Source organism: Oncorhynchus kisutch, linkage group LG19, assembly GCF_002021735.2.
Source record: "Oncorhynchus kisutch isolate 150728-3 linkage group LG19, Okis_V2, whole genome shotgun sequence".
NCBI lineage: Eukaryota > Metazoa > Chordata > Actinopteri > Salmoniformes > Salmonidae > Oncorhynchus > Oncorhynchus kisutch.
Genome location: NC_034192.2, coordinates 31,818,259 through 32,064,076, shown reverse-complemented (window position 1 = coordinate 32,064,076; position 245,818 = coordinate 31,818,259). Strand labels below are relative to the sequence as shown.

The 245,818-nt window shown below is 43.8% G+C and overlaps 12 protein-coding genes and 1 long non-coding RNA gene across 58 annotated transcripts in view; 11 read left to right on the top strand and 2 right to left on the bottom strand.

Annotated features, from left to right (window-relative positions):
• The first annotated feature begins 16,137 nt into the window (after positions 1 to 16,137).
• LOC109910130 (protocadherin beta-16-like) lies at positions 16,138 to 18,696 on the top strand. The gene has a single exon (XM_031797230.1). It carries the CDS (start codon positions 16,228 to 16,230, stop codon positions 18,694 to 18,696), a length of 2,469 nt encoding a protein of 822 aa, XP_031653090.1. The 5' UTR covers positions 16,138 to 16,227.
• Positions 18,697 to 19,835: 1,139 nt separating this feature from the next.
• LOC109864681 (protocadherin gamma-C5) lies at positions 19,836 to 205,864 on the top strand. Of its 45 annotated transcripts, none has more exons than XM_031798539.1 (4): positions 19,836 to 22,346; positions 192,701 to 192,759; positions 198,966 to 199,063; positions 202,640 to 205,864. In XM_031798539.1, the coding sequence occupies exons 1-4, from the start codon at positions 19,947 to 19,949 to the stop codon at positions 202,936 to 202,938; spliced, it is 2,856 nt and encodes a 951-aa protein (XP_031654399.1). In that variant the 5' UTR covers positions 19,836 to 19,946; the 3' UTR covers positions 202,939 to 205,864. The 45 variants fall into 45 exon arrangements, with proteins under 45 accessions (XP_031654399.1, XP_031654404.1, XP_031654394.1 ...); XM_031798544.1 differs by having other exon boundaries at positions 19,837 to 22,346; positions 202,643 to 205,864; XM_031798534.1 differs by lacking the exon at positions 19,836 to 22,346 and adding an exon at positions 31,073 to 33,575.
• LOC109864683 (protocadherin gamma-A11-like) lies at positions 25,616 to 28,842 on the top strand. Its single transcript, XM_031798566.1, has one exon. The coding sequence runs from the start codon at positions 25,770 to 25,772 to the stop codon at positions 27,729 to 27,731; it is 1,962 nt and encodes a 653-aa protein (XP_031654426.1). The 5' UTR covers positions 25,616 to 25,769; the 3' UTR covers positions 27,732 to 28,842.
• Positions 45,914 to 48,501, top strand: LOC109910126 (protocadherin beta-16-like). Its single transcript, XM_031798134.1, has one exon. It carries the CDS (start codon positions 46,036 to 46,038, stop codon positions 48,499 to 48,501), a length of 2,466 nt encoding a protein of 821 aa, XP_031653994.1. The 5' UTR covers positions 45,914 to 46,035.
• LOC116355045 (protocadherin beta-16-like) lies at positions 49,685 to 52,212 on the top strand. The gene has a single exon (XM_031798133.1). The coding sequence runs from the start codon at positions 49,786 to 49,788 to the stop codon at positions 52,210 to 52,212; it is 2,427 nt and encodes an 808-aa protein (XP_031653993.1). The 5' UTR covers positions 49,685 to 49,785.
• Positions 59,663 to 62,244, top strand: LOC109910123 (protocadherin gamma-A11-like). The gene has a single exon (XM_020509272.2). It carries the CDS (start codon positions 59,806 to 59,808, stop codon positions 62,242 to 62,244), a length of 2,439 nt encoding a protein of 812 aa, XP_020364861.2. The 5' UTR covers positions 59,663 to 59,805.
• LOC116354995 (protocadherin gamma-A11-like) lies at positions 73,682 to 76,294 on the top strand. The gene has a single exon (XM_031797510.1). It carries the CDS (start codon positions 73,850 to 73,852, stop codon positions 76,292 to 76,294), a length of 2,445 nt encoding a protein of 814 aa, XP_031653370.1. The 5' UTR covers positions 73,682 to 73,849.
• On the top strand, positions 131,098 to 134,436 carry LOC116355094 (protocadherin beta-16-like). The gene has a single exon (XM_031798563.1). The coding sequence runs from the start codon at positions 131,406 to 131,408 to the stop codon at positions 133,809 to 133,811; it is 2,406 nt and encodes an 801-aa protein (XP_031654423.1). The 5' UTR covers positions 131,098 to 131,405; the 3' UTR covers positions 133,812 to 134,436.
• On the top strand, positions 147,831 to 152,042 carry LOC116355093 (protocadherin gamma-C5-like). Its single transcript, XM_031798562.1, has one exon. The coding sequence runs from the start codon at positions 149,541 to 149,543 to the stop codon at positions 152,013 to 152,015; it is 2,475 nt and encodes an 824-aa protein (XP_031654422.1). The 5' UTR covers positions 147,831 to 149,540; the 3' UTR covers positions 152,016 to 152,042.
• On the top strand, positions 154,581 to 157,418 carry LOC116355092 (protocadherin gamma-C5-like). The gene has a single exon (XM_031798561.1). The coding sequence runs from the start codon at positions 154,929 to 154,931 to the stop codon at positions 157,401 to 157,403; it is 2,475 nt and encodes an 824-aa protein (XP_031654421.1). The 5' UTR covers positions 154,581 to 154,928; the 3' UTR covers positions 157,404 to 157,418.
• LOC116355095 (protocadherin gamma-C5-like) lies at positions 164,933 to 168,932 on the top strand. The gene has a single exon (XM_031798565.1). The coding sequence runs from the start codon at positions 165,467 to 165,469 to the stop codon at positions 167,963 to 167,965; it is 2,499 nt and encodes an 832-aa protein (XP_031654425.1). The 5' UTR covers positions 164,933 to 165,466; the 3' UTR covers positions 167,966 to 168,932.
• On the bottom strand, positions 179,227 to 182,129 carry LOC109864686 (uncharacterized). The gene is made up of 4 exons (XR_002251478.2): positions 181,954 to 182,129; positions 181,305 to 181,359; positions 180,003 to 180,788; positions 179,227 to 179,448 (listed from the first exon to the last, which is right to left on the bottom strand). It is a non-coding gene; the product is annotated as an uncharacterized LOC109864686 (long non-coding RNA).
• A 31,623-nt stretch (positions 205,865 to 237,487) lies between the features above and the next one.
• The window catches only part of LOC116354958 (protein diaphanous homolog 1-like), a 57,740-nt gene continuing 49,409 nt past the window's right edge, over positions 237,488 to 245,818 (bottom strand). The window contains exons 12-13 of one of the 2 annotated variants that reach the window (XM_031797135.1): positions 241,762 to 241,805; positions 237,488 to 239,667 (exon numbers count right to left, since the gene is read on the bottom strand). In XM_031797135.1, the coding sequence (XP_031652995.1) occupies positions 239,641 to 239,667; positions 241,762 to 241,805 (71 nt within the window). In that variant the 3' untranslated portion in view covers positions 237,488 to 239,640. The remainder of the gene's footprint in view (positions 239,668 to 241,761; positions 241,806 to 245,818) is intronic. The other variant, XM_031797134.1, reaches the window with a different exon arrangement.

The window sequence follows — 245,818 nt, the reverse complement described above, 5'->3', positions numbered from 1 at the left end:
TGTTGTTTTGTTTATGCATTTCTGTGAATGACTTAGTTAGTTAATAAATAAATGATTTAAGACAATTGATGTATGGATGACTCATAGAGAAGACTGGGTTCGTGCAGATAACCAACAATTTACGACATTTAGAATGAGACTAACGTGAGGTAAAATAAATAATTCATTAATCAGAAGACTATGGATCAGATATGAAAATATCTGAATAGTTATTTTAGGAAATGATAACTGTTATATGAATATTTTCCTTGGTGTCCCGACTTCCTCGTTAATTACAGTTACATGATTAATCAGTTTGATCGCGTAATACTAATTACAGAGAATCTTTGATAAAAAAGTCTTCAATTTTATGATAGTAAAGACACGACAATAAATAGTTGGTGTTATAAGACCAATAAAGGCTTCAAATGTGTGGTACAATGAGGACAACAGAAAATGATGAACAAAGTATGGCATACAGTGCATTCGGAAAGTATTCAGACCCCTTGACTTTTTCAACATTTTGTCACGTTACAACCTTATTCTAAAATGGATTAAATAAATGTTTTTGCTCATCAGTCTACACACAGTTCCCCATAAAGGCAAAGCAAAAAATATATATTTTCTTTTATAAAAGACTGAAATACCTTATTTATGTAAGTAGTCAGACGCTTTGCAATGAAACTCATAATTGAGCTTAGGTGCCGTCCTGTTTCCATTGGAATCCTTGAGATGTTTCTACAACTTGACTGGAGTCCACCTGTGGTAAATTCAATTGATTGAACTTGATTTGGAAAGGCACACACCTGTCTATATAAGGTACAAACAGTTAGTGCATTTCAGAGCAAAAACCATGCCATGAAGGCGAAGGCATTGTCTATAGAGCTCCGAGACAGGACTGTGTTGAGGTGCATATCCGGGGAAGGGTACCAAAACATTTCTGCAGCATTGAAGGTCCCTCCATCATTCTTAAATGGAAGAGGTTTGGAACCACCAAGACTCTTCCTAGAGCTGTCCACCCAGTCAAACTGAGCAATCCGGGGAGAAGGGCCTTGGTCAGGGAGGTGAACAAGAACCCGATGGTCACTCTGACAGAGCTCCAGAGTTCCTATGTGGAGATGGGAGAACCTTCCAGAAGGACAACCATTTCTGCAGCACTCTACCAATCAGGCATTTATGGTATAGTGGCCAAACAGAAGCCACTCCTCAGTAAAAGGCACATGACAGCCTGCTTAGAGTTGGCCAAAAGGCACCAAAAGGACTCTCAGACCATGAGAAACAAGATTCTCTGGTCTGATGACACCAAGATTGAACTCTTTGGCCTGAATGCCAAGCGTCTGGAGGAAACCTGGCACCAACCTTACGGTGAAGCATGGTGGTGTCAGGATTATGCTGTCGGGATGTTTTTCAGCAGCAGGGACAGGGAAACTAGTCAGGATCGAGGGAAAGATGAACAGAGTAAAGTACAGATAGATCCTTGATGAAAACCAGCTCCAGAGCTCTCAGGACCTAAGACTGGGGCGAAGATTCACCTTCCAACAGGACAACGACCCTAAGCACACAGCCACCACAATGCAGGAGTGGCTTCGAAACAAGTCTCTGAATGTCCTTGAGTGGCCCAGCCAGAGCCCGAAGTTGATCCTGATCAAACATCTCTGGAGAGACCTGAAAATAGCTGTGCAGCAACGCTCCCCATCCAACCTGACAGAGCTTGAGAGGATCTGCAGAGAAAAATGGGAAAAACTCCCCAAATACAGGTGTGTCAAGTTTGTAGCGTCATACACAAGAATACTCAAGGCTGTAATCGCTGCCAAAGGTGCTTCAACAAAGTACTGAGTAAAGGGTCTGAATAATTATGTAAATGTAATATTTCAGTTTATATTTTTTATACTAAAAACTTTTTTTTGCTTCTTCATTATGGGGTACTGTGTGTAGATTGATGAGGGGGGGGGTGAAAATATAATACATTTTTTAATGAGGCTGTAACGTAACAAAATGTGAAAAAAGTCAATGGGTCTGAATACTTTCCGAATGCACTGTATCATAGGTTTTAAGATGAGATCTACTCAAAATAATGTTCCACTGTTGTTTGATACTTTCACTGGGCATGTGAACATTCCAACTTGTCTCAACATTCCTTTATCAGCCTGTGAACATTCCAACTTGTCTCAACATTCCTTTATCAGCCTGTGAACATACCAACTTGTCTCAACATTCCTTTATCAGCCTGTGAACATTCCAACTTGTCTCAACATTCCTTTATCAGCCTGTGAAGATTGCAACTTGTCTCAACATTCCTTTATCAGCCTGTGAACATTCCAACTTGTCTCAGCATTCCTTTATCAGCCTGTGAACATATACACTACCAGTCAAGAGTTTGGACACACCTACAAATTCAAGGGTTTTTCTTTATTTTTACTATTTTCTACATTGTAGAATAATAGTGAAGACATAAAAAAGATGAAATAACACCTATGGAATCATGTAGTAACTACAAGGTCGACCGATTATGATTTTTCAACGCCGATACCGATACCGATTATTGGAGGGCCAAAAAAAGCCGATACCGATTAATCGGCCGATTTAAAAAATATATATGTTTGTAATAACGACAATTACAACAATACTGAATTAACACTTATTTTAACTTAATATAATACATCAATAAAAATCCATTTGGAGAAGTAAAAGTGCAATATGTGTCATGTAAAAAATCTAACATTTGACTTCCTTGCTTAGAACATGAGAACATATGAAAGTTGGTGGTTCCTTTTAACATGAGACTTCAATATTCCAAGGTAAGAGGTTTTAGGTTGTAGTTAATATAGTATTTATAGGACTATTTCTCTCTATACCATTTGTATTTCATATACCTTTGACTATTGGATGTTCTTATAGGCACTATAGTATTGCCAGTGTAACAGTATAGCTTCCGTCCCTCTCCTCGCCCCTACCTGGGCTCGAATCAGGAACACATCTACAACAGCCACACTCGAAGCAGCATTACCCATCGCTCCACAAAAGCCGCGGCCCTTGTAGAGCAAGGGGAATAACTACTCCAAGTCTCAGAGCGAGTGACGTTTGAAACACTATTAGCGCACACCCAGCTAACTAGCTAGCCATTTCACATCGGTTACACCAGCCATTAGGCTGATAGGCTTGAAGTCATAAACAGCACTGTGCTTGCGAAGAGCTGCTGGCAAAACGCAGAAAGTGCTGTTTGAATGAATGCTTACGAGCCTGCTGCTGCCTACCATCGCTCAGTCAGACTGCTCTATCAAATCATAGACTTAATTAAAACATAATAACACACAGAAATACGAGCCTTTGGTAATTAATATGGTCGAATCCGGAAACTATCATTTCGAAAACAAAACGTTTATTATTTCAGTGAAATACGGAACCGTTCTGTATTTTATCTAACATCCATAAGTCTAAATATTCTTGTTACATTGCACAACCTTCAATGTTATGTCATAATTACATAAAACTCTGGCAAATGAGTTCGCAATGAGCCAGGCAGCCCAAACTGTTGCATATACCCTGACTCTGAGTGCAATGAACGCAAGAGAAATAACACAATTTCACCTGGTTAATATTGCCTGCTAAACTGGATTTATTTTAGCTAAATATGCAGGTTTAAAAATATATACTTCTGTGTATGGATTTTAAGAAAGGCATGGGTGTTTATGGTTAGGTACAGTCGTCCAACGATTGTGCTTTTTTCACAAATGCGGTTTTGTTAAATCATCCCCCAGCGTTGCATCGATTATATGCAACGCAGGAAACGATAGATAAACTAGTAATATCATCAACCATGTGTAGTTATAACTAGTGATTATGATTTATTTATTGTTTTTTATAAGATAAGTTTAATGCTAGCTAGCAACGTACCTTGGCATCTACTGCATTTGCGTAACAGGCAGGCTCCTCATGGGGTGCAATGAGATGCAGGTGGTTAGAGCGTTGGACTAGCTAACTGTAAGGTTGCAAGATTGAATCCCCCGAGCTGACAAGGTGAAAATCTGTCGTTCTGCCCCTGAACAAGGCAGTTAATCCACCGTTCCTAGGCCGCCATTGAAAATAAGAACGTGTTGTTAACTGACTTGCCTAGTTAAATAAAGGTATAAAAAAATGTAATTCGTCAAAATCTGCGCCAAATAATACTGATTTCCGATTGTTATGAAAACTTGAAATCGGCCCTAATTAATCGGCCATTTCGACCTCTAGTAGTAACCAAAAAAGTAGCCATGCTGGCTAAGTGTGCCTTGAATTCCAAATAAATCACTGACAGTGTCACAAGCAAAGCACCCCCATACCATCACACCTCCTCCTTCATGCGTCATGGTGGGAACCACACATGCGGAGATAATTTGTTCACCTACTCTGCTTCTCACAAAGACACGGCAGTTGGAACCAAAATCGCACATTTGGACTCATCAGACCAAAGGACAGATGTCCAATGGTCTAATGTCAATTGCTCATGTTTCTTGGCCCAAGCAAGTTTCTTCTTATTATTGGTGTCCTATATAAAGGTTTCTTTGCAGCAATTTGACCATGAAGACCAGATTCACGCAGTCTCCTCTGAACAGTTGATGTTGAGATGTGTCTGTTATTTGAACTCTGTGAGGCATTTATTTGGGCTGCAATCTGAGGTAGAGTTAAAGTAATGAGGGACTTATTCTTTGCTTCTTTGAGATGTTCTTGACATAATATGGACTTGGTCTTTTATCTTCTGTATACCTACCATACCTGGGTCACAACACAACTGGTTTTTATCCAACGCATTAAATTAACTTTTAACAAGGCACACCTGTTAATTGAAATGCATTCCAGGTGACTACCTCATGAAGCTGGTTGAGAGAATGCCAAGAGTGTGCAAAGCTGTCATCATGGCAAAGGGTGGCTACTTTGAAGAATCTCAAATATAAAATAGATTTAGATTTGTTCAAAACTTTTTTGGTTACTACATGATTCCATATGTGTTATTTCATAGTTGTGATGTCTTCACTACTATTCTACAATGTAGAAAATAGTAAAAATAAAGAAAAACCTTTGAATGAGTAGGTGCGTCTGAACTTTTGACTGGTACTGTATATCTCATACAGCAAGACATATAATGGTGTGAAAAACATAGAAAGATACTTTTTTTGGAGAGGTTACCATACATTATATATAGTACATTTGATCAGGGGCTTGTGGGGAACCATTTTAATACCATCAAACCTTTGCCACCCCAATGTGGACCAACTTTTGGTCTAGACTATGGACTAACTATCTAAAGTGCTCATTTAGAATTCTAAGAATATTCCAATTAGACTGTGATCCATTGACTTGGTTCCCTGATTTCCACAGTGTTAATTATGGGGTTTGGAGCACTTAAGTGTTCCTCCAGCACATTGATAGCTGAGTGATTAATGGCCGTTTATCTAGCAGGAAGCTTTGAAAGATCTGAGAGCTCTTGTCTCTTTTCACGTCTCTTTTCTCTGCTGCCTCTCATCTGAGTCTTTGAGCTGCATACGATGATGTTTGTTGCTCATCTCTCACCCTCCTCTCTCATTTTATCTCTCTGCCTCTGTCTCTTTCACTCCCTCTTCCATTCTGCATCTTGGAGAAGGGAGGGAGCTGGCGGTGAAGAGAGTTCAAGGGTTCACATGTTAATGCCGCCTGCCAAAACAACCCTCTCTCTCACTCTCCCCTCTCTCTCGCTCTCTCTCTCCAGAATAGGAGGTTTCTATGGTTACCACAAATAGGGGAGATGTCTCCATGGCAACAGCCTTATGATAATCTCATTGTGCAGAGGTGGAGGGTGGAAACAGTGGGGGACCAGGAAGGCAGGATGGGCGGGGTTCCTTCTGTCTGACAATGGACTGTCAGAGTTCTCTCTCTCTCTCTCTCTCTCTCTCTCTCTCTCTCTCTCTCTCTCTCACACACACACACACACACACACACACAAACCTTTTCTCTCTCTTGGTGTCTACGTCAATGAGATGAGATGATTCCCCTGAACCCTCCTCCGATCACAGGTACACTGTCAAGACAAACTTCAGCTGCACTGACCCAGCACACCCTGTGTTCCAGAACAACACCAGACAAACATATAGAATCACAGACATCCTGGTCTGCACGCTTGGGAATAGCATCTCAACTCTCCCCAGAGCATTCACAAGGGGGTCCTAGCCTTCTTAATTTCTGCATTTTGTGTTATTTCAACTCTCTCAGTAACACAAACAAACAAACATACAAGCGAGGGGGAGGGAGGAAAGAGTAGCCAGCAGCGTTTGGTCCGTAGAGTAGTGAATCGCTCCAGTTAATGAATATGGATATGCATTGTGGCAGAACTAACAGACCTCGAGCACTACTAGCAATAGACTGCTATACTAACAGGGGTCTCTGGTCTCTCTTCTACACGACTGTGATCTACTTATATGCCATCCACAAAGATAAATAGGAGCCAATTTAGTCCCACACAACATTATGATGAATACTAGGACTGGTTTTGAGAGAAGGAATGTTTTAAAAAAGGCCCTGAGTGACTCCAACCCTTCAGCTCACTGCAAAAAAAAAAAAAGAAGTGACTTAACCCTGAAAACGGAGTGAGGGATTGTGGAGAGGGAGATGAAGGAGTGCTGCTTAACCTGAAGTCAGGACGAGGTAAGCACTGGATGACTGAAATGCAAAAAGCAGGCGAGGTTCTGCGCAGCGCATACTTAAATGACTGGAACACTTCATTTCATCATGGCTACCTCGCTGTCACTCCCACTCCGTTCAATGTAAGAGTTCATTGTTGCTTATTATGGCTTTTAACAGAGTATTTGGGACGTGAATGTATACCGTACCGGGTTGGAGTGTTTGGGTTTGAGGGATTGAGATGTAATGTTTCAGGGGTTAACGGTTTTGGGGGTGTCTGTGGTGGGGTTTGTCATGTGGTGACAGCCAGCTCTCCTGCCGCAGTGACTCGTCAAGAACAACATCCTGCTGAGGGAAGCAAACAGGGTGGGTCGGAGACATGACCACAGCCAAGCAGACGTGGAGATGGATGTCTGTAATAAATCCACTACGCAGTAACAACGCTTGCCAGGGTTGAAATACAGAGTGCCTAAGAGAGTGCGAGAGAGAGATAATGAAAGAGGGGCAGACAGGCATGGAAATTAAGTGACTGACGGTAAACTCACGCCGGGTCTGCGGAGAGGGAGCGGACAAGGACAGCGTCAGTGTGTGCGGTGGGTGTGTGAAGGACGTGAAGCTCAGACAAAGAGCGTTACCATAAAGCCAATCCAAATGGAGTGAGTGTGTGTTTGCGCAGCACTGCTGAAAGACGCAATGTGCACTTTTGATTTTAATAAAGCTCCATAAATATTCCTATGGAGTGTTGCGTCTGTCATTTGCAGTTTTGTCGTTCTTCATATTGAACACTTACAGTATTTCCCTACTCTGTAGCAGAGCAAGGTAGTGTTGCTGACTCACGGAGCTGGCAGTCACACCTGCCTCACAGGACGTGCCAGACAAACGCCATGTCCCCATGCTGCCCACACTACACAAAGCAGGCTACAGCAGCACAGCGCCGTCCATCTCTGATGACCAACCAACCGTCACGGTCACATTCACAGCCACACCGCAGAGGTGCTTTGTGTAGCCTGGCGTGTTTGTGTCGTCTCTTCCGCTCCAGGCTATGTGCCAGACTGTAGCTGGAGGGTCATAAGAGCGAGGGCACAGTGAACAGGGCACAAGAGAGGTATTAAAAGGGCTGATTAGACCAAACAAAATGGCTGCTGACGCTATATTGGCTGCAGTGGCCAGAGAGACTGGTCTAATGAGGAGTCCAGAGACTGCAGGCCTGAAGTTGATCAGATTTGACCATGAGTCCCTGTTCTCTATTCTCTCTCTCTCTCTCATATGTATAGCATAGTCTCCCTCTATAGAAGACATAACATGCTTTCCCACTGGGCACACACTGGTTGAATCAATGTTGTTTCCTCGCCGTTTCAATGAAATTACATCGAACCCAGGTGAAATAGACCTCGAATTGACGTCTGTGCCCAGTGGGTTCTCGGTGTTTCTTCATAGACCTAGATGATTTGGCTATAGAGGCAAATCTGCCTACAACTGAAAAGCCCTTCCTTGCCTTGCACTGAGGAAAATGCGCAGACTATGCGCCCCATGATGCAATGGGTGGACGACGCAACACACGCTTCTATCTCCCGGAAGCAACACTTTACAGTCACACACAAACAAACAGCTTACAGGTTGATAACACGCGTCTGCAATTCTGTATGCAATTTAGATACGCTTTATACCACCAGCATAACACGTTGCAACGCTGTTGTAGTGCACAATTAGTTGGAAGACCGTCTATCGCTCTCATCTGTTTCGTCCACATTGAGTCTTGCTGGCTCGCGCTGTGAGTGAAAGGCGCTATCTGCTGGAGAAACACAGCACACACGGGCCTGGCAGGGATTATTCATTACGTCCTTGCAACCGTGACCAAACGGAAGCAAACGATACCGGGATGGAACTACCTGAATTTGTTTTTTGCGTTTGCGTGCAAAACGTATTATGTTTGGAGTAAACTGTGTCTGGTCCAAAACGTAATGAATAAAAATGCACGTGCCCAAAAATGCACGTTCACACGAGAATAGTCTGATTGAGCCAAATGCAAGTTTAGCAGCGCATGCCCTGACCAGTCCCTTTGGAGAGGGGGTCTATCACGCTAAACTGATTCACAACTTTAATTAACCAAAATATGACCCCAGCATTATTTCCCGATGTGTGCCTATATATCAGATAAACGTGTATGTTACCGTCACGTTCCATTATTTGCAAGCAAGCAGCAATATATAGAATTACACTGTGTTAGCAATCATATTTAACGAGCTTATTTTATCACTGCAGGTTGTTTCCTATTTCCCACTGTCCCTGGATCAGATGCAAGGAGGATGTCGTCATAGATGCCACAGAGAAGAGGTGGGGTGTTATGTATTGATTCCTAGATTGATATAACTGTTGCTGAGGATTAACGGGCGATGGCTAAACCTCGATGTATGCCTATTGGAACATTGAATAAGAGTGGCACGATGCTGAAGCTTCGCGTGTTTGGAACGTTGCCTTACAGAAACCAAAATGTTTAGGCTAAATGTTTTCCCGACGAATATTGTCTAGTCCTCGAAAACCCGAGAAGCGTATGCGAGTTGTTGTTCAGTGTCACTGCATTCAGTGGATCACGTGCATTCAAATACTAAGGCTAATCATTGGGACAACTACAGTCGGTGCCTTCATTTATTCGATGTGTGCAGTTCTAAAATGACTCTCTGCATGCCGCTGTGTAGCATCAGCCACGAGCTACTTTCAATGAATTGCGCAGGCGCGTCTCTTTCCCTCCCTCCCAATCCCCTCTGGACAGCCGACAGTAAATACTATAATGCGAGCGCAGCAATTGTGAACTGCATGTGTGTTAGCCTACACATCGTGTACAACGGTCCGTGTCCGGCTTTTTCCCGTCAGTTAATTTGGTTGACATGCAATATCTTTATAGGTTGGGATTTAGCTCGTTTTAATCCACCATCTCTCTGTCACTACATTGGGCCTGGAATGGCAGCATTCTGTGGTATTCAGTGTCCAGGTTGGAAAACGAGGTTATTTGCTGACATGGGGACGAGAAGAGGAAGCGTGAGAGTATTTCTAGCTCTTCCCTTTGTGACCGCTGTCCATGGTGCTGAAACATGCTGAAACATGTTGCTCTGTGTAAACATTGGCTTTGTTAATACAGATAAAGGCTTAGCAGATACGAAAAATATTTATCTGGCTTAAAGAGAAGGAATATAATATCTATTGTTTACAGGAAACTCATTCAACAATTTTAGATGAAGTAGTGTGGAAAAAAGGACTGTGGGGTGGGGGATATACTTATCCCATGGGCAAAAAAACTCAAAAGGGGTGATGATATTAATTAACAGTATTTAAAAATAAAAATGTTATTATTATTTCATCTTTATTTAACCAGGTAGGCTAGTTGAGAATAAGTTCTCATTTATACCTGCGACCTGGCCAAGATAAAGCAAAGCAAACAACAACACAGAGTTACACATGGAATAAACAAGCGTACAGTCAATAACACAATATAAAAAAGGAAGTCTATATACAGTGTATGAACATGGCAGGAGGTAAGGCAATAAATAGGCCATAGTAGTGTAGTAATTACACTTGAGCAAATTAACACTGGAGTGATAGATGAGCAGATGAGGATGTGCAAGTAGAAATACTGGTGTGCAAAAGAGCAGAAAAGTAAATAAAAACAGTATGGGGATGATGTAGGTAGATTGGATGGTATATTTACAGATGGGTTATGTACAGCTGCAGCGATTGTTTAGCTGCTCTGATAGCTGATGTTTAAAGTAGCGAGGGAAATATAAGTCTCCAGCTTCAGCGATTTTTGCAATTCGTTCCAGTCATTGGCAGCAGAGAACTGGAAGGAAAGGCGGCCAAAGGAGGTGTTGGCTTTGGGGATGACCAGTGAGACATACCTGCTGGAGCGCGTGCTACAGGTGTGTGTTGTTATCGTGACCAGTGAGCTGATATAAGGCAGAGCTTTACCTAGCATAGACTTATAGATGACCTGGAGCCAGTGGGTCTGGCAATGAATATGTAGCGAGGGCCAGCCGACTAGAGCATACAGGTCACAGTGGTGGTTGGTATATGGGGCTTTGGTGACAAAACCCGATGGCACTGTGATAGACTGCATCCAGTTTGCTGAGTAGAGTATTGGAAGCTATTTTGTAAATGACATCGCCGAAGTCGAGGATCGGTAGAATATTACCAGGGTATGTTTGGCGGCGTGGGTGATCCAAATGTGCAAATTATCCAAACATATCCGCAAGGTAGATGGATGATTTTAAATATGTTATTGGACCATTAACAGATATGGTTCATTAACCTTTACGGACCAAATAATGATGATCCACGATTCATTGAATATATATATATAATAAATGATCAACCCTACAAGCAATACAAGACTCTATTATTATGGTGTGATATTATAATACTGTTTAAAATACCTCAATGGACCTCAAAGAAAATCACACTACAAACTATCACCCTCCATGCTCTTAAGGAAAACACAAATGTCATGGATATATTGGAACTAGTGGATATATGGAGACTTAAATATCCTTACCTAGTGGGATACACATGGCGGAGGCTCAATCAAGCTAGTTTTGACTACTTTCTTATGTCATTCTCGTTGGCACCAAAAGTTTAAAAAGTGTTGATATGGGACGGTCGGACAATCAGATAATTAGAATATACATTGCTCGTACTGAATTTCCATGCGGGTGAGGATATAGGAAATGTAATCAATGACTAGGACAGGGGGGAAAGCACCAAATTATGTATATATCTTCAACACAGAAATGCTACCAAAAAGAATTGACTGAAACGTGTTAGAAATGACGGAGTCACCCATGATTCACCAAACTATATGTTGAAAGAAGAAGCAAAGTACTTTAAGCATGTTTTCGTTTCAGTCTCATAAATCTCCTCTAACCGAAGCTAATTGTATGGATTTTTTTGTTCTATTAATGAGATAAAATGAACATCTGTACAGAAAGACTCAAATGAAAGCCAAATTACAGAAGAGGAACTTCTTGATGCATTTAAAGCTTTTAAGTCCAGGAAAACTCCATGGCTGGGTGGACCGTTATTAGCATGTTTTAAACACTCCTATGAAAATGGTAGATTATCGGACACTCAACGAGGTCTGATTTCATTATTCCTGAAACAGGATATAAGTGGTAAATATAAACATCCAGTCCGTTTAAATATCCAGGGCTGAAAAACGAAATACACTTAAATACACACTACCGTTCAAAAGTTTGGGGTCACTTAGAAATGTAAATAAAGAAAAACACATTTTGTCGTCCATTAAAATAACAATACATTGATCAGAAATACAGTGTCGACATTGTTAATGTTGTAAATGACTATTGTAGCTGGAAACGGCTGGTTTTTAAAGGAATATCTACATAGGCGTATATGGGGGATTGGAAGTGATGCAGACAATTACGTTAATGGAAGCTACAATCTATCTGCAATTTTAAAGCTGACCTACCCCGTAAAAAATATATATAAATTCGATAAATAAACAATGATTTGAGTAGACATATACAGATAAATACATATAATTTATCCTGCATGTGTTTCAATAACGAGTGCGTAAATGTTTCCTGCATGCTGAGCAGTGTCATGTAAGTTTAATATGTAATTTCTTAAGGTTTCTCTAAGTGTCACTGTTCACCAGCTAAGGTTGAATATGTACCACAGCTCTCCTCCCACTGCTGTCATATTCAGAGCTCAGGGTTTGCCACTGATGCAGAAAACCGTGGAAACAATCAGATTGCTCATTCTCTTGGTATACATTTTGGCGTGACTTTAATCAAAACATATCTCAGCCTGTGGAATATTATCATACTTCAAGTGATCTAAATGTACGGCTATTTCTCCACCGTTTTCTAAGGATAGGATGCAAAGGATTCTTGGTGACCGGCCTGGTCGGCTGCGTTGCTTTCTTTCTTATGACGTTGCAGTCCGCCTATGGAGACGTGAGTTATTCTTTTCCGGAGAAGATGAAAGGCGGATCTGTTATTGGAAATATAGCCAGGAATCTCGGGCTAGAGGCGAGAAGACTGTCCACTTTTAAGGCCCGTATTGATACCGAAGGGAGCGGTAAACATTATTGTGACAATCTGAGTACTGGGGATTTTTGATTGTTGCGGAGAGGATCGAGAGAGAGGGGCTTTGTGGCAAGAATACTTTTTGCGCTTTCAAAACAGGAACTTGTGTTAGAGAATCCTTTGGAGCTGCAACGATTAGTCTTCATGCTCAATGTATTAATGATAACTCTCCACAATTTAATGAGGAGTTGATTCAATTTGAAATAGCAGGATCGGCAGATGTTTCAATTGAAAATAACATTGCATTTGCTATGGATCATAAAACTGGAGAAATAAGAGTTTGGGTCAGTTGATTATGAAGAGGAGTCGTCATATGAAATGCAGATCGGTGCCAAGGATTGGTTAGGGTCAGCATCATAGGCAACGTTGATAATACAAGTAACTGATGTAAATGGCAATGCCCTTGTGATATATCTAAAATCTCTGACTAACCCCATTCCTGACAACGCGTCACCTGGCACAGAGGTGGGCATCATTAACGTGCAGGATAGAGACTCTGAGAATAACCGTCAGGTCCACTGCTCCATTCAGCAAAGCGTTCCTTGCTTCTACATCTGTATTGCTTGCTGTTTGGGGTTTTAGGCTGGGTTTCTGTACAGCACTTTGTGACATCAGCTGATGTGAAAGGGGCTATATAAACACATTTGATTGATTGATTAAGCTGGTGCCATCAATCAAAAACGACTATTCTCTGGTGACCACGGCTCTCCACCCTCTGTCCTCCTCTAAAACTTAAACGTATCTGATCATCGGGCTAGTGTCCGTCTTCACCTTTTTACTTACCTTCATTATTGTCATCCTGGCCGCAGGGGAAAGCCCCGACTTTTGTTTGATGGAGTGGTCACCATCCCCAGCGCATACCTCCCTCCAAACAACACAGAGGTGGATGGCACCGGAACTCTCCGCAGCGCCTACCATTTTTTGCGCGTACCTGACGACGGAGCCACGCACAAGTGTACGGTCTTCCACTGACAACACGCTGCCCGCAGATCAGACTCTGAGAAAAACTCCAGCAAACTTTTCTGAAGAACTTGATGACACTGATGGGTCCCCGAAGGTAGGCCTTTATTGTAAATAAAAAAGAAACTACATTTCTTTTCATAATTTAATGGAATAGAGCTATATTGTTATACAATTACAGGTAAGATGCTTTATAACATTTTCCTGGATAAAATCACCGTTCCCCGTGACTATGTCAATGCAGAATGTCTATTTAGCTGACTAGTTTGTTCCCCAGGTTAGATGTAATCTCGTTATGTGGTTTGATTTGTGACGGCGTTTGTACTGTTTGGGATTGATTTATTGGATTTTTCACCTTCACGCAGCGCAGTTTTGATTTCACAGGAAATGTGTTGATATAAGAGTTTTTGGCACTGTTGGAGTCTAAGCTTATTTGAAATGAGGTTATAAAAGAGAGAAATCAAAAGTATGTGGACACCTGATTGTCAAACATAATTCCAAAATCATGGGCATTAATATGGAGTTGGTCCCCCCTTTGCTGCTAAAACAGAAATAACTATTATGGGAAGGCTTTCCACTAGATGTTGGAACATTGCTGCAGGAACTTGCTTCCATTCAGCCACAAGAGCATTAGTGAGGTTGGGCACTGGTGTTTGGTGATTAGGCCTGGCTCGCAGTCTGTGTTCCAATTCATCCAAGGGGTGTTCGATGGGGTTGAGGTAAGGGCTCTGTGCAGGCCAGTCAAGTTCTTCCACACCTATCTCGACAAACCATTTCTGTATGAACATCACTTTGTGCATGGGGGCATTGTCATGCCGAAACAGGAAAGGGCCTTCCCCAAACTATTGCCACAAAGTTGGAAGCACATAATCGTCTAGAATGTCATTGTATGCTGTAGCATTAAGATTTCCCTTCACTGGAACTAAGAGGCCTATCCCGAACCATGAAAACCATTCCTCTTACACCAAACTTTACAGTAGGCATTGGGGCACGTAGCGTTCAAATTGCATACGCCAAACCCAGATTTATCCGTCGGACTGCCACTGATCCAGAGTCCAATGGCGGCAAGTATTTACACCACTCCAGCCGATGCTTCGCATTCCGCATGGTGATCTTAGGCTTGTGTGCGCGGCTGCTCGGCCAAGGAAAACCATTTAATGAAGCTCGAGACGAACAGTTCTTGTGCTGTTGTTGCTTCCAGAGGCAGTTTGGAACTTGGTAGTGAGTGTTGCAACCGAGGACAGACGATTTTTACGTGCTACACATTTCAGCACTCTGCGGTCCCTTTCTGTGAGCTTGTGTGGCCTACCAATTCGCGGCTGAGCTGTTGTTACTCCTAGAAGTTTCTACTTCACAATAACAGCACTTACTGTTGACAGCGACAGCTCTAGCAGGTCAGAAATTTGACGAACTGACTTGTTGGAAAGGTAGTGTCCTGTGACTGTGCCACACTGAAAGACACTGAGCTCTTCAGTAAGGTCATTCTACTGCCAATGTTTGTCTATGGAGATCGCATGGCTGTTGGCTCGACGTTTTACACCCGTCAGCAACGGGTGTGCCTGAAATAGCCGAATCCACTAATTTGAAGGTGTGTCCACATACTTTTGTATATATTGTGTATATACACAGCGTAGGCCTAATCAGCGATACAATGTGATGCTTCAAACACACCGACAATGCATTTTGCGCAAAATAGTACGCAGCATCATCTGGCTATGTATGCAACAAAAGTTCAACATTCACCTTCTGCTACCATTTCTGTCAAGCCGTCTACGCATACAGTTTAACGCATACGTTCGATAAATCCAACGTATGCACCACAACGAACGCACTGCAACGCAATGCTACAAGGCAAACGCAGCGTTTAATTGGAAATGAATGTAATTTTGGTGTACCAAAATGCCCACCCTTTCGGTGTGTTCGAAGCGTGAGAGTGTCTGGCGTGCAGCGGCCTCGCTGAGTTCCTGTCCATGATGTTCAAATCTCATACAATCCATTTTTAAGCCAGTGGGGTTTACTCAATGATTGTGGACTCTTAGGACTTTTTTTTCACATTCTCTGCTTTTGTGTATGAAATTGTACTCGCTGAAGGACCAGCACTATAAATGGCATAAATCTAATATTTGCATTGTAGCTCATATTAAATGCCCGATCGCAGATGCGTTCCATTTTGTAATGCATTAATAATGCCAGATCCTAACTCATATCAACATAGTCCGGTTGATTGACAATTCTGGATGTTTTTGTGGTTTTATATGCTGTTCTTTTCTTTGGTCATTTCCAGTAGTTTCCCGATCAATTCAGCCAAGGCTATAGGCATTTTTGAACGATAATATGTGTAATATCTGAAGGGTACTCACTGTGTCGCTATTCACGAGCTATGTTTTTTATAGATCCAGTTCTCCACCCACTTGTGTTGTTACAAGGCTCGGGTGCCATTCAGCCGCGGAAGAGGTTGGAAACGGTCAGATTGCGTGCACATGTTGAGAACGTCATTTTGATCAAACTGTATGTTTTTTTTGTGGAATACTATTTGTTAAAAGTGTACTATCTTAATTATATGGTGTGTTCACGTTTTAATCCCGTAATGGGACACAAAGGATTTTCGGTGGCACTGGTCGGCTGCGTTGCTTTCTTTCTTATGACGTTGCAGTCCGCCTATGGAGACGTGAGCTATTCTTTTCCGGAGGAGATGAAACGCGGGTCTGTGATTGGAAATCTAGCCAAAGATCTCGGGCTGGAGGCGAGCAGACTGTCTGCTCGCAAGGGCCGTATTGATACCGAAGGGAACCGTAAACGTTATTGTGACATTAATCTGACCACCGGAGATCTTATTGTTGCGGAAAGGATTGACAGAGAGGGGCTTTGTGGCAAGAAGGCTTCGTGCGTTTTAAATCAGGAACTTGTGTTGGAGAATCCTTTGGAGCTGCAACGTATTAGTCTTCATGTTCAAGATATAAATGATAATTCCCCTCAATTTAACGAGCACATGATAGATATGGAAATAAGCGAATCGGCATCTAAAGGCGCTCGTTTCTTATTAGGGGAGGCCCATGACGCAGACATAGGACACAACTCAGTCCAAACATACACGCTAGAAAGGAATGACAATTTCGTGTTGATTGTTGACAGTAACAGTGTTGAGCTTGTTCTAGAGAAAGAGCTCGATCGAGAACAAAAGAAGGATCTCAAATTATTACTCACGACGATGGATGGCGGCACTCCGCAAAGATCAGGTACTGTGGTCATACACGTCACTGTACTGGATGCTAACGATAACGCTCCAGTGTTTAGCCAGTCCGTCTATAAAGCCAGTCTCCAGGAAAACGCTCCTTTAGATACTGTAGTGGTTACAGTAAGTGCTACAGATGCAGATGAGGGCGTGAATGGAGAGATGGCTTATGATTTCGATCACATTTCAGATGAGGATAAGACAGTATTTTCCATGGACCGTAAGACAGGAATAATTAAAGTTATCGGCGCTGTTGACTTTGAAGACGTTCCGTCGTTTGAACTGCGCATTAAAGCGAAGGATGGTTTAGGCTTAGCCTCATATGCCAAAGTGATAATAGAAATTACTGACATAAATGACAACGCCCCTGTAATATATCTAAAATCTTTGACTAACCCCATACCTGAGAACGCGTCACCTGGCACAGAGGTGGGCATCATTAACGTGCAGGATAGAGACTCTGAAAATAACCGACAGGTCCGTTGCTCCTTTCAGCAAAACGTTCCTTTTAAGCTGGTACCATCCATCAAAAACTACTATTCTCTGGTGACCACGGGCGAACTGGACCGTGAACTAGTGTCTGATTACAACATAACCATCACCGCCACCGACGAGGGCTCTCCGCCTCTGTCCTCCTCTAAAACCGTTCAGTTCTCTGTAGCTGACGTGAACGACAACCCACCTGTGTTTGAGGAACAGTCCTATAGTGCCCACGTGACTGAAAATAACCAACCTGGTTCCTCCGTGTGTTCCGTTACTGCACGAGACCCAGACTGGAGACAGAATGGCACAGTGATTTATTCCCTTTTACCCGGCGAGATGAACGGTGTCCCGGTGTCCTCATTGTTATCCGTTAACGGAGACACTGGGATGATCCACGCTGTGAGGTCGTTTGATTATGAACAGTTCAGGAGCTTTAAAGTCCAGGTGATGGCCAGAGACAATGGTTCTCCTCCGCTCAGCAGCAACGTCACCGTCAGTGTGTTCATAACAGATGTGAATGACAACTCTCCTCAGATACTATACCCCGCCCCTGAGGGGAACTCTTTCATGACCGAGCTGGTCCTCAAAGCTGCTCACGGGGGCTCTCTGATTTCCAAGGTGATAGCGGTAGACGCGGACTCCGGCCAGAACGCCTGGCTGTCCTATCATATAGTCAAATCCACTGATCCGGGACTTTTCACTATTGGTCTCCACAGCGGAGAGATCAGGACACAGCGGGACATTTCTGAATCTGACAGCATGAAACAGAACCTTATTGTGTCAGTAAAAGATAACGGAAAGCCCTCTCTCTCTGCGACCTGTGCAATGTATTTAGTGATTTCTGACAACTTGGCTGAAGTGCCAGAACTGAAAGATGTATCTTATGATGAGAGCAATTCCAAACTCACCTCTTATCTGATCATCGCGCTGGTGTCCGTCTCCACCTTTTTCCTTACCTTCATTGTTGTCATCCTGGTCGTGAGTTTTTGCCGCAGGAGAAAGCCCAGACTGATGTTTGACGGAGCGGTCACCATCCCAAGTGCGTATCTCCCTCCAAACTACGCAGATGTGGATGGTGCCGGAACTCTCCGCAGCACCTACAATTATGACGCCTACCTGACGACGGGTTCACGCACAAGTGACTTCAAGTTTGTCACATCTTACATTGACAACACCCTGCCTGCGGATCAGACTCTGAGAAGAACTCCAACAGACTTTGCTGAAGAACTTGATGATTCTGATGGGTCCTCACAGGTAGGCTTGAACTGTAAATACATATCAACTATAGATTTGATTGTATTTATCATAGAATAGATGCCCATCTTTTTGTACAATTACAGTTAACCAGCTTTGTACAATAACGCTTTTTTTATGGAGAAAATCATGTAGCCTATTGAACCGGAGTGTGTGAATACCACAGCTTGTCTATAAGGCAACCTGTTCATGCTTTACGTTTGATACAATTTGCATTGTATTTATGATTTATGTATTTATGATGATTGAAATCCCCTCACAGTTGAAAGGGAAAATATTGATGCTACTGGTTTGAGTTGTGTGGGTTTGAGTATGCGGTTTGATTTGTGATTGGTTATGTTTGTGATTGTTCTTTGACATACACGCTGCACATGTGTTGAGGTTAAATGTGTTACTATTAGGAGTTTGGCCTGATGGAGTGGAGGCCATTTTGGGAAGGGGTTACAAAAAACAAATACTTTATGTACAGAGCTATTAAGACAGTGACGAGGGAGGTGGCGTGATAGGGTCTGAAGGGCAGCAGCATTGCTGTGCCACTCTCCATGGTGCTGAAATCCCATTTGTAGCTAGCAGGGTATACTTTTTACTTTATCACTGTAATTGCTTTAATTCATTGCCATACTCTCCGTTTTTGTATACATTGCATTGATGAGTGTTCACCAAAATAGCAGCGTTAAACATCTAATGGTTGCAACGTACAGCTATAGCCTACCTAAACGCAGATGCCTTCCCCTCTGTAACCTATTTCTTCTAGCTAATCTTAACTCATGAAAATAGTATGCTGATGCTTCTATTGCCCTAATTCATGCTCTAGGTGTTTTATTTCCGTTTCCTGTGTTTCCTTTTGGTTATTTCCATAAGCTTCCGGTGATTTTCCCCCGGAATATTTACAGTAAACAATCATTCAGACGGCTATTTATCCAAACACAGCTGGTGAACAATGACAGAGTGAGTAGGTCTACTGTTTACACATTACACATTAACAAACATTATTCTAGATCTATATTTGGTGACATGTAGAATCTACATTTCGTGAAATATAGATTTAGAAGAATGTTAATATGTGTAATATCTAACGAGTACTCGCTGTGTCGCTGTTCACCAGCTGCGTTTGGGTAGAGCCAGTTCTCCACCCACTGGTGGTGTTACAAGACTCGGATCCCATTTAGCTGCGGAAAAGATTGGAGACGGTCAGACTTCTGGCACATTTTGTGGATATTGTTTAGATCATACTGAATATTTTGTGGAATACGATTTCTTTACATTGTAATATTTAGACTTGCTGGTATTTCAACGTTTTTAATGCCAGGATGGGGCACAAAGGAATATTGGTGACAGGCCTGGTCTACTGCGTTGCTCTCTTTCTTCTTACTCTGCATTCCGTGTATGGAGACGTGAGCTATTCTTTTCCGGAGGAGATGGAACGCGGATCTGTGATTGGGAATATAGCCAAGGATCTCGGCATCGATGTTCGCAGACTGTCCGCCCGTAAGGCTCGTATAGATCCAGAAGGGAACCGTAAACGTTATTGTGACATAAATCTGAGTACCGGGGAATTTATTGTTGCCGAGAGGAATGACAGAGAGGGGCTTTGTGGAGAGAAGGTTTCATGTGCTCTAAAATTCGAATTTGTGCTTGAAGATCCACTTGAGTTGCACCGAGTCACATTGCAAATTCAGGATGTTAACGATAACACGCCTATCTTCCCAAAGGAGTCTATCAAGCTCGAAATTAGTGAGTTGGCTGTCAAAGGCGCTCGCTTTCGTGTGAATGCTGCCCACGACGCAGATATAGGACAAAACGCAGTGCAAAACTACATGTTACAAAGGAATGACCATTTTCTGCTGAATGTTCAAACCAATACGGTCGGCAGTAAATACGGTGAGTTGGTACTAGATAAAGAATTAGACCGCGAGGAGCAGCGGGAGTTAAAATTATTGCTAACAGCAATAGATGGCGGCACTCCGCAGAGATCAGGTACTGTAGTCATACACGTCACTGTACTGGATGCTAACGATAATGCCCCAGTGTTTAGCCAGGCCGTCTATAAAGCCAGTCTGCCTGAAAACTCTCCTTTAGGTACTGTAGTGGTTACAGTAAGTGCTACAGATGCAGACGAGGGAGTGAATGGGGAAGTGACGTATGAATTCAGTCGCATATCTGACATAGCCAGAAAAATATTTGCATTAGATCAGACAACTGGAGAAATTAGACTAATAGGAGAAATAGATTTCGAAGAAGAAGCTAAACATGAAATCATTATTGAAGGGAAAGATGGTTACGGTCTTTCATCTGACACTAAAGTGATAATAGACATTACAGATATAAATGACAACGCCCCTGTAATATATCTGAAATCTCTGAGTAACCCCATACTTGAGAACGCGTCACCTGGCACAGAGGTGGGCATCATTAACGTGCAGGATAGAGACTCTGAGAATAACCGACAGGTCCACTGCTCCATTCAGCAAAACGTTCCTTTTAATCTGGTGCCATCCATCAAAAACTACTATTCTCTGGTGACCACGGGCGAACTGGACCGTGAACTAGTGTCTGATTACAACATAACCATCACCGCCACCGACGAGGGCTCTCCACCTCTGTCCTCCTCTAAAACCGTTCAGTTATCTGTAGCTGACGTCAACGACAACCCACCTGTGTTTGAGGAACAGTCCTATAGCGCCCACGTGACTGAAAATAACCAACCAGGCTCCTCATTGTGTTCCGTTACTGCTCGAGACCCAGACTGGAGACAGAATGGCACAGTGATTTACTCTCTCTTACCTGGTGAGGCGAACGGTGTCCCGGTGTCCTCGTTCTTATCCGTTAACGGAGACACGGGGGTGATCCACGCTGTGAGGTCGTTTGATTATGAACAATTCAGGAGCTTTAAAGTCCACGTGATGGCCAGGGACAACGGTTCTCCTCCGCTCAGCAGAAACGTCACCGTCAGTGTGTTCATAACAGATGTGAATGACAATTCTCCTCAGATACTATATCCCGCTCCGGAGGGGAACTCCTTCATGACCGAGCTGGTCCCCAAAGCTGCACACGGGGGCTCTCTTGTTTCCAAGGTGATAGCGGTGGACGCGGACTCCGGCCAGAACGCCTGGCTGTCCTATCATATAGTCAAATCCACTGATCCAGGACTTTTCACTATTGGTCTCCACAGCGGAGAAATCAGGACACAGCGGGACATTTCTGAATCTGACAACATGAAACAGAACCTTATTGTGGCAGTGAAAGATAACGGACAGCCCTATCTCTCTGCGACCTGTGCAATGTATTTGGTGATTTCTGATAACTTGGCTGAAGTGCCAGAATTGAAAGATATATCCTATGATGATAGTAATTCCAAACTCACCTCTTATCTGATCATCGCGCTGGTGTCCGTCTCCACTTTTTTCCTCACCTTCATTATTGTCATCCTGGCCGTGAGATTTTGCCACCATAAAAAGCCTAGACTGTTGTTTGACGGAGCGGTCGCTATTCCCAGTGCTTATCTCCCTCCAAACTACGCAGATGTGGATGGAGCAGGAACTCTCCGCAGCACTTACAATTATGACGCCTACCTGACGACCGGATCACGCACTAGTGACTTCAAGTTCGTCAGATCCTACAATGACCACACGCTGCCCGCGGATCAGACTCTGAGAAAAACTCCAACAGACTTTTTTGAAGAACATGACGATTCTGAGGGATCAGCCGAGGTAGGCCTTTCCTGCAAATAGAAATTGAGGAGATTTGCTTTGATGTTTTAAGAATATTATATCACAGCAAGTTCTTTACAAAGAGAGATGAAATGCAGCTATTTAATGTCTTTCATTTCAAAGAGATACATCTTATTGATGTTGAAATGTTTGTGTTGTGACCGATTTATTGTGATAGATTGGCTGGACACTTGTGCAGCATGTACGCTGGTTGGTAGTTAGGTAGCCTATTGTGGTACAGTTTACATGTAGAGCTGTTTGTATATAATCATTTAGCGAACAGTGATGAGTGATGAGATAATCAGCTATAACTCATCAGTTAAAAACAGCAGCAACTCTGAACGAGTAGTGCTATCCGAGATCCTTGGGGCGTCCCTAACCATTACCCTTATCTAACCCTAACCCGTATCTAACCCAAACCCTAACCATAACTATAACACTTATCTAACCCTAAGCTTAACCCTTACCGTAAACACTTTAAACATGAAATTCCATGTGGTAGTGACGTCCCAATGAATCTACATAGCAAGGACCAACTCTGAACTAAGTGTGGCTGTCCGAGGTGCTGAAATCATGTATTCAAAAAGCGGTAAGACTAACTAGTCATTATTGATTGAAAGTTATCACTTTGTTTACGTCACTATTTTTTCAGATTTTACAGTCCTGAAATGCTACGTTGCGTTCTTTCTTCTCATGCTGCACTCTGCCTATGGAAGTGTGAGCTATTCTTACCCGGAGGAGATGAAACGCTGACCTGGCGAGCAGACTGTCTGGTCATAAGGCCCGTATTGATACCGAAGCGAACCAATAAAGTTATTGAGACATTAAAGTAGCAATCAGCAGTTGCTAAATACATTTTTGACTGCTACGTTAATGATGTGTACCCATTGATTGTTGAAGAATATATCTTATAAATGCCTCATGAGCTTAGTTCAACTGTCGTTCCCCAGTCAGAACCCCAAATATAAGACATGGGTTTACTCTATTGTTTGTAAACAAAGAACATGTAAACAAGCGCTATACAGCCTCAAAACATGGTTAAAATGATAATGTTGTACCTTGGATGATTAGTCCTTGCATCCATAGTTCTGTCTGGAATTGAGAGGGGTTAGATTTCCCCAGCTCCATCCCTCAGCTTTTTACCAAGCCAGGGACGGGTGTACGCTACGTTATTGTTTATACTTCTTATTTCCGCTTTAATCTGAGTACCGTGGAATTGATTGTTGCCGACAGGCTTGACAGAGATGGACTTTGTGGGAAGCAGGGTTCGCTCGTTTTTAAAACAGGATGTTGAAGATATTAATGATAATTGGCCACAATTGAAAAACGACATAATTACAATTTAGATAATCTGCGATTATAGTTGCGCATTTTTCATTAGATGAGGCCCACGATGCAGATATCGAATAGAATGGGGTCCAGAGCTATACAATGCAAGCAAATGGCCATTTTGTTTTGAGCATTTATGCGACAAGTGGTGGACGCAAATACTGTGAATTAATCTTAGACAAAGTGTTAGACCTTGAACAGCAGCAGGAGATACAATTATTATTGGCAGCTGTAGATGGTGGCATTCTGCAAAGATAAGGTACTGTTGTTCTACACGCCACTGTACTGGATGCTAACGATAATGCCCCAGTGTTTATCCAGGCCGTCTATGAAGCCCGTCTGCCTGAAAACCCTCCTTTAGATACCGTAGTTACAGTGAGTGCTACATATGTAGATGAGGGAGGAAATGGTGGAGAGACTTACGACTTTGACCAAGTTTCAGAGGAGAATGTTGAACTACTCTCGTTTGATCCTAAGAAAGAGGAAATAAGGGTTGTTGGGTCAGTTGATTATGAAGAGGGGTCGTCATATGACATGCAAATTAGAGCCATGGATGGGCCTGGGTTAACTTCATATTCTGTATTAATTATAGAAATAACCGACATAAATGACAACGCCCCTGTAAAATATCTAAAATATCTGAGTAACCCCATTCCTGAGAACACGTCACCTGGCACAGAGGTGGGCATCATTAACGTGCAGGATAGAGACTCTGAGAATAAGCGACAGGTCCACTGCTCCATTCGGCAAAACGTTCCTTTTAATCTGGTGCCATCCATCAAAAACTACTATTCTCTGGTGACCACGGGCGAACTGGACCGTGAACTAGTGTCTGATTACAACATTTCCAATCACTGCCACCGACGAGGGCTCTCCACCTCTGTCCTCCCCACAGATTTTGCTGAAGATATTGATGACTGATGGGTCTCCAAAGGGAGACCTTACTGTAAATAGAAATAATCTACACTTGGTTTCATAATGTTATGCAATACGGCAATTGTTTTTCATTGAATCACAGCTATAATGTTGTTTTTTTATTCCACTGAAGAAAATCATTCTCCCCACGGCCCCAGGGGAATGCGTAATTTATCTTGTCTATTTAGGCAACTTGTTAGTTCTCCACGAGTGATGTAGTTTGTAACGCATTTCAATCCCCTTAAAGTTGTAGTGAGAAATCCAGGGATGCTAATATTATGTGGTTTGGTTTATCATGTGGGATATGTAGCCTCCTGTTTGTGATTTCATTTTTCACACACACACTGCATATTTTTTAGGTCACGGGAAAAGGGTTGATATAGGAGTATGGCTCCACACGAGTGAAGTGCTATGTAGCTCGTTTTAGGAAGAAGATAAATACTTTACATTGAGAGCTATTTAGACAGAGTGATGAGAGTAGCGGTGTGAGTGTCTTGCGTGCAGCGGCCTCGCAATGTCACTCTCCATGGTGCTGAAAATGCATACAATCTTCTTTTACCCCAATGAGATCTACTTATTGTTTTGTGTCACAACTTTCATTTCTTGCCATACTCTGTTTTTTGTGTGTGAATGCACTGATGCTTTTGTAATGGCTGAAGGAAACGCATTAAAAATTACATCGCCTAAATCTGATATTTGCTTTGTAGCCTACTTCTCTTTTGTAGTATATTCATTCCACCTGATCTTAACTCATATCAATAGAATGCGGGTTCTTGGCAATCATTTATGTGTGTGGGGTTTTATATACTGTCGCTTGCTGTTCTTTTCTTTTGATATTTCCAATAGCTTATCAACCATTTCAGCCTAGGCTATTCATAGGCATATTGAAACAGTTTGGCGAGATATAAACGAATGTGAGATAATATGTGTAATATCTGAAGGGTACTCACTGTGTCGCTATTCACCAGCTATGTTTTTATAGATCCAGTTCTCCACTCACTTGTGTTGTGACAAGGCTCGGGTGCCATTTAGCTGCGGAAGAGGTTGGAGACGGTCAGATTGCGTGCACATTTTGAGAATGTAATTTCGAGGAAACTATATATTTTTTTCAGGAAATACTATTTGTTTGCGTTGTATATTATTTTGGCTGTAAGGTGATTTTGACATTTTAATCCCACAATGGGGCACAAAGGATTTTCGGACAAAGTCCTGGTTTGCAGCGTTGCTCTCTTTCTTCTTCCACTGCACTCCGCCTATGGAGACGTGAGCTATTATTTTCCCGAGGAGATGAAACGCGGATCTGTTATTGGAAATATAGCCAAGGATCTGGGGTTGGAGGCGAGCAGACTCTCCGCTCGTAAGGCCCGAATTGATACCGAAGGGAACCGCAAACGTTATTGTGACATTAATCTGACTAGTGGTGATTTGATTGTTACCGAAAGAATTGACAGAGAGGAGCTTTGCGGAGAAAAGGTGTCATGCCTTCTGAGCTTTGAGTTAGTCCTAGAGAATCCTCTTGAGTTGCATCGCATATCACTTCAAATACAAGATATCAATGACAATTCACCCATATTTCCAAAGGATACAATTAAACTGGAAATCAGAGAATCAGCTGACAAAGGAGCTCGCTATCGTGTGAACGCTGCTCATGACGCAGACATAGGGCAGAATGCAGTTCAAAGTTACGTGCTACAAAGGAATAATCATTTCGTGTTGAGTGTTCAAACCACTTCTGCAGGTAGCAAATACGGTGAGTTAGTGCTTGACAAAGAATTAGACCGCGAGAAGCAGCAGGAATTACAATTATTGATCACAGCTGTGGACGGGGGCACTCCGCAGAGATCAGGTACTGTAGTCATACACGTCACTGTACTGGATGCTAACGATAACGCCCCAGTGTTTAGCCAGGCCGTCTATAAAGCCAGTCTGCCTGAAAACTCTCCTTTAGGGACACTAGTTGTTACTGTGAGCAGTACTGATGCAGATGAAGGAGTGAACGGCGAAGTAATGTATGAATTCAGTCGAATGTCTGATAAGGCAAGGAAAATGTTTACATTGGACCAGAAAACGGGGGACATTACAGTAATAGGGGAGTTAGACTATGAAGAAGAATCAAAATATGAAATGTTTGTAGAAGGAAAAGATGGCTATGGCCTTTCTTCAGACACTAAAGTGATAATAGACATTACAGATATAAATGACAACGCCCCTGTAATATATCTGAAATCTCTGAGTAACCCCATACCTGAGAACGCGTCACCTGGCACAGAGGTGGGCATCATTAACGTGCAGGATAGAGACTCTGAGAATAACCGACAGGTCCACTGCTCCATTCAGCAACACGTTCCTTTTAATCTGGTACCATCCATCAAAAACTACTATTCTCTGGTGACCTCGGGCGAACTGGACCGTGAACTAGTGTCTGATTACAACATAACCATCACCGCCACCGACGAGGGCTCTCCACCTCTGTCCTCCTCTAAAACCGTTCAGTTATCTGTAGCTGACGTCAACGACAACCCACCTGTGTTTGAGGAACAGTCCTATAGTGCCCACGTGACTGAAAATAACAAACCAGGCTCCTCCGTGTGTTCTGTTACTGCTCGAGACCCAGACTGGGGACAGAATGGCGCAGTTATTTATTCCCTTTTACCCGGCGAGATGAACGGTGTCCCGGTGTCCTCATTGTTATCCGTTAACGGAGACACGGGGGTGATCCACGCTGTGAGGTCGTTTGATTATGAACAGTTCAGGAGCTTTAAAGTCCAGGTGATGGCCAGAGACAATGGTTCTCCTCCGCTCAGCAGCAACGTCACCGTCAGTGTGTTCATAACAGATGTGAATGACAACTCTCCTCAGATACTATATCCCGCTCCGGAGGGGAACTCCTTCATGAACGAGCTGGTCCCCAAAGCTGCACACGGGGGCTCTCTTGTTTCCAAGGTGATAGCGGTGGACGCGGACTCTGGCCAGAACGCCTGGCTGTCCTATCATATAGTCAAATCCACTGATCCGGGACTTTTCACTATTGGTCTCCACAGCGGAGAAATCAGGACACAGCGTGACATTTCTGAATCTGACAACATGAAACAGAACTCAATCCCATTGAGCACGCCTGGGACCTGTTTGATCAGAGGGTGAGGGCTAGGGCCATTCCCCACAGAAATGTCTGGGAACTTGCATGTGCCTTGGTGGAAGTGTGGAGTAACATCTCACAGCAAGAACTGGCAAATCTGGTGAAGTTCATGAGTAGGAGATGCACTGCAGTACTTAATGCAGCTGGTGGCCACACCAGATACTGGTTGTTACTTTTGATTTTGATCCCCCCCCTTTGTTCAGAGACACATTATTCAATTTCTGTTAGTCACGGGGCGGCAGCGTAGCCTAGTGGTTAGAGCGTTGGACTAGTAACCGGAAGGTTGCGAGTTCAAACCCCCGAGCTGACATGGTACAAATCTGTCGTTCTGCCCCTGAACAGGCAGTTAACCCACTGTTCCCAGGCCGTCATTGAAAATAAGAATCTGTTCTTAACTGACTTGCCTGGTTAAATAAAGGTAAAATAAAAATAAAAATAAAAAAACATGTCTGTGAAACTTGTTCAGTTTATGTCTCAGTTGTTGAATTTTGTTATGTGCCTACAAATATTTACACATTTTAATTAAGTTTGCTGAAATTAAATGCAGTTGACATTTAGAGGACGTTTCTTTATTTGCTGAGTTTATTTAAATGTTCTTATTCTTATTCCATACCTTTATATTTGTGTGTATTAGGTAGTTGTTGTGGAATTGTTAGATTACTTGTCTGTTATTACTGCATTGTCGGAACTAGAAGCACAAGCATTCCACTACACTCGCATTAATCTGCTAACCATGTGTATGTGACCAATAATATTTGATTTGATTTGTACAATAACCTTTTTTTCCCCTGGATTAATTCAGTATTCTCACAGGAGTAACCGAAGTCAATGCCCCAGTTTGCCCTTTTCAAGACAACTTGGAACTCAGAAAATTCGCACATGACCTACTTGGAAACTCATTGTAGAAAGATGAGCTCCGAGTTTCCCACTTCAAAAGTATCAGAATCAACCAGTAGGAAGCTCTACGCAAAAAACATACCCACATTTTTATTCAGAGGATCAGAGTTTCTGAGTTGTCTTGAAAGCCGCCATATTGGTTAACTTGTTCATGCTTTAGGTTTGATTATATTGATGATAATGTGTATATACCCTCAAAATTGAAGTAAAAATGTTTTATGCTAATCTATTTTATGGATTTAATTATTTTAATTTGAGTATGTGCTTTGAGCTGTGATGTCTATGATCAAATCAAATCAAATCAAATTTATTTATATAGCCCTTCGTACATCAGCTGATATCTCAAAGTGCTGTACAGAAACCCAGCCTAAAACCCCAAACAGCAAGCAATGCAGGTGTAGAAGCACGGTGGCTAGGAAAAACTCCCTAGAAAGGTGTGTGATGTGATTGATTGAGATTTTTTTTTACATATGTCTACACGATGCATGTTTAAGGTTCAAATGAGTTAGTAGCCTTGTTTGCCCTGTTCGAGTGCAGGCCTATTTGGAAAGGGTTTACAAAATATAAATACGGTATGAAGAGAGCGACTAAGACAGAGTGATGAGAGAAGCGTTGCGCAGTGGCATGTGTATGTCGCTGTCCATGGTGCTGAAATGAAATTTGTACAACCTTTAGGGTTTACTTTTCATCGCCTTTTGACTGTCATTACTTTCATTCATTGCCATACTCTCTGTTTTTGTATATTGCACCTCAAATATGATACCTGCAACGTAGACCTATACCTTTTTGGATATGTGTTCGCTTTGGAACGTATTTCTTTCAATCTATATCTTAACTCGTGAAAATAGTCTGATATGGATTTTAATGCCTGGTAAATCCATTTGAACTCAATCACTTTTTGACGTCACCCGTTTTGATTTGAACGAAACCTTCCATACATATTTGCCTGTTGTAGAGGTGTTCGGTAAGTGACTTTTTGGACCGGAATTCCAAAATATTCAAGAGATAAATGTGCTCAAAGTTGACTGATGTTACATACCACACCACACCATGAGACAACCATGTCTTCATCGCTGGAAAAGATCAACAAACGGTTTAGATTTATATCATATGTAAAAAGCTTACAAACAGGGTTGTTAAACTATATTGGGGGGAGTAAAAAATATATATATATATTTTCTTAAACCTTTAACATTAATTATCTAAAAAACGCGTAAATTCAGAGTTTTTTTCATGTTCACTTTTGTTGTATCTTAGACCCTATTTTGAATGTGGGTGTCATGTTTTGGCTGATAAATGTAAAAAAAAAATTGCAATAACATTTACATTTCAACTTTGAAATAGTACCACAAAGATGGTTGGAGGCCCACACATCAGAGAACGTTGACTTGAATGGGAATATCTGTTGTTTTAAATTATACTGCCAATTCTCAATATACTGTAAACCTATTGATATCATAGAAATATAGATCATAGAATAGACATGACCATTCAAGTTGACATTCGACAGTGGTCTGTCTACAAGCTAAATTACTGTGGTCTGAAGGGATAGGTCCGTTCTATTAAATGTATGTCTATGATTGAAATGACACCCACCCAGTATTCAAGAGGATGTTGCATCTCAACCGATAGCGGGCACAGCGCAGAATAGGGTCTGAGCTACAACATATGCAAATATTTTTTTTTAAATCACAGTTGACACACGGTTAGATACTTGATGTTAAAGGTTTATATCTAACAAAATCGAACAACTAAAGGCTATCCAAAACAAATATTATGGGTTATATTGTGGTCACTCAAAAATGCTATTTTACATGGGAATCAGAATGATGTAAAAGTTAGTTTTTAAAAAAAATAATAACGTGGTTTGACAACACTGTTTGTAAGCTTTTAAATGATTTCCAACTCAACCGTTTGTATCTTCCAGTTAAGAACACATTGATGTCCAATGGTATGAAACATGAGTCAACTTTGAGCACCTTTATCTCCTGGATGTTATGGCATTCAGGTCCAAAAAGACACTTTCTGACCTCTTCTCCACGGGAAAACATGAATAGAAAGTTTTGTTTCAGGGATGCTGTCAAAAAAAGGGATTGAAATCGAGTGGATTTACCCTTCCGTGATTGGTGTGTTGTGCGTTTTACTGCCGTTTACTGTTTTTCTATATATTTGTCTTATTTACGTAATTACAGTAGTAGTCTACCTATTCAATCATGCAGCCCACTTATATAGACTACAGATTACTATGATGACTTTTCGTGAAATATACTGTAGATTTAGAAGGTTTGTTAACATATGTAATTTCTAAAGAGTACTCACTGTGTCGCTATTCACCAGCGGTGTTTTTATAAACCCAGTTCTCCACCCACTTCGTTCTGTTTCCAGGCCAGTTTGCTCTGGTGCCATTTAGCGGAGGAAAAGATTTGGAAACGGTCAGATTTCTGCCACATTCGGCGGATATTATTTTAATCAGACTCCATATTTTTTTGGAACACTATTTATTTACATTCCAGTATCTAATCATCTGCTAGTTTGCAGTTTATATTCCAAGGATGGGTCACAAAGGAATATCGGTGACAGGCCTGGTCTGCAGCTTTGCATTCTTTCTCCAAACGCTGCACACCGCCTTTGGAGACGTGAGCTATTCTTTTCCGGAGGAGATGAAACGTAGATCTGTAATTGGAAATATAGCCAAAGATCTCGGTTTGAAAGCCAGCAGACTGTCCGCTCGTAAGGCCCGAATTGATACAGAGGGGAACTATGAACGTTATTGTGATATTAATCAGAGTACCGGGGATTTGATTGTTGCGGAAAGGATTGACAGAGAGGAGCTATGTGGAGATAAGGTTTCGTGTATGCTTACATTCGAGTTGGTTCTAGAAGGTCCATTGGAATTGCATCGTGTATCACTACTGATTGAGGATGTCAATGATAATTCACCCATTTTCCCGAAGGACACAATCAAATTGGAAATTAGTGAGTTGGCAGTCAAAGGGGCTCGCTATCGTGTTAACGAGGCACATGACGCAGACATGGGACAGAACACAGTGCAAAGGTATACATTACAAAGTAATGAACATTTTGTGCTGTCTATTCACGATTACACAGATGGAAGAAAGAACGTAGAGTTGGTTTTAGATAAAGAACTAGATCGTGAAGAAAAACAGGACATGAGTTTACTGCTAACAGCAATAGATGGCGGCACTCCGCAGAGATCAGGTACTGTAGTCATACACGTCACTGTATTGGATGCTAACGATAACGCCCCAGTGTTTAGCCAGGCCGTCTATAAAGCCAGTCTGCCTGAAAACTCTCCTTTAGGTACTGTAGTGGTTACAGTAAGTGCTACAGATGCAGACGAGGGAGTGAATGGGGAAGTGACGTATGAATTCAGTCGCATATCTGACAAAGCAATAAAGGTATTTTCTTTGGGCCACAATACTGGAGAAATTAAGGTGATAGGTCCGATAGACTTCGAAGGCGACCCAAAATATGAAATGCGTATAGAGGGTAAAGATGGCTATGGCCTTTCATCAGATTCAAAAGTAATTATTGATATCACGGATGTAAATGACAACGCCCCTGTAATATATCTGAAATCTCTGAGTAACCCCATACCTGAGAACGCGTCACCTGGCACAGAGGTGGGCATCATTAACGTGCAGGATAGAGACTCTGAGAATAACCGACAGGTCCACTGCTCCATTCGGCAAAACGTTCCTTTTAATCTGGTGCCATCCATCAAAAACTACTATTCTCTGGTGACCACGGGCGAACTGGACCGTGAACTAGTGTCTGATTACAACATAACCATCACCGCCACCGACGAGGGCTCTCCACCTCTGTCCTCCTCTAAAACCGTTCAGTTATCTGTAGCTGACGTGAACGACAACCCACCTGTGTTTGAGGAACAGTCCTATAGCGCACACGTGACCGAAAATAACAAACCAGACTCATCATTATGTTCCGTTACTGCAAGAGATCCAGACTGGAGACAGAATGGTACAGTGATTTACTCTATCTTACCCGGTGATGTGAACGGTGTCCCGGTGTCCTCGTTCTTATCCGTTAACGGAGACACTGGGGTGATCCACGCTGTGAGGTCGTTTGATTATGAACAGTTCAGGAGCTTTAAAGTCCACGTTGTGGCCAGGGACAACGGTTCTCCTCCGCTCAGCAGAAACGTCACCGTCAGTGTGTTCATAACGGATGTGAATGACAACTCTCCTCAGATACTATATCCCGCTCCGGAGGGGAACTCCTTCATGACCGAGCTGGTCCCCAAAGCTGCACAGGGGGGCTCTCTTGTTTCTAAGGTGATAGCGGTGGACGCGGACTCCGGCCAGAACGCCTGGCTGTCCTATCATATAGTCAAATCCACTGATCCGGGACTTTTCACTATTGGTCTCCACAGCGGAGAGATCAGGACACAGCGGGACATTTCTGAATCTGACAGCATGAAACAGAACCTTATTGTGTCAGTAAAAGATAACGGAAAGCCCTCTCTCTCTGCGACCTGTGCAATGTATTTAGTGATTTCTGACAACTTGGCTGAAGTGCCAGAACTGAAAGATATATCTTATGATGAGAGCAATTCCAAACTCACCTCTTATCTGATCATCGCGCTGGTGTCCGTCTCCACCTTTTTCCTTACCTTCATTGTTGTCATCCTGGTCGTGAGTATTTGCCGCAGGAGAAAGCCTAGACTGTTGTTTGATGGACCTGTCACCATCCCAAGTGCGTATCTCCCTCCAAACTACGCAGATGTGGATGGCGCGGGAACTCTCCGCAGCACCTACAATTATGACACCTACCTGACGACGGGTTCGCGCTCCAGTGACTTCAAGTTTGTCAGATCTTACAATGACAACACGCTGCCTACCGACCAGACTCTGAGAAAAACTCCAACTGACTTTGCTGAAGCGTTTGATGACTCTGATAGGTCCCCAGAGGTAGGTAAATAATAATAAATTACATTTGTTATTGGCCTATGCCAGGAGAAAGCTACCTGCCTGAATGCATTTTCAAAATGATTTACAAAACGTGAATAATACCTATAGCCTGCTTTATAGCTATTGGGAATAACTTTTATTTCGATAAACAACAATTCCACATATGATAGAATAAAGGCTATACTTTCAATATAATAATTTAATTTCAGCTAAAATGCCTTGTACAATCACTTTTCCTCCTGGAGAAATTACAAGGCTACACCCACGAATTTACTCATTTCCTATTAGGTATCGATTATACATGCTCCAGGTTTCATACAATTTGTGATGTTTTAGATCATTATTTCTGCCCGATGCAATATAAATGATAACCTACAGCTTGATTTGATATAACATGTGTATTATTATTATTTTATTTTTTTACTTCTGATGTGGTTCGCTTATGTTTGTGATTGATACACTACGTGACCAAAAGTATGTGGACACCTGCTCGTGGAACATCTCGTTCCAAAATCATGGGCATTAATATGGAGTTGGTCCCCCCTTTGCTGCCATAACAGCCTCCAACTCTTCTGGGAAGGCTTTCACTAGATGTTGGAACATTGCTGATGGGAATTGCTTCCATTCAGCCACAAGAGCATTAGTGAGGTCAGACACTGATGTTGGGCAATTGGGCCTGGCTCGCAGTCGGCATTCCAAATTATCCGAAAGGTCTTCGATGGTGTTGAGGTCAGTGCTCTTTGCAGACCAGTTAAGTTCTTCCACACCGATCTCGACAAACCATTTCTGTATGGACCTCGCTTTGTGCACAGGGGCATTGTCATTCTGAAACAGGAAAGGGCCTTCCACAAACTGTTGCCACAAATCTGGAAGAAGAGAATCGTCTAGAATGTCAATGTATGCTGTAGCATTAAGATTTATCTTCACTGGAACTAAGGGGCCTAGCCCGAACCATGAAAAACAGCCCAAAGCCATTATTCCTCCTCCACCAAACTTTACAGTTGGCACTATGCATTCAGGCAGGTAGCTTTCTCCTGGCATCTGCCAAACCCAGATTCGACCGTCTGACTGCCAGATGGTGAAGCATGATTCATCACTCCAGAGAACCACGTTTCCACTGCCCCAGAGTCCAAAGGCGGTGAGCTTCACACCACTCCACCCGACGCTTGGCATTCTGCATGGTGATCTTAGGCTGCTCGGACATGGAAACACATTTAATGAAGCTCCCAACGAAAAAGTTATTATGCTGACATTCCTTCCAGAGGTAGTTTTGAACTCTGTAGTGAGTGTTGCAACAGAGGAGAGACGGTTGTTACACGCAATGCGCTTCAGCACTCGGCGGTCCCATTCTGTGCGGCTGAGCCGTTGTGGCTCCTAGATGTACATAACAACACCTACAGTTGACCAGAGCAGCTGTAGCAGGGCAGAAGTTTGATGAACTGACTTGTTGGAAAGGTGGCATCCTAAGACTGTGCCATGTTGAAAGTCACTGAGCTCTTCAGTAAGGCCATTCTACTGCCAATGTTTGTCTTTGGAAATTACATGGCTGTTTGCTCGATTTTATACACCTGTCGGCAACGGGTGTGGCTGAATAAGACGAATCCACTCATTTGAAGGGGTGTCCACATATTTTTGTATGTATATTGTATATTCCGTGGATATTTCACTCATGCTCCACATATTTGAGGTTACAGAAAATGAGTTGATAATCGGAATCTGGCACTTTTTGGGTGAATGTTTGTTTGGAAAGGGTTTACAAAAGAGAATTGCTGTGTCTGGCGAGCTTTTTGTAGAATTATGAGAGAATCAGTGTGCGAGTTTTTAAAGTGCAGTGCCGCTGAAGGCCTCTCATTGTTTCTGTCCATGGTGCTGAAATGTGGAAAATGTCTATAAACCAGTAGGGATCATTCATCATCTCATGCCATCTTCTCTGTTTTTGTAGATTACATTGGGTGTGCTGGCTGTAAAACCAGGATTATACATCTTACTTGCCTTGCACCTTATATTTCAGATGTGTGGTCCTAAACGACTCTTTTGTAATGAATGTATTTTTCGCCTGAGTATGCGGACTGTATTCGTGCGACGATTGATATGTTGTGGACATACATCGTGGCATTTCCTATCCGTCTATTTGGTTATGCTTATTTCGATAAACGCAGGGTTTATCGAAATAAAAGTTATTCCCAATAGCTATAAAGCAGGCTATAGGTATTATTCACGTTTTGTAAATCATTTTGAAAAATAGTTGCTGTGTGTCATTTTGAGGTATACTCAAAGTGTCGCTGTTCACCAGCAGTGTTTTAATAGATCCAGTTCTCCACCCACTGGTGTCGTCATAAAGCTCGGGTGCCGTTGAGCTGACGTGTCTTTAACACTCAGCACATCGTATGCGATCCGACAACCTAATTGGTGCAGTTTGTCTTGCAAATGTGTGTCATGTTCACATGTGTAGGCTACATGTCTGTTGTTGAAGTGACAGTATAGACTTTTACAACAACTTGTTGACAACCTTACTTGTCGAACTACTTTGACATTCTCTTAGGACACAGTAATCAGAGGACATGACCTATCAGTAACATGCAAACACGATAGACATTTCTAATGCAACGTATTTTGTAGATCAAGTCACATCATCAGATATTATATAATGCAGTTATTATCTAGGTCTCTGGGTGACGCTATTTTATCGCGCTGGATTTGGAATATGGCTTAATTACAATCCAATGCTCTCCCTCCCCATCCGTGTTATTGTTACAGGAATAGTGTGTGTGTGTGTGTGTGTGTGTGAGGAAGAGAGAGGAAGAGAGAGCAAGAGAGAGGAAGAGAGAGGAAGAGAGAGCAAGAGAGAGCAAGAGAGAGCAAGAGAGAGCAAGAGAGAGCAAGAGAGAGCAAGAGAGAGCAAGAGAGAGCAAGAGAGAGCAAGAGAGAGCAAGAGAGAGCAAGAGAGAGCAAGAGAGAGCAAGAGAGAGCGAGAACTTTGGTAGCCCAGTCATAGTCATAGTGAGAGTGAGTGCACGCGATTGAGGCGGGAGGAGAGAAATCCAAACGGACACGAGCAGGCTCCGGAGTAGGGCATGCTCTACTCGGCTCGAGACGAGTATAAATAAGGTCACTGCGTCGCTTTGATGCTATATTTATTTTCAACCAAACTATATATTTTATAACTAATCTTAGTCGTGTTTAAACATGGTTTTACTACTAATAAATCGTATTATCAACAAGGGATTTACCATAGAGCAACTGTGCGTAAAACGGAGTAGCTGGCTGCGATTTTGGGGGATTGTGCTTCTCTTCGGCGCGTCGTCTGGAGATGTGCGCTACTCCGTACCAGAGGAGATGGAGCGCGGCTCGGTCATTGGGAACCTGGCTCTGGATCTGGGGCTGAAAATAGTTGAGATTGGTGCACGTCGAGCCCGCATCGTGGCGGAGGGCACTCGGCAGCTTTGTGAGCTTGACTATGGTTCGGGCTCTCTGTTGGTCAGCGAGAGGATAGATAGAGAGGAGTTGTGCGCGCAGGCAGCTGTCTGCGTCCTACAGTATCAGCTGCTGCTGGAGGATCCGCTCAAAGTGTACAGTCTTGTTTTGGACATTCAGGATATGAATGACAATAGCCCTGCTTTTGCTACTGGGTTAATTGACCTGGACCTGGTCGAGTCGACGGTGCCGGGGAGACGCTTCCCTCTGGAGAGTGCGCATGACCCTGATTTGGGAACCAACTCGGTTCGTGATTATAAACTGAGTCACAATGATCATTTTGCCTTAGAAATGAACACTCAAGTGAATGGAATAGCATACCCAGAGCTGGTTCTGAAAAAAACTTTGGACCGGGAGAACCAGGCCGAATACACTCTGACCATCAGTGGGGTTGACGGGGGGAATCCTGCCAGGTCAGGTACCGCGTCTGTTCACATCCATGTTCTGGATGCCAATGACAACGTCCCCGTTTTCAGCCAGAGGACTTACAGAGCCTCTCTGATAGAGAATTCTGCCACGGGCGTTTTGGTGGCGACGCTGAACGCCACTGATTTAGATGACGGTCCATATGGGGAGATAACCTACTATTTCAGCCACGTGTCTGACAAAACTAGAGGCATTGTTGAAATTGACCCTGTGAGTGGGGAGGTGAGGGTGGCGGGTCAAGTGGACTATGAGGAGGCGAGTGCGCATGAACTTGATGTCCAGGCTAAAGATGGCGGGGGTCAGGCATCACACTGTAAACTCATCATTGAAGTGATTGATGTGAACGACAATGAACCAGTTATTGCAGTGAAATCAGCCACGGCTATCATTTCTGAGGATTCTAAACCCGGTACCATGGTTGCTCTGCTTAACGTGTATGACCTGGACACTGGAAACAGTGGTCGGGTCAAGTGTGCCATCTCAAACGACATACCTTTCAAGTTGATATCAGAGGTTAAGAATTACTATATGTTGGTGACTGATGGTATATTAGATAGAGAGTTGAACCCACACTATAACATCACGGTGACAGCTATCGACTCTGGTTCTCCCGAACTGTTCAGTAGAAACGTGATATCCATCACAGTGGGTGACGTGAATGACAACCCCCCTATTTTTACGCAGAGCGAGTACACCGCCAACGTTTGGGAAAACCAACACAGAGGCACGTTGGTGATAAGGGTGAGAGCCGAGGATCTAGACGCAGGACCCAATGCGAAAATACTGTACTCTTTATCAGAAGGCATGACCCCAGAAACATTCTCTTCCCTCTCCATTAACGCGGAGACCGGAGAGCTCTTCACCTCGCGCCCCTTTGATTATGAGCAGGCCAGTCACTATCAGGTAGGAGTGACCGCTCAAGACGGTGGTGACCCTCCTCTTTCCAGTACTTGCACTGTGAGGGTGTTCGTCGGTGACCATAACGACAACACACCTGTTGTTCTGTATCCTGTCCAATCATCTGGCTTCATCGCTGAGGACCTGGTGCCACTGGAGGCACCTAAAGGTTACCTGGTTACCAAAGTGCTTGCTGTAGATGCTGACTCTGGCAATAACGCGTGGCTCTCCTACCATGTGGTCAAAGCGTCACAGCCCAACCTCTTCACTGTGGGCCTGCACAGCGGGGAAATCAGGACTGTGAGGCCATTTGTAGAGCAGGACGAGCCTAAACAAACTCTTATCATCACGGTAAGGGACAACGGGCCTCAGTCTCTCTCAGCCACTGCCACAGTCAATGTAGTCATTGGCGATGACATGCCTGTTTTAAACAAGCTTTTTGAGAACACGGACGATGACTCACAGGCGAGCTATAACTTGACGCTTTATTTGAAAATCGCCCTGGCGACCGTGTCTTCTCTCCTCCTTGTTCTGATCAGTGCGGTCGTGTACTTCAAGATGTGTCGACGCGGGCTTGTGTACCGCGCGTCTAGCCTCCCAGTCTTCCCCGCGGCCTACGGCCCCCCGAGATACGCTGACGTCAGCCGGTGTGGAACTGTCCTGAAAGATGACCAATACGACTCCTTTCTGACCACTGGCTCGTGGAAAGGTGACTTCCGTTTCGGGCCGTCCATAGACACTGACCCATTGAGGAAAAGCGGCATGGCCTATCAAAAAGGCACACTCAGACGCACAAGTCTCAAGGTGAGCCTTTGGGAATGGACTTCTGATGACGTAGTTCATTAAGTGTCAGCTATGGCAAAGCATTGCATGGGTTGAATGCGTTCAGTTGTGCAACTAACTGGGTATCCCCTTTCCCTTATATCTTATCTGAACTAAGCTCTGCTCGTCTACCAGCAACTGTCTGGTTCAGTTGGTAGAGCATGGTGCTTGCATCCCCAGGGATGTGGGTTCGATTCCCATGGGGGACCAGTATGCAAATGTATACACTCAAGTCGCTCTAGATAAGAGCACCTGCTAAATGACTAAAATGTAAATGTGAGAGTGTCATCATCTCTTGTGTAGCCTGTCATTCTACTGCCCTGCCTGTCCTTTCTGTGTACTCTGTTTCTCTGTGTGTGGTTGTCTAGCAGGCTGATCTCTATGTTAGTTGGTTTGTTTTGGGAGTTAAAACCAGTTTGCAAGCTGCTATTTATTTTATCTTGATATCATCACGTAGTTATGTCACACCTACAGTGGTTATGTCACACCTACAGTGGTTATGTCACACCTACAGTGGTTATGTCACACCTACAGTGGTTATGTCACACCTACAGTGGTTATGTCACACCTACAGTGGTTATGTCACACCTACAGTGGTTATGTCACACCTACAGTGGTTATGGCACACCTACAGTGGTTATGTCACACCTACAGTGGTTAATGTCACACCTACAGTGGTTATGTCACACCAACAGGGGTTATGTTACACCTACAGTGGTTATGTCACACCTACAGTGGTTATGTCACACCTACAGTGGTTATGTCACACCTACAGTGGTTATGTCACACCAACAGGGGTTATGTTACACTTACAGTGGTTATGTCACACCTACAGTGGTTATGTCACACCTAGAGTGGTTATGTCACACCTACAATGGTTATGTCACACCTACAGTGGTTATGTCACACCTACAGTGGTTATGTCACACCTACAGTGGTTATGTTACACTATGTCAACTCATATGACCTCTCATTGAAATGGTTATAAGGAAAGGTCAGAGGTTGCTACTCTGATGGCCTCTGATAGAGCTTCACTGTGTTCAGTTGTCCTGGTCAGTAGTGATCTGGCTGTACTCAGGTCAGAGGTTAAACGTTGTAATGGTTGTCGTGTGTGTGTGTGTGTGTGTGTGTGTGTGTGTGTGTGACTGTGTGTGTGTGACTGTGAGTCCTCAACGCAGAGAGGAGAGCTTGTCACATTGGTTAGATTTCCATGTGAACCCATGTGTGCTCATGTTATGGCTGCAGGCTCTGTAATGGTCCACATTTCAGTCATGGGAGAAGAAGAAAAAATGTGAAGCATAAACAGCATTATGGAATCCCAATTTGTCTGCTATGCTGTGTTATACTGTAGCCATGGCCCAGCCAGTGGGATATGCAGTGCGTTACAGGGATATAACTAGTGCCCAAGCCTTTTCCTGCTCAGGTCATCAGGAAACACTCCTGGGCCTAAGTGTGCGCATTGTGTTGAGTTGTGTGGTACATTTCTGTTTACTTGCTTTTGATATCTCCACACTCTGGTTTAGTGATCACATTCAGAATAGTCCTATTAGATGTTGCATTGATCACGAATCGACTGCAGTTCTGTTGAGAGCCTGTACCTGCGAATAAGGCCCCACTGTAGTGTTGGGGTCGGACAGATGCCCTGGTACAGAGACTATGATAATTCCTTCACAGAACACTGCTTTCCAATTTGTCTGGTCCAATTTTGTGTCGGCCAACAATATCAAATATCAAACAATCATAGGAATGTCTTCCTAACGGTTTGCTTTCCCCCCTCTCTTTCCCTCTCTCTCTCTCTTTGGCCTCCCTCTCTCTCTGAATGGACCTCCTCTACATATATGACAGGTGAGACATTTTCACTTTTCTAATTCTACTTGCAACGCTCACACACAATGAGCAACACACACGGGCTCAGAAACAATGACAGTAAGTAAGACACCGTAGGTCGCAGGTCTCGCATAGATTCACAACTAGGCAACGCTCTCTAAAAAAAAGAGCCACTGTGACATTTTAGGGGACATCTCTCTCTCTCTCTCCCCCATGTCTTTTCTCTCTCCACTTGTCTGTCACTTGTCTGCCTTCAAAACGGCAACTACATTGTATTTTCCTTTGTATAGCTCCAAAGAAAGAACCGTGCATCAATCTAAACCATTTCCAAGTGGCTTTGTACTCAAAACAAAGCAACGTAAGGTCATTTTATTTAACCTTCAATTATCCAGGGTAGTCTCACTGAGATATAAATCTGTTTTTCAAGAGAGACCTGGTCCAACCGAGACTGCAGCAGGGGGGGAACAATAACAACTTACAGACAGAGACACACCATGAACTACATGTTGATGTAGACACACAATACATTACAGAAACATACAAGCGTTGTAGATTTTTTTTTTAAATTGATCATATGTACCACTGCATCAAGTCCTAATGACAATCACATTCTTCAGTAACATGTGAGTCAACCAAACTGTTAAACAAGACCCTGGAGTTTCCAGCTGGTCTGGAGAGAATTCCAAGACCACAGAGCTGAGTAGCTAAAACACCTTTTGCCATGATCTGATTTTAGGAACCGTTAAATGTAAGTAAGAGTGAGACCGTGACTGGTATTTATTTTTAAGACCTTATCAAAGAAGAACAGAGATAAAGCTGCAGTTTTCCCAAAATGGCCTAATAGATCATAGTAGACCAACGTTTAAACCTACGTAGAGTCAACGAAGACCAGCCAACAGCACTTTAGAGATCACAGTGGTGTGTCAGATGCTTTTGGTTGGTAATAAACCTACTTGCTGCATGATACATGGAATCAAGTGTCTTCAGGGTAGTGCTTGGGGTCTGCCCATAAACAACATCATTTTTTTTAGCGTTGTAAAATACCATGCACTTTGTTTTTGAGGAATTCGGAACAAGCTTCAACTCGTACAGATTCTGTTGAATGATGGTAAAAGCTACAGTATGTTGAGCTTTTTCAAAAGCCAAAGTCAAACTGCTGCCACTTGAGTAGAAAACAGTGTCATCTGCAAGACAGTATGGTCCACAGCGTCAAGTGCCTTTGACAAGTCTATGCACACAGATGCACAATGCAAACTTCTTATCCAGGGCACGGTGAATATCACCCAAAACATTCAACGTTGCTGTAACAGTGTTGTGGCTTGACCTGAAAGCTGATTGCGTACCACTCAATATATTGTTTTTCTGGTGGTAGGCTTTAAGCTGCTTATTGACTAGGGACTCCAATACTTTTCCCAAAGCAGACCATTTAGATATGGGCCAATAGTTGCTCAGTAGTGTGGGATCACCTCCATTCAAAAGAGCTAGGTCAAATGCTGTTTTGCACAACTTGGGGATGACATGACATTCTAGGGTGAGGTTGAAGATGCATGTTCAAGGTTGTCTAGATCATCAGGGCCAGGGGATATATATATTTACAGTATATATATATATTTTCTTTTGTACATAAATTGCTTTCATGGCTCTATGCACCTCTGATACAGAGAAGGTGAGAATGAGAACCTGGAGAAGAAGTGCTCAGGAGTGTCAGGTAATTTCACGGGGGATCATTTTGACCTTTAAACCCTATTAAATAACCTGCCTGCATCAAGAAAATGCTGATTAAAAGAGTTGAGAATAGAGGTTCTCTCAGTTGCCACATGTGAGTCCAGTAGTAGATGTTAAGGAAGCTGTGCATCTTTTTTTGCACTTACCAACCTTTCAGTACTTGCCAAAATGTATAAGGATTATTCAGATGATCAAAAGTAGATTTGAGGTAGTGTTCTGCTTTCAGTTTTCAGGTCATAGCCACACCCTGATTCCAATTTGTGTTTAAAAGCCATCCAATCATAAGCTGAATCAGACCCTCTTGCTTTAGCCCACATAGCAGTTTGTTTCCTCTGAGGTGATACGTGGAGATACATGGGGCTAGTTTAGAAAATGTACCATCCCTTATACAGGCAACAGCACGGGGATCACGTATATCATTTGCAAAAACAACGCAAGCATTAAAATGAGGAGGAGTGTCGGAGGGGATTTCCGAGGATACTTTATATTCAACCGTGTTACACTGTTAACAAGCTGAGTAAGATTTCCGGTGTTACATAGACTCTTGAGTTGATCAGACTTGGATGTCAACCAGTCGAGGTTCAGGTCACCCATAAGCACAAATTCAGATTTGACATATTGTGATAATAATTGAAAAAAAATACAATCCACAGAGCCAGCAATAGCAGATTGGGGTCTTTATCAACAGGAGACAACACGATTCGAGGACGCGCAGAGATGTTTTCTAAGACAGATCTGCTCGGGTTTGGTAACTGAAGTCAGAATGACCGCTGGGAACTTGTCTTTTCTGTACATAACAACACCACCGCCAATGAACAGCTCCGGTGGTTGTCTTACAAACAGGGTTCTTGTTTCAGTGCAGTTCTAGACGTACTTTCCTCTGGCATGAATATTTATCCTGCTGCCTCCCGATGTGGCCAACTGAATAATACACCGTCCTAATGTGGGGAGTGTTGTGGTTTGCGGCTACATAACATGCTAATGCTTTGCTCTGTGCCACAGCAGAGCACAGCAGGACTGGTGCAGTCAGCTGTTTTAATGCTGACAGACGGGGGGAGGGGGGGGTCCACCTGTGTGACCTACTAAAAGCACACTCTCCTAAATGTAGTTCTGTCCTTGAGTTGAGAGTGAAGTATGTACAAATGTGTGACTGGTGGATGCTGCTGGGTGTGAATGTGGTACATTTGATTGATTGATTGACTCTGATCGCGGTGGCTGAGGTGAAAGCCTCAGCTAACCCGTCATGCATTCAGTAGCCTCTATGAATCATGACTATGAAGGCATAAATGTAGGAAAGTGTGTATTCTGAATTTAAATGCATTTGCCTTGTGCTGTACTTGTCTGTTAATGTTCTGTATTATGTCATGTTTTATGTGGACCCAAGAAGAGTAGCTAAATACACATTAAGCTGATCAACCTTGTGCATACACACAAATCTCTGTGGTAGCTTTGAGATTAGAAGGCAGTATTAGTGTGATTTCTGTGTCAATAGGGCAGTGTTGAACTGGTCCTCTTTCTGCCAAATGATTGTTCTCCCATCTCAGATGTAGGTCACTGGACTTATCAGATTGGATCATGAATCATATTTCAGATTCATACAGGGATGACTACTGAACCATACATATCTGTAGAGAGAGTAGAGAGAGAGAGTAGAGAGAGAGAGAGAGAGAGAGAGAAAGACAGACAGACAGACAGACAGACAGACAGACAGACAGACAGACAGACAGACAGACAGACAGACAGACAGACAGACAGACAGACAGACAGACAGACAGACAGACAGACAGACAGAGACTGCATTGCTTTGACACAGCGCTTTTATTTTCCTCTGTGGCTATGTTTAGGTGTAGTTGTACATACAATCATGTTCATGTGGATCATACAAGCCATTTCTGAGGGAGGGAGGGTGGAGTGTGTGCTCACTGTAATTTTGTAGTGCCGAGATCTGACCACACAATGGCTTTGTGACTGTGCTATAAATGGAACCTGTCTTAACAGGATTTGTTTTGCTGGTTGATTTGCTCTGCTCGTACATAAATTGAGTGTACAAAACATTAGGAACACCTTACTAATATTGAGTTGCACCTCCTTTTCCCCTCAGAACAACCTCAGTTTGTCAGGCCAAGGTGACGCAACCTTTCCACACTGATGCTGGCCCATGTTGACCCTGATGCTTCCCACAGTTGTGTCAAGTTGGCTGGATGTCCTTTGGGTGGTAGAACATTCTTCATACACACAGGAAACTGTTGAGCGCAAAAAAACCCAGCAGAGTTGCAGTTCTTGACACACTCAAAACGGGTGCGCCTGGCACTTACACATTCCACGTTCAAAGGCACTTCAATATGTTGTCACCCTGAATGACACACACACAATCCATGCCACAATTGTCTCAAGGCTAAAAGTCTCCTCCCCTTCATCTACACTGATTGAAGTCAGTTAACAAGTGACATCAATAAGGGATTGTAGCTGTCAGTCTGTTCCTAATATTTTGTCCACTCGGTCAGTGTACATAGTGTCAGTGTACATAGTGTCAGTGTACATAGTATCAGTGCACATAGTATCAGTGTACATAGTGTCAGTGTACATAGTGTCAGTGTACATAGTATCAGTGCACATAGTATCAGTGTACATAATGTCAGTGTACATAGTGTCAGTGTAATATACATCAGTAGTCTATACTATGGCTGTTTATTGCCCTCCTGTGGTGGTTATTTACTATTAAACAAGCATTACCATGTCGTGGCTCAGTGGTATCCAATCTCTAACCCACTTGACAAATGACAACATTAGCTACTGTTTTACTACCAACAAGTCAATGTACAATGTTTGAAATGTGTTGGTAACAGACATATCTGCTAGCTCCCATTAGTGTCCCATTAGACACATTCAGGGCTGTGTGTACCTAGGTTTTGAGACAGCACTCACTTCTGATCTTAACCCTGAGGTGCTGCTCCCTTGACTCGAGACGTTCTGTTTCATGATGTATGAGACAACATTTGGTGGGGTAATCATTCATTGGTTAATAATTTCAATAGAGGGTTCATCGGCCTATGATGTCATTCTGCACACTCACTCTGAGTGGTGCTGTTGTCCAAGAGACCTATCTCGGCTCAGGCGCATATAACTGCTGCTCGAAGGCAACTATGCGTCAGTGACAAGACCAAGGAAGGATTATTGCGCACAGAACCGTCGAAGCAGTTTTAACGGAGTACAACAATATCTTCTTGAGCTTTTCTGTTGTATGTGAGTTTTGGATTGCATTATATATTTCCCAGTTTTGGGTAACGTTATGGATATTTTTAGGAGGATGAGCGCTGGAGAGGCTGTGAATAGCGCAGCCTGGGGTTTGAGATGGCAAGTGCGAGTCTCCATGTTGCTTGTCTGCGTACTGAGTGCGGTGAATGGACAAATTCGATATTCTGTACCAGAGGAAATGAGAAAGGGCTTGTTTGTCGGAGATGTGGCGAAAGACCTGGGTTTGGACGTGAAGAGGCTGATTTCAGGCCGGGCGCGGTTAGTTATAGACGGTAATAACCAATATGTAGAGCTGAATCAGAACAAAGGACATCTGGTTGTTAAGGAAAGGATTGACAGGGAGAAATTATGCGGTCAGAAATCTCCGTGTAGCTTCAGTTTAGAAATGATTCTTGAAAGCCCACTTGAATTATATTCGATTACCATCGAAATTGAAGACATAAACGACAACGCCCCGGTGTTTTCAAAAAAAGACATTCATCTGGAAATTGGGGAGTCTTCGCCGATAGGGACTGTTTTCTTATTAGATGGAGCCGCTGACCCTGACGTGGGTATGAACTCACTGCAAAGCTACACAGTTAAACCAACCGATCATTTTGTGCTCAAGCAACACAGTAGAGCTGATGGAAGTAAATACGCAGAAATGGTGTTGCAGTCTGGACTTGACCGTGAAAAACAGAGCGAACACTCCCTGATATTAACTGCAGTCGATGGCGGGGACCCACAAAGGTCTGGAACTGTTAAGATACATATCACTGTTCTGGATGCAAATGACAATGCGCCTGTGTTCACAGAGTCTTTGTACAAAGTCACTGTTGTAGAAAACGCGTTGGGAAGCACAGTTGTAGCCCAAGTAAGTGCCATCGATGCAGACCAAGGGTATAATGGAAATGTGACGTATTCATTTACGCATATGGAGGAGGGTACACCACCTTTGTTCCATATAGATCCACATACTGGGGAGATAAAGCTCACTGGTGACCTAGATTACGAAACTGTTCAGAATTACGAAATTAACCTTCAAGCTAAAGACCCGTGGGGTCTGACGGGCGCGAGTAAACTAGTCATTGAGATTCTAGACGTTAATGACAATAGTCCGATCATAACCATGACATCATTTTCTGGTAAAATCCCAGAGGATAGTATTCCTGGCACAGTTGTGGCATTGATAAGTGTCCAGGATGTAGATGCTGGGCAAAATGGACAGGTGCGTTTAAGAATCGACGAAAACCTCCCATTTAAGATAAAGACCTCTCTTAGAAACTACTACACGTTGGTAACTGAGAAGAGCTTAGACCGAGAGAAAGTGTCTCGCTACAACATCACCCTCACTGCCACTGATGAAGGTTTGCCGCCGATATCAAGCATGACAACTATTGTTTTAGACATCAGTGATGTTAATGATAACGCACCAGCCTTTAGTCAAAATGTGTATAGTACGCACGTTGTGGAAAACAATTCTCCCGGAGTTTCTGTGCTTGCGATCCAAGCAACGGATCCAGATAGGGGCCAAAACGCACGCATCTCTTATTATCTAATTGACAGTGAGCTAAACGGAAACCCAATTTCCACCTACTTTTCAATTAACTCAGAGAAAGGTGTCATTCACTCAGTGCGTTCACTTGACTATGAGCAGGTTAAAGAGTTCAAAATACTAATCAAAGCGCAAGATGGAGGCTCCCCACCCCTTAGTAGTAATACTACTGTTCTCATTTACGTACAAGATCAGAACGACAACGCACCTCAGGTTCTGTATCCAGTCCAGACTAGCAGCTCTCTGGTGGCTGAAATGGTGCCTCGTTCAGCAGATGTAGGCTATCTTGTAACTAAAGTGGTTGCTGTTGATGTGGACTCAGGACAGAATGCCTGGCTCTCGTATAAACTGCAGAAAGCGACAGACAGGGCGCTGTTTGAAGTGGGATTACAGAATGGAGAAATAAGAACTATACGCCAAGTCAATGATAAAGATGCTGTGAAACAAAGGCTCACTGTTGTAGTGGAGGACAATGGGCAGCCCTCTCGTTCAGCTACAGTCAATGTTAACGTGGCGGTGGCGGACAGTTTCCCTGAAGTGCTCTCGGAGTTCACTGACTTTACGCACGACAAGGAGTACAACGACAACCTGACTTTTTACTTAGTCTTGGCTTTGGCTGTAGTCTCATTTCTATTCATCACATGTTTAGTGGTAATTATATCAGTAAAAATATACAGATGGAGACAGTCTCGCATCCTCTTTCATTCCAATCTCCCGGTTATTCCGTATTATCCACCGCGTTACGCAGACACTTTGGGGACAGGAACTCTACAGCACGTGTACAATTACGAGGTGTGCAGGACGACTGACTCCAGAAAGAGTGACTGTCAGTTCGCCAGACCCTGTAGTCAGAACGTACTGATAATGGACCCCAGTTCTACAGGGACGATGCAGCGGATGCAGAACGAACAGAACATCCTGGATGAACCAGACTCTCCATTAGAGGTGAGTTTATTTGCAGTTTAAATACAATTTTCAACTATCTTCGCCTGGAGCCTCGGGGCTCATTTTCTCAGTATCTTTAACCTTTTATATGGCATTTTTTTAAGGTGATGTGTTTTTAGTACCGTAAAAAATAGCTTTAGGTTTGCTTTTTCCAATTATTTCCAACCGAGCAAAGGCTAAGTGCTGTAGTTGTTTCAGCACCACACCGTGTGCGCTGCGCCTAGTTTTGTCTTGACAGCGACAAGTGGCTCCGCTCACTCATACAGTGTATACTTTGCCTCTTTTCAGCTGTCTGTTGAGCAAGTGTTCTTTTTGAGTGATGTAGGCCTACTTCATGCGTAAGAATGGCTACCCTACATAAATAAGCATGCCGTTTTCAAGCGTCTATGTAGTAGATAAAGACTTGCATTGGTAGTTAGCGATTGAAATGAAAGTCGACGTACTAATACAGTTTTTTACAAGTTATATTTTTCTTGTACAAGGTACACAATCAGTCAACAACAACAACAAAAATATTGGTCTTCCATTTTTACATTACAATCGCCATTGTACGTGTATTTATTTTTTCCTTACAAACAAAAAATAAAAACAGACCAGGTATTTATGAGGAAATGGTATGTGGAGGTTTTTTTGTATATGTGACTTGGAAACGAAAATATTTTCGTTGAGCTGGGGTTGCTCTGACACTTTTGATCAGTCGTCCTGTCGCTGTCCACCGCACTTGTGGTGGACCAAAAATATAACTTGTAAAAAACTGTATTAGTACGTCGACTTTAATTGTCCAGTGGTGCTTATAGTGCATTTACAATAACCCTACATAATCTGAGATGATATGATTCGTTTTTTTTTCCCCAATTCATTATTTTGTCTTTTTCCTGAAGCACTGTAGAAATACTGTAGTTTCCAATACTTTGTTTTGTTATCAAATCTTAATTTCCCTGGGCTGTGCGGTATTTAACACCTATTGACGTTTTGGTGCATGTGAAACGTGGATTTGTGTGTTTCTGCATTGCGTTTGCCATGTTTGGACTCCGAGTGCCGCTGTTGATCAGTGATACACTCGATACGTTAATTAAATCTCTGAGTGGCGCAGTGGGGCCCTCCTATATTCTCTCTCTCACTGACAGACGCAGATAGACCTTCTGAAACGGACAGAGTGATCTTGGCATAGACATCCCACGGATTATTTTCATTCGTTTCTTTCGGAAATACAGTCGTTTTTTTCTTCACTTCTGGATATACAGACGAGCCATATTGTATATGTAAAGGAGTAAATATATCAGTTATCTGTTTTTTGTCGGTGGAATGGGTGATTGGTGGTCGACAGCCCGTGGAGGCGGATGGCAAGTACTGTTTTTCATTCTTTGTCTATGCGCCCTAGATTCCGTGACTGGGCAGGCACGGTATACCATACCCGAGGAGCAGGCAGAAGGGTCGATCGTTGGAAACATTGGTAGAGATTTAGGCTTGGAGGTGAAGAGGCTAGTGTCCGGTAAAGCTCGTATTATAACCAGAGGAACTCGACAGTATGTAGATCTTAACCGAGACAAAGGGATTCTCGTTGTTAAAGAGCGAATCGACCGAGAGGAGCTATGCGGACAGACTACCCCGTGTAGCTTCAGCTTTGAGCTTATTATAGAAAACCCCATTCAGTTATATCGGGTTACAGTCGAGGTTCGCGACATTAACGATAATACACCATCATTTCCAAAGGAAGAAATCAGTTTGGAAATCAGTGAATCTGCCGTGTCAGCTACGCGCTTTTCCCTGGAGAGCGCCGTCGACCCAGACGTTGGTGTTAACGGTATACAAAATTACTATCTCAAACCGACAGATCATTTCCAATTAGAGGTACACAGCCTATCCAACGGTGGTAAATACATCGAGATGATTTTACAACACCCCCTGGACAGAGAGAAGCAGGAGACCCTCTCGTTGGTGCTTATAGCTACAGACGGAGGTGAGCCTCAGAGGTCTGGTACTGTCCGCATCCATATTACAGTGCTGGATGCTAACGACAATGCACCAGTGTGTGGCCAACCAGTTTATAAAGCAGACGTCAAAGAGAGCTCTCCGAAGGGGACTTTGATAACCACCGTCAGTGCAAATGATGCAGATAAAGGAATAAACGGAGAAGTAACTTTTGCTATGGCTCATGTCTCCAAAGAAGCTAAAGAACTGTTTGAGCTGAACGTTAGCACTGGAGAAATTAAATTGGTAGCTAAAGTAGATTTTGAAAAGACAAACAATTATCAATTAAATGTACAGGCAAAAGACCACTGGGGTCTTGCCGATACTTGTAAAGTAGTGATACAAATTACTGATGAAAACGACAATGTCCCCACAATACAGCTCATGTCATTTTCTCATTCGATTTCCGAGGATTCTCCCCTTGGTACCACTGTAGCTGTTATTAACGTAGAGGATGCAGACTCGGATGGGAACGGTATGGTTCTGTGCTCTATTAATGCAGATATTCCATTCCAAATAGAGCCATCGTTAACTGATTATTATACAATAGTCACCGAAAGTCCTTTGGATAGAGAAACAGTGTCGGAATACAACATCACTATTAAAGTTTCAGATGGAGGCTCTCCGCCTCTCTCTAGCAGTAAGAACATAACAGTTAAAGTATCAGATGTCAATGACAACCCACCCAAGTTTGTTCAACCTGAATATAGTAAATCTATTCAGGAAAACAACTCGCCAGGGTTTTCGATATTTGCAGTGAGGGCAAGTGATGCTGATTGGGGCCAAAATGCTCGTGTCTCCTACTTTCTTGATGATAAACAGGTTAACGGGTTGGCTGTGTCCTCTTTCGTCTCAGTAAACTCAGAAAATGGTGCCATCCATGCTGTTAGGTCATTCGACTACGAACAAATCAAGTCGTTTGACTTCAACGTCACTGCACGTGATGGGGGGTCTCCCCCTCTCAGTTCAGTGGTGGCTGTTAGAATTTTTGTCCAGGACCAGAACGACAACGCGCCTCAGGTTCTGTATCCAGTCCAGACTACCAGCTCTCTGGTGGCTGAAATGGTGCCTCGTTCAGCAGATGTGGGCTATCTTGTGACTAAAGTGGTGGCTGTTGATGTGGACTCCGGACAGAATGCCTGGCTCTCGTACAAACTGCAGAAAGCGACAGACAGGGCGCTGTTTGAAGTGGGTTTACAGAATGGAGAAATAAGAACTATACGCCAAGTCAATGATAAAGATGCTGTGAAACAAAGGCTCACTGTTGTAGTGGAGGACAACGGGCAGCCCTCTCGTTCAGCTACAGTCAATGTTAACGTGGCGGTGGCGGACAGCTTCCCTGAAGTGCTCTCGGAGTTCACTGACTTTACGCACGAAAAGGAGTACAACGACAACCTGACTTTTTACTTAGTCTTGGCTTTGGCTGTAGTCTCATTTCTATTCATCACATGTTTAGTGGTTATTATATCAGTAAAAATATACAGATGGAGACAGTCTCGCATCCTCTTTCATTCCAATCTCCCGGTTATTCCGTATTATCCACCGCGTTACGCAGACACTTTGGGGACAGGAACTCTACAGCACGTGTACAATTACGAGGTGTGCAGGACGACTGACTCCAGAAAGAGTGACTGTCAGTTCGCCAGACCCTGTAGTCAAAACGTACTGATAATGGACCCCAGTTCTACAGGGACGATGCAGCGGATGCAGAACGAACAGAACATCCTGGATGAACCAGACTCCCCACTAGAGGTGAGTTAAACTAGTTTAAATTATAACAAATTGCGTTTGAATACATCTCAACATGTCCAATTGTGTCCTAGGAAAACATCAGTGAATGTTGAAATGTCACTAAACTTCCTTTGGTCATCGGTGTCATCTGGCATTTTGTGCCTCCGGTTTGTAGGAACATTTGAGAAGTGGTATATGCTTTTTTTTTACATAATCTATCCCTTTGTGTTCTTTCTCCTCGTGCAAATAACCTTTTTTATTTGTAATATTTGAATGGTCGGTTTCTGATTCATAGCTTTGAGAAAATATGCATGCGTTTCTCACGTCTTCACATTGAGTGACGACCAGCTAGCTATTCCTATTGTGGGCTCCGAGGGCCGCTGTTGGTCTTTAAAAGCAAACTTTAGTCGATTTAAATACTGCTATACTTCCTCTGTACCGCCCATATTCTCTCATTTTGTCAGTGATTGAGGGACCATCACGAATGCACTCTTGGATCTCCTTTTTTCAGTATTCTGTTTTGTCGACGCCAGCTTTATTACATTGATGGATTCTAAGACCTTCAACATTGACCAGCAGTGTTTCATCGCATTTGTTTACAGCTTGTGTGGACTTATTGTATAATGTGGATTTCGATGCGTTGGTTCGACGTCACGGCTTCTGCCAGAAATGAGCGCTGTATCAAACGGCAAGTACAGGCCTTTATTCTTGTTAGCCTTTTCCAGATGATGCTCGGGCAGATTCGTTATTCTATTCAAGAGGAGATGAGAAAAGGCTCGTTTGTTGGAAATGTGGCGGAGGATTTAGGAATGAATGCTAAACAAATGAAATCGGGAGGTGCTCGCATTGTTAGTGGTGATAGCAGCGGGTATATCAGGTTGGATGTAGACAAAGGGACCCTGGTCGTGGGAGAGAGGATAGACAGGGAGCAGCTTTGCGGGCAGACATCGCCCTGCAGCTTGAGCTTCGAGATGATTATGATGAATCCGATGCAGCTGCATAGTATTCTAGTAGAAATACTAGATGTTAACGATAATGCCCCCTTTTTTAACGAAAAGGAAATCAAATTAGATATCTCTGAGGCTGCTCTGCCGGGGACACAGATATTGCAGGAGAGTGCGACAGATCCTGACGTTGGTATCAACGCGCTTCAAGGCTACACATTGCACCCTACCGATAATTTCAACATTAAAATCCAGACTGGTCCCGACGGCAGTAAATATGTGGAGATGTATCTGTATGCGCCTTTAGACCGAGAGAAAAATGATAAACTGCCTCTGACATTGACTGCTGTGGATGGCGGTGAACCGCAGAGATCTGGGGCACTTAAAATACAAATATCAGTACTTGATGCCAATGATAATGTCCCCGTTTTTACACAACCTAATTTCAAGGCAACAGTGACAGAAAATGCACCTAAAGGAACTTTAGTGACAACCATCCGCGCAACAGACAGAGACGAAGGCTTATATGGTCAAGTTACTTACTATTTTACTCGCATGTCTAATAATTTTGCTGAGCTTTTTGCATTGCATGAAAATACAGGCGACATAACAGTCAGTGGACCAATTGATTATGAAAAGAATAAACACTACGAACTTGGCGTACAAGCCAAAGACCAAGGAGGACAAAGTGCGTCCACAAAAGTAATAATTGACGTTATTGATGTGAACGACAATGTCCCCTTGATTACACTGACGTCATTCTCTAGTCCAGTATCCGAGGATGCGGTTAGTGGCACTACCGTGGCTATAATAAATGTCAAAGACATAGATTCTGATAAAAACGGAAAGGTAGATTGTTCGATAAATACTAAGATCCCGTTTGCCATCCAGTCGTCTTTAAAGAGCTATTACACCCTTGTCACAGATGGTGTTTTAGACAGAGAGCGCAATGTCGAATATAACATCACATTCACAGCCGTAGATGAGGGTACCCCGCCCCTCTCGGCGAGTAAAACCATCACACTGAGAATCTCAGATGTTAATGACAATGCGCCCGTTTTTGAGCTGAGTTTATACACTGCTAATGTGATGGAAAACAACTCTCCGGGGGTCTCAGTGTTTTCTGTGAGGGCCCACGACTTAGATTGGGGTCAAAATGCACGCGTGTCCTACCTGCTCATAGAATCTCAATTAAATGGAAATCCAATATCGTCTTACATCTCCGTTAATGCAGAGACAGGTGTCATCCAGGCGGTGCGCTCCTTCGATTATGAGCAAACTAAATCATTTGAGATGTATATCAAAGCTCAAGATGGAGGCTCCCCTCTTCTTAGCAACAATGCTACAGTCAAAATTAGCATCCATGATCAGAATGACAACGCGCCTCAGGTTCTGTATCCAGTCCAGACTAGCAGCTCTCTGGTGGCTGAAATGGTGCCTCGTTCAGCAGATGTGGGCTATCTTGTGACTAAAGTGGTGGCTGTTGATGTGGACTCCGGACAGAATGCCTGGCTCTCGTATAAACTGCAGAAAGCGACAGACAGGGCGCTGTTTGAAGTGGGTTTACAGAATGGAGAAATAAGAACTATACGCCAAGTCAATGATAAAGATGCTGTGAAACAAAGGCTCACTGTTGTAGTGGAGGACAACGGGCAGCCCTCTCGTTCAGCTACAGTCAATGTTAACGTGGCGGTGGCGGACAGTTTCCCTGAAGTGCTCTCGGAGTTCACTGACTTTACGCACGACAAGGAGTACAACGACAACCTGACTTTTTACTTAGTCTTGGCTTTGGCTGTAGTCTCATTTCTGTTCATCACATGTTTAGTGGTTATTATATCAGTAAAAATATACAGATGGAGACAGTCTCGCATCCTCTTTCATTCCAATCTCCCGGTTATTCCGTATTATCCACCGCGTTACGCAGACACTTTGGGGACAGGAACTCTACAGCACGTGTACAATTACGAGGTGTGCAGGACGACTGACTCCAGAAAGAGTGACTGTCAGTTCGCCAGACCCTGTAGTCAGAACGTACTGATAATGGACCCCAGTTCTACAGGGACGATGCATCGGATGCAGAACGAACAGAACATCCTGGATGAACCAGACTCTCCACTAGAGGTGAGTTTATTGGAATTCAAACGAAGTAGCTCATGTTGTTTGAGTAGGTCTTTACAATATGCCTTAATTTACACGTTGAACTATTTTCCCCGGTGTTCTTACTCTTTTTAGCGGTAACGCAGAGATTGGATTACTCTCTCTTTTTAATGTTATAGGGGTAAAGCAAGGGTCATGTGTTTTTTTTGCTAACATATATAAAGTTTTAGGGTCCTGTTGTATGTGTGCCGAGAGGTATGTCTGGTGAGTTTTAATAAATGTAACCTATTTCGAACAGAGCATAAGTACTTGTGTGATATTGATAATTCTGTAGCGCTGTCATGCCGTTTCACCACCTCCCTGTATGGACAAGAACACATGTCTTTATTGCAGCAGACCGCTGCTTCACTCTCTCACACTGTGTTATCCCTGGATCTTACCTTAGTCTATGATGTCTCTTTAGATTTTAGCATTTATCAAGCATATTACAGTCAACATACATAGGTATTGGTTTGTTGTATTGAGTCATGGTTTGGACTGGTGTTCCATTGACTTGTTTTTACGCACGATCCAATCTGAAGTTAATGAGTTAGTATACTTTTCCCCCCTAGGTTATAAAATGGCAGTTTCTTTCCTTCGTTGGTCAAAGCTTTGGAGTGATGAACCTTCATGTATTTATATTGAACAAGTGGTGAAGTGTTTAGTGATTTGTATATAGATACATTTGGAAAGAAAATAATTCTGTCCAGTCTTGAATCAGTTCGGAAAAGTTTTAGATGTCCAAGTGTCTTATGATGTTCATGTTTTGGACTCTGAGGGCCGCTGTTGATCAGTGAAATAATTTATGTCCAGTGTTGTCAGTCACTGGAGTCCACTCCCCCCCTATTACTGCGCATCACCAGAGGAGACGGAGAGACTACGCTTAATAAGAGGCGCGGAGAGACAGACACACACTCGTTTTGATCCATAGATAAGAAAAGGACAGTGAAAATAGTCTTGATTGAAACGAACCATCGAATAGTATTTGCTCACCATTTTTGAGGATATCATATAATAAATATTCGTGTGGATGTTATTCTTTGTTGGCTATGGAATTTAAAGGATTCCTTCAACCTACAACATGGCGTTTGTGTGGACTGCAGTGGCAAGTACTCATTTTTCTCCTGTATCTAAGTCATATTATCAGTGGCCAAATCCGGTATTCCATTCCGGAGGAGATGAAGAAAGGCTCTCTTATCGGTAACGTGGCTCAAGACCTGGGGTTAGATTTGAAACGGCTCCGAGCGGGCCGGGCCCGTATCGTGACCGGAGAAAGCATTCAGTACACAGAGCTGAAGACAGACAAAGGGATCCTAGTCGTGAGTGAGAGAATAGACCGAGAGCAGCTTTGTGGCGACGTCACACCGTGTAGCTTCAGCTTCGAAATGATTCTAGAAAATCCAATGGAGCTCCATCGTGTGACTGTAGAAATAATAGATGTAAATGATCATGCCCCTGCTTTTCCAAATAAAGGCATACAATTTGAAATCAGCGAATCGGCTACCGTTGGATCACGATTTCTATTAGAAAGTGCAGAGGACAATGATGTAGGCCTCAACGCTCTACAGAATTATATTTTGACTCCGAACGATAATTTCATTCTCAAGCAACATGCGAATCCTGACGGTAGTAAATATGCTGAGATGTTCCTCCAGAAACCATTAGATAGAGAGGAGCACCCTTTTCTCTCGTTAAAGCTAATCGCTGTAGACGGTGGAGATCCGCAGAGATCTGGCTCAGTAAATATAGAAATCACTGTCCTGGATGCCAATGACAATGCGCCTGTGTTTAACCAGTCAGTGTACAGGGCTGCTGTGGTGGAAAACGCTCCAAAGGGCACCTATATTACAACCGTGAATGCCAGTGACGCAGACCGCGACACAAACGGACAAATAACATACAGTTTTTCGAAGTTGAAGGGTAGTATAGAGGATATGTTTGTCATAGATCAAAACTCAGGAATCATATATGTTTCGGGCCCGATAGATTTCGAGAAAGATAAGAAATATGAAGTTAGAGTTGAAGCTAAAGACCAGGGAGGTTTAACAGACTCTAGTAAAGTTGTAATTGAAGTTATTGATGTTAATGACAACTCACCAGTTATAAACGTCATGTCTTTCTCCAGCCCTGTGTCTGAAGATGCTCCTCCGGGCACAACTATTGCTATTATAAATGTTAAAGATGCTGATTCTGAGAGAAACGGACAGATTACATGCTCTATAGATACTAACCTTCCATTTAAGATCAAATCCTCATTAACTAATTACTACAATTTGATAACCGATTCGATTTTTGACAGAGAAGCGATGCCCGAATACAACATAACAATTACAGCAACAGATTCTGGTTCGCCTCCACTCTCTAGCGCCAGGACATTACACCTTAGAATCTCTGACGTAAATGACAATGCCCCATTGTTCGATAAAGGACCCTACTTTGCTTACGTCACAGAGAATAACTCTCCTGGAATGTCCATATTTACTGTCAGCGCACGGGACTCTGATTGGAATCAAAACGCGAGAATATCGTACCTCTTGGAGGACACGCAGATCAGTGGAACTCCAGTCTCTAGTTATATATCAATTAACTCCGAAAACGGAGTTTTACATGCGTTGCGCTCCTTTGATTATGAACAAATAAAACAGCTTAAACTCGTGGTTAAGGCGCAAGACGGAGGCTCTCCTCCACTCAGTAGCAATATTAGCATCAACATCTTCATCCAGGACCAGAATGACAACGCGCCTCAGGTTCTGTACCCAGTCCAGACTAGCAGCTCCCTGGTGGCTGAAATGGTGCCTCGTTCAGCAGATGTTGGCTATCTTGTGACTAAAGTGGTGGCTGTTGATGTGGACTCTGGACAGAATGCCTGGCTCTCATATAAACTGCAGAAAGTGACAGACAGGGCGCTGTTTGAAGTTGGCTTACAGAATGGAGAAATTAGAACTACACGCCAAGTCAATGATAAAGATGCTGTGAAACAAAGGCTTGTTGTTGTAGTGGAGGACAACGGGCAGCCCTCTCGTTCAGCTACAGTCAATGTTAACGTGGCGGTGGCGGACAGCTTCCCTGAAGTGCTCTCGGAGTTCACTGACTTTACGCACGACAAGGAGTACAATGACAACCTGACTTTTTACTTAGTCTTGGCTTTGGCTGTAGTCTCATTTCTGTTCATCACGTGTTTAGTGGTTATTATATCAGTGAAAATATACAGATGGAGACAGTCTCGCATCCTCTATCATTCCAATCTCCCGGTTATTCCGTATTATCCACCGCGTTACGCAGACACTTTGGGGACAGGAACTCTACAGCACGTGTACAATTACGAGGTGTGCAGGACGACTGACTCCAGAAAGAGTGACTGTCAGTTCGCCAGACCCTGTAGTCAGAACGTACTGATAATGGACCCCAGTTCTACAGGGACGATGCAGCGGATGCAGAACGAGAAGAACATCCTGGATGAACCAGACTCTCCATTAGAGGTGAGTTTATTGCCGTTTAAATAATGAAGTACGTTTTGTTTGAGTAGTTACATATTTACAATTAGATTTGTTTAATTATGAACTATTTCCCCCGGGGGTCTTACTCTTTTTTTACCGGTATCTCATAGGTTGGGTGGCTCTCTCTTTGTACTTATATTGCGGTAATTCATGCATTATCTATTTTTTTGTTTCCTATGAAAAGGTTTTGGATCGTGTTGTATGTCTGCTGAGCTTGTAGAAATGTATTTCGAACTGAGCAGAAGTGCTTGTGATTTTTTGGTCATTCGGTAGCGCTGTTATGCCGTTTCAGCACCACCCTTTATGGACAGTGACACTTCTGTCTTCATAGCAGCAGCAGAGTGCGGCTTCGCTCTCTCACACTGTGTACAGTGTATTATCCCTGGTTCTTACCTCATTCTATAATGTCACTACACTCTGTAGCATTTAACGATCATTTTACTGTCAACATGCATAGGTTATGGTTTGTGGTGTTGAGTCATGGTTTGGACGGCTGTTATATAGACTTATTTTTACCACTATCCAATATGAGGTTGATGGTATAGTGTCATTTTTTAGTAGGCATTGCAATTGTATTTTTTCCCCCCTTTGTTGGTCATAGCATTGTAATGATGAAACTTACATTGATTTCGATTGCAGAAAGTGAAGTGTTTAGCTAGTGATTTGACTATAGATTATTTTGGAAAGAAAATAATGCTGCCCGGTGTTTAATCACTTCAGAACGTTTTTATATGTTCAAGTGTCTTATGATGTTCGTATTTTGGACTCTGCGGGCCGCTGTTGATCAGTGAAATCATTTCTGTCCGTTGTTGTCAGTAAGTGTAGTCCCCTCCCTTGTCACTGCGCTTTACCACCGGAGACGGAGAGACTCTGCGCTTCATAAGAAGCGGGGCGCGACCGAGATACACACTCGTTTTGATTCATAGATTTTTAGAAAGGGCAGCGAATATAGTCTGGATTGAAACGAAACATCGAATAGTATTTGCTCACAATTTCTGAGAATACACAATAAGAAATTTACTTGTGGATTTTATTCTTTGTTTGCTATGGAATTTAAAGGACTTCTTCAACCTAAAACATGGCGTTTGTGTGGACTGGGGTGGCAAGTACTTATTTTTCTCCTGTATCTCAATCATATTGTCAGTGGCCAAATCCGTTATTCCATTCCGGAGGAGATGAAGACAGGCTCTCTTATCGGTAACGTAGCTCATGACCTGGGGTTAGATTTGAAACGGCTCCGAGCGGGCCGGGCCCGTATCGTGACCGGAGAAAGCATTCAGTACACAGAGCTGAAGACAGACAAAGGGATCCTAGTCGTGAGTGAGAGAATAGACCGAGAGCAGCTTTGTGGCGACGTCACACCGTGTAGCTTCAGCTTCGAAATGATTCTAGAAACCCCTATTGAACTGCATCGTGTTGTTGTGGAAATTCTTGATGTGAATGATCATGCTCCCACCTTCCAAAATAGTGACGTAAAATTGGAAATAAGTGAGTCAGCCACTATAGGTGCGCGCTTTATATTAGAGAGCGCAGAAGACCCCGACGTAGGCGTTAATGATTTACAGAAATATGTATTAACACCAAATGACAATTTTGTTTTAAAACAACTTGCCAATCCAGATGGTAGTAAGTACGCTGAGATGATTCTTCAGAAACCGTTAGACAGAGAGGAGCATCCTCGTCTCTCTCTAAAGCTAATCGCTGTAGACGGTGGAAATCCGCAGAGATCTGGCACAGTAAATATCGAGATCACTGTCCTAGATGTAAATGACAATGCGCCTGTGTTTAACCAGTCAGTGTACAGGGCTACTGTGATGGAAAATGCACCGAAAGGAACCTATATTACAACCGTTAATGCTAGTGATGCAGACAGTGGTTCCAATGGACAAATAACATACAGTTTTTCAAAATTGAAGGGTAGCATAGCGGATATATTTGTCATAGATAAGGATATAGGAATCATATCCGTTTTGGGGCAAATCGATTTTGAAAAAGATAAGAAATATGAAATTAGAGTAGAAGCTAAAGACCAGGGAGGATTCACAGACACCAGCCAAATTGTCATTGAAGTTATTGATGTTAATGACAACGCACCAGTCATAAACGTCATGTCTTTCTCCAGCCCTGTGTCTGAAGATGCTCCTCCAGGAACCACGGTAGCAGTTATAAATGTAAAAGACGGAGATTCAGAGAGGAACGGACAGATTTCGTGCACTACCGATAAAGACCACCCGTTCAAGATAAAATCGTCGATAACAAGTTATTACAATTTGATCTCTGATGAAGTTTTTGATCGAGAAACGACTCCAGAATACAACATAACCATAACAGCTACAGATTCTGGTTCACCTCCTCTCTCTAGCGCCAGGACATTACAACTTAGAATCTCTGACGTAAATGACAATGCTCCATTGTTTCATCAGAGCTCATACTCTGCTTACGTCACAGAGAATAACTCTCCTGGAATGTCCATATTTACTGTCGGCGCGCGGGACTCTGACTGGAATCAGAACGCGAGAATCTCGTACATCCTGGAGGACACGAAGATCAGTGGTACTCCAGTATCCACTTACATATCCATTAACTCTGAAAGCGGAGTTTTACATGCTGTGCGCTCTTTCGATTATGAACAAATCAAACAGCTCACACTAGTGGTTAAGGCGCAAGATGGAGGCTCTCCTCCACTCGGTAGCAATGTGAGTGTCAACATATTAATTCAAGACCAGAACGACAACTCGCCTCAGGTTCTGTACCCAATCCAGACTAGCAGCTCCCTGATGACTGAAATGGTGCCTCGTTCAGCAGATGTGGGCTATCTTGTGACTAAAGTGGTGGCTGTTGATGTGGACTCTGGACAGAATGCCTGGCTCTCGTACAAACTGCAGAAAGCGACAGACAGGGCGCTGTTTGAAGTGGGCTTACAGAATGGGGAAATAAGAACTATACGTCAAGTCACTGATAAAGATGCTGTGAAACAAAGGCTCACTGTTGTAGTGGAGGACAATGGGCAGCCCTCTCGTTCAGCTACAGTCAGTGTTCATGTTGCGGTTGCGAACAGCTTCCCTGAAGTGCTCTCGGAGTTCACTGACTTTACGCACGACAAGGAGTACAATGACAACCTTACTTTTTACTTAGTCTTGGCTTTGGCTGTAGTCTCATTTCTGTTCATCACGTGTTTAGTGGTTATTATATCAGTGAAAATATACAGATGGAGACAGTCTCGCATCCTCTTTCATTCCAACCTCCCGGTTATTCCGTATTATCCACCGCGTTACGCAGACACGTTGGGGACAGGAACTCTACAGCACGTGTACAATTACGAGGTGTGCAGGACGACTGACTCCAGAAAGAGTGACTGTCAGTTCGCCAGACCCTGTAGTCAGAACGTACTGATAATGGACCCCAGTTCTACAGGGACGATGCAGCGGATAAAGAACGAACAGAACATCCTGGATGAACCAGACTCCCCACTAGAGGTGAGTTAATTGGAGTTTAAACAAAGTAGCTCATTTTTTTGAAGTACATCTCTACAACATCATTTATTTTATATTTGCAGCTAATTTAATCTGGTGCCTGACTCTCTTTTCGTCGGTGTCTCAGAGGTTGGGGTTGCTCTCTCTCTTTTCGCAATATTACAACGTTAATTCAAGGATAATGTATTTATTTATTTTTCCCATGCAAAGGATTAGGCTCGTGTTGTATGTCTGCTGAGATTGTAGAAATGTATTTCGAACTGAGCAGAAGTGCTTGGTCGTTGGTCGTTCTGTAGCGCTGTAATGCCGTTTTAGCACCACCATGTGAGGACAGCGACACTTCTGTCTTTATTGCAGAAGGGGGCTGCTTCTCTCTCTCAGGCATTGTATTATTCCAGGTTCTTACATCAGTCTGTTGGACAAATGTTGCTATAGATTTTAACATTTACGAATCATATTATTTTCAACATAGGCCCTATCAGTTTTGGTTTGTTGTGTTCTGTCGTAGTTCGGACGGTTGTGGAATCCTCTTTTTCGCACGATCCATTCTGAAGTTGGTGGGGTGGTGGAATGTTTAAGTAGGCTATAAAATTGTAGGTATCTATTTTTTTGTTCATATAATTGTAGAGATGAAACTTGCATTGATTTCGATTGTAGAAAGTGAAGTGTTAAGACAGTATGATTTATATACATTATTTTGGGGGCAAAATACTGTACTTGTTTAATCATTTCTGAACGGGTTTACATGTGGCGGCAGGGTAGTCTAGTGGTTAGAGGGTTGGACTAGTAACCAGAAGGTTGTGAGTTCAAACCCCCGAGCTGACAAGGTACAAATCTGTCGTTCTACCCCTGAACAGGCAGTTAACCCACTGTTCCCAGGCCGTCATTGAAAATAAGAATGTGTTCTTAACTGACTTGCCTGGGGCGCTGTTTTGGTAAAATTAAATCATGTGGTGTTCGTGTTTTATACTCTGAGGGCCGCTGTTGATCAGTAAAATAAATTATGCCAGTGTTGTCAGTCAGTGGCGTCCCCTCCCCTATCACTGCGCTCCACCAGAGGAGACAGAAAAACTCTCTGCGCTTCATACGAGGCGGGGCACGAGACAGACACAGACACACTCGCTCTGATCAATATGAAATATTACGTTAAAAGAGGCTAGGTTAAAGCGAAACATCTACTTATTTCCTCACCGTTTCTCTGGATCCAGTATAAGGAAAATTCGTGTTGGATTTATTATTTCTTGGCTATGGCGTTTGAAGGATTCCTTCAACCTAAATGCCTAAAATGGCGTTTGTGTGGACTACGGTGGCAAGTACTGGTTTTTCTTCTGTATTTTATTCATATTATCAGTGGCCAAATCCGGTATTCCATTCCGGAGGAGATGAAGAAAGGCTCTCTTATCGGTAACGTGGCTCAAGACCTGGGGTTAGATTTGAAACGGCTCCGGGTGGGCCGGGCCCGTATCGTGACTGGAGAAAGCATTCAGTACACAGAGCTGAAGACAGACAAAGGGATTCTAGTCGTGAGTGAGAGAATAGACCGAGAGCAGCTTTGTGGCGACGTCACACCGTGTAGCTTCAGCTTCGAAATTATTCTAGAAAATCCCATCGAGCTGCATCGTATTACAGTGGAAATTCTAGATGTAAATGACCATGCTCCTGCATTTCCCATAAAAGACGTACAATTTGAAATTAGCGAGTCAGCTACTGTCGGCGCGAGATTTCTACTAGAGAGTGCAGTGGATCCCGATGTAACACTTAACGCCCTACAAAATTACATGTTAACTCCCAACCATAATTTTGTTCTAAAGCAACATACGAATCCAGACGGTAGTAAATATGCAGAGATGGTCCTCCAGAAACCGTTAGACAGAGAGGAGCATCCTCATCTCTCTTTAAAGCTAGTCGCTGTAGACGGTGGAAATCCACAGAAATCTGGCACAGTAAATATAGAGATCAATGTCCTAGATGCCAATGATAATGCTCCCGTGTTTAACCAGTCAGTGTACAGGGCTACTGTGATGGAAAAAGCTCCAACGGGCACTTATATTACAACCGTGAATGCCAGCGATGCAGATAGTGGATCGTATGGACATATTTCCTACTATTTTTCAAAGTTGAAAGGGAATATAGTTGATATATTTACCATTGATATGTCGACCGGTTCTATTTCTGTTTCAGGCCAGATAGATTATGAGAAAGATAAGAAATACGAGGTCAGAGTAGAGGCTAAAGATCAGGGTGGTTTAACAGACTCTAGTAAAGTTGTAATTGAAGTTCTTGACATAAATGACAACGCACCAGTTATAAACGTCATGTCTTTCTCCAGCCCTGTGTCTGAAGATGCTCCTCCTGGAACCACGGTAGCCGTTATAAATGTAAAAGACGCTGATTCAGAGAGAAACGGACAGATTACATGCTCTATAGATACTAACCTCCCGTTCAAGATCAAATCTTCTTTAAGTAGTTATTATACGTTGATGTCAGATATTGGTTTTGACAGAGAAACAACACCAGAATACAACATAACTATAACAGCGACCGATTCTGGTTCGCCTCCTCTCTCTAGCGCCAGGACACTACACCTTAGAATCTCTGACGTAAATGACAATGCCCCATTGTTCGATAAAGGCACCTACTCTGCCTACGTCACAGAGAATAACTTTCCTGGAATGTCCATATTTACTGTCAGCGCGCGGGACTCTGACTGGAATCAGAACGCGAGAATCTCGTACCTCTTGGAGGACACGCAGATCAGTGGAACTCCAGTCTCTACTTACATATCCATTAACTCTGAAACAGGAGTTTTACATGCTGTGCGCTCCTTTGATTATGAACAAATAAAACAGCTCACGCTAGTGGTTAAGGCGCAAGATGGAGGCTCTCCTCCACTCAGTAGCAACGTAAGTGTCAACTTCTTCATCCAAGACCAGAACGACAACGCTCCTCAGGTTCTGTATCCAGTCCAGACTAGCAGCTCTCTGGTGGCTGAAATGGTTCCTCGTTCAGCAGATGTGGGCTATCTTGTGACTAAAGTGGTGGCTGTTGATATGGACTCTGGACAAAATTCCTGGCTCTCGTACAAACTGCAGAAAGCGACAGACAGGGCGCTGTTTGAAGTGGGCTTACAGAATGGGGAAATAAGAACTATACGCCAAGTCAATGATAAAGATGCTGTGAAACAAAGGCTCACTGTCGTAGTAGAGGATAACGGGCAGCCCTCTCGTTCAGCTACAGTCAATGTTAACGTGGCGGTGGCGGACAGCTTCCCTGAAGTGCTCTCGGAGTTCACTGACTTTACGAACGACAAGGAGTACAATGACAACCTGACTTTTTACTTAGTCTTGGCTTTGGCTGTAGTCTCATTTATGTTCATCACATGTTTAGTGGTTATTATATCAGTGAAAATATACAGATGGAGACAGTCTCGCATTCTCTATCATTCCAATCTCCCGGTTATTCCGTATTATCCACCACGTTACGCAGACACTTTGGGGACAGGAACTCTACAGCACGTGTACAATTACGAGGTGTGCAGGACGACTGACTCAAGAAAGAGTGACTGTCAGTTCGCCAGACCCTGTAGTCAGAACGTACTGATAATGGACCCCAGTTCTACAGGGACGATGCAGCGGATGCAGAGTGAACAGAACATCCTGGATGAACCAGACTCCCCACTAGAGGTGAGTCTTTTGGATTTTAAATAACGTAGCACATTTTGTTGGAGTACATCTTAACAATGTGCCCATTTTCAATTCCCAACTATTCTCCTCTGCCTCTTGAATCTTTTTATCTGTATCTCAGAGGTAGCGGTTGCTCTCTCTTTGCAATATTATAGCGGTAAATCAAGGATTGTGCATTTTTTTTGTTACCTATGAAACGCTTTAGGTTCGTGTTGTATGTGTGCTGAGTTGTATGTCTGCTGACCTTCTAAAAATGTTTTTCGAACTGAACAAATTTGCCTGTGATATAGGCCTATTCGTTACTCTGTTGCGCATTCATCTCGTTTCAGCACCGCCCTTTGCGGACAGCTACTTTATACAGCGGCTGCCTCGCTCTCACGCGCCGTGCTCTTCCCTCCCTTGTTCTTTTACCTCTGTCTATTGAACAACTGTCTCTATAGATTTGAGCCTTTACGATGCATGTTACTTTCAACTTACATCGATGTTGGTTTGTTGTGTTCAGTCGAGGTTTGTACGGTTGTGGAATACACTTTTACGCATGATCCAATTAGATGTTGATGGGATAGTGACATTTTTAGTAGGCTATAAAACAGTAATTTGCTTACTTTGTTGGTCATTGTAATGTAGAGATGAAAACTGCATTTATTTAGATTCCAGAAGCAGAAGTGTTAAGACAATATGATTAGGATTATTTTGGAAATCAAATAATACTGTCCAGTGTTTAAAATAATTTATGAACGGTTTTGCATGTTCAAATTTCATCTGGTGTTCATGTTTTATACTCTGAGGGCCGCTGTTGATCAGTGAAATAAATTCTGCCCAGTGTTGTCAGTCAGTGGAGTCCCCTCCCCTATCACTGCGCTCGACCAGAGGAGACGGAAAAACTCTCTGCGCTTCATACGAGGCGGGGCACGAGACAGACACACTCGCTCTGATCAGTATGTAAGAAAGATATAGTGAAAATTGGCCGGGTTAAAGCGAAACATCTACTTATTTCCTCACCTTTACTCTGGATCCAGTATAAGCAATATTCGTGTTGGATTTATTATTTGTTAGCGATGGCATTTGAAGGATTCCTTCAATCTAAATGCATACAATGGTGTTTGTGTGGACTGCGGTGGCAAGTATTGATTTTTGTCCTGTATTTTAGTCATGTTGTCAGTGGCCAAATCCGTTATTCCATTCCGGAGGAGATGAAGAAAGGCTCTCTTATCGGTAACGTGGCTCAAGACCTGGGGTTAGATTTGAAACGGCTCCGAGCGGGCCGGGCCCGTATCGTGACGGGAGAAAGCATTCATTACACAGAGCTGAAGACAGACAAAGGGATTCTAGTCGTCAGTGAGAGAATAGACCGAGAGCAGCTTTGTGGCGACGTAACACCGTGTAGCTTCAGCTTCGAAATGATTCTAGAAAATCCTATTGAGCTGCATCGTATTACTGTGGAGATTCTAGATGTAAATGATCATGCTCCTGCTTTCCCAAATAAATATATACATTTTGAAATCAGCGAATCGGCTACGGTTGGGTCGCGATTTCTGTTGGAAAGTGCAGAGGACCCCGATGTAGGGCTCAACGCCCTACAAAATTATGTTTTAACTCACAATGATAATTTCATTCTTAAACAGCATGCGAATCCAGGCGGTAGTAAATATGCTGAGATGGTTCTCCAGAAACCATTGGATAGAGAGGAGCATCCTCGTCTCTCTTTAAAGCTAATCGCTGTAGACGGTGGAAATCCGCAGAGATCTGGCACAGTAAATATAGAGATCACTGTCCTGGATGTGAATGACAATGCGCCTGTGTTTAACCAGTCAGTGTACAGGGCTGCTGTGATGGAAAACGCACTGAAAGGCACCTATATCACAACCGTGAATGCAAGTGATGCAGACAGTGGCACAAATGGACAAATCACATATAGCTTTTCGAAGTTGAAAGGGAGCATTGCTGATATTTTCATAATAGATGAGAAAACAGGAATCATATCTGTTTCGGGACAGGTAGATTACGAGAAAGATAAGAAATACGAGGTTAGAGTAGAGGCTAAAGATCAGGGTGGTTTAACAGACTCTAGTGAAGTTGTAATTGAAGTTCTTGACATTAATGACAACGCACCAGTTATAAACGTCATGTCTTTCTCCAGCCCTGTGTCTGAAGATGCTCCTCCTGGAACCACGGTAGCCGTTATTAACGTCAAAGACGCTGATTCAGAGAGAAATGGGCAGATTACATGCTCTATAGATGATAACCTCCCATTCAAGATAAAATCATCCTTAACTAGTTATTACAATTTGATCTCTGATAAAGGGTTTGACAGAGAAACAACACCAGAATACAACATAACTATAACAGCGACAGATTCTGGTTCGCCTCCTCTCTCTAGCACCAGGACTTTAAACCTGAGAATCTCTGACGTAAATGACAATGCCCCATTGTTCGATAAAGGCACCTACTCTGCTTACGTCACAGAGAATAACTCTCCTGGAATGTCCATATTTACTGTTAGCGCGCGGGACTCTGACTGGAACCAGAACGCGAGAATATCGTACCTGTTGGAGGACACGCAGATCAGCGGAACTCCAGTCTCTACTTATATATCCATTAACTCTGAAACCGGAGTTTTACATGCTGTGCGCTCCTTTGATTATGAACAAATAAAACAACTTAAACTCGTGGTTAAGGCACAAGATGGAGGCTCTCCTCCACTCGGTAGCAATGTGAGTGTCAACATCTTCATCCAAGATCAGAATGACAACGCGCCTCAGGTTCTGTACCCAGTCCAGACTAGCAGCTCCCTGGTGGCTGAAATGGTTCCCCGTTCAGCAGATGTGGGCTATCTTGTGACTAAAGTGGTGGCTGTTGATGTGGACTCTGGACAGAATGCCTGGCTCTCGTACAAACTGCAGAAAGCGACAGACAGGGCGCTGTTTGAAGTTGGCTTACAGAATGGGGAAATAAGAACTATACGCCAAGTTATTGATAAAGACGCGGTGAAACAAAGGCTCACTGTTGTAGTGGAGGACAACGGGCAGCCCTCTCGTTCAGCTACAGTCAGTGTTCATGTGGCGGTGGCGGACAGTTTCCCTGAAGTGCTCTCGGAGTTCACTGACTTTACGCACGACAAGGACTACAATGACAACCTGACTTTTTACTTAGTCTTGGCTTTGGCTGTAGTCTCATTTCTATTCATCACATGTTTAGTGGTTATTATATCAGTGAAAATATACAGATGGAGACAGTCTCGCATCCTCTATCATTCCAACCTCCCGGTTATTCCGTATTATCCACCGCGTTACGCAGACACTTTGGGGACAGGAACTCTACAGCACGTGTACAATTACGAGGTGTGCAGGACGACTGACTCCAGAAAGAGTGACTGTCAGTTCGCCAGACCCTGTAGTCAGAACGTACTGATAATGGACCCCAGTTCAACAGGGACGATGCAGCGGATGCAGAACGAACAGAACATCCTGCATGCACCAGACTCCCCACTAGAGGTGAGTTAATTGGACATTTTATAACTTAGCACATTGTTTTGGAATATATTTCTGGAATGTGTCTTTTTTCAACTATTGTGCTCTGGTGCTTGGCTAATTTACTTGGTTGGCTCCCTTTCTGCTCATCTCTGTAGGGTTACACTTATATCAGCTACTACGCGTTTTACTGTTAGATTTTACTTGTGAATGTATGCCTGCTGAGTTGGTAGGAACTGACTTCGAACTGAACAAGAATACCAAGTGCTACAATAATAAGGATGTAGCGTTGAAATGCCAATTCAGAACCACACTGTATGGACAGCGACACTTCTTTCACACGGTGTATGCTATATCTTTTCCAACTGCTTTCTAAATTGATCAAGAGTCACTAAACATTTTCATCCGTGTTTACGGTTAGTCCTATACCAACCAAAAAGCTCTCAATACAGGTATTTTACTGTATTTTTCAGTAGTGGTTTGTACGTCTGTTCCATGGAAAAGTTTTATGCACGATCAAATCTAGGGCTTAGAAGATATAGTATCATGTTCCTGTATCAAATGATTAGGCTATGTTCCCTGTTGGTGTTATTTTAGCAATTTGACATGGCATGTTTTTAGATAGTTCATGCACGTACCACATTGCTTTTAATTGTGACAATTTGGAAAGAAAATAGTGATGGACAATGTTGAATCATTTCTACACAGCTGTACATCTTTTTTTAACATGTTTTGGACTCTGAGGGCCGCTGTTGATCAGTGAAATAATTTCTGTCCAGTGTTGTCAATCACTGGAGTCCCCTCCCCTATCACTGCGCTCCACCAGAGGAAATGGAGAGACTATGCGCTTCATACGAGGCGGGGCTCGACAGAAAGATTTTCGCTCTGATCCATTTGCATAGATCAGAAAAGGACAGTGAAAATAGGCTCGATTGAATCGAAACGTCAACTAGTATTTGCTCACTGTTTCTGAGGATACCCTTTACGGAATATTCTTGTGGATTGTATTATTTGTTGGCTATGGAATTTGAAGGATTCATTCAACCCAAATGCGTAAGATGGCGTTTTAGTGGACTACGGTGGCAGGTACTCATTTTTCTCCTCTATCTCAGTCATACTGTCAGTGGACAAATCCGCTATTCCATTCCCGAGGAGATGAAGAAAGGCTCTCTTATCGGTAACGTAGCTCAAGACCTGGGGTTAGATTTGAAACGGCTCCGAGCGGGCCGGGCCCGTATCGTGACCGGAGAAAGCATTCAGTACACAGAGCTGAAGACAGACAAAGGGATTCTAGTCGTGAGTGAGAGAATAGACCGAGAGCAGCTTTGTGGCGACGTCACACCGTGTAGCTTCAGCTTCGAAATGATTCTAGAGAATCCTATTGAGCTGCATCGTATTACTGTGGAGATTCTAGATGTAAATGATCATGCTCCTGCTTTCCCAAATAAATATATACATTTTGAAATCAGTGAATCGGCTACGGTTGGGTCGCGATTTCTGTTGGAAAGTGCAGAGGACCCCGATGTAGGGCTCAACGCCCTGCAGGATTATGTTTTAACTCACAATGATAATTTCATTCTAAAACAGCATGCGAATCCAGACGGTAGTAAATATGCAGAGATGTTCCTCCAGAAACAATTAGATAGAGAGGAGCATCCTCGTCTCTCTTTAAAGCTAATCGCTGTAGACGGTGGAAATCCGCAGAGATCTGGCACAGTAAATATCGAGATCACTGTCCTAGATGCCAATGACAATTCGCCTGTGTTTTACCAATCAGTGTACAGGGCTACTGTGATGGAAAACGCACTGAAAGGCACCTATATTACAACCGTGAATGCAAGTGACGCAGACAGTGGCACAAATGGACAAATCACATATAGCTTTTCGAAGTTGAAGGGGAGCATTGCTGATATTTTCATAATAGACGAGAAAACAGGAATCATATCTGTTTCGGGACAGGTAGATTACGAGAAAGATAAGAAATACGAGGTTAGAGTAGAGGCTAAAGATCAGGGTGGTTTAACAGACTCTAGTAAAGTTGACATTGAAGTTCTTGACATAAATGACAACGCACCAGTTATAAACGTCATGTCTTTCTCCAGCCCTGTGTCTGAAGATGCTCCTCCTGGAACCACGGTAGCAGTTATAAATGTAAAAGACGCTGATTCTGAGAGAAATGGGCAGATTACATGCTCTATAGATACTAACCTCCCGTTCAAGATAAAATCATCCTTAACTAGTTATTACAATTTGATCTCTGATAAAGGGTTTGACAGAGAAACAACACCAGAATACAACATAACTATAACAGCGACAGATTCTGGTTCGCCTCCTCTCTCTAGCGCCAGGACTTTACACCTGAGAATCTCTGACGTAAATGACAATGCCCCATTGTTCGATAAAGGCACCTACTCTGCTTACGTCACAGAGAATAACTCTCCTGGAATGTCCATATTTACTGTCAGCGCGCGGGACTCTGACTGGAACCAGAACGCGAGAATATCGTACCTGTTGGTGGACACGCAGATCAGCGGAACTCCAGTCTCTACTTATATATCCATTAACTCTGAAACCGGAGTTTTACATGCTGTGCGCTCCTTTGATTATGAACAAATAAAACAGCTTAAACTCGAGGTTAAGGCACAAGATGGAGGCTCTCCTCCACTCGGTAGCAATGTGAGTGTCAACATCTTCATCCAAGATCAGAATGACAACGCGCCTCAGGTTCTGTACCCTGTCCAGACAAGCAGCTCCCTGGTGACTGAAATGGTTCCTCGTTCAGCAGATGTTGGCTATCTTGTTACTAAAGTGGTGGCTGTTGATGTGGACTCTGGACAGAATGCCTGGCTCTCTTATAAACTGCAGAAAGCGACAGACAGGGCGCTGTTTGAAGTGGGCTTGCAGAATGGGGAAATAAGAACTATACGCCAAGTCAATGATAAAGATGCTGTGAAACAAAGGCTTGTTGTTGTAGTGGAGGACAATGGACAGCCCTCTCGTTCAGCTACAGTCAATGTTAACGTGGCGGTGGCGGACAGCTTCCCTGAAGTGCTCTCGGAGTTCACTGACTTTACGCACGATAAGGAGTACAATGACAACCTGACTTTTTACTTAGTCTTGGCTTTGGCTGTAGTCTCATTTCTGTTCATCACGTGTTTAGTGGTTATTATATCAGTGAAAATATACAGATGGAGACAGTCTCGCATCCTCTATCATTCCAATCTCCCGGTTATTCCGTATTATCCACCACGTTACGCAGACACTTTGGGGACAGGAACTCTACAGCACGTGTACAATTACGAGGTGTGCAGGACGACTGACTCAAGAAAGAGTGACTGTCAGTTCGCCAGACCCTGTAGTCAGAACGTACTGATAATGGACCACAGTTCTACAGGGACGATGCATCGGATGCAGAACGAACAGAACATCATGGATGAACCAGACTCCCCACTAGAGGTGTGTTAATTGGAGTTTAAATTATATTGCACATTGGCTTGGAATATATCTTTATCTACATTGCCTTTTGTGAAAATGTCAACTATTTTGTTCTGGTGCATTTAGGTTAATTAATTATGTCTAGTCAACAGTGTACAGTGTAGGGCTGTAGTATCATTTCTGATTAGCTGCGGATTTTATACTATGTCTGCTGATTTTTTTTTTTTTAAATGATCTTGAATTTACAATTCTAAGTTCTATGGTGTAATTTTAACACTCCTGCGCTTTATGAGCATTTCAGCACAACTGTGTGCTGACAGCGCTACTTCTGTCATGAGCAGCAGAGGTCTGCTCCGCTCTCAGGCAGCATATAGTAACTCTCGTTCAAACTACTGTCTTTAGTTCAATAGTCATTATAGAGCCAGTGTAGCCGTTTTTATAGCTAGTTCTGTACCAAGCAAAATACTCTCAACCAGTGCGACATACTGTATGCATGTTGCCGTACTGTTCAATAATGGTTTTGTGCGCCGTATCCATGGAACATCTTTACCCACGATCTAAACTAAGGTTTAGATTATATGGTGGCATGTTTTACAATCAAGTGATTACCGTTCACCCATATGGTCATCGTTATTTTAGTAATTGTACATGAGGTTTTTGTATCATTATAGATAGCAGTACAGTGCTGTACACTTATGAATAATTTCTACCCAGTTCTATAAGTCCACGTATCTGGTGTTCATGTTTTTGACTCTGAGTGCCGCTGTTGATCAGTGAAATAATTTCTGTCCAATGTTGACAGTCAGTAGAGTCCCGTCCCCCCCTCTCCTATCACTGCGCTCCAGAGTAGAAAGAGAGACTGCGCTCCATACGAGGCGGGGCACTACAGAGAATCACTCGCTCAAAAAGATACGTTAAGAAATAGCCTGTATTAAAATAGCACTTCCACTATCAGTAATATCTTTTCTCACCGTTTGAGGATACAGTAGGCTATAAGGAATATTCGTGTTGGATTTATCTTTCTTGGCTATGGCATCTGAAGGATTCCTTCGACCTAGATGCGTAAAATGGAGTTTGTGCTGTGGACTGCGATGGCAAGTACTTTTTTTCCTCCTGTATTTCAGTCATATTGTCAGTGGTCAAATCCGTTATTCTATTCCGGAGGAGATGAAGACAGGCTCTCTTATCGGTAACGTGGCTCAAGACCTGGGGTTAGACTTGAAAAGACTCCGAGCGGGCCGAGCCCGTATCGTGACCGGGGAAAGCATTCAGTACACAGAGCTGAAGACAGACAAAGGGATTCTAGTCGTGAGTGAGAGAATAGACCGAGAGCAGCTTTGTGGCGACGTCACACCGTGTAGCTTCAGCTTTGAAATGATTCTAGAAAATCCAATCGAATTACATCGTGTTACAGTTGAAATTGTGGATGTAAATGACCATTCACCTATTTTTAAGAACAATCATATCAAATTTGAAATCAGCGAATCTGCTACTCTTGGCTCTCGTTTTGTGCTGGAGAGTGCAAAGGATCCCGATGTGGGAGTTAATGGTCTACAGGAGTATGTTTTAACTCAAAATGACAATTTCGTTCTGAAACAACATTCGAATCCTGATGGAAGTAAATTTGCAGAAATGATTTTACAAAAGCCTTTGGATAGAGAAGAGAATCCTCATCTCTCTTTAAAGCTAATCGCTGTAGACGGTGGAAATCCGCAGCGATCTGGCACAGTAAATATAGAGATCACTGTCCTAGATGTCAATGACAATGCGCCTGTGTTTAACCAGTCAGTGTACAGGGCTACTGTGATGGAAAACGCACCGAAAGGAACCTATATTACAACCGTTAATGCTAGTGATGCAGACAGTGGTTCCAATGGTATAGTGATGTATTATTTTTCGAATTTGAAAGAAATCTTGGCAGATATATTTGACATTGATGAGACAACTGGCAAGATATCTGTTGTTGGACAAATCGATTTTGAAAAAGATAAGAAATATGACATTAGAGTTGAGGCCAAAGACCAAGGTGGTTTGACAGACCTCGGCAAAGTTGTCATAGAAATAGTTGACATAAATGACAATGCCCCAGTTATAAACATCATGTCTTTCACTAGCCCTGTGTCTGAAGATGCTGCTGCTGGAACCACGATTGCCGTTGTAAACGTTAAAGATGCCGATTCAGAGAGAAACGGACAGATTACATGCTCTGTAGATACGAACTCGTTCAAGATCAAATCTTCTTTAAGTAGTTATTATACGTTGATCTCAGATGTAGCTTTTGACAGAGAAACAACACCAGAATACAACATAACTATAACAGCGACAGATTCTGGCTCGCCTCCTCTCTCAAGCGCCAGGACACTACACCTTAGAATCTCTGACGTAAATGACAATGCTCCATTGTTTCATCAGAGCTCATACTCTGCTTACGTCACAGAGAATAACTCTCCTGGAATGTCCATATTTACTGTCAGCGCGCGGGACTCTGACTGGAATCAGAACGCGAGAATCTCGTACCTCCTGGAGGACACGCAGATCAGTGGAACTCCAGTATCCACTTATATATCCATTAACTCTGAAACCGGAGTTTTACATGCTGTGCGCTCCTTTGATTACGAACAAATCAAGCAACTTAAACTCGTGGTAAAGGCACAAGACGGAGGCTCTCCTCCTCTCAGTAGCAATGTGACGGTGAAAATAATGATCCAAGACCAGAACGACAACGCGCCTCAGGTTCTGTATCCAGTCCAGACTAGCAGCTCTCTGGTCGCTGAAATGGTGCCTCGTTCAGCAGATGTGGGCTATCTTGTGACTAAAGTGGTGGCTGTTGATGTGGACTCTGGACAGAATGCTTGGCTCTCATATAAACTGCAGAAAGCGACAGACAGGGCACTATTTGAAGTGGGTTTACAGAATGGCGAAATAAGAACACTACGCCAAGTCAATGATAAAGATGCTGTGAAACAAAGGCTCACTGTTGTAGTGGAGGACAACGGGCAACCCTCTCGTTCAGCTACAGTCAATGTTAACGTGGCGGTGGCGGACAGCTTCCCTGAAGTGCTCTCGGAGTTCACTGACTTTACGCACGACAAGGAATACAATGACAACCTGACTTTTTACTTAGTCTTGGCTTTGGCTGTAGTCTCATTTTTGTTCATCACATGTTTAGTGGTTATTATATCAGTGAAAATATACAGATGGAGACAGTCTCGCATCCTCTATCATTCCAATCTCCCGGTTATTCCGTATTATCCACCGCGTTACGCAGACACTTTGGGGACAGGAACTCTACAGCACGTGTACAATTACGAGGTGTGCAGGACGACTGACTCAAGAAAGAGTGACTGTCAGTTCGCCAGACCCTGTAGTCAGAACGTACTGATAATGGACCCCAGTTCTACAGGGACGATGCAGCGGATGCAGAACGAGAAGAACATCCTGGATGAACCAGACTCCCCACTAGAGGTGAGTTAATTGGAGGTCTGCTCCGCTCTCAGGCAGCGTATACTAACTCTCGTTCAAACTACTGTCTTTAGTTCAATAGTCATTATATAGCCAGTGTAGCCGTTTTTATAGCTAGTTCTGTACCAAGCAAAATACTCTCAACCAGTGCGACATACTGTATGCATGTTGCCGTACTGTTCAATAATGGTTTTGTGCGCCGTATCCATGGAACATCTTTACCCACGATCTAAACTAAGGTTTAGATTATATGGTGGCATGTTTTACAATCAAGTGATTACCGTTCACCCTGATGGTCATCGTTATTTTAGTAATTGTACATGAGGTTTTTGTATCATTATAGATAGCAGTACAGTGCTATACACTTATGAATCTTTTCTACCCAGTTGTATAAGTCCACGTATCTGGTGTTCATGTTTTTGACTCTGAGTGCCGCTGTTGATCAGTGAAATAATTTCTGTCCAATGTTGACAGTCAGTAGAGTCCCGTCCCCCCCTCTCCTATCACTGCGCTCCAGAGTAGAAAGAGAGACTGCGCTCCATACGAGGCGGGGCACTACAGAGAATCACTCGCTCAAACAGATACGTTAAGAAATAGCCTGTATTAAAATAGCACTTCCACTATCAGCAATCTCTTTTCTCACCGTTTGAGGATACAGTAGGCTATAAGGAATATTCGTGTTGGATTTATCTTTCTTGGCTATGGCATCTGAAGGATTCCTTCGACCTAGATGCGTAAAATTGAGTTTGTGCTGCGGACTGCGATGGCAAGTACTTTTTTTTCTCCTGTATTTCAGTCATATTGTCAGTGGTCAAATCCGTTATTCCATTCCGGAGGAGATGAAGACAGGCTCTCTTATCGGTAACGTGGCTCAAGACCTGGGGTTAGATTTGAAACGGCTCCGGGTGGGCCGGGCCCGTATCGTGACCGGAGAAAGCATTCAGTACACTGAGCTGAAGACGGACAAAGGGATTCTAGTCGTGAGTGAGAGAATAGACCGAGAGCAGCTTTGTGGCGACGTCACACCGTGTAGCTTCAGCTTCGAAATGATTCTAGAGAATCCGATGGAGCTACACCGTGTAACTGTTGAAATCCTTGATATTAATGATAATGCACCTATTTTTCGAAAGAATGAAATCAAATTTGAGATAAGTGAGTCGGGTATACTCGGGTCGCGTTTTATGTTGGCCAGTGCCGAGGACGCAGATGTAGGTAACAATGGTCTGCAGAAATATATTTTAATGCCGAATGATAATTTCGTTCTGAAACAACATTCAAATCCAGATGGAAGAAAATATGCTGAAATAATTCTTCAGAAACCGTTAGACAGAGAGGAGCATCCTCGTCTCTCTCTAAAGCTAATCGCTGTAGACGGTGGAAATCCACAGAGATCTGGCACAGTAAATATAGAGATCACTGTCCTAGATGCCAATGACAATGCGCCTGTGTTTAACCAGTCAGCGTACAGGGCTACTGTGATGGAAAACGCTCCAAAAGACACCTATATTACAACGGTGAATGCCAGCGACGCAGACAGTGGATCGAACGGCCTCATTACATATTATTTTTCCAACTTGAAAGAGCACCAATCAGATATATTTCACATGGATGAGACAACTGGCACAATGACACTTGTAGGGAAAATAGATTATGAAAAAGACAAGAAATATGAAATGATGATTGAGGCTATGGACCAGGGAGGTTTAACCGACTCCAGTAAAGTTTTAATCGATATTGTTGACGTCAACGATAATTCTCCCGTTATAAACGTCATGTCTTTCTCCAGCCCTGTTTCTGAAGATTCCCCGCTGGGAACAACGATAGCGATAATCAATGTGAAAGACGCTGACTCAGATAGTAATGGTCACGTTATGTGTTCAATAGACAACAACCTCCCATTTAAGATCAAATCCTCATTGACTAATTATTATACTGTAGTCACAGATTCAGCTTTCGACCGAGAGACTATGCCAGAATATAATATAACCATAAAGGCGACAGACTCGGGTTCGCCTCCTCTCTCTAGCGCCAGGACAATATACCTTAAAATCTCTGACGTGAACGATAATTCCCCATTGTTCGACAAAGGCACATACTCTGCTAGCGTCACAGAGAATAACTCTCCTGGAATGTCCATATTTACCATCAGCGCGCTGGACTCTGACTGGAACCAAAACGCAAGAATCTCGTACCTCCTGGAGGACACGAAGATCAGTGGAACTCCAGTCTCTAGTTATATATCAATTAACTCTGAAACCGGGGTTTTACATGCGGTGCGTTCCTTTGATTATGAACAAATAAAACAGCTTAAACTCGTGGTTAAGGCGCAAGATGGAGGCTCTCCTCCACTCAGTAGCAATGTGAGTGTCAACATTATTATCCAAGACCAGAATGACAACGCACCTCAGGTTCTGTACCCAGTCCAGGCCAGCAGCTCCCTGGTGGCTGAAATGGTACCTCGTTCAGCAGATGTTGGCTATCTTGTGACTAAAGTGGTGGCTGTTGATGTGGATTCTGGACAGAATGCTTGGCTCTCGTACAAACTGCAGAAAGCGACAGACAGGGCGCTGTTTGAAGTGGGCTTACAGAATGGAGAAATAAGAACTATACGCCAAGTCAACGATAAAGATGCTGTGAAGCAAAGGCTCACTGTTGTAGTGGAGGACAACGGGCAGCCCTCTCGTTCAGCCACAGTCAATGTTAACGTGGCGGTGGCGGACAGCTTCCCTGAAGTGCTCTCGGAGTTCACTGACTTTACGCACGACAAGGAGTACAATGACAACCTTACTTTTTACCTAGTCTTGGCTTTGGCTGTAGTCTCCTTTTCGTTTATTACGTGTTTGGTGGTTATTATATCAGTGAAAATATACAGATGGAGACAGTCTCGCATCCTCTATCATTCCAACCTCCCGGTTATTCCGTATTATCCACCGCGTTACGCTGACACTTTGGGGACAGGAACTCTACAGCACGTGTACAATTACGAGGTGTGCAGGACGACTGACTCCAGAAAGAGTGACTGTCAGTTCGCCAGACCCTGTAGTCAGAACGTACTGATAATGGACCCCAGTTCTACAGGGACGATGCAGCGGATGCAGACTGAAAATAACATATTGGATGAACCTGACTCCCCGCTAGAGGTGAGTTAATTTGAGTTAAAATGACGTAGCTCATTTTGTTGGAGTTAATCTCTGCCATCTGTCCTCTGTATCTATTCGTTTTCAATTGTGCTCTGGTGCGGATTTATTCGGTTTGCTCCCTCTGTGACTAACTAACTTGTTGGGCTAATTCAGCTACTGCGCATTCTTTATGGGCTTTCTTTTGGCCGTATATGCCCGTTGAGTTGGTGGGAAATTACTTCAAAATGATCATGAATGCTGAGCGCCATAATAGTAAGTAAGGCTGTATCGCTGTAAGACTATGGCAGCACCCCTCCGTGTGTACCGCGCCACTTTTAGTGCGCAACAGTATGCTCTCCTCTCTCCCACTCTCTATGCTGAGCCTGGTTACAGCTTCGCTATATGAATCAAGAGTAACTGTACATTTGACCCATGTTTACAGTTAGTCATGTAACAAACAAAATCACTTTTAATACAAGTATTTTGCTGTTTTTATCAGTGATGCCTTGGACCGCTGTTTGGTTGGCATGTTTACGCACGATCCAAACTGGGGTTGAGAAGATAGGCTGGCGTGTTTTACTATTAAATGACGAGGCTACTATTTCCCTTCTGGTCAGAGTATTTTAGTAATTGAACTGTGCATTTATTTCGATTGCACTGACCACAGTGTTTTTTATTTGTGACATTTTGATAAGAAAATAGTGCTGGAAAGTGTTGAATCATTTATGTGCAGGTTCTATATTTTTACATAACATCTGGTGTTCATGTTTTGGACTCTGAGGGCCGCTATTGGTCAGTGAAATGATTTCTGTCCGGTGTTGTCAGTCAGTGGAGTCCCCTCCCCTATCACTGCGCTCTACCAGAGGAGATGGAGAGACTGCGCTTCACACTAGGCGGGGCGAGAAAGAGACAATCGTTCTGGTTCTTACATGTAGCTTACAAGTACGAGAACGGTTCAAGTAGCCTGGATTAAGATAATACGTCGACAACTACTGTTCTCTTTGCTCCCCATTTACGGATACAGTATAAGGCATTTTCGTGTTGGATTTGTTTTGTTGGCTATGGAATTTGACAGTTTCCTTCAACCTATATGCATAAGATGGCGTATGCGTTGTGGACTGCGATGGCAAGTACTGGTTTCTCTTCTGTATTTCAGTCATACTGTGAGTTCCCAAATCCGGTATTCCATTCCGGAGGAGATGAAGAAAGGCTCTCTTATCGGTAACGTGGCTCAAGATCTGGGGTTAGATTTGAAAAGGCTAAGTGCGGGCCGGGCCCGTATAGTGACCGGAGAAAACATTCAGTACACAGAGTTGAAGACAGACAAAGGGATTCTAGTCGTGAGTGAGAGAATAGACCGAGAGCAGCTTTGTGGCGACGTCACGCCTTGTAGCTTCAGCTTCGAAATGATTCTAGAGAATCCGATGGAACTACACCTAGTCACTGTAGAAATATTAGACGTTAATGATAATGCACCCACATTTCAACATAATGATATAAAATTGAAAATCAGCGAATCTGCTTCTGCAGGGGCGCGCTTTGTCTTAGCAACTGCAGATGACCCTGATGTAGGCCTTAACGCCTTACAAAATTACATTCTAACACCGAATGATAATTTTGTCCTAAAACAACATACAAATCCTGACGCTAGTAAATATGCCGAGATGGTTCTCCAGAAACCGTTAGACAGAGAGGAACATCCTCTTCTCTCTCTAAAGCTAATCGCTGTAGACGGTGGAAATCCGCAGAGATCTGGCACAGTAAATATCGAAATCACTGTCCTAGATGCCAATGACAATGCGCCTGTGTTTAACCAGTCAGTGTACAGGGCTGCTGTGGTGGAAAACGCACTGAAAAGCACCTATATTACCACCGTGAACGCAAGTGATGCAGACAGTGACTCCAATGGCTACATATCGTACATGTTTTCTAATTTAAAAGGCACAGTTTCCGAAACATTCACTATTGATGCAAAGACTGGTGTCATTTCCGTGTTAGGGGAAATAGATTATGAAAAATATAAGAAATACGAAATTCGAATAGATGCCACAGACCAAGGTGGCTTGACTGATTCTAGCAAAGTCATTGTTGAGGTAATTGATGTAAACGACAATGAGCCTGTAATAAGTGTCATGTCATTCACTAGTCCAATCTCTGAAGATTCACCTCACGGTACAACCATCGGAATTATCAATGTTAAAGACCTTGACTCGGGTGAAAACGGACAGGTGAGCTGTAGCATAGACCAACACATTCCTTTCAATATAAAATCCAATCTAAGAAATTACTACACCTTGCTAACAGGCGCTGTTTTAGATCGTGAGAAGGTGTCAGAATATAACATCACTGTAGTCGCCACTGACGCAGGGTCACCTCCTCTCTCAAGTAAGAGAACCTTTCACCTGAAGGTGTCCGATGTCAACGACAATGCCCCAGTGTTTCCACGTGGCGTGTACACCTCTTATATCGCAGAAAATAACTCTCCAGGTGTTTCTATATTTACTGTTAGAGCTAAAGACACCGACTCTAATCAAAATGCCCGTATTTCCTATATACTAGAGGATACTGATGTCAGCGGGACTCCTGTGTCTGTTTATGTTTCCGTAAACGCAGAGAGCGGGGTCATAAACGCAGTGCGCTCCTTTGATTATGAACAAATTAAGCAACTAAGACTCGTGGTTAAGGCGCAAGATGGCGGCTCTCCTCCATTCAGTAGCAATGTGAGTGTCAACATCTTTATCCAAGATCAGAACGACAACGCGCCTCAGGTTCTGTACCCAGTCCAGACTACCAGCTCTCTGGTGGCTGAAATGGTGCCTCGTTCGGCAGATGTGGGTTATCTTGTCACTAAAGTGGTGGCTGTTGATGTGGACTCTGGACAGAATGCCTGGCTCTCGTATAAACTGCAGAAAATGACAGACAGAGCGCTGTTTGAAGTGGGTTTACAGAATGGGGAAATAAGAACTATACGCCAAGTCAATGATAAAGATGCTGTGAAACAAAGGCTTGTTGTTGTAGTGGAGGACAATGGACAGCCCTCTCGTTCAGCTACAGTCAATGTTAACGTGGCGGTGGCGGACAGCTTCCCTGAAGTGCTCTCGGAGTTCACTGACTTTACGCACGACAAGGAATACAATGACAACCTGACTCTTTACTTAGTCTTGGCTTTGGCTGTTGTCTCATTTCTGTTCATCACATGTTTAGTGGTTATTATATCAGTTAAAATATACAGATGGAGACAGTCTCGCATCCTCTATGATTCCAATCTCCCGGTTATTCCATATTATCCACCGCGTTACGCAGATACTTTGGGGACAGGAACTCTACAGCACGTGTACAATTACGAGGTGTGCAGGACGACTGACTCCAGAAAGAGTGACTGTCAGTTCGCCAGACCCTGTAGTCAGAACGTACTGATAATGGACCCCAGTTCTACAGGGACGATGCAGCGGATGCAGAGTGAAAATAACATTTTGGATGAACCAGACTCGCCGCTGGAGGTGAGTCTGTGGAGTTTAAATGGTATTGCTCATTCGGTTGGAAAACATTTTTACAACATGTCCTTTATAACAATTTTAGCTGCAGATGTAGGATCTTCATTTGATATGATCACACTGTTGGAGGACAACTTTCGTGTAGTGTAATTGAGGTTTAAGACGTCTTCTGAAGTTTGTGATTGACTTCTTTTTTTAAAGTGTATCAACCCAAAAACATGTTTTATGAATCATAACCCACATAATACTTCAAATGTCCTGTTTCTGCAGGATTTCTTTCCTGCTGTAGCAAATTGGCTCAAATGAAGATCCTACATCTATGTTGCCTTAAGGCTAATTTAGTCAGTATTTGTCTAGTTAAAAGTATGGGCATAACAGCTGTTACATATTGTTGCGGTTAGCTATGTTTTTTTAAATTGAATGTCATTGTCAGCTGACTGTGGTTTCGAATGCAGCTTACTCAGTGCTACAGCAGAAGCAATTACTTGTTTTCTGGTTAGTTTTGGCTTTCATATTATGCCTGATGATTTTTTTTTTTTAATGTAGCGCTCCAAGGCCATTTCAGCACCACTCTATATGGACAGCGCCTCTTCTGTCATGATAGCAGCAGAGGACGGCTCTCCCTTCTTCCAACTGCTGTGTTTTGATTAAGTCAATATAGAGTCACTAAAGAGTCGCTTAAGCAGTGTTAACTGCTTGTCATACGTCAAATAATGATCAACATTAATATGTTGCTGTGTTGTTCAATAGTGATTTAGAGTGAGTAACCATGGGCATGCTTTTACGCACGTTCAAATCCATGGCTGAGAGGCTAAGGTGCCATGTTTTAGTATCAAATTATTTCTGTTTGCCTTGCTGGTCGATTATAATATTATAGTGATTGAACGTTGCATTTATTTACATTTGACTTTGCAGAGTGTTCATCTACCTGCTATATGGGAAGACAGAAGTGCTCTAATGTATTGAAATATTTCTACCTTTTAATGAATTCAAATATCATCTGGTGTTCACGTTATGGACTCTGAGGGCCGCTGTTGATCAGTGAAATGATTTCTGTCCAGTGTTGTCAGTCAGTGAAGTCCCCTACTTTATCACTGCGCTCCTCCAGAGGAGAGGGAGAGACTATCTGCATTTCATACGAAGCGGGGCACGACAGAGAAACACTCGGCTCTGATCGATGTTACAGATAACAAAAGGAGACGCTGAAAATAGCCAGGATTGAAAGAATAGGTCGAATATCAGTCTCAGATTTTTTTCATGGTTTCTGAGGATACAGTGTAATACATTTTTGTATTGGATTTATTCTTTGTTGGCTATGGCACTGGAAGGATTCCTTAAACCTAAATGCGTAAAATGGCGTTTGTGTTGTGGACTGCGGTGGCAAGTACTTATTTTTCTCCTGAATCTCAATCATATTATCAGTGGCCAAATCCGTTATTCCATTCCGGAGGAGATGAAGAAAGGCTCTCTTATCGGTAACTTGGCTCAAGACCTGGGGTTAGATTTGAAACGGCTCCGAACGGGCCGGGCCCGTATCGTGACCGGAGAAAGCATTCAGTACACAGAGCTGAAGACGGACAAAGGGATTCTAGTCGTGAGTGAGAGAATAGACCGAGAGCAGCTTTGTGGCGACGTCACGCCGTGTAGCTTCAGCTTCGAAATCATTCTAGAAAATCCTATGGAGCTCCATCACATAACTATAGAAGTCTTAGATGTTAACGATCATCCTCCGATATTTAAGAAAACGGATGTTAAATTGGAAATAAGCGAGTCTGCTATCCTCGGTGCGCGCTTTGTGCTAGAAAATGCAGAAGATCCTGATGTGGGAGTTCACAGTCTACAAAATTATGTTTTAACCCCGAATGATAACTTTGCCCTCAAGCAACATGCGAATCCAGACGGTAGTAAATACGCTGAAATGATTCTTCAGAAACAATTAGATAGAGAGGAGCATCCTCGTCTCTCTTTAAAGCTAATCGCTGTAGACGGTGGAAATCCGCAGAGATCTGGCACAGTAAATATAGAGATCACTGTCCTAGATGCCAATGACAATGCGCCTGTGTTTAACCAGTCAGTATACAGGGCTACTGTGATGGAAAATGCACCGAAAGGAACCTATATTACAAATGTAAACGCGTCTGATGCAGACAGTGGTTCTAATGGCTATATAATATATTCGCTGTCTAACCTGAAGGGAAATCTAGCAGATATGTTGACTATAAATGAAAACACTGGGATACTGTCAGTTGCAGGTCTGATAGATTATGAAAAAGACAAAAAATATGAATTACGGATTGAAGCTAAAGATCAGGGAGGTTTAACAGATTCGAGTAAAGTTATTGTTGAGGTCATTGACGTTAACGACAATGCACCTGTCATTAGTGTGATGTCATTCACTAGTCCAATATCTGAAGACTCTCCTCCTGGTACAACCATTGGTATTATCAACGTTAAAGATGTCGATTCAGGTGAAAATGGACAGGTTAGCTGTAACCTGGACCAAAACATTCCGTTCAAGATCAAATCAAATTTAAGAAATTACTACACCTTGGTAACAGACGCTGTTTTAGACCGTGAGAGCGTGTTAGAATATAACATCACTGTAGTCGCCACGGACGCTGGGTCGCCTCCTCTCTCGAGTAGGAGAACCTTTCACCTGAAGGTGTCTGATGTCAATGACAACGCCCCATTGTTTCCACAGGTAGTGTACAACTCCTTTGTCGCAGAGAATAACTCTCCAGGCGTCTCTATTTTTACTGTTACAGCTAAAGACACTGATTCCAATCAAAATGCCCGTATTTCCTATATTCTAGAGGATGGTGATGTCAGCGGGACTCCTGTGTCTGCTTATGTTTCCGTAAACGCAGAGAGCGGGGTCATAAACGCATTGCGCTCCTTTGATTATGAACAAATTAAGCAACTAAGACTCGTGGTTAAGGCGCAAGATGGCGGCTCTCCTCCACTCAGTAGCAATGTGAGTATCAACATCTTTATCCAAGATCAGAACGACAACGCGCCTCAGGTTCTGTACCCAGTCCAGACTAGCCACTCTCTGGTGGCTGAAATGGTGCCTCGTTCAGCAGATGTGGGCTATCTTGTGACTAAAGTGGTGGCTGTTGATGTGGACTCTGGACAGAATGCCTGGCTCTCGTATAAACTGCAGAAAGCGACAGACAGAGCGCTGTTTGAAGTGGGTTTACAGAATGGAGAAATAAGAACTATACGCCAAGTCAATGATAAAGATGCTGTGAAACAAAGGCTCACTGTTGTAGTGGAGGACAATGGGCAGCCCTCTCGTTCAGCTACAGTCAATGTTAACGTGGCGGTAGCGGACAGCTTCCCTGAAGTGCTCTCGGAGTTCACTGACTTTACGCACGAAAAGGAGTACAATGACAACCTGACTTTTTACTTAGTCTTGGCTTTGGCTGTAGTCTCATTTCTGTTCATCACGTGTTTAGTGGTTATTATATCAGTAAAAATATACAGATGGAGACAGTCTCGTGTCCTCTATCATTCCAATCTCCCGGTTATTCCGTATTATCCACCGCGTTACGCAGACACTTTGGGGACAGGAACTCTACAGCACGTGTACAATTACGAGGTGTGCAGGACGACTGACTCCAGAAAGAGTGACTGTCAGTTCGCCAGACCCTGTAGTCAGAACGTGCTGATAATGGACCCCAGTTCTACAGGGACGATGCAGCGGATGCAGAGTGAAAATAATATCCTGGATGAATCAGACTCGCCGCTAGAGGTGAGTCGATTGGAGTTTACATGGTATTGTTCATTGGGTTGGAATAAATCTTCACAGTATATCCTTTGTAACTATTTTAACTTTTTTGCCTTAAGGTTCATTTACTTAGTATTTCTATAGTCAACAGTATGGGCACGTCAGTGTTACGTATTGTTGGGCTTTTATTGAATATAATTTCCATCTGAGTTCTTAGAATTGTGGTTCCGAAGTTAGCGCATACAATACAAGCAGCTACTTATTTTCTGGTTAGTTTTGACTTTCATAGTATGCCTGATGTTTATTTATTTATCATGTGTACTACACGTGCAATAAAGTAGCACTGTAAGGCCGTTTCAGTGCCACTATGTGTGGACAGCGCCTCTTCTGTCATGATAGCAGCAGAGGACGGCTTCGCTCTATCGCACTGCTCTCTCTTCTTTCAACTGCTATGTTTTGATTGAGTCAGTATAGAGCCACTAAAGAGTCGCTTAAGCAGTGTTAACTGCTTGTCATATGTCAAATAATTATCAACGTAAATACTTTGCTGTGTCGTTCAATAATGGTTTAGATTGCCGATCCATTGAAATGTTTTACGCACGTTCAAATCCATGGCTGAGAGGCTAAGGTGCCATGTTTTAGTATTAAATTATTTCTGTTTGCCTTGCTGGTCGATTATAATATTATAGTGATTGAACGTTGCATTTATTTAGATTTTAGATATGGGAAGACAGTTGTGCTCTAAAGTGTTGAATTATTTCTACATTTTTATGAATTCAAATTTCATCTGGTGTTCATGTTTTATACTCTGAGGGCCGCTGTGGATCAGTAAAATGATTTCTGTCCAGTGTTGTCAGTCAGTGGAGTCCCCTCCCCTATCACTGCGCTCTACCAGAGGAGAGGGAGAGACTATCTGCACTTCATACGAGGCGGGGCACGACTGAGACAAGCTCACTCTCCACATGTGTATATGTAGATTACAGATACCACAAGAGGACGGTTAAAATATGCTTATTTAATATCATACATCGACTAACACTCTTGTCTTTCCCGTTTGAGGATACAGTATAAGGAATATTTTTGTGGGATTAATTCATCGTTGGCTATGGCGTCCGATGGATTCCTTCAACATAAATGCGTAAGATGGCGTTCGTGTTTTGGACTGCCATGGCAAGTTCTTGTTTTACTCCTGTATTTCAGTCATATTATCAGTGGCCAAATCCGGTATTCCATTCCGGAGGAGATGAAGAAAGGCTCTCTTATCGGTAACGTGGCTCAAGACCTGGGGTTAGATTTGAAACGGCTCCGAGCGGGCCGGGCCCGTATCGTGACCGGAGAAAGCATTCAGTACACAGAGCTGAAGACAGACAAAGGGATTCTAGTCGTGAGTGAGAGAATAGACCGAGAGCAGCTTTGTGGCGACGTCACACCGTGTAGCTTCAGCTTCGAAATGATTCTAGAGAATCCGATGGAACTACACTTAGTCACTGTAGAAATATTAGACGTTAATGATAATGCACCCACATTTCAACAGAACGATTTAGAAATGAAAATCAGTGAATCGGCTTCTGTGGGGGCGCGCTTTACCCTAGCAACTGCGGATGATCCGGATGTTGGCTCTAACGCTTTACAAAATTACATTCTAAACCCAAATGATAATTTCGTTGTAAAACAACATTCAAATGCACATGGAAAAAGATACGCAGAAATGGTGCTCCAGAAGTCTTTAGACAGAGAGGAACATCCTCGTCTCTCTCTAAAGCTAATCGCTGTAGACGGTGGAAATCCGCAGAGATCTGGCACAGTAAATATGGAGATCACTGTCCTAGATGCCAATGACAATGCGCCTGTGTTTAACCAGTCAGTGTACAGGGCTACTGTAATGGAAAATGTACCGAAAGGCACCTATATCATAACGGTAAATGCCACTGACAGGGACAGTGGATTGAATGGTTTAGTACATTATTCTATTTCAAAAATGCAAAACAATGTGGACAATGTGTTTGATATTGACAAGAACACTGGCTTTATATCGCTTGTGGGACAGTTAGATTATGAAAAAGACAAGAAATACGAAGTGAGTATCGAAGCCACAGACCAAGGTGGATTGACTGACTCCAGTAAAGTTGTTGTCGATGTAATAGATGTAAACGATAATGTCCCTGTAATCAGCGTCATGTCGTTCACTAGTCCGGTCTCTGAAGATTCGCCACTCGGTACAACCATTGGTATTATTCATGTGAAAGATCTTGATTCAGGTGAAAATGGTCAGGTGAGCTGCAGCCTGGACCAAAACATTCCTTTTAATATAAAATCTAATTTAAGAAATTACTACACCTTGGTAACCGACGCTGTTTTAGATCGTGAGAGTGTGTCAGAATATAACATCACTGTAGTCGCCACTGACGCAGGGTCGCCTTCTCTCTCAAGTAAGAAAACCTTTCACCTGAAGGTGTCCGATGTCAACGACAATGCCCCAGTGTTTCCACATGGCGTGTACACCTCTTATATCGCAGAGAATAACTCTCCAGGTGTTTCTATATTTACTGTTAGAGCTAAAGACACCGACTCTAATCAAAATGCCCGTATTTCCTATATTATAGAGGATACTGATGTCAGCGGGACTCCTGTGTCTGTTTATGTTTCCGTAAACGCAGAGAGTGGGGTCATACACGCCTTGCGCTCCTTTGATTATGAGCAAATCAAACAGTTTAAACTCGTGGTTAAGGCGCAAGATGGCGGCTCTCCTCAGCTCAGTAGCAATGTGAGTGTCACCATCTTCATCCAAGATCAGAATGACAACGCGCCTCAGGTTCTGTACCCAGTCCAGACTACCAGCTCTCTGGTGGATGAAATGGTGCCTCGTTCGGCAGATGTGGGTTATCTTGTCACTAAAGTGGTGGCTGTTGATGTGGACTCTGGACAGAATGCCTGGCTCTCATATAAACTGCAGAAAGCGACAGACAGGGCACTGTTTGAAGTGGGTTTACAGAATGGGGAAATAAGAACTATACGCCAAGTCAATGATAAAGATGCTGTGAAACAAAGGCTTGTTGTTGTAGTGGAGGACAACGGGCAGCCCTCTCGTTCAACTACAGTCAATGTTAACGTGGCGGTGGCGGACAGCTTCCCTGAAGTGCTCTCGGAGTTCACTGACTTTACGCACGACAAGGAGTACAATGACAACCTGACTTTTTACTTAGTCTTGGCTTTGGCTGTTGTCTCATTTCTGTTCATCACGTGTTTAGTGGTTATTATATCAGTTAAAATATACAGATGGAGACAGTCTCGTATTCTCTATCATTCCAATCTCCCGGTTATTCCGTATTATCCACCGCGTTACGCAGACACTTTGGGGACAGGAACTCTACAGCACGTGTACAATTACGAGGTGTGCAGGACGACTGACTCCAGAAAGAGTGACTGTCAGTTCGCCAGACCCTGTAGTCAGAAAGTACTGATAATGGACCCCAGTTCTACAGGGACGATGCAGCGGATGCAGAACGAACAGAACATCCTGGACGAACCAGACTCGCCGCTGGAGGTGAGTCTGTTGGAGTTTTAATGGTATTGTCCATTGGGTTGGAATACATCTTCACAGTATATTCTTCGTAACTCTTTGAACTTTTGTGCCCTAAGGTTAATTTGCTCTGTATTTCTCTTGTCATCACAGTATATGGGTCAATCAGTTAAGCATTGTTGCGGTTCGTTGGGGTTTTATAGAATTCCATTGCCAGCGGTTTTGGACAGTGGATAGCAATACCAAGTGCTACAATAGAAGCACTAACTATTTTTCTGATCATTTGTTTTTTTTATAGTATGCCTACTTTTTTTCCCTCGTAACTCGGCGGTTTCAGTGCCACTGTGTGGACAACGCAAATTCTGTCATGATTGCAACCGAGTTCTGATACGTTCTCTTACACTTTTCTCCCTAATTCCAACTACTCTGTATTTACTAAGTCACTATGGGGTGGCTTTTAATGTTGACTGCTTTTCATTTCAAATAACTCTCAACATAGGTATTTTACCGTATTGTTCAATAATGGTTTGGATGGTGAATCCATGGAAAATGTTTACGCACGTTCCAATCTAGCGCTGACTGGATAGTGTGACACGTTTTAGTAGGCTATCAAATGATTGCTACTTGCCTCGCTGGTCGTAATATCATAGTGATTGAACGATGCATTCACTTATATTGCACCACAGTGTTCAACTACCTGTTTGGAACGGGAGTAGTTCTGTAAAGTGTTGAATAATTTATACGTTTAAATGAAATCAAATATAATCTGGTGTTCATGTTTTAGACTCTGAGGGCCGCTGTTGATCAGTGAAATAAATTCTGTCCAGTGTTGTCAGTCAGTGGAGTTAACTCCCCTATCACTGCGCTCTACCAGAAGAGAGGGAGAGATTGCGCTTCATACGATGCGGGGCGCGACAGAGAAACACTCTGATCCATGTTTATTACTGTTAAGTGGAAGGGACGGTGAAAATAGCCTGGATTGAAACAAAATATTACATATTACTCCTCTCTTTGCTCAACGTTTCTGAAGATATAGTGTAAGGAATTTTCCTGTGGGATTTATTCTTCGTTGGCTATGGCAACTGAAGGATTCCTTCAACCAAAATGCGTAAGATGGCGTTCAAGTTGTGGACTGCGATGGCAAGTACTTATTTTTCTCCTGTATCTCAATCATATTGTCAGTGGACAAATCCGCTATTCCATTCCGGAGGAGATGAAGAAAGGCTCTCTTATCGGTAACGTAGCTCAAGACCTGGGATTAGATTTGAAAAGACTCCGAGCGGGCCGGGCCCGTATCGTGACCGGAGAAAGCATTCAGTACACAGAGCTGAAGACAGACAAAGGGATTCTAGTCGTGAGTGAGAGAATAGACCGAGAGCAGCTTTGTACTGACATCACGCCGTGTAGCTTCAGCTTCGAAATCATTCTAGAGAATCCGATGGAACTGCACTTAGTCACTGTAGAAATATTAGATGTAAACGATCATGCACCCGTTTTTCCAAATAAAGATATTAATTTTGAAATTAGCGAATCGGCCACAGTTGGAGCTAGGTTTCCACTAGAGAGTGCAGAGGATCCCGATGTAGGTCTCAACGCCCTACAAAATTACATTTTAACTCCCAATGATAATTTCATTCTAAAAAAGCATGCGAATCCAGACGGTAGTAAATATGCAGAGATGTTCCTCCAGAAACCATTAGATAGAGAGGAGCTTCCTCGTCTCTCTCTAAAGCTAATCGCTGTAGACGGTGGAAATCCGCAGAGATCTGGCACAGTAAATATAGAGATCACCGTCCTAGATGCCAATGACAATGCGCCTGTGTTTAACCAATCAGTGTACAGGGCTACTGTGATGGAAAACGCTCCAAAGGGGACATATATCACAACCGTGAATGCCAGTGATGCAGACGGCGGATCGAACGGAGAAATAGCATACAGTTTATCAAAGTTAAAGGGCAGCATAGCAGACATATTTATCATTAATGAGAACACCGGAATCATATCTGTTTCGGGTCAGATAGATTATGAGAAAAATAAGAAATACGAAGTTAGAGTAGAGGCTAAAGATCAGGGTGGTTTAACAGACACAAGTAAAGTTGTCATTGAAGTTATTGATGTTAATGACAACTCACCAGTTATAAACGTCATGTCTTTCTCCAGCCCTGTGTCTGAAGATGCTCCTCCGGGCACAACTATTGCTATTATAAATGTTAAAGATACTGATTCAGAGAGAAATGGACAGATTACATGCTCTATAGATACTAACCTCCCATTTAAGATCAAATCCTCAATGACTAATTACTATAATGTGATAACAGATTCGATTTTTGACCGAGAAACGGTGTCCGAGTACAACATAACAATTACAGCAACAGATTCTGGTTCGCCTCCTCTCTCTAGCGCCAGGACACTACACCTTAGAATCTCTGACGTAAATGACAATGCCCCATTGTTCGATAAAGGTCCCTACTCGGCTTACGTCACAGAGAATAACTCTCCTGGAATGTCCATATTTACTGTCAGCGCGCGGGACTCTGACTGGAATCAAAACGCGAGAATCTCGTACCTCTTGGAGGACACGCAGATCAGTGGAACTCCAGTCTCTTCTTATATATCAATTAACTCTGAAACAGGAGTTTTACATGCTGTGCGCTCCTTTGATTATGAACAAATAAAACAGCTTACGGTCTTAGTTAAGGCGCAGGATGGAGGCTCCCCTCCTCTCAGTAGCAATGTGACTGTGAAAATAATGATCCAGGACCAGAATGACAACGCGCCTCAGGTTCTGTACCCAGTCCAAACTAGCAGCTCCCTGGTGGCTGAAATGGTACCTCGTTCAGCAGATGTTGGCTATCTTGTTACTAAAGTGGTGGCTGTTGATGTGGATTCTGGACAGAATGCCTGGCTCTCTTATAAACTGCAGAAAGCGACAGACAGGGCGCTGTTTGAAGTGGGTTTACAGAATGGAGAAATAAGAACTGTACGCCAAGTCAATGATAAAGATGCTGTGAAACAAAGGCTCACTGTTGTAGTGGAGGACAATGGGCAGCCCTCTCGTTCAGCTACAGTCAATGTTAACGTGGCGGTGGCGGACAGCTTCCCTGAAGTGCTCTCGGAGTTCACTGACTTTACGCACGACAAGGAGTACAATGACAACCTGACTTTTTACTTAGTCTTGGCTTTGGCTGTAGTCTCATTTCTGTTCATCACGTGTTTAGTGGTTATTATATCAGTGAAAATATACAGATGGAGACAGTCTCGTGTCCTCTATCATTCCAACCTCCCGGTTATTCCGTATTATCCACCGCGTTACGCAGACACTTTGGGGACAGGAACTCTACAGCACGTGTACAATTACGAGGTGTGCAGGACGACTGACTCCAGAAAGAGCGACTGTCAGTTCGCCAGACCCTGTAGTCAGAACGTACTGATAATGGACCCCAGTTCTACAGGGACGATGCAGCGGATGCAGAGTGAACAGAACATCTTGGATGAACCAGACTCGCCGTTAGAGGTCTGTTGTATTTTAATAATTATCTTGTACCTAAAACTATGATGTGTGTATGTTTTAGGACTATCGTGTGATTTGAACTATTAGAAATTGAACTTGCAAATCTGGTAAGTTTCAAAGGTCAGAAATGCTGTTTATTTCAATAATATGTGGCCATTTCAGCACCAAGGCCACGGACAGCTTTATTTCAATATGTTGCCTGTAATACATCTGTTTCACTCTTATAGTAGCGGTTATACTCAACGCGTATTTTTGTTTGATCTTGTTTGTCCACATCTCACTTACATATTGGTTTCCGTTTGTCATTAATACATTGGCTTATTTTTTGATAATAGCATAACATTATTTCCGAAATATGTTTACTCTTTTTTCCAATGAATATCAGTAGTTCAGTGGATTGAACTCAGAGGGACGCTGTTGGTCAGTGTCTTACAATTTTAGAGCGGTTTTGTAGCAGTTCCTCCCCCATTATGTCGATGTATTAAGAGAGAGAAACTGCTGCACGCAGAGCGCAAAGTCCATGTCACAGAGGACACCAAGCACGGAGAGGACGTGCTGGGATTCTTTTGTTCCAATTTTTTTTTCAGGATTGTTGAGGCATTTACCTTTGATTTTTTTTTTTACTAAAAACGAATGGAATATTACTGACTTCTTAACGGACTATATGTTTTGTATTATTTGATCTCATACGGAAAATATCGGACAGAACAATGGCTCGGCAAGTACTGTTGTTTATCTCGGTCCTCTCTCTCAGTTCAGTGCACGGGCAGGTCAGTTACTCCATTCCGGAAGAAATGGCGAAAGGCTCTTTAGTCGGTAACATCGCGCAGGATTTGGGTTTAGATATCAAAAGACTGAAATCAGGTAAAGCTCGTATTTATACTGGAGACAGCGCAGAATACATCGAGTTGAATAAAGAAAGGGGAGTTCTCCTTATCAAAGAGAGAATAGACCGTGAAGCGCTCTGCAGACAGACGACGCCTTGCGCATTGCATTTGCAAATCATTTTAGAGAATCCCATGGAATTTTACAGCATAACAATTGAGTTAACCGATGTAAATGACAATTCACCTATTTTTGAAAAGAGTGAAATTAAATATGAAATAGGCGAGTCCGCTTTAACGGGAACCAGGATTGTCTTAGAAAGAGCAATTGATGACGACGTTGGCATTAACGGCCTTCATAGCTATTCTCTGAAACCGTCCGATAATTTCATTTTAAAAACGCAACATTTGCCAGACGGTGGTAAAAATGTTGAAATGGTTTTGCAGAAAGCTTTAGATCGAGAGAAACAAGAGCAAATATCTCTGATATTAACAGCAGTAGATGGAGGAGAGCCTCAGCTATCAGGAACAATGCAGATAATCATCACTGTGCTTGACGCCAATGATAACGCACCTGTCTGTTCCCAAGCGGTTTACAAGGCCAGTGTATTGGAGAACGCAACTCAAGGCACTGTTTTAACCACAGTCACTGCATTTGACGCTGATCAAGGTTCATATGGAACAGTTACCTATCATGTTCCAAAATCTGGAGCAGCCCAACTATTTGAGATTGGTAAAGAGGATGGCGTAGTAAAATTAAACCTGAATGTTGATTACGAAAGAACTAAACATTATCAAATTGACGTTCAAGCCAGAGACCAAGGAGGTAACACCGATTCTTGTAAAGTAATTATTGACGTAATCGATATAAATGACAACAGACCTTCCATTAACATTATGTCAAAAACAAATAGCATATCTGAGGATGCTAAACCTGGCACAGTCGTAACAATGATGAATATTCAAGACCCAGATTCTGATGGAAATGGTAAAGTGCAGTGCTCTATTGAGGACAATATTCCCTTTGTGATGAGATCGACCTCAAACAATTTCTATAGTCTTGTAACTGATAGTGACTTGGACCGAGAGAGAGCCTCTGAGTATAACATCAGTGTGACGTGCTCTGATGAGGGCGTGCCCTCGCTCTCCAGCAGCGTCACTCTCACTTTACAGATATCAGATGTGAATGACAACGCTCCTGTCTTTGAGAGGAGCTCATATGAGGCCTACATTATAGAAAACAACACACCGGGCCTCTCTATATTCACAGTGAAAGCCAGAGACGCTGACTGGAACCAGAATGCCCGTGTTTCTTACATACTGGAGGACTCCTCGGTTAACGGAGTACCTGTCTCCTCGTATGTGTCCGTTAGTGCTGATGGTGGAGTCATCCATGCAGTGCGCACTTTTGATTACGAGCAGATCAAGGATTTCCAGTTCCGTGTAAAAGCGCAGGATGGAGGCTCCCCTCCACTCAGTAGCAATGTGACTGTGAAAATAATTATCCAGGACCAGAATGACAACGCGCCTCAGGTTCTGTACCCAGTCCAGACTAGCAACTCTCTGGTGGCTGAAATGGTACCTCGTTCAGCGGATGTGGGCTATCTTGTCACTAAAGTGGTGGCTGTTGATGTGGACTCTGGACAGAATGCCTGGCTCTCTTATAAACTGCAGAAAGCGACAGACAGGGCACTATATGAAGTGGGCTTACAGAATGGGGAAATAAGAACTATACGCCAAGTCAACGATAAAGATGTTGTGAAACAAAGGCTCACTGTCGTAGTAGAGGACAACGGGCAGCCCTCTCGTTCAGCTACAGTCAATGTTAACGTGGCGGTGGCGGACAGCTTCCCTGAAGTGCTCTCGGAGTTCACTGACTTTACGCACGACAAGGAGTACAATGACAACCTGACTTTTTACTTAGTCTTGGCTTTGGCTGTAGTCTCATTTCTGTTCATCACATGTTTAGTGGTTATTATATCAGTGAAAATATACCGATGGAGACAGTCTCGCATCCTCTATCATTCCAATCTCCCGGTTATTCCGTATTATCCACCGCGTTACGCAGACACTTTGGGGACAGGAACTCTACAGCACGTGTACAATTACGAGGTGTGCAGGACGACTGACTCCAGAAAGAGTGACTGTCAGTTCGCCAGACCCTGTAGTCAGAACATACTGATAATGGACCCCAGTTCTACAGGGACGATGCAGCGGATGCAGAACGAACAGAACATCCTGGATGAACCAGACTCCCCACTAGAGGTCTGTTATCTATTTCCATTTGTATCCATTTACATCTTTAAATGCATCGTTCGAGTTGATTTCATTCCCACTGTCCGAAGAGCTCTTCTTTCCATTGTTATTGCACTTTCAGCACCACAGTCATGGACAGCGGCGCTTTGCAAATGGGGTGACTTGCATTGTAGCTGAATCATCGCTGAGGGTAAAGATAATAACGTCCTTATGAATATCAAGCAAGCATAGAGTTTGTAGTTCTAAACATTCTATGATAGGCTACGTGTATTTCATCCACAACATTCCATTCATTTCCGGTTTTACCTGCTGCCTAACATTGTGTTCTGTTGTATTGTTATTCCATGTGTGAGGGGATAGGCTCAGACTTTCTTTCTCCACATCTTTCCGGGATCTTGGTGTACATTTGGCCTACATTCATTGACCAAGATAATTAATTGACGTAGTCTATATGGTTACCTTAGTACTCTCTCTGATGTGGGGCCCTTAACATCCCCAAGTCTCCTGGGGTGTTTCTCTTTCTTAGTTCAATTCTGTAATTTAATAGTCTGAACTCTGAGGGACGCTGTTGGTCAGTGTGTTGCCGTTTTAGAGCAGATTTGCAGCAGTACCTCCCCCATCATCTCGATATATTAGAGAGAGAAAGAGTCGCACGCAGAGCGCACAGTCCAGGTTACGGAGAACACTAAGTACGGAAACACGGAGCTGCGATTCTTTTGTTCTGGCGACACGATTTTTTGGACACGTTGCGCTTTGTTTATCAGCACTGATACCAAACTGAATATTACAGACTGTTTTACGGATTATAACGTGATTGATTCTTCATGTGCAGGGGAAAATGTCGGACAGAACAATGGCACGGCAAGTACTGTTGTTTATCTCGGTCCTCTCTCTCAGTTCAGTGCACGGGCAGGTCAGTTACTCAATTCCCGAGGAAATGGAAAAAGGCTCTCTAGTCGGTAACATCGCGCAGGATTTGGGTTTAGATATCAAAAGACTGAAATCAGGTAAAGCTCGTATTTATACAGGAGACAGCGCTGAATACATCGAGCTGAATAAAGAAAGGGGAGTTCTCCTTATCAGAGAGAAAATAGACCGTGAGGCGCTCTGCGGACAGACTACACCTTGCGCGCTACATTTTCAGATTATTCTGGAGAATCCAATGGAATTTTACAGCATCACAGTTGAAATAACGGATACCAATGACAATGCTCCGGTTTTTAAAAGGAATGCAATGACATTTGAAATAAGCGAGTCTGCTTTAACGGGTGCTAGATTCGTCTTGGAGAGAGCGATTGATAATGACGTAGGTATAAATGGCCTTCAAAGCTACTACATTAGACCCACTGATCATTTTATTTTAAAACCGAATAGTAAAATTGGTAGTAGTAAAAACGTAGAGATGGTTTTACAGAAACCTCTAGACCGAGAGGAACAGGAGCATATTTCTCTGACATTAACAGCGTTAGATGGAGGAGAGACTCAATTATCAGGAACAATGCAGATAGTCATCACTGTACTTGACGCTAATGATAATGCTCCTGTTTGTGCTGAGGCAGAGTATACGGCCAGTATATCAGAAGGTGCTCCTAAAGGCACCGTTTTAACCACAATCAGTGCATCTGATGCTGATCAAGGTCCTAACGGAAGGGTTACATACTCTATATCGAATACTGCTGAGGGTGCTGCTGAATTATTTGAGGTAGACGAAAAATATGGCGTTGTGAGATTAGTTGGGAATGTTGATTATGAAAAAATGAAACATTATGAGATAGACGTTCAGGCTACAGACCAGGGAGGACACTCTGACGCGTGCAAAGTGATTATTGAAGTAATGGATACAAATGATAACAAACCATCCATTAATACCATGTCAAAGACAAATAGTATATCTGAGGATGCTACACCTGGGACTGTAGTAACAATGATGAATATCCAAGACCCTGATTCTGGGGAAAATGGCAGGGTGCAGTGCACTATGAACGAAAACATTCCTTTTGCGATGAAATCAACATCGAATAATTTCTTTACTGTAGTAACTGACAGTGACTTGGACCGAGAGAGAGCCTCTGAGTATAACATTAGTGTGACGTGTTCTGATGAGGGCGTGCCCTCGCTCTCCAGCAGCGTCACTCTCACCTTACAGATATCAGATGTGAATGACAACGCTCCTGTCTTTGAGAGGAGCTCATATGAGGCCTACATTATAGAAAACAACACACCGGGCCTCTCTATATTCACAGTGAAAGCCAGAGACGCTGACTGGAACCAGAATGCCCGTGTTTCTTACATACTGGAGGACTCCTCGGTTAACGGAGTACCCATCTCCTCATATGTGTCCGTTAGTGCTGATAGTGGAGTCATCCATGCAGTGCGCACTTTTGATTACGAGCAGATCAAGGATTTCCAGTTCCGTGTAAAAGCGCAGGATGGAGGCTCCCCTCCTCTCAGTAGCAATGTGACTGTGAAAATAATGATCCAGGACCAGAATGACAACGCGCCTCAGGTTCTGTACCCAGTCCAGACTAGCAGCTCTCTGGTGGCTGAAATGGTACCTCGTTCAGCGGATGTGGGCTATCTTGTCACTAAAGTGGTGGCTGTTGATGTGGACTCTGGACAGAACGCCTGGCTCTCTTATAAACTGCAGAAAGCGACAGACAGGGCGCTGTTTGAAGTGGGCTTACAGAATGGGGAAATAAGAACTATACGCCAAGTCACCGATAAAGATGTTGTGAAACAAAGGCTCACTGTTGTAGTGGAGGACAATGGGCAGCCCTCTCGTTCAGCTACAGTCAATGTTAACGTGGCGGTGGCGGACAGCTTCCCTGAAGTGCTCTCGGAGTTCACTGACTTTACGCACGACAAGGAGTACAATGACAACCTGACTTTTTACTTAGTCTTGGCTTTGGCTGTAGTCTCATTTCTGTTCATCACGTGTTTAGTGATTATTATATCAGTGAAAATATACAGATGGAGACAGTCTCGCATCCTCTATCATTCCAATCTCCCGGTTATTCCGTATTATCCACCGCGTTACGCTGACACTTTGGGGACAGGAACTCTACAGCACGTGTACAATTACGAGGTGTGCAAGACGACTGACTCCAGAAAGAGTGACTGTCAGTTCGCCAGACCATGTAGTCAGAACGTACTGATAATGGACCCCAGTTCTACAGGGACGATGCAGCGGATGCAGAATGAACAGAACATCCTGGATGAACCAGACTCCCCAATAGAGGTCTGTTGTATTTGAGTCATTATCTTTTCGCCAATACCACTTTTCTAATGTGCATCCTATGTCTAAATGTGTTGTGCGATTTTTGTATGAAATTGAATCCGTCAAAAATGCTCTTCATTCCACCAATAAGTGGTTATTTCAGCACCAAGGTCATGGACAGCAACAGTTTCAAAGACGCTCTATTTCAATAGGTAGCCTGTAGCTTCCTACATTAACATAATATCACTGAACGTGTTTTTCGTTAGACATTCTTTCTCCACACCCCTCAGGCATGTTGATTTGCTGTTGTAATTCATTCATGAGGCTACGTGTGTTGATATAGCATCATAGTGCTATATTTGATCCCACGGACAATCAAACCATCTCAAATATGTTGGAATATTTATCGTGTTCTGTAGTTCATTCCATTGAACTCAGAGGGACGCTGTTGGTTAGTGTGTTGCAGTTTTAGATTTACAGCTGTACCTCCCCCATCATCTCGATGTATTAGAGAGGGAAAGAGCCGCACGCAGAACGGGCAGTCCGGGTTACAGAGAACAGTAAGCACCCAGACACCGAGCTGCGATTCTTTTGTTCCAGAGATACGGATTATTGGCGGAAGATTGTGTTATTTTCTGGATTTACGTGAAACTGAATATTGCAAATTGTTTAACGGACCTTTGCGGTATTTGTGATTTAATTCTGCAGTGGGAAATGTCGGACAGAACAATGACACGGCAAGTACTGTTGTTTATCTCGGTCCTCTCTCTCAGTTCAGTGAACGGGCAGGTCAGTTACTCCATTCCGGAAGAAATGGCGAAAGGCTCTTTAGTCGGTAACATAGCGCAGGATTTGGGTTTAGATATCAAAAGACTGACTTCGGGTAGAGCTCGTGTTCACGTTGGAAACAGCGCAGAATACATCGAGCTGAATAAAGAAAGGGGAGTTCTCCTTATCAGAGAGAGAATAGACCGTGAAGCTCTCTGCGAACAGACGACGCCTTGTGCTTTACACTTTCAAATTATTATGGAGGACCCAATAGAATTTTATCGAATCACTATTGAGATCATCGATATCAATGATAATGCTCCAGTTTTCCAAAAGGATTCAATAAAATTCGAAATAAGCGAATCAGCTGTGACCGGAGCTAAATTTGTACTAGAAAGAGCTTTTGATTCTGATATTGGAATAAATGGACTTCAAAGCTACTCCCTTAACCCAACTGATCATTTCGTTCTGAAATTACATGGGCAAGATGACGGAAGTAAAAAGGTAGAGATGGTTTTGCAGAAGCCTCTCGACCGAGAGAAAAGGGAGCAGATATCTTTAGTGTTAACAGCTATCGATGGAGGTGAGCCTACGATGTCTGGAACAGTGCAGATACACGTCACAGTTTTGGATGCAAACGACAACGCTCCGGTTTTTACACAGGCGATATATAAGGCGGGTGTCGTCGAGAACTCGAAGAGGGGTACATTATTAACGACAGTTAGTGCAACTGATATAGACAACGGATCAAATGGTTTAGTCACTTACTCAATATCAAGTAGCAAAGTTGGTATTTTGGACTTATTTCAAATAAACGCGAGTAATGGCGAGGTGCGTTTGATAGGCAAGGTCGACTATGAAACAGCTAAACATTACCAGATTGACATAGAAGCAAAAGATCAAGGCGGTCTTTCAGATTCCAGTAAATTAGTGGTGGACATTGCAGACGTTAACGACAACAACCCTTTGATTGACATGATGTCAACTTCTAAATCAATACCAGAAAATTCCCCTTCCCAGACTATTATCGCTGTAATGAGTGTCCACGACCCAGACTCTGATAATAACGGAGTCGTGAATTGTGTTTTAAGCGAAAACATTCCTTTCACCATTAAATCTACATCGAACGGCTTCTATAGCCTAGTAACAGACAGTGATTTGGACCGAGAGAGAGCCTCTGAGTATAACATTAGTGTGACGTGCTCTGATGAGGGTGTGCCCTCGCTATCCAGCAGCGTCACTCTCACCTTACAGATATCAGATGTGAATGACAACGCGCCTGTCTTTGAGAGGAGCTCATATGAGGCCTACATTATAGAAAACAACACACCGGGCCTCTCTATATTCACAGTGAAATCCAGAGACGCTGACTGGAACCAGAATGCCCGTGTTTCTTACATACTGGAGGACTCCTCGGTTAACGGAGTGCCTGTCTCCTCATATGTGTCCGTTAGTGCTGATAGTGGAGTCATCCATGCAGTGCGCTCTTTTGACTACGAGCATATCAAGGATTTCCAGTTCCGCGTAAAAGCGCAGGATGGAGGCTCCCCTCCACTCAGTAGCAATGTGACTGTGAAAATAATGATCCAGGACCAGAATGACAACGCGCCTCAGGTTCTGTACCCAGTCCAGACTAGCAGCTCTCTGGTAGCTGAAATGGTTCCTCGTTCAGCAGATGTGGGCTATCTTGTGACTAAAGTGGTGGCTGTTGATGTGGACTCTGGACAGAATGCCTGGCTCTCGTATAAACTGCAGAAAGCGACAGACAGGGCACTGTTTGAAGTGGGCTTACAGAATGGGGAAATAAGAACTATACGCCAAGTCAATGATAAAGATGCTGTGAAACAAAGGCTTGTTGTTGTAGTGGAGGACAACGGGCAGCCCTCTCGTTCAGCTACAGTCAATGTTAACGTGGCGGTGGCGGACAGTTTCCCTGAAGTGCTCTCGGAGTTCACTGACTTTACGCACGACAAGGAATACAATGACAACCTGACTCTTTACTTAGTCTTGGCTTTGGCTGTAGTCTCATTTTTGTTCATCACGTGTTTAGTGGTTATTATATCAGTGAAAATATACAGATGGAGACAGTCCCGCATCCTCTATCATTCCAATCTCCCGGTTATTCCGTATTATCCACCGCGTTACGCTGACACTTTGGGGACAGGAACTCTTCAGCACGTGTACAATTACGAGGTGTGCAGAACGACTGACTCCAGAAAGAGTGACTGTCAGTTCGCCAGACCCTGTAGTCAGAACGTACTGATAATGGACCCCAGTTCTACAGGGACGATGCAGCGGATGCAGACTAAACAGAACAACCCGGATGAGCCAGACTCCCCAATAGAGGTCTGTTATATTTAAATAATGAATTTTCCCCTAAAACTATATTTTTTATGTGTAATGCATTATATAGTTGTCTTTGACTGTTTTTAAATCGAGTCTTTACTTTTGGAAGCTTTCCGTGGACAGAAATGCTGTTCATTCCCCTGATGTGGCCAAATCAGCACCACTGAGATGGACAGCGGTGCTTTGCAAACAGGGAGCTTTGACATAGGAAATTGTGAATTATATTGACGTCTTCACCATTGTCAAGATCATGCAAAAATGTAAAATAATATGAATTAATTTCATAAATATATATAAGTAATTGTGTATTTGTATAATAAACCACGCTACCATGCGTCCAGTTTTCTGAAGTCGTGTTCGGTTGTGATGTCGGCCTATAGTTTCATAAACGTTTATCTTATTTGAGATTACTTGTCCACATCCTGTGGTATCTATGTTTACAGTTGTTCATGTGTTAATATTGCCCACATGACTGGGTTGTGTAAAACATGATTGGGCTGTACATTCTTTTTTGGAGACTCAACCCTTCCCAAACATTTTAGAATTGTTTATTTTTTAAGAATAGCTGAAGTTCAGTGCATTGAACTCAGAGGGACGCTGTTGGTCAGTCAGTGTGTTGCAGTTTTAGAACAGATTGGCAGCAGTACCTCCCCGTCATCTCGATATTTTACAGAGCGAAAGAGCCGCACGCAGAGAGCGCGCAGTCCGTGTTATAGAGAACACAAGCTGCGATTCTTTTGTTCCAGCGATAAGGATTATTGGAAGACATTATTGTTATTTTCTGGATTTCTATTTAACAGAATATTTAAAATTGCTTAACGGATTGAATGGTGGTTGTGGTTTAATGGTGAAGGGAAAATGTCGGACAGAACAATGACACGGCAAGTACTGTTGTTTATCTCGTTCCTCTCTCTCAGTTCAGTGAACGGGCAGGTCAGTTACTCCATTCCAGAGGAAATGGCGAAAGGCTCTTTAGTCGGTAACATCGCGCAGGATTTGGGGTTGGATATAAAACGACTAAAATCAGGTAATGCTCGTATTCACGTTGGAAACAGTGCAGAATGTATTGAGTTGAATAAAGAAAGGGGAGTTATCCTTATCAAAGAGAGAATAGACCGTGAGGTGATGTGCAGACAGACGACGCCTTGCGCACTACATTTTCAGATTATTATGGAGAACCCAATAGAATTTTATCAAGTCACAATTGAGATTACCGATATCAATGATAATGCTCCTGTTTTCAAAAAAGATGCAATGAAATTCGAAATTAGTGAATCAGCTGTGATCGGTGCTAAATTTGTATTGGAAAGAGCTTTTGATTCAGATATAGGAGCGAATGGACTACAAAGCTACTCCCTTAATCCAACCGAACATTTTATTTTAAAATTACAAGGTCAGGCTGATGGAAGTAAAAAGGTAGAGATGGTTTTGCAGAAGCCTTTAGATCGAGAGAAACAGGAGCAGATATCTTTAGTGTTAACCGCCCTCGATGGAGGTGAGCCTAAGATGTCTGGAACAGTGCAGATACACGTCACTGTGCTGGATGTAAATGACAATGCTCCGGTTTTTACGCAGGCAATATATAAGGCCAGTTTTGTGGAAAATTCACAGAGGGGTACATTATTAACTACAGTTCGTGCAACTGATATAGACAACGGATCAAACGGTTTAGTCACTTACTCAATATCAAGTAGTATCGATGGTATTTTGGATCTATTTGAAATAGATGAAAGCAATGGCGAGGTGCGTTTGATAGGCAAGGTCGACTATGAAACAGCTAAACATTACCAGATTGACATAGAAGCAAAGGATCAAGGCGGTCTTTCAGATTCCAGTAAATTAGTAGTGGACATTGCAGACGTTAACGACAACAACCCTTTGATTGACATGATGTCAACTTCTAAATCAATACCAGAAAATTCCCCTTCCCAGACTATTATCGCTGTAATGAGTGTCCACGACCCAGACTCTGATAATAACGGAGTCGTGAATTGTGTTTTAAGCGAAAACATTCCTTTCACCATTAAATCTACATCGAACGGCTTCTATAGCCTAGTAACAGACAGTGATTTGGACCGAGAGAGAGCCTCTGAGTATAACATCAGTGTGACGTGCTCTGATGAGGGCGTGCCCTCGCTCTCCAGCAGCGTCACTCTCACCTTACAGATATCAGATGTGAATGACAACGCGCCTGTCTTTGAGAGGAGCTCATATGAGGCCTACATTATAGAAAACAACACACCGGGCCTCTCTATATTCACAGTGAAAGCCAGAGACGCTGACTGGAACCAGAATGCCCGTGTTTCTTACATACTGGAGGACTCCTCGGTTAACGGAGTGCCTGTCTCCTCATATGTGTCCGTTAGTGCTGATAGTGGAGTCATCCATGCAGTGCGCTCTTTTGACTACGAGCAGATCAAGGATTTCCAGTTCCGCGTAAAAGCGCTGGATGGAGGCTCCCCTTCTCTCAGTAGCAATGCGACTGTGAAAATAATGATCCAAGATCAGAATGACAATGTGCCTCAGGTTCTGTACCCAGTCCAGACTACCAGCTCTCTGGTAGCTGAAATGGTACCTCGTTCAGCAGATGTTGGCTATCTTGTGACTAAAGTGGTGGCTGTTGATGTGGACTCCGGACAGAACGCTTGGCTCTTGTATAAACTGCAGAAAGCGACAGACAGGGCGCTGTTTGAAGTGGGCTTACAGAATGGAGAAATAAGAACTATACGCCAAGTCAATGATAAAGATGCTGTGAAACAAAGGCTCACTGTCGTAGTGGAGGACAACGGGCAGCCCTCTCGTTCAGCCACAGTCAATGTTAACGTGGCGGTGGCGGACAGCTTCCCTGAAGTGCTCTCGGAGTTCACTGACTTTACGCACGACAAGGAGTACAATGACAACCTGACTTTTTACTTAGTCTTGGCTTTGGCTGTAGTCTCATTTCTGTTCATCACGTGTTTAGTGGTTATTATATCAGTGAAAATATACAGATGGAGACAGTCTCGCATCCTCTATCATTCCAATCTCCCGGTTATTCCGTATTATCCACCGCGTTACGCAGATACTTTGGGGACAGGAACTCTACAGCACGTGTACAATTACGAGGTGTGCAGGACGACTGACTCCAGAAAGAGTGACTGTCAGTTCGCCAGACCCTGCAGTCAGAACGTACTGATAATGGACCCCAGTTCTACAGGGACGATGCAGCGGATGCAGAACGAACAGAACATCCTGGATGAACCAGACTCGCAATTGGAGGTCTGTTACGTTTAAATAATTAATTTCCCCCTCAACGCTGTATTTGTATGTCTAATTTATTGTTTAATCGTGTTTAACTGTTTACAATCGAGTCTTTTTTATTTTGGAAACTATCCATGTACATAAATTCTATTCATTCCACTGATGTTGTAAATTCATCACCAACTGACATGGATTGTTCGCTGTTATAAGAATTAAATTCCTAAATCTATATCAGTCATGTGTATAGATTGTATAGAATGCACCATAGCGTCCATACATCCGGTTTTCTATTCTGTCGTTTGAGTTTGAGTTTGAGTTTATTTTTATTTTTACAGGGACAGTGCACATTAATCAACGTTTCAGTAAAAGTGCCGGTTTTAGCCAGCCGGCTAATTTTCAACCGCAGTCCCTGGGCAGGTTATTAAAAACAATTACAATATAGACAATAGCAACATAGAACAAGCAAGACATAGCAACATAGGACAAGCAAGACGTAGCATACAGACATAGCAACATAGGACAAGCAAGACGTAGCATACAGACATAGCAACATAGGACAAGCAAGACGTAGCATACAGACAGAGCAACATAGGACAAGCAAGACGTAGCATACAGACAGAGCAACATAGGACAAGCAAGACGTAGCATACAGACAGAGCAACATAGGACAAGCAAGACGTAGCATACAGACAGAGCAACATAGGACAAGCAAGACGTAGCATACAGACAGAGCAACATAGGACAAGCAAGACACAGCATACAGACAGAGCAACATAGGACAAGCAAGACACAGCATACAGACAGAGCAACATAGGACAAGCAAGACGTAGCATACAGACAGAGCAACATAAAACAAATAGCAGCAAGACAAGATTCATAAAAGCAACAAAGTGTTTCCACACCTCACAAGCTACAGACAACAGACAGCATGGAGAGCGGCAACACACAGCTAGGGACCATGTTCACAAATCTGATTGACCTTTAGCCATGTCTTCAAGCATTTTGTGAAAGTGGGATATGTGGTGCAGTTATGTGTGTCTGATGGCAGTGTCTTGTTTCAGCAACGTGTATCTTGTTGGAGATTGCTTGTCCACATCCTCTGGGATCTATGTTTACAGTTGTTCTAAATGTGTTAATATATTCCACATGACAGGGTTGGGTTAAACTTGATAGGACTATACTTTTGATTACGAGCAGATCAAGGATTTCCAGTTCCGCGCACGATTCCCCAACAGAAATCTGTTATGTTTTAGTCATTAGATTTTCCGTAAAACGATATTTTTTCATCTGTATCTTATGTTTACATTTTATTTTGTATCGAGTCTGTCAGAAATGCTCTTCATTCCACTGATGTGTGGCCATTTCAGAAGCACTATCATGGACAGAGTTGCTTTGCAAAGAGTGTGAATTTCAAAGGGGTGCTTGTTGTCTCCCACAGTAGTCTAGTTTCACGCAACGTGCTTTTCGGTATACATTATTTGCCCACATCCCCTTGACATATTGGTTTACATTTGTCATCATGCATTGGCCTATATGTGTTGATTTCACCTAATAGTATTCTATTCTTCGGATACTCAAACCTTCTCATATACAATATGTTTCGATTAGTTTATTGTTTTAAAGTAATCTGTAGTTCAGTGGATTGAACTCAGAGGGACGCTGTTGGTTAGTGTGTTGCAGTTTTAAAGCAGATTTGCAGCAGTACTTCCCCCATCATCTCGATATATTGGAGAGAGAGAGAGCCGCACTCAGAGCGCACAGTCCGGTTACAGAGAACACTGAGCACGGAGACTCCGATATTGGATTCTTTTGTTCCAGAGAGACTGATTATTGGCAGAGAATTGTGCTATTTTCTGAACGTACTTTTAACGGAACACTGCAAATTGTTTAATGGATTATATGGTGTTTATGGTTTCATTGTGAAAAGGATATGTCGAACAGAACAATGACACGGCAAGTACTGTTGTTTATCTCGATCCTCTCTCTCAGTTCAGTGCACGGGCAGGTCAGTTACTCCATTCCAGAGGAAATGGCGAAAGGCTCTTTAGTCGGTAACATCGCGCAGGATTTGGGTTTAGATATCAAAAGACTGAAATCAGGTAAAGCTCGTATTTATACTGGAGACAGCGCAGAATACATCGAGTTGAATACAGAAAGGGGAGTGCTCTTTATCAAGGAAAGAATAGACCGTGAAGCGTTGTGTGGAGAGACGACGCCATGCGCTTTACACCATCAAATTCTACTTGAAAACCCATTGGAATTTTACAGCTTAACGATTGAGATCACAGACATCAATGATAATTCACCGGGTTTCAAAAAGAATGAAATGGAATTCGAAATAAGTGAGTCATCACAGCCCGGAGCTAGGTTCGTTTTGGATAGAGCAGTTGATAATGACGTTGGTGTGAATGACCTGCAGAGCTACACCCTAAAACCAACCGATAATTTCATATTAAAATCACACATTTTACCTGACGGTAGTAAAAATGTGGAAATGGTCTTGCAGACGCCTCTAGACCGAGAGAAACAGGAGCAGATATCGCTGATTTTGACAGCAGTAGATGGAGGAGAGCCTCAGCTATCAGGAACAATGCGGATAATCATCACTGTACTAGACGCCAATGATAATGCACCTGTCTGTTCCCAAGCCGTTTACAAGGCCAGTGTAACCGAGAACGCGCCTAAAGGCACCATTGTAGCTACAGTAAGCGCGACTGATGCTGATCAAGACTCATACGGAAAAGTTACATATTCTATGTCAAACATCGTCGAAGGCGGTGCTGAATTATTTGAAGTTGATGATGATGACGGTGTAGTGAGTCTATTAGGAAATATTGATTACGAAAGAATGAAAAAATATCAAATTGAAATTCAAGCAAGAGACGCCGGAGGACTCATAGATTCTTGCAAAGTAATCGTCGATGTTTCTGATTTAAATGATAACAAACCAATCATTAATATTATGTCTAAGACAAATGCAATATTCGAAGATTCTGTGTCTGGCACAGTTGTAACAATTATCAATGTTCAAGACTCAGACTCGGGTGATAATGGTAAAGTAGAGTGTTCCATAAATGAAAACATTCCATTTACAATTAAATCAACGTCGAATCATTTCTATAGCTTAGTAACTGACAGCGAATTGGACCGAGAGAGAGCCTCTGAGTATAACATCAGTGTGACGTGCTCTGATGAGGGCGTGCCCTCGCTCTCCAGCAGCGTCACTCTCACCTTACAGATATCAGATGTGAATGACAACGCGCCTGTCTTTGAGAGGAGCTCATATGAGGCCTACATTATAGAAAACAACACACCTGGCCACTCTATATTCACAGTGAAAGCCAGAGACGATGACTGGAAACAGAATGCCCGTGTTTCTTACATACTGGAGGACTCCTCGGTTAACGGAGTGCCCATCTCCTCATATGTGTCCGTTAGTGCTGATAGTGGAGTCATCCATGCAGTGCGCTCTTTTGACTACGAGCAGATCAAGGATTTCCAGTTCCGCGTAAAAGCGCAGGATGGAGGCTCCCCTCCTCTCAGTAGCAATGTGACTGTGAAAATAATGATCCAGGACCAGAATGACAACGCGCCTCAGGTTCTGTACCCAGTCCAGACTAGCAGCTCTCTGGTGGCTGAAATCGTGCCTCGTTCAGCAGATGTTGGCTATCTTGTGACTAAAGTGGTGGCTGTTGATGTGGACTCTGGACAGAATGCCTGGCTCTCTTATAAACTGCAGAAAGCGACAGACAGGGCGCTATTTGAAGTGGGCTTACAGAATGGGGAAATAAGAACTGTACGCCAAGTCAATGATAAAGATGCTGTGAAACAAAGGCTCACTGTTGTTGTGGAGGACAATGGGCAGCCCTCTCGTTCAGCTACAGTCAATGTTAACGTGGCGGTGGCGGACAGCTTCCCTGAAGTGCTCTCGGAGTTCACTGACTTTACGCACGACAAGGAGTACAATGAGAATCTGACTTTTTACTTAGTCTTGGCTTTGGCTGTAGTCTCATTTTTGTTTATCACGTGTTTAGTGGTTATCATATCAGTGAAAATATACAGATGGAGACAGTCTCGCATCCTCTATCATTCCAATCTCCCGGTTATTCCGTATTATCCACCGCGTTACGCTGACACTTTGGGGACAGGAACTCTACAGCACGTGTACAATTACGAGGTGTGCAGAACGACTGACTCCAGAAAGAGTGACTGTCAGTTCGCCAGACCCTGTAGTCAGAACGTACTGATAATGGACCCCAGTTCTACAGGGACGATGCAGCGGATTCAGAACGAAAATAACATCCTGGATGAACCAGACTCCCCAATAGAGGTCTGTTAGATTAGAGATATTATATTTTCCATAAAACTATATGTTTCATGTGTCTGTCTAAATGCATCGGCGATTTTATCTGTTTAAAATCTAGTCTGTTTCGTACCTGGGGACTTTCCATGGTCAGAAATGCTCTTCCTTCTACATGTGGGGCCATTTCAGCACCATGGTCATGGACAGCGGCTTTTGGCAAATAGCGTTTATTTCAATGCTTAGCAAATAGTTTCCTATTGTAGAATATTTTCATGCAATGTGTATTTTACTGGACCTTGTGTGTTAATATCTCACTGACTTTGTTTTGTCATATTTACATTCGCTTAGTTGTTGATATAAGAACAATACGGTATTTTATCGTTTGTAAACTGACACCTTAAGTATGTTGTAATGTTTTAATTTTATGTAGTGGAGTCCATTGAACTCAGAGGGACGCTGTTGGTCAGTGTGTTACAATTTTAGAGCAGATTTGCAGCAGTACCTCCCCCATCATCTCGGTATATTAGAGAGAAAGACCCGTACAGGGCGCGCAGTCGGGGTTGCAGGGAACACTAAACACTGTGACTCAGGGCTGCGATTCTTTTGTTCAACCTTGTTGGATTTTGGGACATTTTTTTAACGTTTTGCACTGGAAACCAGTGGAATATTACAGACTTCTATCCGGATTATAACGTTTGTGTTGTTTGATATCGCAGAGAAAATGTCGGACAGAACAATGACACGGCAAGTACTGTTGTTTATCTCGATCCTCTCTCTCAGTTCAGTGAACGGGCAGGTCAGTTACTCCATTCCAGAGGAAATGGCGACAGGCTCTTTAGTCGGTAACATCGCGCAGGATTTGGGTTTAGATATCAAAAGACTGAAATCAGGTAAAGCTCGTATTTATACTGGAAACAGCGCAGAATACATCGAGTTGAATAAAGAAAGGGGAGTTCTCCTTATCAGAGAGAGAATAGACCGTGAAGCTCTCTGCGGACAGACGACGCCTTGTGCACTGGATTTTCAGATTTCTCTTGAAAACCCGATGGAATTGTACCCGGTAACTGTTGAGATCACAGATATAAACGATAATGCTCCCAGTTTTAAAAAGGCTGAAAGAAGAGTGGAAATCAGTGAGTCGGCGGTGATTGGCTCTAAATTTGTGTTAGAGAAAGCAGTAGATCCAGACATTGGTTTAAACGGTCTCCAAACCTACTCGCTGAAACCCACAGATAATTTTATTCTGAAATTACATAGTCAGGCCGACGGAAGTAAAAAGGTAGAGATGGTTTTACAGAAACCTTTAGATAGAGAGAAACAGGAGCATATGTCGCTGTTGTTAACTGCTTTGGATGGAGGCAAGCCTCAAATGTCTGGGACAATGCAGATACACGTAACCGTGTTAGATGCAAACGACAATGCGCCGGTTTTTACCAAAACAGTTTATATGGCAACAATAACAGAGAATTCACAAAAAGGAACGGTTGTCACTACAGTTAGTGCTTCTGATGCAGACAAAGGCACAAATGGTGAAGTGTCCTATCTAATTTCGAATGGTATGGACAGTGGTTCAGAATTGTTTCATATAAATGCAGATGGGGTTTTGATATTAGATGGCCCAATTGATTATGAAAAAGCCAGAAATTATCAGATTGATATAGAAGCAATAGACAGTGGAGGCCTTTCAGACTCAAGTAAAATAATAATTTATGTCATTGACGTGAATGACAATAGTGCTCTTATTAATTTGATTTCCATGTCCGGTTCAATACCAGAGGATTCCCGTCTGAACACAGTAATAGCTATGATGAGCGTGAACGACCCTGATTCAGAAAATAATGGTAAAGTTCACTGTGGCATAAATGAGAACGTCCCATTCACTATTAAATCAACATCTAACGCCTTTTACAGTCTAATAACGGATAGCGACTTGGACCGAGAGAGAGCCTCTGAGTATAACATCAGTGTGACCTGCTCTGATGAGGGAGTGCCCTCGCTATCCAGCAGCGTCACTCTCACCTTACAGATATCAGATGTGAATGACAACGCGCCTGTCTTTGAGAGGAGCTCATATGAGGCCTACATTATAGAAAACAACACACCGGGCCTCTCCATATTCACAGTGAAAGCCAGAGACGCTGACTGGAACCAGAATGCCCGTGTTTCTTACATACTGGAGGACTCCTCGATTAACGGAGTTCCCGTCTCCTCATATGTGTCCGTTAGTGCTGATGGTGGAGTCATCCATGCAGTGCGCTCTTTTGACTACGAGCACATCAAGGATTTTCAGTTTCACGTAAAAGCGCAGGATGGAGGCTCTCCTCCTCTCAATAGCAATGTGACTGTGAAAATAATGATCCAGGACCAGAACGACAACGCGCCTCAGGTTCTGTACCCAGTCCAGACTACCAGCTCTCTGGTAGCTGAAATGGTGCCTCGTTCTGCAGATGTTGGCTATCTTGTGACTAAAGTGGTGGCTGTTGATGTGGACTCTGGACAGAATGCTTGGCTCTCGTATAAACTGCAGAAAGCGACAGACAGGGCGCTGTTTGAAGTGGGCTTACAGAATGGGGAAATAAGAACTATACGCCAAGTCAATGATAAAGATGCTGTGAAACAAAGGCTCACTGTTGTAGTGGAGGACAATGGGCAGCCCTCTCGTTCAGCTACAGTCAATGTTAACGTGGCGGTGGCGGACAGCTTCCCTGAAGTGCTCTCGGAGTTCACTGACTTTACGCACGACAAGGAATACAATGACAACCTGACTTTTTACTTAGTCTTGGCTTTGGCTGTAGTCTCATTTCTGTTCATCACATGTTTAGTGGTTATTATATCAGTGAAAATATACAGATGGAGACAGTCTCGCATCCTCTATCATTCCAATCTCCCGGTTATTCCGTATTATCCACCGCGTTATGCAGACACTTTGGGGACAGGAACTCTACAGCACGTGTACAATTACGAGGTGTGCAGAACGACTGACTCCAGAAAGAGTGACTGTCAGTTCGCCAGACCCTGTAGTCAGAACGTACTGATAATGGACCCCAGTTCTACAGGGACGATGCAGCGGATGCAGAACGAACAGAACATCCTGGATGAGCCAGACTCCCCAATAGAGGTCTGTTATATTTAAATAATTTAAATTTTCCCTGAAACTGTATGTTTCATATACACTGCTCAAAAAAATAAAGGGAACACTAAAATAACACACCCTAGATCTGAATGAATAAAATATTCTTATTAAATACTTTTTTCTTTACATAGTTGAATGTGCTGACAACAACATCACACAAAAATTATCAATGGAAATCAAATGTATCAACCCATGGAGGTCTGGATTTGGAGTCACACTCAAAATTAAAGTGGAAAACCACACTACAGGTTGATCCAGCTTTGATGTAATGTCCTTAAAACAAGTCAAAATGAGTCTCAGTAGTGTGTGTGGCCTCCACGTGCCCTTATGACCTCCCTACAACGCCTGGGCATGCTCCTGATGAGGTGGCAGATGGTCTCCTGAGGGATCTCCTCTCAGACCTGGACTAAAGCATCCGCCAACTCCTGGACAGTCTGTGGTGCAACGTGGCATTGGTGGATGGAGCGAGACATGATGTTCCAGATGTGCTCAATTGGATTCAGGTCTGGGGAACGGGCGGGCCAGTCCATAGCATCAATGCCTTCCTCTTGCAGGAACTGCTGACACACTCCAGCCACATGAGGTCTAGCATTGTCTTGCATTAGGAGGAACCCAGGGCCAACCGCACCAGCATATGGTCTCACAAGGGGTCTGAGTATCTCATCTCGGTACCTAATGACAGTCAGGCTACCTCTGGCGAGCACATGGGGGGCTGTGCGGCCCCCCAAAGAAATGCCACCCCACACCATGACTGACCCACCGCCAAACCGGTCATGCTGGAGGATGTTGCAGGCAGCAGAACGTTCTCCACGGCGTCTCCAGACTCTGTCACGTCTGTCACATGTGCTCAGTGTGAACCTGCTTTCATCTGTGAAGAGCACAGGGCGCCAGTGGCGAATTTGCCAATCTTGGTGTTCTCTGGCAAATGCCAAACATCCTGCACGGTGTTGGGATGTAAGCACAACCTCCACCTGTGGACATCGGGCCCACATACCACCCTCATGGAGTCTGTTACTGACCGTTTGAGCAGACACATGCACATTTGTGGCCTACTGGAGGTCATTTTTCAGGGCTCTGGCAGTGCTCCTCCTTGCACAAAGGCGGAGGTAGCGGTCCTGCTGCTGGGCTTGTTGCCCTCCTACGGCCTCCTCCACGTCTCCTGATGTACTGGCCTGTCTCCTGGTAGCGCCTCCATGCTCTGGACACTACGCAGACAGACACAGCAAACCTGCTTGCCACATCTCTCATTGATGTTCCATCCTGGATGAGCTGCACTACCTGAGCCACTTGTGTGGGTTGTAGACTCCGTCTCATGCTACCACTACAGTGAATGCACTGCCAGCATTCAAAAGTGACCAAAACATCAGCCAGGAAGCATAGGAACTGAGAAGTGGTCTGTGGTCCCCACCTGCAGAACCACTCCTTTATTGGGGGTGTCTTGTTAATTGCCTATAATTTCCACCTGTTGTCTATTCCATTTGCACAACAGCATGTGAAATGTATTGTCAATCAGTGTTGCTTCCTAAGTGGACAGTTTGATTTTACAGAAGTGTGATTGACTTGGAGTTAAATTGTGTTGTTTAAGTGTTCCCTTTATTTTTTTGAGCAGTGTATGTCTATATGTAGGCTATCGGTGATTTTACCTGTTTGAAATCAAGTCTGTGTACCTGGCAAGTTTCCATGGTCATAAATGCTCCATATTCCACTAATATGTGGTCATTTCAGCACCACGGCCATGGACAGCGGTGGTTTGCAAATAATCTGTATTTCAATCAGTGAGCCTGCAGTTTTCTAAAGTAGAAGTTTCACTCAACGTGTATTATCTTTAGACCTTGTTTGTTCACATCTCATTGACAAACTGGTTTTCATGTATCATTAATACATTGGCCTGTTTGTGTTGTTAGCATAGTTGTACTGTGTTTTATAGTTTGGAGACTCAAACTTTCTCAAGTGTGTTCGAATATATATATTTTTTCAGTATATCAGTAGTTCAGTGGTTTGAACTCAGAGGGACGCTGTTGGTTAGTGTGTTGCAGCTTCATAGCAAATGTGTCGCAGTCCTTCCCCCATCATCTCGATATATTAGACAGAGACAGAGCGGCACACAGAGCGCACAGTCCGGTTTACAGAGAACACTAATACTAAGATACAGAGCTGCCATTCTCTTGTTCCAAAATGGTTTATTGTTGAGTCGTTTACCTTTGATGTTTTGAACTAGAAACGAATGCAATATTACTGACTTCTTTACGGATTGTATAACCTGCTTGTTGTTTCATGGTGAAGGGAAAATATCGGACAGAACAATGACACGGCAAGTACTGTTGTTTATCTCGGTCCTCTCTCTCAGTTCAGTGCACGGGCAGGTCAGTTACTCCATTCCGGAGGAAATGGCGACAGGCTCTTTAATCGGTAACATAGCGCAGGATTTGGGTTTAGATATAAAAAGATTGAAATCAGGTAAAGCTCGTATTTATACTGGGGACAGCGCAGAATACATCGAGTTGAATAAAGAAAGGGGAGTTCTCCTTATCAGAGAGAGAATAGACCGTGAAGCGCTCTGCGGACAGACGACGCCTTGCGCACTGCATTTTCAAATTATTTTAGAAAATCCCATGGAATTCTTTCGAGTAACTGTTGAGATTACAGATGTAAACGATAATTATCCTAGTTTTAAAAAGAACGAGAGACGTTTTGAAATTAGTGAAACCGCTGTGACTGGCTCTACGTTTATGCTGGAGAGGGCGATGGATCCTGACGTTGATGTTAACGGTCTCCAGAGCTACATCCTTAAACCCACTGCTAATTTTCAGTTAAAACTAAAAAATCAACCTGACGGGAGTAAAAAAGTAGAGATGGTTTTACAGAAACCTTTAGATCGAGAGAAACAGGAGCAGATATCTTTAGTCTTAACCGCACTCGATGGAGGTGAGCCTCAGTTGTCTGGAACAGTGCAGATACACGTCATTGTATTAGATGCGAACGACAATGCCCCGATTTTTACGCAGGAGATATACAAAGCAACCGTTGTTGAAAATTCGCCGAAAGGAACCTTGATGACAAAAGTCAGCGCATCTGACGCGGATAAAGGATCAAATAGTGTCGTTAGCTATTCTTTGTCCAGCAGTACTGATCTGTTTGAGTTAGACAGCGACAGTGGTGAACTTAGACTCATTGGTCAAATCGATTATGAAAAAGCTAAACATTATCAAATGTTTATTGAGGCAATGGATGAGGGAGGACTATCCGATTCTAGTAAAATAATCATCGATATTATTGACGTCAACGACAACAGTCCCGTTATTAATATAATGTCAAAGTCTAGTTCAATAGCTGAGGACTCAAGCCCAAATATGGTTATAGCTATGATCAACGTTAACGATCCGGACTCTGACCACAACGGTCAAGTAAACTGTGGGATAAATGAAAATATTCCCTTCACCATTAAATCTACATCTAATAAATTCTATAGCCTTGTAACTGACAGTGACTTGGACCGAGAGAGAGTCTCTGAGTATAACATCAGTGTGACCTGCTCTGATGAGGGTGTGCCCTCGCTCTCCAGCAGCGTCACTCTCACCTTACAGATATCAGATGTGAATGACAACGCGCCTGTCTTTGAGAGGAGCTCATATGAGGCCTACATTATAGAAAACAACACACCGGGCCTCTCTATATTCACAGTGAAAGCCAGAGACGCTGACTGGAACCAGAATGCCCGTGTTTCTTACATACTGGAGGACTCCTCGGTTAACGGAGTGCCCGTTTCCTCATATGTGTCCGTTAGTGCTGATAGTGGAGTCATCCATGCAGTGCGCTCTTTTGACTACGAGCACATCAAGGATTTCCAGTTCCGCGTAAAAGCGCAGGATGGAGGCTCCCCTCCTCTCAGTAGCAATGTGACTGTGAAAATAATGATCCAGGACCAGAATGACAACGCGCCTCAGGTTCTGTACCCAGTCCAGACTAGCAGCTCTCTGGTGGCTGAAATGGTGCCTCGTTCAGCAGATGTTGGCTATCTTGTGACTAAAGTGGTGGCTGTTGATCTGGACTCTGGACAGAATGCTTGGCTCTCGTATAAACTACAGAAAGTGACAGACCGAGCGCTGTTTGAAGTGGGCTTACAGAATGGGGAAATAAGAACTATACGCCAAGTCAATGATAAAGATGCTGTGAAACAAAGGCTTGTTGTTGTAGTGGAGGACAACGGGCAGCCCTCTCGTTCAGCTACAGTCAATGTTAACGTGGCGGTGGCGGACAGCTTCCCTGAAGTGCTCTCGGAGTTCACTGACTTTACGCACGACAAGGAGTACAATGACAACCTGACTTTTTACTTAGTCTTGGCTTTGGCTGTAGTCTCATTTCTGTTCATCACGTGTTTAGTGGTTATCATATCAGTGAAAATATACAGATGGAGACAGTCTCGTGTCCTCTATCATTCCAATCTCCCGGTTATTCCGTATTATCCACCACGTTACGCAGACACTTTGGGGACAGGAACTCTACAGCACGTGTACAATTACGAGGTGTGCAGGACGACTGACTCCAGAAAGAGTGACTGTCAGTTCGCCAGACCCTGTAGTCAGAACGTACTGATAATAGACCCCAGTTCTACAGGGACGATGCAGCGGATGCAGAACGAGAAGAACATCCTGGATGAACCAGACTCCCCACTAGAGGTTGGTGTTAATGAAAATGATTTGTACTATTTACTCAAGTGTTCTTGGTAACAGCCTTTACGATGGTCTGAAATTCGTCATATGCCGGTTGCATTTTCAGATCGCCTTCTCGTGTCCTTCTCAGCACCAAGGCTGTGGACAGCGCCGTTTTTCTTTCATTGCGCTCCAGTGAGATTTTCATTCAAACGTAAAAGTGTGATGTAGAACTAAAGTCAGAGAAGGTTCCCACTGCATAATTCACATCTACACGAGTGTGTCAATATTTTCCCGCTTGTCTAGAACAATTTAAATCTATTTTGAGCAACGACTGATAGGCCTATGTACTTTCAGTGTGTTATGTTGGTGACATGATTCAAGTGAAGGCGTGTTACTATTTGACTCCGTGGTAACATTCAATCGGCCTACCTCACTCACGTTCATCTCATCATACTCCTCTGATGTAGTGTGTTATCATTTATTTTAGATTCTGCATTAGCTTCTTGTTTAATATTTCATGCAATTTGCTTGCCATAGGATATGCTTTGTGATGTTACTGTAACTTAATAGAAAGCTGAAGCATGTCAGAGTATATATGGCATTCGATTTCAATTGACAGTGATGAGAATTAAGGTCGTGTAATGTTTGATATTTTCTGTCAGTGGGCTAATTTAAACTTGAAATTGCCATTGTTGACTGGAAATACCTCTATACATTTTCTTGAATTCATTTTGTGTAGTTCCTTGCATTGAACTCAAAGGGCCGCTGTTGGTCAGTGTGTTGCAGTTTTAGAGCAGATTTGCAGCAGTACCTCCCCCATCATCTCGATATGTTAGAGAGAGAAAGAGCCCCACGCAGAGCGCACAGTCCGGGTTATAGAGAACACTAAAGCACGGAGACAGCAGCCTGAGATTCCTTTGTTCCAGAATTGTGCATTTCTTTGTCAATTACCTTTGATGTTTTCAACTGGAAAACTAATGGAATATTGCAGTCTGTTTTACGGATTATAACCTGCTTGTGGTTTCATGGTGAAGGGAAAATGTCGGACAGAACGATGACACGGCAAGTACTGTTGTTTATCTCGGTCCTCTCTCTCAGTTCAGTGCACGGGCAGGTCAGTTATTCCATTCCAGAGGAAATGGCGACAGGCTCTTTAGTCGGTAACATCGCGCAGGATTTGGGTTTAGATATAAAAAGATTGAAATCAGGTAAAGCTCGTATTTATACTGGAGACAGCGCAGAATACATCGAGTTGAATAAAGAAAGGGGAGTTCTCCTTATCAGAGAGAGAATAGACCGTGAAGCGCTCTGCGGACAGACGACGCCTTGCGCCCTTGATTTTCAAATGATTTTAGAGAATCCAATGGAATTATATACAATAACGATTGAGATCACAGATATAAACGATAACGCTCCCAGTTTTGGAAAAAGTGAAATGAAATTTGAGATTAGTGAAATTGCAGGTACCGGAGCCAGATTTATGCTGGAGAGGGCAGTGGATTCTGATGTTGGTGATAACGGTCTTCAAACCTACGCCCTTAAACCCACTGATCACTTTAAATTACAACTGAAAAACCAGCCAGACGGTAGTAAAAAGGTAGAGATGGTTTTACAGAAGCCAATAGATCGAGAGGAACAAGAAAATATTAAATTAGTGTTAACAGCAATGGATGGAGGCGAGCCTAAAATGACTGGAACGCTGCAAATCCATGTCACAGTACAAGACGCGAATGACAATGCTCCGGTTTTTACCCAGGAGATTTACAAAGCCACGGTTGTGGAGAATTCTCCTAAAGGAGCCGTGTTAACTACTGTCAGTGCATCTGATGCGGACAAGTGGTCTAATAGTCTTGTTACCTACTCTTCATCAAGTGGCACCGCCGGTGTATCGGATTTGTTTGAGTTAGACCATGACAGCGGCGAATTGAAATTGATTGGTCATATAGATTATGAAAAACAAAAACATTATCAAATATTTATTGAGGCAAAAGATCAGGGAGGTCTGTCAGACTCAAGTAAAATAATTATAGATGTTAGTGACATGAATGATAATAGTCCTGTTATCAATTTGATTTCCAAATCAAGTTCAATACCAGAGGATTCCAGTCCGAACACAGTAATAGCTATGATGAGCGTGAACGACCCTGATTCAGAAAGTAATGGTAAAGTTCACTGTGGCATGAATGAGAACGTCCCATTCACTATTAAATCAACATCTAACGCCTTTTACAGTCTAGTAACGGATAGCGACTTGGACCGAGAGAGAGCCTCTGAGTATAACATCAGTGTGACCTGCTCTGATGAGGGAGTGCCCTCGCTCTCCAGCAGCGTCACTCTCACCTTACAGATATCAGATGTGAATGACAACGCGCCTGTCTTTGAGAGGAGCTCATATGAGGCCTACATTATAGAAAACAACACACCGGGCCTCTCTATATTCACAGTGAAAGCCAGTGACGTTGACTGGAACCAGAATGCCCGTGTTTCTTACATACTGGAGGACTCCTCGATTAACGGAGTTCCCGTCTCCTCATATGTGTCCGTTAGTGCTGATAGTGGAGTCATCCATGCAGTGCGCTCTTTTGACTACGAGCACATCAAGGATTTCCAATTCCGCGTAAAAGCGCAGGATGGAGGCTCCCCTTCTCTCAGTAGCAATGTGACTGTGAAAATAATGGTCCAGGACCAGAACGACAACGCGCCTCAGGTTCTGTACCCAGTCCAGACTAGCAGCTCTCTGGTGGCTGAAATGGTGCCTCGTTCAGCAGATGTTGGCTATCTTGTGACTAAAGTGGTGGCTGTTGATGTGGACTCTGGACAGAATGCCTGGCTCTCTTATAAACTGCAGAAAGCGACAGACAGGGCGCTGTTTGAAGTGGGTTTACAGAATGGGGAAATAAGAACTATACGCCAAGTCAATGATAAAGATGCTGTGAAACAAAGGCTCACTGTCGTAGTGGAGGACAACGGGCAGCCCTCTCGTTCAGCTACAGTCAATGTTAACGTGGCAGTGGCGGACAGCTTCCCTGAAGTGCTCTCGGAGTTCACTGACTTTACGCACGACAAGGAGTACAATGACAACCTGACTTTTTACTTAGTCTTGGCTTTGGCTGTAGTCTCTTTTTTCTTTATTGTGTCCATCATAGCCATCCTGTCAGTGAAATGCTACAGATGGAGACGTGAGCGCATGTTTTACAAATCCAACGGGAATCTCCCAGTTATTCCGTATTACCCGCCCCTTTACGCTGACGTCGGTGGCACTGGGACACTGCGACACGTATATAATTACGAGGTATGTGGAACTACTGACTCCAGAAAGAGTGATATGAAATACGTCAGACCTTGCAGTCAGAGCATCATTAGTCTGGACCGAACTCAGACACTCCCCCACGCGCAGAGGGACACACTGATCAATGCTAATGAGGATAACCAGGTGAGCATGATCAACTGATAATGATCAACTGATAACCTCAGAATATGAAGGATGTCACTGATTCTCATTTCATATCCTTACACTTCAATGATTTCAAATATATATTCAATAATTGGCTGCAAAGAGATCTTTCTATACTTGGGAGAGTACTTCTGTCCAAGGCAGAGGGACTGTCTCGTTTTGTGTACTCATTCATTATCGTTATGTGTAAATCCTGCTACTTGTAAAGAGATCAATAAGACCTTTCTTGACTTCATCTGGAAAAATAAGTCTCACCGCCTAAAAAAGTCTTAGAAGTGTTGGATTTTGTTGACATAAATAACACTTTCAAGATAAACTGGTTGAAAAGATGTTTGATCAATACTGATTCAATATGGTATTTCATTCCAAATAATGTGTTTAATAAGTTGGGAGGGCTTCAATTTTTACTGAAATGTAATTATATTCCTGAAAGAGTACCTGCTAAATTGACTAGGTTTCACCAACAATCTTTAGTGGCCTGAAAAATATGTGTCCTGCACAATTTTTCCCCACATAAAGCTCTTTTGTGGAATAATTAAGACATAACTGTAAGGAATAAGTCATTGTTCCAGCTGGCATGAGAGGAATATTGACTTTGTTCTTGATGTTTTCAACAACAAGGACAATATTCTCACATATGAACAGTTTATAACAATGAAAGAGTTTCCAATACCTTTCAGAGAGTTTATTTATGTGATCAGTGGCCTAACTACACTAGTGAAAACTCATCTTAGCTTTGGTAATGATCACAAAGTTGATCCAGAACTCAGATTGGAAGGCGTGGGCTTACTTGAGAAATCTCATTGTAATAAATATATAAGACAAATGATTCATTCACAAAAAGAAAAAAAACACACAATGATTTCACAAGCAAATGTTACTATGCTTCTGTTGCCCTGTGGTTATATTTCAAATATTGAGCAGTGGGCTTCGCTCTAGAATGTCTGAACTGTGTTTCCTATGGATTTGTTTAGTTCAACTCTCTGACAGCTTTCCGTTATGATCATGCCAGTATTGCGAATTCAGTGATAGTGTATAATGGCCTAATTGTAACCAGCATACAGTTCATGCTCAATAACCACCAGTTACTGTGTTGTGCATAACAGCTCATACATAAAAGTAAATGGTCACTGTCATCATGCCTTTATAATAGTGCCTACGTATTTGGTTTTTGAATATGCGTATATTACGCATGGTTGGCGAGCATATGTGCTTTGCATATTCTGTGTGTACTTTACACTCCTGAACTCAGAGGGCCGCTGTTGGTCAATGTGTTGCAGATTTGCAGTAGTACCTCCCCCATCATCTCGATATATTGGAGAGAGAAAGCGCTGAGAAAGCGAGATATTATTTTTAGCGCGGAAACTAATGGAATAATACAGAGTTCTTTACGGATTATAATATGTGTGTTGTTTGATATCGTTGAGAAAATGTCGGACAGAACAATGACACGGCAAGTACTGTTGTTTATCTCGGTCCTCTCTCTCAGTTCAGTGAACGGGCAGGTCAGTTACGCCATTCCAGAGGAAATGGCGAAAGGCTCTTTAATCCGTAACATGGCACAGGATTTGGGTTCAGATATTAAACTACATAAATCAGGCGTAGCTCGTATTCATACTGGAGAGAGCGTAGAACACACCGAGTTAAAGAATGAAAGAGGAGTTCTCCTTATCAAAGAGAGACTAGACGGTGAAGCGCTCTGTGGACAGATAACGCCTTCACACATCGTTGTGGAGCAGTGATGATTTGAGCATGTGTATCTTGGTGGGGAAAACTCCCCAACGTTTTTTTAGACTCATGCCAGCAAAGCCACCACACAACAAAATACTAAACAATACATTATTTGCACTATAGCGGTGACAAACGGTGCCTACAATCTGTTGGGGCCTACGTAAAGCTGTCCCAACAGCAGGGCTTTCTTTTCAGCACCATGTTTTGAATCCTTACCACTGTTACACCTGGCTATCAGCGGAGCCTTGTCTGGCAGCGAAACAGTTCATTCTGCCTCATTTACTGCCTTTAAAAAAAACATAGCTGATATGTCTGACTTGCTTAAACAAATGTGGTTTCTACTGACAACTGAGATGTACAAACTATGTCATAAGTGGACGACAAGCAGATAAGAGCCAATCTGTAATTTCGATGAAGACATTAATGAGCGAACTAGGACAGACATAGTCAATATAACTATTTGTTATGCTCTTTGGAAATGTACAGCGACAGAATTCAGAACATGGGCCGTTCGTACAGTGTTCTACCTGTACACCAATTCAGAACCGTAGGATAAATAACAGGGGCATGTAAGCAGACAATGAAAGCTAATACAATATTCGATGATGACATATCTCTAAAACAGGCGATAGGCTACATGTGCCCCACCAACAGCGAACAGCTTACTACACAACATACACTTAGTATTACTTTCTTAGCTACAGTACATATATCTCCCTGGCATATTACATTATTTATACAGCAGCATTCAAAACATTTTTGGACTCACCTTGTTGTGCTGTGCTCACTTGAACAGGAAGGTGGCGTGGCGGTCCTTCGTGGGCAAATTTTGTTATCAAACTTTATCATCAAGTCTGGCATTCTCTGGATTTATGGTGCTTTCAAGACAACTGGGTACTCTGAAAAAACTAGTTTGAATCATGACGTCAGTGATCTTCAGGTCGGAGCTCTAGAAAGAGGCCCCAGTTCCCGACTTGGAATTTAGAGATTGGATGACCGTTCAAAAAGTATTTTCCCAATCGGAGATCATTTTTCTTCGAGTTCCCAGTTGTCTTTAACTAACTGATGTCGGATATTTCCCAGTTCCGAGTGTCCACTTGTTTTGAACGCGGCAGAAGTCATGCTGGAATGACAGCATGGCCAATTTTGAATGTTTATTCTTTTAAGCTTGGAAAAGAGACACATTTAAACCCATACTTGGACCACACACCCACTCCACTGAATAGCAGGCTAGTGGCTGCTTTGCAATGCTTGCAGTTAGCCACTGACTCATTCCAAACCACTCATTGTTGAATTTGCGATTTCCAACTTGTTGTGTAATGTTTATGGCCAATGGTCAAAGAGCACCGATTTGTTTATCTATTTCTCTTCATAATTTCTCTTCATATGACAACGATTGAAAAGGATTTTCCAGTAGATTGCCTACTTGATGCTTGATGATGACTCCTTGTCTAGCTTGCTAGCTAAGATTTTGAAAGTATGATGTTGACATTATCAGTCCTTTCAAAGCTATGGTGGATATAATGTGATTTGACGTCATTTTATCTGTGGCCAATGACCTTGAGCCTTCTTGTATTTAACTTCTAATGTAACTCTATGGCAGCATTCAAGAGGCTTACATTTTCCAACTCTCCCGGTTGATTTTCAGGTGACCAAGTGTCCCCATGAGTGACAGAACACTGAGCCAATCACGGCGCAACTAGAGAACATTACTAACCCCTACGCTCCGTATTTTCCGCTGGCTACCCCACCACCACAGAAAGCACTGAGCTAGGCTGAAAGACCTGCATTTTGGAGGTGCCTTACTCGCGAAAGCAAAAAAGAGAATATGGTTGTATGTGGCTTTGTGAACTCAATTATTTATTTTTGTACATTGTTTGCAAACTGATATGTGACACATATTAATGCCAAAATAACATGCAAAACAGGCAACCAAGAAAAAACAGATGGGGCTCACTGAATGATGGGTTGCCACTGTTCTGGAGAACCCAATGGAGTTGTTTTGAATAACTGTAGAGATCACAGATATCAATGACAATGCTTCCAGTTTTAACATGTATGAGAAACCTTTTGAAATCAGCTGTGATTGAATCTAAATTCGTGTGTAAGAAAGCAGGGTATCCAAACAGGTTTAAATGGTCTTCAAAGCTACTCGCTGAAACCCACAGACAATTTTGTCTTGAAACTCGAAAACCAGGTCGACGGGTGTGAACAAATGTTTTTTACAGAAACGTTTAGATCGAGAGGAACAGGTATCTTTAGTCTTAACTTCTATAGATAGAGGAGAGCCTCGGCTGTTAGGTACTGTGCAGATACACGTCATTGTGTTAGACGCTAACGACAATGCTCTGGTTTTTAGCAACTGGATTTTAAGGTAACTATTACAGAGAATTGCCCCAAAGGAACCTATTTGACAACAGCAAATACATCGATTGCAGACAAAGGCTCAAATGGTGAAGTGTCTTATTCCATATCGAATAATATAGATAGTGTATCAGACATGTTTCATATACATGCAAATGGAGAGGTGATATTAGTCGGCAAGGTTAACTTTGAAAAAGCCAAACATTACCAAATAGATATCGAAGCAATAGACAATGGTGGTCTATCAGATTCCAGTAAGGTAATTGTTGATGTTATCGATATCAATGACAATGCTCCAGTAATCAGTGTACTTTCGAAGTCTAGTTCAACACCAGAGGACTCATTTCAAAATATGGTTGTAGCTATGTTCAGCGTCCACGATCCTGACTCTGATAGTTACGGTCAGGTACACTGTGGTATAAATGAAAATATCCCAGTTACTATTAAATATACATCAAATGTTTGTTTTTTTACAGCCTATTAAGACACAGTGACTTGGACACTAAGCCTCGCTCTCCAGCAGCATCACTCTCACCTTACAGATATCAGATGTGAATGACAACGCGCCTGTCTTTGAGAGGAGCTCATATGAGGCCTACATTATAGAAAACAACACACCGGGCCTCTCTATATTCACAGTGAAAGCCATAGACGCTGACTGGAACCAGAATGCCCGTGTTTCTTACATACTGGAGGACTCCTCAGTTAACAGAGTGCCCGTCTCCTCATATGTGTCCGTTATTGCTGATAGTGGAGTCATACATGCGTGAACTTTTTTGACAATGAGCAGACCAAATATTTCCAGTTCCGTGTAAAAGCGCAGGATGGAGGCTCCCCTCCTCTCAGTAGCAATGTGACTGTGAAAATAATGATCCAGGACCAGATCGACAACGCGCCTCAGGTTCTGTATCCAGTCCAGACTAGCAGCTCTCTTATGGCTGAAATGGTGCCTCGTTCCCCAGATGTGGGCTATCTTGTGACTAAGGTGGTGGCTGTTGATGTGGACTCTGGGCAGAATTCCTGGCTCTCATATGAACTGCAGAAAACGAGAGACAGGGCGCTGTTTGAAGTGGGCTTACAGAATGGGGAAATAAGAACTATATGCCAAGTCAATGATAAAGATGCTGTGAAACAAAGGCTCACTGTTGTAGTGGAGGACAACGGGCAGCCCTCTCGTTCAGCTACAGTCAATGTTAACGTGGTGGTGGCGGACAGCTTTCCTGAAGTGCTCTCGGAGTTCACTGACTTTTACGCGTGGCAAGGAGTACAATGACAACCTGCCTTTTTACTTAGTCTTGGCTTTGGCTAAAGTCTAATTTATGTTCATCACGTGTTTAGTGGTTATTATATCAGTGAAAATATACAGATGGAGACAGTCTCGCATCCTCTATCATTCCAATCTCCCGGTTATTCCGTATTATCCACCGCGTTACGCAGACACTTTGGGGACAGGAACTCTACAGCACGTGTACAATTACGAGGTGTGCAGGACGACTGACTCCAGAAAGAGTGACTGTCAGTTCGCCAGACCCTGTAGTCAGAACGTACTGATAACGGACAGTTCTACAGGGACGCTGCAGCGGATGCGGAACGAACATAACATCCTGGATGAACCAGACTCCCCAATAGAGGTCTGTTATATTTGAGTCTTTATCTTTTCCATAAAACTATATGTTGCATGTGTCTGTCTAAATGCATCGGCGATTTTATCTGTTTAAAATCTAGTATGTGTCGTACCTGGCGACTTTTCAGAGATCCTCTTCCTTCTACTTATGGGGCCATTTCAGCACCATGGTCATGGACGGCGGCTCTTGGCAAATAGGTAGCCAGTACTTTCCTAAGGTAGAATATTTTCATGCAACGTGTATTTCATTAGAACTTGTTTGTAAACATCTCACTGGCATTATTTTGTCATTGGCTTATGTGTTGATATAATAGTAGTACGGTATTTTATCGTTTGTAAACTCAAACCTTCCCAAGTATGTTGCACTGTTTTTATTTTATGTAGTGGAGTGCATTGAACTCAGAGGGACGCTGTTGGTCAGTGTGTTGCTGTTTTAGAGCAGATTTGCATCAGTACCTCCCCCATCATCTCGGTATATTAGAGAGAGAAAGATAGGCTCGCAGATCCGCACGCAGAGCGCTGTAGTCCGGGCTATAGAGAACATTGTGACACTGAGCTGCGATTCTATTGTTACACGGTGGTGGAGTTTGGGCACGTTTTATTTTGCTGTTTTTCACTGGAATCTAATGGAACATTACATACTTCTTTGCGGATTATAGCGTTTGTATTGTTTCATGGTGAAGGGAAAATGTCGCATAGAACAATGACACGGCAAGTACTGTTGTTTATCTCGGTCCTCTCTCTCAGTTCAGTGCACGGGCAGGCCAGTTACTCCATTCCAGAGGAAATGGCGAAAGGCTCTTTGGTCGGTAACATCGCGCAGGATTTGGGTTTAGATATCAAAAGACTGAAATCAGGTAAAGCTCGTATTTATACTGGAGACAGCGCAGAATACATCGAGTTGAATAAAGAAAGGGGAGTTCTCCTTATCAGAGAGAGAATAGACCGTGAAGCGCTCTGCGGACAGACGACGCCTTGTGCACTGCATTTCCAGCTTATTCTGGTGGACCCGATGGAATTTTACAGCATTATTGTTGAGGTAACAGATGTAAACGATAATGCTCCGGTTTTCAAAAAGAGAGAAATGAAATTCAGAATCAGTGAGTCGTCCGTTACTGGAGCGAAATTCGTATTAGAGAGGGCGATGGATCTTGATGTTGATTATAATGGCCTCCAAAGCTATTCATTGAATCCCACCGATAATTTCATATTGACATTACAAACCCAACCTAATGGCGGAAAGACAGTAGAAATGGTTTTACAGAAACCTTTAGACCGAGAGAAAGAGGAGCATTTGTCTTTGATATTAACCGCAATAGATGGAGGTGAGCCTCAGATGTCTGGAACAGTGCAGATTCATATTACTGTACTAGACGCCAATGATAATGCACCTGTTTTTACACAGGGAATCTACAAGGCTACCCTAAGAGAGAACTCACCAAAGGGCACAGTTTTAATTTCTGTCAGTGCGTCTGATTCTGATCAAGGTTCTTACGGTAAAGTAACCTATTCGATTTCCAATTCCCTCGACGATGTGTCTGAATTGTTTGAAATGAATGGGGACAATGGTGAAGTTAGACTAATAGGAAATATTGATTATGAAAAGGCACGACAATATCAGATACATGTACAGGCCAGTGATGACGGAGGGCTCACCGAATCGTGTAAAATCATGGTCGACGTCCTTGATACAAATGACAATATACCAGCGATTAATGTGATGTCGAAGTCTAGTGCCATATCGGAAGACATGAAACTTGGTACGGTTGTGACTATGATGAACATTCAAGACCCAGACTTCGGTGAAAACGGCAAAGTTCAGTGCTCAATAAACGAGAACATTCCCTTTGCGATGAAATCAACATCGAATAATTTCTTTACTGTAGTAACTGACAGTGAATTGGACCGAGAGAGAGCCTCTGAGTATAACATCAGTGTAACGTGCTCTGATGAGGGCGTGCCCTCGCTCTCCAGCAGCGTCACTCTCACCTTACAGATATCAGATGTGAATGACAACGAGCCTGTCTTTGAGAGGAGCTCATATGAGGCCTACATTATAGAAAACAACACACCGGGCCTCTCTATATTCACAGTGAAAGCCAGAGACGTTGACTGGAACCAGAATGCCCGTGTTTCTTACATACTGGAGGACTCCTCGATTAACGGAGTTCCCGTCTCCTCATATGTGTCCGTTAGTGCTGATAGTGGAGTCATCCATGCAGTGCGCTCTTTTGACTACGAGCACATCAAGGATTTCAAGTTCCGCGTAAAAGCGCAGGATGGAGGCTCCCCTCCTCTCAGTAGCAATGTGACTGTGAAACTAATGATCCAGGACCAGAATGACAACGCTCCTCAGGTTCTGTACCCAGTCCAGACTAGCAGCTCTCTGGTGGCTGAAATGGTGCCTCGTTCAGCGGATGTGGGCTATCTTGTTACTAAAGTGGTGGCTGTTGATGTGGACTCTGGACAGAATGCCTGGCTCTCTTATAAACTGTACAAAGTGACGGACAGAGCGCTGTTTGATGTGGGCTTACAGAATGGGGAAATAAGAACTATACGCCAAGTCAATGATAAAGATGCTGTGAAACAAAGGCTCACTGTTGTAGTGGAGGACAACGGGCAGCCCTCTCGTTCAGCTACAGTCAATGTTAACGTGGCGGTGGCGGACAGCTTCCCTGAAGTGCTCTCGGAGTTCACTGACTTTACGCACGACAAGGAATACAATGACAACCTGACTTTTTACTTAGTCTTGGCTTTGGCTGTAGTCTCATTTCTGTTCATCACGTGTTTAGTGGTTATCATATCAGTGAAAATATACAGATGGAGACAGTCTCGTGTCCTCTATCATTCCAATCTCCCGGTTATTCCGTATTATCCACCGCGTTATGCAGACACTTTGGGGACAGGAACTCTACAGCACGTGTATAATTACGAGGTGTGCAGGACGACTGACTCCAGAAAGAGTGACTGTCAGTTCGCCAGACCCTGTAGTCAGAACGTACTGATAATGGACCCCAGTTCTACAGGGACGATGCAGCGGATGCAGAACGAACAGAACATCCTGGATGAACCAGACTCCCCAATAGAGGTCTGTTATATTTAAATAATTTTTATTTTCCCCTAAACTGTATGTTCCAAATATGTCTATATGTAAGCTATTTCACCAGGTGATTTCACCTGTTTGAAATCAAGTCTGTATACCTGGCAAGTTTCCATGGTCATAAATGCTCTATATTCCACTAATATGTGGTCATTTCAGCACCACGGCCATGGACAGCGGTGGTTTGCAAATAATCTGTATTTCAATCAGTGAGCCTGCAGTTTTCTAAAGTAGCAGTTTCACTCAACGTGTATTATCTTTAGTCCTTGTTTGTTCACATCTCATTGACATATTGGTTTTCATTTATCATTAATACATTGGCCTGTTTGTGTTGTTAGCATAGTTATACTGTGTTTTATAGTTTGGAGACTCAAACTTTCCCAAGTGTGTTGGGAAGTTTTTTTTTCTTCAGTATATCAGTAGTTCAGTGGTTTGAACTCAGAGGGACGCTGTTGGTTAGTGTGTTGCAGCTTCATAGCAAATATGTCGCAGTCCTTCCCCCATCATCTCGATATATTAGACAGAGACAGAGCGGCACACAGAGCGCACAGTCCGGTTTACAGAGAACACTAATACTAAGATACAGAGCTGCCATTCTCTTGTTCCAAAATGGTTTATTGTTGAGTCGTTTACCTTTGATGTTTTGAACTAGAAACGAATGCAATATTACTGACTTCTTTACGGATTTTATAACCTGCTTGTTGTTTCATGGTGAAGTGAAAATATCGGATAGAACAATGACACGGCAAGTACTGTTGTTTATCTCGATCCTCTCTCTCAGTTCAGTGCACGGGCAGGTCAGTTACTCCATTCCAGAGGAAATGGCGAAAGGCTCTTTAATCGGTAACATAGCGCAGGATTTGGGTTTAGATATCAAAAGACTGAAATCAGGTAAAGCTCGTATTTATACAGGAGACAGCGCAGAATACATCGAGTTGAATAAAGAAAGGGGAGTTCTCCTTATCAGAGAGAAAATAGACCGTGAAGCGCTCTGCGGACAGACTACACCTTGTGCACTAGATTTCCAGATCATTCTGGAGAACCCGATGGAATTTTATAGCATCACAATTGAGGTAACCGATGTAAACGATAATGCACCTGTTTTCATAAAGAGTGAAATGAAATTCAGAATTAGTGAGTCGGCCGTTACTGGTGCAAAATTTGCGCTAGAGAGGGCGATGGATCTGGATGTTGATATTAATGGCCTCCAAAGCTATTCACTAAAACCGACCGATAATTTCATCCTGAAACTACAAAACCAACCTGATGGCGGAAAGACAGTGGAAATGGTTTTACAGAAACCTTTAGATCGAGAGAAACAAGAGCATTTGTCTTTGATATTAACCGCAATAGATGGAGGTGAGCCTCAGATGTCTGGAACAGTGCAGATTCATATTACTGTACTAGACGCCAATGATAATGCACCTGTTTTTACACAGGGTATCTACAAGGCTACCCTAAGAGAGAACTCACCAAAGGGCACAGTTTTAATTTCTGTCAGTGCGTCTGATTCTGATCAAGGTTCCAATAGTAAAATACGTTATTCGATTTCGAATTCACAGGATGGTAATCACGAATTGTTTGAAATAAATGAGGATGACGGTGGGGTGAGATTAGTAGGAAATATTGATTATGAAAAGGCACGACAATATCAAATACATGTACAGGCCAGTGATGATGGAGGCCTCACCGATTCTTGTAAAATCTTGGTCGACGTCGTTGATGAAAATGATAACAAACCAGCTATTAATGTGATGTCGAAGTCTAGTGTTATATCAGAGGACATTAAAGCTGGTACTGTTGTGACAATGATAAACATTCAAGATCCAGACTCAGGTGAAAATGGCAATGTCCAGTGCGCGATAAACGAAAACATTCCCTTTATAATGAAATCGACATCTGTTAATTTCTTTACTGTAGTAACAGACGGTGAATTGGACCGAGAGAGAGCCTCTGAGTATAACATCAGTGTGACGTGCTCTGATGAGGGCGTTCCCTCGCTCTCCAGCAGCGTCACTCTCACCTTACAGATATCAGATGTGAATGACAACGCGCCTGTCTTTGAGAGGAGCTCATATGAGGCCTACATTATAGAAAACAACACACCGGGCCTCTCTATATTCACAGTGAAAGCCAGAGACGATGACTGGAACCAAAATGCCCGTGTTTCTTACATACTGGAGGACTCCTCGGTTAACGGAGTGGCTATCTCCTCATATGTGTCCGTTAGTGCTGATAGTGGAGTCATCCAAGCATTGCGCTCTTTTGACTACGAGCAGATCAAGGATTTCCGGTTCCGTGTAAAAGCGCAGGATGGAGGCTCCCCTCCTCTCAGTAGCAATGTGACTGTGAAAATAATGATCCAGGACCAGAACGACAACGCACCTCAGGTTCTGTACCCAGTCCAGACTAGCAGCTCTCTGGTGGCTGAAATGGTGCCTCGTTCAGCAGATGTGGGCTATCTTGTCACTAAAGTGGTGGCTGTTGATATGGACTCTGGACAGAATGCCTGGCTCTCGTATAAACTGCAGAAAGCGACAGACAGGGCGCTGTTTGAAGTGGGTTTACAGAATGGAGAAATAAGAACTATACGACAAGTCAATGATAAAGACACTGTGAAACAAAGGCTCACTGTTGTAGTGGAGGACAACGGGCAGCCCTCTCGTTCAGCTACAGTCAATGTTAACGTGGCAGTAGCGGACAGCTTCCCTGAAGTGCTCTCGGAGTTCACTGATTTTACGCACGACAAGGAGTACAATGACAACCTGACTTTTTACTTAGTCTTGGCTTTGGCTGTAGTCTCTTTTTTCTTTATTGTGTCCATCATAGCCATCCTGTCAGTGAAATGCTACAGATGGAGACGTGAGCGCATGTTTTACAAATCCAACGGGAATCTTCCAGTTATTCCGTATTACCCGCCCCTTTACGCAGACGTAGGTGGCACTGGGACACTGAGACACGTATATAATTACGAGGTATGTGGAACAGCTGACTCCGGAAAGAGTGATTTGAAATACGTCAGACCTTGCAGTCAGAGCATCATTAGTCTGGACGGAACTCAGACTCTCCCCCACGCGCAGAGGGACACACTGATCAATGATAATGGGGATAACCAGGTGAGCATGAACAATCGGCTCTCATAACCTCAGAATATTAATGATGTCACTGTTTTTCGTTTCATAATCTTACACTTCAATGATTTCAGAAGCAAATAGTTTTATGGTTCGTTGCACTGATTATTTTCCAAATATTGTGTATTTGGCTTCACACTTGAACGTCTGAATTGTGATTCCTATGGATTGCTTTACGCCAATTATCTTAATGGCCGCTTTCCGTTATGATCATGCCTGTATTGCGAATTCGGTGATCGTGTATAATGGCCTAATTGTAACCAGCAAATATTTCACGATCATCAGTTACTGTGTTGTGTATAAAAGCTCGAATCCAATGGTGTGAAGTACTCAAGTAAAACTACTTTAAAGTATTACTTAAGTAGTTTGGGGGTATCTGTACTTTACGATAAATATTTTGGACTACTTTTACTTCACTACATTCCTAAGGAAAATAATGTTATTTTTACTCCATACATTTTCCCTGACACCAAAAAGTACTCCTTACATTTGAATGCTTAACAGGACAGGAAAATGGTCCAATTCACACGCTTATCAAGAAAACAACCCTGGTCATCCCTACTGCCTCTGATCTGACTCACATGCTTCGTTTGTAAAGGATTTCTGAGAGTTGAAGCCTGACCCTGGCTATCCATGGAAAAAATAATAACGAGAGAATGTTGCCCTTTGCTTAATATAAGGAATTTAAAATGATGTATACTTTTACTTTTGATACCTAAGTAAATGTAAAACATAATACTTTTAGACCTTTGCGCAAGTGGTATTTTTACTGGTTGACTCACTTTTACTTGAGTCATTTTCTATTCAGATATCTTTACTTTCACTCAAGTATGACAATTGAGTACGTTTTCCACCACTGCTTAAATATAAGGTAAATGATCACTGTTATCATGCCTTTTTAATAGTGCATATGTATTGGGGTGTGTATATGCTTATATTACGCATGGTTGGAGAGCATATGTGTTTTGCATATTCTGTGTGTTCTTTACACTCCTAAACTCAGAGGGCCGCTGTTGGTCAGTGTGTTGCAGTTTTAGAGCAGATTTGCAGCAGTACTTCCCCCATCATCTCGATATATTTGAGAGCGAGAAAGAGCCGCACGCAGAGCGCGCAGTGCGGGTTACAGAGAACGTTAATCACGGATACCCCGAGCTGCGATTCTTTTGTTCCAAAGTGGTGGACTTGGGGCACATCTTCCTTGGATTGTTTTATACCACGAAAGCTAATGGAATTTTACAGAATTACTTACGGATTATAACGTGTGCAATCTTTGAGAAAATGTCGGACAAAACAATGACACGGCAAGTACTGTTGTTTATCTCGATCCTCTCTCTCAGTTCAGTGCACGGGCAAGTCAGTTACTCCATTCCAGAGGAAATGGCGAAAGGCTCTTTAATCGGTAACATGGCGCAGGATTTGGGTTTAGATATAAAACGACTGAAATCAGGTAAAGCTCGTATTTATACAGGTAACAGCGCAGAATACATCGAGTTGAATAAAGAAAGGGGAGTTCTCCTTATCAAAGAGAGAATAGACCGTGAAGCGCTCTGTGGACAGACTACGCCTTGCGCACTGCATTCACAAATCATTCTGGAGAACCCCATGGAGTTGTTTCAAATAACTATAGAGATCACCGACATCAATGACAATGCTCCGAGCTTTAAAAAGATTGAGAAACGTTTTGAGATCAGTGAATCAGCTGTGATTGGATCTAAATTTGTGTTAGAGAAAGCCGGGGATGCAGACATAGGTTTAAATGGTCTCCAAAGCTACTCGCTGAAACCCACAGACAATTTCGCCTTGAAACTCGAAAATCAGGTCGACGGGAGTAAAAAAGTAGAAATGGTTTTACAGAAACCTTTAGATCGAGAGAAACAGGAGCAGGTATCTTTAGTCTTAACTGCTATAGATGGAGGAGAGCCTCGGCTGTCTGGTACTGTGCAGATACACGTCATTGTGTTAGACGCTAACGACAATGCTCCGGTTTTTACGCAGCCGGTTTATAAGGCAACTATAACAGAGAATTCCCCCAAAGGCACCTATTTGACGAAAGTTAGTGCATCTGATGCAGACACAGGCTCAAATGGTGAAGTGTCTTATTCCATATCGAATAATATGGATAGTGTATCAGACATGTTTCATATACATGCAAATGGAGAGGTGATATTAGTCGGCAAGGTTGACTTTGAAAAAGCCAAACATTACCAAATAGATATCGAAGCAATAGACAATGGTGGTCTATCAGATTCCAGTAAGGTAATAGTTGATGTTATCGATATCAATGACAATGCTCCAGTAACCAGTGTACTTTCGAAATCTAGTTCAATACCAGAGGACTCAATTCAAAATACGGTTGTAGCTATGTTCAGCGTCTACGATCCTGACTCTGATAGTAACGGTCAGGTACACTGTGGTATAAATGAAAATATCCCATTTACTATTAAATCTACATCAAATGGTTTTTACAGCCTAGTAACTGACAGTGAATTGGACCGAGAGAGAGCCTCTGAGTATAACATCAGTGTGACGTGCTCTGATGAGGGCGTGCCCTCGCTGTCCAGCAGCGTCACTCTCACCTTACAGATATCAGATGTGAATGACAACGCGCCTGTCTTTGAGAGAAGCTCATATGAGGCCTACATTATAGAAAACAACACACCGGGCCTCTCTATATTCACAGTGAACGCAAGAGACGCTGACTGGAACCAGAACGCCCGTGTTTCTTACATACTGGAGGACTCCTCGGTTAACGGAGTGCCCGTCTCCTCACATGTGTCCATTAGTGCTGATAGTGGAGTCATCCATGCAGTGCGCTCTTTTGACTATGAGCATATCAAATATTTCCAGTTCCGCGTAAAAGCGCAGGATGGAGGCTCCCCTCCTCTCAGTAGCAATGTGACTGTGAAAATAATGATCCAGGACCAGAATGACAACGCGCCTCAGGTTCTGTACCCAGTCCAGACTAGCAGCTCTCTTATGGCTGAAATGGTGCCTCGCGCAGCAGATGTGGGCTATCTTGTCACTAAAGTGGTGGCTGTTGATGTGGACTCTGGACAGAATGCCTGGCTCTCGTATAAACTGCAGAAATCGACAGACAGGGCGCTGTTTGAAGTGGGCTTACAGAATGGGGAAATAAGAACTATACGCCAAGTCAATGATAAAGATGCTGTGAAACAAAGGCTCACTGTTGTAGTGGAGGACAACGGGCAGCCCTCTCGTTCAGCTACAGTCAATGTTAACGTGGCGGTGGCGGACAGCTTCCCCGAAGTGCTCTCGGAGTTCACTGACTTTACGCACGACAAGGAGTACAATGACAACCTGACTTTTTACTTAGTCTTGGCTCTGGCTGTAGTCTCATTTTTCTTTATTGTGTCCATCATAGCTATCCTGTCAGTGAAATGCTACAGATGGAGACGTGAGCGCATGTTTTACAAATCCAACGGGAATCTCCCAGTTATTCCGTATTACCCGCCCCTTTACGCAGACGTTGGAGGAACAGGCACCCTGAGACACGTGTATAATTACGAGGTGTGTGGAACAGCTGACTCCAGAAAAAGTGATATGAAATACGTCAGACCTTACAGTCAGAGCATCATTAGTCTGGACGGAACACAGACACTCCCCCACGCGCAGAGGGACACACTGATCAATGATAATGGGGATAACCAGGTGAGAACATCATCAGCATATATTTTCTTTTCCATGTGCGCTACGGTTTGAGTCATCAATGGCGTTTGATTTCAATCAAAGGTTTAAGCCTCCCTGTGCCGATATCAACAACAACAAACATATATCACACAAATCTTCTGATGAAGGCAAGGGTTTTTGACGTTTGCACGGGTTTGGGCATTTCACATTTGATCATTTTCATTTCTGCCTTTTATATATATAATCTCAAACATCGTTTACAATTTATTTCATCCTGATATTCATTTGTGCAGATATCTATGCAATATATATTCAGCGCTCTAAGGGTCGCTGTTGGTTAATGTGAGGATATAAGGCTCAGGCATAGGTAGACCCTCCCTCTCCTATTTCAATCAAAAACACTGCAGCGGACTCCCCTTCTATATTATAAGAACTAGCTTCTTAAAAGAGCGCACACAGTCGTTGGGGACGTGTGGGTGACACAATATTCTTTATTGTGAAAACGTGTTTTTTTATCGTATTGTTTTCAGCCGGAGGGGTATGATGATGGACGTTCTTTGTTGTCATGGCGCAGGGAGAACCAGCTCGCGTACATGGAAATGGCAGACATGGCTCGTGCTTTTTATCTGTCTCTGTGGCGTAGGGGTAGCGCGCGCCCAGGTCCGTTATTCCATCCCAGAAGAGATGGCGAAGGGCTCGCTCGTGGGGAATATCATGCAGGATCTGGGTTTGGATGTTAAAAGGTTGAAATCTGGTCGAGCTCGGATCTTCACTGAGGACGGCAGTGAGTACATCGGTCTGAATGCGGATAAAGGGACGCTGGTGGTGAAAGAACGGATAGATAGAGAGCAGCTGTGCGCCAAAGTGTCTCCCTGCTCTCTGCATTTCCAGATCATCGTTGAAAATCCGATGGAGCTTCATCGAATTGATGTGGAAATATTAGATATCAACGACAATGCTCCTGCTTTCGAGAGGAAGGAAATCAGATTCGAGATAAGTGAATCTGCTCCTCCCGGTGCTCGGTTCTCGTTAGATAGTGCTAAAGACCCCGATGTAGCCATAAATACTCTCCAAACATACCAACTGAATCCCACCGATCATTTTAAATTGAATACCCTATCTCGTCCTGATGGAACAAAATATGTCGAAATGGTTCTTCAGATCGCACTTGATAGAGAAAAGCAGGAAGAGCATAAATTAATCTTAACTGCTTATGATGGCGGGAACCCCCAGAAATCTGGCTCAGTCAAAATCAACGTAATTGTCTTAGATGCAAACGACAATTCTCCAGTATTCAGTAAGTCTGTATACAGGGTAACCTTACCAGAGAATGCATCAAAAGGCACCATTGTCTTGAGAGTCAGTGCAACTGATGCAGATCAAGGAGCAAATGGTGAGGTGACGTATTCGTTTTCTCGAAGTACTGGTAGCAGCGCATCAAGCTTGTTTAATATTGACACCGTTTCAGGCGATATTACAGTTAATGGTATGCTTGACTATGAAAAAGTAAAACATTATGAGCTAGATGTGGAGGCTACAGACAAATGGGGTTTAACAGACACTAGTAAAGTGCTTATTGAAATGGCTGACGTCAACGACAATGCACCAGTGATTAGCATAATTTCCTTCTCCAACCCTATTCCCGAGGACTCTGTCCCGGAGACGGTCATAGCCATGCTCAATATCAAAGACTTAGACTCAGGTAAAAACGGTCAGGTGAAGTGTTCTATTAGTCCTGGTTTACCGTTCGGCATAAAGTCATCCTCTACTAATTTCTACAGTTTAGTTTCTGATCAGGCATTGGACCGTGAAACTGTGTCCGAATATAACATAACAATAACAGCCGCTGATGAAGGGTCTCCACCTTTTTCCACTAATAAGACAGTAACACTGAAAATATCAGATGTGAATGACAACGCCCCCCTGTTTCCACGACAGTCGTACACAGCTTACGTTGTTGAGAATAACTCACCTGAAATGTCAATATTTTCTGTCAAGGCCAGCGACAAAGACTCTGGCAACAACGCGCATATTTCATATCTGCTCGATGATTATCAAGTAAATGGATTGTCGGTGTCTGCGTGCGTTTCAGTGAATGCAGAGAGTGGGGTGATTCTTGCTGTGCGTTCTTTCGATTATGAGCAAATGAAAGAGTTCATAATTCGCGTAAAAGCGCAGGATGGAGGCTCCCCTCCTCTCAGTAGCAATGTGACTGTGAAAATAATGATTCAGGACCAGAATGACAACGCGCCTCAGGTTCTGTACCCAGTCCAGACTAGCAGCTCTCTGATGGCTGAAATGGTGCCTCGTTCAGCAGATGTGGGCTATCTTGTTACTAAAGTGGTGGCTGTTGATGTGGACTCTGGACAGAATGCCTGGCTCTCGTATAAACTACAGAAAGCGACAGACAGGGCGCTGTTTGAAGTGGGCTTACAGAATGGAGAAATAAGAACTATACGCCAAGTCAATGATAAAGATGCCGTGAAACAAAGGCTCACTGTTGTTGTGGAGGACAATGGGCAGCCCTCTCGTTCAGCTACAGTCAATGTTAACGTGGCGGTGGCGGACAGCTTCCCCGAAGTGCTCTCGGAGTTCACTGACTTTACGCACGACAAGGAGTACAATGACAACCTGACTTTTTACTTAGTCTTGGCTCTGGCTGTAGTTTCATTTTTCTTTATTGTGTCCATCATAGCTATCCTGTCGGTGAAATGCTGCAGATGGAGACGAGAGCGCATGTTTTACAAATCCAACGGGAATCTCCCAGTTATTCCGTATTACCCGCCCCTTTACGCAGACGTTGGAGGCACAGGTACTTTGAAGCACGTGTTCAATTACGAGGTGTGTGGAACCACCGACCCCAGAAAGAGTGATATGAAATATGTCAGACCTTACAGTCAGAGCATCATTAGTCTGGACGGAACACAGACTCTCCCCCACGCGCAGAGGGACAAACTGATCAGTGACATTTCAGAAAGTCAGGTGAGCATTGTTACTTACCAGTGGAAAAAAAACGAATATCCTTGTAACATGCTTACAAGAACAAGTGTTTAGCTAGGCTGTACATGTACCTACTAATTTTACACAGATTTTTGTGTGTCAACTTTGATAACAGAATGGTGCCTGTACCAGGTATTAGGTCATCACATTCCTCTAAACTCACCCTGGAATAATACCTCATGTAATGTAGTGGTGGAAAAAAATGTCAATTGTCATACTTAAGTAAAAGTAAAGATACCTAAATAGAAAATGACTCAAGTAAAAGTGAAAGTCACCCAGTAAAATACTACTTGAGTAAAAGTCTGGTTTTATACATAAGTATCAAAAGTAAAAGTATAGATCATTTAAATTCCTTATATTAAGCAAACCAGACAGCGCCATTTTCTTGTTTTTGATTTATTTACGGATAGCCAGGGGCACACTCCGACACTCAGACATAATTGACAAATCAAGCATGTATGTTTAGGGAGTCCGACCAGATCAAAGGCAGTAAGAATGACCAGGGATGTTCTTTTGATAAGTGTGTGGATTTTTACAATTTGTCTGTCCTGCTAAGCATTCAAAAGGTAACGAGTTATTTTGGGTGTCAGGGAAAATGTGTGGAGTAAAACTTACATAATTTTCTTCAGGAATATAGTGAAGTAAAAGTAAAAGTTGTCACAAATATCAATAGTAAAGTAAAGTACAAATATCCCCAAAAGCTACTTAAGTAATACTTTAAAGTATTTTTACTTAAGTACTTTACACCACTGAATATAGGCTACCGTAGTGTTGCCAAAGACTGTCTTGTGAACCAAAGCAGCAAACCTATTTTTACCGGTATAGAGACATAATCTTATGGAATACGGCAGGTAGCCTAGTGTTTAGAGAGTTGGACTAGTAACCGGAAGGTTGCAAGATCTAATCCCTGAGCTGACATGGTAAAAATGTGTCATTCTGCCCCAGTTAAACTACTGTTCCTAGGTCATCATTGAAAATAAGAATTTGTTCTTAACTGACTTGCCAAGTTAAATAAAGGTTAAATAAAGACATAGAGGGACATAGAGGGCAGTGCTGGTGAAGGGGCCACACACAGTAGACCCATAAAGAACTATACTGGACTGTGGCAGGACTGGGTTGGGGCTGTGGAGAAGCATCACTGCAGAGTTTTTTTTTTTGCTCTCTCACACACATTGCACTATTTTTCACCGACCTAGTTTCCTCTCTCTCACACGCTGCTGTTATATTCCTGTCTTTGAACTGTGCAGAGGACGAGAGAGGGATGAAGGGCGGGAGAGGAGAACATATTGAGGAGCGGTAAGGGAGGGAGAGAGGAAAGGGATTTAGAGGTGGAAAACGTGATGATAGAAGGATTTATGATGGAGAGAGGCAGTAGCAGGGAGCCAGAGAGAGGGAGAATGCGGGGGAGGGGAGGAGGAGACGTGTTGTAGTTTACCTCATCCGCCGTTCATGCGCAGCAGCACCCGCGTTAGTGATGCACGGCAGCCATTTTGCACCACAAGCTGCAGTGTTTGCAGAGGAAGAGGTTATGAGAGCATAAGGTGGGAAGGAGTTGGCTAAATGACTATACATAATTGAAAGGGTTGAGCTTATACATAATGAGGCAGATAGAAAATGATATATGGGGGAAAGATGGAAGACGTGAGGGAAAGAAAGCTATATGAGAGCTCAGCAAAGGCAAGAGGATGAGAAAGAATGAGGTGAGGCGCTGAAAGGAAAGAGTGAAGAAGAGAGGAGGAGGGAGATGGAGAGACAGGATGATAAGAAGACATTGCTCTATTCCTGAATATGGTGCAGGTCACATGTTTGCATCACTGAGGAGAGCTTTTTATTCATTTTCTTCTACCCCTCCTTCCCCCTTCTCACTGCAGACAGCATCATAAAGGGCTTATAATAGCCCCGTGCCTTATTGCTGTTATAAACTGGTTACCAACGTAATGAGAGCAGTAAAAATACATGTTTTGTCATACCAGTGGTATACGGTCTGATTTCCACAACTGTCAGCCAATCAGCATTCAGGGCTTGAGCCACCCAGTTTATACGGTATAGGCTCAGCAAGTGTGTGTGTTCACTGTTTATGTGTAGAAGAGTAGCACATGGCTCTCATAAACATCTGGCACGACACAGAAATGCCTGAGGTTTTATTGAGGAAACCTCTGTCCCTCTGGAAACAGTCTATCATCATTATCACCCCACATCTGTGTCCACTTTATCCATTTTAACCACATTTTACCGCTAAACCCTGGTTCTCAGGCTCATTAGCGAGGAAGGCTTTACTATGGACCGTAAATCCGGGAACTCACTGTGTCTCTGTGTGGGTCAGACCCCACCGACCCATACACCCCTACGTCCAGTCTGGTTCAGTTCAGTCCAGTGTATACATGTGGGAGACCTTAGGGTATGATTTCTTGCTTCTGGTTCTGATCCCCACTTGGATGAACTCTGAAATGTAGAAGAGTGGTTTTCCCTCTGATGAAGGATTTAGCAAACCGCTACCTTGACAACCATTTTGGATCCCACCCAGAGCCAAGGGCCTGTAGTTTCCTGACCTTGTGATCATCCACACTGCTATGGGAAGAAGCTGCTTCCCCACAGCCCCAAGCTGTTGCTCATACTGTACTTCCTTCTCACCGGCCCAGCCGTCTGGTGTGCAGCTGTTTCTGCAGCAGTGCGTTGCTGTGTCTGATGATTAACGTTGGATGTTGGATTTTTGAGCAGTGTTTATGATTGACTGCCCAAATGAGTTCCTTTAAAAAAAAAAGTGTGGGGGGGGGGGGGGGGAACTACACACCCCTCCCTCCTATTGATACCTACACACTGATTGTTTGTGTGTGGGTATATGGTTGTTGCTTTTCCAGTAGTGCATGAAGCCTAGTGAGTTTGTACAGGCTGATCCTCTGGAAAGGATTACACCGGGGATTATACAGGGCAGTGGAACAGTGGGGCACAGTCAGACTTGTCTTATACGTCACACACACACACACACACACACACACACACTCATACACGCCAATACACACTGCGACGCAACGCACGCCTTTGCGCAGTAGCGGCACGCGCACAGCACACACACGCAAAAACACACTGTGTGTATGTGCGTAGCTGTGTATGACGCTGTGAGCATGAGTATGTGTATGACGCTGGTCTGATCTGGTCTGATCTGTCAGGCTGGATAGACTCACCACTGCCATTTTTCTGTGGTCTGAAAACCAGGTCGAGTGATTCATTCAGTCAGTCCCTGAGGCTGAGCCCTAACAACCACCAGCAGGAAAAAGGAGTTACTGTGGGGTCATGAACTATATGCTTATTGCGTATGTAATCAAAATGACTATTATGGTGGTTACAAGATGGTCATTGATGCCAGTATTAACAGTGGCCGTGTCAATGATGCCAGTATTAACAGTGGCCGTGTCAATGATGCCAGTATTGTCATGATCATCAGTGATGATGTCTATGGAGAAAGGTCATAACAATAGTGATGATTTTGATTCAACATGTACACTGAATATACAAACATTAGGAACACCTTCCTAATGAGTTGGCCCTCAGAACGGCCTCAATTCTTCGGGGCGTGGACTCTACAAAGTGTTGAAAGCGTGCCACAGGGATGCTGGCCCATGTTGACTCCAATGCTTCCTATAGTTGTGTCAAGTTGGCTGGATGTCCTTTGTGTGGTGGACCATTCTTGATACACACAGGAAACTGCTGAGTTTGGAAAAACCCAGCAGTGTTGCAGTTCTTGACACAAACCCGTGTGCCTGGCACCTACTATCATACCCCGTTCAAAGGCACTTCAATATTTTGGCTTGCCCATTCACCTTCTGACTTGCACACATACACAATCCATGTCTCAGTTGTCTCAAGGCTTAAAAATCATTATTTAACCTGTCTCCTCCCCTTCATCTACACTGATTGAAGTGGATGTAACAAGTGACATCAATAAGGGATCATAGCTTTCACCTGGATTCACCTGGTCAGTCTATGTCATGGAAAGAGGGGGTTTAATGTACTCAGTGTATGTTTGTAGCAAGGAATTTTTGTTGGCGAACTGTATCCTTTATAAGGCATTGTGGATTTGTGTGTCTTCTTCCCTCCCTTTCTCTCTGTTCTCGTTTTTTCTCTGCTTCCCTCCCCTCCCCCTCTCCAGCTGCACCATTCTGCTGCAGTGAGTGAGAGAGCGATGGAGGAGAGAGCGAAAGAGCTCTCCTCTGTTCTGTGTATAAACCCATGATGCGTTCAGGCATCCAAAGTCGCATCTGTGTTTCACTGCGTTGTTTTAATCAGAAGAAGATGCTCTTTCTTCTTATGAACAGGACTCTTTATGTAACTCGTCAATATGGTAACACCGCTTTCCACAAGCCTGTACATTATTCTGTTAGACATTCCACTAACTTTCTTGGTATCTTTGTGAGTGATACATTATTATAAGAAAGGGCAGGAAGGTTCATGAGTGATCTGTTCATTTTCTCTTCCTCCCTCCATGCTGTTTTTCTTAGAGCTCCTTTTTTTCATGGCTCTCTGGAAGAGAGGTGGGATGCGTTGCCGTAGCAACCAGCTGACTCACTGTCAGGACCGTACCATTGTGGTTTGGTCCACAGGGGGGCAGCAGCAGATGCAGGGTCTGGTGTCTGATAGGATACAGGCAGCTGTTGGTTTAAAGGGGGCAGACACACCCCTGTTTAGGACACAGAGGTGCAGTGTCCTCGGGCTCTGGCCTGGATTGGTAGGGGAGGGGGGAGAGAGAGGGTGTATGACGGGGTGGGTCTACCTCTCTGTTTCCGTAAAATGGATGCTGCCCTGGCCTGATTGCCTCTCACTGTTTCACCTCCCCTTTGCTCTGACTGGGACTGTGAAAACACTGTCTAAAATAAGCCCACAAGACTCTGTGGAGGTTGTGCTGTTTTATTGTAGGGTGTACAGTTATTTCTTATTGACTGATACATGTGTATTCTTGTGTGTGTGTGTGTGTGTGGCTGTGCACAAGAACTCACATGTACACATTGTGTATCTAACATAGTGGTTATCTGTGTTATTATAATGATCACATTCATATAACTCCTATTCATACTTTCATATTCACTGTGACATTCCAGCTATAGGGTGTGTTGACCGCACGCGCGCACGCACGCACACACACACACACACACACACACACACACACACACACACACACACACACACACACACACACACACACACACACACACACACACACACACACACACACACACACACACAGTGTGAAAGCATCTCCTTAATTAAGCATACAGCATCCCTGGGCATCGCCTCGAGTCCCTCTGCTGTTGCTGTGTAGGAGCTGCTCCTCTGCAGCATGGCAGTGTGCTGTACTGCAGTGTAGCGATGCTATCCTGCCGTTCTGGGAGCGATCACACCTCTCCTATGGTCTTACTGCATCTGAAATGACAACTTATTCTCTATATAGCGTATTACTTTCAACCAGCTAACCATAGGGCTTTGGTAAAAAAAAAGTAGTGCACTATGTAGGGAAGAGGGTACCATTTGGGGGACACCCTTAGTCTCCTTCAAAATGGTGCTGTCATCATCCTGGCTGGGACATGCAGATGAGATAGTATACTGCTCATGCTCCTGTTACAGAGGAACTGGGCCAATTGTTGTATTTCTCTTTTATTAAGTATTCTTCTCCCTCACTCTCTCTCTCTCTCTCTCTCTCCCCTCCCCTCTCTCTCTTTCTCTGCTCCTCTATCCCTATGTGTCATGCCCTATGCTCTCTACTTCCCTTTCTCTCCACAAATAAACAAGCACACCTCACACAATGCAACAGCAGACACAAGCGAAGACACACCGTGATATCGGGGATTTGCCTGAATAACTGTGTTGTTGTTTGCTATTGCGTTTACATTCGACCCACCTTTCTGTGCCACACACGCAAACAGACACCTAACCAGACACACCTATGACACATAACGAGCTCCGGCGACAGCATTCTGTTGACGTCATCATTAGAGCACATATCACAGGTATCCCAACGCAAATCAACACAGTCCCCACCTCCGGAACCAATCAAGGCTACATTATTAATGCAAGGTGAACGGTGAGTATCGGGGATGTCTCTGTCCCAAGACTCTCTTTTGTCTGCTGATCATCCCTCTAAACCCGTGTCTCGTTTGTCTCTCTGTTCTTCTCTTCCATGTCTTCCCTTTGCTGCTATTGCTGATGTGTCTCCTGTCATCCTCCGTCTCTCCAAATAAGGTAAGAAATACTTTCCGTAATAATGACTCCACCATCACAAGACAATAGACTGTAAACACATCCATGACCTTACTGATTCTGACTGGAAGTAAGACCAAAAAAAAAAGGCCACTGCTGTGATCCGTAGACACAAGCTCTCAGCACTGAGTGACTGAGTGTTATTCCACTCACATTTGGGGGATGCATCTGACTTAACCCTCCTGTTGTGTTTGTTTCATGTTAATTCATTCTGTGTTCCCGGTCCAAAATGATCGCCCCATTATAGCTGATTATGAATCCATAATACATATATTATCACCTAATGTTGTGTTCGATCTTTTTATCAACTTAAGTTCTTGTCAACACTACAAGTTTTGAACTTCTATTTGCTATTTATGGCCTGTAGGTCTCATTGACCTGAGCTCATACAACTCATTTTTTAGTTTAAAAAAAAGCATAATGTATGGATTAATTAGACTGTAACAAATACTCAGATGAAGCATATTGTGCTATTTATCACAGACTACTTTGTGTCACAGTTTAAAAGGACTCTCTCCTCCTCTCCAGTCACGATCAAAGGTATGATCAAGAGCCTCACATACAGTATATCGTTTGGTCATTGCGCTGCCACAGAAGGAATTGTGAGCAAGGCCTCAAAAAAACTTTATATACCAGAATAGGAGAAAAGTTGAAACAATGTTGCAATTGTTTGTGAGACTGCCAAGAAGTGTGATTCCCGTGGGGAAAAGATTCTATTGGGGAAAGGTTCCCGTGGGGGTTGCCATGGAAGCCAAGAAGGGGAGTGAGGTGTGTGTGTGTGTGTGTGTGTGTGTGTGTGTGTGTGTGTGTGTGTGTGTGTGTGTGTGTGTGTGTGTGTGTGTGTGTGTGTGTGTGTGTGTGTGTGTGTGTGTGTGTGTGTGTGTGTGTGTGTGTGTGTGTGTGTGTGTGTGTGTGTGTGTGTGTGTGTGTGTGTGTGTGTGTGCGCGCTCAAACACACATGCATGTGGGGGTCTGGGAGAAGAAGTGTGTCCATCTGATGAATGTGCATGTGCCTGAACTCAATTTTATACACTAGCTGTAGTCTCACCCATTAATTTCTAATGACCGGTCATGACCGGGAACACCACAGGTGTACCAAAGTTAAATAAAACACCCAAAATGTTATGAAAATCATCAAATGTATGTTGTGTGTTCAGATGCCCTGTGTGGACAAAGTCATGGAACCTTATGACAATCAGATTACATGAACTTGTAAATCGGTTCAATTCGACCAGAACACAGCAGGACGGTTAACATAATATGCATATGGACATAATAAACTATGTATTTGACGTCACACACAGTCAAGAAACAGAATATAAGGCTGGAGCTCTTAATGAATCTGGGTAACATTTTGTTTGTGGATGAGGTTTGATATGTGGGCTGATGCATCTGGTAGAGTTGACTGTAATAAATAAAACGAGAGAGAGCGAGAGCGAGAGAGCGGAGTTATTGTTTAGCAGCCACCACGCGGTCGCCGCTCATTCCACCAGTATGCAGCAGCACGAGCTGGCCGCCTGTGTGGCGCTGTCCACCCGCGTGGTTCTGAAACACGCTCTAGAGCTCAGTGGCAGCGTGCCCACCCACCCTCTCCCCATCTACATCCGTAGCCTTGACGAGCACGGATTTGATTTATTCTTTCACCTTTATTAACCAATATCAAAGCTGATGCATTATTGTTCTCATTATTGTTATTATTGTTCTCATTATTGTTATTATTGTTCTCATATTCGTTGTAGTATTGGGATATGTTGTGGGTTACAGCTTGTGATTGTGTATAATGGAAAATGGTATCGAGTGTATTTATATGTGTAATCTGGATTCAGCTCTCAGGTAATTAGTTCATGTCATGGACATATTACAGTGGAGTGAGTGAGTTCCAGGGTCCCAGGGTCTAACACAACTAACATATCAGATATGATTTACCAGTTCCTGGGTCCCAGGGTCTGTGTGAGAGAGCGATAGATAGTGAGAGAGAGAGAGAGAGAGAGAGAGAGAGGAACATGTCATCAGAGCAACCCTTTTCCTTTGCTCTCCAGACCTCCATACGGGTATTTTTTAAGCTGCCTCTGCGATGTATTATTATTCTGAGCCACGTGGGTTGCTTTGACGACATACTCCTGCTGCGCTTGCTTTCTTTTACCACAGGACGGCAACGGAGAGCCTTTGTCACCCACACATATATCAGGAAGAATTGAAACGGTGGGAATGGATATAGAATACTTCGAGAAGAATGTTGTGTTGTGTGTCTGTTGTGTGTTTGTCCTTACAGTCCCCGCGGTTCCATGAGTTGTTGCTTAATCCGTTTTTAAAAGGTAATTCTGCTGTTTGCTAGAGGAATCGGAGATGGAAGGGAGTTCCATGTGATCATGGCTCTGTATAAATCTGACGAGAACCCTGGTGGCATGTATTGTGGGGTATAGACGGGTGTCTGAAAGGCTACTAAGTGATATGAATAGTATAGTAGCAGTACTCATAGTATTACACATTAAATGGAGTACTGTTTTTCTCTCATGTTGAATTGTTATGGTGCTTCATATGTTTCCCAAGAGCTCGTATTTTCACTGTATAGCTTTAAATGACTGGTAAATCCTGATTGGTAGCTTGTGTTAGGCGCTGTGCACCAATAGCATGCAGAACTGTACAAAGAGATCTACTCCCTCCCCCCAGCCTCAGCACCGTAACCCTTACAATGCTCCGAGCTGGAGGAGAAAGAGGGATGTGCCGAGACACAAAGCGTCTCCATCACTGTAAAATATGAGCGACGTTGACATTCGATTACAGATTGAGTATCACCACTCCTGCGAAAGGGCGAATTTTGGGTGAAATAATATATTCGTTTTGATGTGTCGTGGAACAATGTGGAATAGACTGCCCGTGTGGCAGGTTCTGCTATGGTGGCATCATTTCTTTCTCTTGTGGACTACAATAGACGGACAGACTCGATACACCATCCCGGAGGAACTGAAACAGGGCTCTGTGGTAGGAAATCTAGCCAAAGATCTGGTTTTGGGACTATCTGATATTTATCGTCGTAAATTACGAATAACCTCGGAAGCTGGTAAGCAGTATTTCAGTGTGGATCTGGGGAAAGGAGAGCTGGTCGTCAGTGAAAGGATAGACAGGGAGGAACTGTGTGGACAAAGAGTTCCGTGTATTTTGCCTTTGGAGGTAGTGATTGAAAAGCCCTTGCAGCTTCACCGAGTTGATATTGAAATACAGGATATCAATGATAATTCTCCCAGCTTTCTCACCAAAGAAAAAGTATTAAAGATTGCAGAGTCAATAAACCCAGGCGCAAGATTTCCACTCGAATGCGCACTGGATCCCGATGTCGCTGCGAACACTATACGCTCATACAGCATTAACAAAAACGACCATTTCAAATTGAATGTCAAAAATCACAAGGATGGTAGCAAAACTCCAGAACTGGTCCTTGAAAGGTCTCTCGATCGGGAGAAGCAACCCGTTCATAAGCTTATTCTCACCGCTGTAGATGGGGGTGATCCAGTGCGTTCAGGAACCTCTGAGATTAGTATCATGGTACTTGATATTAATGATAACGCACCGCAGTTTGAGAGACAACTTTATGAGGCTAATGTTAACGAAAATGCTGCACCTGGCACTCAGATTTTACGAGTAAAAGCGACAGACCCGGACGAGGGATTAAATGGGGAGATAGAGTATGTATTTGGAGAACAGACGCCAGACTCAGTGACTGCATTGTTTGATATAGATTCTTCGACAGGAGTGATTGTAATAAAAAGACAACTCAACTATGAGCAGACGAGCTTATATAAATTTGACATAGTCGCTAAAGATAAAGGCAACCCAGAGATGGACGGACATTGTGATGTTGAATTTAAAATGATTGACGTCAATGACAACATCCCAGAGATAATTGTGACGTCTCTAACGACACCTGTTCCAGAAGATTCACCTATCGGAACCGTGATAGCTTTGATAGGCGCCAAAGACTCCGACTCCGGGGACAATGGGAAGGTGCGGTTAAGCGTGTCACCAAAGTCTCCGTTCAAGTTGAACCCGTCGGTATCCAAGCATTACACCCTGGTAACTAATGCTCCTCTTGACCGCGAGCGTTACTCTCAGTATAGTATAGATATCAGTGCCAGTGATTCAGGGAAACCCCCTTTATCCAGCAAGAAAACTATCATTGTTGATGTGTTGGATGTGAATGACAATCCACCGCTATTCTCTCAGCCCTCGTACACGGTGTACGTCAATGAGAATTACGCACCAGGGAAACTACTGTGTTCAGTCTCCGCCACGGATTCCGACCTGGGGGACAACGCAAAAACCTCCTTCTCCATCTTAGACTCCAAAGTGCAGGACGTCTCTGTATCCTCCTATGTGTACATGAACTCTGACAACGGCAGCATCTACAGCATGCACTCATACGACTATGAGAAACTAAAGGTGTTTCAGATTCTGGTGCAGGCCAAGGACCACGGGTCTCCCTCTCTGAGCAGCAACGTCACTGTCCACGTTTTTATCCTGGACCAGAACGACAATGCCCCCGCTGTTATTTACCCCTCCGCTGCCCTGGGCTCGCTCTCTCACCAGAAGATGCCGCGTTCCGCTAAAGCAGGCCACCTGGTTACTAAGGTAACGGCTGTGGACGCAGACTCGGGCCATAACGCCTGGATCTCATATAAACTGGTGGAGGCCACAGACGCGTCTCTGTTCAGTGTCAATCTTTACACGGGGGAGGTAAGGACTAAACGCGCTGTGTCCGAGCAGGACGACTCCTCTCAGAGGCTGCTTATAGAGATACAGGATGACGGGGTGCCGGTCCAGTCCGCCACGGTCACACTGACCATACTGGTAGAGGACGGGCTCCACGAACCGATCTTGGATCTCCGGCAGAAAACTCCAGAACCCAGTAAGAAAAGCGGGAGAATCACCCTGTATTTGATTCTCTCTCTGGCCTCGGTGTCCGTGCTGTCGCTGGTGACTTTTGTCATCTTAGCAGTCAAGTGCGTTAGAAACAGCAGGAGCAGCGGTAGTTGCTGCATGAGACGGGACGACTTGGACGGCTACAAGAACCCCAACAGAAACCTGCAGATTCAGCTCAACACTGACGGGCCGATTAAGTACGTGGAGGTCCTAGGAGGGGACATGTTGTCTCAGAGTCAGTCCTTCAGGTCATGTCTCTCTCCCATGTCAGAGTTCAGTGATTTCACCTTCATTAAGCCCAGCAGCACCACCGACTTTAAGGAGATGATCAACGTCCTAGACGCGTCTTTACCCGACAGCGCCTGGACCTTTGAGAGCCAGCAGGTGAGAAGTGACGTATGATTTATTGTGATGATAAAGATTATCGAATGTAGGCTGTTTTATGACGTCAACATACAGTTTTGTGTTGTAACATTACACAAATCAAAGCTAGATGTTTTGGCACTATTTTCATGACTCGGTATTTAACAGACTCCAATCTGTGAATAAATGTACCACTGACGTTTGTGTTCAGTTGTTATCATTTAAGCAATAGGTTATTTATTCAATTTAAAATAATGAATTGTCAGTATTCATCAAAATGGTGCAATGTACAAATCAGTACAAATCATATTATATAATAATGTAATGTATCATTCAACATAGGCTACTGGTAATTACTAAAACCCATACTCATGCTGTTTGAATGATTTCAAAAATATTCTGTGATGTATTTTAACCTGTTGGTTGTAATCCTCAGAGACCTTGTAATCTCTATTGTTACTGTAGTGGGTCTTTTTGTGTGATTCTGTGACTATCTGACTGGCTAGTGGACGCCTGAGGGTTTTAGCACCATTGACAACAACACTCTGAATCAACTGTTTGGTTATGTGTGCGCGATGACAGACAGCATATTTAACCTTTGCTGCAATATATGTGCACAGTACCAGTCAAAGGTTTGGACATATCTACTCAAGGCTTTTTCTTTATTTTTACTATTCTCTATATTGTAGAATAATAGCAAAGACATCAAAACTATGAAAAAACACATATGGAATCATGTAGTAACCAGAAAAGTGTTAAACAAGTCAAAATGTGTTTTAGATTTTAGATTTATTCAAAGTAGCCACCCTTTGCCTTGATGACAACTTTGCACACGCTTGGCATTCTCTCAACCAGCTTCATGAGGTAGTCACCTGGAATGCATTTCAATTAACAGGTGTATCTTGTTAAAAGTTAATTTGTGGAATTTCCTTTCTTCGCACTTAATGTGTTTGAGCCAATCAGTTGTGTTTTGGGGAGGTATACAGAAGATAGCTTTATTTGGAATAAGACCAAGTCCCTATTATGGCAAGAACCACTGAAATACGCAAAGATAAATGACAGTCCATTATTACATTAAGACATGAACGTCAGTCAATCCGGAAAATGTCAAGAATGTTGAAAGTTTCTTCAAGTGCTGTAGCAAAAACCATCAAGCGCTATGATGAAACTGGCTCTTATGAGGACCGCCACTCTGCAGCAGGTATCCTCTGCTGCAGAGGATACATTAATTAGAGTTAACTGCACCTCAGATTGCAGCTGAAATAAATGCTTCACAGAGTTCGAGTAACAGATATCTCAACATCAACTGTTCAGAAGAGACTGCATGAATCAGGCCTTCATAGTCTAATTGCTGCAAAGAAACCACTACTAAAGGACATCGATAAGAAGAAGAGACTTGCTTGGGCAAAGAAACAAGAGCAATGGACATTAGAACGGTGGAAATCTGTCCTTTGGTCTGATGAGTCCAAATGTTTTATTTTTGGTTCCAACCACCGTGTCTTTGTGAGACCCAGAGTAGGTGAACGAGGGGCCAGTGGCAGTGCCACTAGAGATCCTGGAGACCCATGGAGCGGCGCACAATCGGCCCAGCGTCATCCGGGATAAGGGAGGGTTTGGCTGGCAGGGATGTTCTTGTCCCTAACTATCAATTGGATACCACAAACGAAATTGGGGGGGAGAGTAGGTGAACAGATGTGTGGTTCCCACCGTGAAGCATGGAGGAGGAGGTGTGATGGTTTGGGGATGTTTTTCTGATGACACTGTCAGTGATTTATTTAGAATTCAATTCACACTTAACCAGCAGGGCTACCACAGCATTCTGCAGCGATAAGCCATCCCATCTGTTTTGCACAAGTGGGACTATCATTTGTTTTTAAACAGGTCAATGACCCAAAACACACCTCCAGGCTGTGTAAGGGCTATTTGACCAAGGAGAGTGATGGAGTGCAGCATCAGATGACCTGGCCTCCACAATCATCCGACCTCAACCCAATTGAGATGGTTTGGGATGAGTTGGACTGCAGAGTGAAGGAAAAGCAGCCAACAAGTGCTCAGCATATGTGGGAACTCCTTCAAGACTGTTGGAAAAGCATTCCTCATGAAGCTGGTTGAGAGAATGGCAAGAGGGTGCAAAGCTGTCATCAAGGCAAAGGGTGGCTACTTTGAAGAATCTAAAATGTCAAATATATTTTGATTTGTTTAACACTTTTATTATACAATGTAGAAAATAGTAAAACAAATGAAAGAAAACCCTTTAATGAATAGGTGTGTCAACTTTTGGCTGGGACTGTGTATATATATATATATATATATCAGACTAATTGAAGCTAATTCAATATTTTATGCGAAGCAAAACATGTATAAATGCATAAATAAATAGTGTCTCGATCCACGGGGCTCTATTAGAATTGAAATGTTTTGAATGTTAGAATGTCTATGTGCAATGGAAGAATAGGCTTATATATATTTTTATCCTCGTTTACGCATCATTCTCTATACTTCTGGCTGCCGTTAATATATTTTCGCATCAAAATGGATTGTATGATATATTGGAAAATACAGTTACATTCTCCCCTCTCCCTGTTTTTTTTGTGAGAGATAGAGTGCTTATAGGGGCAGGCTGCTGTGGCTTTAAGGAGTCTGTTCTGTTGGTCTGTTATTGGATGGTAGATATGTGCTCTGTGCACCAATAGCATGCAGAACTGTACAAAGAGATCTACTCCCTCCCCCCAGCCTCAGCACCGTAACCCTTAGAATACTCAGAGCTGGAGGAGAGAGAGGGATGCGCTCACATTCACGGAGATACACTAGAATCTAAAAACAACATACTTTCTGCTATACAAAATTAATCGAAAATGCTAAATGGAATATACATTCTGGAGATGTATTTTGGTATGAAGCTCTTTTTTATGGACAATATTTCAAACGGAATTGTGTTGTAACGGATCAGGGATGACAAAGAGAATTGGATACCGAAACTGGAGATGGTTGGCTCTTTGGTGGCGTCATTTCATTCTCTTGTGGAGTACAATAAACGGACAGACTCGCTACACCATCCCGGAGGAACTGAAACAGGGCTCTGTGGTAGGAAATCTAGCCAAAGATCTGGGTTTGGGACTCTCTGAGATTTTTGACCGTAAACTGCATGTCGCCTCTGAGGCTGGTAAGCAGTATTTCAATGTGGATGCGGGGAAGGGCGAGCTGGTCGTCAATGAGAGAATAGACAGAGAGACTTTATGCGGACAAAGCGCCAGCTGCGTTTTACCTCTGCAGGTTGTCATTGAGAATCCGTTACAGTTGCACCGTATTGAGGTGGAAATACGAGACATAAATGACAATTCTCCTAATTTCTTAACAAAAGATCGTGTTCTGAAAATGGCTGAATTGACAGCTGTAGGCGCGCGTTTTCCGTTGGAAAGTGCAGAGGACCCCGATGTGGGAAGTAATGCACTTAAATCCTACATTCTTAGTAAAGACGAATGTTTCAGTGTAAAAGTGAAAGACATTGAAGGAGGACGAAAAATCCCAGAGCTAGTGTTAGAGAAGCCACTGGACAGAGAGAAAAAAGCTGTCCATGAGCTATTATTGACGGCTCTAGATGGAGGCACTCCGGCTAGGTCTGGAACTTCACAGATCACGGTCACTGTCCTTGATAATAATGACAATAATCCCGTATTTCAGAAATCTGTATATAATGTAAGGGTTAATGAAAATAGCGAAAAGGGCACTTCCTTGATTAAGCTTGAGGCTACTGACTCAGACGAGGGTGTCAACGGGGAGATAGAATATTCATTCGGCGAGCATACACTAGAGTCAGTGTTATCTGTGTTTGATATTGATGCAGTTACGGGGGAAATGTTTCTAAGAGGGGAATTAGATTATGAGAGTGCAGCTTATTATCGTATAGACATTACTGCTGTAGATAAAGGCATCCCAGAAATGGAGGGACACTGTCGGGTACAGGTCGAAGTAACAGACGTTAATGACAATGCTCCCGAAATTGTCCTCACCTCCAAACCTAGTCCAGTGCGCGAAGACGCACCGAGTGGCACGGTAGTGGCTTTGATCAGTGCCCGTGACCTAGACTCTGGGAATAACGGTAAAGTAACGTTACAACTTACAAAAGGCCATCCTTTTAGTCTGAAACCGTCATTTTCTGATAATTATGCACTGGTCACCAGTGGTGTTTTAGACAGAGAGAGTTTCTCAGAGTATAATATTGAGATAACAGCCACTGATTCGGGCTCCCCTCCCCTGACTACCAAGAAAACTATACCAGTCAGCATCATTGATGTCAACGACAACCCCCCTAAATTCAGCCAGTCCTCATATAATGTCTATTTAAAAGAGAATGGACTACCAGGATCCATGCTATCCTCAGTATCTGCATCTGACCTGGATTTCGGAGATAATGCCAAGATCTCCTACTCCATCCTAGACTCCAAAGTGCAGGACGTTTCTGTGTCTTCCTATGTGTACATGAACACTGATAACGGCAGTATCTACAGCATGCACTCGTTTGACTATGAGAAACTAAAGGTGTTTCAGATTCTGGTGCAGGCCAAGGACCATGGCTCTCCCTCTCTGAGCAGCAACGCCACTGTCCATGTTTTTATCCTGGACCAGAACGACAATGCCCCCACTGTTATTTACCCCTCCGCTGCCCTGGGCTCGCTCTCTCACCAGAAGATGCCCCGCTCCGCTAAAGCAGGCCACTTGGTTACTAAGGTAACGGCCGTGGACGCAGACTCGGGCCATAACGCCTGGATCTCATATAAACTGGTGGAGGCCACAGACACGTCTCTGTTCAGTGTCAATCTTTACACGGGGGAGGTGAGGACTAAACGCGCTGTGTCCGATCAGGACGACTCCTCTCAGAGGCTGCTTATAGAGATACAGGATGACGGGGTGCCGGTCCGGTCCGCCACGGTCACACTGACCATACTGGTAGAGGAAGGGCTCCACGAACTCATCTCGGACCTTCGGCAGAAAGCGCCAGAGCCTAGCAAGAAAAGCGGGAGAATCACCCTGTATTTGATTCTCTCGCTGGCCTCGGTGTCCGTGCTGTCTCTGGTGACTTTTGGCATCTTAGCAGTCAAATGCGTTAGAAACAGCAGGAGCAGCGGTAGTTGCTGCATGAGACGGGACGACTTGGACAGCTACAAGAACCCCAACAGAAACCTGCAGATTCAGCTCAACACTGACGGGCCGATTAAGTACGTGGAGGTCCTGGGAGGGGACATGTTGTCTCAGAGTCAGTCCTTCAGGTCCTGTCTCTCTCCCATGTCAGAGTTCAGTGATTTCACCTTCGTTAAGCCCAGCAGCACCACTGATTTTAAGGAGATGATCAACGTCCTAGACGCGTCTTTACCCGACAGCGCCTGGACCTTTGAGAGCCAGCAGGTGAGAAGTGACGTCCGTCTATAATTTACTGTGGACTGTTCTGTGATGTAGAGTATCAACATATATGCCTACCAAACATCCTGCTTGGAACACACTGCTTGAATCAGTGTCGATTCCATGTCATTTCAATGAAATTATGTTGAACCAACGTGGATTAGACATTGAATTGTATGTCTGTACCCAGTGGGATGCGTGTTTTGGGCTTCAACATTCAACGAATGGAAACTTGTCCTTTTGGCAGTATTTTTCATTGATGCATTATGACATAGGAATATTACTGCAGGTTCATGGTGAGACTCAGTATGTGACATACTATAGCCTGTAAATAAATAGGCTAGCGATTAATGATATGCAACTGACGTTAAGTGCAATTTATAATTCAAGCAGTATTTTGTCATATTGAAATAGGGTCGCAAAATAATGGTAATTTTCCCCATTGTCTTCCAAAAAGATCCTGGTTGAATGATTCTCACATTCCCTGCGTATTCCCTCTTAATTCCGGCAATCTTCCAACTGGGATTTCTGGAAAACCAAGGAATTTTGGAAAATGTACTGGAATTTTGCAACCTTAGGTTAAAATGATTTCAGCATTCAACAAAACGATGCAACGGTGCTTCCATTCAGATTTATGAAAAATGATCGTAACGCTTCATTTTAAGGGGTCCTAAGTACAGTGTAGTAACATGTGTAGTTTACATCTAACAAGGATTGTCGTGAACTAACATCGCATAGTCACAGTGTAATAACAACATGTAACTGGCAGTAATTGCGGTATGCTATTACAGAGGTGAAACAATGAGTGCTTGTTACCATGCTTGTTACAAACGGGCAGGTTTCCACTAAATTCACCGACTTTGTGTTTTGCTTCTTCTCAGCTGCAGACAGTTACAACTGTCACCGAGGTTGTGATCCCTCGTGGATGCACTGGGCGCCTGAGGCATTATAGCCTGTGCTCAATGGGCTCTCATTACTTACCCTTGAATGTGCACTGTTCAAACTTTCTCTCTCTGGGTTGTTGCTTGTGCTTGCTCCCAAAATCAAGTGCAGCATCTGGGTTGACTTGGTTGAGCAGGTAAAAACAGATCAGTAGGTCAACCTCACTGACCGGGGATCTAATATGGGTGGCATCCCAGATTTGGAAAAATGCACTTTTTCAAAGCATAGTGCATGCATTGTTTGCCTAAGTGCAATGTAATTACTCGCTGTTACACTAGATTTAGCACATTAAAACGAAGTGTGTCACGAGGAGTACTTATTTGTAATTCATGTGTACTTATACAGTACATTACCCATTCTGACAACCTGGCCCTCATTTTAAAGCTTCAGGATGTTTCACTTCATTTCCCAATAAAGTGAAACGTCCAGAAGCTTTAAAATAAGGGCCAGGTTTTCGGGATGGGTAATGAACTGTATAAATACACATTAGTTAAAAGTAAGTACCCCTCAATATACACTTCCTTTTAACTAGCTAGATCCAGTGTAACAACAAGCAATTGCGTGGCACTTAAGCAAACATTACATGTGCTTTGGAACAGTGTCTTATTCCTCAGCTGGGATGACCAAGTTAACCCAGATGGAACACTTTATTTTGGTGGCAAGTGCTAGAAATAACATTGGGTGGAGATGTATTTTCAAAATGGCACAATAATGGGCAAGCATGGTAACAAGCATTCATTGTTACACTTTTGTAATTACACAAAGCAATTACTACCAGTTACATGTTGTTATTACACTAACCCTGAGTTGTTACAGTTAACTACAGTACTTGTTACAGTGTAGTTACACATGTAACTATAATGTAATAAGGAACACTTAAAATGAAGTGTTACCAAATGATCTTGGAATCATTTGAGCAGTGGACATATTGCCAATACTTGAATGATGTCAAAATATCATATGAATGATTTTGCTCTGTTGGTTGTAATCCACAGTCACAGATACAGTGTAATATATATTATTACTGTATTGGGTGATTTCCGTGATTCTGTTTCTATTTGGCCATAGGCCTGAGAGTTTCAGCACCGTGGACAGCGACACTACCGTGGAATCAACTGTGTTTCTTGTGGTCGCTATTGCAGACAGATGCTGCGTCCCAAATTGGCACCCTATGCCCTATACAGTGCCCTTCTTTTGACCAGGGCCCATAGGATGGCCTGTAAGATTTTCAAATAGATTGCAGCTCAATCAATATTTAATGTATAATAGGGAAAACAGGTGTGTCCTCCCAGTGGGCTCTTTGAGAATAGCAGTGTTTTGGATGATACCTGTGCGTAATGGGAGATTCTATTTCTGATCCTTGTTTACACTTTCAGGCAGTCCTATCTGTTGGCTATCGGCTGCCATGTCCATAATATATTTCACATTATTATTGTTGTGTCATCGAAAATAGTCATTTTATCATATCTCTCTCTCTCTCTCGCTCTTTCTTTCTCTTTCTCTTTCTCTCTCTTTCTCTGTGTGTGTGCTGTGTCACAGTGCCTATAGGCCTAGCTACTGTGGCTTTAAGAAAGAAGACTGTTCAGTTGGCCCCTCATTGGATGTTACATGCAGACTGTGCACCAATAGTGTGCAGAACTGTACAAAGAGATCTACTCCCTCCCCCCAACCTCAGCATCGTAACCCTCACAATACTCAGAGCTGGAGGAGAGAGAGGGAGGCGTTCACACAGACGAATATATAATGTAATTTAAACACAGTATCCTTAACGATATCCAAACTTTAGAAACATGCTAAATGGAATATGCGTTCTGGAGATGCATTTTGATATAAAGCTCTTCGTTCTGGACAGTATTTTTGGAATTGTATTATAACGGATCAGGGATGACAAAGAGAATGGGATACAGAGACTGGAGATGGCTGGCTCTTTGGTGGAATAATTTCTTTCTCTTGTGGAGTACAATAGACGGACAGACTCGCTACACCATCTCGGAGGAACTGAAACAGGGATCTGTGGTAGGAAATCTAGCCAAAGATCTGGGTTTGGGACTATCTGATTTTTTTGACCGTAAACTGCGTGTCGCTTCTGAGGCTGGTAAGCAGTATTTCAATGTGGATGCGGGGAAGGGCGAGCTGATCGTGAATGAGAGAATAGACAGAGAGACGTTATGCGGACAAAGCGCCAGCTGCGTTTTACCTCTGCAGGTTGTCATTGAAAACCCGTTACAGTTGCACCGTATTGAGGTGGAAATACGAGACATAAATGACAATTCGCCTAGTTTTCTTACAAAGGAGCTCACAGTGAAAATAGTCGAATTGACTGTTGCAGGCGCACGTTTTCCTTTGGAGAGTGCAGAGGACCCTGACGTGGGCAGTAATTCCCTTAAATCCTATACTATTAGTAAAGATGAGTGTTTTACGTTGAAGGTAAAGGAGCTTGGTAATGGAAAGAAAATACCAGAACTAGTTTTAGAGAAGCCCTTAGACCGAGAGAAAAAATCTGTCCATAAACTACTGTTAACAGCTCTAGATGGAGGTAATCCTGTCAGATCCGGGACGGCAGAGATAACTATTACTGTGCTTGACGTAAACGATAATTTTCCAGTATTTGAAAAGTCTGTGTACAAAGTTTCTATCCACGAAAATAGTGCAAAGGGGACATTTATGATTAAACTTAAAGCGACAGATATTGACGAGGGTCAAAATGGGGAGATAAAATATTCGTTTGGTGAGCGCACCCCTGAGTCTGTGCTTTCTACATTTAATATGGATCCAGACACAGGGGATATTTTTTTGAAGGGGGATTTAGATTTCGAAAGAGCTACAACATATGACATTGACATCACGGCGAGAGATGAAGGCACTCCTGAAATGGAAGGACACTGTCGCGTGCAGGTAGAGGTAATAGACGTTAACGACAATTCGCCTGAAATTGTCCTCACTTCCCAACCAAACCCGGTGCGCGAGAACGCGCCCAGTGGCACGGTAGTAGCTTTGATCAGTGCCCGGGACCTTGACTCCGGCAACAACGGTAAAGTGACGTTACAGCTCCCGAGAGGTTATCCTTTTAGTCTGAAACCGTCCTTTTCTAATAATTACGCACTGGTCACAAGTGGTGTTTTAGACAGAGAGAGTTTCTCAGAGTATAATATTGAGATAACAGCCACTGATTCGGGCTCCCCTCCCCTGACTACCAAGAAAACTATACCAGTCACTATCATTGATGTCAACGACAACCCCCCTAAATTCTCTCAGCCCTTCTATAATGTATATTTAAAAGAGAATGGACTACCAGGATCCATGCTATCCTCAGTATCTGCATCTGACCTGGATTTCGGAGATAATGCCAAGATCTCCTACTCCATCCTAGAGTCCAAAGTGCAGGATGTGTCTCTATCCTCCTATGTGTACATGAACACTGATAACGGCAGTATCTACAGCATGCACTCGTTTGACTATGAGAAACTAAAGGTTTTTCAGATTCTGGTGCAGGCCAAGGACCACGGCTCTCCCTCTCTGAGCAGCAACGTCACTGTCCATGTTTTTATCCTGGACCAGAACGACAATGCCCCCGCTGTTATTTACCCCTCCGCTGCCCTGGGCTCGCTCTCTCACCAGAAGATGCCCCGCTCCGCTAAAGCAGGTCACTTGGTTACTAAGGTAACGGCTGTGGACGCAGACTCGGGCCATAACGCCTGGATCTCATATAAACTGGTGGAGGCCACAGACACGTCTCTGTTCAGTGTCAATCTTTACACGGGGGAGGTGAGGACTAAACGCGCTGTGTCCGATCAGGACGACTCCTCTCAGAGGCTGCTTATAGAGATACAGGATGACGGGGAGCCGGTCCAGACCGCCACGGTCACACTGACCATACTGGTAGAGGACGGGCTCCACGAACTCATCTCGGACCTTCGGCAGAAAGCGCCAGAGCCTAGCAAGAAAAGCGGGAGAATCACCCTGTATTTGATTCTCTCTCTGGCCTCGGTGTCCGTGCTGTCTCTGGTGACTTTTGGCATCTTAGCAGTCAAATGCGTTAGAAACAGCAGGAGCAGCGGTAGTTGCTGCATGAGACAGGACGACTTGGACAGCTACAAGAACCCCAACAGAAATCTGCAGATTCAGCTCAACACTGACGGGCCGATTAAGTACGTGGAGGTCCTGGGAGGGGACATGTTGTCTCAGAGTCAGTCCTTCAGGTCCTGTCTCTCTCCCATGTCAGAGTTCAGTGATTTCACCTTCGTTAAGCCCAGCAGCACCACTGATTTTAAGGAGATGATCAATGTCCTAGACGCGTCTTTACCCGACAGCGCCTGGACCTTTGAGAGCCAGCAGGTGAGAAGTGACGTCGGTCTATAATTTACTGTGGACTGTTCTGTGATGTAGAGTATCAACATATATGCCTACCAAACATCCTGCTTGGAACACACTGCTTGAATCAGCGTCGATTCCATGTAATTTCAATAAAATTATGTTGAACCAACGTGGATTAGACGTTGAATTGTATGTCTGTGCCCAGTGGGATGCGTGTTTTGGGCTTCAACATTCAACGAATGGAAACTTGTCCTTTTGGCAGTATTTTTCATTGATGCATTATGACATAGGAATATTACTGCAGGATCATGGTGAGACTCAGTATGTGACATACTATAGCCTGTAAATAAATAGGCTAGCGATTAACGATATGCAACTGACGTTAAGTGCAATTTATAAATCAAGCAGTATTTTGTCATATTGAAATAGGGTCGCAAAATAATGGTAATTTTCCTCATTGTCTTCCAAAAAGATCCTGGTTGAATGATTCTCACATTCCCTGCGTATTCCCTCTTTATTCCGGCAATCTTCCGACTGGGATTTCTGGAAAACCAGGGAATTTTGGGAAATGTACTGGAATTTTGCAACCTTAGGTTAAAATGATTTCAGCATTCAACAAAACGATGCAACGGTGTTTCCTTTCAGATTTATGAAAAATGATCGTAACGCTTCATTTTAAGGGGTCCTAAGTACAGTGTAGTAACATGTGTAGTTTACATCTAACAAGGATTGTCGTGAACTAACATCGCATAGTCACAGTGTAATAACAACATGTAACTGGCAGTAATTGCGGTATGCTATTACAGAGGTGAAACAATGAGTGCTTGTTACCATGCTTGTTACAAACGGGCAGGTTTCCACTAAATTCACCGACTTTGTGTTTTGCTTCTTCTCAGCTGCAGACAGTTACAACTGTCACCGAGGTTGTGATCCCTCGTGGATGCACTGGGCGCCTGAGGCATTATAGCCTGTGCTCAATGGGCTCTCATTACTTACCCTTGAATGTGCACTGTTCAAACTTTCTCTCTCTGGGTTGTTGCTTGTGCTTGCTCCCAAAATCAAGTGCAGCATCTGGGTTGACTTGGTTGAGCAGGTAAAAACAGATCAGTAGGTCAACCTCACTGACCGGGGATCTAATATGGGTGGCATCCCAGATTTGGAAAAATGCACTTTTTCAAAGCATAGTGCATGCATTGTTTGCCTAAGTGCAATGTAATTACTCGCTGTTACACTAGATTTAGCACATTAAAACGAAGTGTGTCACGAGGAGTACTTATTTGTAATTCATGTGTACTTATACAGTACATTACCCATTCTGACAACCTGGCCCTCATTTTAAAGCTTCAGGATGTTTCACTTCATTTCCCAATAAAGTGAAACGTCCAGAAGCTTTAAAATAAGGGCCAGGTTTTCGGGATGGGTAATGAACTGTATAAATACACATTAGTTAAAAGTAAGTACCCCTCAATATACACTTCCTTTTAACTAGCTAGATCCAGTGTAACAACAAGCAATTGCGTGGCACTTAAGCAAACATTACATGTGCTTTGGAACAGTGTCTTATTCCTCAGCTGGGATGACCAAGTTAACCCAGATGGAACACTTTATTTTGGTGGAAAGTGCTAGAAATAACGTTGGGTGGAGATGTATTTTCAAAATGGCACAATAATGGGCAAGCATGGTAACAAGCATTCATTGTTACACTTTTGTAATTACACAAAGCAATTACTACCAGTTACATGTTGTTATTACACTAACCCTGAGTTGTTACAGTTAACTACAGTACTTGTTACAGTGTAGTTACACATGTAACTATAATGTAATAAGGAACCCTTAAAATGAAGTGTTACCAAATGATCTTGGAATCATTTGAGCAGTGGACATATTGCCAATACTTGAATGATGTCAAAATATCATATGAATGATTTTGCTCTGTTGGTTGTAATCCACAGTCACAGATACAGTGTAATATATATTATTACTGTATTGGGTGATTTCCGTGATTCTGTTTCTATTTGGCCATAGGCCTGAGAGTTTCAGCACCGTGGACAGCGACACTACCGTGGAATCAACTGTGTTTCTTGTGGTCACTATTGCAGACAGATGCTGCGTCCCAAATTGGCACCTTATGCCCTATACAGTGCCCTTCTTTTGACCAGGGCCCATAGGATGGCCTGTAAGATTTTCAAATAGATTGCAGCTCAATCAATATTTAATGTATAATAGGGAAAACAGGTGTGTCCTCCCAGTGGGCTCTTTGAGATTCGCAGTGTTTTTGATGATACCTGTGCGTAATGGGAGATTCTATTTCTGATCCTTGTTTACACTTTCAGGCAGTCCTATCTGTTGGCTATCGGCTGCCATGTCCATAATATATTTCACATTATTATTGTTGTGTCATCGAAAATAGTCATTTTATCATATCTCTCTCTCTCTCGCTCTTTCTCTCTTTCTCTTTCTCTCTCTTTCTCTGTGTGTGTGCTGTGTCACAGTGCCTATAGGCCTAGCTACTGTGGCTTTAAGAAAGAAGACTGTTCAGTTGGCCCCTCATTGGATGTTACATGCAGACTGTGCACCAATAGTGTGCAGAACTGTACAAAGAGATCTACTCCCTCCCCCCAACCTCAGCATCGTAACCCTCACAATACTCAGAGCTGGAGGAGAGAGAGGGAGGCGTTCACACAGACGAATATATAATGTCATTTAAACACAGTATCCTTTCCGATATCCAAACTTTAGAAACATGCTAAATGGAATATGCGTTCTGGAGATGCATTTTGATATAAAGCTCTTCGTTCTGGACAGTATTTTTGGAATTGTATTATAACGGATCAGGGATGACAAAGAGAATGGGATACAGAGACTGGAGATGGCTGGCTCTTTGGTGGAATAATTTCTTTCTCTTGTGGAGTACAATAGACGGACAGACTCGCTACACCATCTCGGAGGAACTGAAACAGGGATCTGTGGTAGGAAATCTAGCCAAAGATCTGGGTTTGGGACTATCTGATTTTTTTGACCGTAAACTGCGTGTCGCTTCTGAGGCTGGTAAGCAGTATTTCAATGTGGATGCGGGGAAGGGCGAGCTGATCGTGAATGAGAGAATAGACAGAGAGACGTTATGCGGACAAAGCGCCAGCTGCGTTTTACCTCTGCAGGTTGTCATTGAAAACCCGTTACAGTTGCACCGTATTGAGGTGGAAATACGAGACATAAATGACAATTCGCCTAGTTTTCTTACAAAGGAGCTCACATTGAAAATAGCAGAATCGACAGTTGCGGGCGCACGTTTTCCTTTGGAGAGTGCAGAGGACCCTGACGTGGGCAGTAATTCCCTTAAATCCTATACTATTAGTAAAGATGAGTGTTTTACGTTGAAGGTAAAGGAGCTTGGTAATGGAAAGAAAATACCAGAACTAGTTTTAGAGAAGCCCTTAGACCGAGAGAAAAAATCTGTCCATAAACTACTGTTAACAGCTCTAGATGGAGGTAATCCTGTCAGATCCGGGACGGCAGAGATAACTATTACTGTGCTTGACGTAAACGATAATTTTCCAGTATTTGAAAAGTCTGTGTACAAGGTTTCTGTCCACGAAAATAGTGCAAAGGGGACATTTATGATTAAACTTAAAGCGACAGATATTGACGAGGGTCAAAATGGGGATATAAACTATTCGTTTGGTGAGCGCACCCCTGAGTCTGTGCTTTCTACATTTAATATGGATCCAGACACAGGGGATATTTTTTTGAAGGGGAATTTAGATTTCGAAAGAGCTACAACATATGACATTGACATCACGGCGAGAGATGAAGGCACTCCTGAAATGGAAGGACACTGTCGCGTGCAGGTAGAGGTAATAGACGTTAACGACAATTCGCCTGAAATTGTCCTCACTTCCCAACCAAACCCGGTGCGCGAGAACGCGCCCAGTGGCACGGTAGTAGCTTTGATCAGTGCCCGGGACCTTGACTCCGGTAATAACGGTAAAGTGACGTTACAGCTCCCACGAGGTTATCCTTTTAGTCTGAAACCGTCCTTTTCTAATAATTACGCACTGGTCACAAGTGATGTTTTAGACAGAGAGAGTTTCTCAGAGTATAATATTGAGATAACAGCCACTGATTCGGGCTCCCCTCCCCTGACTACCAAGAAAACGATACCAGTCACTATCATTGATGTCAACGACAACCCCCCTAAATTCTCTCAGCCCTTCTATAATGTATATTTAAAAGAGAATGGACTACCAGGATCCATGCTATCCTCAGTATCTGCATCTGACCTGGATTTCGGAGATAATGCCAAGATCTCCTACTCCATCTTAGACTCCAAAGTGCAGGACGTTTCTATGTCTTCCTATGTGTACATGAACACTGATAACGGCAGTATCTATAGCATGCACTCATTTGACTATGAGAAAATAAAGGTGTTTCAGATTCTGGTGCAGGCCAAGGACCATGGCTCTCCCTCTCTGAGCAGCAACGTCACTGTCCATGTTTTTATCCTGGACCAGAACGACAATGCCCCCACTGTTATTTACCCCTCCGCTGCCCTGGGCTCGCTCTCTCACCAGAAGATGCCCCGCTCCGCTAAAGCAGGCCACCTCGTTACTAAGGTAACGGCCGTGGACGCAGACTCGGGCCATAACGCCTGGATCTCATATAAACTGGTGGAGGCCACAGACACGTCTCTGTTCAGTGTCAATATTTACACGGGGGAGGTAAGGACTAAACGTGCTGTGTCCGAGCAGGACGACTCCTCTCAGAGGCTGCTTATAGAGATACAGGATGACGGGGTGCCGGTCCAGTCCGCCACGGTCACACTGACCATACTGGTAGAGGACGGGCTCCACGAACTCATCTCGGACCTGCGGCAGAATGCGCCAGAGCCTAGCAAGAAAAGCGGGAGAATCACCCTGTATTTGATTCTCTCTCTGGCCTCGGTGTCCGTGCTGTCTCTGGTCACTTTTGTCATCTTAGCAGTCAAGTGCGTTAGAAACAGCAGGAGCAGTGGTAGTTGCTGCATGAGACGGGACGACTTGGACGGCTACAAGAACCCCAACAGAAACCTGCAGATTCAGCTCAACACTGACGGGCCGATTAAGTACGTGGAGGTCCTGGGAGGGGACATGTTGTCTCAGAGTCAGTCCTTCAGGTCATGTCTCTCTCCCATGTCAGAGTTCAGTGATTTCACCTTCGTTAAGCCCAGCAGCACCACTGACTTTAAGGAGATGATCAACGTCCTAGACGCGTCTTTACCCGACAGCGCCTGGACCTTTGAGAGCCAGCAGGTGAGCACTGTAGTGACGTGTAGTTTAATTGTGACACTAGGCTATTGATAACAACCTATTTTCTGTATTCTTCTCTGTGATGCTTGTTAATTTGTGACGGATAGGCTATCAGCCTTATAATTAGGAATGAGAAAACTAGGATATCTTTACTGAAGCCATAGTATTGTCATTTAAATCGGATCTCTGTGCTATCCAACCATGAAAAGTTTTCTATTTCCTAAGTCGAAGTTTTCCTTTCCCGTGATATTTGGTTCTGGTCTTTCTGATTTATACGAATTATATCTTGGCAGTAATTGGCTACAAGGTTATAATTGAAAACATGTATTTATTGTAGTATCATGAGCTCAGCACAGAAGAAAAAATGCTCAAATGGTGTGTTTTTTTAGATGAATCCAAGTTCACATGTGTATTATTTAGCAGCTGACATATGGCCGAGTTTATATTGGGCCTATTGGGTACATACAAAATATCAAACTACTTCTGTGTTGTGCATGACGTTTGCTCTGTCAGTCATCCGTTATCTACAAGGCTCAGCATTTCAGCACCAGTGTTGTGGACAGCGACACAATCTGGTTGCTGAATCAGCTGTGCGGTTTTGTGGAAGCAATTGCAAACAGTTTGAGACGTAGAAACAGAGAAGGTAGACAGGGACATTCATTTTTTCAGAATAAGTGCTGCTCAGTTAATATTTCTATAAACTCTGCATATATAATGTTCACGTACATATTTTTGTATATTTGTTTTATCCTGTTTTACATGTTTACTCATTCTTTAGGCCGAACTAAATTCTGTCCTTACTAATGTATTTATTTTACCACCAATATTGACAGTAGGGGAGAGTGGGGTAAATTGAGGCATTTTTTATATTTCAGCATCACTCCGTAAATAAATAAAAATACAAATAAATAAAAAAGGGAAATACAGTATTATTTCTAACGACGATACGGTATCTACATATATTTCAGGATGTTGTGTATCGCTGGAAATCATCAGCATTCATGTAAATATTACAGCTATTAAAACATAGCTTGTCCAAAAATGTTGGTCTCTTGGCAAAACTTAGCTGTGTTAGTTGAGCAGCTGGACAGGGTATGTTAGGGCGCCGATACACATTTCTGTACTGAATGAAATATTACCACTACCGCTACCTTTTTAAAACCAAATCCACAGACGATGCAATCGCCATCCCCATGCACACTGCCCTATTCCATCTGGACAAGAGGAATACCTATGTAAGAATGCTGTTCATTGACTGTAGCTCAGCATTCAACACCACAGTACCCTCCAAGCTCATCATTAAGCTTGAGGCCCTGGGTCTCAGCAATGCCCTGTGCTATTGGGTCCTGGACTTCCTGACGGGCCACCCCCGGGTGTTGAAGGTAGCAAACAACATGGACAAACTGAAATAGTCCACCCACACAGACAGTGTGATGAAGAAGGCGCAACAGCGCCTCTTCAACCTCAGGAGGCTGAAGAAATGTGGCTTTTCACCTAAAACCCTCACAAATATTAACAGGTGCATAATTGAGAGCATCCTGTCCGGCTGTATCACATACAAGGGTATGGCAACTGCACCGCCCACAACCGCAGGGCTCTCAGAGGGTGGTGTGGTCTGCACAACGCATCACCGGGGGAAAACTACCTGCCCTCCAGGACACCTACAGCACCCGATGTCACAGGAAGGCCAAAAAGATCATCAAGGACAACAACCACCCGAGCCACTGCCTGTTCACCCCGCTACCACCCAAAAGTCGAGGTCAGTACAGATACATCAAAGCTGGGACCGAGAGACTGAAAAATAGCTTCTATCTCAAGGCCATCAGACTGTTAAACAGCCATCACTAACTCAGAGAGGCTGCTGCCTACATACAGACTTGAAATCATTGGCCACTCTAACAAATGGATCACTAGTCACTTTATTAATGCCACTTTAATAATGATGTTTACATATCTTGCATTACTGATCCCATTTGTATATACTGTATTTCATACCATTTATTGCATCTTGCCTATGCTGCTCGGTCATTGCTTATCCATATATTTATATATAGATATTCTTATTCAATCCCTTCACTTAGATTTGTGTGTATTAGGTAGTTGTTGTGGAATTGTTAGATTACTTGTTGATATGGCTGCTCTGTCGGAACTAAAACCACAAGCATTTCACTACACTTGCAATAACATCTGCTAACAACCATGTGTATGTGACCAACAAAATGTGATTTGGTTGTGATATATTTTTTTCCCAAAACACAATTCAATAAAATCACAATAGCTTTTTTTTGTCTTTTGAACATTTTTAATCATCTTTTAACGCAGACGCAACACCTAATAAACACTTTGTACTTTATTTTTTTTTTGCGTAGGCCAGGGGCCTCATTTATTAAAAAAATTCTTAGATTTATACTTGAACTTAGTCGTAATATCATTTCCGACGGTGTGCTTGCGTTCGATTCATAAAAGATACTGAGCATAAAAAAACTTGCTTGCGCAGGTTCTAAGAAGCCCGTTTGTAACGTACGCACCTGTGATCTATAAATCTCAAATGAACTTAAAATTGACGGCACATGAACGCGCCTTACAATCAGCGATTTCCCCTTATAGAATGCCAGCACAAATGAGGGTTTAGTCAGGAATAGCCATGGATCATAATGCGCAAAAAAAAGTCATTCCGGTCTCTGAAAACTCTCGCCCTTCTAAAAGCAGTTTTCGATGTCTTCCAATAACACAAGAACAGCCACAGTTACTTTTTTTCTAATTTGACACGCTATTTATAGAACACCGCATCCTGTTTTTAAATCAAAAAACCTTGCGTCTGTTTATTGTTTATAAAGCTAATGCAAAGTTGACCACAGGCTTGGAGGCATATGTGTCCCAAGCTGCAATCCCCCTACATAACCAGCAGGAAAATCATTTACGGCAAGTCCAGACTTTGAGATCCTTTCCACGTCAAAGTAAGGTTTTATAAATAACTACTTATATGTGGTTTTCTGCGTAAGTCATACTTAAGATCAAAATGGATCGTAAGTCCTTTTTAAAAATGAGGCCCCAGGCCCTGTTGTTACCTCTTACCCCAGCAATAATGCTGTGCATTACAGCTCAACTTACCCCAAGGCAAACATTTTGGACTATATTAGCCCACACAGCTACTGTAAAAGGATGCACTTTCATGTTAAGTTTAGGACCTCATATTGCAGCTTATAGAGACCCAACTGATGTATAGAACAATTTTTAAAGTATCTACTTTTGTTCAGATACAAGTATCATGAACCTCTAACACAACAAATGAATTTGAATTTGTGAAAATCCGTTTAGTGGACATAAAATGCTTACCACTTTATCTATGTGGTTTCTTCCTTCACAGACTCCATGAAATGATGACCTTTTCTTAAGCATTTGGTCGAAATATGCATTTTGTGTATGGTTTCCTAGAAACAAGGGCAGCTCAACTTACCCCACTCTCCCCTATGCTATATTTTATATTACAACTGGGTGGTTCGACCCCTCAATGCTGATTGGCTGACAGCTGTGGTATATCAGACCGTGGACCATGGATATGACAAAACATTTATTTTTACTGCTCTAGTTACGTTGGTAAGCAGTTTATAATAGCAATAAGGCTTCTCAGGGGTTTGTGATATATGGCCAATATGCCACGGCTAAGACCTGTTTCCAGGTACTCTCCTTTGCTTCGTACATAAGAACTATTCTTAGCTATGTTATATTGGCCATATAGCACACCAACTCGGGCCTTATTGTTTAAATGAAAAATACAGTCACTTTATCCACTCCCTCTCTCTATGCCAGTTAAAGTGCTTTAAGCAGAGCCTGGCTGCTGTGGCTTTAAGAAGTCTATTCTGTTGGCCCCTTATTGGATGCTAGAGCTGCACGCTGTGCACCAATAGTGCGCAGAACTGTACAAAGAGATCTACTCCCTCCCCCCAGCCTCAGCACAGTTACCCTTACAATACTCAGAGCTGGAGAAGAGAAAGGGATGCGCTCACACACACGGAGACACAATATCATCTAAACACTTTAACGTTACCGTGATACAACATTTATAGAAACATGCTAAATGGAATATGCGTTCTGGAGATTCATTTTGATATGAACGTCTTTGTTCTGGTCAGTAGTTTTGGAATTGTGTTATAACGGATCAGGGATGACAAAGAGAATGGGATACCGAGACTGGAGATGGCTGGCTCTTTGGTGGCATAATTTCTTTCTCTTGTGGAGTACAATAGACGGACAGACTCGCTACACCATCTCGGAGGAACTGAAACAGGGCTCTGTGGTAGGAAATCTAGCCAAAGATCTAGGTTTGGGACTATCTGAGTTTTTTGACCGTAAGCTGCGTGTCGCCTCTGAGGCTGGTAAGCAGTATTTCAGCGTGGATGCGGGGAAGGGCGAGCTGATCGTGAATGAGAGAATAGACAGAGAGACGTTATGCGGACGAAGCGCCAGCTGCGTTTTACCTCTGCAGGTTGTCATTGAGAACCCGTTACAACTGTATCGTGTTGAGGTTGAAATACAAGATATAAATGATAATTCTCCAAGTTTCCCTTCCAAACAACACCCGTTAGAGATAGCTGAAACAACTGCGGCAGGTGTACGTTTTCCCTTGGAAAGCGCACAAGACCCAGATGTGGGGAGTAATTCTCTGAAGTCATACATTCTTAGTAAAGATGAATGTTTTACTTTAAAGGTAAAAGAACTCTCTGGCGGCAGAAAGGTACCAGAACTAGTCTTGACCAAAGCTCTGGACCGAGAGAAAAAAACTGTCCATCATCTATTGTTGACAGTTGTAGACGGGGGCAACCCAGTGAGATCCGGAACCTCGCAGATAACTATTACAGTTCTCGATGTAAATGATAATGTGCCCGTTTTTCAAAATGCAGTGTATAAAGTGTCTGTAAGTGAAAAAAGCGCCGAGGGCACTTTCATAGTTAATCCTAGAGCAACAGACGCCGATGACGGACAGAATGGACAGATAGAATATTCGTTCGGTGTTCATACGTCGGACTCGGTGCTATCTGTTTTTGACATTGATTTTCTAACAGGAAAAATCATTTTAAAAGGGCAATTAGATTTTGAGAGCGCTGCAAATTATGAAATTGACATCAGTGCGAAAGACAAAGGTAGCCCTAGAATGGAGGGACATTGTAGTGTGCAGGTAGATGTAGCAGATGTAAATGACAACTCTCCCGAAATAATTTTAACCTCCAAACCAAGTCCTCTGCGTGAGGATGCACCGAGTGGCACGGTAGTAGCTTTGATCAGTGCCCGGGACCTAGACTCCGGTAATAACGGTAAAGTGACGTTACAGCTCCCACGAGGTTATCCTTTTAGTCTGAAACCTTCCTTTTCTAATAATTACGCACTGGTCACAAGTGGTGTTTTAGACAGAGAGAGTTTCTCAGAGTATAATATTGAGATAACAGCCACTGATTCGGGCTCCCCTCCCCTGACTACCAAGAAAACTATAACAGTCACTATCATTGATGTCAACGACAACCCCCCTAAATTCAGCCAGTCCTCATATAATGTATATTTAAAAGAGAATGGACTACCAGGCTCAATGGTATCCTCAGTATCTGCATCTGACCTGGATTTCGGAGATAATGCCAAGATCTCCTACTCCATCTTAGACTCCAAAGCGCAGGACGTTTCTGTGTCTTCCTATGTGTACATGAACACTGATAACGGCAGTATCTACAGCATGCACTCGTTTGACTATGAGAAACTAAAGGTGTTTCAGATTCTGGTGCAGGCCAAGGACCATGGCTCTCCCTCTCTGAGCAGCAACGCCACTGTCCATGTTTTTATCCTGGACCAGAATGACAATGCCCCCGCTGTTATTTACCCCTCCGCTGCCCTGGGCTCGCTCTCTCACCAGAAGATGCCCCGCTTCGCTAAAGCAGGCTACCTGGTTACTAAGGTAACCGCAGTGGACGCAGACTCGGGCCATAACGCCTGGATTTCATATAAACTGGCGGAGGCCACAGACGCGTCTCTGTTCAGTGTCAATCTTTACACGGGGGAGGTGAGGACTAAACGCGCTGTGTCCGAGCAGGACGACTCCTCTCAGAGGCTGCTTATAGAGATGCAAGATGACGGGGAGCCGGTGCAGTCCGCCACGGTCACATTGGCCATACTGGTAGAGGACGGGCTCCACGAACCCATCTTGGACCTTCGTCAGAAAGCGCCAGAGCCTAGCAAGAAAAGCGGGAGAATCACCCTGTATTTGATTCTCTCTCTGGCCTCGGTGTCCGTGCTGTCTCTGGTGACTTTTGTCATCTTAGCAGTCAAGTGCGTTAGAAACAGCAGGAGCAGCGGTAGTTGCTGCATGAGATGGGACGACTTTGACGGCAACAAGAACCCCAACAGAAACCTGCAGATTCAGCTCAACACTGATGGGCCGATTAAGTACGTGGAGGTCCTGGGAGGGGATATGTTGTCTCAGAGTCAGTCCTTCAGGTCATGTGTCTCTCCCATGTCAGAGTTCAGTGATTTCACCTTCGTTAAGCCCAGCAGCACCACTGACTTTAAGGAGATGATCAACGTCCTAGACGCGTCTTTACCCGACAACGCCTGGACCTTTGAGAGCCAACAGGTGAGAAGTGAACTGTAGCATTGTGACGAATTGGATTGTTGGATGGAAACGGTTTTATGACGTTTGATATTAACACACAAACAACATGCGTGTATTTTTGTGATTCAACATTCCACAACTCTAAACCTTGTTCTTTTGGCAGTGTTTTCATTTACTGAAGATATTAATATTATGGTAGCTTATCCTTTAGACTATGTCTGATACAAAAGTCTGTAAATAAATAATGAATATTTTTACCATTGAAGTCGCAGTGAAACTTTGAATTCAAACGGTACTTTTTCCGATTCTAATATTTTTCCTATTTAACCAAATGCTGCAATGTTGCTTCCCTTCAGATTTATAAAAATGATATAATATTCGAAATATTGAATTCATTATTCTACCCTGATGATTGTAACCATTAGAGAGCTATTGTGTAATCTATATTGTTACTATAGTTGCTGTGTAGCGTCATTCTGTGTCTTTCTGACTGGCTCGTGGACGCGTATGGGTTTCAGCACCATGGACAGGGACCCGGCTGAATGAACTGTGTGGTTTTTGTGTGTAGGAGGGCAGACAGAGATTCTTATACAATTGCTGTAAAATACATATTTTTCAGATTGCCTGAAGCTCAATCGATATTTTATGCTAATTATAATCGTCAATAATGTGTTTCTTCCACAGCCTCTTCTAGAATGGCAGTATTTTGCATGATATCTGTGCGCAATGGGAGACTATATTTTGAAACATGTCTTACACTTTTACCTATTTTTAACTACAGGATATGGGCTGCCCATAATATATTTCCAACGAGACAATGTTAACAGAGTGATTGTATATTGGAAAACAGTATTTTTAGCCGCTCTCTGTGTTATGGTGCATCAGAAAGACCTCTACGTTTAGTCTGGCTACTGTGGCTTTAAGATAAACATTCTGTGAGCCCCTTATTGGATGCTAGAGACACACGCTGTGCACCAATAGCATACAGAAATGTACAAAGAGATCTACTCCCCCCCCCCACCCCCAGCCTCAGCACCTAACACTTACAATACTCAGAGCTGCAAGAGAGAGAGAGAGAGAGAGAGTGATGCGCTCACATACACGGAGATAGAATACAATCTCAACACAACATTATTTTTGTTATACAAAATGTATGGAAACATGCTAAATGGAATATACACACTGGGGATGTCTTTTGATATGAAGCTCTTCGTTCTGGACAGTATTTCAATGGGAATTGTGTTATAACGGATCAGGGATGACAAAGAGAATGGGATACAGAGACTGGAGATGGCTGGCTCTTTGGTGGCATAATGTCATTCTCTTGTGGAGTACAGTAGACAGCCAGACTCGCTACACCATCCCGGAGGAACTGAAACAGGGCTATGTGGTGGGAAAACTAGCTAAAGATCTGGGGTTGGGACTCTCTGAGGTTTTTGACCGTAAGCTGCGTGTCGCTTCTGAGGCTGGTAAGCAGTATTTCAGTGTGGATGCGGGGAAGGGCGAGCTGATCGTCAATGAGAGAATAGACAGAGAGACCTTATGCGGACAAAGCGCCAGCTGCGTTTTACCTCTGCAGATTGTCATTGAAAACCCGTTACAGTTGCACCGTATTGAGGTGGAAATACGCGACATAAATGACAATTCACCTAGTTTCTTAACAACGGAGCTCACATTGAAAATAGCAGAATCGACAGTTGCGGGCGTGCGTTTTCCTCTGGAGAGCGCAGATGACCCAGACGTTGGAAGCAATTCGCTCAAGTCCTATACTATTAGTAAAGATGACTGTTTTAGTTTAAAAGTAAACGAGCTTCGTAATGGAAGAAAACTCCCCGAACTGGTCATAGAGAGAGCACTTGATAGAGAGAAAAAAGCTGTCCATCAGCTGCTGTTAACAGCGTTAGACGGAGGCAATCCCGTCAGATCCGGGACTTCACAGATCACTATCATAGTGCTTGACAACAACGACAACGTTCCCCTATTTGAACACAATGTATATAAAGTGTCCATTAACGAAAATAGTCCAACGGGTACCTTCATGGTTAAACTTAAAGCGACGGATAATGACGAAGGACAAAATGGTGAGGTAAAATATACATTTGGTGAGCGTACACCCGAGTCCGTGCTTTCCACGTTTCACATTAACCCAGTGACGGGGGAATTGTTTTTGAAAGGTGAATTAGATTCTGAAAGCGCTGCAAATTATGAAATTGATGTAGCTGCTAAAGATGAAGGTATTCCGGAGATGGAAGGACACTGTAGCGTGCTGGTGGAAGTAATAGACCTAAACGACAACCCTCCAGAAATTGTCCTCACCTCCAAACCGAGCCCGGTGCGCGAGGACGCTCCTAGTGGCACGGTAGTGGCTTTGATCGGTGCCCGGGACCTAGACTCCGGGAATAACGGTAAAGTAACGTTACAACTTACAAAAGGCCATCCTTTCAGTCTGAAACCGTCCTTTTCTAATAATTACGCCCTTGTCACCAGCGGTGTTTTAGACCGAGAGAGCTTCTCAGAGTATAATATTGAGATAACAGCCACTGATTCAGGCTCCCCTCCCCTGACTACCAAGAAAACTATACCAGTCAGCATCATTGATGTCAACGACAACCCCCCTAAATTCACTCAGCCTTCCTACAATGTATATTTAAAAGAGAATGGACCACCAGGATCCTTGCTATCCTCAGTATCTGCATCTGACCTGGATTTCGGAGATAATGCCAAGATTTCCTACTCCATCCTAGAGTCCAAAGTGCAGGATGTGTCTCTATCCTCCTATGTGTACATTAACTCTGACAACGGCAGTATCTACAGCATGCACTCGTTTGACTATGAGAAACTAAAGGTGTTTCAGATTCATGTGCAGGCAAAGGACCACGGCTCTCCCTCTCTGAGCAGCAACGCCATTGTCCATGTTTTTATCCTGGACCAGAATGACAATGCCCCCGCTGTTATTTACCCCTCTGCTGCCCTGGGCTCGCTCTCTCACCAGAAGATGCCCCGCTCCGCTAAAGCAGGCCACCTTGTTACTAAGGTAACAGCTGTGGACGCAGACTCGGGCCATAATGCCTGGATCTCGTATAAGATGGCTGAGGCCACAGACACGTCTCTGTTCAGTGTCAATCTTTACACGGGGGAGGTGAGGACTAAACGCGCTGTGTCCGAGCAGGACGACTCCTCTCAGAGGCTGCTTATAGAGATACAGGATGACGGGGTGCCGGTCCAGTCCACCACGGTCACGCTGACCATACTGGTAGAGGACGGGCTCCACGAACTCATCTCGGATCTCCGGCAGAAAGCGCCAGAGCCTAGCAAGAAAAGCGGGAGAATCACCCTGTATTTAGTCCTCTCTCTGGCCTCGGTGTCCGTCCTGTCTATGGTGACCTTCATCATCTTAGCAATCAAATGCGTTAGAAACAGCAGGAGCAGCGGTAGTTGCTGCATGAGACGGGACGACTTGGACGGCTACAAGAACCCCAACAGAAACCTGCAGATCCAACTCAACACTGACGGGCCGATTAAGTACGTGGAGGTCCTGGGGGGGGACATGTTGTCTCAGAGTCAGTCCTTCAGGTCCTGTCTCTCTCCCATGTCAGAGTTCAGTGATTTCACCTTCGTTAAGCCCAGCAGCACCACTGACTTTAAGGAGATGATCAACGTCCTAGACGCGTCTTTACCCGACAGCGCCTGGACCTTTGAGAGCCAGCAGGTGAGCGGTGAGCTGTACCATTGTCACGATTATGATTCCTGACTCTAGTGCCTTTAATATGACATCCTATCATGAGGATTCAGAGTTTAGTTTTCCTATAGGCTATGATGTCATAATCAGTGAGTGGACACCAACCAACCTCGAGACATTTAAAGCATTAGGGTGCAGCTTAAGTACAAGATAAACGCTCTGTAGCCTATACTGCCTTGGAAATAATTACTGGCGCAGCAGGGCGAGGCGGAGCATATCAAACAAAAGGCTACAAGCTATAAATACACTGAACAAAAATATAAACGCAACTTGCAACAATTTCAAAGAGTTCATATAAAGAAATCAGTCAATTTAAATAAATAAATTCAGCCCTAATCTATGGATTTCAGATGACTGGGAATACAGATATGCATCTGTTGGTCACAGATACCTAAAAAAAAAGTAGGGGCGTGGATCAGAAAACCAGTCAGTATCTGGGGTGACCACCATTTGCCCCATCCAGCGTGACACATCTCCTTCACATAGAGTTGATCAGGCTGTTGATTGTGGCCTGTGGAGTGTTGTCCCACTCCTCTTCAATGTCTGTGTGAAGCTGCTGGATATTGGCGGGAACTGGAACACGCTGTCGAACATGTCAATCCAGAGCATCCCAAACATGCTCAATGGGTGACATATCTGGTAAGTATGCAGGCCATGGAAGAAGTGGGACATTTTCAGCTACTAGGAAATGTGTACAGATCCTTGCGACATGGGGCCGTGCATCATCATGCTGAAACATGAGGTTACGGCGGCAGATGAATGACACGACAGTGAGCCTTACACTGTAAAAATCAACCGTTTTTGGAGAAATTTAAACTGTGATGGATCCCCTATAAGTTCTTTGAATAACCCCTTTTAATGGTTCCTCAAAGAACCTTTTGAAAAAGCTTTTGGGGTAAATGTTTTAACTATCCCCCCCCCCCCCCCCCCCACCTCCAATATTATTATATGCATAACAATAACAACAATGATCCAATATTTTAGTTGTCAGTGTTTATTATGATTTTAGTGGCAAAGCAGAATTAAAACATCCAAATATGAGAAACTCCCAGCAGAGCCCCAAGTATAATGGGTATATCCTCTGGCGTGTTGGTGTTAGTGTTCTCCGTATCTGTAACGATTCTCGTCCTCGTCTGATGAGGAGTATGAAGGATCGGACCAAAATGCAGCGTGGTACGTGTCCATGTTAACTTTATTAACCTGAACACAAAATAACAAAGGTGAAAAAACGAAACAGTCCTATCAGGTGACAAAACACAAAACAGGAAACAACTACCCACAAACACAGGTTACCTAAGTATGGTTCTCAATCAGAGACAACGATAAACAGCTGCCTCTGATTGGGAACCATACCAGGCCAAACACAGAAATACAAAACATAGAACAAAAACATAGAATGCCCACCCCAACTCACGCACTGACCAAACCAAAAAATAGAGACAATAAAAAAGGAACTAAGGTCAGAACGTGACAGTATCCATCGCCAGAATGATTTTCCCAGTGAATGGTGATCGAACAGGGTTTCCTGTTATATTCATCAGTGTAGAGAGGGTCAAGTATGTGAATCCCCAAAATAGTCATTATACAGATGACTAATAAAACATGCACACGACAGTATTCTTACACATACCTTGTGTCCATAAATTGTGTCAATTTTCTGTTTTTTTTTAGAAAGATTTGCACAAATATGAAACGATAGACGGTATCATCATAAAACAATATCGATTGATTTCACAAAAGGGACCAAAACTTACCTTTAATTGAGGGGATCTTTACATTTTTTCGGTTAATTGCCTGCACCTGCTGTCCTTTCAAATTCAAATCCAAATGTTTCAGTTGGGCAGTTAGGTTCTTGCAAGAAACCCCACCAACTAAAGAGATTCCTCGATGAGCCCCACCTCCCATGGTGGTCTTGGAATAACCTTTTGGGGGGCTATTTTCTGTGCCAAGTACTGGAAATAGGTTATTCAAAGAACTTTGAGGATCTTAGAAGAACCCTTGTTGAATCCTTCATTTGTAGAGTACAGGATCTCGTCACAGTAGCTCTGTGCATTCAAATTGCCACCAATAAAATACAATTGTGTTCCTTGTCAATAGCTTATGCTTGCCCATTCCATAACCCCACCGGCACCATGGGGAACTCTGTTCACAACATTGACATCAGCAAACTGCTCACCCATACAACACCATACACTCTGTCTGCCAGTTGAGCCTGGGATTTATTCCGTGAAGAGCACACATCTCCAGCATGCTATCGGAGGTGAGCATTTACCCACTGAAGCCGGTTACAACGCCAAACTGCAGTCTGGTTAAGACCCTGGTGAGAATGACGAGTATGCAGATGAGCTTCCCTGAGACGGTTTCTGACCGTTTGTGCAGAAGTTCTTCAGTTGTGCAAACCCACAGTTTCATCAGCTGTCAGGGTGGGGGGGTCTCAGATGATCCCGCAGGTGAAGAAGCCGGATGTGGAGGTCCTGGGCTGGAAATGGTTACACGTGGTCTGAGGTTGTGAGACCCGGTTGGACGTACTGCCAAATTCTCTATAACAACATTAGAGGTGATTATTGGATTATGGTAGAGAAATGAACATTCAATTCTCTGGCAACATCTCTGGTGGACATTCCTGCAGTCAGCATGCCAATTACACACTACCCTCAACACTTCAGATATCTGTGGCAAGGGGCCGGAGAAATTCATGTTCATCACTCACCACATTAGTTCATCAGATGTACCAAAAAATATATTTTTCTGCAAAAAAACAATCAATGCTATTTAACTACCTACATTTTTCATTGTTGGACCTGGGTTTACAATGTATCCAATTTCGGTTTGTGTTGTTGTCACTTTGTCGCAAGAACGTTTGGCACGTGTCGGCACATAATTGCGTCATGATTGCAAGGTGTCCCGATATATTTTCCAACTGTCCAGATATCTTTTCCACAACTGTCCCGTCGTCTGGTTATAATGTCCATTCTAGCCAATCAGACATGAGTATTCAACAATGCTGTGGTATTAGATAGAATGTCAGCCGAATATTAGCACCAAAACATTCTTACCCGTATCTACATTCACCTTAATGTTGTAGCCGATGAGAATGGATGATATCTGGATCTGCAGGTTAATAAATGTTTGCAAAGTAGTTCAGAAAAAGGATTAACGGTTCACACTTATCAACAGCTCATCATTTCTTTTAAATGTGAAGTATATTTCACTCTTCATAACAGTAATTACATGTAGGTTTATCCAAATATATGAAATTTACATCAGTCAAATGATTACTTCGTTAGCTTACCAGTGAATAATACGGATTTCTGTAGGCCTATATCATAGCTTTATACTTTCTCATTAACGTATTTTGTCAATAGGTAGAAATTGCACGGGATCAAACGTGATAAGTTCATATGTCATTCATAATCCTTTTAAGCAGGCCTAATACATACAAAGAGATGTAAGTAGGCCAAAGGTTGTTATGTTGGTTATCAATGGCATTGCTGCCTCCTTGCCAAGACCCAATCTGTGGTTTACATCATGGCACATGGTTCAAGCGTTATCAACACCTCTGGAAAGTAAATCATTTGATAACCATGCCGCCTTGCGGCTACGTCCATCATTGCAATTTGATCATGAGTCCATCAGTTACTTTGCTTATATTCTATGTAAGTAGTTCTGTTCATTGACAAAACATAGTAACAAGTTCATACTTACTCTTGTGGTTTTATACCCTTTGTGCCGGTCTGTGCATTAAGCGCTTGGAAATGATATTATTTTATAAGTTCCATGGCCTCGTCGTCGTGAATTCTGAGTTGTTTTGCTCTAAAGGTAATGTCTTTAGCGTGTAACATGTCTCTACCTGGATGGTAAATCCAAAATGAGTGCCTCTAAGTTTTCACTCACTCTCTGCTTTGTGAGAGAGTTCTGTGTGGGGAGCGAGTCCCGGCTTCTCGGCCAATAGGAAACGGGTGTCTGTGTCCCCGCCCCAGAGAGGAGCAGAGCAGAGGAGACGAGTGTGGAGAGTTTTAGCCGATCCTTCATGGAGTTTTACTTTTCCTCTTTTTTAATTTTCCGTATAGAATTAGGGCGTCATGATAACTTCTAAACTTCCCACCGCACTTTTTCTTAAACGGAAGTGTTTACCGACAGCCTGGTAGCGTCGTTTTCCCGAGACTATAGATGAGTTACGGTAAAATATTAACTTTGAACATTTTCCATCCCCCGGACCCCGCGGATCCCTCATAATGGAATCCAGACAGAGGAAAGGCTACGGAGGGTGGCCAGTGCTGAGTCTATGGTTTTCTCTGGCGTGCTTTACAGGCGCGACCGCGCAACTCAGCTACTCTATTTTGGAGGAGCTAAGACCCGGGGCTGTGGTCGGGAATATCGCTAAGGATTTGGGCCTCACGGTTCAGAGGATAATTCAGAGAAAATTGCGGGTGATCTCGGAATCTAACGCGCAGTACTTCGAGGTAAACCATGCGACTGGGGATTTGGTTATTAGACAGACAATTGACAGGGAACACATGTGCGAATTAAGTTCAACGTGTTCACTACATCTTGAGATTGTACTTGAGAACCCTTTAGCAATACATCGGGTTCTTGTTGATATTGTGGATGCGAATGACAATGCGCCGCAGTTTTCCACTAAGAATATTTCCTTGGAGATATCAGAGGCGGCCGCGCCGGGCACCCGGTTCCGACTGGAGAGTGCGCACGACCCAGATGTGGGTATCAACTCTCTGCGCACTTATCACCTCGCACCCAACGACTGCTTTGTTTTGAATGTGGAAACGAAAAGTGACGGGAGTAAATTCCCGGAATTAGTTTTAGAGAAGGCTTTGGATAGGGAGACGCAGGCCTCGTTTCGCCTGTTGCTCACCGCGGTAGACGGGGGAAAGCCGGAGAAGTCTGGATCCACTCTTTTACTCATAAGAATTCTGGATGTCAATGACAATGCGCCCGTCTTTGAAGAGCCGGTGAAAAAAGTTAGCATTTTGGAGAATGTTGAACCGGGCACTTTAGTAACGAAACTGAACGCGACCGATGCGGATTACGGTCAGAATGGGCAGATCTCCTTCCTGTTTAGTAAATACACGCAGGACCGGGTGCTCAAGCTATTCAGCGTGGATTCTAAAACCGGGGAGATCCGTGTAAATGGCCAGGTGGACTATGAGACAGCGAATGAATATCACATCACCGTGCAGGCCAGGGATGGGGGAACCCCCGCCATGGAGGGTTCCTGTAACATTATAGTTGACGTCACTGATGTGAATGACAATTCTCCAGAGATAACGTTGACGTCACTGACCAGTCCCATCAGAGAGGACGCAGCTCCTGGTACAGTCATCGCCCTCATCAGTGCAAGGGACCTGGACTCTGGTAAGAATGGGGAGGTGACATTAAAGGTCCAGTCCGGCCTGCCCTTCAAACTCAACTCTGCCTTTGGTGAGCACTACAATCTCGTCACGGATGGCAACCTGGACCGAGAGACCATGGCAGAGTACACTGTGGTCATCATGGCGACCGACGCGGGCTCCCCTCCCCTGTCGTCGCGGACGACCTTCGTGGTCAAGCTATCAGATGTGAACGACAACGCTCCTTCATTCTCCCAGCCCTCCTACTCAGTGGACGTCCCCGAGAACAACGATCTCAGCACCCCCATCACCATGGTGACAGCCTCTGACCCGGACACAGGGGACAACGCCCGTGTCTCCTTCTCCATCCTGCCCAGCATGGTTCAGGGCTCCCTCATTTCCTCCTATGTCTACATCAACCCAGAGACTGGACATATCTACAGCATGCGTTCCCTAGACCATGAGACCCTCAATGCCTTCCGTGTCGAGGTGCAGGCCCGAGACGCCGGGGCGCCACCCCGGACTGCCAACGTCACTGTGCATGTGTTCGTAGTGGATCTTAACGACAACGCGCCCCTCATCGTATATCCGCCCTTTCCCCAGGACACGGGGCTGATGCTGAGTGTACCCCAGTCGGCTGGGCCGGGTCATCTCATTAATAAACTAGTAGGGGTGGACCCTGATAGTGGACATAACGCTTGGCTGTTCTACTCCATCGCCCCAGGGCCACACGCTGGTCTCTTCCGCATCGCCCCCCACACAGGGGAGCTCCGCACCGCCCGCAAACTAGCTGAGGAGGAGGGCGGCTCCGCCTATGACATCATCGTGGTCATCCAGGACAACGGCGAGCCCACTCTCTCCACCACTGTGGCCATCACAGTAACCGTGGAGGAGAAGGGCACCAGCGACGCCGCCACGGACAACCGGAAGACGTCTGTGATGCGTCGCACCGGCATGCCTGACATCACCCTGTACCTCATCATCTCGCTGGCCTGTGTCTCGGCCGTGTTCTTCCTCACCTTCCTCATCCTCATGGTGCGATGCCTCCGCCACCGCAGCGACCTCGGAGGGACAGGCTGCTGCTACAGCCGCCACCGGCCCAGCAGGGCCCACCATCAGAGACCCAGCAAGGACCTCCACCTGCAGCTCAACACAGACGGACCCATCCGTTACATGGAGGTGGTGGGAGGAGCTCAGGACCCCCCAGGAACACGGACCTACAGACCCTGCTACTCCACCATCTCCAGCCGAAGTGACTTTGTGTTTGTCAAGACGCCCATGATGAGTCACAACAACACCCTCAGCATGACACTCAACAGGAAGCACCTAATGAACTCAGCCATTGAGGTGAGGGCACTGGGGGGAGGAGGCGGGATACTGGCCAATCGAGTATTGTGAAAATCACTTGACCAATGACATAGGTCTGTAAGTACTAGGTTATAAGCATTGACATTTAAGGTTTTATCCTAAGATCCTGGTCTTTATTGACTTAGCTTACCCAATTGAGCCTGCTGACCTAGACTGACTAAGTCACGTAGCAATGCAGTATTTATCCTAAAGCCTAGTGTTGTTGACCCTCAACCCTCTCTTCATGATGTGTGTGGTATAGTAGATAGCTCATATAACTGTGTCGCCCTGCTAGCCAGCGAGGGGAGGAAACGAAGGAGGGGAGAATTGCTTTAATATTTCATAGGAGATGCAGTCTCCCTCGCTCTCTCGGTCTTCCAATTACTAAACGAGATCAGCAGGGAAGCAATGTTCTACAAGAGAAAGAGGGGAGAGAGGGAATGGATGGATTGGAGTGCAGAGAGGGGTAGAGGGGTAGAGGGGAAGAGGGAATGGATGGATTGGAGTGCAGAGAGGGGTAGAGGGGTAGAGGGGAAGAGGGGTAGAGGGGTAGAGGGGAAGAGGGGTAGAGGGGAAGAGGGGTAGAGGGGAAGAGGGGTAGAGGGGTAGAGGGGATGGGGTGGTTTTGACAGATGGAGAGTAACGACAGATGAAAAAAGATACCAGAGCTTAGAGTAATAGCATAGTGAGATAGGAAGTGGAGGGGGACCGGATGACAGAGAGCGAGGAAGAGAGAGGGGGGTGGAAAAGAGGGGGGGGGGGGGTGTGAGGAAGGGGGAGGATGGAACAGAGGGAAGGAAAGAGAGAAAAGGGGGAATGGGTCAAAGAGTAAAGCGGTGGCTGAAAAAAAAGGGAATTCCAGGGGTCAGCACGCGACCTCACTTCCTGTTGTCCTCTGAACCTTGATTGGTTCCATGCCATGTCTGAGTCACATAGCCAACCGTGACCTCACCCTGTGTGGCTGTCTGTGTGCCTGTGGCTGCAGCTCTAGTCAAACATTCCCAAACCTCATTCCCAGAGCACTTGTTAGGAAATACCATTTCACTCTGTGTTCCGGGGTGTGGATGAAAAGTTATGTTCTGACTGTCCACATGCAGTACATGCAGAGGACCCCTCCCTGTTCACTGACTAACTGTGTATATCTTCATTTCCAAGATGGCTGCCAGTGCTCTAGTTTTGATGTTTCATGTAGAGAGACTCAGTGGCCTCTTTCTCCTTTTTCATTTGTTTAATCCCTTTTTCATTTAGCCTGGCTAGTGATTATAGTTTTGGTAAAGTCCCTACAGGAAGAGGGCAGTGGGTAGTGTGCTGGTTTAGTTTGTCATAATGCCTCTTGTCTAGGATATGTGTCTCTGGTGAATTACACAGCTTATATCTCATGATGAGAGAGCACGGGTGTTTTCCTGGTTATCTGATTTTCTATTGGTCTGTTTCTCCTTTCGTGACTGTCATGGTCATCATGACTCTCTCTCTCGCTGTCTCTCTCTCTGTCTCTTTCTCTCTCTCTCTCTCTGTCTCTCTCTCTGTCTATCTCTCTCTCTGTCTCTTTCTCTCTCTCTCTCTTTCTCTCTCTCTCTCTCTCTCTCTCTCTCTGTCTCTTTCTCTCTCTCTCTCTCTCTCTCTCTCTCTCTCTCTCTCTCTCTCTCTACACCGGGGTCGTTAAGGTACCATCTGTCTCCCTGCTCCAGTGACACGTGTAGTACAGCAACGATAGAGGGAGGGCGAGAAGGATGGAGGGAAAGCGAGAAAGACAGTGAGGGAATCACATTACGCACGTGTGCCGCAGTGACAGACAGATTGGCCTCTAATGGACTAGCGCCACAGAGGGGACACAATCAGCGTGTGTGTATACAGTGTATAGTCAGGCGCTCCAAGCCCTACAGCAAGATGTAATCTTAGCAAGGCCCTATGTCCCCAGGGTCCCATTGTGGCAAACAGAGTGACTTCTCCTCTCATTTCAATAGCAGTGTGTAGTTCCTCCTCAAAGGCCTTTTGTATATGGAACCGTCGGAGTGTGTAGTTGTGAGCGTGTAGTACTGAGTGTGTAGTACAAACCCCCACATTGAGGGTATGTGTGTGCGGTCGCATTTGCATTATGTGGCTAGATCTGTATGTCAGGGTCTGCGCACACGCAGGTCGCAAGAAAGAGACGTCGATTTTGGACGTTTGTAAAGGTCCTGAGGACGTCGACAGGTGCCTTCGTCGGGCACTCCCCGAAAACAAAAGATGGCCCAAGCACTTGGCTCAAACTCGGCAGGCTCAGAGCCAGAGCGCGCTGCTTTAGACCACCGCGCCGCGGCAGTTCAGTTCTCGAGCGAGCAAGGAGAGTACTGGAATGATACTTAATGGAGGCCGTGTATTGTTTTTGAATTGTTTTGTTTTAAGCCTTCGCCTTCGCCCATAGCCCTTTAACTTAACCACTTGGAGTGAATTCCGAAACTTAACCCTTTGAGTCGTTTCTGTTTGAACCCTGTAACCTTTCGGATGTTAACCCATTCATTCTGTGTGGTTACAGAGTTATCATCCAATTGCGGCAAATTCCCGAAATGGAACTATGAGATCAGGTTACAGGGCGCGTGGTCACGTGCAACAACTAGATGTGGGAGCGTTTTGTAAATACTCTGTTCTCGCGGATGAAGAAGCAGCACACGCTGCCAATCGGCCCGCGTGGCTCGGTGAACCCGTCCCGGAGTCATCTACAGGATCATATGGCGTGTGACTGTGACTCAGTGTGGTCCAGTGTGTCAGTATAAATCTCACCAAAAGCCTTTCCCCTTGTTTTCGTCTCTCATTTGGTCTCCAGTCCTGGACTTATCCTCCTTGCGGGTCCTGCATTGTCGACTCTGTCTCTAGGATCCGTATAGCTTTCAGTATTAGGATTCATGATAATCTGTTTTCCTCCCCCCAGTGTCATCATCTGAATGGCTTAGGAGGACAATGGAACTGAAAAGCATTTATTGTGATAGCCGGGAGAATATTGTGTGGGAGTTGGTGTGTGGGGATGTGGGTTGGGAGACTATTAGGACTTCCTCTTTCAGACAGAGCACCAGGTGCAGTCTAGCCGCAGTTCTGTCAATGCCAAGAGGTGTGGGTGTGAGGGTGTGTGTTTTTGGTGTGTATGGGTGTGTGTTTGCGTTTGGAAACCGTAACTTCCTCACACGACACACAGCACCAGGTGGGGCCCGGCCTGTGTGAGAACCATGCCAGTGGAAGGTTTGTGTGTGAAGTGTGTGAAGTGTGTGTGTGTGTTTTTCAGCGGGAAGAATCCTGCCGATGAATGTCCTCCCATTCATCAGATTATGGCCAGTGCTCAAAGAGTTCTCCTCTCATTCATCTTTTCCGGGTCGGACTCGGGACGCACACTAGGATGGAGCCCAGATGTTCATGTCCCAGCGATTAGCGCCTTTTTCTCTTGTGTGTGTCCAGAGCTTTCACTCTGTGATCGTCCTTCTTTATCAGATAAAGATCAGATATGGACTGAGATAAATCCTCAGTCCATACAATTCTCTGCCGTTGTCTGTACAAATAATACTGTTTTCATGTAAACTGAACAAAAATATAAAGGCGAGATGTATACTGAGTTATTTAAAAAATATTTTTTATTTAACCTTTATTTAACCAGGAAAAGCCCATTGAGTCCCAGAGTCTAGGTCAGTATACATGACCAAGTAAATTAGTCAACTGTAATACATTAATTAGGCACTAATCTATGGATTTCACATGACTAGGATGCAGATATGCATCTGTTGGTCACAGACACCATTTTATTTTAAAGGTAGGGGCGTGGATCAGGAAACCAGTCAGTATCTGGTGTGACCACCATTTGTCTCATGCAGCATGACACATCTCCTTCACATAGAGTTGATCAGGCTGTTGATTGTGGCCAGTGGAACATTGTCCCACTCCTCTTCGATGGCTCTGCAAAGTTGCTGGTTATTGGTGGGAACTGGAACACGCTGTCGTACATATCAATCCAGAGCATCCCAAACATGCTCAATGGGTGATATGTCTGGGGAATATGCTGGCCATGGAAGAAGTGGGACATTTTCAGCTTCCAGGAATTGTGTACAGATCCTTGTGACATGGGGCCGTGCATTGTCATGCTGAAACATGAGGTGATGGCGGCAGATGAATGGCACGACAATGGGCCATTCAATGGGTCTCTGTGCATTCAAATTGCCATCGATAAAATGCAATGGTGTTCGTTGTCCGTAGCTTATGCCTGCTCATATCGTAACCCCACCGCCACCATGTTGACATCGGCAAACTGCTTGCCCACACAACGCCATACACGTGGTCTGCGGTTGTGAGGCTGGTTGGACGTACTGCGAAATTCTCTAAAACAACATTGGAGGTGGCTTATGGTAGAGAAATTAACATTCAATTCTCTGGCAACCGCTTTGGTGGACATTCCTGCAGTCAGCATGCCAATTGCACGCTCCCTCAAAAGTTGAGACATTTGAGGCATTGTGCTGTGTGACCAAACTGCACATTTTAGAGTGGCCTTTTATTTTCCCCAGTACAAGGTGTAATGATCATGCTGTTTAATCATCTTCTTGATATGCCACATCGGTCAGGTGGATAGATTATCTTGGCAGAAGAGAAATGCTCACTAACAGGGATGTAAACAAATTTGGGCACAAAATCTGAGAGAAATACGCTTTTTGTGCATATGGAACATTTTGGGAATCTGTCATTTCAGTTCATGAAACATGGGACCAACACTTTACATGTTGCGTGTATATTTCTGTTTAGTGTAGTAGTAGCTTAGGGACATGAACAGGTTGTAAGGCAGTAGGTTCTCTACCTATTAGTGTAACTCTGTCCAGTGATAGTGGTAACTGTGTTAGAAGCAGTCAGTCTGGTAAGTCTCTATGGATCAGAACAGGAGAACCATAATCCCTATCTGACCTCAGAGCAGACAGAGCTTCTCACTGAGGGAGTTCAGTGGGTTTTTCATCTACTCTGGTCACTTTCTGGTTTCTACCCTTAATAACTGACTCTGGATCATCTATCTGGAGCACTGCACTGATCCCTATCAGGAGTATTATGGGTGGATTTTTAAGGGCAGAAAGTAAGAACACATTTACTTGAGAACTGTTGATGTTCTAACAGAAGGTTGTGCTCTTGTAACTTGACCCTTTTCATGTGTGACCTGTGAACGCACCTCAGTAACAGCAACAGTATAGGACATGCTTTACTCAGATCTCATAGCGTTCCGGTGGCGGTGGAACGTCAGCCGAGCCGCGAGTCTGTTTCCTTTTGTTCCCTACATGCCTGTGGCGGGACCTGACCTTGGGAATGACCTCTGGGAGTGAGACAGGTTTTTTTAATTTTTTTATGTGGCTGCAGTGAGCGTCACACAGCTGGAATGCTGGGTCCCCTACTCGTTTTCAGATGAAAAATCACTTGTTCTCTTTTTCCCCTTTACTGCCATGGTGACTCACGCCACACTAGCAGAGCGAAAGGGGGAAATATACATCTGTCAGTCTGTCTCTCAGATTGAGACCAAATACCCACTGGACGAGCGGAGAAGATTAGATTACACATCCGCCCACCCGTTTCTTCCCTCCCAGTCATCATTCTCTAATTTAGAGGCCTATTCATAGTTCAAAGACCTGGGTGTTCCTGTTTTATTTACATTCTTGCAAATAATATGTAACCAGATAGCCAACCATTAAAGATGGCTGCCTCGAGTCCATCTGCTCGTCTGAATCCATCTACAGAATCCTTAACAGGATAGAATTTGCACAAAGAGCGAGTGATGTGTATTATTGTGTTACATGCAATGAAATCAGAGACCCTGGAGTAGACAGAAATGTAACCCGTAGTGGGTCATTTTGGCGCAGCTTGTAAATGACACGTTGGTGGTGAAGGTGTTATTGAAATTGGATAGCGTGTTTCTCGCTCTCTCCCCATACCCTCTTCTTCTCTCTCTTCCGCCCTCTCCCTCTCTGGTCTCTCTGTGGTAGAACACTTGTGTTAATAATGCAGGGGAGGCGGGCGGCAGCCGTGCTAGTTTGTCTGGGGAGCCTCTCTCTTCTCTCCTGTTCTCTCCTCCATTGTCGATTAGGAGACAGAGTCTGGAACACAGCCAAGGGTCTATTCACCGCCTCACTGCCAAACCACAGAGGGAGGGAGGGAGAGAGAGGAAGGGAGAGGGGAAGGGAAAGAGAGGAGAGAGAGGGGATGGGACAAGAGGTAGAGACGGAAGAGAAATGGATGTGGGTTGGGACTTTAGGAATAAAGAGAAGGGGGTCAGATATAGGCTTTTATCTCTTCTAAAAAACAAATCTTCCCTCTTTGGTCAATTTCGCACACTGTATCTGTTCATATTAAAACAACAAACAGCTGCTATATTCAGCTGACGCTTATTTTCTATGACTGCTCTCTCCCATGTCTCTCTCTCTCTCTCTTTCACTCTCTTTCACTCCCCCCCTCTTTCTCTCTCTTCTCCCCCCCTCTCTTTCTCTCTCTTCTCCCCCCCTCTCTTTCTCTCTTCTCCCCCCCTCTCTTTCTCTCTCTTCTCCCCCCCCCTCTCTTTCTCTCTCTTCTCCCCCCCCTCTCTTTCTCTCTCTCTCTCTCTCTCTCTCTCTCTCTCTCTCTCTCTCTCTCTCTCTCTCTCTCTCTCTCTCTCTCTCTCTCTCTCTTTCACTCTCTTTCACTCCCCCCCTCTTTCTCTCTCTTCTCCCCCCCTCTCTTTCTCTCTCTTCTCCCCCCCCCCTCTCTTTCTCTCTCTTCTCCCCCCCCTCTCTTTCTCTCTCTTCTCCCCCTCTCTCTCTCTTCTCCCCCTCCCTCTCTCTCTTCTCTCTCTCTCTCTCTCTCTCTCTCTCTTCTCCCCCCCCTCTCTATTTCTCTCCTTCTCTTTCCCCCTCTCTCTCTGGCTTCTGTTGAAAAACACAATCAGGTCTTTATGAGTGGGCTGTGAATTACACAGGCAGAGCGTGAGGAGTCCTTGGGGCACTCAGTCATGGCCCTGGGGATCTTAATGATTCTAGTATCATGTCAGAGTTCTTATCGCTGTGAATCAGCCAAGACCACATTTTAGACCAGCACTGTTTATGTGTCACCTATTTGTATTGACCCTGGTGAATCAATGTTAGGGAGCTTCTCATCAATGAAGCCCTCGTCTTGTCTGAATCTGATAAACAAAGACATTGATCATGTAAAAGCTTCAGTGGAGGCTTTATGAAGTTACATGCACCGTATTGAGGATAGAATCATCAACAAGGACAGATTTCTACTCCATATCTTGTGGAATCCCATACATTTAGTTGAGTTTTTGTTTTGTGCCTGTAATTGGGAGCGGAGTCCCTGTGTGTGTCCCTGTGTGTGTCCCTGTGTGTGTCCCTGTGTGCTTCACTGACGTTTTCTGCTCCATGGATTTCAGAACAAAATGGCCACCCACCCAGGCTGAGAGATGTATGCCTTTTATTCAGCCCCCCGACCACAGGCGAAAAGACTACACGCCAGAGGAGGCTGGCCGGAGGAGCTATAGGAGGACAGGCTCATCGTAATGGAATGGAGTTAATGGAACGGAGTCAAACATTTGGTTTCCATATGTTTGATACTGTTACAGTGATTCCATCCCAGCCATTACAATGAGACAGTCCTCCTATAGCTCCTCCGGCCAGCCTCCTCTGGTAAACACACACACGGATGGACAGAGACAATACACACATAAGACAGGCAGTCCCGTGGTCCTGTTGGTGTGTAGAAACAGAGATTTGACGTTGTATTTTGTGTTCTCTTCACAGCAAAAGCCTCCAAACGCTGACTGGCGCTTCACACAAGGACAGAGACCTGGACCCAGTGGGTGAGTACATAGACTCTTCTACACACACACACACACACACACACACACACACACACACACACACACACACACACACACACACACACACACACACACACACACACACACACACACACACACACACACACACACACACGAGATGGGGAGACATAGATTGAGCGATGGCTAGGAAAGAGAGGCTCCTGAGTGTCGGAGCTGTCTAAGGCGCTGCGCCACTCTGGAGTGCAAGAGGCAGTCACTGCAGTCCCTGGGTCGAATCGAGGCTGCATCGCATCCAGCCGTGATTGGGAGTCCCATAGGGCGGCGCACAATTGGGCCAGCAATCGTCCAGGCTTGGCCGGGGTAGACCGTCATTGTAAATAAGAATTTGTTCTTAACTGACTGGCCTAGATAAATAAAGGTTAAATACAATTTTAAAAATACATTATATTAGGAAGCAGTAGGAACATACTTTGCTTATGGGCCCATTGTGCGCAGCGGAGGGGATATCAGCAACTGAGGCACAGAGACTTTGTGTAGATGAGAATCTGGAGCTCCTGAGATTCCATCTGAGCCCTGACTCCTCTGAGTGAACAGGCTGCTCTCTGCCTCACACACAAAATGGCCGCCATTCCTCTCCCTCCCTCTACTCTCACAGAGTCTGTGTGCCATCACTCAGTACTGCTGAGGAGAGTAGGGGAGCAGAGTGAAGGGGGGAAGGGAGAACATAAGTGCACTAACATATACACATTCTAGCTCATTGATCACGTTTGTGTTTCCATCTCGGTGATAGCATCTGATTGATCACTTGTGATATACTGTTTGGACATCAGTGATTGGCTGTTTCATGGTGGTAGAGGGGAAACTGCATCTACTGACATAAATCAGTTTGTGTGTGTGACTGTTTCTCCATCGGTTATTTGGCCTACATTGTGTGCCAAACTGCTGATCACACCGCAACAGTTTCCACAACATAACTTTTACACAACACATTCCATGAGTCAAGAACCATCTGAGTGGGTGCGGGGTGGGCTCTCCAGTCCTAGCTTGCTTCTCCTACCACTTGGGACACACACACACACACACACACACACACACACACACACACACACACACGCACACGCACACACACACACACACACACACACACACACACACACACACACACACACACACACACACACACACACACAGTTTTAACAAGGAACAAAAACATGAGAGCTTTCCATGTTGGAAGCCACTGAGGTTATGGGTACATTGGGAACGATCCATTTGGAAAACCTGACTTCTTCTTTGAACCATTATGTGGATGTCACAGGCTCAACACTTCCCACAGAAACGCGGAGCTCCGCTGAGTTGATGTTGCCTGATCTTTTCCTGGCCTGTAGATCCAGATGGAATAGTGTAACACTCCTCTTGTGTTTCCCAGTCTCTACAACCACAACGGTGATCACATAAGATGGACGCCGAAGCGAGGCACAAGGTATCAACGTGTGTATTAGTATAGAGAGTGTGGTCACTTTATGGCCTCGACAACTTGTTCTGGATCGGTTTTTTTTGTTGTTGAGGCACCCGTAAATAGGTCATGTTGAAACTGTTGTAAGGGAAACTGATCTAAAACCAGTTGTTAAGGGCAGAGAGTAGCTACAGTGGTTCTTCCTGTAGGTAGGTAGAGCTCTGCAGCGCTGTGTGTAGATACCCCTGACCCTTTAGCTATAGCTCAGATTCACTAGCCTGTGCCGAGCTGGGCTATTGGTCTCTCTGTGAAAGTCAGACTTTGATGAGGACCTCCGATTGGTTGACTTCGGTGCAGTGTGGTTTTTAGTTTGTGCGCTGTGTGTATTTCGTGGTAGTTTTACTTAGCGTGGTGTGGCTGTGGAATCAAAGACTGTCGAATATTTGTCCTTTTCTTAGTTTGGTGTAAAATGTGTTTTATCCCAAGTAGAGAGTGTGCATTGAGTTTGCTGTGTTTCCCAGACACAATGCCACTTGTAGATCTCCTATAGCTCTATGTGGTCTTTTTCTCATATGCCTTTTCCTGGTGGCCAGAAAAGGAAGGCTTTGAAACAACTGTCCGATTAGAGATTGGACCCAGCTGGCTGAGAGGGCATTGAACAGGAACGTCTAAAGAAGGACTGGAATGTAGTCGACTTTAGAAGGATTGGACAAGAGTTCCCATAGTTGAAGTGGACAGTAGAGTTTAGGAAGCGGTATGAAAGGCTTCCTCCTAGATAAGATGCCTGTTTCATGCATGGTTACAGATGCAGCTCTGACTGACCAGTTAGATTGATCCCTCTGGACATGACCAGTCATCATCTCAGCCACAGGAAGAGATAGTCCTGAATGCAGGAAGTGATTATTCGGACCACAGGAAGTCATAGAGCAGGGAGATGCTAATTTGTGATAAACAAGGCGTCCTCTTTGTCTCTCTAGTCCACAAAAGGAAACCAATCAAAATGGCGGTCCTGCTGGCTCCACTTACCACGCTTTAACCTGGTCTGGTTCTCGTTTGGGATGCTGGCACTGGTCAAGGACTCCTTCGCACTTTGGCACATAAGTAATACCCCCTTTAAAAAATGTGGCTGAACATTTTGGCAAGCTGGACCGCACCACTTCTTAACAACAAAAATCTCTCTCTCCCCTCATCTCTCTCTCCCCTCATCTCTGATCTCTCTCTCTCTCTCCCCTCATCTCTCATCTCTCTCTCTCTCTCCCCTCATCTCTCTCTCTCTCTCCAGCCTGGTTACTTTCCCAGTCCATATGCCTTTGTCCAGTGGGTTTTTAATTGGTTCCAAGCAGAGACCAAAGGAAGGGCAGTCGCTTATTTTTTTTTTTACTGCAGCCAATAACACACACACACACACACACACACATTCTTTTTTACTGCTGCTCATAGAAGGCAGTAAGCTGGATGTGAGACTCTCACGTCCTTTTAACCCCTCGCGTGCCATTCTGTTTCTTCTCTGGCTCTTCAAACGGGGGCACAGCCTTTACCCACAACCCCCTGGTGCTACTGCTTTAGGCCATCAAACAGCTACTGAAATGGTCCAATCACTGAGGGACTGATGTGGATCAAAACCATCAGTAGAAATGCCAGACCTATAAGTGTGTGTGTGTGTGTGTGTGTCTAAGAGGTATGGGAGTTGGTGAGTGTAATCAAGAGCAGGTCTACTCCTTTTCTTCCTCTGCATTTAAACAAAACAACCCTTTGAAGATTTACGCTGCCCATATGGAAATGTTCAACGCTCCGTGTGTGTGTTGTTGTGTAGCCAGCTGTTCCCTTTTACTGTGGTGCCATTATGTTTCATCACATTTACTACATTGTGTTGTGCTGGTGGCCATTGTTTAAATAGTGAGCCAATGTGTTTCAGGCACTTTTATTTCAATTTCCAGCAGACATTTTGAGCAAAATGTTTGTAACATAAAATCGCAGTATCGAATCACAATACATTTCGTATCGGCACCTACAGTACCAGTCAAAAGTTTGGACACACCTACTCATTCCAGGGTTTTTCTTTATTTTGGCTATTTTCTACATTGTAGAATAATAGTGGATACATCGACACTATGAAATAACACATACAGTTGAAGTCGGAAGTTTACATACACCGTAGCCAAATGCATTTAAACTCCGTTTTTTAAAAATCCAAGTAAAGAATTACAGTTTAGATCACCACTTTATTTTAAGAATGTGAAATGTCAGAATAATAGTAGAGAGAATGATTTATTTCAGTATTTGTTTCTTTCATCACATTCCCAGTGGGTCAGAAGTTTACATACACTCAATTAGTATTTGGTAGCATCGCCTTTAAATTGTTTAACTTGGGTCAAACATGTCAGGTAGCCTTCCACAAGCTCCCCACAATAAGTTGGGTGAATTGTGGCCCATCCCTCCTGACAGAGCTGGTGTAACTGAGTCAGGTTTGTAGGCCTTCTTGCTCGCAAACACTTTCAGTTCTGCCCACAAATGTTCTATGGGATTGAGGTCTGGGCTTTGTGATGCCCACTCCAATATCTTTACATTAAGCCATTTTGCCACAACATTGGAAGTATGCTTGGGGTTATTGTCCGTTTGGAAGACCCATTTCCAAAAAGTATACCAATCTTTAACTTCCTGACTGATGTCTTGAGATGTTGCTTCAATATATCCACATAATTCCCCTCCTCATGATGCCATCTATTTTGTGAAGTGCACCAGTCCCTCCTGCAGCAAAGCACCCCCACAACATGATGCTGCCACCCCCGTGCTACACGGTTGGGATGGTGTTCTTCGGCTTGCAAGCCTCACCCTTTTTCCTCCAAACATAACGATGGTCATTATGGCCAAACAGTTCTATTTTTGTTTCATCAGACCAGAGGACATTTCTCCAAAAAGTATGATCTTTGTCCCCATGTGCAGTTGCAAACAGTAAACAATTGTTGGAAAAATTACATTTGTCATGCATAAAGTAATGTCCTAACAGACTTGCCAAAACTATAGTTTTTTAACAAGACATTTGTGGAGTGGTTGAAAAACGAGTTTTAATGACTCCAACCTAAGTGTTTGTAAACTTCCGACTTCAACTGTATGGAATCGCGTAGTAACCAAAAAAGTGTTAAACAAATCAAAATACATTTTATATTTGATATTCTTCAAGGTAGCCACCCTTTGCCTTGATGATAGTTTTGCACACGCTTGGCATTCTCTCAACCAGCTTCATGAGGTAGTCACCTGGAAGGTATTTCAATTAACAGGTGTGCCTTGTTTAATGTTCATTTATGGAATTTCTTTCATTCTTAATGTGTATGAGCCAATGAGTTGTGCTGTGACAAGGTAGGGGTGGTATACAGAAGATAGCCCTATTTGGTAAACGACCAATACCATATTATAGCACGAACAGCTGGAATAAGCAAAGAGAAACGACAGTCCATCATTACTTAAATGACTTGGAAAATTTCTTCAAGTGCAGTCGCAAAAACCATCAAACGCTTTGATGAAACTGGCTCTCATGAGGACCGCCACAGGAAAGGAAGGCCCAGAGTTACCTCTGTTGCAGAGAAGTTCATTAGATTTACCAGCCTCAGAAATTGCAGCCCAAATCAATTCTTCACAGAGTTCAAGTAACAGACACATCTCAACATAAACTGTCCAGAGGAGACTGCGTGAATCAGGCCTTCATGGTCAATTTGCTGCACAGAAACCATTACTAAACGACACCAATAATAAGAATCGACTTGATTGGGCCAAGAAACATGAGCAATGGACATTAGACCGGTGGAGTCCAAATGTGCGATTTTTGGTTCCAACTGCCGTGTCTTTGTGAAAAGCAGAGTAGGTGAATGGATGATCTCTGCATGTGTGGATCCCACTGTGAAGCATGGAGGAAGAGGTGTGATGGTGCTTTGCTGGTGACACTGTCTGTAATCTATTTAGAATTCAAGGTACACTTAACCAGCATGGCTACCACAGCATTCTGCAGTGATACACCATCCCATCTGGTTTGCACTTAGTGGGACAATCATTTGTTTTTCAACAGGACAATGACCCTAAACACACCTCCAGGCTGTATAAGGGCTATTTGACCAAGAAGGAGAGTGATGGAGTACTGCATCAGATGACCTGGCCTCCACAATCACCCGATCTCAACCCAATTGAGATGGTTTGGGATGAATTGGACAGCAGAGTAAAAGAAAAGCAGCCAACAAGTGCTCAGCATATGTGGGAACTCATTCAAGACTGTTGGAAAAGCATTCCTCATGAAGCTGGTTGAGAGAATGGCAAGAGTATGCAAAGCTGTTATCAAGGCAAAGGGTGGTTACTTTGAAGAATCTAAAATATATTTAGTTTTGTTTAACACTTTTTTTGGTTACTGCATTATTCCATATGATTCATTTCATAGTGTTGATGTCTTCACTATTCTACTACAATGTAGAAAATAGTAAAAATGTTTTAAAAAAACTTGAATGAGTAGGTGTGTCCAAACCTTTGAGTGGTCCTGTAGGCATCAGCATAATATTTTATCGTGAGGTCCCCTGGACCGTGTGTGTGTGTGTGTGTGTGTGTACACGCCATCTTCGTTTCTCTGCGTTGTCTGCGGGCTGTGTCTGCTAATCATCAGACCCTGTATCAAAGACCACCAACCGTCACACCAGGGACCAGCAACACACAATAACACAAGCAGTACAGTTCTAAAATGGCCGCTGGTTGTTGACGTATGTATTCTCTCTTTCTCTCCCTCTCCCTGCAGGGCTGGAGGTCCCCCTGAGATGGCCATGGGAACAGGACCCTGGCCCAACCCCCCCACCGAGGCCGAGCAGCTCCAAGCCCTGATGGCCGCAGCCAACGGTGAGTCCAACACTTCTCCATTCATCTCTCTGTTTTTCTATCACTTGTTCCCATCCTCTACCACTCTCTCAAGCCCTCTTTTTTTATGGTCTACCTGCAGACCCATATCACACTCTATCCCTCTCTTTTCGTCATCACCACATGCTTCTGACATTCAATCATTTCCGCTCTCTCGCTCTCTGTGGTGTTGTATAATGGGGGGACAGGGGAAGGTAGGGAGGGGTCAGGGTTTGTTCCTGTTTGGTTAGAGGGCATGAAGCCAGACTCATTGATGTTTCTATGGCCCATTGTACTCACTCACACACACACACACACACGCACACACACACACACACCAGTTCAAAGACTATATCAAATGCTACCAGCAGTACTCCAGATATATACAGTAACTACAGAAACCTGTTTAATGCAATAATATTACAGTCCTGAGTGTTTGCACTGTATACAGTTCCCACACCTGCCAACATATACTGGCAAACAGAACGCAGCACGCAGTGTTAGCACACACACGTGACACAGATACACACAGTGTTAGCACACACACATGACACAGACACACACATAGTGTTAGCACACACACAACACAGACACGCGCAGTGTTAGCACACACACATGACACAGACACGCGCAGTGTTAGCACACACACATGACACACACAGTGTTAGCACACACACATGACACACACAGTGTTAGCACACACACATGACACACGCAGTGTTAGCACACACACATGACACAGACACACGCAGTGTTAGCACACACGCAGTGTTAGCACACACACATGACACAGACACACGCAGTGTTAGCACACAAACACATGTTCTCTTGCCCGTGCAGTGCAAACGATTCAGAGCTCTATGACATCACAGCCCTTCCCTTCCCCCTATGCTTTTTCTGCCGCAGTTACTGCGCGCGCACACACACACACACACACACACACACACACACACACACACACACACACACACACACACACACAGCGAGTGACTCATTCTTGGGCTGTTGCTGCAGATTGCCTTCTAATCGCTCTAGCACAGAAACACATCAGGTTGGCCTTGAGAGCAAGGCCCACCAACACACACACACACACACCTCTGTGTGGTAAGACCTCCAACCACACAGACTCCTGTCATTGTTTCCATTGTTATTATTACCATTGACACATCAAATTAAATCTATTTTTATTTGTCACATGCTTCCTAAAATAGTGTAGACTAGCAGTGGAATGTTTAATTCCGGGTCATTTTCCAACAATGCAGAATTTAACTTAATGAGAAAAAAATAACAATAGAAAAATATGGACACAAGGAATAAATACACAGTGAATAACAATAACATGGCTATATCCAGGGAGTACCAGTACCGAGTCCATGTGCAGTGGTACGAGGTAATTAAGTAGCAGTCTTTTTAGCAGTCTTTGGGGGTAGAAGCTGTTCAGGGTCCTGTTGGTTCCAGACTTGTTACACTGGTACCGCTTGCCATGCTGTAGCCGAGAGAATGGTCTGTGGCTTGGGGTGGCTGAAGTCTTTGACAACTTCTTGGGCCTTCCCTTGACACCACCTGGTATAAAGGTCCTGGATGGCAGGGAGCTAGGCCCCAGTGATGTAGTGGGCTATACCCACCACCCTCTGTGGCGCCTCTTGCGGTCGGATACCTTGCAGTTGCCGTACCAGGCGGTGATGCAGCCAGTCCAAATGAACTTCTTGAGTATCTGAGGGCACATGCTAAATATTTTCTGTCTCCTAAGGGGGAAAAGGCATTTCGTTCCCTCTTCACAACTGTGGACCATGTTAATTCCTTAGTGATGTTGACACCGAGGAACTTTAAGCTCTTGACCCGCTCCACTATCGCCCCGTCAATGTGGGTGGGGGCGTGCTCGCCCCTCCATTTCCTGTGGTCCACGAACAGCTCCTTTGTCTTGCTGATATTGAGGAAGAAATTGTTGTCCTGGTACCACATTGCCAGGTCACTGACCTCCTCCCTATAGGCTGCCTCATCATCATCGGTTATCAGTCCTACCACCGTTTTGTAGTCAGCAAACTTGATGAAGGTGTTGGAGTCGTGCGTGTCCATGCAGTCCTGGGCGAACTGGGAGTACAGCAGGGGACTAAGCACGCACCCCTGAAGTGCGGCCCACTTGTTGATGGTCAGCGTGGAGGATGTGTTGTTGCCTACCCTCACCGACCGAGGGCTGTCCGTTAGTAGGTCCAGGATCCAGTTGCAGAGGGAGGTGTTCAGTCCCAGGGTCCTGAGCTTAGTGATAAGCTTGAAGGACACTATGGTGTTGAACACAGAGCTGTAGTCCATGAATAGCAATCTCACATAGGTGTTCCTCTTGTCCAGGTGGGGGAGGGCAGTGTAGAGTCCAATAGTGATGGTGGCATCTGTGGATCTGGTTTGTCGTTATGTCAATCAGAGTGGGTCCAGAGTGTCTGGGATGATGCTGTTGGTGTGAGCCATGACCAGCCTTTCAAAGCATTTCATGGCTATAGATGCGAGTGCTGCGGGGGATGAGTGCTAAAGATGTGAGTGCTACCTTCTCCCTCAGACACACACACACACACTCCTCCCTCCTAGACGCTGCTCACACACACCGGACATGAGCCTGAGGTTTCCATTCGAAGAGTGATAGAACATTCTGTCTCTGGCTGGATGATGTCTATTGGTCATCACAATGAGGTAGAGGAACCACTCCCTCAGACAGAACCGGAGCAGACGAGTCACGATGACAACTGGAAACAGAGGGATCAGAATGTTATTCAAGGCAGCTAGATGTTTATGCAGTAGTGCCATCAGTTCCTGCTGTTCCTTGACACTACCAAACAGCGGTTGCACAACCAGGATAGCACAGGCAGTTAAAAAGCAGAAACAACGTTGTGGAAGAAGCTATTGTCCCAGATTTTTTTTCTCTGAAGTCTAATTATACTAGCTTGAGTGTGTGTGTGTGAGTGAGCTTGTGTGTGAGCTTGTGTATGTGTGTGTACGCATGTGTGTGTGTGTGTGAGTGAGCTTGTGTGTGTGTGTATAAGCATGTGTGTGTTTACGGCTGCCTGCGCTGTGTGTAGCAGAGCCAGAGAGCAGGGAATAGCGGAGTGTGTGTGTGTGTGTGTCTCTGTAGCTCTGCAATGCAGGGGCTGGGAGAGAATTACGAGCTAGAAGCTACGTCACCCGCACACAGCCAGAGCACATATAATGGAAAAACACACGCACGCACACATTCAGCAATGAACACAGACACACACCATAAATGCAAAATGTTCTCCACCTCGACAAAATGTCAGCACACATTCACCATTTTGTAACACCAGTCTCTCGCTCTGCCTTTCTCTCTTTTTTTTCTCACTCACACTCTTGCAGTCTCTCTCATTTTCAGTCCAATTAGCTTTACATAAGCATGCTAACAGTTTTACCAGAGCAATGAGTGCTGTAGCATATATACAAGTCATAATGGATATGTAACAAACCAGGAGCATCAATGTATATTGCAAGTCATCACTGCAATGTCAGAACACCTTATTCATATGTTCCATCTCTCCCCTCCTCTCCTCCTCCCCGCTCTGCCCCTCTTTCCCCCAGAAGTGAGCGAGGCGACCGCAACCCTGGGGCCGGGCACCATGGGACTAAGCACCCGTTACAGCCCCCAGTTCACCCTGCAGCACGTGCCCGACTACCGTCAGAACGTCTACATCCCTGGCAGCACCGCCACCTTGACCTCCAACCCCCAGCAGCAGCAGCAGCAGCAGCAGCAGCAGATGGCAGCCCAACATCAGGCCCTGCAGGCCCAGCCCTCTGAGGCCGCCCCTCAGCCTGAACCCCCCAAGGCTGCCCAGACCCCCGCCTCCAAGAAGAAGTCCACCAAGAAGGAGAAGAAGTAGGATGGGTGGAGGATGGATAGATATGGAAAATACGATGAGAAAAGAGAAAACCGACCCGATGAGGACTGAAATCCCCCCCCTCCCCACCCCCTACGTCTCCTCTCAATGCGTTTACTCTAACCAGGGTCTGGATTCTATTGGTCAAGCTCATATGATAACACAAAATATAGAGATGTTTGCGAATGTTTGTCTTTGGGCTCTTGAATCTGGAAGGCATTGAAGGTTTAAGAGCGAAAAGCGTTGACATTTTGTTTTTGTTTTCTTTCTGAAAGCTATCTAGAAACAGTTGTTTTTGTTTTCTTGCTGAAAGCTATCTAGAAACAGTTGTTTTTGTTTTCTTGCTGAAAGCTATCTAGAAACAGTTGTTTTTGTTTTCTTGCTGAAAGCTATCTAGAAACAGTTGTTTTTGTTTTCTTGCTGAAAGCTATCTAGAAACAGTTGTTTTTGTTTTCTTGCTGAAAGCTATCTAGAAACAGTTGTTTTTGTTTTCTTGCTGAAAGCTATCTAGAAACAGTTGTTTTTTTTGGAAAGTCTATGTTCTAAAAAAACAAAACAAGTATTATCAGTATTTGCAGATACGGAAGACTGGGGGTTCAGGGGGGATTGTGTTTTGGTTGAATCAATACATTTGGATGCACTTCAGACACAACAGATTGAGTGTAAACAACTTTGCTCAGATAACAAGGATTTGCCCAGTGATGTATTCACAGGTGGATATTTTAACGATGTTCCATAAAATGTTTCATGTTGGATTATAATTATAATTCCTTATTTTCCTGAGACTGAAAGTAGATCCTTGTTTGAGTATAGTAGATTGCCATGATAAGATTCCTATATAGGATCAGCCTTATAGGATCCTACACCACAGCTCTTTAGGACACGGGGAATGGGCATTCCATTGTACTGGTACAGTAGTATTCCGATCTGCATGTCCCTATGTGTTCAAACCACAGACCTTCCAGAAGATTCAACTATGCATTGAATTAGTGTTGCAATGAGGACGACCACCTTAAAAAAATACAGGTCGACAAATGCCCTCGTAGCATTTACCTGATGTGGTATCTAAAAACTATAAATATTATTTTGTAAGCGTAGTTAAATGGTAAGATTTGAATCTTTCACTGTTTTTATGACCTGAGCATGAACCCTATTAGAAAAGTAGCACCGAGGAGGAGGGGCATGTTATAGTACTATCAGCCCTATTTTCTGGCTTGTTGGCATAGTAGGCGCTGCTCCCCTTTTAAAACTACCCAGATGGGTATAGAGACCCTCCTGCTGTCCACCCATGCACCTCTATCCCCTCCTCAACCAGATGATGTGCCCTCCCCTCACTGGATGTCCCACTTTGAGAGCCAGACCATAGAGATGCACTGTTCATACTATAAAGATAAAGATGAGACGTAGGGTAAAAATAACTTCAAAGTAGAGATCTTTTCACGGCGTGCTTAGGAGTTAGACACTTCTTAGGCCGCTAGAGTCTAGATTGAGTGTTCATCCCTTGCTACCTACCCTGAAGTGCCGATGACTATATTTCTTGATGTGGGAAGTGTTTTTTGATGACTCAGCAGTATAAGATAAGTATGAAGTCTTTTCTTTGCCGCCAGTCCATCCGTCTGTCCGGCAACTAGCTGGACACCACTGCATGAAGAGGCAGCTTGCAGGCTGGGTTCAAGGGGGAGTGGAGAGCGGTGGGCTGAGTGGTACGACGTCTGGGTTTGTACAATTAGATTGACGGGGAGGGGAGGCAATGACCTTGGCTCTACTCACTGAATGTACACAGGCCCCACTGTTGACCCTCCCTCCTAGTCCACCCCGAAACGTCCTCTAACGCACTGACCCAGGTTAGAGGTCAACAGAGCCAAGCACATCCCTCCATGTCACAGAGGAGATACCACTTCAGAAGCAGGGAGGAGGGACAGAGTTAGCTCTTCGCTGTATCTATCCCCTCAGTATAAATGCATTCGGGCAACGCTAACCTCAGACTCTCCCCTTGCTTCCATCCCTCCACCCCCTGGTCCTGTGAAGGCTCTCCCCTTGCTTCCATCCCTCCACCCCCTGGTCCTGTGAAGGCTCTCCCCTTGCTTCCATCCCTCCACCCCCTGGTCCTGTGAAGGCTCTCCCCTTGCTTCCATCCCTCCACCCCCTGGTCCTGTGAAGGCTCTCCCCTTGCTTCCATCCCTCCACCCCCTGGTCCTGTGAGGGCTCTTCCCCTCTGTAAATAAACACTAGTCCTGTCGATGGTATGAGCCAATTGTTTGTATAGTACGGACCACATCCAGAATTTTCAAACTAAAAGTCCTCTCTCCTCAAGGCGTGGCTTACTGGAATGTGTTGTATTTTGTTTTTCAAGAAAAATAAGAAAACCACAACGGGGGAAGAAAAAAAAAACGATCTCTGAAATGTTCTTCAACAGTTTGTGTTGCAATGTAGTAACTAAGCACCATGAAGGCCAACTAACTAACTCTTCAGTGTAAATATAAAGAAAGTTGCTAATAACTTTAGACGATAAGTAAACAGAGTGACACACACGTAGACTAGTTAACTTGTGATATGTGTTGCGCATATTATTGTGTTCATTTTCTCTCTCTATTTTACTACCCTGTAAAAGAAACTAAACAAAAAAAATTATATTGAAAAAAATGTTTCTATCCTTCTGTAACTTTTTTGTCTGTGTTTTATCTTGTGCATTTGCGCAAGAATGCCTCTCTGTCCATATGAGCAAAAATTATTATAAATATTATGTGTGTGTGTACGTCCGTCCGCTGCTGAATTAATCCTCTCTCGTGCGGTAATATCTTTCTTATGAAATGTTTAGACCTCCTACGCTCCTCCCGGTGTTTAGTCTCTTCATTTTTATGCTAATATTTATATTGCCGTTTTATTTTCTCTTGAACACTGACATTTCAAATAAAAGGCTCTGAAATCATTAAACGCTCACCTTCCGTCTTTTCTAAACATCCGTCTTGGTTTGTACGGTAACTAAAATACAATCACTTTATTTTCCCCAAGGGAACTTAAAGATGGGGTCTTTTGTTTTGTATAGAATCACAATACAAAAAGTCAACACAATTCACAGTGCAGAACGATACAGTATTCAAGACAAACACAAAGTCCCTATGAATATAATTGGGTTCCTTGAGTGGTGCGGCAGTCTAAGGCACTGCATCTCAGTGCTAGAGATGTCACGACAGACCCTGGTTTGAGCCCGGGCTGTATCACAACCAACCGTGATCAGGAGTCCCATAGGGCGGCACACAATTGGCCCAGTGTCATCCGGGTTAGGGGAGGGTTTGGCCGGGGTAGGCCGTCACTGTAAACATGAATTTCCAGATCTTAAATTGTAGCATAATCACGTATCATGACTATAGATGGGCCTAGCCAAGAAATTACAGTACATCAAATGAGTAAGAATTCCAGTCTTTTGTTTGCTAGGCGTTTTAAGTGGCAGTAGTTCTGCATCAGTTCACTGAGGGGTTGTAGTGTTGCTCCATTTTAACTGAGGCCCACATCCACCAAGCTTCATCAGCACCACGCTCTCCCACAATCCTCTGCTCCCAGCAGACTCCGCTCCCTCCCACGCCCGTTTGAAGTATCTTCTGCGGTGTGAATACGGAGGGAAATGGGATGAGGGGAGGGTGAAAGAGACGGTGTTTCCTCAGCAGAAATGCGTTATTCTCCTACAGCCTTCCAAGTGCATGTGGACACACATTATGCAATACATATCTGTAGACTCATTTGGGGATTTAAATGAATCACATTCCATACGTATGTAGGGCAATCTATGGAACTATGCAGAACAGTATACAGAAATGTGTGGGGAGAAGGTAAAATGTTGAGCTTTTAGGTACATTATCCCAGTGCTATATAACCACTACACTTTTACACTAGGCTACACAATTCTACGTAATTGTTGAACTACTTTAGTATCACAGTGATATAATTAAGCAATAAGGCACGAGGGGGTGGGGTATATGGACAATATACCACAGCTAAAGGCTGTTCTTAGATACAGCCCGTAGCCCTGTCCTTGAGCTGTTCTTGTCTACTAATGTTCTGTATTATGTCGTGTTTTGTGTGGACCTCAGGAAGAGTAGCTGCTGCTTTTGCAACAGCTAAAGGGGATCCTAATAAAATACCAAATACTGGAAATATAACACAAACCCGCGAGGTGCCTTACTGCGACTATAAACTGTTCACCAACGTATTTAGAGCAGCAACAATAACCGTTTTGTCAGCCAATCAGCATTCAAGGCTCGAACCACCCAATACAGAATCAGTAATACGATAACATATCACGGCTTCTTCTTGACCAGCATCAGTGGGATCCTAGGGGCTTCAATCCGGACCTCAGAAGATCCGCGTTCTAGCAGGATGGACATTTCAAGGAGCTTGCTGATTCAGCAGACATGCAGCGTTTACCATTCCTTGGCCCATTTTGAATCTAGGCCTTAGGCGACACCTCGCGGAACCCAATTGAGAAACACCTTGAGCTCATTATTCTGGTGGTGTAGACAGAGCTGGGGTGTGAATCAGAGGGACACGGCTGTTGTCCTGCGAGCGTGATTCAATTCCTCCGACAAGGGTTCAAATCCCGCTCGTCCTTATCTGTTATAGCCTGACGGGATTGTTTGAATATGACGAACAGGTAGGTGTCATCAGGGCACTGGCGGGGCTCAGAGAGGTTCATGCATGTGGCCAGCACCAGTGTCATTATGGCAAACACAGATTCAAGTCCCATCGGTACTCGTCTGTTAGCCTGTAATATGACGAACAAGCCCGCGAGATCAGAGATGTGGATCAGAGGCGTCAACCACGACAGGCTCTGTTCCTGCAACATGGGTTTAAATCCAGCTCTTAAAGGAAAAGTCCACCCAAAAACTGCGTTAAAGGGAAAACTCCACCCAAAAATCCTACGGGGACGATCTCTGTATTTTGAAAGTTGCATAGCTTGAAAACTGGATTGCTGACACGCAAAACTTTTTAGGCACTATGTCAACAATGGACTAGCGAAAGAAATGGGCGTGTTCCACTGTAGCTGCAGTAGTTTGAATCCATCTCTCGCCAGAATCTTCACTTGTAGACATACTGAGAAGCATATGCAACACCACTAGAGAAGCAATACATTTTAAAAAGTAAAAACAAGAGGGAGATTTTAGTTCTACAGGTGCTTGAATTATGTGGTTGACTGCACTGCAAGTAGCTGAAGTTGCAACAAGATGACTAGAAATTGGTTGCACATTGACAGTCAGTTGAATGTCAAAACAGAGACACAGGAAACCTCTATTGTACGGCACAAGAATAAAACACCGGGCAGTACCAGCATTACATAAAGAAAGAGAAGTCCTGTTCCCCTGTCCATCATAGCAGCAGGGCCTCTTTTCCTGGTTTGCGTTCTCTTTGCTCAACTCCAGAAAGTCGGGTTGCGGGCAGGCGTAGGTTTCAAGGTCTTATACAAGAGCTTACACAATAACAAAACATCTATAAATATCCGGTGCACATCGCTAACCAAAACCAAGGGAACGGGTCCCGACTCAGGGAGGAAGGACTAATGTGAGCCAGGCAGGTGAATCAGGGGTCGAGTCCTTCCCCAAGAGGGGAACTCATCCTTCTATTCTGATGATGACTTAGCTAGCCTGCGACAGTGGATGTACCTTTAAACCCAACATGACCATTTCGTTCCCTCGTGCTACACCACTCCTGTGTGCTGTTGCCAAGGCAATGGTCGCTCTAGTGTTCTGAAAGGGCCCCGGTTCTGTTTCCCAGCTTCTTCATTAAACCCTTCCAGTCGACATCATTAGCTCTGCCCCAATGAATTCTGGGTAAACTGGCAGAGAGAATGGGCTCTGGAAAACAAGCATATGCTGTTATTAGTCAGCCTTGGCACGGCACAGGACCATGTGCAGGAAACATGCTAGAACGTGCTCCCCACACACTCTCACAGACACAAACATGAGTCAATAGCATAGCACTTGATTGTAACCCAAGCCAAAATCTGTAAAAGTAGATGTCAGGGGTTAAATTGGTCATTCGGAGGTGGGGGAGCCATCCCTCTCTGTCAACCTGTCCCCCTTGCACACGTTTATACCTGGTGCTAAGATGCATCCTTTTTCCTGATCTTGTCCATACTCTGATTGTGCCCACATTTTCAGACACATTGCATTAAAACGTATCTCTTATTCGTCCACACTGAACGGGCCCTCCCTGTACGCAGATATTCTTTCAAAAATAATATGCATTTATTTTAAGACACATATTGATGCCACAAGTCAATGGTGCCCCCTGTCAATTATTTAATAGGATGGGATGTAGATGATTTAAATGGAAGATGTGATCACAATCAGACCACAATGCGTCTTTTAATCGTCTACACCTGCCCAAAAATGTGGGCACAATCAGACTGTGGACAAGATCTTAACAAAGGACGTATGTTAGCACCAGGTATAAAAAGGGCTCCTGATTCTCCCAGTGACAGGGATCCTCGTGGTCCCCATGTGACACAGACTTCCTGCTTCCTGTGACTGTGCAACAGGAAGTGATGCGTTGCCTTGGGTGGAACACAACAGAAAGGGGGATTGTTATTTTATTACCCCCCTCATCTCCCTTCATTAGACACATTCCCACCAATCAGACACAAAGACAAAAAGGTATGTACACTTACGACACACACACACACACACACACACACACACACACACACACACACACACACACACACACACACACACACACACACAGAGAGATCAGGAATGTACAGCCGGGTCATCCATTGGGAAGAGCATTAGGGAAAACCCAGGCCTAGCCAGTCTGACAGTAGCCTTGACAATAGGCTGTCTTTGTGTGGTAATCACGTTAGTCTGACATTCTGGGCACAGGACATCCCACATCGTCATACCCTGAGTGACACACACATTGAACACAAACACACACACCAGACTCACACACACATTGAACACAAACACACACACCAGGCTCACACACAGATTGAACACAAACACCAGGTGCAGGCTTCCACACAGACCTTATGACTCCCTCCGAGGAAAAAAACAAATGTGGGGTAAGATAAAAGTGCCAATATGGAACAAACAAAAAAATCTAGCTTGCATGGATTTCTGAGTCCATCTTAAACTGCTTGAGGAAGACCAAATGAACAAAAAAGAAACAAATGTACACAGAACGCAGAGGCAGGAACAACAGTAACAACTTCTCCTCACCTAAACCAACCAGGCAGCAGCAGAAGAGGCGTAAGAGGGGAAGGGGAAGACAGAGGAGGAAATGAAGGCTCGAGAAACAGGGATCTGATTTCATGGGCAGCCGTCTGATCCACGTGAGGAAAGCAGGATGTGATGCGATATGTGTATGGCGGGACAGGAAATACATTTACGTGCCTTTTTAAGCTCTTTACATTACAGCTCTGGCCCATCCAGGGGCCAGGAATCCCCCCTCTGCCCAGCATCCGGGCAGCTGTCCCACTGACACAGGATGAAGAGCCACAGTGCTTTTATAGAGTAATATAGACGAACACAAATAGAAATTACAGCTCTGGACAGACACATGATTTAATACAAGGAGAAAGTCTGTGTTGCGATATAAAGTCTATGTTATGTCTATGTCTGGTAGAGGTGTATGTCTCCTCCAGAGCATCAACAGGTAACCATGTAAGATGATGATATCTGTGTAATGATGACTGCAGCAGAGTTATGGGTTCATCTCCGCTCGGAGACACCAGCCAACGTAACAGAACTGGCAGAGGGAGCGAGATTTATGAAGATTTAAGCAGAGGGGAAATGCAACATCTGTTGCTGGTGTTGGCCCCTGAACGGGGATACAGGGGAGCAGTTTAGTGTCAGACCATTCACACAGAGAAACACAACACTGTACATGGTCAAACTCACACACACCTCTAAACACACATATGGCTTTGCACTTAAGCATATTTGGTCATATAGAATACAGGACACACTGACACACGCACAGAGGTTTGAACAAGTTTATGCATACAACTGGTAACAAAATGTCCTTTTAATTCGCTCATGCAAAGTGACTCCGGTGACATAAAGGACAAATGTCAGGAAGTGAACGTGACCTGTGATGGACTCAGGACATGGAGAAAGCCATTGAGTGAACGCGCTGGGACATAGTCACCGCGTTGCTAAGGCTAACCTCTCTGCTATAGAGAGGCACGGTACTGCTGTGGGTGATAACTCAGCTAGAGCCGAGAGATGTACCCTAGCCCAAATAGCCCAGTGAAAGGCTAACACAATGCTCTCTTTCACTGCAGCAAACTCTCTTCTCTCGCCGTCGGAAAAGCCCTCTCCTTGTCTCCTCTGCCAAGAGTCCGTGCGCCTGTTTTCTCAGCTGGGAGGAAATCAGACCGAGAGAGAGGGAGAGAGAGAAAGAAGGAAGGAACTGAGGAGGGAGAGGAGGAGGAGGAAGAAAGGTATTCTCACTCCTCCATGAGGCTGTCCCAATTTAACCCCAACAAGAGCACAAGTCAAAGATCCAAGTTGTGAAACACATTCACTCAGCCGATTGCAGCACTACACGAGGTAGCTGATGCTGAAACGGAAGGAACTCGATTATGAACTTGGTTATGAAAAGCTCCAAACCGTGAGTCTAAATTGCGTAGAACAGCACTGAACTAAATCAAATGGAGTAGAATTGCATTTGTTAATCATGATGAAAGAGAGACTCATTTGTGGGATCAAAAGCTTCCATCTGGTGCTGTGGTTTTGGGGAAATCGCCCCCCCCCCCCACTCTCCCAATACCCTTCTAGTCTATGTATCCAATCTCACTCACCCCTTCCTTCCCTACCCCCCCCCCCCCCCAAATCCCATTCCAATCCCCCTCCCCCTATTCCCAGTTTCTCTCCCTGTTCAAGCTGCAAAACACATCATCAGCACTCCGCACAGCAGAAATCCATTCCCTCCAGCTCTGCCGTTGACATGGAAACGCTGCATTCCCCCCCCCCCCCCCCCCCCCCCCTGACAGCGGAGGAAGAAGGGAGGGGGGGAAAGGAGCTGGAGAGTTAATGAGGAGGAGAGGAGATAAAAACAACAAAGGGAGCGATCTTCCCTGAAGGATTCGAGGAACAGGCCAAAGACTCTGAGTGCTGTTGTGTAGCTGTGTCTTTAGGAGACAGATGAAATCCTTTATCAGAGAACACTGGTCCCTCATACACACACACCCCCACACGCACAAACACACCATTTTCTCACACACCACATTCCAGCCTCAACACATTCGCCAGGTGTTGAACTGACTGCTGTGCGTGTGACCGTGTCTGTCTGCACGTGTCTGTGTGTGAATGGGGTTTGACGTTACTGTGTGTTCTATATGTATTCATAAAGCTAGAACAGGAGGGTGTTGACAAGTGGATAGAACTGGTGAATGTTTTCATGCATCCTAACGTCTTTGTGTAATGGAGAAAATAAGTTTGTGCGTTACAGGCGGCTGGTGGCACCTTAATTGGCGAGGATGGGCTCGTAGTAATAGCTGGAACGGAATCCGTGGAATGGTATCGAACACATCAAACACGTGGTATCCATGTGTTTAATGCCATTCCATTCCAGCCATTATTACGAGCCGTCCTGCCGTCAGCAGCCTCCTGTGGTGTGTGTGTTTCTCACCCGCTCGTCGGCCAGTGAATGCAGAGCGTGTTAGACACGCAGACTTTGACACAGAGGCATGTCGACATCGCAGCGCCATGGCGACAGAGGTTGCCGAGGAAATGGGGCAGCTGTTGCATGGATATTTGAGGATAATAAGTGTTCCATATAAACCCCTTCTCTTTTACCCAAAACCAAACCTTCCCTGGATCAGAGACTGGAATGCATTCAGTGGAGAAACTATCCTAAACATTTATCTGACTTTCCTAAGCTACAGCCGTGGATCTAGACATCAGCAGTAGGCTCCGTTTCCCCAGGCCTAACTACTACTACTAACTACATTTGCAAAAGTCCCTCTGTGAGTACAGTATGACGATGATAATAACTATAAAATAACCTTCATGATACAGGCTTGTAATAGCCTAAAGCGCTTTTAACACGTCACGCAAGACTTAGAAGTGGCTTATAAAAGACAAGCTAACAACGGAGGTTATGGTTGATCAAATCAGATCCTTATCCTGCCACGCCACCTAGTCCAGCCATCAGCCAGATCTTAGACAAACACAAACCCTGCCATCCCCAAAAATGAATGATGGCTGAAGAGTCAAATTCTGTAGCCCCCCCCCCCCCCCCCCACACATACACTCCAACTCCTAATTCACTGCCTTGTGTGAAGTCTGTGTTCCTGCTTGCATGTGTTTGAGAGAGAGAGTTGGTCTGAAACTAACAAAAAGTAAAAGACAATTTTGTTACTATAAAGTTGAAGTCTGAAGTTTACATCCACTTAGGTTGGAGTCATTAAAACTCGTTTTTCAACCACTGCACACATTTCTTGTTAACAAACGATCGTTTTGGCAAGTCGGTTAGGACATCTACTTTGTGCATGACACAAGTCATTTTTCCAACAATTCTTTACAGACAGATTATTTCACTGTATCACAATCCCAGTGGGTCAGAAGTTTACATGCACTAAGTTGACTGTGCCTGGACAGTTTGGAAAATTCCAGAAAATGTCATGGCTGTAGAAGCTTCTGATAAATGATGTCAATTAGCCTGAGTCAATTGGAATTGTACCAGTGCGTCTTTGCTTGACATCATGGGAAAATCAAAAGAAATCAGCCAAGACTGCAGAAAAATAATTGTAGACCTCCACGAGTATGGTTTATCATTGGGAGCAATTTCCAAACGCCTGAAGGTACCACGTTCATCTGTACAAACAATAGTACGCAAGTATAAACACCATCATACCGCTCAGGAAGGAGATGCGTTCTGTCTCCTAGAGATGAACGTACTTTGGTGCAAAAAGTGCAAATCAATCCCAGAACAGCAAAGGACATTGTGAAGATGCTGGAGAAAACAGGTACAAATGTATCTATATCCACAGTAAAATGAGTCCTATATCAACATAACCTGAAAGGCAGCTCAGCAAGGTAGAAGCCACTGCTCCAAAACCTCCGTAAAAAAGCCAGACTATGATTTGCAACTGCACATGGGGACAAAGATCGTACTTTTTGTGTCCTCTGGTCTGATGAAACAAAATATAACTGTTTGGCCATAATGACCATCGTTAGGTTTGGGGGGAAAAGGGGGATGCTTGCAAGCTTGCAAGTCCCACAACTGCACCATCCCAACCTTGAAGCACGGGATTGGCAGCTTCATGTTGTGGGGGTGCTTTGCTTGCAGGAGGGACTGGTGCACTTCACAAAATAGATGGCATCATGATGAAGGGGAATTATGTGGATATACTGAAGCAACATCTCAAGACACCAGTCAGGAAGTTAAAGCTTGGTCGCAAATGGGTCTTCCAAATGGACAATGACTCCAAGCATAATTCCAAAGTTGTGGCAAAATGGATTAAGGACACCAACATCAAGGTATTGGAGTGGCCATCACAAAGTCCTGACCTCAATCCTATAGAAAATTTGTGGGCAGACCTGAAAAAGCGTGTGCGAGCAAGGAGGCCTACAAACCTGACTCAGTTACCCCAGCTCTGTCAGGAAGAATGGGCCAAAATTCACCCAACTTATTGTGGGAAGCTTGTGGAAGGCTACCCGAAACATTTGACCCAAGTTAAACAATTTAAAGGTAATGCTACCAAATATGAATTGATTGTATGTGAACTTCTGACCCACTGGGAATGTGATGAAATAAATAAATCACTCTACTATTATTCTGACATTTCACATTCTTAAAATAAAGTGGTGATCCTAACTGACCTAAGACAGGGAATCGTTACTAGGATTAAATATCAGGAATTGTGAAAAACTGAGTATAAATGTATTTGGCTACGGTGTATGTAAACTTCAACTGTATAGCTAATTAAATACGTATACTAAGCTACCAAGCTGCTAGGACAGAACAGACCTGGCAGCACCTTCAATTAGCACTGAAGAGTGAAGTTAAATGTGTGGAAACTCTTAAGCCCAACAATAGCAGGAGAATTTCACAGCCCCCCACCCACCCAAATGCAGAGTCACCCAAATGCAGAGGCCTTTGAAGCCCCAATGGCTCATCCCTGTCCAGAGGTTCATTACAATACAGTACCCCATGGATATGAAAAATAACACTGCAAGGAATAAGTACAAAACAAAAGCTCCTCAAGGACAATCCAGAGACACTATTTGCTGACTGCTACAAAGAGGGGAACGTAAGAAACGTCATTTTCCACGCAGACCATCCCCTGGCATGGACAATGCTATAAGAGCACACTACCCCTATGTCAAGAGAGAGGGTATTGGCCCAGAGTGGAAACTCAGAATAGTAGATATTGAGGAAATTGAAACAACCTCTGTCAACATGTACAAGTCTGGGACAGTAATGGTCCATCCTCAAGCAGCTCCAGCAGGACTTACAGGATCAGAGAGAGAGAACAGCAGATACAGCTCTCTCTCTCTCTGTGACGACTCCCCCACCCTCAGTGAGTCTGATCACACCTCTTCAAACTGTCCTGCAGATTCAAAGAGCTGGACAGAGACATGGTGGAGGTCAGAGAGCTAGTCCACACCATCCAGACAGAACAAACCCACAAAAAAGACCAGCACAACAAGACCCCCCCCCCCCCCTTTGTGTTCATCAAAGAAATTGGAAATACAGACATTGTCATCCTACAAGAAACATGATATAAAGGAGATGGACCCACTGGTTGCCCTCTAGGTTACAGAGAGATGGTAGTCCCATCCACCAAACTACCAGATGGGAAACAGGGAAGAGACTCAGGGGGTATGCTAATTTGGTATAGAGCAGACCTAACCCACTCTATTAAATTAGTCATAACAGAAACATTTTACATTTGGCTATTAATGAATAAGGAAATTCTCAATTCTCTCAAATATAATATATAAATTCTCAAATATCCTTGTGTGCTACCTATATCCCCCCAACAGAATCCCCATACGTTAACAATGTCATCTTATACATCAATTAAAACAGAATATCATCCATTTCCTGGCTCAGGGACATGTACTTGTCAGTGGCGACCTAAATGCCAGAACTGGACAAGAAACAGACACCATCAGCACACACCATCAACACCTATCCGGAGTTGACAGCATTCCCTCCCCCATATGCCCTCTAGACAACTACAACAACATAACAGGGTCATATCTCCTGCAGCTCAGTCGGACGCTGGGTATGTACAAAGTCAATGATAGGCTTCGAGGGAACTTATGGAAGGTACACCTATAGCTCATCTGTGGGCAGTAGTACTGTAGACTACTTTATCACTGCCCTCAACCCAGTCTCTTAGAGCGTTCAGTCAGTACACTGACATCCCTATCAGATAACAGCAAATTCACACACTACTTGAACAGAGCTCTGCGCAATCTTGAAGCGCCAAAGGAACTGACTAATATTAATAAATACTATAGATGGAAGGAAAATAGTGAGGAAATCTACCAAAAAACAATTAGTCAACAGCAAATTCAATTCCTTCTAAGACAATTACCCAGACAAAGGGTTTCACTGTAATAGTGAAGGTGTAAACTTGGCAGTAGAAAACCTAAACAGTACATTTGACCACTCAGCTTCCCTATCAAATCTAAAAATTCCAAGTAGACAACCTATCAAAATTAATAACAATGACAAATGGTTTGACGAAGAATGCAAAAACCTAAGAAAGAAATTGAGAAACCTATCCAACCAAAAACAGAGACCCAGAAAACCTGAGCCTGAGCCTTCACTATGGTGAATCACTAAAACAATACAGAAATACACTACGGAAACAGAAGGAACCGCACATTTAAAATCAGCTCAATGTAATTGAAGAATCCATGGAATCCAACCATTTCTGGGAAAATTTGAAAACTCGAAACAAACAAACACACAAAAGAGTTATCTATCCAAAACGGAGATGAATAAACCACTTCTTAACAAAGAACAAACAGCAAAAACATATCCCTGATCAAATACAAGTCTTAGAATCAACTATTAAAGACTACCAGAACCCACTAGATTCTCCAATTACATTGAATGACCGACAGGACAAAATTACAAACACTCCAACCCAAAAAGGCCTGTGGGGTTTGTTTACGTTCCTCAGTTTCTGTGTTGTTGTGGGTTTGTATGTGTGTGTATTTCAGGAAATGGAATCCTGGATTCCTCAAGCAGCTGATTGGTCGGCCCCATCGATGATCGGAGCTCTGACCCTCCCTCTCGTCAGGGGAAACAGCTGTCTTCAATTACCAACTCCTTCTACAGCTGGATAAAAGCCCATGTTCCTTTGTCAGGAGGAGAGAGCTTCTTTGATGTCCTGTGTTGGTTTTTAGTCAGTGAAAGTTTTGTTGAAAGTATTTTGCAGCTGCTACTGCTGAGGTATGTGTATGCCAACAGGAATTAGTGTTTATTGAAATTGTTCACTTAAAGTATTAGTAATTATTCTGTTTAATTTTCCCCACAATACCGTGTTAGGAATAAAAAATTCCCTGAAAATTCAATGTACAGCAGTACCTTGATCTTCTGCACAGATTCTGTCAGACCTGGGCCCTGACAGTAAATCTCAGTAAGACAAAAGTAATGGTGTTCCAAACGAGGTCCAGTTGCCAGGACCACAAATACAAATTCGATCTAGACAGCGTTGCCTGAGAGAGAGTCTGTTTCCTCTCCAGCCATGAGAAGTACTGACTGCCTGCCGAGAGGATTAATTAGAAAATGCTACAAGATCTTCCAAGAAATGAAAGGAAAGAAAAAAAGAGAAGAAAAACCCCCAGCTCATCACAGCCAAGGCAGCTCCATTGCCCTAGTTTACTGGTCTCAAAGCTCTTTCTCGCTCTCCAACCCCTCCTCCTCCCCTGTTCCCCATCCATCTTTCTCTCTGTGACTCCTCTCATCCCTCTTCACTTCCTGCTCTGGCAATTTGTGTGCCTCTTTATCCATATCCCCCTCTCATCCTCCTACATCCATTCTAACAATCATTTTCTCCATCTCTCGCTCTCTCGCCCAGATGAAATATTTTTAGTTATGTGAATTATTTTTTCAACCTTCCTGTTCTCTTTCCATTTGATCTTCCTCCCCTCTTACCTATTTTCCCAGATGAAATGACAGGTTTGTGAATCGGCGTTTTGCTGGCGAGTGCCATGTGTCGGTGTAAATCAAGCTCAATAATTCATGTGCCTGCTGGGTGCCGCCGAGCGACAGATGATGTTGTTTCTCCGAGTGAGGCCACAGCCTTAGTTTCCATGGTAACCCCACCATTTCCCCAAGACTCTGTGTATGGTTATGACTAGCTACCTTAGCGATATCATGTATGGGCAGGTGAAACCAAATAGACCATGAGAGTTACTCAGACGTGGCCAGGACCTGCTGTATGCACAGACTCTACTTTAGTTAACAAAGAGAGAGAGAAAGACGACGAGGCAAAAAGCTAGGAGAGGATGGATTGAGAGCGGTAGAATAAGTACGAAAAGACAGCAGATGGAGAGGGATAGAGAAAGCGAGAGGTCCATATTCTCTTGCCCTCCCACCCTGCCTTCTCCGTCCCATGGTCTCCACTCCTGTGGCTGGGCTTTGTCCTATCCCTCTCCCTCTCCAAAAGACCAGGCCTGCAGAGGGACTGTAAGCTGCTTACTGTAAGACAGCTGCAGAATGGGTTTTAATACAGCATTATACCTGCTGCCCTATTAACACGGTCTCATCCTTCATTTCACTGCTCCTTACCATCTGCCTTGTCTCCATTTTACTGGCCCCATTGCCATCGCTTCCCCCTTTCCTGTCCTATCCTTCCTCTCTATGTCCTGGACTAGAAAACCTCTCTCCCATAAAGGTCCTATAAATAATTGATTGTATATGCAATATAAGGATCTGTCTCAATGTTCATCCCTCCATATATGGTCCTCCTAGCTCAACTACCTGTCTGTCTTTTTTTATTTTCTAGTCTTTAATACACTTCTGTTCTGGAACTTTTCTCTCTGCCTAGAATTAGAGGATGTCTTTGTCTCTCTCTCTCTCGTAGCCCTGTTTGCTTTCTGTCTGGTCCCAGTGCGACCTTGTGGCCAGGCCACTGACCGTTTTCACTGTCCTATCCGTCTTGTCTCAGTACAGCCTTTGAAAGGTCATGGCTGACCACATGGCGTTTCACTGGGCCAGAGAGCTGTTCTGTCTGCTGCTCTCTGTTTCCTCCATTATACATGATGCCCTCTGACTGCTCCACTTCATACACAGGGAGATGGAGAGAGAGGATGGAAAACAGTAGGAGAGAGGGAGAGATGTTGGAAAGGAAGGAACCTGAGAAAGGTGGAAGAGGAAGATAACAGAGCGACAAGATTGAAACAGAAAGAGAGATGGAGAGAGAGATGGAGAGAGAGGTAGGAGAGAGAGGTAGGAGAAGAGGAAGACAGCGGGAAGAAAAAAGGTGGGAAAAGGGGTGTGGCTGATGTTCAGTAGAGAAAGAGAGGCACTGGTAACCATGGTTACTGAGCCAAAGTGGTGATGTCATCCCCTGTGAATAGGTCCATCACAGGCCGGGTGTATTTTAGGGGTTGCGGTGTGAACGTGTCTGTGCACTCAGCCCTTCATTTGGGAGTCTAATACACCAGAGAAAATATACAATTACTCCCTCGTTCTTACTCTTTAAACCTAGCACATTCAAATTCACAGCTAAGAGTCCTCCATTTCCCTTTTGCTAGTTAATAACAAAAATAGTGCAACCTCTCCTTCTCTTCATCTGCTCCCCTTTCTCCTCCAATCTCCTCTCCCTTGCCTTTCTTTCATCCCTCTCTCAGCAGCTCTGAGTGGACTTCTCCCTCTAAAGTCTACTGCCAGAATGTTCAAATGAAACATGAACAGGGACTCACCAGCCAGGCTGCCACAGAGTGTTAATTTACACAAAGAACAAGGAGAATAATTAACACAGAGCAGGAAAAAAATGAAACCCATCTGAAAGAATATTCTACGTGTGAATGGGTAGATGAAGTAAGGAGGCTTATCTTGAGGCTGACGTCTATATGGAAGCGGGTGCCATTTCAGATGCAGCCTGGGACTTCCTTCAGCCTATGAATGAAGCCAATGTCTCTGTGAGTTAATGTCGACTGGTGACTCCCTCACCTTCATCAATATAGAGTTACAGAGGGCAGGAGGGAAGGTCATACACACAAAAATACACTGACACGACAGATCAGGGAATATGGGAGAAATGGGTCAGGGGTTCAGAGTCGTATGACTAAGGCCTGACTACAGACACAACAGCCCCGGGGCCTCACACATAGATACCACTGGACTTATCAAATGCATCATGTGTAGCACGACCACTATAACACCGCCAACATCAGTAGCGCTACAACGATTACACCGCTAACATCATCAGTAGCACTACCACTAACATCATCAGTAGCACTACCACTATAACACAGCTAACATCATCAGAAGCACTACCACTATAACACAGCTAACATCATCACCACTATAACACCACTAACATCATCAGAAGCACTACCACTATAACACCGCTAACATCATCAGAAGCACTACCCCTATAACACCGCTAACATCATCACCACTATAACACCACTAACATCATCACCACGAAAACACCACTAACATCATCAGAAGCACTACCACTATAACACCACTAACATCATCACCACTATAACACCACTAACATCATCACCACTATAACACCACTAACATCATCACCACTATAACACCACTAACATCATCACCACTATAACACCACTAACATCAGAAGCACTACCACTATAACACCACTAACATCATCACCACTATAACACCACTAACATCATCAGAAGCACTACCACTATAACACCACTAACATCATCACCACTATAACACCACTAACATCATCACCACTATAACACCACTAACATCATCAGAAGCACTACCACTATAACACAGCTAACATCATCAGAAGCACTACCACTATAACACAGCTAACATCATCACCACTATAACACCGCTAACATCATCAGAAGCACTACCACTATAACACAGCTAACATCATCACCACTATAACACCACTAACATCATCAGAAGCACTACCACTATAACACCACTAACATCATCAGAAGCACTACCACTATAACACCACTAACATCATCAGAAGCACTACCACTATAACACCACTAACATCATCAGTAGCACTACCACTATAACACCGCTAACATCATCAGTAGCACTACCACTATAACACCGCTAACATCATCAGTAGCACTACCACTATAACACCTCTAACATCATCAGTAGCACTAGCACTGTATCATCAGTAGCACTACCACTATAACACCACTATCATCATCACCACTATAACACCTCTAACATCATCAGTAGCACTACCACTACAACACCGCTATCATCATCACCACTATAACACCACTAACATCATCAGAAGCACTACCACTATAACACCACTAACATCATCAGTAGCACTAGCACTGTATCATCAGTAGCACTACCACTATAACACCGCTAACATCATCAGAAGCACTACCACTATAACACCGCTATCATCAGTAGCACTACCACTATAACACCACTAACATCATCAGTAGCACTAGCACTGGATCATCAGTAGCACTACCACTATAACACCGCTAACATCATCAGAAGCACTACCACTATAACACCGCTAACATCATCAGTAGCACTACCACTATAACACTACCACTATATCATCAGTAGCACTACCACTATAACACTACCACTATATCATCAGTAACACTACCACTATAACACCACTAACATCATCATAAGTACTACCACTATAACACCACTAACATCATCATAAGTACTACCACTATAACACCACTAACATCATCATAACTACTACCACTATAACACCACTAACATCAGAAGCACTACCACTATAACACCACTAACATCATCAGAAGCACAACCACTATAACCCCGCTAACATCATCAGAAGCATTACCACTATAACACCACTAACATCATCACCACTATAACCCCACTAACATCATCAAAAGCACTACCACTATAACCCCACTAACATCATCAGAAGCACTACCACTTTAACACCGCTATCATCAGTAGTACTATCACTATAACACCTCTAACATCATCAGTAGCACTAGCACTGTATCATCAGTAGCACTACCACTATAACACCGCTAACATCATCAGTAGCACTACCACTATAACACCACTAACATCATCAGAAGCACTACCACTATAACACCGCTAACATCATCAGAAGCACTACCACTATAACACCGCTATCATCAGTAGCACTACCACTATAACACCACTAACATCATCAGTAGCACTACCACTATAACACCACTAACATCATCAGTAGCACTACCACTTTAACACCACTAACATCATCAGTAGCACTACCACTATAATACCACTATATCATCAGTAGCACTACCACTACATCATCAGTAGCACTACCACTATAACACCACTAACATCATCAGTAGCACTACCACTATAACACTGCTTACATCATCAGTATCACTACCACTATAACACCGCTAACATCATCAGTAGCACGACCACTATAACACCGCTAACATCATCAGTAGCACGACCACTATAACACAGCTAACATCATCAGTAGCACTTCCACTATAACACCACTCTATATCATCAGTAGCACTACCACTATAACACCACTCTATATCAGTAGCACGACCACTATAACATTGCTAACATCATCAGTAGCACGACCACTATAACACCGCTAACATCATCAGTAGCACGACCACTATAACACAGCTAACATCATCAGCAGCACTACCACTATAACACCACTCTATATCATCAGTAGCACTACCACTATAACACCACTAACATCATCAGTAGCAGTAGCACTGTATCATCAGTAGCACTACCACGAACACCACTAGCATCATCATAAGTACTACCACTATAACACCACTAACATCATCATAACTACTACCACTATAACACCACTAACATCAGAAGCACTACCACTATAACACCACTAACATCATCAGAAGCACAACCACTATAACCCCGCTATCATCATCACCACTATAACACCTCTAACATCATCAGTAGCACTACCACTACAACACCGCTATCATCATCACCACTATAACACCACTAACATCATCAGAAGCACTACCACTATAACACCACTAACATCATCAGTAGCACTAGCACTGTATCATCAGTAGCACTACCACTATAACACCGCTAACATCATCAGAAGCACTACCACTATAACACCGCTATCATCAGTAGCACTACCACTATAACACCACTAACATCATCAGTAGCACTAGCACTGGATCATCAGTAGCACTACCACTATAACACCGCTAACATCATCAGAAGCACTACCACTATAACACCGCTAACATCATCAGTAGCACTACCACTATAACACTACCACTATATCATCAGTAGCACTACCACTATAACACTACCACTATATCATCAGTAACACTACCACTATAACACCACTAACATCATCATAAGTACTACCACTATAACACCACTAACATCATCATAAGTACTACCACTATAACACCACTAACATCATCATAACTACTACCACTATAACACCACTAACATCAGAAGCACTACCACTATAACACCACTAACATCATCAGAAGCACAACCACTATAACCCCGCTAACATCATCAGAAGCATTACCACTATAACACCACTAACATCATCACCACTATAACCCCACTAACATCATCAAAAGCACTACCACTATAACCCCACTAACATCATCAGAAGCACTACCACTTTAACACCGCTATCATCAGTAGTACTATCACTATAACACCTCTAACATCATCAGTAGCACTAGCACTGTATCATCAGTAGCACTACCACTATAACACCGCTAACATCATCAGTAGCACTACCACTATAACACCACTAACATCATCAGAAGCACTACCACTATAACACCGCTAACATCATCAGAAGCACTACCACTATAACACTGCTATCATCAGTAGCACTAACACTATAACACCACTAACATCATCAGTAGCACTACCACTATAACACCACTAACATCATCAGTAGCACTACCACTTTAACACCACTAACACCATCAGTAGCACTACCACTATAATACCACTATATCATCAGTAGCACTACCACTACATCATCAGTAGCACTACCACTATAACACCACTAACATCATCAGTAGCACTACCACTATAACACTGCTTACATCATCAGTATCACTACCACTATAACACCGCTAACATCATCAGTAGCACGACCACTATAACACCGCTAACATCATCAGTAGCACGACCACTATAACACAGCTAACATCATCAGTAGCACTTCCACTATAACACCACTCTATATCATCAGTAGCACTACCACTATAACACCACTCTATATCAGTAGCACGACCACTATAACATTGCTAACATTATCAGTAGCACGACCACTATAACACTGCTAACATCATCAGTAGCACGACCACTATAACACAGCTAACATCATCAGCAGCACTACCACTATAACACCACTCTATATCATCAGTAGCACTACCACTATAACACCACTAACATCATCAGTAGCAGTAGCACTATAACACCACTCTATATCAGTAGCACGACCACTATAACATTGCTAACATCATCAGTAGCACGACCACTATAACACCGCTAACATCATCAGTAGCACGACCACTATAACACAGCTAACATCATCAGCAGCACTACCACTATAACACCACTCTATATCATCATAACTACTACCACTATAACACCACTAACATCAGAAGCACTACCACTATAACACCACTAACATCATCAGAAGCACAACCACTATAACCCCGCTATCATCATCACCACTATAACACCTCTAACATCATCAGTAGCACTACCACTACAACACCGCTATCATCATCACCACTATAACACCACTAACATCATCAGAAGCACTACCACTATAACACCACTAACATCATCAGTAGCACTAGCACTGTATCATCAGTAGCACTACCACTATAACACCGCTAACATCATCAGAAGCACTACCACTATAACACCGCTATCATCAGTAGCACTACCACTATAACACCACTAACATCATCAGTAGCACTAGCACTGGATCATCAGTAGCACTACCACTATAACACCGCTAACATCATCAGAAGCACTACCACTATAACACCGCTAACATCATCAGTAGCACTACCACTATAACACTACCACTATATCATCAGTAGCACTACCACTATAACACTACCACTATATCATCAGTAACACTACCACTATAACACCACTAACATCATCATAAGTACTACCACTATAACACCACTAACATCATCATAAGTACTACCACTATAACACCACTAACATCATCATAACTACTACCACTATAACACCACTAACATCAGAAGCACTACCACTATAACACCACTAACATCATCAGAAGCACAACCACTATAACCCCGCTAACATCATCAGAAGCATTACCACTATAACACCACTAACATCATCACCACTATAACCCCACTAACATCATCAAAAGCACTACCACTATAACCCCACTAACATCATCAGAAGCACTACCACTTTAACACCGCTATCATCAGTAGTACTATCACTATAACACCTCTAACATCATCAGTAGCACTAGCACTGTATCATCAGTAGCACTACCACTATAACACCGCTAACATCATCAGTAGCACTACCACTATAACACCACTAACATCATCAGAAGCACTACCACTATAACACCGCTAACATCATCAGAAGCACTACCACTATAACACTGCTATCATCAGTAGCACTACCACTATAACACCACTAACATCATCAGTAGCACTACCACTATAACACCACTAACATCATCAGTAGCACTACCACTTTAACACCACTAACATCATCAGTAGCACTACCACTATAATACCACTATATCATCAGTAGCACTACCACTACATCATCAGTAGCACTACCACTATAACACCACTAACATCATCAGTAGCACTACCACTATAACACTGCTTACATCATCAGTATCACTACCACTATAACACCGCTAACATCATCAGTAGCACGACCACTATAACACCGCTAACATCATCAGTAGCACGACCACTATAACACAGCTAACATCATCAGTAGCACTTCCACTATAACACCACTCTATATCATCAGTAGCACTACCACTATAACACCACTCTATATCAGTAGCACGACCACTATAACATTGCTAACATCATCAGTAGCACGACCACTATAACACCGCTAACATCATCAGTAGCACGACCACTATAACACAGCTAACATCATCAGCAGCACTACCACTATAACACCACTCTATATCATCAGTAGCACTACCACTATAACACCACTAACATCATCAGTAGCAGTAGCACTGTATCATCAGTAGCACTACCACGAACACCACTAGCATCATCAGTAGCACTACCACTATAACACCACTAGCATCATCAGTAGCACTACCACTATAACACCACTCTATATCATCAGTAGCACTACTACTATAACACCACTATCATATCATCAGTAGCACTATCATATCATCAGTAGCACTACCACTATAACACCACTAACATCATCAGTAGCACTACCACTATATTATAACACCACTAACATAATCAGAAGCACTACCACTATAACACCACTAGAATCATCAGTAGCACTACCACTATAACACCACTCTATATCATCAGTAGCACTACCACTATAACACCACTAACATCATCAGTAGCAGTAGCACTGTATCATCAGTAGCACTACCACTATAACACCACTAGCATCATCAGTAGCACTACCACTATAACACCACTCTGTCATCAGTAGCACTACCACTATAACACCACTATCATATCATCAGTAGCACTACCACTATAACACCACTAACATCATCAGTAGCACTACCACTATAACACCACTCTATATCATCAGTAGCACTACTACTATAACACCACTATCATATCATCAGTAGCACTATCATATCATCAGTAGCACTACCACTATAACACCACTAACATCATCAGTAGCACTACCACTATATTATAACACCACTAACATAATCAGAAGCACTACCACTATAACACCACTATCATCATCAGTAGCACTACCACTATAACACCACTATATCATCAGTAGCACTACCACTATAACACAGGCTAACATCATCAGTAACACTACCACTATAACACCACTAACATCATCAGAAGCACTACCACTATAACACCGCTAACATCATCAGTAGCACTACCACTATAACACCACTAACATCATCAGAAGCACTACCACTATAACACCGCTAACATCATCAGTAGCACTACCACTATAACATCATCAGTAGCACTACCACTATAACACCACTAACATCATCAGTAACACGACCACTACATCATCAGTAGCACTACCACTATAACACCACTAACATCATCAGAAGCACTACCACTATAACACCGCTAACATCATCAGTAGCACTACCACTATAACACCACTAACATCATCAGAAGCACTACCACTATAACACCGCTAACATCATCAGTAGCACTACCACTATAACACCACTAACATCATCAGTAGCACTACCACTATAACACCGCTAACATCATCAGTAACACTACCACTATAACACCACTAACATCAACAGTATCACTACCACTATAACACCACTAACATCATCAGTAGCACTACCACTATATCATCAGTAGCACTACCACTATCATCATCTTTAGCACTACCACTATCATCATCAGTAGCACTACCACTATCATCATCAGTAGCACTACCACTATCATCATCAGTAGCACTACCACTATCATCATCAGTAACACTACCACTATCATCATCAGTAACACTACCACTATAACACCGCTAACATCATCAGTAACACTACCACTATAACACCACTATCATCATCAGTAGTACTACCACTATATCGTCAGTAGCACTACCACTATCATCATCAGTAGCACTACCCCTATAACACCACTATCATCATCAGAAGCACTACCACTATCATCATCAGAAGCACTACCACTATAACGCCACAACATCATCAGTAGCACTACCACTTTAACACCACTAACATCATCAATAGCACTACCATTAACACCACTAACATCATCAGCAGCATTACCACTATAACACCACTAACATCATCAGCAGCATTACCACTATAACACCACTAATATCATCAGTAGCATTACCACTATAACACCACTAACATCATCAGTAGTTTTACTACTATAACATCATCAATAGTACTACGGATAGCTCTATCACTTATAACATCTAACGCTTATGCTACTACTTCTACTACCATCACTACTATTAATCCCCCATATCCTTGACCCTTGGTATAATGAGTGTGTGAGATTTACTGCATTGTGTGTGAGTTACAGCGCAGAATGTGCCTGTATGACCTTTGGGTCTTATTGCTATTCTAATGGCATCCTTCCTCAGCTCAGCCTGCTGTAGAGAAAGAGAGAGATCTTTCCCCTGCTAATAGCAGAAATAAACACTGACATCTCTGTGCACAGAACTGATCCTGTGGGATGAGCTGTGGCATTAGGATTAGGATGAATGCTCAAATCTAAATGTGTTTCTACATTTGAGAAGTGAAACAGATTTAGTTGGAGATGGTGGAGTGTTGAGGATGGGCTATTCCAATCTACATGTGTTTCTACATTTGAGAAGTGAAACAGATTTAGTTGGAGGGATGGTGGAGTGTTGAGGATGGGCTATTCCAATCTACATGTGTTTCTACATTTGAGAAGTGAAACAGATTTAGTTGGAGATGGTGGAGTGTTGAGGATGGGCTATTCCAATCTACATGTGTTTCTACATTTGAGAAGTGAAACAGATTTAGTTGGAGGGATGGTGGAGTGTTGAGGATGGGCTATTCCAATCTAAAGCAGCAGAGGAGTCAGACAAAAGCAATGGGATGTGGATTTGATCCTCATACAGATCTACTCATGAAAATAACTTCCTAGCTTTTAGGTTCAGGCATTGTCACCCCATATCTTTTTTTTCATCAATATATATATTTTTTATTCTGATTTTTCAGGGGTTGCTGGAGCAGCCTCAGGACCCCTACTTCCACGGCTATGGATCACATGTTTTATGAAAGCAGGGGTGTAAAGTACTTAAAAGTATTTCCCCTTAAGTACTACTTAAGTAGTTGTTTTGGGGTATCTGTACTTTACTTCACTATTTATATTTTTGACATCTTTCACTTTTAATTCACTACATTCCTAAAGAAAATATACTTTTTACGCCATACATTCCCTTGACACCCAAAAGTACATTATGAATGCTTAGCAGGACAGGAAAATGGTCCAATTCACACACTTATCAAGAGAACGCCCTAGTCATACTTACTGCCTCTGATCTGGCAGATTCACTAAACACAAATGCTTCATTTGTAAATGTAGTGCTTCTGGCCATCTGTAGATCAAAAAAATTATATTTGGGTTGCTTAATTTAAGCAATTTGAAATGATTAAAACTTTCACTTTTGATACTTATTAAAACCAAACACTTTTACTCAAGTAGTATTTTACTGGATCACTTTCACTTGAGTCATTTTCTATTGAGCTCTCTTTTACTCACGTATGACAATTGGGTACTTTTCCCATCACTGTATAAAAGGATATCATGCTGGTCTACATTCTACGCCCTCAGATCTAACATACTGCACAAACATTAAAAGTACATTTTCAGAGTGCATGGATGGTATTCGCTCAAATTCAAAGCGAATGTGAATTACGTGAATATGTAGGCCAAGTTGACTTTGTTCCCGCACGCTCCCCGTGGAGAAAATCACGGTCTGAAAGCACTAGCGTATAATTGGGCAGCTTTTCTCCGCAGTGCAGCGCTATCAATCCCCTCGACGCAGCGTCTTTAGAAATGGACACGTCACATCATGTTAATGCATGACGAACATGTCCTCAATATATACACACACAACAACAACCCGCGGATTCCTCTTTCTTTGTATTTCTATGACAGGAAACATGCTCCACATGTGAGACGAGAGAGAGAGATTGTAGTTGATCTAGCCTGAGTCACCAACGGCACCCTATTAGTGCAGTACATAGGAAAAAAATTGCCACGCAAGCCTACTTTCTTGACGTCTCTGCTGTTTATGTAAGGTGGGATATGAGGAGGAAACAGAGGGAACCTAGACTGGCATTGGAGATGTCACTCAGTTTGGTGGTGGCAGAGCAAATCAGTTGACATTTGGTGGCCAGTGCTAATTGTGCATAAATTATAGGTCTTGTAGAACCTTTTGTACAAGGAGCTGGATAATTTGATCAGAGAATACATGATGCACTGAGGCAGGAAGGGAGAGAGACACAGAACGGGTCTCTGTGCACAAACACTTTCGGACACTGCCATCCATTCCAGGCAGGTCAGCCAAGATATTATTTTTCATCAGTCAGCACTACCCCCTTTGTCTCACTTTCTCTGGAACAGCATCCTGCTGTAGTGGGTATTTGGAATAAGATAATGCCAAAAACATACCCCCTTTCTCCCAGGGAGAGGAAAAAGTACAAACAAGCCATTCTAAGAATTTCAGCGAGAGAGAACTTTTGTGGGTTTATTTTGATTTTTGATTTGTAATGTTTATTTCACTTGTTGTTTATTATCCATTTCACTTGCTTTGGCTATGCAAACATGTTTCCCATGCCAATAAAGCCCTGAGAGCGAGAGTCTGTGAGAGACCATAGAGTGCCAAGGTTGTTCTGAGTGGGACCTCCAAGAGAAAGAGTTATGCTGATTTCAAACTGAGCCCTGCATGCAATCTTGCTGCTCCTTGGCAGCTACAGAAAAGAAAGAGGGATGGAGAGAGAGATGTGGAAAGAGAAAAAAGGTAAAGAAGGGGATAATGACAGGAAGAGAGGGTGGATATAGGTTACAGGATAAAAATAGAGAGAGGAGGGAGAAAGGCGTGTTTATCCCGTTCTCCTCCTGTAGTGAGATCACATCGCCTCCATCCATTCTCCCTCCTGGGGGGTGGATATCCTCCAGTTCGTCCAGTCTGCTACCTGGAGATGGACCGACAGAATCCCCAGCCAGCCAATCACAGGCCCTGAGAACCAAGCCTCCGCGTTCTGATTGGTCCTGGGCTCAGTACAGTATCAATGCGGATGGCAATGCATCGTCTGGCCCTGGTGGACCGATCATTCGCCCCCCTCTGCTTTGTCCCCAACTTCCCTTCTGTTTCTGTGCTGCAATACCCGCCCACACTCAACACCACACACAAAGAGACCCACAGACACACACCCTCCTCAAAACATCTTAGTGAGGAAGGGAAGGAGGTCTTGTACTAAAGGCCAAGAAAGCCACATAAAGATACTGCAGGAGACTCCTAGCTTCTAGTAATGAGACAGTCTGGAGGAATTGAGTTCATAGCTGAAAGATTGAGATCGCAGATACAGTTTCATGTGGGATGAGGATGTGGTATGGAGGTAGGCACCAGGGACAGGAACAATAAGATACATTCTTAGGAACCAGAACACACACACACATACACACACACAAAAACATATAAACACGACTTTGTCAATGGCAAACAATGAGAGGCTTCGCTGTCTATTGGTGGTTCCTCTGGGTACAACGTTCAAATGCCCATACAAGATTACATTCAAATGCCCATACAAGATTACATTCAAATGCCCATACAAGATTACATTCAAATGCCCATACAAGATTACATTCAAATGCCCATACAAGATTACATTCAAATGCCCATACAAGATTACATTCAAATACCCATACAAGATTACATTCAAATACCCATACAAGATTACATTCAAATGCCCATACAAGATTACATTCAAATACCCATACAAGATTACATTCAAATGCCCATACAAGATTACACTCAAATGGTAATGACGCAACATGCAAACAGTCACAAAGCCAACGGGAGTTGTTCACCTTTAGACACACACCCAATAAAATAACACACAACACACATTCAGAGATTCCCTTGAGAACACACATTCAGACACACTCTCCATCTCTTTAATCTCTCCTTTGTCAGATGGCTAATCACTTCATCATAGGCAGCTCTTGCTCTTTTTCCACTCTCTTTCTCTTTACCCTCCACTGTCTTCTCTCGGACACAAACAGTTCTTTCTATAGACAAATATCATAGCTGACACATACACACACACTCCTCACATCAACCACACTGATTCATGTTGGTATACTCAGAGAAAACGAAGACCTCAGCAGAAGTGGGAGGATGAAGTGAGTGTGAGAGGGTTGGAGAGAGAGAGAGAGAGAGAGAGACAGACAGATGGTAAAGGAATGCAGGGGGCTGCAGTATGAGGTCAGAGGTCAAGGTGGGAGTGGAGGGAGGATGGGGTCGGTCTTTGAGGAGGAAGATGGGGGGGGGGGTTTACCTCCGCAGTCTATCAGAAGAACTACGGCTCCATACAGAGACTGGGACAAGACAGATCTAGATGAAAGGTAATCTAATCTGTAGTCTGGACATTCCCTCCTGACCCACACGCCAATCCCCCAACCTCACTGAACAACTACAGACTACTCCCAGCGCGCACACACATTTAGCGTCACCACATTGTCCACGTCATTCCCAGAGCAAAACACACCAACAAAAAAACACTTAACCAAATGTATAAAGACAGACCAGAGAGACGACAGTTAGGCCTCATGTGGGTTGTGTCTGATTCAGATCAGATGCCGAGAGAATTACTGGACTGTTATTCCTGTCTTCAAAAGGAGAGAGGGGAAGAATGACATGCCACGGCTGAGCGCAGAGATATACAGGAAGCGCAAACACACAGAGAGACTCGTTTACTGTTTGTCCAAAAGCACTAATCTAGTTTAATATGGCCGGCACATGTCTTTGGTCACAACAGAGCTATAAAGGATGAAAGGGATAGAGGGAGGTCTTGGTTAAATCAACACCAGTCTTAATGAGGGGAAAGGTGGAGGAGAGAACACTATATTATCTTCCTGGCCTTACTGAAGACAAAATGTGTCAGAGAGAACATCCTCCCCCACTCGGTCTTTCAAGTCTTCTGGGGAATGGGAAAGTCTCAGCGTCAGCCACTCTTGGAGGACAGTGGAAGTTGAATGAAATAATGTTTTCCCCTCAACAGCCATTGATTGACCTGAGCAATTGACCTGGTTATTGATTACTGTCTTATTTCACTGTAGAGCCTCCAGCCCTGCTCAATATGCCTTAACCAACCATGTTGTTCCACCTCCTACATATGCAATGACATCATCTGGTTTAAACATCTTTAGAGACTATATCTCTCTCATCACTACTCAATGCCTAGGTTTACCTCCAATGTACTCACATCCTACTTTACCTTTGTCTGTACACCATGCCTTGAATCTATGCTATCGTGCCCAGAAACCTGCTCCCTTTACTCTCGGTTCCAAACGTGCTAGACGGCCAGTTCGTATAGCATTTAGCCATACCCTTATCCTACTTCTCCTCTGTTCCTCTGGTGATGTAGAGGTTAATCCTGGTCCTGCAGTGCCTAGCTCCACTCCCAGGTGCTCTCATTTGTTGACTTCTGTAACCGTAAAAGCCTTGGTTTCATGAACATTAGAAGCCTACTCCCTAAGTTAGTTTTACTCACTGCTTTAGCACACTCTGCCAACCCGGACGTCTTAGCCGTGTCTGAATCCTGGCTTAGGAAAACCACCAAAAACCCTGAAATCTCCATTGCTAACTATAACATTTTCCACCAAGATAGAACTGCCAAAGGGGGCGGTGTTGCAATCTACTGCAAAGATAGTAATACAGAACTCTGCAGGCTATCCAAGTCTGTACCCAAAAAATTCAAGCTTCTACTTCTAAAAATTCACCTTTCCAGAAACAAGTCTCTCACTGTTGACACTTGCTATAGACCTCCCTCTAACCCCAGCTGTGCCCTCGATACCATATGTGAATTGATTGCCCCCCATCTATCTTCTGAGCTTGTGCTACTAGGTGACCTAAACTGGGACATGCTTAACACCCCAGCCATCCTAAAATCCAAGCTTGATGCCCTCAATTTCACAAATTATCAATGAACCTACCAGGTACAACTCCAAATCCGTAAACACGGGCACCCTCATAGATCACTGCCTGCATCCGTAATGGGTCTGCGACCAAATGACCACCCCTCATCACTGTCAAACGCTCCCTAAAACACTTCTGCGAGCAGGCCTTTCTAATCGACCTGGCCGGGATATCCTGGAATGACATTGACCTCATCCCGTCAGTAGACGATGCCTGGCTATTCTTTAAAAGTGCCTTCCTCACCATCTTAAATAAGCATGCCCCATTCAAAAAACTTAGAACTAGGTATAGAGCTAGTCCTTGGTTCACTCCAGACCTGTCTGCCCTTGACCAGCACAAAAACATCCTGTGGCGTGCTGCATTAGCATCGAAGAGCCCCCGTGATATGCAACTTTTCAGGGAAGTTAGGAACAAATATACACAGGCAGTTAGCTTTCCTAAGGCTAGCTTTTTCAAACAGAAATTTGCATCCTGTAGTACTAACTCAAAAAAGTTCTGGGACACTGTAAAGTCCATGGAGAATAAGAGCACCTCCTCCCAGCTGCCCACTGCTCTGAGGCTAGGAAACACTGTCACCACCGATAAATCCACTATCATTGAGAATTTCAATAAGCATTTCTCTACGGCTGGCCATGCTTTCCACCTGGCTACCCCTACCCCGGTCAACTGCCCGGCACCCTCTACAGCACTCTGCCAAAGCCCCCACATTTTCTCCCTCACCCAAATCCAGATAGCTGATGTTCTGAAAGAGCCGCAAAATCTGGACCCCTACAAATCAGCCGGGTTAGACAATCTGGACCCTCTCTTTCTAAAATGATCTGCCGAAATTGTTGCAACCCCTATTACTAGCCTGTTCAACCGCTCTTTCGTATCGTCTGAGATTTCCAAAGTTTGGAAAGCTGCCGCGGTCATCCACCTCTTCAAAGGGGGAGACACTTGAGACCCAAACTGCTACAGACCTATATCTATCCCACCCTGTCTTTCTAAGGTCTTCGAAAGCCAAGTTAACAAACAGATTACAGACTATTTCGAATCCCACCGTACCTTCTCCGCTATGCAATCTGGTTCAAGAGCTGGTCATGGGTGCACCTCAGCCACGCTCAAGGTTCTAAACGACATCATAACCGCCATCGATAAGAGACATTACTGGGCAGCTGTATTCATTGACCTGGTCAAGGCTTTTGACTCTGTCAATCACCACATTCTTATTGGTAGACTCGACAGCCTTGGTTTCTCAAATGATTGCCTCGCCTGGTTTACCAAATACTTCTCAGAGTTCAGTGTGTCTAATCGGAGGGCCTGTTGTCCAGACCTCTGGCAGTCTCTATGGGAGTGCCACAGGGATCAATCCTCGGGCCAACTCTCTTCTCTGTAAACATCAATGATGTTGCTCTTGCTGCTGGTGATTCTCTGATACACCTCGACGCAGACGACACCATTCTGTATACTTCTGGCCCTTCTTTGGACACTGTGTTAACTAACCTCCAGATGAGCTTCAATGCTATACAACTCTCCTTCTGTGGCCTCCAACTGCTCTTAAATGCAAGTAAAACTAAATGCATGCTTTTCAACCGATCACTGCCCGCACCTGCTCGCCCGTCCAGCATCACTACTCTGGACGGCTCCGACTTAGAATACGTGGACTATCTAGGTGTCTGGTTAGACTGTAAACTCTCCTTCCAGACTCACATAAAGCATCTCCAGATTTAATCCAAAATTAAATCTAGAATCGGCTTCCTAGATCGCAACAAAGCATCCTTCACTCATGCTGCCAAACATACCCTCGTAAAACTGACCATGCTACCGATCCTCGACTTCGGTGATGTCATCAATAAAATAGCCTCCAACACTCTACTCAACAAAGTGCCACAGTGCCATCCGTTTTGTCACCAAAACCCCATACACTACCCACCATTGCGACCTGTATGTTCTTGTTGGTTGGCCCTCGCTTCATACTCGTCGCCAAACCCACTGGCTACAGGTTATCTACAAGTCTCTGCAAGGTAAAACCCTGCCTTATCTCAGCTCATTGGTCACAATAGCAGCACCCACTCGTAGCACACGCTCCAGCAGGTATATCTCACTGGTCACCCCCAAAGCCAATTCCTCCTTTGGTCGTCTTTCCTTCCAGTTCTCTGCTGCCAATGACTGGAACGAACTGCAAAAATCTCTGAAGCTGGAGACTCATATCTCCCTTAATAGCTTTAAGTGCCAGCTGTCAGAGCAGCTCACAGATCACTGGAACTGTATATAGCCCATCTATCTACCTACCTCATCCCCATACTGTGTTTATTTATCTTTCTCCTTTGCACATCTACCATTCCCGTGTGTAATTTCTATATTGTAATTACTTCACCGCCATGGCCTATTTATTGCCTTAACTCCCTTATCTTACCTCATTTGCACTCACTGTATATATATACACTTCCTGTTTTCTTTTGTTCTACTGTATTATTAACAATGTTTTGTTTATTCCATGTGTAGCTCTGTGTTGTTGTATGTGTGGAATTGCTATGCTTTATCTTGGCCAGGTCGCAGTTGCAAATGAGAACTTGTTCTCAACTAGCCTAACTGGTTAAATCAAGGTGATTTTATTAAATTTTTATTTTAAGAATGGTTGACTATTTCTGTTGTATTAAACCCTCTGAACACAGGCCCCCAAACTCAACCTGGCTGGTTGAGCAGAATTCCGTATATATCAAGTGTCAGAGTAGGAGAGCTGATCTAGGATCAGGTCCCCCTTCTAATTAATTATTATTTAAAAAGGCAAAACTGGTCCTAGATCAGCACTCCTAAATATCAGCCTAGAGCCATAATGGCGATGGTGACTGCGGTCATCTTTTGTTGGTCAAGAGAAACCATGGCTCTCTTAGCTGATTCCGGGTGGCTGACTGAGGGGGTGAGTAGATTATTGGGAATCATGACTTGAACCTGACTTAATAGTCAGACCTCTATCCTCTATCCCACCACAGGCCTCAACCACTCTCACACCATTAGGGAGAGGAGTATTAAGAAAAGAAACAGGTAAATCTCTCTCCCGCTCACACACGGTCTAGTGCTCGTCCAGTGAGGGTTCATTGGGATCTGTGGAACGTTGGCTGGCAGAGGTCTGTGGAAAACTCACCAGCATACTTCAGGGACCTGGACCCACAGAAGAAACACAGCCACAACAACAGCATTTACCACAGCAGGAAAGAATGTGTATGTTGATACAGCATCGGTCTGTAAAGTCCAAGACTTTGTGTAGCTTCTGTGTTAGCACTTCCAAATGGACTTTGTATGTGTTCTGTGATCTAGTATAGACTAGCGTTGCCCTTCCCCCGCTCTCTAAACCCTGGAGTGCAGGGATGTGTACCTCAGATGAAATTGCCACTGGCTGAGGCCCAGGAACAGAGCTCTGTATTTTACATCATAGTGAACGGGCACGCGCGCACAGGATAGATTCTGTTGTACAAAAGAATCCTCAGACACATTGTTATCGAAGTCATTTTAATGGTAGGGGACAGCACACACGATCATTTAATACACATTACCACAGTGATATCTCCAGAAACCAACTTTAACCTCTACTTTTAATGTCCATTAAAACAAGTGTAAAAATTCACATAGAAAACAAGCTCTTATAAAATGAAAAAATTAAATAAAATCTAGAAAAAAATTATAAAATCAGGCCAGAAAATGTTATTATTTTCCAGTGATGTTTTTTCAACCTTTCCTCAACGTCCCTTAAAAAGACCACTTAAATAATAGGGACAGGATCACCTGAAATGACTCATCCGGACAAGGAACGTTGTCTTACGGTCGACACGTCATACTCTCGTTTCTGGCGAACAACTACAATCTAAGGGCTAAAATGTTTCCTCGTTGCCCCTTGACTGCAGTTGTTAAGTCACACAGACGCTGCGGTAACGTTGGTCCTTTTTATACCTTGGAAATATACTGCAGGAAGCAACGATTATAATCATGAAACGACCGCTCAGCTCTTGATAATAACAACACGTCCAGAGACCTGAACAAACCCATCTCTGATCAGCGCTTACGGGAAAACCACAGTTATTCAAGCAGATGTTCTAACCGTTTGTGACTGACTTGAGATCAGCAGTAGGGATATGTCATGTTTGCATAGGGATTGGTATAGCATGGGTCAACTGACAGAACTGCTTATCATTCTCCTTGGATTACACCAACGTTGTGGCGGCAACATTTGCTGATGGTTACTAAATACAAAACCAGAAAGGCCAGACATTCAGCAACGTGTGTTGCAGTCTAAAGGGGCAAGCGCGCGCACACACACACACTCACTCACTCGTGCGGGGACACACATTCGGGGACACACACTCGTCTCAGCATTTTTTTGGGGCAGGTCTCCAGTGTGCTGTAACTTCAGCAGAAAGACCACAGCGCTGTTTAGGAAATATAGCATTTATGATGACGGCAGACAGGCAGGCAGAACCACACAGTAATTACAGATGGCAGAGCATACCCAAGCACAAACTCACACACGCACGCACACAACATAGATGCACAAACAACCACACACATGTAGCTCTGGACACACACACACACAATTTCCTGCTTGTGGAGACGTCCTTTGAGAGATGCCTATAGTCTTATCACCGACATAGTGACTCCTCCCTGTGAATCAGAGAGAACATAAAGAGCAAAGACCCGGGGAAATGAGATGAGGACTGTGGAACATGCGGGCGCACAAACACACTTAGACTTATCCCTTGGTCCACCCTGACCCAACACAAACTCCTATTGGACAACACGAGGGCTGACATGTGCAACTTGAAGTTGTATTGGTTGGCACTTGTTTCTTTTATAAACATACAGCAAGACAAACATACAGCATATTTGACAATTACAGAGCAACATTTAACAGGTTTGAAAGCAAACCTGGGAAAAAGCAAAGCCTGTCCTATAAAACACCAGGGCCTCCACATAGGTAGGACAGTCCAACCATCCGGATTGGGAAATCCATCCTATCCCTCTGGGGGGGGGGGTGTAGGATCCCTCCTGATAAAGTGTCTGTGGGATTGTCTCGAGACGTACTTTAGAGAGGAGAGTAGACGGATAGAGTGTGCGCGAGAGAGACTGATAGAGAAAGAGAGACTGAATGAGCGATAGACAGAGTGCAGTGGATGTGTGCAGATGCCGACGCTTGACCAGACACTGTACGTTTATACGGCAGAGCAAGAGCCCTCCCTCAGCGTGGAAGAGACTAATAGCAAGCCAGCCTGCGAAACCCTGGGGGTGTGGTTAAGGTGAGAGCCCCGCACTCATCCATTGGCCCCTTCAGACCCAGTCTGTCCAATCCCGTGGTCCTATGAAGGAGAGTAGGAGGAAGTTGCCGCTAGACACTGATCTAAGATCAGTTTCTGTATCCCTGCCCCCATGGTTAAGGTTAGGATATGGTAGGCTGATCCAAGATCTGTGGCTAAGGGGTAACTTCAACCCGTTTTTAACTGGACCGTGATAGGCTTTCCTCTAAGAGATCATCTAGTGACCCCGCCCCCTCTATGCTAGGCTCCTCCTTCTGTTCGGCCTTGGTCTTCTTATTGAGCGGTTTGCTGAAGGAGGGCGGGGTGTCCTCCTTCATCAACTCTTTGGCCAGGATGTTCGTTACAGCATGACCAGCTCTCCGGTTGGCTGAAAAGAGAGAGAGAGAGGTCAGACAAGTCAGGGTTGGTCATCTGGCGTTAACAGACATGCGACAGTTGAGACGGGTCAGGTCCATTCAGGATGCAGTTCGGTACAGGGTAAAGACAACACAGCCAAACCAAACCTCTCACTGCAAACATCAATCAGGCGATGTCCCAAATGGCACCCTGTATAGTGCACTACTTTTGACAAAGGGGTTATGGGGATCTAATCAAAAGTAGTGCACTATGTAGGGAATAGGGTGCAATTTGGGATGTAAACGCTGAGAGAGAAGTGACTGACTCACCACAGGCCAGGGCAGGCTGTCTGGAGGAATACCTACTGTCTGCTGATTGGTCAACAGTACACACACATGCACAAGCATGTATTCTCAATGGTGATCAGGAGAAAGAACAAAATGCACACACACGAGACACATGCACGTATGCATGCACACACAGCAGTGGCGTTAATGTGAGCAAGGATTAGTGTGTGTGTGTGTGTGTGTACAGAACCCTTCACTACATGTGTCAGATAACTACCACACACCATGATCTTGCTGGCACAGAGAGATGGAAGGAGAGGAAGTGGAGGAAAGAACAGAGGATTGGAGGTTGTGAGGAGGACAGGGGGGTGGGAGGGAAGAGTGAGAAGCAGGAAGGAACAGAGGATTGGAGGTTGTGAGGAGGACAGGGGGGTGGGAGGTAAGAGAGAGAAGCAGGAAGGAACAGAGGATTGGAGGTTGTGAGGAAGACAGGGGGTGGGAGGGAAGAGAGAGAAGCAGGAAGGAACAGAGGATTGGCGGTTGTGAGGAGGACAGGGGGGTGGGAGGGAAGAGAGAGAAGCAGGAAGGAACAGAGGGGGATTGGAGGCTGTAAGGAGGGGGAGGGATGAGAAGGATTGGAGGCTGTGAGGAGGACAGGGGGTGGGAGGAGAAGTAAGGATCAGAGGAGGATTGGAGGCTGTAAGGAGGGGAGGGGGTGGGAGGAGAAGTAAGGATCAGAGGAGGATTGGAGGCTGTAAGGAGGGGAGGGGGTGGGAGGAGAAGTAAGGATCAGAGGAGGATTGAAGGCTGTGAGGAGGGGAGGGGGGGGGGCAGGAAGGAAAAGAAGAGGATTGAAGGCTGTGAGGAGGGGAGAGGGGGGGCAGGAAGGAAAAGAAGAGGATTGGAAGCTGTGAGGAGGGGAGAGGGGGGCAGGAAGGAAAAGAAGAGGATTGGAGGCTGTGAGGAGGGGAGAGGGGGGCAGGAAGGAAAAGAGGAGGATTGGAAGCTGTGAGGAGGGGAGAGGGGGGGGCAGGAAGGAAAAGAAGAGGATTGAAGGCTGTGAGGAGGAGGGATGTGGGAGGGAGGAGAGAGGAGAAGGAAGGAACATAGGATTGGAGGCTGTGAGGAGGAGGGGGGAACAGAGGGGTATAAAGAGACAGGAGAGGGGTATAAAGAGACAGGAGAGGGGTATAAAGAGACAGGAGAGGGGTATAAAGAGACAGGAGAGGGGTATAAAGAGAGAGGATGTGAGGAGAGGACCACAGAAACAAAAGAGAGAATGTGGCACATAACCAGAGACTCAGGAATACACGGAAGAGTGAGAGCAGTGAAACGACTATATGAGAGAGAGCCAGAGAGAGGAGAGCGAGAACGAGAGAGAGATGGAGTGTGACAGATTGATAAACGTGTCACATTGTCCACAGGGAACATTCTAGCCTTTTCTCCCTCCTCCTCTCCCCTCTCGTCTCCAGCATTTGGCGGACAGCTGTGCTAAAGCGGCCATTTAGAATGATATAGATCAGTGGGGGATTGTGGGTGTGTGTACTTGTGTATGCAAATGTTTCAGAATTAAGAGCCATTAATCCTCAAGCAGCACCTGCTGCAAAATAACAGTTTGTTAACAGCAGTACACTGTACGTGTGTGTGTGACATGAGGACCGAGCAGCGAGATGCAGTAGTGGGTTCTGGAGTTGACCAAGAATGAAGGTGGCAGTTAGTTCGACTCTGGTCATAGATGCAAACAGGCACACACACACACACACGCAAATGCATGAACCATTAACCACATTACAACACACATTCACATGGTTCTGTTGACACACACACACACGGGTTACCGAGCAGGTCTCCAGCACTAGCTGTGACAGGGACAGCACTGAGTCTGGGGAGGAAGAGGAGGAGGAGAGAGCGAGAGGAGGAGAAAGAGTGAGGAGGAGAGAGAGGAATATGGAGAGATACATTAGAGGTTACGCAACTCAGTTCCTTTCACTTGTTCAGTGCTGGGGTTTACAGAGCTTCATCCCTGCTGACGAACGCAGGCAGCTGTGGCTTTAAATTAGCACCTCGCTCTCATCTACCCCAGGGTGTTCAGAACAGAGATCTAACACACTAATTAGACATTATGCAAATGACCCGATGCGGTGCAGAGCCAGTCCCAAAAACCCAACACAAGAATAACTTAAAAGGGCTGTCAACGCTCCTCTTCTCACACTCAAGTTGAAGAACAAAAAGAAAAAAGAAAGTTGGGCTGAAGTACCACTGCGGTTCAGGAGCACAGCGAGCGAGAGGTGTCAAACTTTAAATAAGAGGAGGAGGAGAATCAGGGCGAGGACACTGGTTTGGGGGTCGGAGAATCAGGACGAGGCCACTGGTTCGGGGGTCGGAGAATCAGGGCGAGGACACTGGTTTGGGGGGGGGGGGGGGGGTAAATCTATTTGAGTTATGTTAGTAACAGAGCATGCTGTCAGAACAGCAGATACATTTGTAATTGATCAGGAACATGTTCATTTTGTGCCGATATCAACCTAAACCTTTAACCCGCATTTCTGAGCGAATGATTGATGAATATATGGCTTATGTTTTTCTCCTCCATTGTGTGTAACTGGTTCTTCAGTCAGAGTTGAGAGGCGAACCTGTTCCCTTCCCACCAGGAAACGAGATGTCTAGACCAGAACCCAGCACAATGCCTCACAACATGCTGCCTGTGATTACCTTCGTTTAGAACTATGTGTATGTGTGGGACAGGGGAAATGGGGACACAGACAGGGTGGGTAAAATATCATCTGTTACACATTACACAGGAGTCTTCATAATTACTGCCCGATGAGGAAGTAAAACGTATAAACAGTGCCGGTAAGTGTGTGTTTCATTGTTTGTGTCTGCAGATGTGCTGGGGAGTGTGATTACGTGAGCGAGTGTGTACATGAGTGACAGAGAGTAAGTGTGAAAGGCAAAGCAACGTGTGTTTAGATGGAACCGTTTTATTGTTAGATAGCCATGGTCTCTCAATATTCACAGATGCTCACAGCTATGTGTGTGTGTGTGTGTGTGTGTATGTGTGTGTGTGTGTGTGCGAGAGAGAGTTAGATCAGCGTGTAGAGAGTGAGGGGACTATGATCATGTAGTTTTGACATGATAGTCATGAGGCCAGTATGTATGGATGTTCCCAGCTGGAGCAGCAGCCAGCGGATCTGGTTCTAGAAGCTCACGTCGCCCCCCTCAGGCTAGACAGGGTAACACACAGCGTTCCCAAAACCAGTCCTCAGTCAGTCATCTGGGACGAGTGCTCTGAAAGTAGACAGGGAGCCCCACAGTCCTTTATTAGGGTCATCTCTGTTAAAAGGGCTGGCCTGCTGCGGAGCGAGCGTGTGTCTCTATTGTGACTGGCCCTTTTATGTGTCGCTCCATTGTGATTGGTGCTTTGCCATTCATTCTCTATTGTGATTGGTGGTTTAGGGTGGGGTTATGACCTCGCAGATGGGCCTATAGTGATGTCTGGGATGCCTCATTGTGGTGCCGTCATTCCTTTAAATGAAAGAGGGACTAGTCAGTAGGTCGTAAATTCCTTAGAATGGCTGTGTGAGAGTCTATTTGGATAAGGTCTTTTACTCTGTGTCTAAGTGTGGGAGTGTGTGAATGTGTATAAGTTAGTATCAGTATGCAAGCATGTGTGTGTGTTGGTATGCAATGTGTGAGGGCCTGCTTTAAAAAGAGCAGTGCAGACAGAGGGAGGACAGCTGTAGCACCTCTCCCCCAGAGACAGCCAGAGAGAGAGAGCCGAGTCCCAGGTCAGGGGTTAAAGGCCCCGCCCCCTCTCTGCCACTCTTCGATCAGCCTCGCGGCTCTCTATCGAAACAGACAGCTATGACACAATGACCATAGCAGTGCTCGAATACCCATACTAACATACTGTATACTACATTTTTAATGAGTATATAACACAAACTCACCCCATTCCGTACAAATGTGCCCAACCGCGACATTCAAACGAGGCTGCAAAGAAAACTAATGGGACTGTAGCGACTGTGTTGACTTCAAAATCTGGGGCGTGAACTACGTTTCTATTCAAGCGTTGATCGACATGGTAATGGCTCTATAGTATTGGAGAAAAGTTTTTAAAAATGACCCTCTGTTAAAACGGGACGTGTCATGTCGTAACGAACAGCACGCACAAAGCAACTATTTCTGTCTTACAGCCTCTCTCCTCCAGGTGTAGCACTTCTCTCATCCTTTAAAAACAAGAAATGGACAGTGACAGGTTAAGGGGGGATGATACCTAGTCATATTTTGCGTTGCCACTATAAGCGATCACGACTCTCAGAAAAACGGTTTACTTCTGAAGAACACTTTAGCACCGCCCTAAAAACCCAATTCAAATTCGTAATGACACAATATATAAACGCTTTATAGTGTTTTATTTACATTTTAGAGGCGATAAGGTGATAAGTTGGACAGATCGAGAGTGAAAAAAATCTATTTTCCCACACGACATCTCTCCTTCTCACTATCACGCATTAGTTTCGCTTTCCTACTTGCCATTTTTAAAAAGACCCGACAGGGCTCAATCGTGCAGAAACGGGCAGCGTTTAGGTCGTCATTTATTTTGTTAGCAAGGGGAGAAATTGTGCTTTACAATGGTATTGACATTACAGTTGATCTGGAAGTATTACGTTTTTGGGGCGCTAAAATACGGTCAATTGTACGGACCAAGGCAATGTACAAAAGTGAGTGAGTTTACGTTAGCTAGCTAACATACCGGTACATACTGCTGTAATGATACGCTATGTGGTTCGTAAGGACAGCGTAGCCAATATAACGTGTAAGGTTACTTATTTGAAAAGTCATGACTTTATTACATTGCTCAACATGACCTTAACATTCGTCATAATTAGTTAAAGCAATGAATTTGTATCCGCTCTCGTGCTTCGACTGCATATTTTCTGCCATTTTCTTCAAATCTCTAAACGATGCGAAGCCACGCCCATTTCCTGAAGAATTGCATTATGGGCCCTAAAGTACGGAAATAGTGTCCTTTGCGTGCATACTTCACATTTTAGTACGACAACCGGGAACTTTTGGTATACTAACTATATCCATACCATGACCAATAAGCATAGTATATACTCAATTCATGTCACAAATAGTTAGGTTAGTATGAGTATTCGAACACAGCTCATGACGACACCCAGCATGATGCTGGAACTGTGTGTGTGGGTGCTCTATCGTGAGGAAGAACAGGGGGACGTGCGTGAAAGAGTAATAGTAATGGACGTACTAATGAAGTAACAAGAAGGTCTTAGAGGGTTTTCTATGTAGTGCATGCAGGTGTAGATCCGTGTGCGTGGGAGTCCGAATGTCAGCCATCTTCACTGAAACCAGCCCAGAGTACCAGGACGTACCTCCTTCTCTAGCCCGCTAAAATAAGACCTCGGAGTCATCTAACGCGCGCACTCGCTATTGTGTGGGTTAGATGCTGAGAGGCCAGCCTAGCTGGGAAGAACGTTGTGGCAGACTGGAAAAGATGGCTGTGAAAATCGATGTGGAAAAATGAGGCATTAACAAAGCTCTGATTGACCTGAAAAAAAAAAAAAAAACACACAGCTAGCCAACACAGACATAGAAAACAAGAACTAGGGAAGAGAGAGCACACATTTCCTGTTTGGAGTGTGAAAACGAGTAGCGGTGTCTGACTGAGGCCCTAGTGGGCACTTTTCTCTCCCCTTCTCTCTTCCCCCCCCTTTCCCTCATTCCTCTACCTCTCTTTCCTTCCTTTGGTTGTGTCTCAATCTGTTTAGCAGTGATTAGGTTGACTGGGCCTCACCTCCCTGTGATGAAGAGTTTTAGCTGTCCCTGGAGAATGCCTGTCAGAGTTAGAGGACCCCAAAGGACGCTTCC

Bases quoted from the DNA above. Each gene is read 5' to 3' on its own strand.
- LOC109910130 (XM_031797230.1), top strand. From the start codon at position 16,228: ATGGTGTGTTCACGTTTTAATCCCGTAATGGGACACAAAGGATTTTCG.
- LOC116355092 (XM_031798561.1), top strand. From the start codon at position 154,929: ATGACAAAGAGAATTGGATACCGAAACTGGAGATGGTTGGCTCTTTGG.
- LOC109910123 (XM_020509272.2), top strand. From the start codon at position 59,806: ATGGAATTTAAAGGACTTCTTCAACCTAAAACATGGCGTTTGTGTGGA.
- LOC116355094 (XM_031798563.1), top strand. From the start codon at position 131,406: ATGACACGGCAAGTACTGTTGTTTATCTCGATCCTCTCTCTCAGTTCA.
- LOC116355045 (XM_031798133.1), top strand. From the start codon at position 49,786: ATGGGTGATTGGTGGTCGACAGCCCGTGGAGGCGGATGGCAAGTACTG.
- LOC116355095 (XM_031798565.1), top strand. From the start codon at position 165,467: ATGACAAAGAGAATGGGATACAGAGACTGGAGATGGCTGGCTCTTTGG.
- LOC116355093 (XM_031798562.1), top strand. From the start codon at position 149,541: ATGTGTCGTGGAACAATGTGGAATAGACTGCCCGTGTGGCAGGTTCTG.
- LOC109910126 (XM_031798134.1), top strand. From the start codon at position 46,036: ATGGATATTTTTAGGAGGATGAGCGCTGGAGAGGCTGTGAATAGCGCA.
- LOC116354995 (XM_031797510.1), top strand. From the start codon at position 73,850: ATGGCATCTGAAGGATTCCTTCGACCTAGATGCGTAAAATGGAGTTTG.
- LOC109864681 (XM_020452551.2), top strand. From the start codon at position 182,484: ATGGAATCCAGACAGAGGAAAGGCTACGGAGGGTGGCCAGTGCTGAGT. The intron at 192,760-198,965 runs GTGAGTACATAG...CTCTCCCTGCAG, and splicing joins CAGAGACCTGGACCCAGTGG to GGCTGGAGGTCCCCCTGAGA. The intron at 199,064-202,639 runs GTGAGTCCAACA...TCTTTCCCCCAG, and splicing joins CCTGATGGCCGCAGCCAACG to AAGTGAGCGAGGCGACCGCA.
- LOC109864683 (XM_031798566.1), top strand. From the start codon at position 25,770: ATGGGGCACAAAGGATTTTCGGACAAAGTCCTGGTTTGCAGCGTTGCT.